The sequence below is a fragment of the Natator depressus genome, chromosome 3 (assembly GCF_965152275.1).
Source record: "Natator depressus isolate rNatDep1 chromosome 3, rNatDep2.hap1, whole genome shotgun sequence".
NCBI lineage: Eukaryota > Metazoa > Chordata > Testudines > Cheloniidae > Natator > Natator depressus.
Window position 1 is genome coordinate 7,872,043 of NC_134236.1, and position 266,169 is coordinate 8,138,211.

The 266,169-nt window shown below is 53.8% G+C and overlaps 4 protein-coding genes across 12 annotated transcripts; 3 read left to right on the top strand and 1 right to left on the bottom strand.

Annotated features, from left to right (window-relative positions):
- Positions 1-22,723: 22,723 nt before the first annotated feature.
- On the top strand, positions 22,724-51,971 carry CHRNA2 (cholinergic receptor nicotinic alpha 2 subunit). The gene is made up of 8 exons (XM_074947351.1): positions 22,724-22,936; positions 23,561-23,764; positions 29,498-30,007; positions 41,390-41,541; positions 44,454-44,498; positions 45,359-45,468; positions 46,690-47,761; positions 50,783-51,971. The coding sequence occupies exons 3-8, from the start codon at positions 29,935-29,937 to the stop codon at positions 50,906-50,908; spliced, it is 1,578 nt and encodes a 525-aa protein (XP_074803452.1). The 5' UTR covers positions 22,724-22,936; positions 23,561-23,764; positions 29,498-29,934; the 3' UTR covers positions 50,909-51,971.
- A 601-nt stretch (positions 51,972-52,572) lies between these two features.
- PTK2B (protein tyrosine kinase 2 beta) lies at positions 52,573-165,113 on the bottom strand. Of its 2 annotated transcripts, XM_074947350.1 has the most exons (32): positions 164,959-165,106; positions 132,009-132,101; positions 105,766-106,013; positions 88,640-88,818; positions 88,225-88,312; positions 86,913-86,992; positions 84,909-84,971; positions 83,868-83,922; positions 82,838-82,978; positions 78,672-78,746; positions 78,299-78,400; positions 76,038-76,155; positions 75,384-75,423; positions 75,016-75,062; positions 74,324-74,377; positions 73,393-73,490; positions 72,651-72,735; positions 72,180-72,280; positions 71,392-71,507; positions 69,171-69,271; positions 68,772-68,861; positions 67,694-67,898; positions 67,005-67,113; positions 65,295-65,360; positions 63,620-63,745; positions 62,287-62,433; positions 59,706-59,741; positions 56,943-56,970; positions 56,333-56,379; positions 55,700-55,843; positions 54,950-55,030; positions 52,573-53,697 (listed from the first exon to the last, which is right to left on the bottom strand). In XM_074947350.1, exons 3-32 carry the CDS (start codon positions 105,970-105,972, stop codon positions 53,482-53,484), a joined length of 3,045 nt encoding a protein of 1,014 aa, XP_074803451.1. In that variant the 5' UTR covers positions 105,973-106,013; positions 132,009-132,101; positions 164,959-165,106; the 3' UTR covers positions 52,573-53,481. The 2 variants fall into 2 exon arrangements, with proteins under 2 accessions (XP_074803451.1, XP_074803450.1); XM_074947349.1 differs by lacking the exon at positions 132,009-132,101 and having other exon boundaries at positions 164,959-165,113.
- Positions 165,114-179,690: 14,577 nt separating this feature from the next.
- TRIM35 (tripartite motif containing 35) lies at positions 179,691-195,359 on the top strand. Its single transcript, XM_074947352.1, has 6 exons — positions 179,691-180,215; positions 183,153-183,248; positions 185,942-186,172; positions 188,291-188,313; positions 189,217-189,338; positions 194,538-195,359. Exons 1-6 carry the CDS (start codon positions 179,793-179,795, stop codon positions 195,101-195,103), a joined length of 1,461 nt encoding a protein of 486 aa, XP_074803453.1. The 5' UTR covers positions 179,691-179,792; the 3' UTR covers positions 195,104-195,359.
- Positions 195,360-219,342: 23,983 nt separating this feature from the next.
- Positions 219,343-241,997, top strand: STMN4 (stathmin 4). Of its 8 annotated transcripts, XM_074947357.1 has the most exons (7): positions 219,381-219,477; positions 220,225-220,282; positions 231,817-231,888; positions 232,920-233,015; positions 236,719-236,927; positions 238,403-238,682; positions 241,790-241,995. In XM_074947357.1, exons 3-7 carry the CDS (start codon positions 231,876-231,878, stop codon positions 241,906-241,908), a joined length of 717 nt encoding a protein of 238 aa, XP_074803458.1. In that variant the 5' UTR covers positions 219,381-219,477; positions 220,225-220,282; positions 231,817-231,875; the 3' UTR covers positions 241,909-241,995. The 8 variants fall into 8 exon arrangements, with proteins under 8 accessions (XP_074803457.1, XP_074803458.1, XP_074803454.1 ...); XM_074947356.1 differs by lacking the exon at positions 220,225-220,282 and having other exon boundaries at positions 219,343-219,477; XM_074947353.1 differs by lacking the exons at positions 219,381-219,477; positions 220,225-220,282 and adding an exon at positions 219,735-219,753 and having other exon boundaries at positions 236,722-236,927; positions 241,790-241,997.
- The last annotated feature ends 24,172 nt before the right edge of the window (positions 241,998-266,169 follow it).

The following is a 266,169-nucleotide window of genomic DNA, read 5'->3' on the forward strand; positions in this document are numbered from 1 at the left end:
AACCACTACAGCCAGTCAAAGGCCCCACCCTGGGTCACCGCACAGCAGAAAGCGGGAGAGGGCTAGTTCCCAATGACAGGATAGCTTCTGGGCCATGCACATGGGCCAGCCCAGCCCGAGGACTCTGTATCCCTAACACAGAGCTCAGGCCTCCGCCGGGGGTGTACGCAGGAATTTAAATCCCAGCACTTTCGGAGGGGCATGTTCTTTGCCCCCGCTGGGGGCTGGAGAAGTTGTCAGCTCCTGCCAGGGCCCTCGGGGCTGGAGAAGCTCTGTGACCCCTGCCTATTGGGCGGGGGGGCCCATGCCCCTGCTTGCTGTCCCTTGTGCATGCCCCTAGCTGCCCCTTAGCTAGACAAGCCTTCTGCAGGCGAGGTTGAGATTCATTTCCTAACGAACTCTTTGCGCAGCTTCTCTCTGGGGCTGCCAAGCTGGGGCTTTCAGAAGTAGGGAGACTTTGAGGGTGGCGCTGACACGCACGGCGTCAGGGGAGATGCTTTGAAAGCTGCCTTAGCATTAATCCCTCCAGATGTGTGAAGCTGGGCAGGGCTGGGGAGATGGAGGGGGGCTCTTTGGCTCTGTTACCTGCTCACGTTGTTGGGTTTGGAACAGGTTTTCTGAGTAGCTAAGCTGGAGATGAGGGTGTAACCAGTTGCCTAAGAGCAACAGCTTCCTGGTAACTGGCTAAGAAAATCTTTCCAATTTCTCTCTACCCCTCGGCGTGAGACAAGCAAGGTCTTAAAAGCCTGGCAGAAGGAGATACCAAAGTTATTTTTCACAATAGGCTACACCCTGCGCTTCACAAACCTTGGTTCATTAATAGAAGCCATTGTTTAGTTATGGTGTCACCATTGGGGAAACTGAGGCACGGAGCCAGTTAGGGCTAAATCATGCCAGAGTCCCATATGGTAGCACAAAGGTGGGGTAAGGCCCTCACACTTCCCAGTGCAGCTGCATCCTAGACCTGGGAGAGCAGGGGCTGCTCACTTAATACAGTCTCCCACAAGCAAATGGGAGGGCAAGCTTGGTAATAGGGGGTGCCTTGGCTGGTGGGGAGAGCTGACTCTACAGGGTGTATGGTACAACTTGCAAAGGGGTGGTCCAGTCCAACCACCGCCATCCCCCTCCCAATCCAACAGATGCCTCTGCAGTACAGTGCTCTCACAGGCTCCCCACCCAAGGGCTCCCTCTGGTCCTCAAACAAGTCTCCAGCAGTCACGTGGCCAGGAACTCAACTGCCGCAGCACACCCCTGCCCTCACCACTAGGCTGGACTGCCCTCATATAGGAGCCACGCGGTTCACCATGCTGATATAGCGCCCCCGTTACTCTAGTACCTGAGCACCTCGATTTTAATCTCACAACTGCCCTGTGAGGCAGGGCTGTTATCCCCATTGTACAGAGGGGAAACTGAGGCACAGAGCGACTAAGTGACTCACCAAAGGCAGAACAGGGAATTGGACCCATGGTTCTTCAGGCCTAGGGGACCCATCCTCTGGGCCAGCCATCTTCCCTGGCAGGCTACTTCCATCCCCTCCAGCAGAGAGGAGGGCTTTGTGCCAATCTGAATGTCAAGAGCCCGCAGGCCGGCAATGTTCCTATGGTCTATACACAAAGCCAGCTGACAAGTCTCCGTTGATTAGGAGAAAGCTGTTTCTGTCTCTGTCATTTTTGGTACATCCATTGATTTCCCCAGAGCCCTCCATGCAGGCTTCCTCGCAATTGACCAGAAAATACGGAGCAAGCCGGGGATGGGATTATAACTGGAACGCGCCCCAGTGGACTTTGCTGAGAAGCCTGTCTCTATGTGACAGCTTAATCAGGTTCAGCCGGAAGGTGGGGAGGGTCTGTGGCGTTGTTACAGGCTGTCAGGAGAACAGCTTTCGTCTTGGAAGCTGCCAGTCAGTAACTTGCTTGGTAGAAAATGCCCCTTTCCACAGACACGCAGAGAGGACACATCTGGCACGGGGAGGACAGTAGATTCATAGATACTAAGGTCAGAAGGGACCATTATGATCATCTAGTCCAACCTCCTGCACAACGCAGGCCACAGAATCTCACCCACCCACTTCTGCGAAAAACCTCTCACCTATGTCTGAGCTATTGAAGTCCTCAAATCGTGGTTTAAAGACTTCAAGGAGCAGAGAATCCTCCAGCAAGTGACCCGTGCCCAATGCTACAGAGGAAGGCGAAAAACCTCCAGGGCCTCTTCCAATCTGCCCTGGAGGAAAATTCCTTCCCGACCCCAAATATGGCCATCAGCTAAACCCTGAGCATATGGGCAAGATTCACCAGCCAGATACTACAGAAAATTCTTTCCTGGGTAACTCAGATCCCACCCCATCTAATATCCCATCACGGGCCATTGGGCCTATTTACCATGAATATTTAAAAATCAATTAATTACCAAAATTATGTTATCCCATCATACCATCTGCTCCATAAACTTATCGAGTTTAATCTTAAAGCCAGATAGATCTTTTGCCCCCACTGCTTCCCTTGGAAGGCTATTCCAGAACTTCACTCCTCTGATGGTTAGAAACCTTTGTCTAATTTCAACTCTAAACTTCCCGATGACCAGTTTATATCCATTTGTTCTTGTGTCCACATTGGCACTGAGCTTAAATAATTCCTCTCCTTCTCTGGTATTTATCCCTCTGATATATTTAGAGAGAGCAATCATATCTCCCCTCAACCTTCTTTTAGTTAGGCTAAACAAGCCAAGCTCCTTGAGTCTCCTTTCATAAGACAAGTTTTCCATTCCTCGGATCATCCTAGTAGCCCTTCTCTGTACCTGTTCCAGTTTGAATTCATCCTTCTTAAACATGGGAGACCAGAACTGCACACAGCATTCCAGGTGAGGTCTCACCAGTGCCTTGTATAACGGTACTAAAACCTCCTTATCCCTACTGGAAATACCTGTCCTGATGCATCCCAAGACCGCATTAGCTTTTTTCACAGCCATATCACATTGGTGGCTCATAGTCATCCTATGATCAACCAATAACTAATAATGATCAACTTATAACTAAAATTCTTGTTATTAATCCCTAAATGCATGACCTTTCACTTCTCACTATTAAATTTCATCCTATTACTATTACTCCAGTTTACAAGGTCATCCAGATCCTCCTATATGATCTCCCGGTCCTTCTCTAAATTGGCAATACCTCCCAGCTTTGTGTCATCCACAAACTTTATTAGCACACTCCCACTTTTTGTGCCGAGGTCAGTAATAAAAAGATTAAATAAGATTGGTCCCAGAACTGATCCCTGAGGAACTCCACTGGTAACCTCCCTCCAGCCTGACAGTTCACCTTTCAGTAGGACCCACTGTAGTCTCCCCTTTAACCAATTCCTTATCCACCTTTCAATTTTCATATTGATCCCCATCTTTTCCAATTTAACTAATAATTCTCCATGTGGCACGGTATCAAATGCCTTACTGAAATCTAGGTAAATTAGATCCACTGCTTTTCCTTTGTCTAAAAAATCTGTTACTTTCTCAAAGAAGGAGATCAGGTTGGTTTGGCACGATCTACCTTTTGTAAAACCATGTTGTATTTTGTCCCATTTACCATTGACTTCAATGTCCTTAACTACTTTCTCCTTCAAATTTTTTTCCAAGACCTTGCATGCTACAAATGTCAAACTAACAGGCCTGTAGTTACCCGGATCACTTTTTTTCCCTTTCTTAAAAACAGAAACTATGTTAGCAATTCTCCAATCATACGGTACAACCCCTGAGTTTACAGATTCATTAAAAATTCTTGCTAATGGGCTTTCAATTTCGTGTGCCAATTCCTTTAATATTCTTGGATGAAGATTATCTGGGCCCCCCGATTTAGTCCCATTAAGCTGTTCGAGTTTCGATTCTACCTCAGATATGGTAATATCTACCTCCATATCCTCATTCCCATTTGTCATGCTACCATTATCCCTAAGATCCTCTTTAGCCTTATTAAAGACTGCGGCAAAGTATTTGTTTAGATATTGGGCCATGCCTAGATTATCCTTGACCTCCACTCCATCCTCAGTGTTTAGCGGTCCCACTTCTTCTTGCTTTGTTTTCTTCTTATTTATATGGCTACAGAACCTTTTACTATTGGTTTTAATTCCCTTTGCAAGGTCCACCTCTACTTGACTTTTAGCCTGCCTCACTTTATCCCTACATGTTCGGACCTCAATAAGGTAGCTTTCCTTGCTGATCCCTCCCATCTTCCACTCCTTGTATGCTTTCTGCTCTTTCTTCATCTCCTCTCGGAGATGCTTGCTCATCCAGCTTGGTCTACAACTCCTTCCTATGAATTTTTCCCCCTTTCTTGGGATGCAGGCTTCCGATAGCTTGTGCAGCTTTGATTTAAAGTAATCCCAGGCCTCCTCTGCCTTTAGATCCATAAGTTCTTCAGTCCAATCCACTTCCCTAACTAATTTTCTTAATTTTTGAAATGCTGATCCAAACCAGACAGTGTACTCCAGTGGTTAGAGCGGGGGGGGGGGGAGCTAGCAGAGTGGGGTTCTATTAGCAAGTCTGCCACTTGACCACTGTCTGACTGTGGGCAAAGCATTTAAACTCCATGACTGACATTTCCAAAGAGACCCAGGGGAGTTAGATGTCATGCTCCCATTGGAATTCAATGGCAGTTGGCTGCCTAACTCCCCGAGGCTGGGGTTTTCAAAGGTGTCTGCATGCCTCAGTTTCCCCATCACTAAAACAGACAATTACAATATGGATCTGAATTTTGTGGCCCATGCCCAGCTCTGCTTCTGGATGAAGCTGCTCTGGTTGCAGGTGAAATATGCCTTTTCTAAATGAAACCAGGTGAGAAACAACCCCCACCCGCATGGCTCCAGCTGAGTTTTGCTGTGTGCATCTGGGTTCCTTCAAACCCGAAACATAGTGAAATTCATGGGGCTGTGAAACACACGTAGATTTGAGCCAGAGGAATTGCTCACCTTCACAGCAACATGTGTACTAGTCCTAGCTGCTGTTTGACGCTGTTCAAGGGCCACCAAGATGTGATTACTTCTGAAGGAATCTGGTTAGCCCTTCAGGTCTAGACTAGGTCCCTTTCTTGAAGAATGAGGTGCTCATGTAAGGGAGGTGAGGCCAAGAGACCAAAGATAGCAAACTGGGAAACTCAGCTACATTCCCTCTCTACCCCCCGTCCGCCCGCCCATCTCGTAAAATACTAAGATGTCGCACCCTGGAGATGACAATGGATTGGTCTGGCCTTCGGTGAGAGGAGATGCAAAGATCAAAGGGCTAGACTGATGAGTCCCTCACATAGCATCTTACAAGTGTACTCCGATCTCTTCTCCTTGCCCTCCACTCTCACACACCATTTCTGAGTGGGGAACAATGCTGGTCTATTGCTCACAGAGCCGGTCGTTAGGAAGCTGTGGAACAAACACCAATTCCAGCCACTACAGAGACACCAGACAAAACACCCCAGAGACCGCATTTCATACAGGACATGTGTATGGCATGATGCGGTTTGCCAGGGGACTCATCTGCATTTGCTTACTTCGAGCACACAACGGGGTAGCGCTGCATTGGGACCCCAGTGACAGGATGGTGCTTTCTTATACCCTTCTCCTTAGCTCAGAGCGGAGCAGAGGACGCGAGCTCAGCCACTGGCTCAGGGTTTGTTATGGACAACGCAGAACACAGCCCCAATGAACCTGAGACTGGTCCCCCTAAAGCCCCCACCCGTGCAGCCTCACTTTTCACACCCTGTGCTCTTGTGGATTAAACAGCTGCCCGGGAAGCGCTGGACCATCTCAAGAACCTGCTGCAGGCCACCAGCAGCACCCTGAAGAGCCTTCAGAGCACAGCAAGCCTGGAGGCCGGCAAGCGCAGGTACCAGGAACTCACTTCTGAAGCACTGAGGGCTATATTATATTATTATTATTATTATATGCATGGTAAATAGGCCCAATGGCCTGTGATGGGATGTTCGATGGGGTGGGATCTGAGTTACTACAGAAAATTCTTTCCTGGGTATCTGGCTGGTGAATCTTGCCCATATGCTCAGGGTTCAGCTGATCGCCATATTTGGGGTCGGGAAGGAATTTTCACCTTCCTCTGTAGCATGGGGCACGGGTCACTTGCTGGAGGATTCTCTGCTCCTTGAAGTCTTTTTAAACCATGATTTGAGGACTTCAATAGCTCAGACATAGGTGAGAGGTTTATCGCTGGAGTGAGTGGGTGAGATTCTGTGGTCTGCATTGTGCAGGAGGTCGGACTAGATGATCGTAATGGTCCCTTCTGACCTTAATATCTATGCATCTATGAATCTATTAACCAGAAGGACCAACCCGGAGTTCTTTGAGAATCCGGACAAGCTGACCAGCCCCATGGGGCAGAGAAGAGAAGGACGGAAGGGAAATAGCCCTCAGCTTGGTTGTAATTGAACCAGGGACCACTAGAGATGAACACATTTCTACAGCTTCCACTAGAGAGACAGACTCTATAATTGCAGCTATAAGAGACTCACGTCCTCCATGGGTCAGGGACACACAACTCACACTGACCAGTGGGTTACAGAAGCAAATCACATTGAAGCTCTTGGCAGACTTGCAAGGCAAAATCCTTCCTGTTGAGATGTTTAGAGCGGGGCTGGTCGGAACCAAAATTTCATTTCAGAGAAATATGCTCCAAACGCTCCCTGGGGACATACTGGTTCCCGCAAACCTTTCAGTGGGAAGGTTCCAAAGACCTTCTAGGTGGGTGGGGAGGGTATTAGGGATATGGGAGAACTGCCAACTCTGTGTGATTAAGAAGATTAAGAAGAAGAGAGTTTTTTAACCTAAATTACGCCAAATCAGATTGCCGGGACTTGAACCGGGGTCTTTTACCGGTAGGGCTAAGACGAGGACAGAGACACAGACAGATGCACCCACTTCCAATTTTGGGAAAGCGTTCACAAGGTTTTGTTTTAATTCTGTCCCTCACTAGGGACCCTACAAAAATAAACCCAAGGCATGAGCATGTGGTAGAGAGAAAGAAAACTCAGCAATTAAACAGGGCTCCATTTCAACCACAGAGAGTTAAAAAGGAAGGCAAACAGTGAACAGACACTCCGTACAATTAATACTAACAATAAGGGAAAAGGAACACAAGTCAAAATAGGGAAAGAACAGGTTAAAGAATATTTAAGTAAATTAGATTTGGCAGGGTCTGATGAAATTAATTCTAGGCTACTTAAGGAACTAGCTGAAGAAATCTCGAAACCATTAGCAATTATCTTTGAGAACACCTAGAGGACGGGTAAGGTCCCAGGGGACTGGAGAAGGGCAAACCTACTACCTATCTTGAAAGAGGAGAACAAAGAGGACACGGGGAATTATAGACCAATCAGCCTAACTTCAGTACCTGGAAAGATACTGGAACAAATGATTACAAACTCAATTTGTTAGCCCCTGGAGGAGAACAGGGTTATCAAGAATAGCCAGCGTGGATCTGTCAGGAACAAATCACGCCAAACCAACCTAATTTCCTTCTTTGACAGGGTCACTGGCCTACTGGATGGGGAGGGAGGGGGGAAGAATGATTTTAATAAGGCTTCTGACAAAGTCCCACATGACATGCTCATAAGCCTGCGAGGGGAAAGTGGCCTCGCTGGGTGCACAATGGGGTGTAAGTCCTTATTCAAAGAGTAGTTATCACTAGTTTGCTGTCAAACTGGGGAAAGGTTAAAAAAGTGGCCATGCTTAGCCCTTAGTGAAGAGGACTGAGGTCCTCTGTCCCACTGGCGCGGGGTACTGCGGGCGTGGCATGACGCTCAAAGCACTCGGGGAAAGTACCCGGACAAAGTTCTCTGTTGGCTGTGAAACCCAACCTCGGCAATGTGCTTGCCCAGGAGAAGATCTCAAGCGCCTTGAACCAGAGTGGCTAGTGAAATCCCATTCTCAGTGAGCCTAACTTTAGCACGGCCGCTCGTCCAAACTCCACCCCCACATATTGCCTCGGGAGCAGTAAATTCTGCTCTGAGTGACACTGGTGTGAATCCAGAGTGACCCCAGTGCAGCCTATGCAGATTTTAGTCCAGTATAACAGAACGGAATTTAGCCCAGAGGGTCACATTCAGCATGACATAAATGGGACTTTATATTGTGCATTCAGTGTGGATTGGCCAGGAAACCGGTGCAAGAGGCAGAGTTAGTGTGACTCGGATCCCATGGGCATCATTACAAGCCAGATCCTCCAGAACACTCTGGTTGCGTTTTGCTCGTGTAAGTGACTGCTTCACGTGGGTTGAAGGTGATTTTGTGTCATGGCAGATGTGCAAAGCAGCCAGCGCATCCAGGTGAATCTGACCCCAGGTCTGCAGAGTGTATGTAACTTACATCAATGTGGGGATCAAATTCAGGGCTTGCGTAAGAGGATGTAACTCACTGGCATCAATGATATTGGTATGAGTGGAAGACACTTGCACCAGGGCTGCCTGGAGGAGCAGTCTTATCTCACCCCATCCTGGCAGCTGCTGTTCCTGCTACATCTCTTTCCCCCTAACCCCCAGGAATGTAAGTTGCCCCTCACCTTCCATGAGTTCGGAGCTTTAAATCTGGACATGTTACACTATATTGCAATTTACACCCATTTCCTGACCAGCTTATGCCTGTCGTGATATTTACACCACTGCCAAATCTGGCCCTCTGTCCCCATATGGCAGGAGGAGGGTTTGGGCCTTGGACAGGCATTCCAAGCAGCGGTGCTGTGGTTAACTCTGGGGAGAACGGGATTTCACTCACCTCTCCAGTTTGATGTACTTAATATTTCCCCCTCTCCTTCCCCATATCTAAAGCAGTGTGTGTACGGGGGAGTGGGGGAAGAAGAATGTTCCTGCTTTCTGTTAGCCAGTGGATGACAACACCTCCAGAGCACCCCCTCCTGGCATGGGGTGGCCCTACAGGCTTCCGAGCCTCAGGTCCCACCGCATCTCCCAGTAACATTCCACAGTCCAAAGCATTTAAACAAGATTCCTAATTTTATTGAGTCTTGACACAATTTCCAGTGGCCTTCCGGGCCCGAGCCCTTCCCCCTCCCCCTTGGCTAAGGGACTGCCCAGCCCTCCTTCCAGGGCTGATGCTGGGCTTCTCCCTGGGCCCTTATAATTGCCCTCCACCCGTTCCACAAAGGCTGGCAAGAAAGTCTTCCAAGAAACCAAAGCAGAATCTTCCTCCAAGGCACCTCTGCCGGAGCGCAGCCCACAGACCTTCCTCTAGGGCTCTGCGGCCAGGTCACACCACCGCAGTCCTTTCTCCAGTCGGCTGTCGACCCCGATGGCTCAGGCTCACCCCATCTGCCTCAGAGGTGGGATTGGCTCACACGACCTTCTTCACTGGGTGAAGAGTTGGCTGTGTCTACCCCACGATGTGCAAGAAAGACACAAGAAGAGGCACCCCAAATGGGATGATTTTTTGTTAATCTCTTGGTCATCGGCAGGGCGAGAACCCCTCATTCGGGAAGGCTAGTGCCTGGCCCCGCCCCTTCCATCCAAGGCCCCGCCTCTTCTCCCCACCACCAGCGGAGCACCGAGCCCCCTACTGTGGCCAGAGGAGCCCCACTCCAGCCACCCTGAATCCTGGCCCACCAGCCGTCCCAAGCACCGGTCCGAGTGCCAGCCAACCCAAGCCCCAGCTGGCCCGCTGACCCGCCGCAGCCAGCCCAAGCATGAGCCCGCCAGCTCACACCAGCCACCCCGAGTGCCAGGCCACTGGCCCGCCCACCCTAGCCCCAGCCCCAGTCCCCGCCAGCTTCGGGGGAGGGGCTGAGCGAGGGCAGGAAGAGGAGCAGTATGGGTGGGGCTACGGGGGAAAAGCGGGATGCGGGAGTGGGCCCTTGGGGCGGAGCGTGGGCAGGGCCATGCCTGGCTGTTTGGGGAGGCTTAGCCTTCCCTGGCCTATGATACTCGCCATCATGCTCTCAGTTTTGAAGCCAGCCTCAGGGCTTTTGGGGCTTGACTCGAGACATGGCAAGGCCTGGAGCTGGCTCTTTGGAGACTGTCCACATCTCCACATTGTCTCGCCGCGTGCTTCTGGAGGCAGGGAGAGCTCCAGCTCAGCTCTGGCTGACATCACCAGTCAGGTCCTGCAAAGCTCTTGCCCAAGTCCTCCAGCAAAGGGAGGGAAACGAGGAGCCAGTGGACCCAACGCCTCTCGCCTTTGTACCCCTAATTCTCCACTGCTCTACACAGGTCTCACACCAGCCCAGCGCCGCGGCCTGTAGCAAACCTGTACGCTGCTGATGTGCTGTATTTCTCCTTTATCGCAGGCATTTATACTGCAGCCATTCTCTCGGGCTCTGAGCCCATTTCCCGCGCTCAGATCCTCCAAGGTATTTCGACACCTAACGTCCATCGAAAACAATGGGCATTAGGTGCCTAAATACCTGAGCCCTGGTTCTTGTCCTTACTGGGTCACGTTCATTGTTAGGCTCCGGCTGCTGTGTGCCAACGTGACTGTGCAAAGCAGCTGGAAGCCACGCTTAACTGGCTGGTGTAAGCCATGCCCCCCGTTGCATTGCCTGGCCGGAGTGGCCTGGAGCAGTCTGAGACCACTGTCCATAGACCTAGGACTTCGGAACCGACACCTCTCGGCATTGCACCTCGTGCAGTCACTTCCCTCAGAGCAGCAGCATCGTTCACCCCGTGCGCGTTCAACTGGCACCGGGGTAAATGACTGTTTACCGGCCGTGACAATCAGGCTCTTTGTGTGTGACCAGAACTGACTCCACCTTCCAAACCTCCTGAGCTCCCTGCCCCGTTCGGACAGCGCCGGCTCAGTGACTGTGGGCTGGGCAGCCAGAGGTTTGGCCAGCGAGGCCAAGCTGAGCCCATATCCTGCGCCTCCTGCTCTTGGCTGATGATTAGCTGTCACAGCCGCAACGTAGTCATTGGGTTCGGACAGGAACTGATCCCAAACCTGCTCAGTTCATGGAGGAGCTCCATTGATTTCAACGGCATTTGGATCGGCTGACAAAGAACCAAGCTCAATTCTTGCCCCCGCTTTCCTGAGGGTCTGCCGCTTTCAGGTGGCCCGGAGCTCATGGCTGTTTCCCAACACGTGTCTGTTCTCCTCCCGCTCTTCCAAGGCTAAGGAAAGGCCTCCACGTGATGGACCATGTGCTGTAGGTCATCGGCCACCTTCCTGAGCAGCTGGACAGCACGTCCCCAGACCTCCAGGCGGTGTTATCTCAGTGCCTGGAAAGCTCCACTTCTCTAGCCACCAGGCGCTCTGTGGACCCCTAAAGGGACCAGGGTAGCGAACCGTAGATCCTTGGCACTAACAACTCAGGAAGCCACTTTGGCTTTGTGGAGCTAGGTGTATCAGCGTTTGCCTTTTCCATGCACTCGGCAGGTGTGTTTCAGTAGGACCATGGGCTGTGAGAAACTTGGCCCGCTGTGTCTACGGTACAGGAGCTACACAGACACCTGGTACTTCGTCTGTCAGCCGGAATAGGCTAAGCAGGGGAGTCTTAACCAGCAATCAGTTACACCTGGGTAAATACGAAACAGCTCCAGTAAAGTCAACTTTAACAGTAGCTATTCCAGATTTACACCAGTATAACCAATCAGATGCTGGCCCCACATTAACTCTACATAAATCTCCATCCCCATTAATGGCTGCACTATATACAGAGGTTTGTAAATCTGCTACTGATGGAGCTGATAGGATCACGGGAACTGCCAGACCGGACATGGCAATCTAATCCAACATCCATCTGCCCCAGCGGCCGGCACCAGTTGCTTCAGGGGAAGGTGAAAGTTACCCCTCAGTAGGCAGGTGTGAGATAATCTGCCCCCCCTGCATAGGTTTCATCCTGGGCTCCAATGGTTACAGATCGGCTGACACTGTCACGCGCTCAGTTTAATATCCCTTTCACGTTTGTTCCCTTTAACAAGAAGCCTGGCTTTTCTTGTTATCCATATAAATAACTGTGATGGGGTGTATCAACCCTGCACTGTACTAACGGGGGCTGACCAATCACTGTGGGCCCAGGAGACCACGCCCCCTCACCCCTGCTGCACATGCTCCAGGTGGAGGGGACAGATAAAAGGAGGCAGCCCATCTCAGTTGGGGTTGGTGGAGGAAGAGGAAGGATGTATGCTGCAGGCTCCTGCAGAGGAACCATCAACTCACCGGGCTGTTGGGACAGTGGCCCTGGACCAGCGGATCTCGGAGACTGATGGGGCCGTCGAGCTGCTGCCAGCCGGGGAGATGCCCAAGATCCACTTTATGGTAGGAAGTGACCCAGGGAACATGTTAGAAGCCGATGCTTGAACCCTTAATAGGGAATTTACTGGCTTCACAGGGCCCTGGGTTGGAACCCAGTGGAGTTGGGTAGACCCGGGTTCCGCTACTACCTCCCCCCCCACATTTGCCACTAGATGTGGCTACCAGGGATGCCTGATTTAGACTGCGTGTTTGCTCTGCTCCCCCACCTCCCCCCCCCGAGGGCTACACAGATTGTTTGCTCTGCCCTGCCCAGAGGGTCAGAGCCCCAACTGCTTTTGTTCGCCTCAGCCAGGAAGCCCAGGGGCTATGGACTGCTTGCTTGCTCTGCCCCACCAGAGTCCTGAGCCTCTTGATGGCGACTGTTTGACACAACAGAAAATCCCTACCACCATGTGACAGGGTGTATCAGCCCCAAACTGGGCAAACGGGGGCGGCCCCCACTCGACGCACTGCACTCCCACGGCAATAACCCATCACTCTCACAGTCTTGTTCACTCTTGCCCTTAACCACTTCCCGTGGCAGCAAGTTCTGCTGTTGAAAGACACATTGTGAGGGAAAAGTATTTCCTTTGATCAGTTTTGGATTTCTCCCCTTTTATTTTCATTACCCATCCCCTGGGTTTGTGTTAGGACACAAGGGAAACGGCAGCCCCCGCTCTCCCGTCAGCAGGCCACTCGTTATTTTATAGACTTGTCAGGTCCCCTCGTATTCATCTCCTTTCTAAGGTAACGATCCCAACCTTTTCAGTCTCTCTGCATAGGAGAGCTTTTCTGGGCCTCGATCATTCTCGTTGCTCTTCTCTGAACCACCCCCAAGTTCTGCAGTATCCTTTCAGAGAAGGGATGCCCAGCACTGTAGGCTGTAGCCACATGAGGCCACACCATTGATTTAGATGAGGACAGTATAATGTTTTCAGTATTATTCTCCATCTTCTTCCTTATCCGCCCTACTATCTTGTTCGGTTTTTTTGACCGCCGCTGCGCACTGAGCCTAGGTTTTTGTTGAGCTGGTAACATAACATCCCTTTCCTGAATTATTACAGTTAATTTAGAACCCTGTAAATTACATGAGAAGTTTACATTTTTCCCTTCAACGTGCATTACTTTGCATTGATCGACACTGAACTTCATTTGCCATCACATTGCCCACTGGAAAATGTTGTTATAAAGAGGACTATGATCTACTGTTCTCCAGGACCACCAAGGACAGAATGAGAAGTAATGGATATTTAGGTTAGACAGTAGGAAAAACTTTCTAACTTTAAGGGGAGTTAAGCTCTGGAATAGGTTGTGGAATCCCCATCATCACAGGACTCTGGGAGCTGGGGCTGGAAGAAAAACCACCAAATACCATGAGACTTGTGATAAAATCACAACAGCTGGCAACACCCTAGGGTGCCAGCAATGTGTCAGATGTGCCAGGACTCAGATGCAAGTGCTGAAGATGCATTAGCAGCTAGGCATTTGTTGGTAAGCTGTAGAGTCAATTGCTTGACCACCCTTTGGTTCAGTATGAAATATATCCAAAAGGCTAAATGACCCCTGTCAGCCAGGTTTATCACTAAACACCAACAATTGTTAAGTACAGGAAGAAAGGTTCAGTATCTTAAAAGGGCAACAAAAATAATGAGGGGGATGGAACAGCTTCCATATGAGGAGAGATGAATAAGGCTGGGGCTTTTCAGCTTGGAAATGAGATGAGTAAGGGGGGATATGAGAGAGGTCTAAAATCATGGCTGGTGTGGAGAAAATAAATAAGGAAGAGTTATTTACTCCTTCTCATAACACATGAACAAGGGGTCACCAAATGAAATTAACAGGCAGCAGGTTTAAAACAAACAAAAGGAAGTATTTCTTCACACAATGCACAATCAACCTATGGAACTCTTTGCCAGAGGATGTTGGGAAGGCCAAGACTATAACAGGATTCAAAAACGAACTAGATAAGTTCATGGAGGATAGGTCCATCAATGGCTATTAGCCAGGATGGGCAAGGATGGTGTCCCTAGCCTCTGTTTGCCAGAAGCTGGGAATGAACGACAGGGGATGGATCACTTGATGATCATCTGTTCTGTTCATTCCCTCTGAAGCATCTGTCATTGGCCACTATTGAAAGACAGGATACTGGCCTAGATGGACCGTTGGTCTGACCCTGTATGGCCATTCTTATGTCTGATACCAGTCACCGGGAAGCCATCTTGTACAGCGTTGTTACATTCCCCTTCCCCTGAAGGCGTGTTCCCAAAGTGACACCTTTCAGCTAGGAGTATTTATAGGATGATTTTACAAGTTACAAAACTCTTTACCCATCACTAAAATCCAACCTAGCCGTTGGTACCAGTTCCTTAACTCATTGGTCTCTACCTTCCTTACCTAGGTACCGGTCCACGAAAGCAACTCCCTCACTTCTACTAAGACACAGGACGAATGTGTCTTGATTTCTGACCCGTTTCTTATCTGCTTATGCCCAGTGCAGAGTTGTACAAGCTCAGGGTATTGTGGGATGGAGCTTAGTGGGAGTGAACAGAATTCTGGGAAAACACAGGCCAGTTCAGCTCTTCGAACGGCCAGGCATGAGTATAACGTGGTCTATGCTAACCTGTTGGCTAACACCTTGTAGGCACTAGGCCTGGGCCCCCAATAACCACTCAGACACATTCCCTAAGGGAAAGGGTATTTCCCTAGGGCTGTCAGGAAAGGGAAAGGTTGCAGATACCTTACATACAGACAGAGGCTTAAACAGTTACAGTTCAAAGTGTGCAACAGTGAGTCTTGTTAGGCCCCTGGGGCTGCCCCACGGAGAGTCAGGGCTCTTTAGACCTCCGGCCTGGGGAGCCCACCCCGTCCAGTCTCTATTCCAGGCAAATAGGCACTTGTGGGTTTCCAAGCCAGGCTCAGGTAGTCTCTCATTGGGGCCCGTGTGCACTGGCTCACTGCTCAGCTGCTGCTGCTCCCCCATAAGTTTCCATACAGACCTGCACCCGGCTATACCGTCCGGCAGTCACCACATGTTCCACTCGCGCCTCTGCCCACAGTTCCTGGGGGTCATGCTCTGCCTCCGGCTTCTCTGAGACTCCTGGCTCGCCGTGTGGCAGCTGCATCATAAAATCATAGAATCTCAGGGTTGGAAGGGACCTCAGGAGGTCATTGTTAGGATATAGATATTCAGGCCTGTCTGTAAAGGCCTGTACTCTAAGAATTTAGGTGTATTCTTATCACTTGGCTAGTTCTAGAAGTATAAAAGAGAGAATCAAAATCACTGTCTGCTGCTGTAAGGGCCTTCTCTTACTGTGACAGTCTGAGGCCCTGTGCTTAGGCTAAGGCCTTTGGCTAAGCAGCAGAGGCAGCCATAAGCTAGGAAGCGACAGGTCACATCCTCACATTCCAAACTAGTCACATTGAAAGAAGGTGCTATTGGGCTGTTAGGAATACAATCCTGTCCTGATAATGCCTATCACCTCCAGAGAAAGGGAAGTGCCTAGAAAATGTAAAAGGAAACAGCATCCTGTCTGGCAAGAACTCACTTATCAATACTGGGATGTGAAATCCTCACTTCTGTATTGTTTTGTCATTATAGTTCCCACTTTGCTATTGTTTGTCTGTATAATCTCTGTCTCGTTCTGTGATTGTTCCTGTCTGCTGTATAATTAATTTTGCTGGGTGTAAACTAATTAAGGTGGTGGGATATAATTGGTTACATAATCATGTTACAATATGTTAGGATTGGTTAGTTAAATATCAGGAAAATGATTGGTTAAGATATAGTTAAGCAGAACTGAGGTTTTACTATATAATCTGTAGTCAATGAGGAAGTGAGGGGGCCTTGGTGGGAGGGGGTGGGTGTGTGTAAAGGGGGAAATGGGAACAGGGAATGAGGGTAAGGAAATTGGAACCATGTTTTGCTAAAGGGGGAAATGGGAACAGGGAATGGGAGTAAGGAAACTGGAATCCTGTTTGGTTAAAGGGAGAAATGGGAACAGGGACACAGGTGTAAGGCTCTGTGGTGTCAGAGCTGGGAAGGAGGATACTAAGGAAGGAAACTGGAATCATGCTTGCTGGAAGTTCACCCCAATAAACATCGAATTGTTTGCACCTTTGGACTTCGGGTATTGTTGCTCTCTGTTCATGCGAGAAGAACCAGGGAAGTAAGTGGGTGAAGGAATAAGCCCCCTAACAGTCATCTAGTCCAACCCCCTGCTCAAAGCAGGACCAATCCCCAACTCAATCATCCCAGCCAGGGCTTTGTCAGGCCTGACCTTAAAAACCTCTAAGGAAGGAGATTCCACCACCTCCCTAGGTAACGTATTCCAGTGTTTCACCACCCTCCTAGTGAAAAAGTTTTTTCCTAATATCCAACCTAAACCGCCCCCACTGCAACTTGAGATCATTACTCCTTGTCCTGTCATCCGCTACCACTGAGAACAGTCTAGATCCATCCTCTTTGGAACCCCCTTTCAGGTAGTTGAAAGCAGCTATCAAATCTCCCCTCATTCTTCTCTTCTGCAGACTAAACAATCCCAGTTCCCTCAGCCTCTCCTCATAAGTCATGTGCTCCAGCCCCCGAATCATTTTTGTTGCCCTCCGCTGGACTCTTTCCAATTTTTCCACATCCTTCTTGTAGTGTGGGGCCCAAAACTGGACACAGTACTCCAGATGAGGCCTCACCAATGTCGAATAGAGGGGAACGATCACGTCCCTCAATCTGCTGGCAATGCCCCTACTTATACAGCCCAAAATGCCATTGGCCTCCTTGGCAACAAGGGCACACTGTTGACTCATATCCAGCTTCTCATCCACCATAACCCCTAGGTCCTTTTCTGCAGAACTGCTGCCGAGCCATTCGGTCCCTAGTCTGTAGCGGTGCATGGGATTCTTCCGTCCTAAGTGCAGGACTCTGCACTTGTCCTTGTCCTCATCAGATTTCTTTTGGCCCAATGCTCTAATTTGTCTAGGTCCCTCTGTATCCTATCCCTACCCTCCAGCGTATCTACCTCTCCTCCCAGTTTAGTGTTATCTGCAAACTTGCTGAGGGTGCAATCCACGTCATACTCCAGATCATTAATGAAGATATTGAACAAAACCGGCCCCAGGACCGACCCTTGGGGCACTCTGATTGATACTGGCTGCCAACTAGATATGGAGCCATTGATCACTACCCGTTGAGCCCGACGATCTAGCCAGCTTTCTATCCACCTTGTTGTCCATTCATCCAGCCCACACTTCTTTAAGTTGCTGGCAAGAATACTTCACCACTTCCTGGTTCAGCGTCTTTCCGTGGCATTGCTGCCCTCTCCCCTCCCTGGCCAGGAGTACGGGGCTGGGTAGTGGGGAAAGGGTTTATGGGAATTGGAGTCTCCATCCCAGAAGTCAGCTGTCAATTAGAGCTGCTCTAATGTATGCCCGGCTGGACCCGCAATCTGGGAGGCGTACGGCTAGCTTTGCCTTTCCACCTGATTTGTACCAAGCACAGCCCTGGATCAGGGCCTTTGTGCCTTTCCTGGAGCCTGCCCTGCCAAGAACGGACCCAGCCCTGCTGGTAAGAGCTGAACAGATCCAAGCCCCAAGGAGCCGTGACTGTGGGTGAAAGCTGCCTGAGCGTAATTACCCTTACGCACCACCTTAATCCTTGGGCAAGGTAACACAGCTCTCGAGTTCCTGGGCCCAGTTATTGCTCAAGTTCCCAATTAAATCAGAGCGCGGATGTGGTCCTAGCATGCAATCAGCCTGGGAAAAAGGGAGCAATCGTGCTGAGATCATTCCAGCAACCAAGGAAGGGCGCAGGAGCTGGCAGCGGGATATGCAGCTTCTCCCTCAGGCCCCGATGGGAATTCAGTGGTGAAACAGGCTGAGCTTGGACCCTGATTTGCCTGTCATGGGTCCACTCACCACTACGGGCGCCTCCTGCCGGCTGCTCTGGGGATTAGCTCCCTTCCAGTACTGCACCCTCCTCTGGTCGTCTCTCCACCGCTGTCCTCCTTCATGGCCCCGCTTCCTCCAGGAGCTTCCTCTTCCTGACTCAGCCCTCCGGCCAGGTCTCTAAGGGCACCCCCCTTCCAGGGTATCAAAGTCTTTCAAGGCAAACTCTCCCAGGCCGGCCGCTCTCCACTGCCTGCTCTGGGCTACTTCCCCAGGGCCAGGTAGGGGAACCCAGGCCCACCCTCTACTCCAGGCTCCAGCCCAGGGCCCCTCTGATCAGCAGCCAGGATCTGCACTGTCCTGCTTTCCCCCGAGCCTTTCCAAACGGTCTGGCTCCCCCACTCTCTGGGGTTGCCAGGGAGTAACTGTAGAGTACCTGTCTCTATAGCCCCAACCACATCTCCCAGGGAGTGACAACAGCCGACTTCGCTGCAGCCCCCTTTCTGCGCTCCGTGCCGGGGCTTTATACGGGCCCCTCCTGTTCCTGTCCAGCTGAGTCTCATCTAATTAATCCCGGCTCCCTGGCTTCTCCTCCAGGTGCAGCCTGGGCACTTCATTGGCCTGCCTGGCCACCTTAACCCCGTCCGGCCTTGCGTGGGGTGGGCACCCCATCACCTGCCCCACATTGCAGCAGCCTAGGGGGGCCAGAGCAGGTATGTAGCCTGCCAGCATTGCCAGCCCTGTGGAAGAGCTGAGCCATCGAATGGGCAGGGCAAGCTGGGGGGCATCTACCCTGCCCAGAAACACCCGCAGCAGCGAGCCTCAGCACCCAGATCGACAGCCTGGACTCCCATTACAGGGTCCTTGGACTGGAGCCAGGGCTGTGAGCCCCCATGAGGGGGAGGGTTTCAGAGCCCCAGCTCCACTCCCTGCTGTTTTTAGCCCAGGGGTCTCAAACACGCGGCCCGCAAGGTTATTTTCTGCGGCCCGCCAGCTCCCCCCCCCCCCGCAGCGTTTACCTAGAGCGGCTCTGGCCTGGCCCGGCGCGCACCGGGGGCAGGGCAGGCTCCCTACCTGCCTGCCCTGCCCCCGCGCCGCTCTGGGAAGCGGCTGGGACCTGGGGGTGGGGGGGGCACAGGGGTCTGTATGTTGCCCTGGCCGCGCCTCCAGGTACCTCCCCTGAAGGTCCCATTGGCCGCGGTTCCCCCTTCCCGGCCAATGGGCCGGAGCCCACCCCCCTGCACCCCTCCTGCAGCTGAACCCCCTGCTGCACCCTGCACCCCTCCTGCACCCCAACCCCCTGCCCTGAGTCCCCTGCTGCACCCCTCCTGCACCCCGCACCCCTCCTGCACCCCGCACCCCTTCTGCACCCTGACCCCCTGCCCTGAGCCCCCTGCCACACCCCACAACCCTCCTGCACCTGGACCCCCTGCCCTGAGCCCCCTGCCACATCCCTCCTGCACCCTGACCCCCTGCTGCACCCCAAACGCCTCCTGCACCCCCACCCCCTGCCCTGAGCCTCCTGCTGCACCCTGCACCCCTCCTGCACCCCCTGGGGGCAGGGAGGGGGCGGAGTTGGGGTGGGGATTTTGGGGAAGGGGTTGGAATGGGGGCAGGGAAGGGATGGGAAGAGGTGGGGCAGGGGCGGGGCCTCATGGAAGGGGTGCAGTGGGGGCGGGGCAGCGGGAGAGGGGTCAATGATGTGGCCCTCATGGTCATTTGAGTTTGAGACCCTTGTTTTAGCCCCATAACACAAGCCCCACAACCCTGAGTCTGCAGACCTAGACGCTGAGACTTGCCGCTGTGGGTGTTTCGTTTTTTTTGCAGTGCAAACATACCCCGAGAGGCCGGGGGCCAGGCTCCAGGCAAGCAGGAGAAGGCTGCAGGACAACCCTCAGCGGGACGTGCCGGGACTCTGTGAGGGCACACGGGTCTGCCTGCGTGGATCCGATCACAGGATCGGAGCCGGCGATCTTATCTCCGTTGAGATAATGGGCCACATCCAGAGGTGCTCTGGAGAACGGTGTGGAGCAGGCGTATGAGTCCACAGCCATACAAGCTACACGTCAAGGGGAGGTGTCAAGGGTAAATCAGTTATTGTTAGCAACCCGCTCAGGTCCTGCGAGGGTGGGGCTGTCTGAGGGTGTAGCTAAGTCCATTCCCATCAGGTCACCTTCACCCCACACAGAGGGCAGGCAGGGAGACCCCCAGGGCAGCTCTTGCTTAGTTGTATGATTGTAGTACCCGTTTGTGCCAGGTACTGTACAAAGCACAGAACGCAGACAGTCCCTGCCCCAAAGTGCTCCCAGGCTGAGTACAAGACGGAGACAGAGAGCGGAGTACAAGGAGACAGATCGGCTGTGGTCTCTGCTCCAGGATTGGGGGAAGCTTCCTAAAACTGGGGGCAGGGGGAAGATCACCTGTGCCCAAAGAGTGGCCCCGCCCCTTCTCCCAAAAGCCCCACCCACATGTTGCCACTTCTCCCCGAGCCCCCGCCCTCACACTTCCCCGGAGGCCCCACTTCTGCGCCGCCTCTTCCCCCCCAGGACCCCGCCCCCTGCTCAGCCTTCTCTGCCCCCTTCCCCCCTTGCTCACTCTTACAGATTGTAGAGTGTGGGGCCCATGCACCCCTCCTCCGCACCCCCCCGCCCCAGCACCCCTGCTCTGCAAACCAGCTGCCTGACCATTGTCGAGTCTGTTCTTGGCATCCCAGCAGAGGAGAGTTTGAAGCAGGGGTAGGAGGCAGCTCTTTGGACGACTAGGGGAGTGAGGGGCAGCAGGGGAGAAAGCAAGAAGGTGCTCGTTGGAAAACGTAACAAGTTGGCAATGGAGACAGGGCTTAGGGACCAATCAGACCGTTAGATGGACCGGGGCTGCCCAGGGCTATTCCCGGCCCTCTGCACGGAGGTGAATTCCCCTCCCATGGTTCTTTAGACCTGCCTTAACTTTCCAGCCTTGGATTCCCGCAGCAGAAGCAGGCCCAAGGGGTGTTTTTGAAAGACACAGAAGTTGTCGTGTCCGTCAAAACCCTGCTAGGAAAGCTCCCGGTGTCAGCAGAAAGAGCGCCCCCCTCTTGCCCCACACACACACACTCACACACACACACCCCGTACATTTCACCGCTCCCCTGGAATCCTGTATCTAGCCCTTCAAGCTCCGACCCTGCCAGAAATCAGTCATTTTTTACAGCTCTAAAAATTAACTGCAGGTTTGTAAATTAACTCCCCATGGCCGCACAGGCTCAGTGTTGCTTTCTAATCTGTATCCTCCTCTGTGCGCAGATGGCCCGATAAAGATGAATCGATAGTCCCTGCTATACAGGGCTCTGTATCCTTCCCTTAACCGAGGCCAGCTTTTCGGATGACTCATGCGCCCCCTAGTGGTCGATGCACATTTCCCCCGCCCCGCTGTGGTAGCTTCAGCTTTGCTACAAGCTCAAATGTCCTAAAACATCAGATCTAATGACCCATCCCGCCCACTCCCCGGCGCCCAGAACAAGCTTCTGCTATTTCTTTGCAACTTTCAATCTCATCCCCAACAGGCAACTTCAGAAAGTGAACTGGACCCACGCACACACACAGGAGCGTACGAATTCCCATGCTGGATCCGAACCAGACGTGCGTGCACAGCTCCTAGCGCACAGAACGGGAGCCCCATTCCTGGCTGGGTGCCATTGCAATACAGACACTAAATAATAATACCACTGATGGACATGAGGGACAGGATGGACTCCCAAGCCTGAGGAAATTAACTCACACGATGACAAATGGAATCTGTCCAGAGGGAGAGATTTTGTGTGTGTGTGAATGAGAGAGAGCGAATGTCCACAGGGACAGATTGTATCTATGTGTGCGTGTGTCAGTGTGTGTCCAGGAGGAGAGATTGTATCTGTGTGTCAGTGTGTGTCCACAGGGGAGAGATTGTGTGTGTGTGTTCATGTGTCAGTGTGTGTGTCCAGGGGGAGAGACTGTATCTGTGTGTGTCCCCACAGGGAGAGATTGTATCTTTGTCTGTGTGTCGGTGCATGTGTCCAGAGGAAGAGATTTTGTGTGTGTGTGTGTACGTGCATTGTAGCCCCTTCCCCTTTATTTTAAGTCCCCAGGACATTTGCTTCCATTCCCCGCGCTTCCCCCAGGCTCTCTCATACACAAGATGCTCCTGCTCCGGGTGAGCTGTGCCCTGGAAGGGCTGGTGAATAAATCATGATGCTCTGGTGCTTTACAATCTGGGGAAGTGGCTCCATTAGCCCCCCACAGAAGAGGAGCCTGACTGAAGCCGGAGTTAGCGGATCTATTTGTAAAATGAACCCTCTGTCCCCAGGCCCCGAGCACCCCCCTGCCGCCATCACTAACTAGATGATTCCGCCGGTGCCTCCTCCCCCTACTCCCCTCATGTCGTCAGGGTTTAGTGTAAGCGCTGGGGAGATCTTCATCAGTCTTGCCAGTGCTGGCTGAGATGCAGCATCCCTGAGCAAGGCGGCCACACTCAGCCAAGGCATGAAACCGCCAGGACTGGGAGAGAGATCACAACTAGGGCCACTGGGTTCCTGCAGCACTGTTCAGTGAAGCTGGAGAGAGGGGAGTGGAAGAGAGGCGGACAAGGAGTAGGGGGACGGGGGGAGAATAGATCATTTTGCTCCAGAGCTTGTGCATCTTCTCACCGGGGGTTTTGATCAGCCCCTCCTGTGCCGTGGGGGTGCGGTGGGGCTGCAGACTGAGAGGAAGCTGTCGTTTCTGATTGCACGAAGGAACTTTGGTTGGACAACACTGAACAGGGCTACAGCTGGCATCTTCCTTAGGCTTCCCGACCCTTCCTCCTCCACGCGCTTCACCCAACAGGTAAGGGGTCTCTTTCTGATCTTGGCAGGTTCGCTAGGAGAGGAGAGCACGCCCAGGGAGATGAGATGCATGTGCTTAGCAGCAAAAGGGGAGCAGAGCAAAGCTTAGCCAGCAAACTCAGCGATGAGGAGAGCAAAGGTACTGGAAGTTTTCTTGCTGGTGCTTGAAGTTCCTTTAAAAACCCTCCTCTAGCCTGCCTTTGAAATCCAGACATGAAATAGTTTGCTTCACTGTATATATAAATCTATCTGCTTCACTTTACGGCCTATATGGTGTTTTGTACCGTGATGGCCTTTGATCTCCTCTTTAGCAGGAAGGAAGCATACATGATCTTACCATTTTCATTCATCAGATTTACACCGTAGCATTTGAAATACACGTATACACGCAGCCCGTCACAGTACGTATTTCTGCTCTCTCACACACACACACACACACACACACTCTGAAACCTGTCTTAAGTGGAGACCGGTGTACTATTCAAATGGAACAATTTATGTTGTTGAATGTTTTTAAAGTCAAAGAAATTGTCCAACAACTAACCAGCTCCATTATTAGCCTAGAATAAAACACCCGGTAGAGGAACAGTTAAGTGACTAAAGAAACGTGGCTCTTAAATTATAGGTGAGGCAGAATGGCCCGAGACTGAGCATTTTGGAAGCTTTAAGGGGGCTGCGTAAGACAAGGAGTTGCTGCCTGGAAAGGAGACAAGTGTCCAGAGAAACATCCTCAAATGTTACTGATCACAAGTGACCCGAGGGAAATGGAACCTGGCTGTTAAACGCGAGCCATGAAGAAAATGATCTATGCAGGGCATACGGCTAAAAGGTATGTACTGATTTATTATGCACATTTCAGCTGGAATTCCTAAAAGGTAAAGTGAATGATGCAATGTGTAGAATTACTCAGTTCAGTAAATGTAACCGTGTCCTTAGGAAACATTTCCATACGTATAGGTAGATGCGTGTGTGTGTGTGTGTGAAATCTCTGCCTCTCGCACATAAATATGTTACACATCACAAAGTCACACATCACTCATTCACATACACAAGTCACACAACACACACGACACGTGGCAGGCTCCAAACACCCATCCCCACACATTACTCAAAACGGTCACACAACACCCATCCACACACACACATATGACACATACCAGCCACACAATGCCCATCCATGCACACATTACACATACCAGTCACACAGCAACACATTATATACACACACATACAAAAGCCACACACACACACACACACACACTCACAATCTTAGTTTCATAGATCTTACCCTGCCTGGACCTATGTATTTCTCCCTCTCCTATTATTTATCTATTTATCTCTGCAAAGTCTTCAGCTATTTTATGTATAAAATACTCAACTTTCTTTTGCATCACATTGTATAATTATGCCCACAGAGATGGAGTAAATGCAGGCAAAGTCCACTGTATGCATTACTAATTGTTTCACTTACATTTAGATTTCTTCTCCAAACCCGGGGGGATAGTATCTGTAATTTTCTTTTCGACACACACGAGTGAGCATTATTTCTTCTTTTGTCTTCAAACCCTTTTACCATCAATGGATTAATCAAGGCAGCGGCAAGCTGACCACTGTTCAAGAGATAACGATGAGTTAACAAGGTCTCTTTTTTTCTTAAACAAGTCAGTGAAAAATTAAGCCCAATGAAGCATCTTAGTTACTAAATAAACTCCATCCCGCTTCTGATTTGTGCCGAGTAAAATCTGAGATCTTTGCTGAATCCGTCTCTTTGGGGATTAAAGAAGTTGTGTGTTGCTTAGGTCTTTGGAATGGCATCTAGTGAGTGCTCTGTTTGGAAATCAGGGTCAGATTTGGACAAACTACAGTGACAAACAAGACCTGGGTGTCTTTTAATTTTAAAGCCAGTGAGAGAGGTGATGCATGCCAAAGATGCAATATGTATGCCCTACCCTTTTCATGCTCTGATCAACAGCTGCTTTTCCAATTGATGTGATCTATAGGCTGGAATCTAGCTGTGCAAATTCATACAAATTCTGCCTTCTGGTCTTTTTCCAAGCATCGCCAGTATCCTTTCCCTCCTACAAGGACATATCTTTTCTCCTGGGAAAAGGAATTGAAAGGTTCCAATGATGAAGTTGAGAAGATTAGAGAGAATCTTTCTCTTTCAGAACTGAATTATATTAGTGACTCCGTTTCCCCCCTTCTCAAGGAGTGAGATCTCAGTATGTACAAGGAATCCAAGTGTCTCTCCGCTCCCTTTTTGTTCAGGACCCACATCAAATGAGAGCCACCCAATGAATTTGCTTTCCAAGCTTCGGGAACAAAGCTCGTAAGTACCAGGCCAGATTCTGTACCCACCGCATCCCCTTTGTGTTGCCCCATTGGTGCAAAGGGGATGGAAAGCTGCCCTGGCAAAGCAGCTGGGGATGCCCCAGGTGGTGTACAGCCAGTATAACTCCAATAATCTTTGCTGGTGAAATGGCCATCTCAGAGGTGTGTACCCTAGAGCAGCCCCAAGGCTGCTCTAATTGGTGCTGGGGAGTAAAAGGGCCCTTCCTGTCACCCAGCTCAGGGAAGGCTGGAACAAGCTAGAAAGCCACCTACACCATCCCACCTGGGGCCTCTTCCAGCTGAAGATCTGGCCGATCTGATCCAAATGCACCAGCCTTATGCGCCAGTTAGTGTCATTATTCAGGCTAAACTCCCACAGTTTTCAGTGGACGTTCTGTCTGACAAAGTGCTTTGAGACGGGGCCACTGGCAGAATCCAGACCCCCCTGGCTCCGTCTTACTTCCCTCTGCTTTTTCAAAACAGGGGTGTTAGCACTGATTATTTCTAGGAGACATACTTTGCATGTACATAGCCCTTTTCACTTGCTCTCAAAGGCTCTAACAGATTTATAGCCCCTTACAAATGGGGAAACGGAGGCACCAATAAGTCAAGCAGCTTGCTCATGATTGCACAGTGAACCAGTGGCACAGATGGTATTTGAGCTCAGGTCTTTCAAAGCCCAGCCCTGTGTTCTAGCCATTAGGCCATGCTGCCCCATCAGCCTTCCTCCTCCCCCCACCCCCACCTGCTCAAGCTCACACCACTGGGGACACATGCAGGCGATAAGCAGCAATCAGAGCTGGGTAGTGCGGACCTGTGATATGAAACCCTTTCCCACCCCACCGGGACTGTCTTTTCCCTGCGCTGAAGGGCCGGGCAAGGCAGGTTGTAGTCCCTGGGATTTCGCTGGCTCTGTCATTGGTCTGACATCTCTTGTGATGCAGCACACTCCTTGCTTGGAAACAAAGGGCAGTCCCTAGCGTGAGGCGCAGCCCTCCTGCTCCAGAGGCAGGGGCATGAGGCACCTGCAGGTAGAGGGGGCAGTGCCCTGGCTTGGTACATCTTTAGAATGGTGTAGCCACCACTCCCACCCCACAGCCAGCCTGCCCAGGATATGGCTCTACCCAGGGATATTCCCTCTGCACGGCCCCCAGCCCTGGCCCTCCTGAGGGCAGCCACATTTCCGGTCATCTCCTGCATCTGTGCCCAGAGGGGGGAAAGCCTCATGCGTTCTCCCCTCTCCTCGCAGAGACTGAGCCGAGGGACAGCCTGGACCTGGCTTCAGCTGGATGGGCCACTCAGAACTGGGGATCTGCTCCGCAGGGCTTTCCGCAGGGCTGGCCAGAGAGGTCAACAGCAGCAACGGCTCTGCAGAGGGGACGGCAGCAGTTTAATAGGCAGCAGATTTAAAACAAACAAAAGGAAGGGTTTTTTTCGCACACCGCACCGCCAACCTGTGGAACTCCTTGCCAGAGGATGTTGTGAAGGCCAAGCCCATAACAGGGTTCAAAAAAGAACTAGAGCAGTTCATGGAGGATAGGTCCATCAATGGCTATTAGCCAGGATGGGCAGGGATGGTGTCCCTAGCCTCTGTTTGGCAGAAGCTGGGAATGGGCGATAGGGGATGGATCACTGAATGATTCCCTGTTCTGTTCATTCCCTCTGAAATACCTGGCGTTGGCCACTGTCGGAAGACTGGATAGTGGGCTCAATGGACCTTTGGACTGACCCAGCGTGGATGTTCTTATGTCTAATACCTCAGTTGGATTAGCACAGACAGTGACCACAACCTTCTTCCCCTTGCAAATAGCACCCCCCGGCCCCTGCAGCTCCCCGGGCTCCGCAGCATGGAGCCCTGACAACCCGATGGGCTCTGCAGCTTCCTTGGGCTAATGAGGTGTCAGGGGTCCCTCAGAGTGGGGGAGTGGAAGACCATCCACCAGGGTGTCCCCATTCAGGGCATAAGTGACGTAGGCACCTTGCACTGTTTTATAGTGTCTTGGGCACCTGGGCCCAGCCCCTCAAAGGTGCCTAGGTGCCCATTTCCCAGGGAAATCACTGCCCAGGGCATGAGATGAGCATTGGGCATGAGCTGAGATAAGTAAGGAATCTCCACTGCGTACGGGCACAATCGGGGGGACCATCCTCCGAAGCATCTGGCATTGGAGATTGTCGGGGGCTGGGTTGGATGGACCGTGGGTCTGGTCTGATGCAGAAACTCCCCTGCTCTGAAACATCTGAAATTATTGCATCCTGTGCACACTGAAGGTTGCAATTTGCCTCTCTCACCCTCCTGCAAGGTGGGTATTTTGCTTCCTCTGATTTGCAGTACAGCTTGATAAATCAGGCAGGGATGTGAGAGGCCATGGGGCCTGGAAAAGCTGGAAGGAACCTACAGATCTTCACTTGTTTTTGTGATCCTGCAACAACCCACCACTGTGGTGCCATCAACAGGAATTGACCCCACAGCCTCTAACATAAGAACATGAGCATGGCCACACTGGGTCAGACCGAAGGTCCATTGAGCCCAGTCTCCGGTCTTCCGACAGGGGCCAATGCCAGGTGCTTCACAGGGAATGAACAGAACAGGGCAATTATCAAATGATCCATCCCCTATTGTCCACTCCCAGCTTCTGGCAAACAGAGGCTCGGGACACTCAGAGCATCGTTTTACATCCCTGCTCATCCTGGCTAATAGCCACTGATGGACCTATCCTCCACGAATTTATCTAGTTCTTTTTTGAACCCTGTTGTAGTCTTGGCCTTCCCAACATCCTCTGGCAAGGAGTTCCACGGGTTGACTGTGCATTGTGTGAAGAAATACGTCCTTTTGTTTGTTTTTCAACCTGCTGCCTGCTAATTTCATTTGGTGACCCCGAGTTCTTGTGTTATGAGAAGGAGTAAATAACACTTCCTTATTCACTCTCTCCACACCAGTCAAGATTTTATAGACCTCTATCAAATCTCCCCTTAGTCGTCTCTTTTCCAAGCTGAAAAGTCCCAGTCTTTTCAATTTCTCTTCATACGGAAGCTATTACATACCCCAAATCATTTTAGTTGCCCTTTTCCGTATCTTTTCCAATTCCAATATGTTTGAGATGGAGTGACCAGCTCTGCACATAGTATTCAAGATGTGGGTGTACCATGGATTTATATAGAGGCAATATCACAGAATCATAGAATATCAGGGTTGGAAGGGACCTCAGGAGGTCATCTAGTCCAACCCCCTGCTCAGAGCACGACCAATCCCCAATTAAATCATCCCAGCCAGGGCTTTGTCAAGCCTGACCTTAAAAATTCTAAGGAAGGAGATTCCACCACCTCCCTAGGTAACGCATTCCAGTGCTTCACCACCCTCCTAGTGAAAAAGTTTTTCCTAATATCCAACCTAAACCTCCCCCACTGCAACTTGAATTATGAATATGATATTTTCTGTCTTATTACCTATCCCTCTCCTAATGATTCCCAATATTCTGGTCACCTTTTGGACGGCCGCTGCGCATTGAGTGGATGTTTTCAGAGAACTGTCCACAATGACTCCAAGATCTCTGTCTTGAGTGGGAACAGCTCATTTAGACCCCATCATTTTATATGTAGAGTTGGGATTACGTGTTCTAATGTGCTTTGCATTTATCAGTATAGAAATTCACCCCAAAGGGCAATCCCCTCCTATTTGAGCTAAAGGTTAGCTTCATTCGATGGATCGGTAGTAGGCTGTTTTCTTGTGCATGGACCTGCCTCATAATGGGAATCCCGACAGCTGTGCTAATTACCTGTGCTATACAGTAGCTGCTGTAAAACCCTTTGAATCCTTTACTGCAATGCAAGCTTTACACCCCTTATGTGGCGATATGGCTGGGTGAAGCCCAGCCAGTCTCGGGGCTTTTGGGAAGTTCATGCTCTCGTCAGCAGCGCTAGAGCCCCTCTGCCACAAAGCCGGGCCGGATCCTTGGTGTAAGAGCCCCAAAGGGCGCTGGAAATGCTGCTACTCGTTATCCATAAGGGGCCCGCGCCGCATCTGGGGTAAATCAAGGCAGACTCACTGGGGACAGCGCTGCAGTTAGTGTAACTCCAGTGCCACTCCATTGACTTCAGTGACCAAACAAGCTAAAACCTGGCTGAAAATCAAGGTCTTTGGGGCCCATTCTATATTAAGCCCTGCCTAGCCGAGCCCGACAGGTCCCTCCAAATGGGCGTCTAACAGCAGTGTCCTCTCATTCTGGCTTTCTAGGAACAAGGTGGCCCGGGTGCAGCACAGCTGAAGGAATGCAGCTCATCCCACCACGTGGACCAGCCCCTGGGATCAGCGCGGATTGAAAATCAGAGCTGGGCACAGCGTGCAGAGGGACGGGAAGCCAGCTGACTAGCAGCCACACTTTCAACACTCCAGACAGCCCTTCGGCTCTCCCTGCTGCTTACCCGCCCCGATGCGGCAGCTCCCCACCTCCTTACTAAAGGACACTTAACACTCAGGGGACCCCTCTCCCCAGCGGGAGGTCTCGGCTAAGCCACATCCGCTGCCACCGTCCACCCAGATTCACTCCCGGCTCTCTCTTGCCCCCTGGCGAAGACTTTGCAAATGAAAGGGGCTGTACTGGGGATTGCTGTCTGTGGGAGGATCAGTGTAAGGGGACGGGGTGGGGAACGGTGGTGCTGGCCTCCTGGAACATGGATCGATTCGCCAGCGGATTCCCACCTCTTAGGAACATGGTCATGTGGTGCTTCATCCTGCTCCGATCAGGTAAGGGACTGCTGTGAATACTGAGATTTGACAAAGGCCAGTGGCTGGACCACAGGACTGGGAGCCAGGAACTCCTGTGGTCTAATCCCGGTGCTGCTCCCTGGGGCCTTGGCCAGCTTGTTTAATTTCTATGATCTTATTTCCCCCATCTGTAAAATGCTTTGAAAATTAAAAGCTACTGTTTTTAAATGCCACATAATCACCTTTCCCATTCGATTATCAGCAGCGTTTGAACTCAAGACCTCTAGTAATAAAAGCAGGAGCGTCTTTCACTTGAGTTAAAGGGGTAACTCCTTCAGCTAACAGTTGTAGTAGGCTGTTATGTGTATCAGCCATTGTGGGGCCAGAGAGTCACACCATGCTAGTATGGTCCTGAAGGATCCCAAAGCAGTTTTGCAAACTGTCAAACCATTTGATATCAAACTGGGGGGGCGTATCTAGTGGGGTCCAACAGGGGCCAGTCCTGGGTCGGGTACTACTCAATATTTTCCATTAACAACTTGGATAACAGAGTGAAGAGTGTGTTTATAAAATTTGCAGCGACACCAAGCTGGGAGGGGCTGCAAGCACACTGGGGAACAGGATTAGAATTCAAAACGACCTTGACAAATTGAAGAATTGGTCTGAAGTCAACATGAAAGCAGGATGCTGGGGGTGGTTTGTGAAATGGAGGATGGGAAAGGGGCTGGATTGACATCTCTGAAGACATACAGCAATGCAGGCTTCCCACCTCCCCAGCCCTGCCAATGTCCCTCAACCCCAGCCCAACGCAGCAGGCTGATGGGGAAACCGAGGCACCGGAAGGCAAAAAGGGCCTATGGTGAGTGAATGGCAGAACTGGGGCTAGACCCTGGGTCCCAGGTCTCCTGATGCCCTTAGCCACTGGGCAACACATACCTGGTTTCCCCCGTCTCTCAAATCCCACAATCCCTGCTCAGTGTGCTCCTGTATAGACAGTAAAGATCACCCTCTCTGACTGACTTTGAGCCCCGCCTCGAGTGACTCCGTATAACCAACATGAGCCTCTGTGCAGTGGTCCCCAAGACTCATTGCTCTTTAAAAAGCAAAACCTGACTGACCTTCACAACCGCAAGGCCACGCCCGCCCTGGTGCCAAGAGAGAAGCAAGGGACCCGCCACCTCCACGTGCTCTGAAGGGAGGTCCAGCTGAACCTTGGCACCGTAGAGGGACCCTGGGGGGAACCGAGTTGGGGGTGACTCAGTCCAGCGTCGGGGGCGGGGGCTCGGTAACTACAGCTGGACGGGATTGACTCCACTGGTTGCAATCTCCGCAGAGATGGCGAGGATGGGACAGAGCCTGCGCTCCCCTCTTCTCCCTGAGAAGGGTCCTTCCATGGTGCTGGTGCAATGCAAGAAGCTCTCCCAGCTGCTAGCCAGAATGGGGTAACCCCCGGCCTCCTGCTAGTGCCCTGTACGTCACCCTGTGTGTTCAGCAGGGCCCAAGTGGTGTCTCGTTCCTGGGCCCAGGGGTGAATTTCACCCTGAAAAGAGCAGCGGGATGGACAGATGGAGGGCTGGACAGACACTCCCCCACACACAGGCTGCACCCAGTGAATCCACAACGCCGCATCTCCCTGACACTGATCTAAGCAAGGGTGGGGTGGGGAGCTGCCCCTGCTCCTCACTCACGCAGATGGATCCAATTGCAGTGATGTGCTGTCATGTTATCCCCACGGGCCCACGTCCATCAGAGAGGGTGAAAGCCAGTAAGCGGGCGCCAGGGCCGGGGAGAGACGCGCCGGCTCTCATTAGCGGCTGTGGTGTGAAGGGAATGCGAGCGGCGACTGGGGATTGTCTGCACAAAGCCTCTCCAGGGAAAGTTCTGGGTTCTCTGCGGACAGACAGGGAGGGAAGAGATGGTCCAGTGGGAAAAGGGAGGGTAGATCAGTGGTTAGAGCCCTAGATTCAGTCCCCTCCTCTGCCACAGACTGTGGGTGTGACCTTGAGAAACTCACTCAGGCCCAGGTCCTTCAAGAGAGTGGGGGACCTTACTCCCAATGAGGTCAGTAGGGTCAGGCCCCTGCATGACATTGAGGATCTCAACCTGAATCTCTTTGGGCCTCAAGTTTTCCTCATCCATAAAATGGGGATCGTGACGGAGGCTGCCACAGCCCAGGGCAACTGCCCCTGTATTTCCCCTGAAGGGCACCTAACTCTCAGGCTCCTGGACCCCCAGCTGTTGCCGCTCTTGGGTGAAGACCCATGTCCCTCTCCCTTCTGAACGGGTATTTCCAGGTTGCGCAGGTCCCTGCCTTCTAGGTGTCTTTCCCCGATCAGCCAGGCTGCCCAGGGACAGCTGCTGGCTTTCTCTTCTAGGACAGTTAACGGTGTAATTGCTACCGTTATAAGGTACAGTAACTCCTCACTTAAAGTCGTCCTGGTCAACGTCGTTTCATTGCTGATCAATTAGGGAACATGCTCGTTTAAAGTTGCACAATGCTCCCTTCTAACACCATTTGGCAGCCGCCTGCTTTGAGCACTGCTTGCAGGGACAGCAGCCCGTTGGAGCACGCGGGGGAAGGCTTGGCACCAGGGTGGACCGGCAGCCCCCCATCAGCTCCCCGCTCCCCTAAGTTCCCTGTGCAGCAGCCACCCAGCAGACTACCAATTGCCAGCAGTTCAGCTGTCCCTCCCCCACGGCCATGTGCTGCTCCTGCCCTCCACCTTGGAGCTGCTCCCCGAGCCTCCTACATGCTGGGGGGCTAATGTCAGGGTGCCCCCTCGCCCTTGCTCCTGCACCCCGCTTACCCCATCTCCATAGAGCAGGGGGACACACGACAGGGCTCAGGACGGAGGGAGCTTCCTGGCAGCAGCTGTGGTCTCAGCTTGCTGATTAACTTAACAAGGCAGTGTACGTAAGAGTGGGGTCAGCATACTTAAAGGGGAAATGCGCATCTCTCTCCCACACACAGGGTGTGTGTCTCTGTCTCTGTCTCCCATGCAGTCTCCCCTCCCTCCATTCAGTGCTGCCTTGTAGAGCGTGAGGCTACATTAACACCAAGTGTTAACCCTTGAGGGCTCAGCCGAGCGCTAGCTCATCGTTTAGCAGTAAGGCATTCCCTGGGAAATATCCCCCCCTCCGACTTCGCCACCTCAACCCAGCTTCACAACCATCCTTGCTGTGCGCAGTATTACATGGTTTGTGTAAAACTTATACGCTGTGCGTGTGTAAATATAAAATATAGTCTTCTGTGTGGCAAAAAAAATAAAATTCCCTGGAACCTAATCCCCCCCCCATTTACATTAATTCTTAGGGGGAAATTGGATTCGTTTAACATCGTTTCGCTTAAAGTCGCATTTTTCGCTAAGTGAGGAGTTACTGTACCACCCAGTGGTTCCTGTGCAAGCCTGCTTTATTCTGAGGGTAAAATCATTACCGAGAAAACATACTGGAAACAAGAAAGGACTCTCCCTGCATGCTAATAAGCCCACCGGAGATCCCCCACCCCCCGAGCCCCTGCCCCATCCTGTACATGGATTCTGGCAGGTCCTTCAACCCCCCATCTTAGGCATAGCCGTGTGGCTCCCCATTCAGCCCAGCTCCACCTCAGGACAAGCCCCCAGCCCTCCGAACCCTCAGCTAAGGACAGGGGTCCTGTCCCTTTGCTGGCCCCAGAAGAAGACCCTCAGCCAGTTTTAAACCAGGCTGTTTAACCACAAACACTTTCTTTGGCCGTGGGGCCCTGGAGAATCCAGTCGATATGCAGCTCCTCTCACGGGCTTCAAAGAGCTGGTACCAGAGGAAGTACATTGGCCTCCCGCCTCCCTTGAGGCCACCATAACATACCCCCAATTGCATGTTTAACACAACGGACCCCAAAGGTTTTAACCCTCATTCAATCAGGTTTCCTGGGAGTCAATGATGTTTATCTTCCGTCCATCAAGTTTGTTGGAGACATTACAGGAGATTGTTGGGGTCACAAGGGCAACCCCGAGGGGCACGGTGCGGTTCTGTAGGCATGCCACCCTCAGCTGCCTTGGGGTTCTTCCAATAATTCACTCCCAGGCCAGAATACTGGTGGGAGGGATAGCTCAGTGGTTTGAGCATTGGCCTGCTAAACCCAGGGTTGTGAGTTCAATCCCTGAGGGGGCCATTTAGGGATCAGGGCAAAAATTGGGGATTGGTCCTGCTTTGAGCAAGGGTTTGGACTAGATGACCTCCTGAAGTCCCTTCCAACCCTGATATTCTATGAATACATAAAGAGCCCCTCATCCTTGTGGAGCCCTATTTATTAAGTGGTATCAGAATACATCCCTTTTGGTCCCTAAGTCCCCAACCTTGTTCCTCCTAAAGTGTCTGGAGTTCCACCACCCTCTTTCTTGGGGCCTATGTCGGTAACTTACCTCAGTTTCCCCTCCTTGGTCTGGAGTATCACAGCCTTCCTTCTGGGCCCATAGCTCACGCTGCTGCAGTCCTTGAGCCGTTTCTCTGAGATGGCCTCTCCTAAGTCTGTCCTTTGCCTCCCAGCTGGCTGCTCACTCTCGGGGATGACTCTCTTTTACCCTCAGGCTTGGGACTGATTTAGCTGCATGACCTACCTGCCAGGTGGCTGAGGTAACTTTTCCCACCTGGAGAAGATTGCTGAGGGAAGCACAGAGGCAGCTGGTGCCATTATCTCTTTAGATTGATTTCAAGGGGAGTTAGGCAGCTCTATACCTTTAAGGATCTGGGCCTCAGCGCCTTTCAGGATCAGGCCCGCTGTCAGTGAATTCCTCCCAACTTGCCAGGCCACTGGGGGCCTGCCTGATTCATGCTTATGGGCACGTCACGGTCAGCTGGCCAGACACGCGGAAGAGCCGGTGGCGTTCTCAGCCCAGGGAGAAGAGATTTCGCCTCCTGCTTGTTTGCAGTTAAAAGCCCAGCCAGAGGCAGTGCGGCAAACCGTCCAGCCCATCTGGGAGTGGGGGAGAAGGAAGGGAGATCGCAGCCGGGCTGACCTCAGAAAAGCCCCAGTCAGAGCAGTGAGCAGACAGAAGCTATCAGTCCAGCAGGCTGTAAACCAACCTCACCCTGAGCATGAAACTAGCCAAAGCCTTGTCAACTATCTTGGCTGGAACCACGCTGCCCCAGCAGGGATGAATGACATTGTCTGCACAGGCCCTTTCCATCATGCGTGTGGCCACTGACGTAAACTGTGGTAGCCCCCTGGGGTGACCAGACTCCCAATATTATCAGCACTGTCCTGGTATTAGGGGCTTTGTCTTATATACGCAACTATACCCCGCCCCCCAAAAAGTCCTCATTTTTCACACTTGCTGTCTGGTCACCCTAGGTAGGTGTGACACTCTGTTCCACAGGGTAGGAACCCCCATATTCATCACTGTCATGTAATTATGATACATTTTGGACAATGTATGTCTTGTGAGGAATCATTTGAAAAGTCTTGATCTGTTGAAGATTCTTATCCAGTTGGATTGTATGTGCTATCCTTGTAGGGGAAGTGATGAAGTTTTGCTATGTGTGTTTCTGAACTATGTTGTGAGGTTGGGAACACCCACAACCAGCCTTTCAGTTACAACAAAGGAGCAGCCATCAATAGCCGGCGGGGCTGGCTCTAGGCATCAGCAAACCAAGCACGTGCTTGGGGCGGAACTCTGACCCCTTCCCCCCCCGCCCCCCCCCCCCCCGGCTGCACTTCGGCTTTTTTATTTATTTATTTATTTTTGCGCTCGGGGCGGCAAAAAGCCTAGAGCCAGTCCTGATAGCCGGATGGGCGATTAATGGCTCATCAACACCCAAACCACTATCTTGGAGATTTCTTGGAGAAGGCAGGTACACAATGGAGGCTGCGCCTTATCCCCCTGTCACGGCAAAGACCTTTCCAGCAAGCTGAAAGAAAGTACAAAGGGAGACTGTGACATCATCACTTGGCCTTCCCCCACCCCCAGCTCAACACCTGGAAGAACATCTGGAGGACAAAGACTTTGAACTGAGGGAGTTTGGTCCCAGGTTTGAAAGGAGTCCAGTCTGCGTAGTGAGGAACTGTAACCTGCTTATACCATTGGTCAGGGTGAGAAAAGCTGTTTGATTCACCCCTTGCTTAGACTAAACATTTAGGATTTAGAATGCGTGCTTCTATTTTTATTTCTTATGGTAACTCTCTCTGACCTGTATGCCTACCACTTCTAATCACTTAAAATCCACCTTCCTGTAGTTAATGAGGTTATTTTAATGTTTTATCCTTCCCAGTGTGTTTGTCTAAAGTGCTTGGGGCATCTGCTCAGGTTACAAAGGCTGGGACACGTCCTCTTTCCTATGAAGAAGTCTGAACTAAGTAATGAACTTACACTGGCCAGGCTTCTGCCCGGTGCAGGACTGGGGAGCTGGGGGAATTGGCTGGAGCCTCTCTCTTGATGGGTCATGAGCAGCTGGGAGACCATTCATGTAACTCAGTTGGGTGCGTCCATGCCTGTGGATGGCTGTGTACGTGCCGTGCTAGTCAGAGGTTTGTAGCTTGACAACAGCCTCATGGTGGGAGGGAGAGCCCAGGCTGGTGGGTTTGGAGAGCTCAGAGGTCCCACAGCCCAGGGACCCGGTCACAGTAGGCCCCTGGGGTTTGGTGGAGCTGAGCTGCTCTGCCCCAACCGATGATCCAGCCCCACGATTTCACACTGGCCCCTGGAACATCTTCAAGTCACACCTGTGTGCTGTACAACACAGCCACGCTGGGGCTGCAGCCAGCGCAGCTAGGGGAGACTCAGCCAGAGTCCACGGCCCTTTGCTCCTCCGCAGCATGGCTGGCAGCGGCCTTCCCACGGCAGCCTCTTCCTTTCCCAGCCGGGGCTGGCGATGGCAGGTGGTGACAGCACCCAGGACTCTGGAGCCAAGACCTGGTCCGGGAGCCCAGGAGAGAGCGTCGGTATGGAAGCCCCCTGCGGCCATGCCTAGCTGGTCTGCTGGCAGGTCACACTCCAAGGGGGCAGGGGAGGGGGAGGAGAAGTGGCGCTTTAACCCCCACCACACGGACTCCTGCTCCATCAGCTGGAAGTCGCTGGCGATTTGCAAACCCCTTCCTGCTGCAGGGGCCCGTTCCCCACTGCCCTGCACCCGGTCATTTCCACCGGTCCAGTGGGAAGTAACGGTGCGGGGTCCAAATGGTTAGAAACATCCCTCCCTGCCTGTGCTCAACGACCCTCCCGATGACAAGACCCATTTCTAAGGCATGTGTCTCTGCTTACCACAGGTTCATTCAGGGTCACGCCGCTGGGCCTGATCCCAGCTGGTGTCATCTGGCATCGTGCCATTGACAGAAATGTAGGGATGGGGATTTACACCTCCTGAAAATCTGGCCCCATTGACTTTGATATGGCTGGGGGTGATCTACACCAGCAGGGGATCTGGCCCCTTTAATGTCAATGGAGGGACGCTGATCTACACCAGCAGGGGATCTGGCCCCTTTAATGTCAATGGAGGGACGCTGATCTACACCAGCGGGGGATCTGGCCCTATGTGCTTTGTGTACAGATTCTGCCTTTTCCTGGCCTTGCGCACTGTAAACAGAGGATTTGACTCGCTGCTCCGTGACTCCAGTTTAATGCCGGTGTGACACCATCACAATCCGTGCAAAGAACCCTGGTGCAAAACTGGAGTAGAACAGCAGTGACTCAGGCTCTGCATTTGGGGGCTAAATCTGATCTGACAGCATCTTGTTAAAACCGGGAGCACGGTGCTTTCTGAGCTAACGACAGCAGAAACTGCGTCTCACAGCCGTAGCTAAAGCGGTCGCTGGCTAACGTGTGCAGGGTCACTGTAGCCGGCTCGTTCCCAGGATACTCGAAAGACAAGGCAGGGGAGGTAACATCTTTTACTGGACCAAGTTCTGGTGGTGGGAGAGACGCTTTCAAAGAGCTGGTCCTGAAGAACCACATGAAAGCTCAAAAGCTTGTCTCTCTCACCAACAGAACTTGGTCCAGTAAAACAGTGGTCCGCAGACCCCCAGGGGTCCAGGCTGTGTCTGTGGTGTCCACGAAAGACTTAGATTGAAAACTGACCAAACAGAGTTCAACTCTATATTCAAACAATAGATCCGCACTCCAATCAAAAATTTTTTCAGGGTCTGCAAATGAAAAAAGGTGAGAACTACCGCAATGAAAGATATTACCTCGCCCACTTACTCATGTGACAAGTAACGTTCCTGGTTCCCGGAACCAGCGAGCCCCTTAGCACCCGTTGGGCCAGATCCCCCTTCCCTAAAGTCACCTGGTCCGGCCACAGAAGGTTCCTAACAGAAGTACTAAAGGGGGCTCCCCTCCTACCTCTCCCACCCGTGCAGCTGGCTGGGGGAAGTGGGAGGGGCTTGGAGATCCCCCGCTGCCAGGATCAGCGGGTGTGAATTCAGGCTCAGGGGAACTGACCTGGCACAGAGCTGCCCCTCCTCGGTTGGGCCCAGCTGCAGGGAATCTGGCCCCGTGCTGGGAGATGGCATCTGCTTTGATTTGCTCCGTTGGTCCGTAGCGCCAAATCCCATCGATCTCCAGAGCGGGTCTGGGTGCCCACGTTCAGGCCTATGCAGAGAACTAGAATGTAGCCTTAAAATCCACCCCTACCGCGGTTCCCCTGCCCTGAAGTGCGGATTACACTGAGATCCTGCTTAAGCAAAGCCAGCACCGCTGCCGTCCTATGGGCCAGCTGGGATTTTCCAGCTCCAGAGTCTCCAGCCTGTTGCGATAACTGGGCCTACAAACTTTCCCTAATGGCGAGGGCGCAGCTGTGAAAAGCGAATGTGAGTTCATCAGACATCACAATAGCAAATATATGGAATAGCAAATGTTGATAGCAAAGGGGTCAAAAGCAAGACCAAGAGGCTGAATCAGTCGAAACAAAAAGGCCCCCTGGTGCAGTACAGCGCAAGGACCGTGGTAAGATCCTGGCTGGTAAACACGAAATCACGTGTGAAACCGGAAATCAGTGAACCAAAAGGGGTGTGTCAGGAAGTAGGCCTCATTGGTGGACAAAACAATGAGGGGCCAGGCTACTGCGCCCACCAGTCCTTTGGTGGGTGCGTAAAGAGACTTTGGGGAGAAAAATTGGCTCCTGGAGCGAGCGTCACCATCATGGCTGCCACCCCCACCATCTCCTGCGACCCCAGATCTTCCTCATCCGAATCCTGACCAGGCTGGGCCAGAGAGAGGAACCCGGATGACATCACCACCTCCCTTGACTCAGGCTAAATCCCAAACACCACTTAGGCTGGGACACTGTCACCCCGCAACCCCCCTCCCCTCACGTATACTTACCTCTTTTTGTTCCTTTCTCTTTTTTCCTTCTGGCTTGTATGTAACCCTTCTGCCCATCAGAGTTGGCAGCAACAAGGGCCGGGTTCAATATCTAGGGGATCCATTCCAATAACACAATGCAAACCGGCTCGAGCCCCCACCCAGTGACCTGGGACAAATATATACCACCCCCGCTGGGCGCCTCCAAGAGGCAATACTTCCCCTCTCGCAAGCACATAGTCTGAGTGTAGCAAAAAAGCCTTTTAATAACAGAGAGAAACAATGTGGCATTATGTTGGGGAAACACCACCAACAGGATTCATAACACAACCCATGAGCAAAAAAAACCACCCCAAGCAAATTGGGGCATGCCCCTTTCCCTCGGGTTCTTGAGTCCCAGCACCCAAACGTCTCTTGAGTCCAGCAATCCACAAATCACCCAAAGTCCAAAAAGTCCAGCCCCAGAGTTCAAAAGTTCATCTGCATAGTGTTACTCCCCAGTCTGGCTAAAATGTGCCTGTGTGGGGGGAAAGGGGTAAGGGGCACCTTACGTGTCCTGAAGCTGACTGCCCCACAGGGCTCTGCTCCACCACGACCGGCTCCGCTCTGCACCGCTCGCCGTCTCACGAACAGCTCTGCTCAGCTCGCCGTCTCACGAACACACCGCTGTCTCACGAACGGCTCCACTCCACCACGACCGGCTCTGCTCTGCACCGCTCGCTGTCTCAAGAACAGCTCTGCTCAGCTCGCTGTCTCATGAATGGCTCCGCTCTGCACAGCTCGCCGTCTCACGAACAGCTCTGCTCAGCTCGCCGTCTCACGAACACACCGCTGTCTCACAGACGGCTCCGCTCCACCACGACCGGCTCCACTCCGCACAGCTCGCCGTCTCACAAACACACCGCTGCACTCTAGATCTTCTGGCTCCCCACTACTTGACACAGTGCTCAGTGATTTCAGCTCGCAGTGATTTCAGCTCATAGTAGTGGGGGCCTTAGTGCTGGTGCACCTTAAGGCCAAAGTGAATGCAGCACAGTACCTGTAGCAAGACTCTTAATAGACCCAAAATTAGCTCTGACATTCCACAGTGGAGAGAGACAGAGGTGCAATTGGTGCTACGGGCCCACACCACCAGGTACTAATACCTGTCTCAAGTCTCTCTCAATTCACACAGTTTTGGAACCCATGACCCTTGCCTAGCGAGTGCTACTTAGTTGATGGTGAGTCCCTCCATCATAGCAAAAGGCCAAGTACAGTTCCCATAATCAGGGTAATAACAATTTATTCTTCCTGCCCCAATAACAGAGACACTGGGGATCCCACAGCAGCCGAAGTGACCATTTGGGCAGCTATGGCCTCAGTCTAGGCGGGGTGGGTGTGCCTATGCAAATGAGATCAGCCCCTAAAGTTTTTTTTTCCACAACTTGCCACACCTCACCACCAGATGTCAGGGTGGAGCTCACCCTGACACTGCTTACATGTAAAAGTCTGGTTTAGCCAGCCGAGCCTGTGTATTTTGCAACCCTGCTGTAAGCCAGTGATCAGAAAGGGGCAGCTAAAAGCAATGCCCTAACCAAACTGGGACAAGTTTGCAGATCTCAGATTTCCTCTCTTGTGTCTGTTTGTCTTGTTTTGCCTTCTAGGAAATCGGATTGGACTTTAACACCGGCAATAACAGCTGTACCAGCCAACCTCCACTAACTTCTCTGTTCCCCAAAAGGACCATTATTGCCATCTGTGACACCCACTAAGAGACTGTTGGACTGGGGGGTGGGGAAGGGGTTCCTTCTAAAATCTCTCTCCAGCTAAAGGGAACAAGGGATGTGGTTAAAATGAAAGCCTCATTTAATACGTCGTATTCCAAATGCTTTAACTGTGTTTGATTCTTTTCTGTCTCGTTAATACAAGGTTAAAAGGATGTTTAATGGTGTGTTTGCCACGGAGCTAAGCAGGCTGAGGTCTCCGCATACCAGACCCTGAGCCTTGTTTAACACTGTTTAATGTTGGACAGTGATAGGCTCATGTTAACACCTTTGGCCCGTACAATCTATCTGTATTAATCCAGCATTAGAGGAAGTGCTGAAGTGCCCAGGCCGAAAGCAAACTAGCTCATCCGTATGGCTTTTTCTGTCTCCCGTTGGTTCAGTGTCCGTCCAGGACCGGACTCACACGCACGCCGAGGAGCGCCTCTTCAAGTACCTGTTCACCAGCTACAACAGGTGGTCCCGGCCAGTGCCCAACATCTCTGACGTCGTGATCGTCAGATTTGGGCTATCCATCGCTCAGCTGATCGACGTGGTACGTATGTGAAGCCGGACTCTAATTCCGCTTCTAAAACCCTCCACAGAAGGGCAGGACATTTATACTAGCACCTGAGGTTACTGCAGGCAACTTAAGCCTAGCAAGGGCTGCATCAGCCCTCATACTTCAGGGCACATGTGCATCACCAGGTGGGGTCAGGAAGGAACTTCTTCTCCCCCCCTCCGGATAGTATATTGCACATTTAAGGGCTGTAAAAGCTTTTATCCTCTTATCCTTGCAGTTCAGGAGCGCCGGCTACATTTCCTTGCTCTGCCATAGACTCACTGTGGGACTTTGGGCAAGTCAGTTTACCGCTTTGTGCCTCGCTTCCCCAGCTGTAGAATGGGAACTACGATATTTCCTTTGTCTGCCTTGGCTACGTAGGGTGTAAATGCTTTGGGTGCATCTACACAGCGAGCGGCAGCCCACGGGTGCAAGTCTCAGAGCCAGGTTCAGCAGATTCAGGCTCGCGCTCCGGTGCAGAAGAGAGCTCAGCAGACATTCAGGGCCAGGCTGGAGCTCAGGCTCTGGGGCCTAGGGGCCTAGGATGGGGGTGGGCTTGAGGGCTTGAGCTCCGGCCTGAGCCATGTGTCTACACAGCTATTTTTAGAGCCGTACTATGAGCCCCACTCTGTCGCCCTGGGCTTTGATACACACTTGCAGCGGGCTGCATAGACATATCCTTAGAGGCAGAGACGGTCTGTCACACTGGGTCCAGGAGGAAGCCAGCACCATGGGCCCCAGGCCTCTCGGTACTTCTCGAGACCCAATATATAGTAATAATAAACTCTCTAGAATTGGCCACAGCTGGAGACACGAAACTGAACTCGAGGGACCGTTGATCTGTTCACTGCAACAATTCCTCTGGTCTGCTGGTCACGTACTTTCTCTCTCACTTTCTGGACACAAAGATAAATGAGCTCAGCTGGGGATGTTTAGCACAGCCAGTCAGCGTTGGCTGACACAAGATAAAATAGGAGCCAGGCCACCATGAAGTAATTTAAATGTAACGGGAATTACTATAAAGGGACCACGTGTTGCCTTTTGTCTATAAAAGGAGTGTTAAGAAAACACAGTGACAAAGATAAAATGCATTGGGATGGGTTTTGTTTAGTACCCCATCTTCCAGACAAGATCTCAGTTCTCAACCACACCATGCCAGCCTTGGTTTGAGATGATGAAGTGTTCACAGGATGGGAGCTGGTAGGTTGTTAGCCCCCCCGTGCCCTGGCCACATTGCAACGTGAGTCATTATCTTCCACTTAACTAAACTGCCCCTGCGGTTCCAGCTGGTGGTGGTATTCGTCTTTACTTCCTGTCCAAAACTGTTGTCCGGTGTTGCTGTGTGGCTGTTACACAGCTGTTGCGCTCCACCCCAGAGGTGCAGCAGAAAGTGATTCAGCTTAATAGATGTTTAAGGCCAAAAGGACCACTGTGATCATCTTGTCCACCCTCCAGCAGAACACAGGCCAGAAGAAGTCCCTGAATTCACTGACCAATAGCTGTGATTGAACTAGAAAAACATCCACTCTTGATTTTAAAATGGCCAGGGATGGAGAATCCCCCCCAGCCCTTGCCAAATTGCTCCAGTGGTTCATTAAAAATTGTCCCTGAATTTATCTGGCTTCAGCTTCCATATAAGGGGCTTTCTGTTGCTCTGAAGCAACTCCAAAGAAACCTCAGTCAAAACCGAACAGCAGGAAGAGTGAAAACAAAGTATGTTTGATTTGTAAAACCCTTCGAGCCGCGATAATCTCAGGGGTGGCTAGTGACACGGGGAAAGAAATTACTGTTAGTGTAACTGGGTCAAAATTCTGCACACCAGGAGGATCCCTCTGAAACCAGCAGTAACTGACGTGAAACTGACAGTGCAGGGGGATTCCCGCTAAGGTCATTCCTTTGCCATCAAGTGCCATGGAAGCTTTCCAAGAACCACAAGGGGTCAGGAGCTCAGGTTTATATCAGCAACACGAGTTTCCTCAGCCTGGTGGGGAGCTAGTCGCTTCATTTGGAAGCTGTTCCCTTTTTTCACTGAAGCATTTGAGTGCCTCTCAGTTAGCGCTAAGCACTTACACTAGGAAGTCTCTAGAATAGTCTTTCCACTATCTATCTATAAAACTATCCATCCCACATTAATCACCATGATATTTAAGCACTGTTACCCCTGGAAAAGGGGTAAACAATGAGATGGCAAAATTTGCAGACGATGCAAAATTACTCAAGATAGTTCAATCCAAAGCAGACTGCAAAGGGTTTCAAATTAACAGGCAGCAGGTTTAAAACAAACAAAAGGAGGAACTTTTTCACACCATACACAGCCAACCTGTGGAACTCTTTGCCAGAGGATGTCGTGAAGGCCAAGACTATAACAGGCTTCAAAAAAGAACTAGATAAATTCATGGAGGATAGATCCATCAATGGCTATTAGCCAGGAGGTGCAGGGATGCAAAACCGTGCTCTGAAGTGTCCCTGGCCTCTATTTGCCAGAAGCTGGGAATGGGCGACAGGGGATGGATCACTTGATGATTCCCTGTTCTGTCCATTCCCTCTGGGACACCTGGCACTGGCCACTGTCAGCAGACAGGATACTGGGCTCGATGGACCTTTGGTCTGACCCAGTGTGGCCCTTTTTATGTAATGCCCATACTTTGGTAACTACTAATGGCATGCCATTGCCGTTTAGTGGCCACACACCTAAAGGAGATAAAATCTCTCTCTCTCCATAGCTGGCATTCATTCCTACCAGTATCCAAGCTCTGGAGGAGGGTGGGAAAGGTAACAGTTGGGTCTTGCGCTGAACTGGCCCAGTGGAAGCAGCTGGTTTCAGGTCTGACGTTGGTTTTTTCCATTATGATCAAACAAACTCTCCTCCTCTCTCCTTTCTCCCCTCCCCACCATACCCCTAACAGGATGAGAAGAACCAAATGATGACCACAAACGTCTGGCTGAAACAGGTGAGGGATCATTTCCCAGTGGGGTGCTGGGAGGATAGGTGGGTTTCCCAAGTCACGAGGAACCTCCCGGGGCTTAGGAGTTTGGTTCAGAGAAGTCCCGACCAGCCTGGCGGCTGTAGTCTAGCAGACCTTCTTGGGGTCAGAAACTTCATGAGAAGAGCCTTGGATACTGGATTTCAGCCTTGTCCCCCTGATCTGTGTGAAACCCGAGAGATAGGATGCCCCAGGGGTTTGGCAGTGGTGCATGGTGACTTTACCCATGCGAACATGGCTGAAATCTAGCCCATGTGAGAAGTGGCTGGAAGCAGTTCCCGTCCCACAGTTGCTCAGACTTGGTGGACTGGGTTGGTGGGTCTCAGCCCAGGTCCCCGGGGATGGGCACTGAATGGACCCCAGTGACAGGTCTCTGAAGCGGCTCTGCTAATGCCGGGTTTAAAGCATGTTGATGGGACCATCCATTGGGAGCTGATGGCGGTACAGCCTGTGCTATACCTGCCCTATACGGAGAGACCTTCACTCAGCAGGAGTGGCAGCCTGGGACCTTTCACCAGCACGGAATTCCCACCAGCACCCAGATGCCGTGGGGATGGGCACTTTAGCAAAGTGCCTAATAATGATGAAGACGTGTTTGAAAAGAGAAAATCAGCTCAGGAGGAACTGAGCAGTGACCCAGGACCCCTTTAGCTCATGTAGGAGGGGCCCATGCTTTGAGCACAAAACATCCGAGGGGCCCCATGATGAGCTTGTTACACGAGGACACTGTACAGGAATGGTCGCCCCGCTCCCTCTGACGGCTGGATCCCCGGCCCTCACTGGGCGGCACGTCCATCTCAGACCGTTCTTGCTCTTTCCTCCCCCAGGAGTGGAGTGACTACAAGCTGCGCTGGAACCCGGCGGACTTTGATAACGTCACCTCCATCCGGGTGCCCTCTGAGATGATCTGGATCCCGGACATTGTGCTATATAACAAGTAGGTGGCGCCACTGCGCAGATACGGCAAGGCCAAGAGCTTAGGGCTGGAGAGGAGGCCTAGGGGCTCCCATTGGGCAGTATACAGCTGGCAGCATCCATTCCATGCCTGCCGCCTGCAGGCCAGGCCTTACAGAGACGCCGGTCCTGATCCCACTTGCAGTTGCACCGATTGAAATCAGGAGTAACTCCTCTGAAGTCAGTGGGTTTACACGGGTGTAACTGGGAGCAGAATCAGGTGCATGGCAGCAGGGAGTGAACCACATGGTCTGTCTGTGTCCAGCAGCCTGAGCAACGAATCCCCTTCCCATGCATTACAGCCCAATTTCCCATGCTATGTCCACCAGGCAGGGCCCTCCTCGTCGACAGCATGTTCCTGCTTGTGTCTTGCTGCCACCTTCTGGTGCATCTTGGTCACTAAAGGAAATGTTATTCTTGACCCAGGAAGGGCCTGCTTTTAAATTAACGGCTGGCCTCATTAACAGATTCAGTCACAGAGCAACCGCGTCCTGGGGAATTGGGTTGGAGCCGGGTTCCTGGGTTCCAGACCTGCACTGCGTCATTTCATGACCAGCTGCCTTGACAGACTGGGTCTTCAGCGGACCCAGGCCCGGCCATGAGTTTGCAGAGTTTCGTGCCGCACGCTCAGCGTTCTCCCTTGCCATCCAGACAGGAACCTTGCTGTGCTCGGCTGCAGAGACATCTCAAAACACCCCCAGGCTTGATCTCCTGCTCTGGGGCAGCCCCACTGACTTCTGCCTGATCTGTCCATCCAGCCATGCTCATCACCACAGTATCTGAGCACCTGCCATGGGGTTGTGTTGGGTCACTGAGCCCCTTTGTGCCTACCCACCTTCATCACACATCTCAGCTCCTCCCCAGGACCTGATCCCCCCATTTTGCAGATGGGGATACTGCGACCCAGAAGAGTTAGTGGTGACATTCACTCCCGTGCAAAGGGCCAGGCACCACTTTATCCCTCACGCCTGGGACGTAAGTGGTTCACTGGCACTGGCTGTCTGCATGGGGTGGAGTGATTTGCACAGGGGGTCTGCAGCAGGGCCAGGAACTCAAACTGAGCTCTTTTGAGTCCCAGAGCTGAGCTAATCACAAGCCCTTTCTCCCCTTTTACTGCTCCTGGTGGATTTGGCCTTGCCTCTCCCACGCCTGCCACTTTCTCCAAGTCTCTCACCACTCTGACCCCTGCTCCTCTGTCCTGCAGCGCCGACGGGGAGTTCGCAGTGACACACATGACCAAAGCCCACCTCTTCTCCAACGGCAAGGTGAAGTGGGTGCCGCCAGCCATCTACAAGAGCTCGTGCAGCATCGACGTGACCTTCTTCCCCTTCGACCAGCAGAACTGCAAGATGAAGTTTGGCTCGTGGACGTACGACAAGGCCAAGATCGACCTGGAGAGCATGGAACGTGACGTGGACCTGAAAGACTACTGGGAGAGCGGGGAGTGGGCCATCATCAACGCCGTGGGCACCTACAACACCAAGAAGTACGACTGCTGCACGGAGATCTACCCCGACATCACCTACTGCTTCATCATCCGGCGCTTGCCCCTCTTCTACACCATCAACCTCATCATCCCCTGCCTGCTCATCTCCTGCCTGACCGTGCTGGTCTTCTACCTGCCCTCCGACTGCGGGGAGAAGATCACCCTCTGCATCTCCGTGCTGCTCTCCCTCACCGTCTTCCTGCTGCTCATCACTGAGATCATCCCTTCCACCTCGCTGGTCATCCCCCTGATCGGCGAGTACCTCCTCTTCACCATGATCTTCGTCACCCTCTCCATCGTCATCACCGTCTTCGTCCTCAACGTCCACCACCGCTCGCCCAGCACCCACAAGATGCCCCGCTGGGTGCGCGCCGCTTTCCTGGACTTCATCCCCCGCTGGCTTTTCATGAGGCGGCCTCCGGTGCTAATCCCCCAGCAGGGGCTGATCGGGGAGTACGACCCGCCTGGCGCCAGGCTCAGCACCTCCAGGGGCTGGCTGGAAACGGACGTCGATGACACATGGGAGGAGGAGGAGGAGGAGGAAGAGGAGAGGAGGCACCCCGGACACACGCCCCTCCAGACAGGCTCCCACAAACACAGCGTCCAGTACCGCCCCGGCTGCGACCGCCATCTGGGCACGGGGCCGGGGGCCCAGGCGCAGCACCCGCCTGCCAAAGGGGACAGCTTGGGGTCAGATCCCAGCCTGCTGCTGTCCCCCAGGATCCTGAAGGCCTTGGCGGGGGTGCGCTATATCGCAGACCACCTGCGGGCTGAGGACGCTGACTTCTCGGTGAGTCTGCGCCCCGCTGGCTCGGGAGGGCTGGGCCCAGGCACCTTGGGCCTTTCCCCTCCTCTAGCCATCGGTGGGAGTCTGGCCCATTCCAGGTGCCACCATCTGATGGCTATTCAGGGGCCCGCGTGGGGCGAGTGGGCAGGAGTCAGTCTAGCTCCCCGTGGCGAGGCACCCCCTGCATTGCCACCGGGGGAGCAGTCACAGCAGAGAGGACCAGGCAGGGATGGGCATGGGGAACTGGCTTTCCGCCTCTCGTCCCCGTGGGGTCCAGGCCCCGGGACTGGGGGGAGGCCCGTCGCTCGGGCAGGGTGAAGGGGGCTTGCTCCGCTTGCTGGCCCTGCCCCAATGCCCCCAGCTGTCCAGCCGGTGCTGCATTCACCTACAGCCATCATCTGCAGCTGTTCCATGACCTCTTGGTCGGTTGTCTCCTTGCCAGGGATGGGGGAGAGCTAGGAAGAGGTGGGGAAAAATGAATGAACTATTCACAGGCCCGTGATTGCCTGACAGGAGAGGCCTGTGCAGTAAAGGAGCGTGTGATTGGTCAAATGCAATGAGCCAAATTCATTCACGGGTGGGACTCCATTGAGGCCCAAATGCTGGGGGTGGGGGGGGCCTGGGCCAGGACAAGCATCTGCACTCAGCTGCAAAGCAGAGCCACCGGACCATGGCTTGAATGGCATTTACTCTCCTCGGGTGTCACTGTGCCCCGAGAGACTCTGAATTAGCAGACACCCAGGCTGAGCTCTGCAGTGAGGGACACACACACCTAGCTCGGGTCTTCTCAGCACTGGATTAAAGCTACATGTGGCCTGGATAGGCCAATTCTGCGGGGCCTCAGTCATTGCTCCTGCATTTCCAGCCGGCTGGGCAGGTGTGCGGCTTGGTTTCCCCTCAGAGCTGGTTTTATTTGCCCCTGAACAGTGGTCTTAGGAGGGGAGTATTGTCTAGTCTCGTCGCTCTGTTCTCACAGTTTCCTTCTGTGTATGCTGAAGCCCCGTTGAGGTATTTATCCTCTCCTAAGATGCAGGGGAGGTTGTTGGCCCCAGGGAACTAAGGCACAGGGAGAGAGACGAGGCGACTTGCCCAAGTCGCCTGTAGTAGGGGCAGGAATTGAACAGCTTCCAAGGGGAGCCAGGATTTTTTTCACAAACCCACCCCCTCCCCCAGCGCCAATTCATCGAAACTGAAACTTCACGCAACGGGGTTGGTGCTGACAAAGCTTCTGACTTGGAACATTTCGGGGAAAAGAAGTTTCCGACCTGTCCACATGTCCCACTTGGACATTTTCGAACAGGAACTTTGGAGTCGAAACAACTTTTTATTTAGAAATGTGAGTAAAGTCAGACTAAAAACGGAATAAAACTTGGCATAACTAGAACCCTTCTGCCAGTTGTAGTCAGCAGCAACCAGGGCCAGGTTCGCTATCTAGGGGTTCCCGTTCAACAATACAACACAGACCCGCTCGAGCCCCCACCCAGGAACGTGGGACAATTACACCCCATCCCTGGGCGCCTCTGAGAGGAAATACGTCCCCTCTTGCAAGCACAGTGTAGAAAAGAAACTTTTAATGAAAGGAGAGAAGTCACCCAACATTAACTTGGGAAAACGCCGCAAGCCGGATTCATAGACATAAAATAGTGAGCAAAACACCCACCCCAGAATACAGGGGCCAGTGTCTTTTGCCTCAGATTTGTGAGTTCTACTACCAGAAGTTCCTTCAACCTGCCCCTCCTTTCTCTCTCCGCCGCACCCCACTCACAGTTGCTGTCCTTGGTCAGGGAAGACCCAGAGTTCAGAGATGCATCTGTGTGAGTTCACCTCCCACCCTGGAGAGGGGGGCGCCTGGCTCACTCTGCTGTCCAGGCTCACACACGGCCAGCCAGCCACCCCTTGTGGTCCCAGCTCTTAGCCGTGGAACCTCACTGCTAATGCACGCTGGGCAGTCTCTTGCCTCACAGATACCAACCCAAAGCAGGTCTCATGGTTAGGCCGGGTTACCAGTGATTTCAGCTCTATTAGCACACAACAGGACTTTCAATTCACTCTTTACAGCTCTCTTACTACACAACTTTTGTAGTAACAGAAAAAACGTTTTCACTGGGAGGGTGGTGAAGCACTGGAATAGGTTACCTAGGGAGGTGGTGAAATCTCTTTCCTTTGACGTTTTTAAGGTCAGGCTTGACAAAGCCCTGGCTGGGATGATTTAGTTGGGGATCGGTCCTGCTCTGAGCAGGGGGTTGGACTAGATGACCCCCTGAGGTCCCTTCCAACCCGGATATTCTATGACAACAGACTGAGAAAGGGTCAGGTGGTGCCTAGGACCAGCTCCACACCACCAAGTACAAGTACAACTACCTATCCCCAGCCTCTCTCAACTCAGTGGGCTTTGGCACCCCCATCCCCTGCCTAGCAAGTGCAGTTTAGTTAAGGGTGAGTCTGCTAATCAGGGCAGGCCAAGCACAATTCTGCTGCCCCTGGTTCACATTACAAGGATAACAACCTTTTAGTACCCCTGCCCCCATAACAAAGAGACTGGGGATTCAACACGAGCCAAAAGTGATCATTTGGGCCAAGCAGCCCCATCATGCTGTGCACCTAGGCCGGGTGGGCGGGTCTATGCAAACAAAGGTGGCTCAAGTCCTCTTCCCCAGTTCATCACTAGATGTCAGGGGAGAGCTCATTCAGATCCTACTTACATAACGTTTCGATAGACCTGCACCAGATTTGAGTTTGTTTGGGGTTTTATAGTTTGGGAAGATTTTGAGGGTTTGGTTTTTTTTTTTTTTTTACTTTTTGCCATGATTTGAAATGGGAAAAAATGTCAAAATCTCAAAACTTCTTCTGGGATGGAAAAAGCCTTTCCTGCCCACCCCAGCTCCTGAGTCCAGCCGCAGGCTACACCTGCATGGCGAACCTCTCGCTCAACACAACAGCCTCTCTGCCAGGCTGCCAGGGCCTCCCGTGACCCCATGCTGCTCTCGGGCCCCACACCTCACTCTGACTCTTGTCTGCCTGCAGGTGAAGGAAGACTGGAAGTACGTCGCTATGGTAATAGACCGGATATTCCTCTGGATGTTTATCGTCGTCTGTTTGCTGGGGACCATCGGCCTCTTCCTCCCTCCCTTCCTGGCTGGGATGGTATAGGGTCTGTGCCCTGCGCTGAAGGTGGTCCTGCTCCCAGACCTGCGCCCAGGGCTGGGGAAGGGACAAACTAACCCACCCTGACTGCTGGCTCTGTGGAGCCCCTTTGGGCTTGTCCACACTGGAGAAACATTGTCAAGCCGCGACCCCGTTTGAACTCTCACTCTCCCTGGCTAGTACCAGCGCCGAAGCCACACGTCAGCTGGGCCCAGCATCCGGTTTGTACCGTCAAGTGAACGGTGCCGGGGGATCGGGGAGGGGGAACTCTACCGTGAAATCCCAACAAGATTTTTTTCTTGAGTCACGGAAACTGCTTCAAACTAAGCGGATCAGAACGGAACCACATGGGGTGCTCTGCGTTTGAAATTAACATGCCCGTAGCTACCGAGCAAGGCAGCAGGTGCGCCCCGCTGAGATGGGAACACGTTGCTCACATTGGGTTGGTGACAAGGTCCATTTCATACTGAGGCAAGACATCGACTAGGCGTTCTGTGTTTGGACAGCACCTCGCACGAGAAGGTCCTGGGGCTCCTACAGTGATACACATAATAACTAATAACGGTCCCATCAGCCCTCACGATTCCATGGCTCTCGAACGTCAAGGTGACCTCCCAGAGATGTGCGGTATTATCTTCCGGGCAGGCTGGACTGTCACCCATAAACGTGCCCCCGTCCCCCTCATTCCAACATGACTGTTTTGGCCTTCAGTCGACCCAGCCTGGCCACGTACGTCTGAAGCACCCTTACGAGCAGCAGCTTTCCAACACGCCCCTGCTGCTGCGGCCACGTGCGACGGCCCTGGGGGCTGGCCTAGCGAGGAGACGGGACGGAGGCCATTTTCAGCCGGGACGCTTTGAATGAATGAACCAGGACGCAGAACGATCGGCGAAATGGAGCCAGGGCACAGGAGCGGACTAGCGAGCTGGGGTGCCTTTTTCAAACACGGGCTTTAGTATTTATAGGGGCAGGGCCGTACGGCAGGCAGGAGTCTGTGGCGGGACGTTCGTGTTTCCGGATAGGAGGATAAAGGTGTGTGTGCGTGTGTGGATGCGTCTGAGTGGATGTGTGTAGAAGGCCAGGGAGAGGGGTAGGTGGGTCTGGGTTTGAATCTGTTTCACTCAGGTATAGCTTTGTAAGTAGGGGGGATGGGTATATAGGAGTGTGTGAATGGCTATGTAGAGAAGTGTGTGTGTATGGGGGGGTGGGGGGGTATCAAATAGAATGTTTTGCACCCGCAATGTCACTACAAGAAGCAAACCCCACAGTGGCTGTAACTGGCCTCCCATTTAGCCCTCGAGAGATAAACAGAACCGATTTTGTTATGGGAGCGTTCTCCGTTTTCATGAGTCCTCGGACTTGACTTCCAGCTGACCTGTCCTCACAGTATGGTCCGTCTGAGCAAGAGAAACATCGCAAGAAAACCTGGGAGATGTCCAGCCCAGGCTGAGCCTCGAGCTTCAAATAACCCTCATGCTCCAGGGCCTTTGATGCCTGCCCATAAAGAATACCCTTGATCTTGTGTCTGGCACCCCGAGAGCTTTTGCAGCCACAAGGGGCCATTTGAGAGGGAGAGGGGGAACAAAAGGGATCTTGCAAGCCCCACCCCCAGCCATATAGAGTCCCTAACTCACACACCACAGAAAAGCAAAGGCACAATCAAACTTTGTACATCATTTATCTCAACCAGAATAAACAGCTTCATGAGAATTAATGGCCACAGCCAAACGGTACAATTTTGAATTCACCCACAAACCAGATAGAAAGATTTTTGTCGTTGTTGTTGCTTTGTGGTTCTTTCCCTCCCAGAATCTTACAGAGAAGCAAAGATCAGAAATACCGTCCTCAGGGCTGGTTTGTGATTTTAAATGTCAGAACAAAGGCTACAATTCGGCGCTGTCCATGCTCTGGGATCAGTGCATTCCAGCTGCAGACGGGGAGGGGGGTGAGCGGATAGGTTCCAGAGATGCACACAGATCACGCACGGTCATTAAATAAACTCTTCTATACAATGTACAAGAAAATAAACAGTCTCTTCATGGCTCAGTGGAACATTTCCAGAGCGCCGGGTGTCTAACACCCAGGTCTCAGCCAGCAACGTCCAAACGCCCTAGTCTCCCAATGCCTACAAATGTAACAAGGGAAAGAGTGAACCAAAAAGCCACCTGCACCTGTGAAATTCACCAGTCTCCTGTCAACTCAGAGGGTACTATGGAAGTAGAATTGATATGAAAGCTCCCTGGCAGGGCTGGGACTGGCAGGTGGCTGGGTGATTTCGCTGGTCTGTCCCCACCACTCTCCCCACCCCTCCAGTGTCTTGTGTGTACAGAATCATCCCCAGAGCACACTCTATGGGACACAGGAAGACAGTGAGTTCCCCACAACCATGCCCTGTAAGGGGGAGGAGCCAGGAGCATCTCCACCCTGTTCTCAGAAGACTGACACGACAATATACAAGACATGAGCGATTGCAGGGAAGGGGGGCGGAACATCGAGGCTGGAGGAGATATTTAAAGCTGGGCCTTCTGGAGCAGATTCCTCTCCCGTCTCCACCAGCAGCGTGTCTTTCTCTCTCTCTCTCACTCCAGAGCGAGCTTCACCAGGTTGGCTTGGACCTTAGCCTGGTCCACAGCGTCCAGCAGGTTCTTGGCATCCACGGCCAGGGTGTGGGAGGCCGTCAGCATCTGCCGCTTGCACTCCTCGCTCAGCGAGGTGACGGCATTCTGCTGCGCCAGGCGCATCTTGTTGATCAGCTCGGCCAGGTCCTTGTTCAGCAGCTTCTGGGTGCCCTCAATCTGCCAACGCAAAACACACACGTAGTGGCTGGAGCACATAGGGGATAACAGCCTACCACTGCTGCCAGCTAATGGAGTTACTCAGCTATGTGCAGACTTGTTTATGTGCGTGATTCAGGGACGACTGCAGTCCGTGTGGTCAGTAGTGCCTTCCAAGGCAGCCTCATCCAGGCCAGGATTTAGGAAGACCCTGTGATGTCATTAGGCAGCAAAGCCTGCACAAGTCACTGAGTGTGAGCGACAACCACGGGGTCTGTCTATGTCCAACAGCCTCAGTCAAGAATCCCCTTTACATTCATTACACCCAAGCCCTGTCTCTTTTCCAACCTGCCTCGCCGGGGGAAGACGCACGGGGGATTTACCAGCAAAACATAGGTGTTCCCTGTTGAAGCCGCATCCTTGGATTTATCAGTGGTCCTGACCATCTAATGCCCTCTCCACCTGCCAGGCCTTCGGTTTGCAACCCACTCCCTTTGGACAGTGAAATCCACTAAGAGGGCCCCATTCACTGCTGGCTAATGCTGCTACATTGTGTGGCCAACTCTCCCGATTTTAATCACGAGCCTTGCAATGTTTGATGATTTTCTTAAAGCCCCAGCTCCTCGAGTCATGTGATTGGCCAGGCCTCTCAGCTGTCCTGGACCAAAAAACACCGCGTTTCCAGCTTTTCCGGGAGAAAAAAGTTGGAAAATGCGCCTCCTTACGGCTCAGAGAGCAGCAGTCAAAGAGAAAGAAACCCTTTGTGCTGCTGTTGATCCCCTGACTTGGGGCGGCCTGACTCATGATTTTGGCACATTCGGAGCCGGCTGCAGCATTGCAAGAGAAGCTGGAAATACATTAAAAACCCGCCTCCCTCCATGTGGGATGAGCAGTCACCTGGCACTAATAAATAGTGGCTCAAGGAATTCTCTAATCAACTCTGTATGGCCCCTGGTAAGCCCTCGTGGGTGTCACTGGGTTTCTTTAGAGCCAGGCCTGTATTGTCGCCCTGGCTGGTAGACGTAGCGTGCAGGGGATCGACTCTGGCGAGAACAAAGGACCCTCTGGGAGGGGGGCAGGTGGGGAAGGTCCCTTGTTCTGTGTGAGCCCTGAAAGCACTAACATCTGCAGACTGGGATCTGCTCCCAGGATGTGCGGGCAGGGAACTGGGGGTGGGGAGAGACCATGTGCTGGGATCATCCATTACCCCAAAGGCAGGGGCTATCCCACCCGACGGCTCTCCCCCGGCAGTAGGGGGCACAGGAGCCCTTACCTCTGTGCGCGATGCCATGGGCAGAGCTGGCAGGATCTCGTCCACGCTGCTGATCAGCTTCCGAAGGGACAGGCCCACGTTCTGTGAAGGGGGAAAGGCAGCGTGAAAAGCGTCTCTGGCTTCGGCAAAAGGCTTCGTTCTTAGTAATGACCTGGGCCTGTCTTGGCTCAGGAGGGCTGCTGCAGAGAGATGCATTCTGGGAAATGTTCCCTGCTCTCGGGTCAACACCACCACTGGGGAGAGGTGCATCTTGGGAAATGTTCCCCGCTCTTGGGTCAAGACCACCACCAGGGAGAGGTGCAACCTGGCAAAATGTTCCCCGCTCTTGGGTCAAGGCCACCACCGGGCAGAGGTGCATCTTGGGAAATATGACATGAGCATAGAAAGGTCTAACATGATCCAATGGCTGGAAGTTGAAACTAGACAAATTCAGATTGGAAACGAGGTGTCAATTTGTACTAACGAGAGTAATTAACCACTGGAGCAGTTTCCCAAGGGTCATGGTGGATTCTCCGTCACTGGCAATTTTTAAATCAAGATGGACTGCTTTTTTAAAAGCTCTGCCCTGGGAGTTGCTGTGGGGCAGGTCTCTGGCCCGTGTTACATGGCAGGTCAGACGAGGTGATCACAATGGTCCCTTCTGGCTTTAGGATCTGTGAATCTAGGATGTGTCTTAGTCCTTGCCAGTCTTCCCAGGAGGCAGCCTTGGTTGCCTACCTCCTCGCCCCTCACACACCCTGGGTGCTTTACCTTCACCACAATGATGTACCCCTCTGGGGGCAGCTGGCAGATCTCGTTCTTGAGCTGCAGCACCGCCTTCACCAGCTCCATGACATTACTGTACACCGTGTCGTCCGTCCGGTCCAGGTTGGCAGTGGGGGTCGGCCGGATTGACTGCCCAGAAACCAGGAGAGGAAACATGATTGGCTTGCCCGCAGGGCCGGCTCGCCAAAGGCTTCAGAAGGAAGCCCCGAGGAGAAAGGCCAGCGGCCGTGCACGACGCAGGCCCTTCTGCACCCACAGGGAGTGGGTTCAGCTGCCCCGGGGTGGACTCTCTGCCTATCGGCCAGGCAGCTGATAGCATCATGGTGCGTGCAGACCCACCAACAGCTGGACGGAGGGTCAATGCTTCCATTGGCGAAGCAGGGCATGGGGGCGTAGCATCAGACCCCTAATCGCTGCCCCCGACTCCAGGCTCAGGTCCATACTAAAGGGACAATGGGCAGAGTGCTGTGACCACGGGCCATCGCTCCCTCCCTCCCTCCAGGGGGCCCTGAGTAGCTAGGGCCAAGTAGGGGGCTGGGGCTGGCTTCAAAGTAGAAGAGAAGGGACAGATGCAGGCCGGGAGGGAGAAACCCAGTCTGGTTCGTTTTCACCACATACCTGAGCTCCCAGCCTTGGAGGCTTCTGGGGTGGGCCTGTAAACTCGGCTGAACCATGCGTGAAAGAAAAGAAGAATTGTTGTTCCCTTTGTTATTTCTATTGCCATCGCCCTCGGAGACCCCAGTCAGGCCTCACCGTGCCATGCCCTGCGGGCACATATGGGGCCTGTCTACACTTCGAGCTGCCCGGTGTAACTTCCAGCTCAAGCAGACGTGCCCATGAGAGCTCTGATCGACCTAATGTGCTAAAAACAGAGTGTAGCCGCAAGGGAGCAGCATGAAGGGCTAGCCGCCCAAGTACGTACTTAGCCTCTTGGACAGGTACGTCCTCCCCACCCCCACAGAGCTCACAGTCTGGGTTGATAGGCACTGTTGTCTTGACCTTTAAATAGGTTCAACCCCCAACACTGGTTTGGCACCGTGTGTGAACCAGTGGAACTCCCTGGCTCAGGATATTATATAGACAAACAACTTAGAAAGCTCCCCCCGCCTCGAAAAAAGGATTAAACAACGTGTCTGAATGAGAGCTGCATGTGCAGCCAGAACAGCTGCCGCCAGAAACCCCACCCCTACGCGGGAGGAGGATGGGACAGTCTGGAACGGGCACTCACTGTAGTCAGTCTCCTTCTCCGAGTGCAGCTGCAAAGAAACGAGAAACATCGTCAATCAACCTAGGTCCTGAAAACCTGAAATGAGGCAGGGCGCGAGCTGGAGCCACCTCCAAGGCGCAGACGCAATCTCCATGGTCGGAGTATCAGGTGGGCCCCAGATCCCCGAGGTTCCAAGCAGACATGGGCTCCAGCTGGACAAGTTGCACCTAGCGCCCCCTTCTGAACGAAGTCTGAGGGGGCATTGGGATCGTTAGGAAGAGGGGCCATTTGCAAGATCGGAGTCCAGATCCCAAACACGCCCAGAGGTCAGAGGTGCTGGGTTCAGACCCAGCCTCCAGGCTCTGTAGAACGGAGGGACTTTTCCGCACCAGTTCGCACATGGCTGGGTGCCAAGAGCAAGTCCAGCCTTCCAGAGAACTGAGGGTCAGCTAGTGGAGGTTTTACTGTAATTTGCATTGTTCAGTTAGGGAAGCAAGTCAGAGAAGATCAACAGTAACGGTCAAGGGGCTGGAGGCACTTGCTTACCAGGGAAAGGCCTCCGAGCCAGGTACGTCCAGCTAGGCTGAGCCGTGACTGGGGGGCGGAGGGAGAGGCTGGCTGTCTAGGAGCATGGCAAGGATGTAAACACCAAGGATGGGGAGTCATGGTTCAGGATGGGATAAGGGCTATTGTCCTGTCCACCTGTCAGGGATGGTCCCTTAGTCCTGCCATGAGTGCAGGAGACTGGACTAGATGACCGCTCGAGGTCCCTTCCAGTCCTATGCTTCCATGATTCTACAATTATCCCTATTGTACAGATGGGAAACTGAGGCCTGGGAGGCTAAGTGGCTTGCCAAAGGTCACACAGGAAGTCTGTGGCGGAGGAGCAGGGAAATGAATGAAGACCTACCAGGTCATAGGCTAGTGCCCTAACAACTGGAACAGAGAGATGTCCCCTCTAGTCCAATGCATGGGCCAGCCAAGTCCCACTCACATTTCTGAGTCTCTGAAAGCACCTTTCATCCCAGGTTCTTAGTTCCAAACAGGGATTAAAAAGGTATTTCGATAACCCAGTGAGACAGGGAATAACTAGGGCTGTCAAGCGATTAAAAAATTAATTGTGATTAATCACACTATTAAACAATAACAGAATACCATTTATTTAAATATTTTAGATGCTTTCTACATTTTCAGATATATTGATTTCAGTTACAACACAGAATACAAAGTGTACAGTGCTCTATTTTTGATTACAAATATTTGGGCTGTCTTTTCAATTCACTTCATACAAGTACTGTAATGCAATCTCTTTTTCATGAAAATTGAACTTAGAAATGTAGACTTATGTACAAAAAATAACTGCATTCAAAAATAAAACAATAAAACAAAGCAATGTAAAACTTTAGTGCCTACAAGTCCACTCAGTCCTTCTTCTTCTTCAGCCAATCGCTAAGACAAACAAGTTTGTTTACATTTGCAGGAGATAATGCTCCCCGCTTCTTGTTTACAATGTCACCTGAAATTGAGAACTGGCGTTTGCATGGCACTGTTGTAGCTGGCCTCGCAAGATATTTACGTGCCAGATGAGGTAAAGATTCATATGTTCCTTCATCTTCAACCACTATTCCAGAGGACATGCGTCCATGCTGATGATGGGTTCTGCTCGATAACAATCCAAAGCAGTATGGACCGACACATGTTCATTTTCATCATCTGTGTCAGATGCCACCAGCAGAAGGTGGATTTTCTTTATGATGGTTCGGGGTCTGTAGTTTCCGCATCAGAATGTTGCTATTTTAAGACTCCTGAAAGCATGGTCCACACCGCATCCCTCTCAGATTTTGGAAGGCACTTCAGATTCTTAAACCTTGGGTCGAGGGCTGTAGCTATCTTTAGAAATCTCACATTGGTACCTTCTCTGCGTTTTGTCAAATTTGCAGTGAAAGTGTTCTTAAAACGAACAACATGCTGGGTCATCATCCGAGACTGCTATAATATGAAATATATGGCAGAATGCGGGTAAAACAGAGCAGGAGACGTACAATTCTCCCCCAAGGAGTTCAGTCAAAATTAATTAACACATTTTTTTTTAAATGAGCCTCATCAGCATAGAAAATGTCCTCTGGAATGGTGGCCGAAGCATGAAGAAGCATGTGAATGTTTAGCATATCCGGCACGTAAATACCTTGCAGTGCCGGCTACAAAAGTGCCATGTGAATGTCTGTTCTCACTTTCAGGTGACATTGTAAACAAGAAGCAGTCAGCAGTATCTCCCATCAATGTAACCAAACTTGTTTGTCTGAGCTTAGATTGGCTGAACAAGAGGTAGGACTGAGTGGACCTGTAGGCACTAAAGTTTTACATTGCTTTGTTTTTGAGAGCAGTTATGTAACAAAAAAAATTGACATTTGTAAGTTGGACTTTCAGGATAAAGAGATTGCACTACAGTACTTGTATGAGGTGAATGGAAAAACATTATTTCTTTTGTTTATCCTTTTTACAGTGCAAATATTTGTAATAAAAATAATAATATAAAGTGAGCCCTGTGCGCTTTGTATTCTGTGTTGCAATTTAAATCAATATATTTGAAAATGTAGAAAAACATCCAAAAATAGTTAATGACGTTCAATTGGTATTCTATTGTTTAACAGTGCGATTAAACCTGCGATTAATCGTGATTAATTTTTTGAGTTAATTGTGTGAGTTAACTGCCATTAATTGACAGCCCTAGTAACAACTGGAAGACAGTTTGGCTCCTATCAGAATTAGCTTTGTGTTACTCACTGGAGGAGAATTGTTGTTCATATAGACCATAGGGTCCTGTAATGGAGAAGAACAAGAAATATGAATAGCAGAGAACCAGTGAAACAATTATCTTTATACGTTATAGCTATTGGACTGTCACAGACATGTGGCCCCCGAGGAACTTGAGAGCTGTTTTCATTTTGCTGCACATCTACTTCATGGATAAACTAAGATCTTCCCAGGCCCCAAGCTAAGAAAGACTCTCCTTTAGCCATTACCAGTATAGGGCACATGACACACAGTTGAGCAGTTCCAGTGCTGCCCAGCAGAGGGCAGACAAACATATTAGTAGAGCAGGTCAGGAATTTTTTGACTAAGCGATTTTTTGATTCCTCTAAAACAAAATTTTTAGCAGAAAAGAGCCGGCCGTGACAAATTTCCTTTTTCAAAAAATTGTTCAGAAAAACAGTTTCAAAATTGACAAAATGTCCCATTTCAACATTTTCAAACCGCAACGTTCCATGTTTGGTTCAAAATGACTTTTTGCTTCGAAATTTAAGTTAATTTATAGTAAAAAAGGTTTTTAACTAAAAATGGTTGAAATTGAAATGCATCATTTTGATTGACCCAAACTGGTTTTTTTTTCCGGATTTTTGGTTTATGAGCAATTTTGAGCTTTCAGGTTTTCGTCCCAGTTCAGGAGAAGAAGCAGTTTCAAAATCTCGAACATATTCCCAGGACAGGAAAACCACTTCCTGATCAGCACCACACATTAGCCATTTAGTGATGATACCGAATTCTCCATAGCAGAGCGTGTTACTCAGCCAGTTTCACAGCGGAGGAAACCAAAGCTAATCCTGTTTTTACCGTGGGATCTTTCATGTTCACACACTTCGGTTGCTACACATTAGCCACTGCAATCATTGTATCTACTTTAAAAATATACGACTACAGCTGATTAAAACACTATTCCAAGAATTTTCAAAATTCACAGTTGTTTCCATACCCCAGGGTTCAAAAACTTTTCCATGAAATTTTCCACAATATTTTTAACCAAGATTCATATTGAAACCATTACAGACCTTTTTCATGTCCCAGAAACCAGGTTTTCTTACCAAAAACTGGGGTTTCCACGCACAGAAAATTTCTATAACAATTTTGGTACAAATTTTGATTAAAAAGTACGACGTGGAAAATTTAGTAAAGAACAGAAAATGTCCATAGCAGGGGTGGCCAACCTGTGGCTCCAGAGCCCCATGCGGCTCTTCAGATGTTAACATGCGGCTCCTTGTACAGGCACCGACTCCGGGGCTGGAGCTACAGGTACCAACTTTCCAATGTGCCGGGGGGTGCTCACGGCTCAACCCCTGGGTCTGCCACAGGCCCTGCCCCCACTCCACCCTTTCCTGCCCCCTCCCCTGAGCCTGCCGTGCGCTCGCTCCTCTCCCTCCCGCCAGAGCCTCCTGCACGCCACGAAACAGCTGATCAGGAGGTGCGGGGAGGGAGGGGAAGGCGCTGATCAGCGGGGCTGCCGGTGGGCGGGAGGTGCTGGGAGCGGGGTGGGGGAGCTGATGGGGGGCTGCTGACGTATTACTGTGGCTCTTTCGAATGTACACTGGTAAATTCTGGCTCCTTCTCAGGCTGAGGTTGGCCACTCCTGGTCCATAGTTTTGACAACCTTTCGTGAGAAGTTTTGGGTTTTGAAAAAAAGGCCGTTTTTTGACCAAACAAACAAATAAACAAAAAAGGGTGTGAGAAAAATGTCAACCACCTATAGATACCACAGTACAGTATTCTCTGCTAACAGCCCCAACCTCCAGACTAGCTCCGTTATAAGTGTAGTGTATTGGATCATTAGTATTTTTAAAATGTATTTAACCCCATAAATCTATCTTAGGTACTTCTATGGCCCTCATTACTCTAGTATCAGAATATTTCACAGTCTTTGATGTATTTGTCCTCACAGCACCCCATGAGATAGTGCCGTGCTAGTACCTTCATTCTACATATGGGAAACTGAGGCACCGCACAGAGGAGCTAAGTGAATTGCCAAAGGAAGTATGTTGCAAAGCCGGAGCTGTGCCTAGGTCTCCAGAGTCCCAGCCCAGAGCCCTGACAACTGGAGCATCCTAGCAGAGCAATACGCTGGTCTAATAGTGACCAGAGCTGGGCTGGACCTGTATTTTCTATGTTGCTGGAAATTCCATGATTTCGAAAACATTTCTGTTCCGATACAGAACAAAAACAAAAAAACAGAAAAATTTCCCTTGGGATTAAATTAGGAAAAAAAAAAAACCTGTTTGGGGTCAATCCAAAAGTTTTGTTTGGTTTTTGACTTTTTAAAATATTTTATATTATATTAAATACAATTTTAAACCCTGAAAGGAAAAGTCAGTTCAGAACAGAAAAGTGAAACGTTCCCTTCCAAGCATAGCAAAGGGAAGACTCTGACTCAGCAGAACGCTCCGATCCGGGGTTATCCCCAAAACAAAATTTCCTCAAACTCGACACATTCCTGGGCAACGTTTTGCTTATGATGAATTGGCATTTTCCGATGGACAAACGTTCCACCGCAAAACGTCTGGCCAGCTCTCTGGCTGAACCCGCTGGGCCCACTCACCAGGGATTTCTCTTCTTGCTTCAGCCACTGATAATCCTCCACCATCTGCTTATGCTGCTTGTCGAGCGTTTGCCGCATCTTGGCCCGCTCCATCTCCCACAGCTTCTGCGCTTCCTCCCTGCTAGTGGGCCTGAGGAAGTCCTCCTCCTTTGAGACAGAGGGTGGACTGTGACTGCGGCAATCACGGCTTAGGGACTGCCCACCTCCCGCACGAGCCAGGCACCGCTGGAGAACTCAGCCCTGAACCCAAGGCAATGGGCCACCCTCTGCCCATATTGACATCCCATTGGAAGCTTGAAACCAAGACCGTGTTTATTTCTTTCAATATATTTTCCTTCATTGTATGCATAGACACTGGTTACTTATTGCAGGGATGCCCATGCTGGTTTGTCATGGTAGGGTTGCTCACGAGCGCTGGGCTATGTACTCTAGGTTATTGTATTTATTTGTATTGTGGTAGCTCACAAAGGCACCAATCAGTGCTAGGTTCTGTGCAGACACACGCAGGGCAAGACACAGTCCCTAACATAAGAACGTAACAGAAGACCGGCCAGACTGGGTCAGACCAAAGGTCCGTCTAGCCCAGTATCCTGTCCTCTGCCAGCGCCTGGTGCCAGGTGCCCCAGAGGGAATGGACAGAACAGGGCAGTCATCGAGTGATGCATTCCCTGTCCTCCAGGCCCAGCTTCCGGCAGTCAGAGGTTTAGGGACCCCCAGAGCAGAGGGTGGCATCCCTGCCCATCTTGGCTCATTTGTGGAAAGTCCCTTTAATGAAACCAATGGCAGCCTATCGGAGAAGGGCTCTCAGGGCCTAAGGAACATCTAGCCACTGCGCTTGTCCGAGCTCATCAGCAGTTCAGTCCCCAAGTCCCTGGCTGCTGCTGCCCATGTGCCTGGGGCCAGTGTCGCTGCAGCTAACGCTTCCCCCGTGGGTGGCCCGCCAGGCCGCTGCGACGGTGCTGCCCAGTGCCGTCCAGCAGGCTTGCCTGGGTCCAGCGCACGGCGACACACCTGGGCCACGGGCCAGGCCGGCACTAAAGGGGTCAGTGTCTTTTGGGATCAGCTCCATAGACGGGCCAGGAATTGTGTATAAGCAGCAGACCCTGCAGCGCAGCGAAGAACAAAGTCACACGAGACAGCGCCCCCTAGTGAGCCCCCCCCACCCAGCTGCCTGCAACACAGTGGCCCCCTAGTGCCACGCTGGGGCATGGGGGTCAGCACTGATTGAGGGAAGAGCGCCCCCTGCTGGCTTACACTGCACCTCACCCCGAAGTGCTCCGCTTCACGCCCCCTTCGGATCAAGCAAGGGGGCAAGCAAGCCGGCCCGTCTTACCCTCATGCTGTGGCGCTTGAAGACGCTGTGCCGGTTGAGGGGCGGGGTGTGCAGGGAGCTGGCGGGCGACTGGCACTCTATGGGGCTAGTGAGCGTAGGCGAGCTGGCGCACAGACCCTCGGGCACCTGTTTGAGGGGAGCAAGAGGCACCGGGCCCAGAGCCAGACACGGACAATTAGCAGCAACAGACAGAGGGGGCGGAGAGAGCAAGTGAACAGAGCAGGGAGCGCTTTAGAGAGGGACCTTCGCACTGGGGCAGGCGTGTGGGGAGGGTGGCTGCTGGTGGTCCTTCAATAGGAGATTCCCTTCTCCTCCTGCCAGCTCGGTATCTCCCCGGCCTCATCCCGCAGTGAAGTGACCAGGGGAGGTCGGGCCTAATGGTCTGAGCACAGATCTGGGAGCCAGGAATGCCAGGCCTTTACTCTCCTGTCTGCCAAGACCGTGGGCAAGTCAGCTAGGCCCCGGGCATCCAAAACATTGAGGGTCCCAACAGGAGTGACCAGGCCTGAATATTTTGGCCTAACTTTCCAGGGTCCTGAACATCCACAGGCTCCCACTGATTGTGGGTGCTCAGCACCCTCTGACAACCAGGGCCTCTGAGGCATAGAATTGCACCCCAGAAAAAGAGGCCACCAAAATTTGAAAATGTGGGCGAAAACTCTTCCTGCCTCAGTTTCCCCATCTGTAAAATGGGAATAATATTCCCTCTCTCCCAGGAAAATAAAGCTTTGTCCTTCTCCTGCCCCTTCTTTCTTAGGATCTCCGAGGGCTTTACAGAGATTAGCCAATTAATTCTCCCAATCCTACCCCCTGCAAGGTAGGTCAGGATCATCATTTCACAGATGGGGAAACTGAGGCATGGGGAGGTAAAATGACTTCACCAAGGAAACACAGCATGTCTGTGGCAGAGCCAGGAAGAGAATGTTGAGCCCCCACCCCCAGATGCTGCACTGGAACCACCAGACCCCACTTCTCTAATCCCCATAAAGTGCCTTACACCTGGTTCTGGTTCTGATCTCAGTTACACTGGTGTAAGTCAGAGGAAACGGCATGGAAATCAGCAGAGCTCTGCCGGTGTAAACCCAGCATGGGATCAGAATCAGGCCCATACTGCGCATTGTTTGTGCGAAGACGTCACACTCTGTACTTCGCTGTGGGGAGAGGATTGCAGGCAGGTGGACCAAGGCGCGGAGAGCCAACTTCGGCTCCCGGTTCAGCGGGCCCACACAGCGCTGAAGGAGAGCAGGATTCCAAGACCCGAACACCTTCAGCGAGCAGCAGAGGAGGAAGAAGGTTGGAAACCATTTTTCTCTCCTAGCCCCCATGTAAAAATCAGTGTGTGCTGGGAGCCAATCGATGTCAATGCCATTCCCCAGGGCGAAAGTCTCTCTTTAAGTTTCAGGGCACAAACGGACACCCCGTTAGAGCTGCTTGGCCCCTCGGAACCGCACAGGGCCAAACCCCAAGAGGCGCCGGGCACCTGCTCTGACGTCGGGGGGAGCCGCGGGCGCTCTGCAGCTCTAAGGAGTTGGCTCAGAGTAAGCGACATACAGTAGCTCTTCAGCTATACCCCTGACCGAAATGCAATGGTCTTATCCCATCAAGCACTGGGAGTTCTCTGCTAGCCAATAGCTTGCTGCTTTCGGGCTGGTCAGTAACAGCCATGAGGCCTTACCTGGAACTGCAGCTTGGGCGCTAATAAGTTGGTCTGGGGAGACGGCTTGTATTTCGGCCTGCTGGGCTGTGGGACGACAAGGACACGGAAAAGCACAGGGTGAAGTGGTCGCCGCGTTAATAGCGCTCGGCCCCTGGCAGCAAGAGGAGGAGCAGGACTGGCCGATGCAGGCCACAGCTCTGGGCGTTACCCGCTGCAAACTCGCAGGCTGGGACTCGTCAGCCAAGCGTTACGAATGTAGCAAGAGGCAGGTCAGGAAAACCAACCAGGACGATACCAGCCCTTTGTCCGTGGGTCTCACAACGCAACCAGGTGGACGGGTGCCCGGTACACGAGTGCAACGCTTTGCATCTGACTGGGCCGGTGACGTGTGTATCTGGCGTAACACGTAGCATGCTCCAGGGGATTTCACTTGAGGTCTGTCAAATGTTACTGCCCCCTGCATCATGCAGGTATCTAGATTCGCTCTCCTGTTGCCTCTAAGACAGGTAAAACCATGCATCTTGCTAGATTCAAGACACAACAAATCCAGCACCTTGACAGAGGTTAGACTAGATGACCTTGCAGTCCCTTCTAACCCCATGGGTCTATGAGTCTCTATATGCCATTATTAAGGCTACGTTTAGTCAAGGGTATTTTTAGTAAAAGCCAAGGACAGGTTACAGGCAGTAAACAAAAATTCATGGCCTGTGACCTGTCCATGACTTCTACTATATAGCCCTGACTAAATCTTGGGTGCTCTGGAGAGGGGGACTCCGGGGTGGGGGGGAAGGGGGGACACCGCTGCTGGTGCTCTGGGGCAGGGGGCAGCAGGGGATCGCTGCTAGTGGTGGGGGGGGTCGGCGACACGCAGCCTGGGACTGCCGCTGGTGCTGTGGGGAGGGATGACTGCCCCAGCAGCGGCCGGTGCGGCTGGCCCGGGGGCCACCCGAGCTGCTTGGGTGGCCCTGGGGTCAGTCACACCAGCCGCTGCAGAGTCAGGGAGGTCACGTGACTTCTGTGACCTCCATGACAGACTTGCAGCCTTACCCATAATATGCTAGACTTCATATTTAAAGGGACAGCGTTAGCTTAAAAATCATGCATATATTTTAAAAAAGAATTTCTCCTCTCTGTTACTAACCTCAGCTGGGATTCTCTCCGAGCAAACAGGGTGTATTGACAGCACAAGTGCACTTGTCACTTCACACACCGATAAGAAAACACACGCTCTGCCCCAAACAGCTTGCTGTCTAGGGAAGGCAGGAAACTCAAAACATGGACGGCAGGGATGGACCACAAAGATCATGGTAGTCTCCATCGGTGACAAGTTTTAAATCAAGATTGGATGGTTTTCTAAATGATCTGCTGTAGGAAATATTTTGGGGAAATTCTACAGCCCATACAGATGATCCCAATGGTCCCTTCTGGCCTTGGAATCTATGAAAAACCAGATCCCCATGTATGTGCATTAGGGGGATCAGAACCCATGCCCTTCAGGTCTAAACAGCATAAGCTTCTGCCTCTTGAGCTAAAGGAGAGATTCCACTAGGTAACAGGTGTAGTGGACTATTATCCTCTTACGCAGACCAGCCACTACAGGAGACCACATTCTCCTCCTGTGAGTGATGTCTGCACTATAGGGATGGTTGTGGTGGGGTGGCAGCCCCTCCACAGCCCTGGCGGGATCTAGCAGCTTGTTATAGACACGCTGCTCGGCTCCCTTCTTACCTTTGGAGGGGGCTCCTGGAAAGACATTGGCTCCATGATTCTGGGAGGCCGGTGGCGATTGTTCCTCTCTTGTTCCCTGGCGATGTCCTTCTCCATCAGATATATGTCACTACAGGCAGTAGCAAAGGGAAAGGAAAGAATTCAGCAGTTCAGCTTTCTCTGCTACCGGGGGAAATGCCAGGCAGTCAGCACTGGCGGGACTTGCTTATGCCAGCATCCCTAACAACATTCCTGCCAGCTACAGCGTCCGCGGAAACCAATGACCATGGCGGAGAGACGGGGAAATGGTTGTGAGCACGCCTCACCCTCACTCGCCTCTTCCTGCCCCAGCTCCTCCCTCTCCCTCCCAGCGCCTCCTGCCTGTCACTGAACAGCTGATCAGCAGCGGGCGGGAGGCGTTAGGGAGGGAGGGGGAGGAGCTGATCGGTGGGGCCCACGGGGTTCAGCACCTATGGTGGGTTCAGGGTGACCGAACTCCGCGGGTAGAACCAGATCCCTGGAGAACTCCCCCCACCCAGGGTGGCAGGCAGCAGTCACCGCAGGGCTCTGGCTAGCCCTACAGTGATACCGCAGCCGCTGGCAACGAACCTCCACAGCTCCCCGAGTTACCAGCATCGCTAGAGCCTCCTGACTGATCCATCTGGCTGCCCCAGGTCATTAGCACCGCGTGATCCCCCCCGGCCGCCTACCTCAAGCTGCAGACCAGCTCCTTGAACTTGGGCCTGTCGTTGGGGTCGTAGTCCCAGCAGCGCGTCATGAGGGTGTAGAGGATGGGAGGGCAGAGGTCAGGCTTGGGGAGGCGATCTCCCTTCTCCAGCACCGCAATCACGTCTTTGTTCTCCAGCCAGAAGAAGGGCTGTTTGCCGTAGCTCAGGATCTCCCACATGCACACGGCTGGGCGGGCAGGGGACACAAAGCACCACATCTCAGGGGTGGCAGGGTGGCAAGGTGATGGGAAGCACTCTCCAGGCGGGGTGGGCAAGGCACGGGCACCAGCACCGCAGGCTCCCACCACGCTGCACTGACGGACCAGTGATTACACCCCCATCTGGGGGAGCTGAGGTCAAATCCCTGCTCTGCCACAGATGCCATGCGTGACCCTGGGCAAGTCACTTAGCCTCGCTGTGCTTCAGTTTGCTATCTGAACCATGGGGTAGTAGCCCTGCCCTGCCTCGCAGGGGGGTGGGAGGAAAAACACATTAAAGAGTGGGAGATGCCGAGATACTATAGAAATGGGGCCAGACAAGTACCTTAGACAGACCACACCTCCCGAGGCGTGAGAGTCCTGTTTAGCGTCTGAAGCCCAATCCCCAGTCTTTGTCATGGGGATTCCTGGCCACTCAGAACTGTCCTGAGCCCCCCAAAACTCCTACCAGCCGCACTGCATGTTGAATTGCCAGTAGGGGAGGGGTTTGCTGGGGGAGCCGGGGTGCTATTCGCTCTCTTCATTCCATCTACTTCCCTGCTGTCTCCCCATGCTCGAGACAGGATCTCTTCTCTTGTGCCGAATCTGCACGGATCTCCGATATATCCCCCCCAAAAGGACATCTCTGCTTTCTGCCTGGGCCCTGCCCAGCTCCCACTACACACTCTGCTGGGTAACTCTAGGATAACGGCACTGAACTGGCTCTGGGTTTACCCCAGGGGAACTGACAGCAGGATTTGGCCCTGGGTATTGGGAAAGATACCGGCCTGAGATCGATATACTGCCCCGGACCCTTCCTTGCCCCACGCCGCACCCTTCTCGTAATCCGCAGTCCCGCTCACCAAACATCCACACGTCACTGGCGGACGTGAAGCGACGGAAGTTGATAGACTCTGGCGACATCCACTTGATGGGGAGACGGGTCACGGAAGCTTGGGGAGCAGAGAAAATGGTCACAGACCTGCAACCCCCCCTGCTCTTCCAGCTTTGGGCTTCCCACCCCCGCAGCTCTGCCCATGTCCCACAATCCCTGTCCAGAGCCCCCCTGCTCTCCCTCCCAGTCCTGGGCTACCCACACACGCACACAGCTCTATCAATGCTCCTCAGTCCTGACCTGCAGCCCCTCTCTGCTACTCCAGCTTCTTCACCTGACACTGCGAATAGTGCCTAGTAGCTTTCTGATAGGGAGAATCGTCCCCCAGCTTTGGGCCAGGCCACTGCAGACGTGAGTTGCCCCTTACCTTTGTAATACTCGTCGTCTTCTATGTACCGGGAGAGACCGAAATCCCCCAGCTTCACACACTCGGAAGAAGCCACCAGGATGTTCCTCACAGCAATGTCCCTGCGGAGAACAGGGAGAGCAAGTCAGTCCCGCGGGAGCATGTTGGACGTCGGCTTTGGAGAGAGCCCCGCATGGGGTGACCAGGCAATGGGTGAGCTCTGGGGACTCACTTCTCCATTGCCTCCGACCTAGTTGTGCAGAATGGGCGGAACAAACGAAGAATTCATGTGGCTCCCTGATTGGATGAGCATAGCTCTTATCCTCAGGAGTGGGGCTTAAAAGCCCACTGGGCTTTGACTCTCCAGGTCTACATGTCGCTGCATCGGGCTACATCCCACCACACCCCACGCGACACTGCTACTCCGGCAACACCCCTAGTGTAGACGCAGCTACGTAGCTGACATCGTTCAGAGAGGCAGTGTTCCTACAGGGGCAGAAAAACCCCTTCTCTCTGTGTACGCTGCGTCTACACTAGGGGCCTAAGCCGGCATGGCTTCTGTAACGTAGGTACACCCTAAATGTAATTTTACATCTCTCATCCCAATCCCACCATCGAACTGTGAGCAAGCTAGGAACAGTGCGTTCTCAACCCTCTCTCCTCATTTAACTGCCTCTGTAGTGGAGCTCCGGTACGGGATGCGGGAGCCTGCTCCCCTTGCTTCGTCAAGCAGGGCCCCAGCCATCTAAAACAGACTAGCCGTGTGACACAGAGACCCCGCAACAAAGCGGCCCCTGTTCAGCTCTTTTCTAAGACCTGACTGACTCACTGCACCCAACACATGTCTTACAGGATATTTATCATGTAGGATATATACAGAAAGCTTGGAACCTATCAAGACTCATAACCATTACAGCGTGAATGGACGGGTAATATTTAAGGAGCAATGTATTTATATTGAAAGTCTGATTTGGAGTAGAAATTATTGCCCAGGGCATAATGTGTCCCCGTGACCCCCGCATTCAAGCAAGAGGAAGTTGCCATCTCCCCAGTCGGCCAGTGAGGTCACGCAAGGTTCAACTGTCTACTCTTGCCACGGTCAATGGAAAACCATCATAGACCAGGACAAACAATCGAGACCGCTTACGGGCGGGAAGGAAAGTACCACAAGGCCGGGGGTCACCCTGCCTGTGAACAGAAACAAAGGGCCGTTTTCAGTAGAACAGAGAGTACGGCAAGGCGCTCTGCCTGCATTCACAGAGGAATCCCCTTTGGGAGCGGCGAACTTGCGTGGATATTTGGATCCTGGTTTCGGTGAAGCCAGCCAGCTCCACCACGCACCGCACTTTGCCGGGGGAGCCAAATGTATTACCCAGGACAGGTAGCTATTGTTCCACCGTTTTCGATTTTATTTCATGTTGTAACCGGCTGTGTCCATCTCTGTCTCTCGCTTCCTGTTAAATCTTTGTTCTCACTCACACAAACCTACTTTTGTGTTGTTCTAAGCGCTGTGTGGTTTACAGGCGCGGTGGTTTAAAGGGAAACTGGGGTGCACCGCACCTTTGGGTGCAGAGGAATTGGAATTTCTGTGCGGAGCCAGTGTGAGGGGCTGGGTATCGCAGCGGTACGATTCAAAGGCATCTCGTTAACCTGCAAGGTGACAACAGGGGTGGCGTTTGGCGGAACGGCTGGTGGTGGCAGGGATCGGACACCCAGCTACCATACGAAAGACACCCTCTTGCTCGAGGCAGGGGGTAGCAGGTGACTCGCTCCTGGGCACCCCAAGAACAAGCCAACGCCCTGTAATTTGCCATCGTCGCTGCAGTCGCTCCCACGCGCTAACCGTGCGTAGAAGTGAGCGAATCGCTGGTTTTTTGGTCTGGCTGCTGAACCAAACGGGAAAAAAAATGCAGTTTTCGTTTTCTAGTTTTTATAACTTTTTTAAAAATAAAACAAGAAGTTGCTTCCAGTGCCAAAATCCAGTGTGTGTGTGTGGGGGGGGGGTGTCATTTCCCCCCCCCCGCAACTGAAACGATTCGTCAGCTACAGGGCCAATTCGCAACACGCTTCGGTCAACATGAAGCCGCAATTTTCATACACACCCCCCCCCCCAATTTCGGACAAAAAGTTGTGCCCGGCTCCAGCACTTGCGTGTGTCAGCAGTTCGGCAGCTCTCTGCCAATATGCCGGCTAATGCCCACGGCCTTGGCAACGCCCTTGGAACGCCCTTCCCCAGCTTTACCTGTGCACACAGCTGATGGCCTCCAGGTACGCCAGGGCTTTGCCGATCTGCAGCGCGTATAGGATGAGGGTGGGCACCCTGAGGGAGTTCTTGTTCTGCTCGAGATAGTGGCCCAGCTGCACGGGGGCAAGAGAGCTGCGGTTAGGGGCAAACCCAGCAGCTGGGGGGGACCCAGGCAGTGCAAGCCAAAGGAACCCGGGTGTGGGGGAGGAGCAGCCACGCGAGGAAAGAGACGGGAGTCAAAGGCGGCCATGACGGGCAGATATCAGAGACGCTGGAGCGGGGGGGAGTCTATTGGGATGAGCGCCCAGGAGTCCCAATGCCTTTCAGCGCCATCCAAATCTCTTGAGACTCGTGGGGCCATAATTGTAAGGCCCACCCACTCCGGAGCAGGCGGGAATCATTATTTCTATTTTACGAGTGGGGAAACCGAGGCACGGAGCGGTGAAGTGACTTGCCCCCAAGGTCATTAGCAGCACTGAGGGTGGAACCCGGGTTCCCTGGAATCCACTCCCCTGCTCTAACCACTAGGCCACACTCCCTCTGGCAGGGGCCAGTGGGTGAGGGGCATTCCTTACAGCAGCAAGATCTCCATGTCAAGCAAGTTTCTCTCCTGCCTGGCCCACCCTCTCCCCACCAACGACAGATCACTGCTGCTGAGGAAATGTTGCCTGATGCATGTTTCCAACGGCTTCGATACGGATGAGGAGCAAGGAGTCCTGCTGTAAAGACCATCCCCCCGCTCCCAGGCCCTCCAGCTAGCGAATGGGTTTGTTCTCCCCCCTCACCTCCCCGTAGGGGTACAGCTCCATGATGATCCAGGTCGGCTCCTCTTCTGTGATGCCGATTAGCTTCACGATGTGGGGGTGGTCCAGCTTCTTCATCAGCACTGCGAGCGAGAGAGACACCGGGCTTGGCTCAGGCACTGAGGCGGCATGGCTGATGGGGGCGGGCTGAACCGGGGACCCAGCAGCAACGGGAACGTGAGCATCCCCCACCAGAGCGAAAGCAGCAGCTACCCTGGTAGCGGTGGCAGATTCATGACCGTCTTAGGAGGCCCATGTGTAACACAGACAGACCCCTGTCGTCAGCGGGCGGCTATCTCCTGAGCTATCTCCGGCCCCCTGTTGCCCCAACACCCCATGGGCCTGCCAGCCCAGTGGATCCCCACCAGAGCAATACAGGATACGGCCAGAGGTGCCCCCGAGGTGGAGGGGGCAGGCTGTCGCCATGGCAAGGGGCAGCCGGGAGCTACGTACCGGCTTCGCTCATGAACTTCTCCTTGTTCTCGGGGGTGCAGTCCTTCTTGCAGGTCTTCACGGCCACGTTGATCCGCACCCCCTTCTGGAAGGAGAAGAAGGCAGAGGAGGGGCTTTCACCCGAGGCCTTGATCACGGGGCAGTGTCCAGGGGGTGGGGGAATTAGTGCATCCTGGGGCTAACCACTGGGGCCTGAGAAGCAGCTGAGGGGGTTTGTCGGGAGGAAAGCACAGGTAGGAAGTGCCTCCAAAGGGGGTATGGGACAGGCCTTGGGCTGAGAAGAGCCAGGATGAAAGGGAAGCCGGGTTTCAGGGGAAATCCACGTCCCTGTGCAGCCGGCCCTGATGGGAAAGGGCCAGGATTAAGGGGAATCAGGCCCTGGGGGCCCACGGGCCCAGAAGAGAAGGCAAAAGCTGAGAGGGGACAAGAGGGCTGGGTGAAGAGGACATGAGCCAGTGATCCCAGCTGCCCAGTGGCTGATGACTGGAGGGTGGAATATCACTGGACTGAGGGGGTAATAGACTGAAAAGACCTAGCCTCAGAAAGGGCTGGACATTAGAGGGGCCAGGCCTATCACAGGGGTGTGCCCACACAGCAACAAGGGGGTGCTGTGGGACTGGCACTTTGCCGCAGCCTCGTCTGTGGCGGGGCTGGCATCTGCCCTCTTGCGCCCACCCCTGCCAGCCCCATGGGGAGGATCAGTGGCTGCGAGTCAGCGGCAGCAAAGAGAAAGCGAACTCACCTGGTTGGTGTAAATGCCCTCGTATACCTCCCCGAAGAAACCTTCCCCCAGGATCCTGCCCAGAGTCACATCCTCTCGGGAGACCCCGTACTGCTGGGCTGGAGGGACAGAGAAACCGGAGGGACAGGGTTCACTGGTGCCACCAGCTGATCCCTGGGAGTCCCTGCTTGGAGATCCCCCCAGCGGGCGATGGCTCCACGGGGCTGGTACATTCGGTGCAGCCCCTGAAAAGCCAGCCGCTCTGCCAGGTGTGCAAATCCAGAGTCCACGGGGTGACTGATCCTATGGCCAGCCGCACCCCCGTTCCCGGCCCCGGGGGCTCCCAGAGGACAGGGACTGTCCTCGGTATAGACAGAGCCCTCCCTCATCTCCTGCAGGCAAAGCAGAGTCTCCAGGGCTAATGAAACATCCCCCCACGGTGCCTGTTCAGCGCAGGATGACAACGGTATCTGAGGGGCCGAGTTTACAAATCACGAGGCGGGGGGAGGCTAACCACGGGGAGGACGAACGCATGAACCTTTCCACCCACGATCAGTCGGGGGAAGCCAGAGCCGGAGGTTACGGATAATAGGCCACATCCAGTGCTGGTGCGAATCAGTGCCGCTTCTTCTCCTCTAATGGAGCTATGCGGATTTACACCAGCGACGGATGGAGCCCCCCTCTCTCTAACATAGAAAAATTACATCCTTCAGACCATGCCCTTAAGGAGCACCTAGTGGGAGGGGCTGATTGACCCCAAGCTCCTCCCCCTCGCAGCTCAGCTCCTCCCATCACGTCTCCACCGTCTTTTGGGAGCCAGCAAAGAGGCGCCGACCGGCCAGCCCCTTTCCCCTGAAGCTGGCGTCCCTTCCTCCAGCATGTGGGTTCTCATGTCTTCAAGGAGAAGCGTCACTAGCCAAGCAAAGCTGGAGGGGCCAGGCAGGGCACGTACCTCCAGACTTGGGTCTCGAGGCCTCATCGGCGATTTCAGCATAAATATCCGAATCTAGGGCAAGAAATTCAGCAGTAAAATGAGCCGCAGCACTAGGAAGGGGCCACCTGTGCAGGGCCCGGCCTGGGGTGTTTCTTTTAATAAGCCAGCCGGTCTGAGATCCCTATGAGCTGCCCCTTATCCTGTGACACTGTGGCAAGCCCGGGGCCTCCGCCTGGACAGCCCATCCACGCCAACCCCACGGACAAGCACAGGCTGTCCAGTCCCCCCGTGCCCACAGAAGCCGCTGGGCATGGGAACCGCCACCGTGAGCCAGCTCAGGGGTCCATCTAGGGCAGCGTCCTGCTGGACAGGGGCCAGCACCAGCTGCTGCCAAGGAGGGTCTAAAGAAGCAGGAAGGACCCACATTGGGGCCGCACTAACGGGTTGGTTCCACCCGACTCTGTGGCCATGGGACAGAGAGGAAAAAGAAGCAAGGGTCCCCTGGTCAGGGGGCGGGGGCAGGAGATAGAGGGAGGCTGGATCTGGGGCTTTGCCTCGGGCCCGTCTCTAATAAAAGGGAGCTCAGATTCTCTCTCCCCTTCACCAAACACTCCCGTCCCTCTGTTTTCTCCTTCTGCCAGTGGCACCGGCTCGCTTACTCTCCAGTTCCCAGCCGTGGCTGGATGGCAAGAGGGGTGAATGAAACTCACCCACACTGATGCGCTCAGTTAACATGGGTCTTCTCTCGTCTATGTCCCTACAGGTGAAAGCATGGGTGAAAACGAGCAAGAGACAAGCTCAGACACCAGATGTCCTACCCATTCATGCATCCATCCATCCGTCTGTCCATCCATCTCCTCATTCTTCCATCCATCCACCCAGCTCCAGTATTTCCAAGGTGCCTATCACCAGGGTACCTAAGCCCCGCTCTGAAGCCAGGCGTTCGTGCGATCTCTGAGGGCCACACATGGTCAGGGCTTTAGTTTTATGGCCCTTCCTTCCAACCTGGACATCCTGCCTTTGTGGCCCCTCTGCCCAGTGCCAATACAGGTCCCTCGAGTGGTTATGTTCTACTTACTGTGTGGGGATCTGTGGCAGGCTCACCCGCTTCTCATTCTCTGTGGGGAAAGGGGGAAAAGGGTCTTGACTGTGCATCTCCTGTCGCCCACTCCCTCCCCTCCCCCCGTTTGGCTGCCAGACTCTGGGGACATCTTAGCCTATGCTCTATCTTCCCCGGCCATTCTGCTGAGCCTCCGAGGAAGATATGGGACGGAAGGCAGAATGCAGTCGGGGGGCCCTTCCCCACACACCCAGCTGCTCAGCAACCTGCATACGAACATCAAGCCGAGACAGCCCGACACTGCCACCGCCTTTCACCTTGGGACGCCATCTGGGGTTCAACGCAGCGTGGATCACAAGCACAGCGAGTTTGGTGGCTCTCAGCTGAGACTGAAGGGACACTTGCCCCTCTCCTGTAATTTAGCAGGATCGTAGCGATGGTCCAGGACGGGAAAAGAGGGGGCTCTGTGCAGGGACTCCGAACTGGAATAGTCGGGGGACTGTAAATCAGGGCTGATGGGGGTGCTGGGCACAGGGGGTTAAGAAAACTCCCTGCACTAAGCCTGGCTCCAGTTTGGGACATCACCCCTTGACGTTCGTGGGCATCGCAATCCCGCTGCATCTGCTCCCCCTCTGGTCTCCCAAGCGCCTGTGCTCGGAGAGAGTCGCTCACCTTTCTTGGGACGGACGATGAGGGAGATTTCCAGGCCCCCCTGCAGCCGGCAGTAACCGTCTATCAGATCAGCCATGTTCTCCGCCTCGGCCAGGGAGGAGGTTTTAATAGCCAGGGACTGTGAAACATGAAAGGTGGAGTGGAGTGGTGAAACCCAGGTGAACATTTGCATCCAGATTTCCACGCTCCCAGCTGGACGGGCAACGGCTGGACACCTGGAGGTCCCAGGGGCTAGTGTTGAGATGCGCTGCCGTACTGAGCCCACCCCTCTCCCTTCTGGGACACTGGGGTCCAGCAAACCCAAACCACTCTGGGCCAGACTCAGAGATGAACCTGGGGCCCCAGCCATGGGCAGGAGATTTGCACAAGTGAAACCGCACCCATGAGCCGAGCTTCCACTGAGCCCCCCGGCGTGTGAGTTACACCCGCTCAGGCTCCATTCGCGCCAGAAGGCTAAGGTCACAAGCGACGGGTAAGGAGGTGTACGTGACACACCAGTGCCAGGGAGTGTGTCTAACCGTCCCCATTACAGGCTGGAGCTGGGGTCATGTTCCCACTGAAGGGGCAGCAGGAGGTGCAAGATTACACCCTGTTACGCCCTCCGAGATGCACCTCTGTATCTGGCCCGATGCATTAACATCTTTAAAGTACACCCGGGCAAGCCCATTGATTCCAATGGGGACAAACTGGGCCCCTAACGTATTGGTCTGGTGCCATCTCCAGCTATTGGCCTGCACTCATACCCTGTGCTAAGAACAGCTGGTGCAGTGTCCTGGTAGCCCTGTCCGACCCAGGATATTAAACAAACAGAAGTTGGTGAAATAAAGATACTGCCACTCCACCCCACCCCACCCCGCCCTTGTCTTTCCGATGGCAACATGTGACTGTTATAGAATCATCGAACCACAGGGCTAGAAGGGACCACAGGGCCATCCAGTGTAACCCTCTGCCAAGATGCAGGGTTTGTTGAGTCGAAACCGTCCAAGGCAGATGGCTCCAGCCTCCTTCTGAAAACCTCCCGTGAAGGAGCTTCCACAACCTCCCCAGGCGTCTGCTCCATTGTCCTGCTGTTCTTACAATGGGGAAGTTTTTCCTGAGATTTAATCTAAATCTGCTCTGCTGGAGTTTGACCCCCTGCCTCTCGCCCTGGCCTCCGTGGCAAGAGAGAACAGCTTTTCTCCATCTTTTTTAGGGCAGCCTTTCAAGGATTTGAAGACCACGCTCTTGTCTCCCCTTCATCTCCTCTTTTCCAAACTAAACATGCCCAGATCCTTCAGCCTTTGCTCACATGGCTTTCATTCCATCCATCTGATCATCTTTGTCGCTCGTCTCTTGATCCTTTCCAGTGTCTCTACACCCTTTCTACACAGTGGTGACCCAAACTGGACACAGTCCTCCAGCTGAGGCCTACCCAGCGCCGAGCAGAGTGGTACTAGCACCGCCCGTGACTTGCATGCGGTGCCTCTGTTCATTGCTAAAATTGCTTTTGTTTTTTTTGCAACAGCATCGCATTGCTGACCCGTACTGAGGCTGTGACCCACCACAACTCCCAGCTCCTTCTCAGCAGTGCTGCTGACAAGCCAGTTAACTCTCATCCTGTATTTGTGCAGTTGGTTTTTCTTCCCAACGTGTAGCACCAGCCATTTGTCTTTGCTGAATTTCACGTTGTTGTTCATGGCCCAGTTCTCCAATTTATCAAGAACCCTCTGATTTTTAGTTCCATCCTCCCAAGTGTTGACAACCCCCCCCCCCAGCTTTGTGTCATTTGATCAGCGTGACGCTGTGACCTTTTTTATGTTACTACTAAAACCATGTGACTCGCTTTTAGTTTTTGCAGCTGTTTTTAGAACAGTCGTCTCCCAAAAAATAGTTCTCTGTCTCCCCTTTTTCTCCCCTCATTTCTCTTTTCCAACCTTGGCACTGGGGGAACAACTATTTGATAATCATGGGCTCTTCAGTCCAGCAGACAACATTCAATGGCTGGGAGTTGAAGCTAGACGAATTCAGCCTGGAAACAAGGTGTCATTTTTTAACGGTGAGGGTAATTAACCCCTGGAACATTTTACCAAGGGTCGTGGTGGATTCTCCAGCACTGGGCATTTTTAAATCCAGCCTGGATGTTTTTTTCTAAGAGATCTGCATTAACTCAGAGGAGTTCTGTGGCCGGTGTGGTATGGCAGAGTGGTCCCTTCTGGCCTTGGACTCTACGTGGCTCTAGGACGGTAAGAGACATCGAAGCGCTGCCCATCTCCCACCTTTACCTGGGGGGTCCCGGTGAGTGTCAGCTGCAGCACGGCTCTGCCCTCCTCCACGCTGCAACACTTGATGGATTTGATCTGCTTGAACTCCGCCAGGCAGGTGGGCTGCAATGCACCAAAACCTCAGCGTGATCACAACGCCTGCGGGGGCTGGGAGACAGCTAAGCAAGGATGTCACACACACACACACACACTCTCTCTCTCTCTCTCTATTTTGAGATGCCCGTTGCAGCTCCCTCATTCCATAAGCAGCTCCACCTCCTTCACTTGCCAGAAGAGGAACGTGCTCTGGGTCCCAGCCCCGGCAGGTGCGGGGGCGAGGGGGGACTAAGCCCTTTCATCTTTTGGGGATTTAGCCCTGCCCCCCTCCCCATACCTTTGCTTCCTTGCTTGTCATCTGCCGGATGCCCTTGGGCCCGATCACCAGATCCACCGTGATGTTCCACCCTTGCTGGAAGGGAAAGACAAGGACATGGGCGCGGTCTCTGCTCTGCCTCCGAAACAGCCCCGTCCCCCTTCCCAAGAGCTTCTCGGCCAGGGGTTTGTTGGAGCACCCAGCACTGGTCAAGGGGGCTGGAGAACGGACCCCAAAAGGGGGGCCCGAGCAGCAGCATGATGAGCGTCCCCACACAGTCCTGCCCAGCATGCCGGAGCCCTGGCCTGCGGAGAGCACCGTCAGTTCTGTCTCCACAGTCCATACAGTCCTTGGCTTCTCCGCTGAGGCCAATCAGAGTGCCAGCAAGGGAAGGGGGAGTGTGAGGTGGACGCTTGTCCGAGAACTGGGCTGAGACTCACCCCGTAATTCCCTGGCGGCAAACTCATCTCGGCTGAGTGGAACTGAGAAGCCGACCGCCCTGTCTAGCCCTGGGTGCAGCGCAGACGGCGGCTTCGCTGGCTTTCCACACCCGTGGCTCTGCCTGCCCACCTCAGTCCCCGCCTGCGGCATCCCACTGGATGGAGAGCTGGGAGCCGTCCCCTGCCAACATCCCCCGGCTGGGCCTCTCGTGGGCTGCAACTGCTGGCCGTTCGGTGACGTGCACCGACCCCAGAAACTCAATCAAAACCGCAGGATTCGAACCCAGGCCCCATCATAAGTCCCTGCTAGATCTCGCTAATGATAACACTGCTGGGGGATTCCAGTGCCTCCTGGGCAGCTGCGGGGCACTGAAGACTTCAAACCGCTCGCTCCCTCCCTGCTGTTAAACTGGTACGTACTGCAGCAGCCGTGAGTGGAGCTACGGGGAAGCCCCCTGGTGTCTAGTGGGAAAGTCAAGCTGAGCTGGGGAGCCTGGATCAGGTTTGGGGATGGGCCTGTGTCCAAATACCGGGTGGAAATTCTATGAAACTTGGGGGCACAAAGCTGAGTGGTGCAACCGCGGACCTTGCACAACTCCCGGAGAGATGAAACAACCAAGCTTCCCGCAGCACTCGCCATGAGCACCGGCGGCTGCCGATCCACATCGGATCTGCCCCAGCCAGCCCCACCCTGAAGCGACGTGAAAGCCACCAAGACCAGCTGCAGGGTGTTGTTGGCAGCTAGTGGCTTGAGCTACCTCCAGCTGCTTGAGAAATTCTGTGAGGAACAGGATATTTGCTAGTACAAACTCAGACACAGACGCTGCCTGGGAGACAGAGTCAGGGGCCACCTTTATGATCGGCTGGAGCCAGAGAGTAGAAAGCCGGGAGCAGTTGAAACCAAAGCCATATTACAGTGTATGACCAGGGCAGGGGTCCCCAGTGGGGGAGCCACTTGGGGTTGCAGTATGGGGCGCAGAGATTTCCAGGAGTTAATCTGGGGGTTACTTTCTGAGATGGGAACATCGGAATGGCCTGTCTCAATCAGACCTGAGGTCCACCAGGCGCAGCATCCTGCCTATGACACTGGCCAGCCCCGGCTGCTCCAGAGGAAGGTGCAAGACACCCGAGGGGAAAGTCTGACCTAACCCCCATCTGTGGTTGGCTTAGTCCCTGATGGGAGAGGGTTTATAACGCTAATACATTTTATGTCCTATCTAATGGACTTGTAATTCAGTATGTTTTTATCCCTATCAGTGCCTGTGTTATGCAGGAAGTCAGACTAGATAACCACAACAGTCCCTTCCAGCCTTATAATCTATGAATCTACCAATGCCTAGTCCTTTTTGGAACCCTGCTGGTACTTTGCCCTCACGGATAGCTAGTGGCAGTGAGTTCCACAGGCTGATTGTATAAAAAAGTATTTTATTGTATCAGCTTGAAATTGGCTGCCTTCCACTCTCATTGGACCAGCTGGTGTCAATCGGTGTAGTTGGCGTAGCTACGCAGAGGATCCGGCCCAGTATTCCTAGGAGGCTACGCCACTGATGTATACAATGGCCCCTATAATGTCTTATATCCTCTGATACTTAATATCTTCATTGTTGCTGTTATGCTGGAAGGTGGTCATGGCTGCCAGCAGGGGGCAGTCTTGGACCTAAAGACGATCACAGACCTCCTTAAAGCCAGCATGTGCCCACCACTCTCTGTCAGGAAGAGCAATCCAACCCCTGTATGTGCTCCCAACAGCTGGGTCCTTGCAGCTACTGCCCAGAGCACCAGACCGTGAGGAACAAGGGCTTTCCCGGGTTCATAGAATCATAGAATATCAGGGTTGGAAGGGACCTCAGGAGGTCATCTAGTCCAGTCCCCTGCTCAAAGCAGGACCAACCCCAACTCAATCATCCCAGCCAGGGCTTTGTCAGGCCTGACCTTAACAACTTGTAAGGAAGGAGATTCCACCACCTCCCTAGGTAACGCATTCCAGTGTTTCACCACCCTCCTAGTGAAAAAGTTTTTCCTAATATCCAACCTAGACCTCCCCCACTGCATCTTGAGACCATTACTCCTTGTTCTGTCATCTGCTACCACTGAGAACAGTCTAGATGCATCCTCTTTGGAACCCCCTTTCAGGTAATTGAAAGCAGCTATCAAATCCCCCCTCATTCTTCTCTTCCGCAGACTAAACAATCCCAGTTCCCTCAGCCTCTCCTCATAACTCATGTGTTCCAGCCCCCGATCATTTTTGTTGCCCTCTGCTGGACTCTTTCCAATTTTTCCACATCCTTCTTGTAGTGTGGGGCCCAAAGCTGGGCACAGTACTCCAGATGAGGCCTCACCAATGTCGAATAGAGGGGAACGATCACGTCCCTCGATCTGCTGGCAATGCCCCTACTTATACATCCCAAAATGCCATTGGCCTTCTTGGCAACAAGGGCACACTGTTGACTCATATCCAGCTTCTCGTCCACTGTAACCCCTAGGTCCTTTTCTGCAGAACTGCTGCTGAGCCGCTCAGTCCCTAGTCTGTAGCGGTGCATGGGATTCTTCCGTCCTAAGTGCAGGACTCTGCGCTTGTCCTTGTTGAACTCATCAGATTTCTTTTGGCCCAATCCTCTGATTTGTCTAGGGCCCTCTGTATCCTAACCCTACCCTCCAGCGTATCTACCTCTCCTCCCAGTTTAGTGTCATCTGCAAACTTGCTGAGGGTGCAATAAACGGGACGGCGCCCAAGAACCGCCTGGTCTCATGGCCCTGATTTCTCATCCTGACGGAAATAATCCTGCAAGGCTGGGCAACTCTGGCTAACCGCTCCAGCCCAGGGCCAGCGCTAGTCTCTGCCCTCTTCTGTATGCACCCTGACATTTTCATCGCTGCACATGGAGCAGAAGGTTTCATACTGAGTTGCCCAGTTCTCCCCCCGCCGCGGGCGGTACAGTGAATGTAGAAGCCCCACCATTAGGGCACAGTTGCAGGGTATTTCCAAGAGATCAGGAATCCCCCACAGGGTCCTGTTCTGTGTTCCGGGGTTTCCCTCGGGGAACTGTTCCTCTCCTTTGGCAATTCCCAGCAGGTACCCCCCAGGGCTCAGTCAGGGCCCGCCCAGAGATCCGACCAGGCATTCGCAGCTGGAACGCGGCAACGCGGCTCTGCTCCTCAGCCCCGCCCCGGCTGGCTCCCGTTCACGCACAGCAAGACAACTGGAAGAAGCCTGCCACACAACGCCTGGGCCACAGGACAGCAATGCCCGCTAAGGATGCCCAACTCCCCACCCCCACTCAGGCCTCCTCTGCTGGGTTTGCCCTGACTGGGGGCCTGATTCTGCTCTCCCGCTGGTGTAAATTAGAAGCAACTGCACTGAAATGGTGTCAGAGGGAGCAGAATCAGGCCCTTGGTAAGGTGAAATGCATCCTGGGAAGAGAGGCCGGTGCCTAGACCTTTGCACCAGCCCCTTGGTGGGCGGTGAATTTCACACTCAGAGCCCTGGGGCTGGGCATACCGTGTATCCTACCGTATACTGGCCCTCAACCCCAGGCCAACAGGAGATTTGGGAATACCGTATTTCCCCCTCTATCCGAGCACTGATCCCCAGCCCTCCTCCCGACGCTGGCCATGGAGCGATGCGCTATTAGCCAGCCAAGGTTGGATGATCAGGCTCTAGGCAGGTGCTGGCTGGAGGCGTGTGCCGGAACCATACAGATCCCAGCCCCGGCCACAGCGCCCCGTCCTCCCCAGGCAGGTACTCACGATCAGCTCGCAGCGGTAGCTCTCCTGGTCAATGTTGGCGAAAGAGGCGAGGGTGTGGAGGAACTTGGTGATGCACTCCTCCTCCCGCAGCAGGGCGTACTGCTGGAATGTCTGCTGGATCATCTTCCGGAACTGCTTGGGCTGAGGAGAGAACAGCGCCCGAGCCGGAGAGTCAGCGACGGGCCCCGCTGGCTGGGCATAAAGACCCGACAGCCGGAAGCAGCCCGGTCTGGGAGGCGTCTGGGTACCCAAACGCTTCCCTCTCCACACGCACAGTATCTCCGCCAATGCACTTCAGTCCTGACCCCCCCTCCCGCCCGCTGTTCCAGTCCTGACCCGTCCCCAGCTGTGCCGGTGCCCCTCACTGCTGACCTGCAGCCCTGCTGTGGTTCCAGTCCTGGCTTCCCCGGCTCTGCTGACGCCCTCAGCCTGGACCCCCAGCCCCTCTGCATCCCCAGCTATTCCAGTCCTGGGCTCCCCACACACACAGCTCTGCCAGCGCCCCTCATCCCTGACCTCCACCCCCTCCCCGCCCCCCACTGTTCTAGCCCTGGGCTCCCCATACACAGCTCTGCCAACAGGCCTCAATCCCGGCTTCCAGGAACCCCTGCTAATTCCTGTGAGCGGCTTTCCCAACTCTGCTCCTTGACCGAGAGACCTGACAACCCAGTGCGGGGCGCCGGAGAGCTCTGCCAAGGAACTCCTAGGTTTGGGTGAGTTCCCTGCTGTTCCGCGCCCGGACTGCCCCTTCCCCAGGCCAGCTCCCCAGCTTTGTCGTTTCTCGGCAAAGGGTGAATTTCTCAACCCACGTCCTAGGTGCCACTCAAGTCCCACTTACACTCGTAGGGTTGGCTTAGGCCCCAGGCCTAGAGTGGCACCTGTCTCCTCGCTCTGCACCAGGCCTGGATTTCACCCTAACGGCTTAACCCAGCTGCACTGAGCTGTTCTCTGAGGGAGTCCTGGCTTCCTGCGCTGGCCACACGTGTCCTTTGTCCATAACACCCCTAGGCCGGGCTCTGCAGCACCTCACCTTCAAATTCTCCTGCATCTGCTTGGGGAAGAACAGGTCCAGCCCTACTTCCTTTCTGAAAGGCAGAGAGAGCAAGAGACGCACACACAGGTTAACGATCCCACAGGGACTCTGCAAAACCTACTCCTTTCATCCGCATTTCAGTGGCGTTTAGGCTGGCTTTAAAATATCCTGCCTGGCGCATGGAGGGGTGCCAGGGGATGTGTGACAGGCACCCTGAGTCCCCCGGGTCATTGGCTTGGATGGGTCTCTGATCAGCGATGACTGGAGCTCAGTGCCACCTGATGGGTGACTGGTGGCCCCTAAAGCAGTGCTCCCAGCCTGGTTCCCGGTTGAGGACCGTCTGCACTGCAGCGGGCAGCCTCAGCAGAGATCCCCAGGGCCACAGAGAGACCACCTCTCAGTGATCCCTGCCCTCAGGACAGGAACTCTGGTACTGCCCCACTTTGATCGCGATCTATTGTTGTGATCAGTAATGGTGCCTCATGCACCTGACGCGGTAGGGGATGATATGAGGGGGTTCATCTCATGGCATTTCAGGCTTCCTGCACTTATGAGGATCCCAGCTTCCCCCACTCTGGGTTTTATTCCCTGCAGTAGGGCCATGACGCTTTGAGGGGCACACACCTACCCACACACACACACACGTTTCTGCAACATCTCCAGGGCAGCCCACTCCAGGCTCCTGGCCAGGATCTTGTAATAACCATCAAAGAGCCCAAACCATAGCACATCCATTCCAGGCTTTACACTGAGCCCAGTAGATTCTGCAGGGATCGGACTCTGGGGGAGGAGGCTGTGTGTGGACACAATCAGCCACAAGTGTCCTTGTGGTTAGGTACTTAACTGGTGAGTCTCCCTCTGTACTGGGATCTAGGGAGCTGCCTAATCCCCTGGGCCATAAGTATAGGAGGAGATTTCCTTGCCTTGATTAAGAGATCACGTGGGATTGGACACGCTGTTATTTGTGAGGACTGGGGAACTCCGAGGAGTGGGGGGAAGGAGGGGAGAGTCGAGAAGAAATAGAACCTGGCTACTTACTCCAGGAACTCAAAGTTGGATTTCTTATCCAGGGCATTGTGTGGCATGTCCTTATAGAACCTCCTGCAAAAAGAGTGAAGGTCAGGTGTCGACATACCGACCTCACGCATGCGCATCCTACATGGGGGGGGGGGTGGATGCAAGCAGGCTGCAGATGCCAGGGGAGCAGATTAGCCATCAGCCCCTGGTGGCTCATTCGTACATTCAATATGCAAAATGAGCGGTACAAAATGATAGGAGGGCGGCAGAAACCCCGTTAACCTCACACTGTGACCAGAGTCAGCAAAGGGACCATCAAACAGATGGGCCCAGATAAGAACTGCAGATGCAAAGGAAATAAGTTAGTTAAATGTGTCACGGCCCCTTTAGTGGCTCATTCTCAGAGAGGATACCAGCCTACCACTGCTACTAGTCAATGGAGTTACTCCATTAGCTCATCTGGCAGTGGCCTGTAACTTAGAGCAGAAAGTCCAGGGTTCTGTATCTGCTGCTTACATGTGGTAACCAAGGTGTTACACAGATTTGGAGAGCTTTATACTCCAGGTCTGGATCTAAATTTGCAAATAGCCCCTGGGCTAAATTCTGCTGTGAATTAGACATGCGACGTTCCCACTGAAACTGAGCACAACGTGGCTCCCTCTCTGCATAACGGCCAGGACCCAAACAATCCCAAGCTTTTGGGGTGTCTGGTTCTGGATTGAGCCCAGCTGGCCCATGGAGAGTGACAGTCAGAAGAGCAGGTGGCTCTGGGGTTCTTCCCCCATCCGTGACTGTCAGCTCAAACGTGCTCAGCTCCAGGCTTTTGCTAACCACCAGCCGCGGCAGTTCCAGTCCAGCTGGGGTCCTCCTGCCTCTTATCAGCAACAAACTCACTGCAAAACTCTGATGGATTTCCAGAGGCCTGGGCTTCGCCTGGCGCGCTGACGAGGCACGAGGAGTATAGAATCCGCCCAGCCCTATCATAGCAAAAGCCCGGGCCAAACCCTCAGCTGGCGTAAATCAAGAAAGCCCCCACTGACTTGTAGCAGGAGTGTTTCCTCACCCTAGCGAGCAACGGCTGCCCCTCCCGACCCATGCCGGCACCTCCCATGCGCCTGCGTCTCACGGGGGGGCTGATGGCGACCGCATTCAAGCCTGCCGGGCGGCATACCTACGTGCCACCACCACCCGCCTTGGCACTGCTCTCTGCCAACTACAGACGACCCGTGGGCACGGAGAACGGAGGAGCCTCCTGGGGTTGAATCTCTCCGGTTATTGTTAGGGCCCGTCTAATGTCCTGCTGCTCAAGTCCATCTGGCCGGCCGGAGTGATTCAGCTGGAACGCACCCCCCCCCCCACCATGTTATTCTAGCTGTAGGGCATGAGAGAGCCGTTCCCCAGCGCCCCTGGGAGCCGTGGGGCATCAGAGCCCATAGCTCAGCTGCGCCGGTTTCTTCATCCTCATCTTTCCTCTCTTCTACCTCCTCCTGACCCCCGCCCCCCTTCGTGCAGTGCCATGGCACTGGAATCTGGCTTGAGCTTCCCAGCCCACCACGTCCAAGGGGGATGGGACTCGCTCAAAAGGAGCTGCCCTCCCAGCCCGAACAAAACCTGGAACTTCTCCCCGGTCCCTCTGCTGGGGGGCTTGCTCCAAGCAGCCCCTGTTTTGCTCCAGGTGAGCCTCTGGCTTGGGGCAAAGGGAGCGACAATAGGAAAACGCTCTGCACTAAATGAGCCCTATTGTCCAAGGAGCTCCAAGCTGTTTACAAAGCGTGATCCCATTTTGCAGAGGGGGAAACTGAGGCACGGAGTGGGGAAATGGCTGGAAACAGTGGCAGGGACAGGATTCACCCCTGGCAATCCCCGGCTCCTTGCCCTCCGCTGTTTTAACCACTAGCTAGCGCTTCCTCCCACACTTCTCTGGATCCAGTTTGGGGCTGGGATGCATGTTTAAGAAGGGTTCTCTCCCCTGGCCCCCTGGGGAAGGTCCCCTGGCGCTCCACGCCTGCTCTGCGAGGTACGTACCTGAGCTCCAGGCAGCCCAGCTGCAGGGCCATGCCCTCGCTCACCTTGCTGGCATAGTGCTGCATGTAGCTGGCCCGGAGCTGCAAGGCCAGAAGGAGAGATCAGGAGGCCAGTCAGGTGTCCGGCATTCCCCACAATCCCTCCTCGCCTCTCCCCTTTCCTGCAGCGATGGGGCTGCAGGCCCGAGTGTGAATGCCGCTGGGGCACGTGCAGGGCAAAGAGATTTACTTCAGGAACCGGAGCTGTTTGGTCTCCAGGCAAAACGACTGCCCTGGGGATTCATAGCTGCTAAGGCCTGAAGGGGGCATTCCGATCATTTCGCCCAGCGGTTCTCAAACCGTGGGTCAGGGCCCCATTTTAATGGGGTTGCCAGGGCCAGCGTTAGACTCGCTGGGACCTGGTGCTGAAGCCCGAGCGCCACACTCCCAGCGGGCTCGGGCTTTGAACCCCTGTCCCCCCGTCTGGGGCGGCTGGGCTCGGGCTCCAGCCCCCCCCCCCAGTTCGGGGCCCCTCTCCCCCCACCGAGGGCATCGGGGCTTGGGCTCTCCCCCCGCCCCTCCTCACACCCAGCTCAGACTCCTCTCCCCCCACCCAGGGCATCGGGGCTTGGGCTCTCCCCCCGCCTCCGGGGTCATGTCATAATTTCATTGTCCGAAAGGGGTCCCAGTGCAATGACATTTGAGGAGCACTGGTCTGGCCTCCCGCAGAACACAGGGCATAGAGCCTCGCCCAGCGATTCCTGCCGGGTCGTCCATAGCTTTTGGCTGAGCTACGGTGGAGCTTTAAGAAAGAGACAGCTGGTCTTGATTTAAAAGCCACCAGGGATGGAGACTCCACCCCGTCCCTAGTAAGTGGGTCCAGTGGTTAATGCCTCTCCCTGGTCAAACAGCTGCTTTAGTTCTAGTCTGAATTTCTCTAGCTTCAGCGTCCACCCCTTGAGCTCATTCTGCACTGAGATGAGAGAAGTGGCCGACCCCTGAAGCTCACGTCTTCAGACACATCCCCACTCTAACCATCGCTGCTGCTGGTCAACCACACCCGCACGGGGACTGCTGGCCAGGTCTGGGCGCCCGCAGTTCCCAGCGACTTCTTTGGAATTTGTAGGTGCTCAGAACCTTTTTCAATCAGGCCCCGGTGTGGTGAGAGCAAGAGAGGGAGAGAGATTCCTGGGAGACGTGTGAGTCCAGGGGGATCACGGGTGGGTGCGGACAGGAGGCCAAATTCAACACTGGTGCAAGAGGGCACATTGCCACAGGAGTCGGCGGAGTCGGGCCCACTCATGGCCCGGGGAGCGTGTTGCAAATACTCTGACCTGCTGGTAGAAGTACAGTAAGGTGGTCCTGTCCTCTAGGAAGCACTTCATGTAGTCCTCAGGGAGGTAGCGGATTTGGAGGTCGTACCTTCAAGAAAACAATAAGGCAGCTATTTGGGGTGTCCGCTCTTCCGAGGAAGGGTCTTTCTTTCTGCAACGCGCCTAGCCCCGACAGCTGCCACAGTCCTGCCCTGCCGACGCCCCTCGCCCCTGCTGCCCCACTCCGCAATGTGCCCGAGTGGAGACTCAGCTGAGACCCCCGGATCCAGGTGTGACGGGTCCGTGCGGACCCGACAGCCCCCGACTGCCCTCCCGCCATGGCGACCTCCCGTGCGGCCACCTGCTCCGGCTGCGCCTGCCCATTACGCAGGGCGATCTCTGGTCCTACAGACAGGCGCGCGGGGTCTCCCCGTACCTCCACTCGGCCTCCAGGTGCAGGCACTCGTACTTGTCCTGCACCTCGCCCACCGTCAGGTCCGGGTGCAGCCAGTGGATCTCGTCGGACTTCACATGCTTGAGCCGCAGGCCGTAGCACTCGGTCAGCTGGATGTCGGGCCCGATCCTGCCGCTCAGCAGGATGGAGTGGATGACCTCCTGCAATTGGGGGAGGGGAGATGGAGTGAGAGTGAGAACACAGACGCCCCTTCCCCCGTGGCATTACCCCTTCCCCCAGCACAAGCTGTACCTTGGCAGGGACATCCTGGAGTGCTGGGCTTCCCAGTGCATCTCCTGTACTAGATTCTCATGCTCTCTGGAGCAGGAGCTGCCTGTAGTCTGTGTCTCGTGCTGGGCCAGGGCCAGAGGTGCTGGAACTAGGGGTGCTGGGGACGCAGCAGCACCCCTGGCTTGAACTGGTTTCCATCTTATGCAGGGTTTACAGTTTGGTTCAATGGCTCCGGGCACCCCCACTCTACACACTGTTCCAGCACTCCAGGGCATGCGATAAGCACCAAGAAAAACCATCAGTGTCATTTGAACTATTCCCACTAGAGGGTGCTGTGACACAGGCTTTCAGACTGGCTATGACACCCCCCCCCCCCCCCACGGCCACCAGGCACACTGGCCATGGGGCGCACAGCCAGCTTTCATTTCAGGGGGTTTACAAAGCTGCGGTGTGATAACAGGCCGTACTTTTAACTAAATGCAACAGGCCTGATGCTGAGCTGATGTCAACTGGTGCTGCCCCGGAAGATCTAGCCCAGCACCTGAAAATCTGGCCCAGGGATGGGAGGTTAAGGAATTAATTTATTTCAAATGCTGCTGTTTTTCCTGTTAAAACTTACATACCCCCTCTGCCCCAAAACTGAAATCAGAACATGAATGTTTGCAATATAAGCCAGCAAGACTTTGTAGTGAAACAATGTTCTTTGGGTGCAAGAATGTATTGAAAGAAAGAAAGAAAGAAAGAAAGAAAGAAAGAAAGAAAGAAAGAAAGAAAGAAAGAAAGAAAGAAAGAGCAGTACACGAGGTTTTTAGTGGTTGAGTTGTTTGCACAGTTGGCGTCATGCCATACTAGCTTGTTTAGCTACAGACCGGCTCTAAACTCTTCTGTTCAGGGTTACGCTGCAGACATCTTTTGTTTAAGTTTATCACTTGAACCTTGGAGAACCAACAGAAATCAGTTTGCAGCTAAATAAAGGACATTTTCCATTTTTTCTTTTCCTTGCTTGGCTTAAGGTACAACGGGGCCAGATCCCCACTGGTGTCAGTCAGTAGCACACTGTTGACTTCAGTGGAGTCTTGCCAATTGATGCCAGCGATCTCTGTGAATGCCACCTGCCTGGCCTGCCCCTTTCATCAGATCAGCAGCCTGGCTGCTGTGACCTTCCCCCTGGAAAGCTGTTACCGGCTCTGCACTTCTGGCCTCCTTGGACCCCTCCTTCGAGCCCCCACTGTGAGGCTTGATAGGAACAGGAGCACACACAGCAGGAAGAACTAGGCCAAGTGTTAATATGATCCAACACAAGAAATGCTTCTGCTGTCACTAATTTTAGCAGCTTCCTGGCCATGCAGAGTTACCTACCTCTGCCATAACAGTGAGGGACTCGGCTGAGATATACAACACAAGCCTTAACCACTCCTTGTCATTGAAGATTCCCACACACCCTTCTGCAAGAAGAGGAGTATTAACCCTAGTGCTTTGGCCAAATGCAAGCTCAAGTAATTAAATCCTGCCTAACTCATCCCCACCCACTTTGATATGGTAACATTCTTCCCCTTCCACTCTTTCGTCACTGTGTCCTGTTAGCTGCCGCGTTCTGCCCCAGAGGTGGCTGCCTGTCAGTGCTGGGGGAAGCAATCCCCAGAGACTGTATGTAGTTTGTAAATCCGTTCGGCGATCATCAGGAGACGGAAGGCAGGTTATGGGCCAGGTTCATCCCTGCTGTAACTGGACTCAAGTCAATGGCTCTACACCTGAGGTGAATTCATCTCTATATGCAGAAGGTGGGCGTTGTTATCCCAACATGTTGGTCAACGATCCCAGGCAGCTTTTGAACGTTAACCCTAATTCACAGTTTCCTGTCTTAGTAGTGTCCATTTATTTCCAAAACTACAACGGCTTTCCCAGCTTGGGGGCCACCGACTGGTCCTTTCAACCTTCATCTCACCTAGGCAGCCCTTTCCCCATGTAACGCCTTCCAGCGCCATGGGTGAGTGCAGAGCCTGCGACACTGACGAGAAAATACAGAGCTACCCTGCGCCAGGAACGATAGCACAGCCATTCTCCACGGACCTCCTGCCACGAACGTGTACCAGCTGCCCCTTTAAAGCACAGTGCACAGCTAAGAACTAAACCGCCGCACCTGGAGGCCCCAGCGGAGATCAGGGAGCCATTGTGCAAGGTGCGGTACAGACAACATATTAAGAGACCATTCATTTCCCATACAGCTTTCAATCCATACAAGGTGGGAGAAAGGAACTAAGGGAGATGAAGAGCTGAGGCTGAGGGAGACGACGGGAGGGATGTGCAGTAAGTCTTCGATAGCTCCGGGAATCGAACCGAGAGCTATCGAAGCTCAGCACAGTGCCACAAAGCTGTCCTTCCTCTCCACGTGATGAGCCAATGAAGGGCCAGCAGCCTGGGACTCTCTAACCACTCTCCTATTGAGCCCAGAACCAAGAAGCCAACCTGCGAGCTAGCCAGTCCCTCCCATAGCAGGCCCTTGTCTACCACTAGAAACGCACAAGTTGCAGATCTCCCCGGGATTAGAACATAAGAAAGGCCATACTGGGTCAGACCAAAGGTCCATCCAGCCCAGTATCCTGTCTTCGGACAGTGGCCAATGCCAGGTGCCCCAGTGGGAGTGAACCTAACAGGTAATGATCAAGTGATGTCTCTCCTGCCATCCATCTCCACCCTCTGACAAACAGAGGCTAGGGACACCATTCCTTACCCATCCTGACTAATAGCTATTAATGGACTTAACCTCCATTAATTTATCCAGTTCTCTTTTAAACCCTGTTATAGTCCTAGCCTTCACCACCTCCTCAGGCAAGGAGTTCCACAGGTTGACTGTGCACTGTGTGAAGAAGAACTTCCTTTTATTTGTTTTAAACCTGCTGCCTGTTAATTTCATGTGGTGGCCCCTACTTCTTATATTACGGGAACAAGTAAATAACTTTTCCTTATTCACTTTCTCTACACCATTCATGATTTTATAGACCTCTATCATATCCCCCCTTAGTCTTCTCTTTTCCAAGCTGAAAAGTCCTAGCCTCTTTAATCTCTCCTCACATGGGACCTGTTCCAAACCGCTCATCATTTTAGTTGCCTTCTCTGAACCTTTTCGAATGCCAGTATATCCTTTTTGAGATGAGGAGACCACATCTGTACGCCGTATTCAAGATGTGGGTGTACCATGGGTTTATATAAGGGCAATAAGATACTCTCCGTCTTACTCTCTATCCCATTTTTAATGATTCCTAACATCCTGTTCACTTTTTTGACTGCCGCTGCACACTGCGTGGACATCTTCAGAGAACTATCCATGACGACTCCAAGATCTCTTTCCTGATTACTTGTAGCTAAATTAGCCCCCATCATATTGTATGTATAGTTGGGGTTATTTTTTCCAATGTGCATTACTTTACATTTGTCCACATTAAATTTCATTTGCCATTTTGTTGCCCAATCACTTAGTTTTGTGAGATCTTTTTGAAGTTCTTCACAGTCTGCTTTGGTCTTAACTATCTTGAGCAGTTTAGTATAGTCTGCAAACTTTGCCACCTCACTGTTTATCCCTTTCTCCAGATCCTTTATGAATATGTTGAATAGGATTGGTCCTAGGACTGACCCTCGGGGAACACCACTAGTAACCCCTCTCCATTCTGAAAATTTACCATTTATTCTTACCCTTTGCTCCCTGTCTTTTAACCAGTTCTCAATCCATGAAAGGATCTTCCCTCTTATCCCATGACAACTTAATTTATGTAAGAGCCTTTGGTGAGGGACCTTGTCAAAGGCTTTCTGGAAATCTAAGTATACTATGTCCACTGGATCCCCCTTGTCCACATGTTTGTTTGTAGATGCTCAGTGCAAGGGAAAGGTTTTGGAGGGGAACCCCTGGGCAAATAGTCTTCAGGAGAAACAAGTGGCCTGGGACATCTGCTATGGGAGAATCACCAGTCCCCGCTTCGGTGTTAAGCCTGAGTTTCCATGGATGAACCAAGCTGCGGAGAGGAGAAGAAGCCCCTAAGTGGGAAAGAGCTCATCTGGATAACACATGACTTTGGTAAGGCTTTTGATACTGTCTCACATGACCTCATAACCAAACTAGGAAACAGCCTAGACAAAGATACTACACAGTGGGTGCACAGCTGGCTGGAAAACCGTACTCAGACAGTAGTTAGCAATGGCTCACAATCGAGCTGGAAGGGCCTAGCCAGTGGGGTCCCTTAGAGATCTGCCCCACGTCCAATTCTTCATATCTTCATCAATGATTTAGATAATGGCATAGGGAGTACACTTATAAAGTTTGCGGACCATACCAAGCTGGGAGGGGTTGCAAGAGCTTTGGAGGACAGGATCAGTATTTAGAATGATCTGGACAAACTGGAGAAATGGTGTGAAGTAAATAGGATGAAATTCAATAAGGACAAATGCAAAGTACCCCACTTAGGAAGGCACAAAATAGGAAATGACTGCCTAGGAAGGAGTACTGCGGAAAGGGATCTGGGGGTCATAGTGGACCACAAGCTAAATATGAATCAACAGTGTAATGCTGTTGCAAAAAAAGCAAACATCCTTCTGGGATGTATTAGCAGAGTGTTGTAAGTAAGACACAAGTAGTAATTCTTCCGCTCTACTTCACACTGATTAGGCCTCAACTGGAGTACTGTGTCCATTTCTCTGGGCACCACATTTCCGGAAAGATGTGGACAAATTGGAGAAAGTCCAGAGAAGAGCAACAAAAATGATTAAAGGTCTAGAAAACAGGGCCTACCAGGAAAGATTGAAAAAACTTTGTTTAGTCTGGAGAAGAGAAGACTGAGAGGGGACACGATAATAGTCTTAAAGTACATAAAAAGTTGTCATAAAGAGGAGAGAGGAAAATTGTTCTCCTTAGCCACTGAGGACAGGACAGGAAGCAGTGAGCTTAAATTGCAGCAAGGGCATTGGGAAAAACTTGCGAACTGTCAGGGTGGTTAAGAACTGGAACAAATTACCCAGGCAGGTGGTGGAATCTCTGTCATTGGAAGTTTTTAAGAACAGCTCAGACAAACCCCTGCCAGGGATGGTCTAGATCAGTGTTTCTTAACCTTTTTGTGCTGGATACCCTCTTGGGACTTAAAAAGAAATTGCAACCCCCTACTTTAAGCTTGGGCTTGGACTTCAGCTCCTGGTAGCTCAGGGCCAACACTGGTTGCCAACACTCCAGGACTCTCCTGTAGTCTCCAGGAATTAAAGATTAATCTTTAATGAAAGATTACGTGGTGTGATGAAGCCTCCAGGAATCTCCCCGCCGCCCGGAGCTGAGGTAAGTAACTTAGCTTCACGGGGGCCCTGGGCAATTGCCCTGCTTGCCACCCCCTAACGCTGGCCCTGCACTTGTGACCCCACTAAACCTGGCCTATGACCCTTCCCGGAGAGAGGGGGGGTCACAACCCATAGGTTGAGAAACACTGGTCTAGATTTCAGAGTAGCAGCCGTGTTAGTCTGTATCTGCAAAAAGAAAAGGAGGACTTGTGTCACCTTAGAGACTAACAAATTTATTAGAGCATAAAGCTTTCGTGAGCTACAGCCCACTTCATCGGATGCATGGTCTAGATAATACTGAGTCCTGTCTCAGAGCAGGGGACTGGACTAGATGACCTCTCGAGATCCCTTCCTGTCCTACGATAATACCTCACTCTGATATACCACTTTTCATCTAGAGGGCTCAGAGTGCTCTACGAGGAGGTCAGTGTTATTGAACGGGAAGTAAAGCGATTGTCTAAGGTCACCCAGCAGCCTGGGGGCAAAGCTGGAATGAGAACACAGGTGTCCTAAGGCCCAGGCCAGCACACTATCCACTAAACCACACTGCTCCCCGAGCGCCCCTCTCCTTGTGTGTCCGTGCTCTTCTTCATTCCATGGCAACATTCGTCTGCAGTCCCATGGCTGAAATCTGCTGCTCTCGGGCAGGGTGGTAGATGAGGGGAATGTCAACGGGCTACAAAGCCTGACAGCGCTGGAGCCCATCCTGCCCAGGGAGGCCCCAAAAGCCCTGTGGCCTGCATGAGATGGGCAGGCGGCTTTAATGCAGATCCCACCAGACAGGTGTCGGCATCGCGACTGAGCACAGGGGATGGCTAGCCATACTCCCCAGCCCCCGGCTCCGTTCCCGGACAAGGAGCCTGGCACGGAAGGGTAAGCACAGACGCCACAGTCGCTGAGTGAAACGGGGTCACCCCGCTTCTGGGGGGTTTCCTGCTGTCTTCTTCTTGACTTGCAGCCGAGCCATGGCAGCAGCAGCCGGAGTTCAAAGCTGCGCTCCAGCCAGCCAGAGCCTGGTGCGTTACAGGAGGGACGCAGAGCACTGCATTGGGACCCGTGGCACTGAATCCGCAATGCAGTTGCATCGAATCGGGAATCCAGCTGCAGTGCCGTCTGGGCATATATTCCACAAGCCCCAGTTCCGCTCCTGGAAGCGGTGCATCCTGGGAGGTTTCGCAAGGCCTCTGGCCCGTTCTGGGATCATCCACGCATTCACACTGGCACTAAACCAGTTCAGACCAAACCTCTTCTGCCCTATCAGCTTATTTACGGCCGTCTGGTTTAACCGGTTCTTACAGCACGCTTGAGGTGGCTAAAGAGCGGTGCTGCAAACAGAGACAGGGCCTGAGTGGCCGAGAAAGTCGAGCGACGGCGGCAAACGCATCGAACCCCTCAGTGGCACTGCCGCGCTCACGAGGCTGGCTCCCCGGCTTTCCCTCACACTCCCAGCCCCCCCGGGAAAGCTGCCTGACAGGTCGGAACACAGAGTCAAAGCCACCTGACACTCAGTCCGTCCTCCTTAAAGGGGACGTGCAGCCAAGGAGAGAGAGGACGGAGGTCAGCTAAAGGGCACAGGTGAAATCCCGGCCCCACTGATGTCAATGGCAAACCCCACGGAACGCAACAGGGGCCAGGATCCCACCCCAGCAATTCTCCTCATGCGATCTGCCTGCCTTCTCCCTGTTACCAGGGGGACCACATCCTCCCTCGCCTTAAACTACTGAAACCAGGAATGCTTGCTTGTTTTGTAACTTCCCCACCCTCATCATCTAGCACCAGCCCAGCACCCCCTGCGACATGTCACTAGCCCCCGTGTTACAGGGCGGGAACCCATGGACTGGGAATCTATGGGAGAGCCAAGAGCAGAAGTCACATCTCTCCACTCCCAGGCCAGCACCTTCAACACAAGTGCAACCTCCCTCTGTCCCTTCGGCCTCCCTCTCTGCATGAGAGCCTTCTCCTAGGCAGCTCCGGCCACCAGACACAGCCTCGCTGTATCTCCAGGCCTCTCCCTGTCTTTTCAAAGCTCAGGCCAAAGCCTCTCTTCTCCCCTGGGCTCAGGTCTCTCGACGGATCGGCTTCGGCTCTGCTTCAAGGAAGCACAACTGAAATCGGGGCTAGAAGGCTCGGCAACCTCCTCCAGGCTGTTTTGTGCCCTGCCTGAAAGGAAGACGTCCCACGAAACACGGTCTGATCCTGAGACATGCTGAGCCCTTCTTGCTCCCGCTGCAGCTGGCAGGGAGCAGGGGGAGCTCCGCACCCAGCAGGATCCGACCCTCGGGCTGTTCCGCCTTGCATCACAAAGAAGAAACCACAAATCTGGACAGAAAGGGTCGGTAGTTTCATAACTGTGGAGGGACAGCAAAAAGGAAATCCGGGGTGCAGACAGAACGGGCTCAGAAGCCATCACTCTCCACTAAAATTTTTATTCTTCACAGAGGTGATAAAATAGTAACAATCCACCTGCCCACACACACACAGATCCTTGAATATTTTTGCAAATAATTTGCTTTGTTGGGATTCATAGGGTCACAGGATTCAGCATTCACTTGTGTTCCGACAACGGCCGCCTGGGGAATGGGCGGAAATGCCTGCAAATCCCTAGGGAACCATACATTTCAGCCCGCGTGAGGATTTGTCCCCAAATCTCCACCAGAAGCCCGGTCTTCTCTAGGCAATGCTGTCCCGGTTATAAAGCTTGCATTGTCCAATGAGGGAGCATAAACAATACCAGCTGACTTGGATGACCAATCACACAACAGAAATGGCAAACAGCATGTAGTCCTGGGGTGAATTTCAACCCGGTGCAAAGGGGGACAGCACAAAACTGAACACCCTTGCCCCGCCCCCTGCCCCACCCCTAATCCGAGACCCTGCCCCCGCTCACTCCATCCTCCCCTTTCTCTGTCACTCGCTCATTTTCACCAGGGGTGCGGGAGCGGGGGAGGGCTCCAGCTGGGGGTGCGGGTTCTGGGATGGGGCCAGAAATGAGGAGTTCAGAGTGCAGGAGGGGGCTCCAGGCTGAGGCAGTGGGTTGGGATGCGAGAGGGGGGTGAGGGCTCTGGCTGGGGGGTGCAGGTTCTGGTGTGGGGCTGGGGATGAGGGATTTGGGGATCTGGGATGAGGAGGGAGCTCAGGGCTGTGGCTCAGGGGTTCGGCGTGCGGGAGGGGGCTCTGGGCTGGGGCAAGGAGTTGAGGTCTGGTGGGGTGAGGGCTCTGCATGGGAGTGCAGACTCTGGGGTGGGGCTGGGGATGAGGGGGGTTTGGAGTGCAGGAAGTGTTCTTGGACCGAGGGGTTTGGAGGGTGGGAGGGGGATCAGGGCTGGAGCTGGGGGTTGGGGTGCAGGGGGGGGTGAGGGCTCTGGCTGGGGATATGGGCTCTGGGGTGGGGCTGGGGATAAGGGGTTTGAGGTATAAGAGGGTGCTCTGGGCTGGGACTGAGGGCGGGAGGGGAATCAGGCCTGGGGCAGGGGGTGGGGCCCAGGAGGAGGTCAGAGGTGCAGGCTCTGGGCAGCGCTTACCTCAAGCAGCTCCCGGAAGCAGTGGCATGTCCCCCCCCCCGCTCCTATGCAGAGGCGCAGCCAGGTGGCTCTGCATGCTGCCCCATCCGCAGGCGCCACCCCTGCAGCTCCCATTGGCCATGGTTCCCAGCCAATGGGAGCTGCGAGGGTGGCGCTTGGGTTGGGGGCAATGTATGCATAGGAGCCAGAGGGGGGGCACATGCTGGCTGCTTCCCAGGAGCCACGCGGCATGGAGGCTAGCAGGGAGCCTGCCAGCCCCACGACGCAGTGCCACCAACCAGACAGTCAATGGCCTGGTCAGCAGTGCTGACTGGAGCTTCCACGATTCCTTTTCAATAGGGTGTCGAAAACCGGAAGTTTCACCCTCTGGTTGCTGGGCTCTGACTCAGATTTGAGCCCAAGCCCCCTTGGTGTCCACCCACAAATCAGCAAGCACTCAGGAGCCAGATCCTCAGACTCTGCTACTGGACAAGGTTCAGAGCCTGAGTCCCGCTGCGACTCGGGTCCAAGACTTGTCATTTTGCAGTGTGGACGCAACTCAAGCTGCAGAGCCAAGTCAGAAGGTCAGGGTAGCGCGGTGTGTACACGTTAGCGTGGCTGTGAGACTGGGGCAGGAGTACCGGAACCTCGGTAGAAGTGGGGGGGCCATGGGGCCTCACACCTCTCCAGGGCCCTGACCCCCTACTTCTCCTCTTCCCCCACAGCCAGGCCAGAAGCCAGAGCCGGGCCATTGTAAGAGCCACCCAGGGAGCCGGAGCCACTGTGGGGATCCCTGGACCCTCCATCTGAGCTGAGCAGGAGGCCAGGATACCCAAAAACAGTCCCCGGTCCATGTCCCTGCCCCCCGGGGCATGCTGACCAGGGCAGGTGGAGGGTTCTGGTCTCCCCACAGTGGTCCGGGCTCCCAGGGCAGCTCTTACCATGGCCTAGGCGGGGCCTCGGGGGGGGGGGAGGGGCAGGGGCGGGGCCACAGAGAGGAGCAGGGACTTGCAGCAATGGGGGGCCTAAGGCCCACCTCAGTCCCCGCACGGGGAAGAGGCTGGCACCACCGGCAAGGGGCTGTGCTTCGCGGCGAGGGAGCTGATCACCTCCCTCGCCACAAAGCTTAGCCCCTGCCGGCGTTGCTCCACACCTGCCCGGGGCTTGCAGTCTGGGGGGGCAACGCAGCCCACTTCCCCCCAAACTACGCCCATGCTAAAAAGTGGGGGGGCCACGGCCCCCCTGGACCGAGGTCCAGCAATTGTAAGCCCAGGCAGTGTGGACGCTAGAGCGTGGCCTGGGAAACACCCAATCCACCAGCCCAGGTTTACAGTGCAGTGCCAACATACCCTCAGTGAACGGTTCACCAACAACCCCCAGCCTCGGAAGGACTCGGCCGAGCTACCTGGTGGATCCTGATGAAGGATGAAAATCCAGCGGCCTAGTTCCCCTCCCGCGCCGGCTTGGGGACACTGGAGCCACTGCTGCATCTCAGGGGTGTGGGCAGAGAATCCGGTCCCGGATCAGCTCACGAGCCACCCACAGAGCACTCAGCAGTGTGACAGCTCAGATGCCCTGTCCCCCAGCAGCCGGGCCATCTGCGGAGATTTTCCTCTGTTTCTCTCCGTCCCCCCGATGTTTTCATTTGAAGGCGCCTTTTCCCCAGTCCCCCGGGCTCGCTGTGGCAGCAGATCCTCCGTCTTCCAGGGCAAGCACAGCAGCCGCTGCGTATCTGTTCTCCAGTCCGTCGTGTACTCCGCGCCAGCCCCTTCCAACAATGCTCAGGTCCCTTGATTCAACACATCCTGCTGCTTTCTGGCTTGCTACATTTCTCCCAGCCAGTCTCCCAAGTCTGCATCCTCTCCCCGTGTAGGACGCCAGAGCTCAGTGCGCAGGCTGCTGGCCCGAGAAGTGGCCTGGGAATCAGGTCTCCCAGGGCCTATCCCAAGAGCAGGGAGGCAGCAGGACTGGGGATTAGAGTGACAGGCTGAAGGTCAGGACACCTAAGGTGTAACCACAACTTGTTGCTTTGTCGTTAAAGCACAGGACCGTGCCCCAAGACTCCCGGGGTCCACAGCCAGCTGTGTTAATTTCTCTAGCCACTGACAGCCCTGGAGAATGTCTTTTTCCTCCCACGTCTCAGAATCTCTGCCCTTTCCTGCAGGATGAGGACCGAGCCGTGGGTTGGTCACCTCTAGATGAGATTGTTGCGAGGTGCTGCCCAGGGGCTGACCCAGATGGTGCCCCCTGGAAGCATATCACATTGCAGCCCCTCTGCTAAGCAGGGGATGTTTCCCCAGTGCTTCCTGATCTTCACCACCAACTACGCCAGTTCAAAGATCAAGTCAATGGCCCAGCCCTCCTCTACAAACACCCAAAAAGGTCGGGAGTCATCTCTCTCCACACCCTATGTGGCCAGGCTGCTGCCTCCAGGGCACCCCGTCATGGCCAGGGATGGCTCTACAGCAGCTCTGCCGCAGTTTCCCTCCCAGGTGCTTTGCAATAATTGACATTAGGACCAGCACTCTTGCAATAAGATTCCCCTTTCATGGGGTCTTATTTATTCAGTACCTTATCAACTGCAGACTGTCTAGCCCCACAGTCCCAGCCCTTCATCTCACCGGGGCAGGAGTCCCACCGCCCTCCTCCTGAGGTCTGAGGGTGCAGCCTCAGACCAGCTTGTCTTCCCCTCCCTGGGCTGGGGGAGGTCAGAGGCCGCTTTCTTCCCTGCTGATCTCTCTCCTCTTGGGAGGGAAGAGACACATTAGGAGCCACCCTGGGTCGGGGGCTCATCCCTGCTGGCTGAGAGAGAGGGGAGCTCTGCCTCACCCTCTACAACTCTTAAAGGGGCCAGACCACCCTGTTATACCCTGGCATTGCAGCTGCGATCAGCGGGGAACACCCGGACTGATGGGCTCCCCCTCGTACGTGGGACGAGCCTCTCCCAGAGGGTGGGACGAGCCTCTCCCAGAGGGCAGGCAGAGTTTGAGACTCGCTGCCTTCCAGGCTCATCTCCTGGGTCCCCGGGACCCCAAGCTGGGTCTGCTCCTTCGGGCTGGCGGTTGTGAGTCTTGGGGAGAGCTAATGATGCCAAGGTGCATGCTGAGGGGTGCACAGCAGACAGAGCAGCTCGGAGACAAGGGAACCCACCCACGAACGACTGCCAAGGGAGGGCCGGGGATCACCCTGAGGACCCTCCAAAGGCCAAGGGGTCTTGGATGCTCTCACCCCCTCTGTTCGTATTAGGCCAATTCTCATCTATTCCGACAGGTGGCTGCTTCCACCACTGGCAAAACAGCTGATTGCTGCAAGGGGCAAGTTGCTCCAGACCCACACGCGTCCGGGGGCATACGGGGCAGCAGCCGACCAAGCCCAAATGTAACTCTCACTCACTCTGGGCTACGTGGCCTCGTCTCCGCACAAGAGGCGGGAACGTTCCTCTTCCCCAAGCAGCCTCTCTCGAGCCAAGCTTCACGCTGCTGCCCATCCCCCCAGCTCTGCCAGTGCCCCCAATCTCACCCGCCCCGGTGCACAGTCACCCCCCTGCCTTCTTCCACACAGCCCCTGTGCTCCTCACAACTCCCTGCGCTCATCTGCCAGGCCCCCGCCCTGCCCACGCGTAGGTCCTTCTGAGAGCCGGCCCCTGCCCTGCTGTTACAGGGCAGCTTGTGGGTCTGCACAGCAATTGTATGTAAATTGCCTATTGTCATCCCACTGGCCTCTGTCTTCAGCCTGAGAGCTCCTCAGAGCAGGGACTGGGCCTAAGTGTTTGGGAAGTGCTAGGACACCGGGCAGAGATAAATAATAATCATCAATCATGGTCCGCCGCTCGCAATGAGCCCAAAGATCTACAAATGCATCAACCGTCCCTCTCGGTCAGGAAGTGGGCTGGTGGGAGCGCTAAGTGGATTTCTAGCTGACGGGCTCACAGTCCTGGGGAACTGATGGCAGGATAGGTACAGAACAGCCAGCACCACCCATGCTGTGACACCTGCCTCATCTGGAGAGCTGAGCTCCATCTCCCTGACTTAGCCAGGCTTTGCCCAGGCTGCCGACGAGAGACAGGTCAGCGGCTGGGGACATCACAACAGCGACTGCCACTCACTGCTGACCCACGGCAGGATTTGAACTGCTGACCTGGAGATCCACGGGTCTGTGTTGCTTCACCAACCAGGAGAGGCCTCCAGGGTCGGTATTATACACAGCTGCACACCCCGGGTTGCCTCCAGACTTCATTGCCTAAGAGGGCCCAGCTCATGGAATTCCTGGCATGTCCCAACACCGCGAGGGATGAGATGCGGGGTCAGCTCTGGCTCTGGGGGTCTGCAAAGCAGCTCCGGGGCAAAGCCCCCGTAGAGTCAAACTAAGCAGGAAGCCCGATCAGCAGCGGGTCTGAGCACCTGCAGCTTCCACTGACTTCTTTGGGGCTTGGGGGAAGCACTATTCGCCGGATTCGCAGAGGTGCTGAGTCCCTGCAGCTCCCATGGACTTCAAAGGGACAGGAGAGTGCTCAGCTCTTCTGAAAATCAGCCCACGATCCCCGCCCCCGACTCTCCAGCCCTGCCTCCCCAACAGCTCCACCATCTACCGAATCTGCCTTGCTGCCCTGCGTTACCGGCACGGCAGAGGTCGAGGGACCCTTCGAGGTCCATGGTCCTTAGAGGTCCAGAGGTAGATGGACCCTCAGAAGCCGGTGAGCCCTGTGGCTGAGGAGTCGGATGGGATTCCTCTAAGGGTCCATCCGCACTGCAGCTGGGAGATGTGATTGCCGGCTCGAGTCGACGGACATGCACTGGCTTTGATGGAGCGAGCATGCTGAAACTAAGAATGTTGCATGGCGGCAGAGGGACGGGCCAGCTACCCAGGTACAGTAGCACCTCAGAGTGACCAACACCAAAGTTACGAAATGACCGGTCAGCCACACGCCCCCCTCTGGAACCAGAAGTACGCAATCAGGCGGCAGCAGAGCCAAACCCCCCCACCACCACCCCCAAAGACAGTACAGTCCCGTGAACTACAGGAGAACCTCAGCGTTAGAGACACCTCGGGAAGGGAGGTTGTTCGTCACTCCAAAATGTTGGTAACTCTGAACAAAACGTTATGGTTCTTTCAAAAGTTTACAACTGAACATTGACTTAGTACAGCTTTGAAACTTTACTATGCAGAAGGAAAATGCTGCTTTTAACTATCTTAATTTAAAGGAAACAAGCAAAGAAACAGTTTCCTTCCTTTTTATTTTTAAAACCCAGACCAAGTAAACCAGACTACCCCTGACAGGAGTTTGTCCAGCCTGTTCTTAAAAACCTCCCATGACAGGGATTCAGCAACCTCCCTTGGAAGCCTGTTCCAGAGTTTAATTCCCCTAAGAGTTAGCAAGTTTTTTCCTGATCTCCTTCCCTTTTTTCGTTAGTAGTTTAGGTTTAACACAGGACTGTCCTGTATTTGCTTTTTTTTTTTGGTCTTTGTTGCTGCCTCATTGCGTACTTCTGGTTCCAGATGGGGTGTGTGATGGACCAGTCCATTCATAATGCTGAGGTTCTACTGTATGTCCCTAAGACCTCAGGTTTGATCTCGGGTCCATCACAATTACCAGTCTCTGTAAACCAGACAGCAGCCATGGGGTCCACCGCAGCTCAGCACAGAGCATGGCACAGTTGACGAGCCTACGATCGCTCGGCTTTTCTGCCTCAGCCACTTCAGTACTGCCCGGTACACAGGGCACAACGCGTCCCTGTGCTGCCGAAGACACCTCCCGGCATGCTTTAGCAGGGAAAGAGTTAATGCCCCAGACCTGGACACAGCTGCCTCTCCGCACTCCTCACCCAGCCTAGCACCTCGGCTGCACCCCTGGCCTTAGAGCCAGCAGCAGCAAACAGAGCGTTAATACCTCCAGAGCAACAGGAAGGACGTGTCTGCTGCGCAGAGCACAAGGGCTGCCCCAGCCCCAGTGTTCCCTGCAATGGCTACATGACTGGCCCTGGCGTGACAGCTCTCTCCCTGCCCTTGCGGGGGCCACGCTCCAGAACAGCCCTGAAAAGGGAACCACAATCCCAGCAGAATCTCAGTGACTCACTCCAGCATCCCACACAGAACAACCCACTGAACCACAGGCAAGGAACCAGGCCCAGCTCCTGGCTGCCCACACCAGATTTTCCCAGCGGGCCATGCCATAGCTGTAGTCTCACCGGGGCCATCAGCCGGGGAGCCGACTCAGGCGCCAATCAAGTGACGAGACCACTGGGGACATCCCGCCTTACTGCGCCCCCAGCCTCCGTGCAATACACCGCTCCGTGCATGGGGCTGTCCTCCGCTAGTGGCTGGCCTCAATCACTACAACAGCCCGTGGCTCAGGCTGCAGCGAGTTGCTTCTTTAGCCCAAGTGGCCAAGGCCTTTGGCTTTGGGACTGAAGGTCCCAGGTTCATTTCAGGCTGCTGGTATATATGCAGCCACTGTCTGTTACATCAGGGAGCAACAGGGCACAGCAGTGTGTACCAGGTCTGGGCTTGAGGAAATCCAGGTGAGGCAGCTTCCGCCCCACTGACCCGGATCTCTGTCATGACTCTGCATCCCGCCCCACTGACCCGGATCTCCACCACGACGCTGCATCCTGCCCTGCTGACCCGGATCTCCATCACGACACTGCATCCCACCCCACTGACTCGGATCTCCATCACGACACTGCATCCCACCCCACTGACCCGGATCTCCACCACGACGCTGCATCCTGCCCTGCTGACCCGGATCTCCATCACGACACTGCATCCCACCCCACTGACCCGGATCTCCACCACGATGCTGCATCCTGCCCTGCTGACCCGGATCTCCATCACGACGCTGCATCCCGCCCCACTGACCCGGATCTCCATCACGACACTGCAACCCGCCCTGCTGACCCAGATCTCTGTCACGACTCTGCATCCCGCCCTGCTGACCAGGATCTCCATCACGACGCTGCATCCCGCCCCGCTGACCCAGATCTCCATCACGACACTGCAACCCGCCCTGCTGACCAGGATCTCCATCACGACACTGCATCCCACCCCACTGACTCGGATCTCCATCACGACGCTGCATCCCGCCCCGCTGACCCGGATCTCCATCACGACGCTGCATCCTGCCCTGCTGATCCAGATCTCCATCACGACACTGCAACCCGCCCTGCTGACCCGGATCTCCATCACGACGCTGCATCCTGCCCCGCTGACCCGGATCTCCATCACGACCCTGCAACCCGCCCTGCTGACCCAGATCTCCGTCACGACCCTGCATCCCGCCCCACTGACCCGGATCTCCATCACAATGCTGCATCCCACCCCACTGACCAGGATCTCCGTCACGACCCTGCATCCCGCCCCGCTGACCCAGATCTCCATCACGACCCTGCATCCCGCCCCGCTGACCCGGATCTCCGTCACGACCCTGCATCCTGCCCTGCTGACCCAGATCTCCATCACGACCCTGCATCCCGCCCCGCTGACCCAGATCTCCATCACGACACTGCAACCCGCCCTGCTGACCAGGATCTCCATCACGACACTGCATCCCACCCCACTGACTCGGATCTCCATCACGACGCTGCATCCCGCCCCGCTGACCCGGATCTCCATCACGACGCTGCATCCTGCCCTGCTGATCCAGATCTCCATCACGACACTGCAACCCGCCCTGCTGACCCGGATCTCCATCACGACGCTGCATCCTGCCCCGCTGACCCGGATCTCCATCACGACCCTGCAACCCGCCCTGCTGACCCAGATCTCCGTCACGACCCTGCATCCCGCCCCACTGACCCGGATCTCCATCACAATGCTGCATCCCACCCCACTGACCAGGATCTCCGTCACGACCCTGCATCCCGCCCCGCTGACCCAGATCTCCATCACGACCCTGCATCCCGCCCCGCTGACCCGAATCTCCGTCACGACCCTGCATCCTGCCCTGCTGACCCAGATCTCCATCACGACCCTGCATCCCGCCCCGCTGACCCAGATCTCCATCACAATACTACATCCCACCCCACTTACCCGGATCTCCGTTACGACCCTGCATCCCGCCCCACTTACCCGGATCTCAGTCAAGACGGAGCATTTCACCAGCTTGAAGTTCTTCCCCATGTTGAAGCTGTTGCTGTGAAAACACACTTTGAGAATCCGCACTTCCTCCTTCTCCAGGTCAATGGGCATGGACACCATGGTGGGGTCCAGGGTCCCACCCAGACTCCGGAGTGAGCTCCCCCGCAGCCGGGTCAGGGCCTCCGGGATTCCTGACATCCTGAGGGGCACGGCACTGCTAAAAGCACAGCATCACTATCCTGCAGGGACAAAGACACAGGTGGATGAATGAAGAAGGAACAACCCTGGCTCAGGCTGTTTACCAGGTGATGCGTGGCTCTGGCTCAGCGCTGGGCAGGGGACAGGACAGCAAGACAGCTGGGCTCTCAGCAATCACCCCAGGGGCCAGGACCCCCACAGCATATGAACTGAGTTGGGTGGGAAGGGTGGTAGGGAGAAGTCAGCAAGGGGGTGGGTAGGGAACCTGGTCTGGGGCCAGTGGGGGAGAGGCAGGGAAAAAGCACATGAGATGGGGTGGGATGGTGGAAGGGCAGGGAAGGAGAGGGCATCCAACATGGGTGAGGCGGGGAAGCCGGCACACAGGAGATCCCCGAAGCACTCCCCCAGCAGGAATCCTGTCCCATGCCATGTTAACCAGTGGGAATTCGAACCACTGCCCCCAGGCCTGCGCTCCAGCTCACCGGAGAGAGGAGAGAGGCTCCGCAATTCCGCCCCGTGCTGGCAGCCTGGGACGGCGGCATGGGCAAGCCAGCCTGGGAAGCAGGCGTGTGCTCCAGACGGGCCTGTCGGGGCAGGCAGGCATGACGTGGGCTCGCACAGCCGGCTGGGCGCCGCTCCCCTGAGACGCTGCGGCCATCCGGAGCACAGAGACGCTGCAGCACCCTGGCCCTGCTCGCTTCATCCATACAGTGTAAAGGTCCCAGTTCCCTCTGCCCCGGGGCCTGGGCTGCGACCTGACCCGACACACAGCATGAGGCTGTGAGCGCCCGTGTCCTGACCGGGAGCGGAGCAAGCCAGCTGGTCCTGCACCCTCCAGCACATGGCATTACAGCCGTGGGCAGAGATATAGGAGCAGTCATGATCCCACCATGCTTAGCTGCTACACTCACCCGTCCCGCCAGCTGCCAGGCCGGTGTAACTTGATGGCTGCTCCACAGCACTCTCATTCATGCAGGATCAGATCTCCTCCACCCAGGGCTTTCTGATCTGCTCATTACTTTCCACCTTGGACCTACACACCCAGCTCCCCCACCCTCCTCACCTGCCCCAGGCCAGATCCTTCCTGCACTGGGAAACTACGGCCGAAAGTCTGACCCACTGTGATCCTCCAAACCTTGATTTTCTCCCCTCTTCTTTTTAGTCAGTTCAGCCAAAGCCCCCGGCTACGGCTTTGGATTTGGGGTTTTATGCAGAAGGACGAAATGGTGCATTTCCCAGCCTTCCTCAGCAACCCTACAATAAACAAGCCAATGGGCACAGCCTAGCGCTCACAAGCAACCCTACAATAACAAGGAAGTGCAGACAGCTATGCACTTGCAATCAGCCCTACAGACGGATCACAACCCGGCCCTCATAAGCAACCCTACCATGACAAAGCAGCGTGCACTGTTGCGTCTTTGTCGGCAGCCCTACAATAATAAACCAGGGTGCACTGTACAGGTGGGTACAATTTTCTAAGTCTGCAGATCTATGCATCATGCATCCATCACTATGGGCTAGGTTGTGAGCCCTTTACTGGCATGGGTGAGCAGTGTCACACACAAATACCCTTGTGTCCTCGAAGGGCATTATCTGTGTCAGAAGCTGCTTGTCAGTTCATGGGCTTTACAATCTGGCTCCCCAGTGAGACTTTTCCCCTGAACAAAATCTTTGCAGTGCCCCTTTATAACAAACCCCTGCAATGCCAAAGTCGACTGTGAGTCACAACTGCCTTGATTTCTTATGACGGGGCATGGCAGAACCAGGAAGCACACACAGATGAAAAATGATTCACCAACTAAATGATTCACCAACTATACCACTGAGGTGCAGCCACCTCTGGGGTGGAGGGCAGCAGCTAACTCACACAGCAGCTGCCCTAGACGAATTGTTTTCCCACGACGCCCAGGGGAAGTGTTTTCATGGCATCACAGAAAGGCAGGGCTGCAAGGGACTTTGAGAGGTTATCTAACGCAGCCCCCTGCGCTGAGACAGGACCAAGTAAACCCAGACTACCCGACAGGAGTTTGTCCAGCCTGATCGTAAAAACCTCCCATGACAGGGATTCCACAACCTCCCTTGGAAGCCTGTTCCAGAGTTTAATTCCCCTAAGAGTTAGCAAGTTTTTTCCTGATGTCTAAGCTAAATCTCCCTTGCTGCAGATTAAGTCCATTACTTCTTGTCCTGCCTTCAGTGGACACAGAGAACAATTGTTCACCACCCTCTCTATAACAGCCCTTCACACAGTTGAAGACTGTTGTCAGGTCTCCTGCGCAGTGGTCTTTTCTCAAGGCAAAACATGTCCTTTTTTTTAACATTTCCTCACAGGTCAGGTTTTCTAAACCTTTGATCATGTCTATTGCTCTTCTCTGGACTCTCTCCAATTTGTCCACACCTTTCTTAAAGCATCGCACCCAGAACTGGACACAGTGCTCCAGCTGAGAGCAGAGCGGGACAGTTACCTCCCGCGTCCTACATGTGACTCTTCTGTTAATACACCCCAGAATGATATTAGCCTTTTTCATAACTGTATCACATTGTTGGCTCATATGCAATTTGTGACCCACTATAACCCCCGCAAGCCCTTTGCAGCAACACTACCTCCTAGCCCATTATTCCCCAGTTTGGAGTTGTGCATTTGACGTTTTCTTTATAGCACTTTGCACCTTTACTGAATTTCATCTTGGTGACTTCAGACCAATTCTTCAATTCGCCAAGGTCGTTTCGAATTCTAATCCTGTCCACCAAAGTGTACGCAACCTCTCCCGGCGAGGTGTCATCGGCAAATTTCATAAACCTACTCTCCACTGCATTGTCCAAATCATTCATGAAAATATTAAATAGTACCAGACCCAGGGCTGACCCGTCGGTCCTCACGAGATACGCCCTCCCAGTCTGACAGTGAACCATTGATAACTACTCTTTGAATACAGTCTGTCAACCAGTTGTATACCCACAACATAGTAATTTCACCTAGATCACATTTCCCTAATTTGCTTATGAGAACGTCTTGAATGACTGTGTCGAAAGCCCTACTAAAATCAAGACATATCACTTCTACTGCTTCCCCCCAGCCACTAGACCAGTGACCCGGTCAAAGAGAGGTGGAAGAAGACAATGACAATCCCGGAGAGGCCCTGGAGACCAAGTGACCCTATAGCAAGCCATTCATGGTGAAGCTGCAGTACACAGAAGTGTGAAACGCTTACCCTACAATTGCGTGTGCTCAGTCGCTGGGACAGCCAACCCATGACCTTTCACTAGCATTAAGGGAAACAACCCAGGCTGATGACCAGCGACCAGCTCTCGCTTGTCCTAGTTCGAATTAAAGCCAAATGTCTCGGCCTGAAACGTAAATCACTTCCGATAATGAGGCAGGAGAAGGATCGATCAGCCTAGGGAGACAGAACTCCCTGGAGCAGAATAAGTGGTTGATGGTCGCTATTCCCCCTGACGCGCAGCAGGGAGAGGACTCAGTGACAGATGGGGATTCTTGCCAAGACTGGATTATTTGGGGGCCCATGCAGAAGCAGGAATTAAAGCAGATTTGGGCCAATGCTACTGAAAAATGATGCCCCACCATCCGCTCCAGTTCGTATTCACTGTTGGGCGCTGGCCCCACCGACTCAGGCTGGCCTGGACCCTGGTGCAAAAGGAAATTTCAAAGTCACATCATTCAAACCAAATCTCCAATTCTTTTGCACTAGGAGATTTTGTGCCATTATCCAATGGAGGGACAGAAAAAATACCATGTGACTCAGCTGACCAATCACAAGAGTTCAGAACAAATACTGAAAATTCTGATATTGCTCACAATCAAGCCACCTTTGGAAAGGGTGAGGCTGGATTTCCTCTAAGACACATGCACTGCATTGTTCTGCAAGGGGATGGCTGGATCCCAGCTAAGATGCATGCACTGCATTGTTCTGCAAGGGGATGGCTGGATCCCAGCTAAGGTCCATGCACTGCATTATTCTGCAAGGGGATGGCTGGATCCCAGCTAAGATGCATGCACTGCATTGTTCTGCAAGGGGATGGCTGGATCCCAGCTAAGGTGCATGCACTGCATTGTTCTGCAAGGGGATGGCTGGATCCCAGCTTAGATGCATGCACTGCATTGTTCTGCAAGGGGATGGCTGGATCCCAGCTAAGATGCATGCACTGCATTGTTCTGCAAGAGGATGGCTGGATCCCAGCTAAGATGCATGCACTGCATTGTTCGGCAAGGGGATGGCTGGATCCCAGCTAAGGTGCATGCACTGCATTGTTCTGCAAGGGGATGGCTGGATCCCAGCTTAGATGCATGCACTGCATTGTTCTGCAAGGGGATGGCTGGATCCCAGCTAAGATGCATGCACTGCATTGTTCTGCAAGGGGATGGCTGGATCCCAGCTAAGATGCATGCACTGCATTGTTCGGCAAGGGGATGGCTGGATCCCAGCTAAGGTCCATGTTATGCAAGGGAGTTGCTGGATTCCAGCTACCAAAGGGGGCCAAGGGGAGGGGCTACAGGTGACCAAACAGATCTTCTCCATCTTGAATACAGCATTATTCCAAGTGAAGCCTTAGTACATGAGACTTCTGGGTTCTGATGTGTCCGAGTGCTCTGGCTAGCACACTTTGTGCATGGCTGAAGCTACAAAACCTGTGGACATGTACCTCTGAATGAGCCTCTGCCCACAAAAACCTCACGAAGCATGTTCTGTGGCACTGAAATGGCTCCACTGTGCCCCTGCCCTGGCCGGGGGAGATGGATGGGGCGAACTCCTAGGTCTTTTCCATCTCTAGTTTTTATAACGTGACGAGAAACTCCTAGAATAACATTGCACTCCAGTGCACAGCCACTGTCCTGCCTGCCACGCCAAACCCAGCTGGTTGCTGCTGTTTATACCCTGACACTGTTCCCCCCGGGAGGGGAGGGGGGTGATGCATGAAGGAGCTCTCGGAAAAGGACACGTCACTGCAGGTGAAGCGGGAGCATCAGACAGAGGAAACTATAAGAAGCAGGACTCCTGGGCCAAGAAACGACCAGCAGCAGTGAAGAAGGTGTGTTCTCCGTACCTCAAAGGCAGGGCTGTTGGCATGTGGCTAGTTGCCAGCTATTTCCCTGACAGGGACAAAAGGCCCTGCCCTCAGGTAGCTACCGCTGGGCAGCAATCCACAGCCCGGAGCGTGATGCCGACGTTGCAGAATGTGCTGCCGAGGTTTGCACAGTGCTCAGCTGTTATCGGCAACACAGCAGCAAATGAGCAGGGCAAAGCACGGACACAAAGCCTGGCTGGCCGAAAGCTCAGGGAACGGGCGTGGCTCGTAGCAGGGGATATCACTATTATTTATTATGCGTATCCCAGTGGCCCGGGTTGGGATCGGACCTCACATTGCGCTGAATGTTGAATGGACACGGCCCCTGTCCCGGAGGAAGCTAAGTGACATCCACAGGGCTGAGAGAGGGGGATACAATCAGAGAGAGTTTCTCCGTGGGTGTAAATCAGTGCAGCTCTGTCGCTGTCAATGGATGTACACCAGCTGGGGATCTGGCCTTCATGCATAGATGCAATGGCCATCTTTCTTTCTTTCTTTCTTTCTTTCTTTCTTTCTTTCTTTCTTGCTTTCTCAGAATGATCACAATTCCGAGTCTGTGCCAGCTAGTTCCACCTGCCCATGGGGTGCCATGAATGGGCTGAGCCGGGTATACTGAGGAGGGGTGTGAAGGAGGAGTAGGGGGCCCAGCTGTTGAGAAGCGACCTGGAGAAAGGGGACGGGACAGGAAGTGGAGAAGCAGGAGGGAGTCAAGACAAAGGAAAGTGTTAGAGGGAGTCAAAGGCAGTGAGATTAGGGGCGTAGGAATCGCCCAGGACCAGGGCAGAGCTGAAGGAAGAGGGGAGACACCTGCAATGGAGGAAGCCGGCGGGGGCATGGGGCGGGGAGGTGTTTGCCGGCAGTGGAGGAGAAGGGACCCGTGGGGGTTGAGCCAGGGCTGGCTGATGGAGGGACGCGCTTTGCAGAGGGGCCGAGAGCAGACAGGAGCGGAGGGAATCGCCAGGTGAGCCAGCGGAGGAGGGAGCGGAGAGAGAGGCTTCGGTGCGCTGGAGGTACATGGGAGATGCTGGAGGCGGTGAGGAGGCAGTGCTGGTCACAGGGAACACGACCAGGGGGCATCGAGGGAGCAGCGTTTAGGGGGATGAGGTGGGGTGGGCCGGAGAGCCGGGCCAGGCATGAGGCGAGGGGAGGAGCCGGGCGGCTAGCCCCGTGGCTGAGGCCGGGCACAAGGGGGAGACCCAGCCACACGCACTAGGCCAGCTCGCAACAGCACGTCCCGGCAGACGGAGACATTTGCTCGTCTCCGGGCCCGTTCCTAACAAGTACAGCCGCTTCCCAAGAGCCGCAGTGGGCTGGAGCCATCCTCCCGCTTCTCAGTTTCGTGCCAGTGAAATGTCTCCATCTGTTCCTCGAAACGCTTCCTTCTGCTGCCTGCTTTTCAGGGCGCAGCTGGCGACGGGTGGGGAAGTCTCCGTTCCGCCTTCGGCACGTTCCTCTTTTCAAAAAGGCTCCTTTGAAATCCGCCACAACGAGTCAGCTGCGTGCCGGGCGATGGCCCCTGCTCGTCCCCGAACGGGCACGGCCCGGAGGGGGAGTATCCCTGATGCCACCAGCCTCCCATGGGCCTCAGCCCTGCCCAGGTGGGTGAGAAGGGCAAACAGGTCCAGCGCCCAGTCAGCTGGAGAAGGCTGAAGGCCAGGGAGCAGCTGCCCGCTGGTTCTAAGCCAGAGCCACGGGCCACGAAGGGCTGAAGGAAGGGAAGCAGCTACCACTGATGTCTCCTTGTCACAGCTGGGCCCAGGACTGTGAGAGGGCCCAGCTGGGTGAGGGATGCACCCCTGGCTAGGACGCTCCCAGCAGAGAGGCTGGGGGAGTCCCATCCCAGAAGGCAGGGCGGGGCGGCTGTCCGGGCAGAGGGCCAGTGGAGGACTGACAGAGAGGCCGGAGGTGGCGGAAGATGCCCGAATGCTGCATGTGTTATGTCAACGGCCAAAAGGTGACGTGATTTTTAAGGGTGCCGGGGGGATAGGGACTATGCTTTGGGACTTTTGCACTCGGTTTTGTTAATAAACTATGAGAACGGACTCGGGGAGAAGATTCCATGGAGTTACTGGGGGGCGCAAAAGGGAAACTGAGGCATGGAGCCACTTGCAAGGCTGCCCTGAGGCCTCTGGTTTCCACTGATCTTCAGGGGGAGCCTAATCCCGGTCCCACTGAAGTGTCACAAGCCAGCATAGCCCAGTTCTCACGTGCCAGCCCTGTAGCTACATCCCCCCTAGTACAGCAACCTAAGAAAGTCAATGCAGCAGGGACTCTGTTAGTAAAAGAGCATTAACCATTGCCCTAGGTGCGCCCCCTGGAATTACCTCCTAAACCACTGTATCCTGCCCGCCCCCGATCCTCCGGTACCCGTGCAGCCACCTCCAAATGGGGACCATGCACTAATGGAGATGCTTTCACCATGCTCCCAGACCAACGTCAATGTCTTCTAACACAAGAGCTAGGCTCACCCACACTAACTGACAGCTCCTTCTTTTTGGATTTCTCTCCCCTCGACAGCCGGGCAGAGGCCATGTGCTGGCCTTCAGGTGTGTTTATTCTGTTTAGCATTGGACTGGCTTTTTTGTTTTGGAGGTTGGGTGTTTTGTTTTGTTTTGATTTTAATTTTCTGTACTTAAAGAGACAATGCCAACATATAAATAGGAATTTGTCTCCATGCTGTATTCTGCCACTACTTGGAATCTAATGCCAGCAGTAGGGATAGAACTCAGATCCTCCAGCTCAAGCTAAAAGAGAATCTCCATTATCAATTGGCAGTACAGGGCGTAGGAGACACAGTTGTGCAGTTCTGACTTCATCCAGCAGAGAGCAATAGTAACACACACATACATCCACACACTTACTTTTCATTACAGTGTATTGTTAAACCTATTTTCTTGCCAATGTTACCAATAACAATAACCATGGATGGTTAAAATTCTCTCTCTTTTAATCATATAGTTTACTGTTGATTCTTTTACACTCTTTGTTTGCTTGTCCATCAGCTTGGACAATGGGAATCAACAAAGTGAGTATCACGTGGGTTCATAGGGACACACAGTGGGGGAGGTAGTATCTTGTATTCGACCAACTTCTTCCAGAAGTTAAGATTTTACCTCACCCACCTCGTCTCTCTAATATCCCAGAACCAACAGGGCCACAACAACACCGCAGATAACTTGAGTTCATAGTCAACGACAGGCTCAGGTGATCAACCACCCATGTTTGGGCTGCAAACATTCCAGAAGAATGTTTCATTGTTTGCAAACAATTTTATCTGGGAAATGACACAGAAACCCTTCTATTTAGTCTCCTTCCCTTCCCCCCCACCTTGCTTTTCTATTTTGTACATTTGGATCTCTGCTGAGATAGCTTCATGGCCCCATGTTTGCACCAGATCTAAATTTTGGAACAACCACAGCGACCCGGGTTAATTAAAAAGAAATTAGCAAAAGAGCCATAATCAGTGTGGAATTTCAGACCAAAATTAGTGAAACAGAGAACCCGGCCATTGAAATCTACCTTGAGCCTCAAGGCTGCTGTCCCTGGTCAGGACAAGGGAGGAATAAAGGGGGCTCAAAAGGGAATTGCACCTGTGGTGGGCTTGCATAAATTCAAGCAACGGCAGGAAATCTACTCAGGTTTGGCGAATTGAGCCATGATTTGTGGGGGAACGTGGGAAGGGCAAAGGCATTAGTCCCCATCTCAGACAGCTAGAGCTGAAGACGGGATCAGTGCAAGTGTAACATGGTGGCAGTGTGTTTTGTGTCCCTGTCTAGCGGCTGGGCCACTGGAGGATAAAAGCCTACTACTGCCGGTGGGTTCCTCCTTGAGCTCAAGTGGCAGAGGTCTGTGTGACAATCCTGAGAACCACTTTACAGGGACAGGCCTGGGTAGAAAAGGCCCCAGTTCTGCAACGTGCTGAGCACCCTCGACCCCCGGGACCTGGGAAGCATTCAGCAGCTGGCAGGATCAAACTGCTGCGGGAGAGGCCTTCCTGGTTTTTCTCAGCCCAGCCCTCGGAAGACTGGCGGGCTGAGGAGCATGCATCGTTGTCTGTGAGCTGGGCAGGGCTCTTGGACAGCAGCTGGTATAATGCCCCCCCCCCCGAGGGAGATGGAGAGCCACGCTCAGGGGGACTGGGTTCCAGTGGCATTTCTGAACCTCATTGGCAGAGCCGAGTGTGGGGTCCCCTGGATGGATGGCGATTCAAGTCAGCCTTGAGCGGCATCAGCAGAGCCGTGTACGTGCACAGCAAGGGAGACAAACATACACAGCTGAGAGGCAGTGTGGCCTAGCGGATGGAGCACTGGTCTCAGACTCAGATGACTGGGTTTTATTTCCCGCTCTGCCTGCTGGGTGACCTTGGGCAAGTCACTGTGCTGCTCTGTGCCTCAGCTTCCCCATCTGTAACACGGGGATCATGACGTTGACCGCCTTTGTAACGCGCTTTGAAATCCACTGATCGAAAGTGCTACCGAAGAGCTGGATTTATTATTTTTTCTTGCCTGCACCATGCCTGGTTCAGAGCAGCCCTATTAACCCCTAGCTGCCACAAAGACAGCAAAATAACTCATTTGACTGCAGGCCAGGATGAGGATTTGAAAACACATCCGTTGCATTAAGCAGCGAACCTGCCGTGGGGAAAGAGCTCAGCTAATTCCTTGTAAATTTTCCCGGCTATTTAATAGCTGGATAGATTTTAATAACTCATGATAAATAAAAACAATCTGCAGATGGAGGGAAAATAGGCTGTCATAACGGCCAGAGTGACGCACTGGCAGGTGTGGCCTTTGCTAATTATAAGGATGCAGAGAAGGCCCAACGGAGGTGAGACACCGGGGAGCCTGCATGCGTCATGAATACAGTTCTCCTTTCATTTCTGCTAACAGCTCTGACAAAAGAGGATTCAAATATTTTTATTATACACACACAACCACAACAATACAGCTGCTACCTCCACAATCCACATGGACAGAGGCCATTTAAAACTGGCAAAATCGGCCAGATTAGCAGCCCACGACACTGAAATCCCCATCCCCACCGGCAGCACACACCGTGGATCATCAGTCCTGCTAACGATCATCCACTTCTTCATCCACAGACACCTTTGTATCTTCTCCCCGGCAGCTCCCTACATCCTCCTCGAACTCACCCCTAAGCCATCCCTCTTCCTTCCAGTCCCTGCCTCAGACCCTTTTGTTCCATGATGACCCCAAGACTGGGAAGGGGCAGGCAGGGGGAGCTGCGGAATTACATGGATCTGATAGTCTTTCTCCCCGTGTTGCTTTTGAGGCTGCAGGCGCCCTGGGGCAGGGACTACATTGTCCTATGGGTTTCTGCAGCACCTAGCACAGTGGGGCCCTGAACCCAATTGGAGCCTGGGTGCAACCACCATGGCAATAATACCAGCATGGGCACATTCCTCATCTGCCCCCAACTCTGACACAGAGCCACCGCTTCTAAGGGGTGGAGTTCAACACCCAGAGCCTCATCACTGATCGGCCCCTCCACAGACACTCCCAATTAATACCCAAGGTGACTGTTACACTGAGGATGTGGATGCCACTCTACCTGGAACTGGACTGAGACCCAGCAAACTCATTTCACTAAGCCACCAAGCAGCCACTTTGCTAGCAAGTTTGGATCACCACTGGCCTTAAGAACGTAGGCATGGGCAGACTGGATCACAGGTCGTCTAGCCCAGTATCCTGTCTCCGGCCGTGGTCAGCACCAGCTGCTTCAGAGGAAGGTAGGAGAAGCCCTACCATGGGCAGCTATGGGATAACCTGCCCACAGGGGAAGATTCTTCTTTACTCCTAGTAGTTAGGGCCTGATGCAGGAAGGGTCAGATTCCCTTCCCAACACTTGGATAGGGGTTTGTTTGTTTTTATCATCTTTATTCTAACTCTGGATCTCCTTGTTATCCATGGAAATGTCCAATCCCTCTTTGAATCCTACTAGGCTTCAGTTATATCTTGTGGCAATGAGTTCCACAGGCTGACTGCACACTGTATGAAAAAGTATTTCCTTTTCTCACTTTTGAATTTGCCACCTTTCTGTTTCATTGAACGCACCTTTGCTCTTGCATCTCCCTTTCTACGAGATTTTTTCCATACCTTCCATCATTCTCAAGTAGCCTTGGCTGTATGTGAACCAACAGCCTAGAAACAAAAGCCTCTAGCCCACTGTTCACCAGTCCTCCATGACTGACTGAGCATTTTCTCCTCTGAAGTATGAGTCGATTCTTCCTGCTTTACTGGGGTCTTGTGTTTATGGTATCAGTCCTGCCACTGAATCACTATGTGGCCTGCAACAAACCCCGCCCTGGCTTTGTGCCTCAGTTTCCCCACTGGGGAAATGATAATCCTTGACCATCTTTGAAAGCAGTGCCTTTATGCAGCCTCATGTTCCCCATGCACTCAGAAAGCATTGTGGTCACAGCAGCAGGGCAGTGGGGGAAGAAGGGAGGGGCTAAAAGTTTTGCTAACTTTGGTGAATGAGCTATTTTCCCTAGCCGTGTCAGTGAGTAAGGTCAGTCAGCAGGCAATCGGAACAGTTGACACCAGCTCCATTCAGAGCAGCAGAAGAAAACGTCCCCCAGCAGCCTGCCTGCTCCGAGAGCTGTTTTTATTTTTCTTTCTGTGCCAGTGCGTGCTCTTTTTAGCTTTCAAGGAGGAATAATGCAAACCCCACCCCCACCCCCCACGGCCCCTAATTGGGCTGCCCTCCCATCTGCTGACAACATACACCAGCAGAGTCAATGCCTCAGTGCCTGTGCCAGAGGCTGACTCATTAGGTGCAGTCTGCGTCGGGGGTACATTGTTTCACGTAACGCATGGTTTAAAACAGATCTGCTCACCCCAGGCCCTGGCTTTTGTCCACCTGAGTCTCCTCCTACGTCTTTATCTCCGCTGGCTCCCTCCCCCAGCGCCAAGGCTTTGGGAATGCTAGTTAATTCCTGGAATTTAATCTCTCCAGCAATATCGCCTCCCCGGCACTCCAGGTTCATACACAACATCTTTCCGTCCCTTCCCCCGGTTCCCTGCCTCTTCTCTCCCCAGCTGCCTGGCACAGGCCACGTCACCGAAAGAACTTTTCAGACGCAGGCACAAAGTTCTACTCTAGATCCAAAGTTTGGTTCGTGCCCATCACTACGTGCCTCTGGCTCCGGCGCAGTCCCGTATGATGCCACCCCTCTGCTTGTCCATGATGCCAGCCTGGCCCTTTGGCCCACTTCTCCCACAAATCTTCACGTCCTTTTCCATGCCTGGTTCACCCCCCCAGCTCTGCTCCGCTAACCCACTAGCCCCCATCCCCTGTTCAAATCCCCCTTTGAGACTCACTTTTTTTGCATTTAGGTGTCCGAATCCCATTGGCTCTCTCTGCATTAGGTGCCCAGCTGCCATCTGTGCCTTTGAAACGTCTCCCCCACAGCACTAATTGTACTATCAGGACTATCACAGAAGAGCCCAGAGCATGACTAAAGGATTAGAAAATATGTCTTTTAGTGACAGACTCCAGGAGCTCCATCTCTTTACCTTGACAGAAGGTTAAGAGGTGACTCAATCACAGGGTAGAAGTACCTACACGGGGAACAAACAGTTCATAATGGGCTCTTCATAGGATTGCCAACTTTCTAATTGCTGACAACTGGACCACCCTGCCCCACCCCTGCCTCTTCCCCTGAGGTCCCACCCTTGCTCCGCCTCTTCCCCTGAGGCCCCGCCCTTGCTCCGCCTCTTCGCCTGAGGCCCCGCCCTTGCTCCGCCTCTTCCTCCAGGCCCCATCCCTCGCTTACGCCTCTCCTCGCAGCCCCCTTCCTCAGCTGGATCCTCTCCACCTCCCTCCCCCCTCCAGCTAGGCTCTCTCTGCTCCGGAGCTTGACGCAGGAGCCTGCCTGCCTGGCTATGAGATGCAGGTAGGAGGCGGCCCTGGCTGAGCAGCAGCCAGTGCAGGTCGATGACCCAGCGCCTCCCCCACGCTCTGCCCGCTGTAACTGGACTTTTGGTGTCCGCTCATTACATCTGACCAGACGCTGCCAGATCCCCTTTTCGACTGGATATTCCAGGTCAAAAACCAGGCCCCTGGCAACCTTAGCTCTTCAATCTAGCAGAGAAAGGTCGAACACGGTCCAGTGGCAGGAAGTTGAAGCTGGACAAATACAGACTGGAAATAAGGTATCAGTTTTTAACAGTGAAAGTAATTAACCACTGGAACAATTTCCCGAAGGTTGTGGTGGATTCGCCAACAGAGACAATTGCTAAATCGAGATTGGATGTTGTTCTGAAAGCTCTGCTCTAGGGGGGCAGGTCTCTGGCCTCTGTTATACAGGTCAGACTAGATGATCACAATGGTCCCTGCTGGCCTTGGAGTCTACCCCAATGATTCGCACAGCCAGTGGGAGGAAAGGAATAGGGCTATACACTCAGTGGAAAAGGGAACTTTCATTCTGGGGAAGTGTGAAATAAGCACAATTCCATTTCCCTGACACCCAGCCTTGGCCAAATCTATCCCCAGCGTAAAGCCAGTGGCTTAGATGGAGTTACCTTAAGCCAGAATTTGGCCCTCTGTGTTTTGTAACTTGTTCCTCTATGTTTTGCTGCGGTGGTTAAATATTAAACGTGTTCAGGGAGAGTGGGAAGCTGGAGACAGAACCTTTCACCTCTCAGAGGTGGAGTCGAATTCAGACCACATGCGCCATGGTCAGAGGGTGTTGCCTTGCGAAGCCTGTTAAGGGCTGATATGAAATGAGATTGGCGGGTCTCAGCCTTAAAATGTAAGAACGGCTACTTTGGGTCAGACCTAGGGTGACCAGATGTCCCGATTTTATAGGGACAGTCCCGATTTTGGGGTCTTTTTTTTTTTTAAATAGGCTCCTACTACTCCCCACCCCCGTCCCGATTTTTCACATTTGCTGTCTGGTCACCCTAGGCAGACCAGTGGTTGTCTGACAGTGGCCAGTGCCAGATGCTTCAGAGGGAATGAACAGAACAGGGCAGTTATCCAGTGATCCACCCCCTGTCGTCCAGTCCCAGCTTCTGGCAGTCAGAGGTTTAGGGATACCCAGAGCAGTGGCTGATTAGCCATTGGGCCCCGTGCCCAGGGGCCCCAGCCAATTTGGGGGGCCATGGAAAAATGCATGTCCCCACACCCCGACCTGCTCTGCCCGCCTGCTGGGGAGCGGGGTCAGGGCGTGGGAGCTTGCCCCGCTCTGCCGGTCTGGCGCTCCTACCGGGGAGAAGGGGAAGCCCCCACGCCCAGACCTTGCTCCCCAGCAGGAGCGCTGAGTGGAGCGGGGCAAGCCCCCATGTCCTGACCCCATTTTTCCAGCAGGAGTGCCAGGCAGGGAGCCAGGGGGGACTGCAGGCAGAAGGGGTGGGAAGAGGCCCCCACACACCCTGGCCCAGGGCCGCACAAAACAGTAATCCGCCTCTGACCCAAAGCATCAGGTTGTATCCCTGACCATCTTGGCTAATAGCCATTGATGGTCCTATCCCCCATGAACTTATCTAGTTCTTTTCTGAACCCAATTGTACTTTTATCTAATTCTTAGATTAGTCCAGTTCTTAGCAAGATGGACGTCCACAGCACAAAAACCACCCTAGCAATTGGCCCTAATTACTCCCCTCGGTCGTGGTCTCAACGGAGAATGCAGGGACTGAGTGGACTTAAAGGATGAGCTACCAACCGCTGACGTGGTCCCCCCTGTCATGGTTGAAGCGTATTGGTGGGGTGATTGGAGGGAAGCTTGCAAGGCTACGGCCTGCTCTTTATCTGCCCTATGAACAACCCCTGTGCTTCTGCGTCCCGCACCTTCCAGCACTACATCTAGTGAGAGAAGAGAAAGGCTTAGGCCGAGATGAGACTGCTGCAACCCATGGTTTGTGAAGTCCACAGCAGGGCATGGTCATGAGACTGCCCTGCTGACATGGGCCAGCAAAGACTAGAACAAAGGGCTATAACTACTCCAGGGGAACAGGCCAGATGCAAGGGAGAAACAGATAGAGGGTGTGTATGGGGAAATAAAGCCCAGGTGAGGCTAGCAGGAGAAGACTGGGAGGAGGAGACCTCCTTTGCCCCCCCCTCTCATTTCTCTCTTGGGGGACGAGCCATGCGACAGAGAAGTGAATGAGCCCCTCTCAGATCTAAACTCCAGCCCGCATGCACTCTGCCGCCTCTCAATCGCATTAGGCAGGCGCTGACAGTTCCCCAGCCGGATGCTGGTAGATGCACAGGCAAATCCCACGCTCAGCTAATGCAACTAACAAGCGTGAAGAGACCTAATTAGTGCACAGAAAGACTAATCATAGATCAGCGACTCATGCAGACTGAGTGAGGTGTTAAGCCCCAGGATGTATGGGGAATAAACCAGTTGGCCAAACGGAGGCTTTTCTGTGGTTCAGCTGAGGGTGGTTTCAATGGCGGGGTTGAGGCTTATGAACCTGGTGCAATTTAGCATTGAGAACTCAAGACGACTAACGGGTAGTAGAGGACAGATGCCAAGGTGATGGAAGCGAGGTAGACAGACTGGCTGGATGGAGGACGGATGGTTACTTGGCGATCACGTGTCTTGGCTCACACATGGGAACAGGTGCTCAACCAGGTGGATTCTTGCCCCTCATTAATTTGGGGATAGAAAAAACTCTTCCTATAACTGACTGGTGGGGTCCTGGGAGTGATGGTGGGTTGTCTTTCCCCAGAGCATGGAGTGAGGATCATCCATCAGGATCAAACGGCTCGTTCCCATACGAGGATCAATTCCTTGTGATTGCAGCCCGCAGGGGATGGACATAGGACACTGGTAGAGCCCCCTCATCTCCCTTTGAAGCAATGGTATGGGCAGCAGCTGGAGACAGGATACTCGAGAGCATGGACCTTGGTCTATGGCAATTCCTAGATTCTCTTTCTCCTGTTCTATGTATATTCCTAGCTTTGAGGAAGGCCGCTTTGGCTGACACAGCAGTGTCCAGCTCCATGCATGGAACCTTTATTCCAGACTGCAGCAGGAGGTGGCATTAACCAAGCAGAGCTCTTTCGTTTTCATATGGGAGGAACGGGTCGTGGGATAGGGACAATTCTTGGACTCTGGCTTTGCACAGCCGTTAGTCCAACAGGGCCCAATCCTGACTGGGGCCCTTAGCCCTACTGTAATACTAACAACAGCTGGCAAAAATCCATGTGGGATTGAAATTGTAGTGACCCTTTCCCCATGTAAATTTCATCTTTAGCACCCTGTGGTTCTTTCTTTGCACATCCCACACTCCCATGGCCTGCAGTGGAGGAGAAGGACCTCAGTGGATTGTGTCTTTTTACATTTGATTCCAACACAGCAGATTTGGTCCATGGACCTTTTGGGAATCCATGGACCAAAAATCAAGCTGGCGTGCTAAAAACAGCAGCATGGATGTTCTGGCTCGGACGGCAGCTTGGGCTCTCAAGCACACGCAGTCCACTGGGTCTGAGCTCAGGTGGCTAGCCCGAGTCTCTGCTGGAACCACAACATCCAGACTGCTATTTTTAGCATGCTAGCCTGAGACCCACCCAGCTCCCAGCCACACCAATGAGAGATGCATGCCAAGACAATAGTGCGGTCTCTCTTGATGCTGTGCTCTGTCTCCAGCTGCAGGGCTGCCCTCAGAATTGACCACAGCTCTCTGGTCAGCAGCAGCCACTCTCCTGGCCTCTGATGAGTCTCGTGTTGTCAGCCCCTCGTTAGCTGCGGGCCTGCAGTGTCTGTGAACCCTGCACACTACTGGGGAGAAAATGACAGCAGCTGTTTAGGAAAGGTAGGTGCAGTCCAGTACTCCGGCTGCAGGTAGATAGCCTCCTTCAGCTCAAGCACTAGGGGCACCTGGTTCTAGGACAGAAGAGCTCAAGGGCTAGCCTTGCTCCCTCTATAAAGTCTCGCATGGCTGTGCTTCCCAGCAGTGTGATGTCGTAGGTGGTCGCGGCTTTGTTAGAATGGGCGCTTGGAGGTGAACCCTAGATGCTCAAGGATTAGCTCTGTCTCACTTCAGGGAGTGTGCTGTGTGTGACGGCGTGCCTTTGCTGGAGTCCATGGGGTGACTGCAGCTTGGCCAGACATACCTGAGCTGGCAGGGCAGGCTGTACAAACAGGCCGGAGACCCTGGGTACCTGCTCACGCTGCTGAAGCCAGAGCTGCTGCAGGTACTGTGACAGATATGGGAATGGCCTGCCACATCCTTGGGAGACAGTGTCTTTAGGATCCATTGTGTTCAATGAATGGTTTATGTATTATTGTGGGCCGGGGTTGTAGGTCACCTCTTGGGGGGAGAGGTGACAAAGTGAGACCTGGGAATTCCAAGGACTGTATCGCTCAGATTACCCAACTCCAGTTAGGGCAAATCCCAGCCTTTTGCCCAAGAGAGGTGACAGCTCAGTATCTAGAGCAGGGCTCTGGAGGGACCACAAGGGGGAATACAGATGCAGTTGCCTGAAACTGTGACATCCACCCGGCTATTTTTAGCAATGGTAGTGCAGGTATGTCGACCTGAGATGTAATCACCCTTTGGATTGCAGTGCAGACACACCCTGAGTGTCACAGCTGTTCTGTGCTGGATGGACTGTCAGATGCTGAATGCGTACAGTTTAGAGGGAGACTCTGGTCTGTGTTGTTAATGACCATGGATTCGTTAAATCTGGCAATGTAAAGTAATGCGAAGAGTAGCCAATGGGCAGCAGAGGTCGGTCCCTTTGGACACCTTGCGCCCAATTCCCAGCAGTGCAGAGCATCCACAGCTCAGTGGAAGCCCAAGGGAGTTGTGGGCACTCAGCATCTCTGGAAATCAGGCTGCTACCTTCAGTCAAGCCAATAAGGCCGATCAGACCTCACGTTTCAGGCCGCCAGCAAACAATTGTTTCCGCGAACTCACAGCGGCGCACAGACGGCAGTTGGCTACTTTATGGTGCGTTGGGAGTTCTCCGCTCTCCCAAGAATCAGGTGTAGCTCACCTGGACTAGACAAGCTGTGTGAGGGCACAAAGCCAGGCCTGGTTACTGGGAAGAGATAAAAGGAGCATGGGGGCAGGAAGTTGTCTGCAGAAAGCCACTCGGCTAAGCTGGCTGGGTGAAAGTTGTTTGTTCAAAATGTTCTAAACTGAGCTGCCACTAAGATGCAGTTTCTGACTTCCCCATCCCCCAGTTTACTCTGTGGTGGTGTGATTTGTGCTGTAATTTGCACAGCACTTAGAGACAGCTTTGATCTGCGAGGTGCCACTCTAATTACAGCCTGCATTGTGCTGCTGTATTGTACAGAATGAATCCTGAGGGCTCCTGCTCTGTGTGCATCTGAACTCAGCCAGGATGCTGCACGCCGGCTCCTCGACACTGCAAGGTTCTGCTTTTTAAAGTAACTTGACGTAATCACTGTCCTAAGAATACATAATTACTGGTCTGGCCCTTTAAGATCCCTTTAAGGTCCTTCAGGAACTCAAGTGTTCTTCACCCTGCACGGGTCTTAAAGGGACAGGCCTCTGTTTTTCAGATTTCTCTAAGGGGAATTTTCCCTATCTGGGTGTGGAAAGTCAGAGCCACCATGATTACGGAGTAGAATGACCCCAGCATATGTCATCAGCAGGATTCGAACCCAAAATCTTCAAGTACTGCAACACAGAGCGCGACCACTTGAGCTAAAGGAGTTGCTCCACTAGTCAGTAGCAGTTACAGGCCGTTATCGACTAAGGGGCAGCCACTAACGGGGAACACAGCACACATGCTGCCAAAGTGTTACGGGGTTAGTTGGCTTCCTTCCCTCCTGCCCCCAACAACTCCTGCTCCTTTGTAATCCTGCAGCACCAGGGCAAAGCAGGGTGAATTCTGAAATTACCCACAATGTCTGGCAACATACATGATTCTCCCAGATCCGCATTTAAAAAAAATCTGGTATTCTTCCCACCCTGCCCCCTGTTGTGATAACTGGGCCTGCAAATTTACCCTAGTGCTGAGCTCAATTGTGAAAAGTTAATAAAATGTCACAATTCCATATATCAACAGTAAACGGTGAAAGGTGAAAAAGTGAGACAGACTGAATGAGTCCAAACACAAAGACCTCCTGCTGTCACTCAAGGACGGTGTTAAGGTGGTGGCTGGTGAACATGAAAAGTGTGACTGGAAATCGGTGAACCAAAAGCGGATGTGTCACAAATTAGGCCTAACGGGGGGACAAAATGCTGAGGGGAGGGGCTATTCCACCCACCACTCCCTTTGTGGGTCCTTAAAGAAAGAGAAAAATTGGCTACTGAAGGAAGTTTCACCATCCTGGCTGCCACTCCCACCATCTCCTGGGACCCTGGACCTCCATCTTAACTCGGAGAGATTTCTAGGCCAGGCCAGAGAGAGGAACCCAATACCACCTCCACCAGCTCAGTCCCAACCTCCACCTGGGGTGTTAGACTCTCTCTCTCTCTCTCACACACACACATCTCTTCTTTCCTTTCTCTCTCATTTTTCCTTCTGTCTAACAAGGGTCTGGCTTAGCCAGTCGAGCCGGCGTATTTTGCAACATAAGCCTGTGACCAGAAAGAGGCAGCTAAAAGCAATGCCCTACCCAGCCCGAAGCTGGGACAAGTTTGCCAAGTCTCGGAGTGGCTGATAAAAAACCCATGTGCTGGGCCTGTGGTTTTTTCCAACAGCAAGAATGCAAGTGAGGGTCAACACCACAGCATCGCGGGCAGGCTGTGGGCAGCCAGAAAACTGTAGTTGGAGCCAGAGTCCACAGTCACGAGTCGGCTGGGTCAGAGGCAGGAGGTAAACTGGAGATAAGAACCATGAGTCAGCACCCAGGGTCAGGATACCAGGGGTCAGAGATAGGAGCCAGACTAGAGATCAGGAGCCACATGTCAGATGCCATTGGAGTGGGGTGCATACAGTCCACCAAAAGCAGGATGAAGCCCAGTTCAGTAGCTTCCTCTACCTCTGTAACACTGACAGACCCCAGTCATCGGCGGGCAGGATCGAACCTGGGACCTCTGAAGCTAAATGCAAGAGTCTCTACTGCATGAGCTAAAAGCCATATAGCTCTTCACTAAGGCTGTAAAGCAGACTCGTTAATCTCTCGCTCTACGTGGTCTCAGTGCCACGAGATGGGACAGCACACCACACCCATGAGGTGTGCGGGTTACATACTTCCCCTACCTGAGGAAGCGCATCCCAAGCTTCAGAGACTTCCCAATTGAAATCCCAGACGAGCCCCCACTTGTAACACTGACAGACCCCGGTCATCGGCAGGCAGGATCGAACCTGGGAATCTCTGGAGCTAAATGCATGAGCCTCTACTGCATGAGCTAAAAGCCACATGGCCCTTTGTTAATGCTGTAGAGCAGTCTCATTTTATCTCTCTCTCTCTCTCTCTAAGTGGGCTCGGTGGCACTAGATGGGACAGAACACCACACCCAGCAGGTGTGTGGGTTACACCTGCTGCTGACTTAAATAGGGCCAGCGAGCCGATCAGCCGTTCTGGGACTCTGCCATTCGGACCTCAGGGGCAGAACCACTGGGGCTGGGGTTCATGGGTCCCAGGTAAGCAATTGTCAGCAGGCTGCCCCTATGGGCCCAGGGTCAAGCCACGGTGCTTCTGACAGACAGAAGTTGCATTTTCTGTCTTGGCTGTTCTTCTTTTCCCCCTTTTGCGTTTGGCTTCTTAGGAAACGGGGTCAGACTTTAACAACCTCAGCAACAACCCCAGCTCCAGCCCACCTCAGCTGACTTCTCTGTGCCCCCAAAGCACAGTCATCCCCATATGCAATACCATTGAAGAGACTGTCAATCCAGGTCTGGTTTTTCCTTCTAAAAACTCTCTCCAGCTAACAGGCATGAGGGCTGTCGTTAAAATGAAAGCCTCCCTTCAGAGGCTACATTCCAAAGCTTTTAACTCTTTTCCCTTCTTTTCTGTCTCTTTAATAAAAGATTAAAAGGATGGAGAACGGTGCACTTGCCATGGCGCTAAGCAGGCTGAGGTCTCTGTTTGCCAAACCCTGAACGTGGTTTCAAATTGTTCCATGTTGGATGGTTTCAGAGCCCTTAACTCTTTGGGCCAGTCAGTTCCATCTAAATTAATGCAACAGCCCCCACTGTAACGCCCACTGGCCTTCAGGCTCCAAGCGTTAGTCATTCCTGGAGGCTGGAGCTGGTGACTACTGCTGTTTCAAATCCCCACTGATGCCGTGTGTCAGCCTAGGGAGTGGGTGTCGGAGAGGTGAACCGGCCCCGAACTGCGGAGGACTTGGCACCGGGGTGCGGCGCCGGCCTGTGTCAGCTCTAACGCCTTGTTGGCCTGGCTGCTTCTCTCCATCTGTCTCTGCGCAGCGGGGCGCGCTACAGAACATGGGGAGCTCTGTGGCTGACATGCTTCCACCAGAGCTGCTGTAGCAGGAAGGAGACGGGTGGCTTCCTGCAGCCGGGAGAGGGCATCTGGGTAGCAGCGGCCTGGGGGAGCCGTGAGAAGGGGCTGGCAGGCAGCGCTGACATGCTTCCCTGCACCATGTGCAGCCCAGGGCTGGCTGCTGTGAGGGACACACTCCTACTGTTCCCTGTCACTACAGGGCCCCATATGCAGATGTTCTCCTGGGGCAGCAGCCCGCAAGTTATCCTGGGGCAGGGAGTTCTCACAGTGCAGCCCACAGGCTCCCCCCGCCAGTCCCCGTGTCTGGTGCTCAACCTTCTCCGGTTCTCGGTCTAACGGAACTAATCATCTAAATCCAATCCAAGAGCCAGTGAGATTTCTCAGAGCCGAGTTACCACACCCAATGGCTTCCAAAGCACCAATCCGGTTCCCTTAGTCAATCTCTTTCCCGCCCTCCCCCACCCCGGAGTGCAGTCTTATTGGCGGCAGAACCTGCGCCTTTGCCCCCTACCGGTCTAGAAAGGTTTCTGACTGGCTGGCGTTTTACTGGCCATCAGCCCCCAGAGCTGCCTGGAGGAGGTAAATACCAGCGTGAGAATTTACCTGCAGCTGACAGGAAAAAACATCCCTCAACAATGTCTTTAAAAATGCATGACAGCAGCCCTGCCTTGGCACAGAGCTGACTCGAGTTCAGATCTCAGTGTCCGGCTCCCGCTGGCGGATGAAGACCTGGCCTCAGTGATTCACACCTTGGTCACATCTCGGCTGGACTACAGCAACACAGTACATCTGGCCAGGAAGCCATCGGCACTTGGGCAACTCCAGCTAGTACAGAACACTGCAGTGTCTCTCCTCAGCAGCCCAGGCTACTCCCATCCTCTGCCCCCTCCACCAGCTTCCCACAGAATATCCAATCAAGTTCAAGGGCTTGGTCCTTATTCGTGGCCTGGGCCCAGAGTATGTAAAAGATCTAACCGAGCTCTGGGATGAGACTGTGGTTGACAACTGCTCCTCCGGCACCATGGAGATCTCAACAATAAGGGTGAAAAGCTCATCTGGGCAGGAGACAGAACCTTCCCCGGGGGCGGTCTGGGACTGCAATGAACTCCCCCAGGAACCGAGGACCATCCCCACCCCGCCACTTTCTGCTCCAAGTGCAAGGCGCATTTCTTCAACCTGCCTTCTCAAATACAAACACAAGGAAACGTGTGTGTGTGTGTGTGTACATATTCCAAACCAAGACCCTCCGCGTCTCCCCCTGGGAGAAGAGGACAGAATGTAGTCACGTGGCTTCATGCATGACTGGAAGAATCATAGAAATGTCGGGCTGGAAGAGACCTTGAGGTCACAAGTCCAGCCCCTGTGCTGAGGCAGGACCAAGTAAACCTAGTCCATCCTTGACAAGTGTTTGTCCAACCTGTTCCTAGAAACCTCTAGTGATGGGGATCGCACAGCATCCCTTAGAGTTAGAAAGTGTTTCCCAAGATCTGTTAGAATCCGTGGGCCTAGAAGCCAGGTCCATAGCACCTGGGACAGCTGATGTTCCCACATCACCACCAAGAGGCTACATATAGTTACCTCCAGGGAGCACTGTGGAGATTAGGCACTGCAGGAAGTACCGCCCAAAGGGTCCAGAGTGACAGCGCCCTGCGGCCTTCTGATTGGCCCATGCTCACTATTTCACCCTGGAGAGTGGCCCAGTCAGTTGTCAATGCAACCACATAGACTTCGGGCCTGTTGTGATGCCAGGCCTCACCTGGCTTTCTGATCTCCAGTCTCTGAGCCCAGCCTGCCTCTGATCCTGATTCCTGCCTGTTGATCCTGGCGCTAGCAATAACCACGATCCTGGCTCACTGGCTGCTGCCTTGTGGCTGTCCTTGACTTGTGGACAGCACCCCAGCTGTGGCTGCTAGGCCAGACTGGGCACATTCTCCAGCTGTGGCCTCACCAGTGCTGAGTAGAGAGGGACAATTACCTCCCATGTCTTACCTACGACACTCCTGTTAATACACCCCAGAATGATACTAGCCATTTTTGCAACTGCATCACACTGCTGACTCATATTCAGTTGGTGACCCACTGTAACCCCCAGATCCTTCTCAGCTGTACGGCCGCCTAGGCAGGTATTCCCCAGTTTGTAGCTGTGCATTTGATTTTTTCCTTTTTAAGTGCAGTACTTAAGTGAAGAAGCTCAGATGCCATGCTGATGAATGCAGTCTAAGAGTCTATACAGAACAGAACGTCGGGATATTTCCCCTGATATTCAGCCCACATCTTCCTCTGCTCAATTTCCTCCTAGTTTCCTCTTTGTACCGATGGCTGGAAGAAGTGTGGTCTAGTGGTCAGAGTGCAGGCCACAGAGCCAGGAGAGACGGGCACCTAATCTAATGTGCCTTCAGCGATTACCCAGAGGCCTCAGTCACCAACACCGGTCTCCGGTTTGTGTGCTGCTGGTTATTGGCCACTCCCCCAGACGTATTAGCCAGAGTAGCTCTGTATCAACTCCGGTTTCCTGCCCAGGATGGCCAGTTGACTGAAACTAAACTAAAGACGGAGGTGATGCTTGTCAGCCAGGGGGAGCGCTTAGAGGAGATGGCTAAATCTATTGTTGCTCCCAACCACTGAAGGCGCCTGCCTGCTCACTGTGGATTGCAAACTCAGAGTCCTCCTACACTCAGTGCTGCTCCACGCCTCTCAGAAAAGGTCAGTGCCCGAAATCAGCCCCTCCTCTGAGATGCACACTTTTCAGGGTTTGAATTTGGGTGGCCACCCACCACCAACTCCTCTCTGAGATGCCCATTTGTTCTCCAGAATCTCAGCTTTCATTCTCTGGTCCTCATGGTTACGAACTAAACTTTTAGAGTCTGACCTGAGTGTAACCGATGCAGTGATTCCTGCCTGAGTCTGCAGGCAGCCTGAAGCAACAGCTCTGAGAGGGGTCAACTGCCCCTGTTCATTACGGAGGGGTGATAGCCCAGAAGCCCAGTGGCGATTGTCACAGCGTGAAAGGGAAGGCACCCAGGACTGATTGCCTAATGCCCGAATGACTGAAAGGAAAGGCACTTCGGATCAATTAACTGCTGAGGATTGAAAGGGAAGGGCCTTATAAAAGACGGAATCGGGCTGGCTGCCGACACAGAATGATGAGAGGTCTGAGCAAGGATTAACCAGCGAACTGAAAGGGGCCTGAAGAAAGTAGCTGCGAAAGGGGTCAGAAGAGCTGCTCTGAGCAGGAGTTACACAGGTCTCCTGCAAAGTCCTTGGCCAAGGGAAGGGTTTGGTCCCAAAAGCCAGAGAGCTGGAAAAGGCTAAGGGCCCGGGAAAGCAGACTCCACAAGCCTTCAGATGGAAATGGCTGAGAGTGAAGTGCTGAAGCAGGGAAGAGATGCAGAAACCAGGCAGAGAGGAGGAGCAGAGATGCCTCAGGACTGAGCATTGCTTGTATTAGATGCCAATAAATTAGACCCTGGGCGAAGGGCATTTCTGGGCAAATAAAGCCTGCGGGCAGTTTATTGAAAGAGCCCCATGAAGGGGGAGAAACAGAGGCAGGCCCATGGCAGACTCACACCTGGTCAGCAGAGCTGCATTTATAGTGATTGTTGTAAAAAATATCACCTCCGTTAACTACTTCCCAGCTGATCAAAGCAGATACAAGAGCAGAGGGCGGATGGCGTTTGAAGATCTATACACGCAACTTCTCCTTTTGGCCCTCCAAGTGGGCGGTTATTTAGGAGATGCAACTACTTCCCCCCTCCCCCACCCTCCCTCAAGGAGGAGGGAAGCCCCACGAGCCCAACAGGGTACGTTAAGCCCCACAGAGGGGCAGCCAAGACCAAGGACCGAGGTGGGGCAGCCCAGTCGCACAGTAGAGGGATCCGTACACAAATGGATCCACAGGGCGCCCAAGAGAATATTTTGAACATCTGCACAACAGGGCGTCTCACGAGGTTGGAGCCTGGTTTGTGGGTGGAGCTCGGAAGGTACTGCAACTCTGCCCACCCCCAATTCAGTTCCTGAGTCCTTGCCTCTGCCATTCCTGACCCCTAGGTTTGACTGGGGCAGCGGCCGCTAGCTGGGACTGACCACAAAAGCCCCCCAGAAGCTCAGGCTCGTGCAGACTGCAGCTGCCCACCTTCAGAGTGGAGCGGACTGGCAGCAGACTATCACCCCATAGGCTCCTATCGCTGTGCGGCTGCTAGTCCACACCCAGGTGAAATTCAAGGTGCTGGTCGCTATCTACAAAGCCCTAATCTCCCACGTGAGCGCTGAAAGCCCTGTCTTGATGGGGCTGAGGCACATTGTTACCCAGGCTTCCCACTGCTATGGAAATCTGGTCAATCAGCTCCCCAGTCCCGTCTGTTTCCCCTGTCTATACCAGTATCTCTCAACCTTCCCAGACTACTGTACCCCCTGCAGGAGTCTGACTTGTCTTGCGTACCTCAAGTTTCACCTCACTTAAAAACAGTTTGCTTACAAAATCTGACATAAAAAGACAAAAGTGTCACAGCGCATTGTGACTGCAAAATTGCTGACTTTCTCCTTTTTACCATATAAATATAAAATGAAGCAATTAGAATATAAATACTGTACTTACATTGCAGTGTATAGTATATCGAGCAGTATAAACAAGTCATTGTCTGTAGGAAGTTTCAGTTTTTACTGTCTTTACTAGTGCTTCTTACGTAGCCTGTTGAAAAATTAGGCAAATATCTAGATGAGTTGATGTACCCCCAGAAGACCTCTGCGTACCCCCAGGGGTATGTGTACCCCCTGGTTGAGAACCACTGGTCTATACAGCTGCAGGGTGAAGGGTTTAGCTCTTCCAATGTGGCATATTAACATGACTCACGCCATGTCACAGTGACATGCTCCTTATACACGGATGTAACTACAATAATAACCTGCCCAATCACTCTGGCCCCCTTCCCATCCTATCTCTCCCCTCACTGCGGCTCTGCCCACCACCCAGCCTCGAATAACCGGTGCATTTCATCATGCTAGTCATTCCCTCTTCTGGGAAAGGGAACGTGTTAAATTGACAGTCGGAGACAAAATAAGAGCAGACCCAACACCTACCCCAGCAGCTCCCCATCAGACGCCTCTTCCCCACAAGATCCCTTCTGCATACTGTTCCCTTCGCTCACCAGCTGTCGCAGCAGGGTTAGACGCAGCATAAGATCCAGAGACGGATAATCTAGAACTCCCATCTAGTCCAACCCCTTCCCCCAAGGCAAGCTTGTTCCCTTCCCGCTGCTCTCTCTGTCCAGTCCAGCTGCGAGAGGATCCTCCACCACTTATACTGGGAGTTTATTCCACATCCCCGTAGATTTCACAGCTAGGCAGGGTTTCCTGATGTTCAGCCTAAATTCTCCTCGGCTGCGTTTCACCTCCAAGGGAGAGCTCTTCCTCCTTCTCTCCCAATCTCACAGCTCTGTTTATTTTGGGCTGCATCTCTAAAATAAACGCTGGTAATTGGAGCGAAGGCTGCTGAGCCGTTGTGCCCAGACCCAAGGTATGGTCTGGGCTCTCCTTTCTCTTCTCCCCCCAGGCCAGGCTCCGTGTCGCAGTGCCTGGCTTGTCTGACTGGCCCAGGGGAGCTGGATGTAGCGCCTTGTGGGTCCGAGCGACACTGAGCTCCCTGGCGTGCTCCTACCTCTGCAGGAGGAGGGCAGTGCTGGGTAGCATGTCTGATGGGTAGCAGCCAAAGGCTGGAGCAAACCCAACCCATGTACAGCATCATCTCCCCGCATCCAGGCTAGAGCACTGGACTGGGACTCAGGAGACCTGGGTTTCATTCCGGTCTCTGCCACTGGCCTGTTGGGTGACCTTGTTACGTCCCCTGTTTGTGCCTCGGTTTCCCCATCTGGAAGAAGGGGAAAATGATACCGACCTTGGTAAAGCTCTTTGAGATCTGCTGATGGTCAGAGCTAGGTGCTATTATTTATTATGGATGCCTTTCGGTGCATCTCTTCCTCCGGGCACCCCTGACTCTGAAGGAGGGAGAAGGGTGGGTGGGGAGTAGCTACAGAGACCAGACGTGGAAGCTGAAAATCCCAGGGTGGAAGACACATGCTTTCCCTCCCACCAGAGAAGCTGGTCTCTTGAAATACAGCAGCCCTGATTTCGGTCACCCCTTTTCTGCACTTGAGCTAGGGATTGGGGACAGGGGGGCTTTCAGCCACCTCCGCAGTCCCCATATCCTGGGTCCTAGACATGACTTTGCATGGCCCCGGGATAGAGCAGAACAGAGCAATGCTCTCCAGACCTACCCCTGCCGTACCCCGTCCACTGAGGGCTGGGAGCTGGGGACACCCCCATACAGGCCATCTCTGCCCCCTTTCATTGCCAGGGCAGCGTAAGACGACATTGGCATAACTGAGTGAGGGCCCGGGTCTAATCCCCTCCCAGCGGGCCAGGGCTCTCCCTACACGTCCCTCCTCATCCGCTGAGCCTGGGTCTCCCACTACATAGGCCCTGTCCATTCGCCGGGCTGGGCTATCTCCCTGCGGCTGCCTGGCTAGCGGGGTGACCCGGGGCTCATGAGCGTGGGGCTAGGAACGCCCCTGCTTTCCCCTTCATCCCCTGCACATTCCCAGCTTGCTCTCCCCTGTCACCCCAGGGAACCGGCTGGCCACTGGGAAGCCGAACCCCCGGGCTCCAGTTTGACTCCGGCCTGAGCTGGTGCTGACCAAGAATTCCTATGGTGTGGCTATATGGGGCGGCACAATGAATGTGCTGGGCCCCAACCCAGCCCCTGGTGGGCACCTCAATACCCGTCACCATGGATGGCTCCCCCTGACAGGCTCAGCCCCTGCTGCATTCATCCTGCAACCCGCCCCCGCCCTGTGTATATTTCTTCCCCCGCAGCGGTGTCCCTCCTCCTGCTCCGGCTTTCCAGGGCCTCCTCGCACAAACCTTTGGGCTAGCTGAGGCAGCGGCGCAAAGGATTCTGGGATGCACCTGAGACCCACCGCTGCCCACCGCACCTGCCAGCACAGAGCGGGCCCGCCCTGGCAGACACCCTGGATCCGGAGAAGGGCCATTTGGGGTGTCCCCACGCCTGTCCCAGGGCCGGGGGCACCCATGGGGCCTGTGCTGAAGGCTGCCCCGGCAGCATCCCGTCCCCCTCAGGGCTGAGCCACAGAGCAGGAAGCTTACCCAGCGGCTGCCCGTGCCCTGGTCTGCGGGTACCCAGAGGATTTCACTGCCCAGGGCTCCTCTCACTAGCACTAAATCCAGCTCTGGACACACCCAGGGCCAAAGCCAGCCCGGCTGGTACTCCACTGACAGCACCCTCTTGTCTTGGGGGCTGACACTGACCCATCACTGTTTGCGCCCCCGTTGCAGAGTGTGACTCGCCCCAGCCTGTCCTCCCGCGGTCCTAGTGGCACCTGAGGGGCCGGCACCAGCCAGGCTCATGCGCATGTCTGGCAAAGGGCCCCAGAGCCCGGGGCAGCCTGAGAAAAGTGTCACTTACTGTCGAGACGGCTGTCTCTGCACGCCTCGCTGCCTCTCCCTCTGCCAAGCCCGCTCTGACCGAACAGACACTTCCTTCCTTCTCGCACAAGTGTGCAGAGAGGAATTTGCATATTGCAAAGGCAGCCGGTGCAGCCGCAGCATCCGACGCACGAGGAAAACCTCCCTGCACGAGGGGAAGGGGGTAAGGAGATGAACCTGACAGCTTCAAAACCTGCTCCCCTACCTCAGCCAGGCGGGACTGCATTGGGGCGGGCCAGACACTCCCTGAACGGGCCGTTCCTCGAGTCTTTCTTTAGCCCCCTTTCCTTCGGCGCTTCCTTTTCTCTTCCCAGGTGGCTCAGCTCGGCTTCCCTTTCTCCAGCACTCTTGGAGGGGAAACTGCTCCCACACACACACCTGTCTGGCTTCTATCTGTCTTCGGCCTCCCCACGTAGTGGGCGAAGCAACCAGGTTTACATTCAGTTCACCTGTGCTTCTAGCCCCACCAGAGCCTAGCTGGAGATGTGGGCAGCTAGCTGTATCCTGACCAAGGTTAGGACATGTCTTTAACCCTGGTCCACACAGGCTGGCCAAACGATGCCTGAAACCTGTTCAACTACAGTGCCTCCATTCAGCGTCATGGAGTTGCTACCGCTGCCACGGATTTGCAAAGCTTGAAATCGGGCTGACCTGGGACATGAGACGGCCCCGCCGCGATGCTAGAACAGTTCCAACAGCTTTCCCGCAGAAAGGTTAGCCCAGTGGTTGGGGGGTGGGGGGTAGTCTACATTTCTGTAGAGCTGGGTTCAAGTCCCTGCTTGCTGCAACTTTCAAGTATGACTTTGGGTGAGTCACTCCATCTCTCTGTGACTCAGTTCCCCATCAGTACTGGGGGATAATGATGCGGAGAGGATAAATACATCAATGTTTGTGAGCCACGATGGTACAGGAAGCCTGCCAAACAATCAGTGGGGCCACTGGATGATCGAGGTGGTAAAGGAGCTCTCAAGGATGATAAGGCCACTGCAGAGAAGTTAAACGAATTCTTTCCATTGGTCTTCACTGCAGAGGGTGTGAGGGAGAGTCCCATACCCAAGTCATTCTTGTTAGGTGACAGACCGGAGGAACTGTCCTAGAGTGAGGCGTCATTAGAGGAGGTTTTGGAACAAATCGATAAATTAAACAGCAGTAAGTCACCAGGACCAGACAGTATTCACCCAAGAGTTCTGAAGGAACTCAAATGTGAAATGGATCAATAACTGGTTAAAAGACAGGAAACAGAGGGTAGGAATAAATGGTCAGTTTTCAGACTGGAGGGAGGTAAATAGAGGGGTGCCTCAAGGATCTGTCTGGGGACCAGCGCTGTCCAACATAGTCATAAATGATCTGGAAAAAGGGTTGAACAGTGAGGCGGCAAAATTTCCAGACAATACAAAACTACTAAGTCCAAAACTGGCTGTGAAGCATTACAAAGGGATCTCACAAAACTGGGTGATTCAGCAAGAAAATGGCAGATAAAATTCAATGTCGATAAATGCAAAGTAATGCTCATTGGAAAACATAACCCAATTATACATACAAAATGATGGGGTCTAACTTAGCTGTTACCACTTAAGAAAGAGATCTTTGAATCATTGTGGATAGTTCTTTGAAATCATCCACTCAATGTACACTGCCAGTTAAAAAAGCTAAGAGAATGTTTGGAACCATTAGGAAAGGGATAGATAATCAGACAGAAGATATCATATTGCCACTATATAAATCCATATTATGTTCACAGCTTGTATACTGTATGCAGATCTGGTTGCCCCATCTCAAAAATATTTGTTAGAATTGGAAAAGGTGCAGAGAAGGACAGCAAAAATGATTAGGGGTATGGAACGGCTTCCATATGAGGAGAGATTAATAAGGCTGGGACTTTTCAGCTTGGAAAAGAGACAATTAAGGTGGGATATGAAAGAGGTCTACACAATCAGGACTGGTGTGGAGAAAGTAAATAGGAAGTGTTATTTACCCCTTCACATAATACAAGAACTAGGGGTCACCACATGAAATTAACAGGCAACAGGTTTAAAACAAACAAAATGAAGTATTTCTTCACACAACGCACAGTCAACCTGTGGGATGTTGTGAAGGCTAAAAATATAACAGGGTTCAAAAAAGAACTAGGTAAGTTCATGGAGGATAGGTCCATCCATGGCTATTCGCCAGGATGGGCAGGGATACAAACCTCTGCGCTGGGTGTCCTAAGCCTCTGACTGCCAGAAGTTGGGAGCGGATGACATGGGACGGATCACTTGATAATTGGCCTGCTCTGTTCATTCTCTCTGGGGCACCTGGCATTGGCCACTGTCGGAAGACAGGATACTGGGCTAGATGGACCACTGGTCTGACCCAGTGTGGCTGTTCTTATGTAGGTACTTCTAGACTGTGATCAAGTCACCCCTTAACCTTCCCTTTGTTAAGCTAAATAAACTGGGATCCTTGAGTCCAAGACATGTTTTCTAGTCCTTTAATCATTCTCATGGCTCTTCCCTGACCCCTTTCCAATTCATCAACATCCTTCTTGAATTGTGGTGCCCAGAACAGGAACAGGATTCCAGCAATGGTCGCACCATCACCAAAAACAAAGGTAAAATAATCTCTTTACTCCTACTCCCCCCGTTTATGCATCCCGGGATCACACTAGCTCTTTCGTTGCACTGGGAGCTCCCATTCAGCTGAATATCCACCAGGACCCCCACATCTTTGTCAGAGTCACTGCTTCCTGGGATAGAGTCCCCCAGCCTGTAAGTATGGCCTGCAGTCTCTGTTCTGCGGTGTACGCATTTACATTTAGCCACATTGTGTGTCTTGATCGCAAGACCCTCCACGGTTGCAAAGGCCATCACCTCTTTAACTCCACATGGCTGACCTGGGGGTTTGTTCCAGACCCATCTCTGTGGTTCTCTAGCAGGGCAGGAGAGTCCAATGAGCCCTGAGTGTCAGAAGCACATGAAGACATTGTGTTGCTCCACCTTGATATGACATTATCACTAGGGCCCTACCAAATTCACAGCCATGAAAAACGTGTCACGGACCATGAAATCTGGTCTCCCCCCGTGAAATCTATATCGTATAAGGTAAAAGCACACAAAAGATCAGATTTCACGGGGGAAACCAGCGTTTCCCAGATTGGAGGTCCTGACCCAATAGGGAGTTGCAGGGGGGTGGCAAGGTTATTTTAGGGGGGGTCGCGGTATTGCCACCCTTACTTCTGTGCTGCCATCACATCTGGGCATCTGGAGAGCGGCGGTTGCTGACGGAGGGCCCAGCTCTGCAGGCAGCAGGGCAGAAGTCAGGGTGGCAATCCCGTACCCCACCAGGCCATCCTGACTTCTGCGCTGCTGCTGACGGTGGCTCTGCCTTCAGAGCTGGGCTGCCGGCCAGCAGCCACCGCTCTCCAGCGGCCCAGCTCTGAAGGCAGCGCCGATGCCAGCAGCCGCAGCGCAGAATGACGAGTAGCAGTACCGCAACCCCCCCTTGCAATAACCTTGCGACCCCCCGCCCCCCCGCTCCTCTTTGGGTCAGGACCCCCACAATGACAACACCGTGACATGTCACATTTAAAATAGCTGAAATCATGAAATTTATGATTTTTTAAATCTTATGGCCATGAAATGGACCAAAATGGGCCGCAAATTGGTAGGGGCCTAATTATCACCCGTCAGGGCAAGTACATTGATGTCTTGATACTCAGGTGCTGGCAGAGTAGAGGGAGTTCAGGAAAGGGCAAGGAAAACGGTCAGGGCAGAGGTGGGAAGGACTGACTAATGGAGAAGGATTGAAAGAGCTTCCCAATTTGTCTAGCGTGGCTAAGGCATCTGAGGAGTGTGAATGCCAAGGTCGTTGTTTCTGGTGGTCGAAGTCGGGGACAGGAGCAATGGGATGAAATTAAATGGGCAACATTTCGGCTGGAAGTGCAGACTGGCCAACGAGGCAGGTTTTCTGGGCGCTCCTAGGTGTCTACGCTCCTGGCCCTTTGCACACGTCCCGCTCCCCATCCTGGGTTCAGGGACGGACAGGGAGCAACGCACGGAGCATGGTTGGGGGCAGGCATGAGGGAGCGTGGGGAAGGCGCTGGAGGCCAGGAAGAGGTCACCTGCAGATTCCCACCAGTCCACTCCCTAGTCAGTAGGAAAGGGAAGGGGTGGGACAGCCTCCCACGGGAAGGGATGGAGCGCTCAAAGGGGGACTCTGCAGGCAGCGAGGGAGCCAGGAATCCCAGGGCGGGAAGGAAGTGGCAACGCTCCAGGTGCCTTTCACGGAGAGATCCAAGCTAGATACACAGAACAGATCGGAGCTTCCCAAACTGGGGGGCACCAGGCTACTTCAGGGCTAGATGGGGAAGGGCACAGCGAGGCAGCGTAGATGGGGAAAGCGGCAGGACTCCTGACAGAGGAGACCAGGACTGGCGGGGGGTTTGTGGCTCAGGATTGAGGGGCATAGGCACAGCTGTGTAAAGGGGGGGACGGAGACACAGCTATATCATGAACTGCTTTGAAACCAGGCTGCCCTAGAAGCACAGTGAAACGACACAGATGCCAGCCCGCAGCAGTTAATCACGTGACTCCCTCACAGGAAGTCTGGCTTCCACAAAGCAGAGGAAATGACACATGACACACGTTCCACTCTGTAGCGGATAATTCCCCCGGGTGGGGGCTGGAGGAGGCCTCTGATGGCAGGTGCAGGGAGACACCGGTCCATGAGACCATCCCCATCACCCTAGATTCCCCCAATATTGGCCAGGCCACTGAAGTTTGGCTGGGCCTCTCTTCCCCCCCCAGATTTGGACGAGGCTGGTTCCCAGGGGCTATCCCTGCGACAGCTGGAACCAGGGTCTCCAAGGCAATATTTAGATATGGGCAAGAACCAGGCCCTGATCCAGACATCCCCGAAGCCTGAGTTGCTCAGAGCAGGAGCCAAACTTCCCAGTTGGCCCCTAGATCTATCCGGGGCTCAGCTAAAAACCCCTGGATCCGAACACAGCAGTGCTGTGGGGCCTGCACGCCCCACCAGAATGGACAGCACCTGCAGACCTGGGGCAGAGACTGCAGGCAGCACAAGGAGCTGAACTCTTCCCTCTGGTGAGCCAGACATGGGGCCAGCTAAGTGTGGCTCGGCAGTGTCTGGCCGACAGTTGTTTACAGCCTATGCTGGGGCTCTGGCAGTCCCAGGTTTAAACCCTGTTGCACCTGACAAATATGAACTAACTCCAGTTCACGGCTGTGCCTGGCGAAGCGGTGAACTATCATCCCCAGGTGGGGAAACTGAGGCACAGAGCAGCAAAGAGGAATAGGCTCATTTGGGGAGCTGAGCTGCAAACACCACAGAATTCAGCTGTGTTCAGATCCAGGGTTGCGGCTAGCCTGAAGCCAGGACTTCTGTCTCCCAGTCCCGGGCTCTCACCACCAAACTAGGGTTCTCTTACAAGGTCACTTATTAACCCCTGTTTATTTAAACAGGCCTCGCCTGGGAGCTAATAATAAATGCCAGGGGCGGTCTAACAAGCCTCGGGGTTCCAGGGGATGCGAAACCCTAACTTCCCCCCTCGCCCAACAGCTCCCTTCAAACCCACGCTCTGCATCTCAGCCAAGAACGGGTGAAAACAGATCTTCTTGTACCAGGCGTAGCAGCGGACCCATGTTTATTTGGAGACGGTGAGAGGACAAAGCAGGGACCATCTGGGAAGGAATTTATCACGAGCTGGTGGAGACAGCATCCGAGAAGGCAGCTGCTTGCAGCTCAGGTGGCAGGCATCTGAGGAACTGCGCAGCCCTCTAAAGGTTCACAGTGGGAACCCCAGCTTCACAGGACCAGATTGGTCCCCTTGAGCCGGACCCCTGCCCCCTCCACAATTAGCCCCACTGATTTCAACAGGGCTACTCATACAGCCTGGGCAAAGGGTGAGTGAGAACAGAGCCAGGCCCACAGACTTCCGGCTCGGTCTCGCAGACACCCATGGGGTCACTCTGCGTTTACACAGGTGGGAGTGAGACCAGATCAGGCCTCTATAGTTTAATGGGGTGGCTCACTTTGTATTTACACCAGGGGGAAGAGAGGGGGTGAGCGAGCTCAGGGTGGGGCCCACTGCACTGATTTCTCTTGCCTTTCCCACCGTCTCTCCCAGACGTCACGTGTAACATTGGAGCCCCTGGTCCTGTTGGCGGGAGCGTGGAATTCTGCCCGAGTTCGCCCCGGGTAATCCTTACACTCAGTACTTTCCTTCGGCAGGGAGGGATTTCGGGGTTCAGTGCTGGGGAGTTGGTTTGTCTCTCACTGGACAGGGGCCCGCACCACACCAGGGGGATGATCACAGCTGCCCCCCTTGTATCACTGTCCCAGCTGAGAGAGGCCAATGAGGCAGAGCCCCCTGGGAGTGCCCTCTCCAGGCCAGGGCTGAGATACACCTGTGATGGTATCTCACAGTTTTGGGGGTCCAAACCCCACTGAAATCAATGGTAAGACTCTCCCTGATCGGGATCAGGCCTGTAGTGAGATGGACACACCTCGGCTGAAGGGAACTGGCCTGAGACCTATCACACTCATTGCATGTAAGCCAGCAGCTGCCTCCTAGGCACCGTCCCTCCCAGAGCTCCCCCTGGGGAAATGCGGCTCCACCCAACTCCTGAGTCAGGGCTGCGGCTACTGCTACACTGTCACCCTATGGCATGACAGCCACTTGGGGACTGAATACAGGCGGTGCTTGGTGCACACAAAAACCACCAAGCCAGCCACACACATATTCACACCACCACCCGCCACCTACACAGATCCAGCCAGCTTCCCATGTAAACATGCAGACATACCGCCACACGCATGCACACAGAACACCCACCTAGATACACACATCCATCTAAAAACACCCACACACGCATACACACAGCTAGTTACACACCCCCGCACACCCACCTAGGTACACACACATCTAAATACATACACACAGAGAGTACACCCATCTAGACACACACACACACCTCTAGATACACATGCACACTCATCTAGTTACACAAACACACACATCCATCTAGACACACACACACAGCATACACCTATCTAGATACAGACACATCTAGCTACATACACAACAGAATACACCCTACACCCATCTAGGTACATACACACACACCCCCCCCAACATACTCATCTAGATACACACCCACCCAGTACACCCCTCTAGACACATATGCACACCCACCTAGACACACGCACGCACACCTCTCTAGATACTCACACACCACACGGACACACGCATCTACCCAAGCCTACAGACACAGACGCGCCCTGCCATGTGCACACACACGCGGGCCTACCCCCAATCACAAACACACCCTCACGGCGCCAAGCCCCCACCAAATGAAAAGGAGCCGTGGCCACAGTCCCTCCTCACAAGGCCTGTCCCAGCCAGCCTGGACGCTGCTGGGCACGCAAAGGGCAGACGGATCCGCCAGGCTGCTCTGCTCCTGAATTGCCTCCCCGCATCAGCCGGGGCTCCTCTCCCCACTGGCTGGGAGGAAGGTGTTATCGCCCCCCCCCACACACACACACACACACACGCACACACAGCAGCCTCCACAACAGCCCAGCTGCCGTCCCCGTGAGAGGGGTGGCTGGCACCCCCCCATCCAGGCGAGAGCGGCTTGGACAGTTTCAGCGCCTCCGCCCCTGTGCCATAGGGGCAGCTGCAGCTCTTGTGAGGCTCCCAGCCGGCCACAGCGGGCGCGTGGCATCCCCCGAACAAGGGACAGGCTGGTGGGAGCGGTGCTGCCTGCCCTAAACTTCGCCCAACTCTCCCAAATTGCCCAGGGCCCTAGGAATCGCGATCCTGGATCAGACTCAATGTCTCTTCCGTCCCCAGCACCAGATCAAAGCCCCCTTTACCACAGTGCCGAGTCAAGTACCTGGCTCCCAATGAAATCAGTTGGAGCTAGGCACCTCAATACATTTAAAATAGGGCCCTTTGTGCCCTACCGTCCTTAATATACTTATCCTCACCAACCCCCCTGAGGCAGGGCAGGGCTATTAGCCCCATGGTACATAGGGGAAACTGAGGCACAGAGCGGCTAAATGACTCACCCAAGGTCACACAGGGGTCTGTGGCACAGCAAGGACATGACCCAGGTCTCCCAAGTCCCAGGTGATCAGCCTAACCACGGGACCATCCTTCCTCACTAGTTGCTTCAGAGGAAGGTGCCAGACCCCCCACAGCAGGCAGTTGTGGGGTGACTTGCCCCTCATGAAGGCCTCACCCTAATCACCAATACTTATAGAGTGGGGTCAACCTTGACGCATGAGGTTTTATCTCCCTTCCAACGCTAGTGTCAGCATGAAGGAGCATGCGCTGGGGTTCAGGGGACCACTGGTCTAGTCCCAGCTTGGCCTCTTAGATGTGCCTCGGTTTCCCCATCTATAAAATGGGGATCCTGCCCTCCTTTGTGAAGCCATCTGAGATCTACTAAGGAACAGCAGGGTGGTGGTGATATCACTATTTCGCTGGGGCTGCTAATCAACGCCCTGCTCTTCAGCAGGGCCATGCTGGAAAACACCAGGATATTTCCCAACTCCATGACGACTCTTCGCTTGTAGGAAATTGCCAGGACTCTTGAGCTCCGGATTCGCTGCGTGAGCGGCACCGGGAGGGAGTTCCCACCGCAGAGGGGGTGAAATTCACCCCTGGGCAAGGGGGCCCAAGGCAAGGCCAAAGCACGACTTCTGTCCTCTCCCCCTCTGCTGAGACTGCTGTGGCAGAGACCCTGATCCCAACCTCCCGCCAAAGTCAGGGGGGAGACTTTCCACTGCCTTGAGATCAAGCCCTTAGTATCTGGTAACGCGAAATCACTTTGTTCTGATAGGAGGCCAGGGCTGAACTGAGCCCTTGGGGATTCTCCTTATGTTTCATAGGTCTGCCTGCTTGGGAGAGCAGCATCTCTACAGCTGCAGAGGCATATAAGATTATGATGTTCTCCTGTTGACCCTTTTCCATCCTGGGCTTGGTGGACCATTGGTCTGACCCAGTACGGCCATTCTTCAAATACAAGCAAGAGGGGTTATGAAATGGAAGCCGGAACATGTTTCACACACCGGGTTACACAATGTCAACCTGCGGAACTCACTGCCACAAGTATCTTGGCGGCCGAGTCAGGAAAGGATCAGACATTTCTATGGACAATAAGAACCTCCACTGTTGTGTTAGACAGGAGTGTGACAAAGCCTCAGTGGCAACGGGGGAAAGACAAACACTAGCTCCTGTAAGTTTCTTACACTTACATCTGAAGCAGCTGGTACCAGACGCTGTCAGAGACAGGACACTGGATAGGCCACCAGTCTGGGACGGCATGTCCTATGTTCCTGTTCACACAGACCACGAGATCATGCCAGAACAGCAGGCCCACGGGTTTGGCTTCTCAGTCGCATTCAGACCCCTCCCAGCATTTCGCTCCCTGCTGAAAGCTCTTTGTTTACCGGTCTGTTCTGAAGCTCAGAAATGCAATCGCTTGTAACAGCCGCTCAGCGCGCACGGGAGGAATTAGGCAGCAGAACACGCGGCGCTCCCCTCCGCCCATCTCCGCCCCCACACCTGGAACAGCAGCCTCCATACCCAGGGAACCTGTCAAAGAAACTCCCAGCGAATTAAATTTAAAAAGAAAAAGAATCAGCGTTGGCGCTGGAGAGTGGAAAGCTGCTCTTGCCACACTCCTGACTTCCAGCACAGCACATCGGGAGGGGAACGCATCAGCCAGCCCCCTCCCTCACGGCAGGCGGTGGTGACTCACCACCAGCCATTGGGGCGGGGGGGGGGGGGAACGGGACGTTATGTGTTTGCACGTTAGCATCCATTGTTGGGTTTGCAACTGCAGCCCACCCAGAAGACACGATACCTGTGCAGAATAAGATGCTCTCTGGAGAGATCTACAAGCCCGTGTCATGAACGTTTCCCGCAGCCTTATCATGACTGGAAGTATCAGCCCAGCATTCAGGACTCCTGGGTTCTATTGCTGGGTCTGCCACTGACTAGCCTCAGACAAATTCACGAGGCCAAAAGTTTCCAACTTGGGTAGGCCTGATTTTAGGCATCCAATTTTGTACATCATCCCTCTATGTTTCTAATCCTGTGTGTGCCTGATTTGAGGAGTCTAACTTTGTACCTCCCCTCTCTAGGTCTCTATTCCCTCTGTACAAAAATGAGGTTAATAATAGTGTAATAAACCTGGCTGGTGTGTGTGTCTCTGTGCACCACTGCCCTGTACTGGATGGAACTGGAATGTCTCAAAAGTGTGTCCTAGGCCCTACACTGCTAATAGTGGACAATGATTTAGCTAAGCCAGTAGGGGCTTGGGCTCTACAAGCAGGAAAACTGGAGTTCTATCTTTGCCCCTGTCATGGTGCGCAGCCGAATAACTGCAGGAGCTGCCTGGAAATATGCAATTTCAATGAAAGTTCAGCTTTCACAGGGATCATATTTTTCCTGAAAATGTCCAGGAAAACCATATGCAAGTTCCAACCCATTCTAGTAACAGCAAAGTCCTCCAGAGCCCAGATTTGTTACAATTCCTCCCTGCCCGACAGGAGTGGTGCAGGGCTTAATCCATCCGCATTTTCTACCCTTTGTTAATACTGTAATTTACAAATTACATTCTCTAGACCCTTCTCCATCCCCAGCACTCACAAATTAAAACATACCCAACGCAGCGTCGACGCAGAGAACTCGTCAATGAATGAGCTGGACCCCACTGGTGATCAGGGTTAAAATGGTCTAAGTGCCTAAGTCACTAAGGAGCTTTTGAAAATCAGACTTAGCTCCCAAGTCTCATAGACTTTAAGGCCAGAAGGAACCAGCCATGATCATCTAGTCTGACTTCCTGCACATCGCAGGCCACAGAACCTCACCCACCCACTCCTGTAACAGACCCCTAACCTCTGGCTGAGCTACTGAATTCCTCAAATCATGATTTAAAGACTTAAGTTACAGAGAATCCCCCATTTACACTAGTTTAAAGGTGCAAGTGCCCAGTGCCCCATGCTGCAGAGGAAGGTGAAAAACCCCCAGGGTCTCTGCCAATCTAACGTGGGGGAAAATTCCTTCCCAACCCCAAATATGGCAATCAGCTGGACCCTGAGCATGTGGGCAAGACCCAGCACCCAGGAAATAATTCCCTTAGATGCTTTTGCCAATGTGAGCTGTAGGCTCCAGGCTCCAAACGTCTGCGCCAGGCGTTTGGCAGGCCTCACTCACACTCCCTGGGGGGCATTTGCCCACAATCCCAAACCCCCACCAGCTTTTGGCCCCCGGTGGCTGGGTTTGCACCGTCACTGACGCAGTGCTACAGGTCCGTGCGGTGCTGTGCAGACAAAGTGCAAGAAAAGGTCCCAAATCCTGACCGGTGCAGCCCAGGGTTGGGCAATCAGGGGTGCCCACCAGCTCTTTGGAAGTACTCAGGCCCAGATGCTCAAAGGTATTTAGGCCCCTACCTCCCATTGGAACCTGGTGGGGGCGGGGAGCAATTGATGGCTGTAAGTGAGGAGCGAGGCAAAACAGCCCCATAAACACCAAGTCTTACTGCACAGAGCTAGTATCTGACCCAGAACCACCCAGCGTACAAGAGGAAGAGGACACTGCAGCCTTGAGCAAGCGGAGCGGTTGCAGCAATCGCAGATCCTGCGCATGTTCTGAGCTCAGCTCTCTCTCGGACAATGCAAGCACAGGGCGCGAGTGCCGCTCACGTGCACATCCTCGAGCTAGCTTGGATCTAGCCAACTCCGGGACCAAGGCTGTGAAGCCACGGCAGCAAAGGTAGCCCTGTGAGCAATGACCTGGGATTCCGGGCAGAGGGGTGGGTGGGAGCCCAGGGCTGGGATAACAGGGGGCTGCGGGTCGGGACTGAGTGGCATTGGCAGAGGGGTGGGTGTCGGGAGCCCAGGGCTGGGATAACAGGGGGCTGCGGGTCGGGACTGAGTGGCATTGGCAGAGGGGTGGGTGTCGGGAGCCCAGGGCTGGGATAACAGGGGGCTGCGGGTCGGGATTGAGGGGCATTGGCAGAGGGGTGGGTGTCGGGAGCCCAGGGCTGGGATAACAGGGGGGCTGCGGGTCGGGATTGAGGGGCATTGGCAGAGGGGTGGGTGTCGGGAGTCCAGGGCTGGGATAACAGGGGGGCTGCGGGTCGGGATTGAGGGGCATTGGCAGAGGGGTGGGTGTCGGGAGCCCAGGGCTGGGATAACAGTGGGGCTGCGGGTCAGGACTGAGGGGCATCAGCAGAGCTGCAAGGAGTTATACCCATATTATTAGCCCATCACTTTCACGAGAATCAAAACCAAAAATCCAACAAATGCTGAAATACTAAAAATAAATCCAACTCTGCAATGAAACCTCCCCTTGGGGAGGGGAACCCACTTCCCAGGAGCGGGGTGGGCGTGTTTCCTGGTAACCTTTATCTGCGCGAAGGAAGCAAGCAGAGGAGCGCTTGAGTCCTGGTCTGCACCCTGGGAAACTCTGGGAGGTGCGATCACAGGTCCCTCACTGGTCACTAAGCATGTTGGTCGCTAAGCAACCAACGTGAAAGCACCTGTGAGGCTGCTGCCTCATTTGGTGGGAAAAGGGAAATAAAAGGGTCTGTTTTCCGTATTTGGCTGCTTCTGAAAAAACACCAACAGCAGCCAGAGACAGGCCGGGGTGGAGGGAAGAAGTTGGCGAGATGCAACATCCATGGGATGCCCCTGTGAATCCCATCAGCGAGCCTCCTGAAGGACACGCGAGTGCAGCCTGGCTTGGCGACTTTCCAGTCGCTATCTTGCAAACCCACAGTGTGATGGGGACAACGCAGGGCTCTTCCCAACCAGCATCCCCTAATGGTCCATTTAGCCTGGTATCCTTCAGGGAGCAAATGGTAAAGCCCCCAGGATGTCCCATAATAACTTTGGGTGCTTATACAGCACGTATAGATCTCAAAGCAGGTGGGTGAGCGTCATCCTCGGCAATTTAAAGGTGGAGAGAGCGAGGCAGGGCAAGTACTAAGTAATCCGTGTAACGGAGTGGCCTGTCCCTTTAATGGCCAGGGGCCCTCGGCCCAACCAGCCCTATTCATTTATCAGACCCAGCGGGGAACGGGAGAGAGGGGGGTTCCAGGTGACCCCCATAAACAGCCAGTAAGTGGCTCAGCTGAGAGGCCTGCAGGTGGCTCTGAAGCAGGGGAGCAAAGGGAAGGGAAGACCCCCTTTCAGCCCTGAAAGGGACCAGGGGGAGAGTGTCTGGAAGCTGTAGCCCAGGGTGGGCAGAGGGACTGCTTTTTTATTTTGAAGAATAAAACTGTGCCCAGAAAGAGTCTTGAGCCTGGCAGTGAGTCCTTCCTGCGGAAGCTGGGAGATCTAACCTGTGTGAGGGGAAACTGAGGCACCGGCTAGCCTAGGTAAGGCAGCACTATTACATTCACTAAGACACCCCTTGTCTTCTGTCTCCCAGTTCTGAGTCCTCAGCAGTGGACCATGCTTTAGATGCTCTATACTAGCCATGTCAGGCTGGGTGCAGGACAAATTCTTCCTGACCCCAGCTGTTGACAGCTTTTACCCTGAAGCATGAGGATGGAATAGGGCCTCTAACTATCAAGGTATGCCAACGTGTTAGCACAAAGTGGTGAGTTGCATATAATCGTAATGGGTGCACCCGAAATCCCGCCAGCTCCTCCTCTACTGCAAAACCTTAAGCCCAACCTCATGCAACCAAACCCTCCCCGTGTGTGTGTGTGTGTGTGTGTGTGTGTGTGTGTTTGTGTTGAACAGCTGCAAAGCGGAAGGCAGCTTGCTGGGCAGGTGAGGAGTCCACCAATGAGAGCAGTCAATGTGATGCGTGGGCGGCAGGGAACGAAGGTTCTCTTACATAGTTGCTCCCTTGTTTGAAGGGTTTGGATGGGTGAGTTGAGACCCCCTTAACTGGTTATTATGTGGTTCTCGTAGCATCCTCAATCCACTACGTGCCCCCCAAATATATAAGATATTCCTGTCCTGGAGAGCTGATGGCTTCAAGCAGCGCGTTGCTGTGTCTCTTCCTTAAGTTAAAAAACAAATCCACTCCTGGCTTTCTTCTTTGTATCCCCGTAGGGAACACAGCACCCACCAGAGTGAATCAGCCCCACACTCCATCTAGGTCAGTGTCCTCGCTCCGAGAGTGGCCAGGCACCAGCTGCTTTAGGGGCAGCAATAGGCATTTATGGCAGACCCACCCCCAGGTAATATCAAGTGACAATGGGGTCCAGTGGTAGGGCACGGCCTAGAATACAGGGGCCAGGGGTTCTAGGCCTGGCTCTGATCTGCTGTGTGGTCTCCTGTGCTTTGATTGTCGATAGATTTTTAGTAAGCTCCTTCTGACAAGAGACTGTCTTAGCGCTAGGTGTTTGTACAGTGCCTAGCACAATGCCGAGCTGCTAGTAGCATTCCAGCAGTCCCGCTTACAGCACGTGCCACAATGGGGCCCTGAGCTCAGTTGGGGCCTCTAGATTTTTGTCCTAATGATTACCCCATTAATTAGGCTGGCTTATCTCCTGAGGCGGGGCAGGGGGTGGGAATTTTACCTCCCTTCTAAAGCTCTTGTTTATTTTTTTTAGGCTGGGATTTTCTTCAAAGAAGCCTACGTTTGAGTTCCCAAATCCCATAGCCTCCTTTGGAAATGAAACTCTGGATATTTTTGTTATCCATATATCAGGCTGGTTCCGTTTTTTTTGGTTTTGTTTTTAATCCTACTCTGCTCTTAGCCTCAAGGAGATCTTGTGGCCATGAATTGCACAAGCAACTTCTGCACTGTATACAAGTCTTTCCTTTTCTCCCTTTGGAATTTGCCACCTTCCAGGTTCATAAAATGCCCTTTGGCCTTTGTGTTAAAAAAAAAGGGGGTCAAATGTTCAAAAGCGCTTCAGTGACGTCTACATGGCAGCAGTAAAAAAAAAAAAAAAAAAAAAAAAACCCACGGCAGCAAGTCTCAGAGCCCAGCTCAGCCGACTCGGGCTCAAGCTACAGGGCCAAAAATAGCCATGTAGACGTCCCTGCTTGGGCTGGAGCCTGGGCTCTGAAACCCAGAGAGTGGGGGAGGGTCTCAGAGCCTAAGAACTCCCATTGATTTAGGCACCTACCAACCTTTGTGAACGCCACCCTTGGGCACTTTTGCCCAGGATCAACACATGTCCCCCAGCTGCCTTCTCCATACCATGCATTATTCTGTATACCTTCACCACATCCTCCCTTATTTGTTACCTCTCTGAGATAAAACATCCCAGGCTTTGCAATCACCAATGTGCTCGTCTTGTGATTAATATTTTGTTCCCGCCTCAGTCGACAGCAGTAAAATCGTTTCATAACACATGGGAAAGTTGACACTTCCCAGGATATATCTGCTGTCCGCGTTTTTGGCAATTCATTTCATAGCTTAATTAAGTGTTTTGTTTCATTTATGATCATTAGTAACAACTGTTGGGGATTATTATGCTCTTCCCTTGTCGTGAGAGGCCTGGTAGAGTTTACAAGTAATATTATTATCTATCGCACCTGGCGATGTCTAGCGATTGCAGCTGCTTAGGGATTCGCCAACAGAAAATGCGGCTTCCTGAACACTGGATTTTCCCAAACATTTTCAAGCGTTCGTAGGGAAAACCAAACCTGAAATATTTCGTTTGGGGTCATTTGGACCAAATCAGAATATTCTGATTTTTTTTGTTATCTGACTTGAAACACTTTCAGATCAGTTCAATAAAACATTAGACTGAACATGAGAATGGCCACGCTGGGTCAGAGCAAGGGTCCATCGAGTCCAGTCTCCGGTCTTCCGACAGGGGCCAGTGCCAGGTGCTCCAGAGGGAATGGACAGAACAGGGCAATTTTGAGTGATCCGTCCCATCATCCACTCCCAGCTTCTGGCTGTGAGAGGCTAGGGACACCCAGAAGATGAGGTTGCATCTCTGACCCTCTTGGCTAATAGTCACTGACGGACCTATCCTCCATGAACGTATATAATTCTTCTTTGAACCCAGTTATACTTTTCGCCTTCACATCATCCCCTGTCAATGAGTTCCACAGATTGACTGTGCCTTGTGTGAAGAAATACTTCCTTTTGTTTGTTTTAAACCTGCTGCCTATTAATTTCCTTGGGTGACCCATAAGAACATTAGAATGACCACACAGGTCCGTCCAGCCCAGTGTCCTGTCTTCTGACAGTGGCCAATGCCAGGTGCTTCAGAGGGAATGAACAGAACACAAGACCCCTTGGTGAACGGGTAAATAACACTTCCCTATTCACTTTCTCCCCACCAGTCATGACTTTATAGACCTCTCTCCCATGCCCCCTTTGCATTTCCCCATCCGTGCACTGCTTCATGGGAGTTGTAGTTTAGACCCCCATTCTCTCCTATGGGATGGGCTCCCCAAAAGACTTAAAAGAACAAAAATAACCAGCGTCAAAGCAATGATCATGAAAGCTCAGCTGAGCTGGACAGAGCACATTATCAGAATGGGCGATGCCAGATGCCCAGAAAAAAGTTTCTGTGGTGAATTATACTCAGAAAGCACAGGAGGGGCGGTCAACGAAACCCCGAGAGAGGCACCATTAGGCTGAATAGCACCTCACGTAGCATAGATACTGACAACGTCGAAGAGCCGGCTACGGACAGATCTGAATGGAGAGCAAGTAGCAATAAAGGCTGTAAACACTCTGAGGAAGCCTGACATGAAAAACTGATTGAAAAAAGGACCAACCATCATGCCAAGGCTTCCATGGGAGCCTGCACATTCCTATGTGACATCTGTTCGCGATCCTGCCGCTCAAGGATCTGACTATACAGCCACAGGAGAACACATGCGAGGCCATGATGTCATCACCGGATATGCTGGACAGCTTAAAACATGCCCATAATGCAATGCAGATTTCCCTCTGACCAAGCTGCCTGGTGCATCATGGAAGTCCGATGACTCCGGATGCACTATTGACCCAGTCAGGGTGACCGGTCCATAGGGCGAATGAGGGCCTCAGTCTCCCAAACTACATCTCCCATAAGGCAATGCACCAGCATGGCGAAAATGCAGTTTAAGATTGAACTGGCTTGAAAATAAGCATTTTGTGCCAGTCCAATAAACCCAAATGAAACACATCAATTCCAGGACAGTCAAATGTTTTCTTTTGATTGAAAACGTTGAAACAAAATGTTCCCCTATTTCCAGATTGAGAGGTTTTGGAACTGCCCTTCCACACAATAGTTCAAAACTTCAACTTTTCCTCCCGATTTGGGATGAAAACAAAAGTTGGAATTTCCCATGGGTTGGAAATGCTGAATTTCCCGCTGCTCTCCGAGTGACCCTTAAGGCCTCACCCAGACCCCACTTAAGACCTATTTTGGGGTGTACGTGGGCTTTAAACGGTGCATTTGTCCTGACACTGCATTCAGGGGCAAATTTTACCCTTTGTAAGTCAGATCGTAACACACAGCAGCGGCTAGACCGCAGAAAAGCAAAATACCAAATGCCAGCAATAAGTGATGGCATTTCTCCCTTGGCTCAAGTAGCAGAAGTGTGGGCTTTTGAAGATGAAGGAGAAGGATCATCTCTCCAGTGGGGTAGAATTTATCTAGCAAATCTGCCTGGAGCCTGTAACTCATGAACTCCCTACAACCCTCCTGTTGCAGGGGTACTTGAGTTGCGTATAGTGGGATTCCCACTGCAGAAAGATGCGGGAAACAGTAGCATATAAACGAGCGCATACAACCCAAGACACGACAGGCAGCGAGTCCCATCCGAGCTGAGCCTGTGGCAAGACTGGAGATGGGAGGAAACCATAACTGGCCAGAAAACAAAACCTTTCAGTTTGGATCAGTGGAAACATTTTGATAAAATCGAAACGTTTTGTTTCGCACTTTTACATTCCGTGATAATTGGTAATAGAATATATAAAACTCTATGCAAACGGCGTTTGGAAACACGTTGAAACAAAACCGTTTGATTTTTGTCCCCGGGAAATGTTGCTGAAATCGACACCTTCCCACAGAATGATTCAATGGCACCGAATAAACGTTTTCTGACGGGGAAACGGCTCCATCGGAAAATTCTCGGCCAGCTCGAGTCATGACAATCGGATGCGTATTCAAAGGACCCCCGGCTTAAAGTCGCTTTTGCAGTTCGACCTGTCGTAGAGACAGGTCTGCAGGGTGCAGCTTGGGCCAGAGATCGGCATGGCCTCTTTACGGGAACGTGCCCCGTTCCCCTGTGAAGGATACGATCCTGCCTGCTGGGCTTGATGGGGATCAGTTGACACTAATAAAAGGACGGCAAGAAAGCTCCCAGCAGAGGGGGAGGGATCCCAGCAGATCGATTACCACAAGCCCCGAATGAAAGGGGCAGAGAGCAGGGAAAGGCCTACGCCAGGCAGCCGAACTCGCTTCGTTTGCATCGGACAATAAAGCGACCGACTGAGAAAGAGGCATGCAGCAAGACTTGGGAGGTGGCGTCTGTCTGTCCTTATGGGCCAGGGAGGCAGGACTGACTGGGTGGAACGTGTGCAGGCCCAGAAACTAGAAAGCCTGCAGGCACCGCTTGCCGGGATGCAGTCGAAGGAGCAGCCGGGCAGAGGTCGCACGAGGGGCCAGGCTTCCAGAGCTAGGAATTTGCCGGCCGCAGGGCGAATATGCTGAGTGGGCGTTCGCAGATGCTAGATGGCAAACTCCACGGTTATCTCCAAGGAGGTACGGCTGTACTGTGAAAGCACAACACAACGCAGATCGGTGCCAGGGCAGGGGCAGGGTAAATCAAGGAAGATCAGCGCTCGCTTTCATAATAGCGGGTGAGACTAATGTGAGATCCCAGAGAGCTCTCCGAGAAATAGTAATACACGATGCATCTTCAGATGTGCATTAACTACCCAGGAGATGGAGTTAATGATCCTGACCTATTTCACAGAGGGGGAAACCGAGGCACACACAGGGCAAGTGGCTTGCCCAAGGTCACAGAAGACGTGAGCATCTGTGCCAGAATTAGCACCCATGTGTTCTTGGCTCCCAACTCCATGCTCAGATCTCCAGGCCACGCGGCTTTTGTGATTACCTGCCTCCAATTCCCGAAAGAATCTCAGCATCTCTTGGGACGGGGTGAGAGACTAAATTAAAGCAAGTTGCCCAAGTTCTAGCAGCTCCATGTGGAGCATCGACACCAGGTGGCTACTAGTTATCTATCTGCAAGTGAAACTTTGATTCTATTCATCAGCATAGGATTTGATAGCTGCTTTCAACTATCTGAAGGGGGGTTCCAAAGAGGATGGATCTAGAATGTTCTCAGTGGTAGCAGATGATAGAACAAGCAATGGTCTCAAGTTGCAGTGGGGGAGGTCTAGGTTGGATATTAGGAAAAACTTTTTCATTAGGAGGGTGGTGAAGCACTGGAATGGGTTCCCGGGGGGGGGGGGGGGGGGGAGGAGGGATCTCCTTCCTTAGAGGTTTTTAAGGCCTGGCTTGACAAAGCCCTGGCTGGGATGATTTAGTTGGTGTTAGTCCTGCTTTGAGCAGGGGGTTGGACTAGATGACCTCCTGAGGTCCCTTCCAACCCTAATCTTCTATGATTCTATGATTCTACAGCATCTAGACACTGCATAGACAGAGGCCTACCAAGGTTTGGAGGTTCACCCATGCTGCTCCATATGCTTCATGCACTTAGACGGTTCTGTGTGAAACTCACTCCCACCATGGGATGTCAGGAAGCATCAAACCGGGGACCTCCAGCACCAAAAGGACAGGCCTCTATCATTTGAGCTAAAAGAGCAGTTGTCTCCTCTGATGGCAGGGGTGAGCTCTTCCTCTCCATGTCAAACACATTTAGCCAGCGTGTTACAGATATGGTCTTTGGGGTCCCGATCCTGCAGCCTTTCCTTACCAGAAACGCCCCTGCTCGCATAAGGAATCTCATTCGTTTCAATGGCTTTTCATGCCCAAGACAGTATTACAACATGAGTCACTACCCTGCCTTAGGCCTTGCTGAATTCCTGACAAATCAAAAACGTCAATTCTGACATGCCACCACGGTGCCTCATGGGGGATCTAGTTCAGGAGCTTCATTCTCATCTGTGGGCTGGGTTCTCCAGCTGGATGTCATCTCCCAGGATGCACTGCCTTCTCTCACCAAGAGGAGAGATCAGAGTGCATCATGGGGGATTGTAGTCTGACGGGGCAGTCCAGCCTGTAGAGGGGAGTTGGGAGCATGAGACCCTATAACTGTAGCTCCCATGAGTCACCATGGTCACATTTCCAAATTGAAATAATTCAGTTTTTGATTTTTCATTGAAAGTTTTTCCATGGTTGTCAAAATTTTCTGTGTGTGTGGGGGGAATCTTTTCCAGCTAGTTCTTCCAGCAGCTCAGGGAATTACTGCTTTATCTATTCCATTCCTGCCATAACCTGTCGGGCTACAACGCTGGGGCATTCCACGGGCCCATACGTTATTATAATTTTAAATATAAGCAAAGCTTGGTACAAAGGCCTCGCTCCTGTGTCAACCCACTGTGAGTAATAATTATGCCGAAGGAAAAGCAAAGTGATTCAGAAGACATTGCCTTCCCTGCCCCCGTCACCCCGAGGAGTTTGCACGGTGAATGTTAAGAATAGCCCAAACGTGAAGGCAATGGAAAAGCAGAACTCGGAGGCGCGCCTGGGCTCCACAGGACAGGGTGGAAGGTAAAAATTACAAACCCAGAGCCAGAGAGCTTTCAGAGCAAGCAGGAGCAACAGCGGGGGAGGCTTTTCCATTCAAGGGGACGCAGAAAAAGCCCGAACGCTTTATTCAGCAAATGCACTGGGGAGAGAAGAGGGGGAAAGACACTCAGGCCCAGCGCAGTGCTGCGCTCAGGGCTTCCCAGTGTCCCACCGGCTCTAGAAAAGCCTCATCTGCACAATGACCCACGGAGAGCCTGGGGATCTCGGAGAAACGGTCCCTTACCCTTCTCTCCCACACGCACACAGAAATCCTGCTTCTCTCTCCCACACACACACTTCTACACCGAGTCTGTCTTTTTCACACACCCCCAATGAACGACCCACAGAACGCGTGTCTGTCCCATGGGCACCAGTACAGACCCACAGTATTTCTCTCCCTCTCAAGCTCCTTCAGACACATGCTATCAGCTGCAAGTTTTAACTCCAGATCCCAAGTTTAAAGGTGTTTACCTCTCTTCCCCCCCGCCCCCCCCCCGATTTTGGGCTAGGGACCTGCTGCAAAGATGGTACCGAGCTGCACAGATGGGGGAGGGGGAACTGATTCAAGCCTGTCGTAAGAATCTCTTGCTCACTGAAACACAGAGGCTGATACACACCTTCTCATAGGACTTGACCACAGTTCTGAGATGATCATACCACTCACGGATGCAGAGATACATCAGCCTGAACACCCATGGGTCTCTGCGCACACAGGGCCTTGATGCACCCAGCCAAGAATGCTGTGTTGCTTTTAATAACTCAACTCATGGGGTGGTGAAAACAAACCCTTCACTCCCCTATCTGCGTACAAAGGGGAAACTGAGGCCCAGGATTGCAGGATAAATAGGAAGGATGGCCCAATGGTTAAGGCACTAGCCTGGGACCTGGCACCAATTTCCTGTGCGCCCTTGGGTGCATCACTTAGCCTCCCCATGCCTCAGTTTCCCCTTTGTTCAGTGGGGATACTAGCCCTGCCCTGCCTCACAGAGGCATGTGAGGCTGCGTACATTGCAGAGCGTGAGGCACTCAGATCCTGTACAAGCCCCTGGGGGAAACGAGGCTGAACAGACTGCGGGCCTGGAGCAATTGGGCCGCCATCTTGCCCGGCCAGGCGAGAAGCCCAAGCTTGGGCTAACACACACAGACTCTCCAGCCGGGGCTGCAACAGTCTCGCATCTCCTGCAGTTCAGCACACGCTCTCTGAGGGGTGACACTTGCACGGCTCCTAGCACACGGCGTGGGAAAAGCCAGACCCGCCATCCCCCGGGGCCGTCCGCAAGGAACCTTCCCCCAGCACCGAGCACCCTGCGGCATCCCAGGGCAACTCACGCCAGGCCTTTGTTTCTAGTTCTCTCATGCCTCTGTGGGCAGCTTCCTGGGCCAGATGCTTCCTGGGTGTAAACGGGCTCCCCGGACTGCAGCGGAGTGAGGCTGGTTTACGCCAGCGGAGGCTGCGGCCCCAGCAGACGAAGCCCGAGGCTGCGTGTTTCTGCTATGAATGGCATGCGCTGGGCAGGAGCCAGCGGCATCGGTAGCAAGGGGGAAGGCCAGCCACACTTTCGCTGCAGGAAGGATCGGGAGCTTTTTCAGCGCTGTGGACGGGGCTTTCCCAGGGACCACATTTCATGGTACGAGGGGGCGGGGGGAAAAGGCCAGCAGGCGTTTTAAGGAGACTTATCTCCGTTGCCATCTGAGCTCTGCAGACGCCTCCCCTCACCTTAGCTTCTGCGGCCTTTAGGGATCAGAGGGGAAGAGGCGAAGCAGGGAAGGAATAAGAAATGGGAGGAAACCGATGGAGCATGAAACGCCAGCAGCTTGTGTGATTTCCTCCTCGCTCTCAGAGCACAGGGGAACTCCAGACAAAGCCACACGCTCACTCAACATCCCCTGAGAGCTGGTGGGGTTTGGGCCCAGCTGAGCTGAGGTGGGTGGAATTGCACTTTGGGACTTGCCAGCTCCCAGTCGGCTCTGGCTGAGGCTCAGGGAAGTTTCCAGTTTGTGTCTCTGCAGCTACAGGCGGCGTTTGACCCCCTGCCCCTACAAAGCTGACAGCAACCCAAGCAGGGCAGGATCCACTCCACCCCCAGCACCCAGGGCAGGATCATTCCCCGCTGCCAGTTCTCCAGTGCTTCGGACAGCATGGCTTGCCGGAGCAGCCACCTCTTCCTCTGGCAGACCCTCATCCCCCTCGCTCTCGCAGGGAGGAGGAGCCGTCTAGTGCTCTCCCTTTGCTTCCAGCCCTCCTCAGCCCATCCCCTCCTTGGTGCTCACAACCTTCATACGGCAACCGGGACCCCTCTCTGACTAAGCTTTCACAGCGTGTCCTCTAGGATCCCGTTCCAGACGAGAGTCCCGCAGACCACCCCTCCGAGGCAGGTCTCTCCCCGGGGGCAGCCTCCGCAGGCCACTAGCCACGGGGACGGACGTGGCCAGCGAGTCAGCCAGCCAGTGGCTGGGTTGATTTAGGAGGCCGTCTCTCCTTGCATGTGGCAGACTGGAACGGGGATATCCATAGGCAGACCCCCAACACCCAGTCCAAGGCTAGGCTCCAGCTCATCTCAGACACATGGTGCTCTTGGCATCAGCCATCACGAGACACGTGCCCCTTCCCTTAGCAGACAGCCCTACCTGCTGTCCCCTCGGAGCATGCCACCATCCCCAGCTCTCCTGGCCCGGGTGCCGTACGGCAGGGCCTGCCTCAGCCCCTCTCCAGGGTATTCCGACTAGTAAACACAAGGAGCCATGCTCCCCATGTACAGTTACGCTGGGGACGGATTTGGCCCAACCACGGCAAATATTTACCCAGCTATCAGCATACCAATGGCGCGGGAAGGTACGTGCCGTCACATGGGGGATCCAGTCCAGAGCCTGGCACCGTACACCTCAGGGTTCAATCCCAGCTGACAAGCCTCAGCAGCCTCACACCACAGAGGGGAGTGGGGAAGATTTTGCACGGAGCCAGAACACACACGTGTGTCCACAGGAGCATGTACTAGCCTGGCACATTCACACCAGCGGGGCTAGGCGCCCTGCCTCAGTCGCAGCGATTCCCCCAACGACCAGGGGGCTGATCGTCACCCCCACACAAGCCAGAGTGCTCCCGCAGGCACTATGCAACGGGACACCTTCGGTGCCCGGACCCCGGCCATACCCTCTCAAGGACCCTTCAGGCGAGGGGGTTAACAACCCCAGCTCTCTCCTACCTTTTCACCCACGTCGAGGCTCCCAGGGTGCTAGCGAAAAAGCCGTAGGTCGGCAGGCCCCCCCCCTCCTCCCAGCCCCGTGACTGCACCCCAAGCCTGGGGCACGGGGGTAGGGACGGAGGTATGGAAAATGGGATCTTCCTTCCCCGGAGGCCCTGGAGAAAACACCCTGGCAATTACACACCCTCAGTGCGCTCACTTCCTGGTCTGGGCTGCCTTGCATTCCTCCGAGCACCGCCCTCCCTCTCTCCCTGCCTGCATCTCCTGCCAGCCCCAGCAGGTCCCTGGGGTGCCGAGGCTGCCCTGCTCCTCCCAGGAGGCTGACAGCTCTGCCTGCAGCATCCTGCTGCCTCCCAAGAGCCTGAGGGACTCACCTACGCGAGGGGGAAGCCGACGCCGGAGCCTGGGGACCTGCGGTGGGTTCCTTTGCTCCTCCTCTGTGCAGGTCTCTGGCTCGCCAGGCAAGAGCAGGACCGAGGAACTTGCAGGACCTGGCCCATGTGGGAGTTGGTGCTAAGGGGAAAGGCATCGTTCTTACTAAAACCACACCCCAGGGGCCCACTTCCTGGATGGGTTCGGGGCGGGTGCCAGTGACATGAATCCTCGAGCCCACGTTTCCGTGACAGCAGCCGTCACAACTAGTGCGCCAGGCAAGATAGAGAGCAGACCACCCCATGCCCCTCTCTGGCAAAGGGCTCCACAAACAAGGAAACCCACCCCCATCTTACTCAGAACTCGAGTGCAGGGGTCTGATCCCCAACCGGCCACATGGAGAGTCAGGCCCGGATCCTCAGCTGCACTCAAGGACCACACAGCATGCTGCCAAGGGGCCTTTAGGCCAGTGGTTCTCAACCAGGGGTACATGTCCCCCTTGAGGTACACAGAGGTTTTCCAGGGGGTACGTCAACTCATCTAGATGTTTGCCCAGTGTTACAACCGGCTACATAAAAAGCACGAGCGAAGTCAGCACAAACTAAAATTTCCTACAGACAATGACTTGTTTATACTGCTCTATGTACTATACACTGCAATGTAAGTACAATAGTTATATTCCAATCGATTTATTTTATAATTATATGGTAAAAATGAGAAAGTCAGCAATTTTTCAGTAACAGTGTGCTGTGACACTTTTGTATTTTTATGTCTAATTTTGTAAGCAAGTCGTTTTTAAGTGAGGTGAAACTTGGGGGTACACAAGACAAACCAGACTCCTGAAAGGGGGACAGTAGTCTGGAAAGGTTGAGAATCACTGCTTTAGGCCAACGATGTGCTTCCCTGATCTCGGGCCAGCTGTGCACCAGGCCAGTCCCTCTATGTAACTGAGAGCAGCCTCAGGGCTGCTCTCCATTACTCACAGCCCCACTGTGAAGAAGGTAATGGGTGTACACAGGGATCTCTTCAGCCACCTCTTCTGGGGTGGGATGCAGCAGCTACTTCACAACAGCCAGCAACGCTACGTAACAGTTCTGGTCAGTTAAATGCTGAAGGACTTTGCATCCAGCTGAAACGAGGGCCAGCTGGGGAGATAGACCATTCCTTAGCTGGAAGGTGGCCAGACCCCGGAGCTAACCCCACAGCCCCTGGGAAATGCACAGGTGGTCTGGAATTATGGGACAGAAAATGACTATTAGTCAAAATCAAAACCTGTCGTAAAAACCTGTCACTGGCCACAAGACTTTCACTGGGAAGGTGTCTCAGGTCCAGGGTGAATTTCTGGGCAAGAAGAAAATAGCCAGGAGGCCAGGACATTCACATGGGATCTGGGCTCAAATGTGAGTCTCCAGTGCTCCCAGGGACTGCCCGCACCACTGGGCTGTAGAATCAGTCTCTAGCTAGTCCTCAGTATTAAAAAGCAGGCAAAAGAAAGACTGATTCTGTAGTACCCAGTGGTAGGTGCTACACAGACATATGGTAAGAGACGGCCCCTGTCCCAGAGAACTAACAGTCTATACAGCTAAGGCATTACCATTTTACAGGCAGGGCACTACAGCACAGAGAGGGCATGTGGCAGGACTTGAACCCCTATTTCAACACAGTCAAGTCAGTTCTTTAACTACAAGACCACACGACCCTTCCGCCTGTGGGTTAAGCTTTCAACAGCCCAGGGGATGCAATCATGCGTGTTGCAACCTGTTAGCCACATTTGTTAACAGTGGGTACAAGCAACAATACACATTCAGGAAGTCACCATAGATCCAGCCACCTTTCTTCGGCCTGTGTTGGCACTGGCTTTTTGCTCCCTCGTTGGACACCCGGAGGGTGCAAAGCCTCCGGCACAACCGAGCTCCCTATCACATTGTCTTTTTGCAGCTACTGTATATACCCAAAATGACTTTCAGCCAATGAGCTGTTATTGTCCAATGTGCTGGCACTTCATAAGCTTTCCTGTGCGTTTGTACAGCGCCCAGCACACTGGGGCGCCGCCCATTTGCACCCTCCAGGCATTGCTGCTATTTAATAAATAAGTACACTTTTCATCTACAGATCTTCAACTCGCTCTACGAAGGGGGGAGCAAGCATCATCAGCCCTATTTTGCCACTAGGGAAACTGAGGCACCGCAGGTGCAGCAACTTACCCAAGGGTTCAAAGCTGGGTCCGCGGCAGAGCCCGGCTTCGAACCCAGAAGTACATCGAGTTGGAAATTTTTTGACTGCTCCTTTTTGGCAAAAAATAATGTGGGTTCGTCAGAACAGAAGCTGTTCATGAAAGTGGGTCAGTTTCAACCCAACTCCCCACGCAAAACATTTGTGGAAAAAAATCTCTCTGAAATTGTCCAGATGTCCCATTTCAGTGTTTTCAACTCAGAGAGTTTTGGCTTTTCAAGTTGAAATTACTTTTTGGTTCAAAATTTTAGTAAATTTAGACTAAAAAAAAGGTTAAAAAAAAAAGAGGAAAGGTCAAAAAGGAAACAAACCATTTGGAAATGATCAAAACAAAACATTCCACTGACCCAAACTGATTTTGTTTTCTCGGTTTGTGAACATTTTGAAGATTTTGACTTTTCGTCCCAATTCAGGCCAGGAAAAAATTTCAAAATCTTGCAAATTCTCCCAGGACAGGAAAGCCATTCCTGCCCAGCCCTACCCAGGTGTCCTGCACCCCTCCCCACATCAGCCTCTCTCCTTAAAAGTAAATGCATGGAAGGCTCCCAGCCCAGATCCTCCGACTGCACCTGCCACCTGAATTCATGATGCACACTGCCTGGGACCTCCTGGAAGATCCTCCTTCCTGCTCCTGACCAGGACCTGAGAACACCCGAGGAAGAGAGAGCCTTGAAAACTCCACCCCAGGTTTCACACAAGACACTGCATGTACCAGGACAGGATGCTGGAGGCCTCAGTTGCATATAGCCCTTCAGTCATTCCTACATCTCCGGGCTATCCACCTTCCCCAACGCATGGTTATCATCCACTCCACTGCCCCTTATTACAGCCCCTCCAGGACCCCAGGCACCATCTCTTCCCCCTCCCACACACTGCCACCTTTGACTCTGCATCCTAGCTACACTCCGGGAGGGCTGTATTGCCATGGTATCTGGGCACGTGCTGCTCTCCAGCGCCCCCTCTGCCTGCCAGCGTATCACGCAGAGCTCCGGCCAGAGGGGGCGCTAGAGAGCAAGGCACGCTCAGTGAGGCGTGCAGGAGGGATGGAGAGTTGCTGGCCTAGGAAGCCTGGACCCCCCACCACAACCCCCGGGAGCTTGCCTGCTGAGCTAGCTTGCTGAGCCAGGTGAGCGGCTGGTGGGGACAGAGGCTGTTCCCCACTGCCCTGTGCTGGATGCAATCAGACCTGCTTAGGAGTATGCGCTGGCGGCGTACGCAGGTCGCGATCCCTAGTGGCAGCTAATCGAGCTTATCCTCTGACCGCGGCCATCTCCCCAGGCTAGCACGGAGAGGGCGTATTTATGTATTTAAAGGTCACACAGCTCTGCCCCAACAGAGGCCGGGGCGGCGGTTCTCTGCAGCTCCCTGCAGTCCACAGCCCCGCCTTGCCAAATGGGGGGGGACCCTGCACCCCACATCCTTACACAACAACGCCAGGTGCTCCCCACCCCACCCGCCTCTGTCCACCATGGGCTCCTCCCCAGCCCCACAGCTGGCCCACCGCTGGATCTACCTTCAGCCTTGACGCATCGCCCTGCCCCTCCTCGCTAACATCAGAGTTCCCCGCTCTTGGGAAGACCCCGGGGCGTCCCAGAAGATTTGGGAAGCCAGCTAGCACCCCTGGGGAAAACTCTGTCCGGAGCCATGGGGAGCCCACACACTGGAGCCCTGCAAGCAGGCTAGAGAGAGGAACAAGAAGAGGAAGGCGAGGCTGGAGAGAGACAACATCTGCCTGTCCCTGGGACTGGGGAAGATTAAGGGGCCAAAGACTGACCCACCCACCTAGGGCCATATTTAAATGAGACGCTTCGGCAAGGCGCGGGGGACAGGTGCCCATGGAGCCATGTTTCTGCAGCAGAAGGGCCTGAATCCCACGGCTCACGGCTTAGGTGGTGGTCAGGGCGTGTCGGTGAATCCGCGGCAGATGCGCCCGAGTCGTTAAAGCCGCTCGGACAAAGCGCACAACTGTCCGGAAACGAGCTTGCTGACGACACAACGGTCCCAGTGAGTGGGGGTGCAATGAACCTGCACAGGTGCCTTGGCTACACCGTGATCAGGGCTGGTTTAGCAGCCACTAGCCCTGAGACTGTTGGGATGCTGGTGTCCTTTCAGGCGGTGCTGTCTCACGCCTTTCCCCGCCCCTGGACAGGGCCGGGGCCAACGAAACTCACCTCTGTGGGGGGTGGGACATCACGGCGTTGGCACCACTTGCAGAGCGCCCTGATGGTGCAAACTTTCCAACCCCCTTGGTCATCCCCCCCTAGCGCTTTTCCACCATAAATCACAAAGGGGAGGTGAGTAGCCTATTTCAGGAGAGGGGGAAACCGAGGCACGGAGCAGTGAAGTGACTCGCCTAGTGCCAGAGTGAGTCAGTCACAAGGTCAGGGCTCCCAATTCCCAGTCCCTCTCCCCTGGGCCATGCCGCCTGTCCTACCACAAGGCAACAGTTCTGCGATACACCTGTATCCTTACAGAGGGCTCATGTACAGCTCCCTGTTCTTACAGGGGCAACGTATCCTTCCAGGGGGCTCATGTACAGCTCCCTGCACTGCTATTGGGCTGGCACTGCAGGACCTCACTGCCATTATGGTACCACATGATCTGTACACATTGTCAGGTCAGCCACGGGGGAGGAATCAGGGAGGTCCAGGGCACAGACTGGGGATCATGGCAGTGGCCCCGCTCATTCCAGGCTGCAGGGGGGACTTGGAGCCATCTTTGCCTCTCCATCTCAGCCCAAACCTGCTCTAGCCCCCGGCCCGTGGAGCCTCCAAGCCATTTCTCCAGAGCCTGCCCTCACTCTGCTGCAGGAGAAGATCAGCAGCCAGGGAGTCCGAGCAAGGCTCCTGCAAGAAGGGAGTGGCTGGGGAACCCCGCAAACCGTCCGTGGGGACACACTCGCCGGGCCAAACTCCCCAGCCGCGCACGGGTTTGAAAAGGGAGGCGGAAGACAGACCATCAGGCAGGATGCCCGCCTACAGCCTGCCCGCAGCCACGCAGACCACCTAGGCGGACCACCCCCGCCTTGTGCCCTCTTCCACAGATCCAGCCAAGCACGGGCAGCCGGCCTCAGTCCTGCCTGTGCCAACTTTCCCCCACACCGCACCCATGCCCAGAACTGCCCAGTGCCCACCCCGCACGACAGTAGCTCACTCCGGCTCCATCCGTCCTGGACGGCTAAGATGGGGAAAGAGCCGCTTGCTTCACCAGAAACCTGGGCACCTCCCCACAGAGGGCAACAGCGTTTGACCAGCCTCAGTGGGCTTGGGGCTTAGAAGGGACAGGGTCTAGTAGCCCCTTCTAGTAGCCCTCCAGCCCTGCCCTCGGGAGACTGGCTGACTTTGTGTCTCCAAACCCTCGCCAGCCACACATTCCTCCCCCTCGCTGGGAGAAGCTACCAGCCATGCCAAGGGAAGGATTTATTAATAGCCCCTCATCGCCCACTCCAGAGCAATGGCTTCAAGCCTCCAGGGTGCAGGAAAGACCCCCCCGCCACCCATCACATTTACACACACACACACACACACACACACCAACTTACTTTGAAGGAGAGGCGCCAAGGGCTGGACAGACAGGAGGGAGCAGCTGTTGGCCCCGCAGCCGCCCGGCTCCGAGAGCGATCGGCAGCGGAACGCACGTGTGCCGGGAGTGGGGACACGCGGCGAGCCGGCTGGGGGTGTCCGTGCAGCGGCGGAGCTGGAGCCGTGTCTGGAGGCGGTTCAGGCGCGTTGGTGCTGCCCCCGTGTGGATCTGGGCGCACGCTGCCTGCGGGAGTTGGGGGGGGGGGGGGCGCGGCCCGGGTCCAGGGGCGCTGGGCCACCTCGCGGCTGGTCCGCTGCGGGGACGAGTCTGCTCCAGCCCGGGCGGCAGCTGCTTGAGTTCCAGCCAGCCGGGCTCTGGTTCAATCCGGCGTGACAGCCCGCGCAGCAGGTGGCCGCAGGAGCAAAGGGGACTGTGGCCTGGCGGGGATTGGGGCCACCCTGACCCCCATCGGATCATCCAACGCGCACCCCGTCCGCTGCGCCGGCCAGAGGGACACCAGGCCTTGCGCAGTGCCAGTCCCGCCAACGCACAACGGCCTGGTAGGGCTGGAGCGCCGGAGCGGCCCCGGGGGTCACAAATGAAGCGAGTGGCTCTGGGCTCAGCGGCCAACGTTAGAACAGTGGACAAGGAAGGTGAAGAGCACGTGGCAGAGCCGGGGGCCTGCTGCGTCCTCAGCCGCACCTGGTGCCATTGTGAACCCCAGCACGAAGAGGGCACAACCTGCGGCCCCATTGCACCCACTTTTGGTGCGTACTTTGCCCAATCACACCCACACTGCCGACCGAAGCGAGTGAAACGAAGGTGCCACTGGCCTCTGGGGGCGCTAATGTGTGTCTGGGTTTGTCTGTTTAGGCTGGACGCTTCCCCCAGAAGCACCAAGTGCCATGCTTATCTTATCAAAGGAAAAACGATTAGTAACACTAGTAAAAAAACAAAAACAAAAAATGGCCTTAGGGCCAGGACACCGGGGTTCTGTTCCTGGCTTGGCCTCTGACCAGCTGAGTGACCTTGAGCAAGCCACTTTCCCTCTCGATGCCTCTGTTTCCCATCCCCCCTCTTGTCTATTTAGGTTGTAAGCTCCTTGGGCTGGGAGGGTCTCTCACTGGGGGGGGGGGGGGGGGTGTACGGAGCCCAGCACAGTGGGGCCCTGCTTTCTGCTGGAGTGTTCTCCAAGTGCGACTGTCACACTGCTGCTCAGGGTTGCCAGCTCTAAGGCAAGTCTCACGATCTTTAGTGAGTCTCCTAAAGACCCAGCTGCTGGAGTCATGAGATCATCAGAGAGCTCAGCTGTCTTTTAAGTATGTTCTCAGCCTCACTGCTGCAGGGAAAAGCTTGAGAAGCACACCCTGAGGGCTCAAAGCCAGAAGGCAGAGAAAAAAGCCCCAACGTTAGTTATTTAACATAAAAGACACCTTTTTTAGGCCAGTCTCACGATTTGTGAATGTTCTGGGGTAGCAATACTGAATTACTGATAATGACCTACGCTCCACATTCTGCATAACTCAATGTACCAAACCCGTACTGTTTGGGCCAGTGTTTGCGTAACTGCCTTGGAGAAAGCCTTGCGCTCTTAGGCAAAATGTCTCTGTGCCCTTTCCTGTATCGCAGCTTTACCTCTCCGCTGCAGCCCAGATCAGAGGGTCGTCTTTTCAGGATTTAGCTGTGTTTATATACATTACACAGAGTTAAACCCCTGAGAGACGTAGTGACAAAAGGGAAAAGCATTTGCTAAAGCTGTACCTATATCTAGACCGATAAACGTGCATGCATTTGTTTACCTTTAACCCATGAAACAATTGTCAGTAGTGTCAATTACAAGTTTTTAAACATTTTAGGGGGGTCCCCAAGTTTTAATGCTTCTTACCATCCAGTTCAAATGCAAAATATAATTGCATGCACTCCCACACACGCTCCCCTAAGTCAGTGGCTCTCAACAAGAGGTACACGTACCCCTGTGGGTGAGCAGAGATCTTCCAGGAGTACATCAAATCCAGATATTTGCCTAGTTTTACAACCGGCTACATAAAAAGCATGAGGGAAGTCAGGCAAACTAAAATTTCATTCCGAGAATGACTTGTTTATACGGCTCGATATTTTCAGCGGTTCTCAACCAGTGGGTCGCGACCCCACAGTGGGTCACGAGTTTATTTTTTGGGGGGGGTTGCCAGGGCCGGCATTAGACTCGCTGGGGCCCAGGCCAAAAAGCTGAAGCCCGAGTGGGGCTGAAGCCAAAGCCTGAGTTTTTAAGTGAGGTGCAAGTTGGGGTAGGCAAGACAAATCAGAGTCCTGAAAAGGGGACCAGTTGTCTGGAAAGGTTGAGAGCCACTGTTCCAGGTGTCTTCTCTAGGCGGACTTACCCACCTCAGCCTCTGCAGGATGGTGTCTGTAGCGCACGCCAGCTCCTTAAAGTTAGGAAACAAGCGATAGTCCCACTTTGTCCTTGAGTCTCTTCAGCAACAGCCTGGAATTTGCCCCACCTGCAGCAGTTCTAGCCCTCTTCCTCTCCGGTGGGGCAAGGGAGCCTGCCCCAGGCTAAATCCAACAGACTGGCAGAGTCCCTGGAACATAGGGTGACCAGATTGTAACTGTGAAAAAAACGGGACAGGGGGTGGGGGGTAATAGGGGCCTATATAAGAAAAAGTCCCAAAAAACGGGAATGTCCCTTTAAAAACGGGATATCTGGTCACCCTACTGGAACGCAGCCCCTGGCACTGCTCCACTGCTGAGTTTTCCATATCACTCTGGCTCCCACTCCTATTTGTTCACTCCTCCCCATTCCCTTGAGCTCCCCTTGGTTCCACGTTCAGAGGGTGACTCTGGGTATATCCTGCCAGGCTCCTTGCCCACAATGGAAATCATCCAGGCATTTTCAACCAGCTAATGAGCATGCCTAGTACCTGCTACATCCAATTTCTACATGATTCTGACCCATCCTGCAGAGACACTTCACCCAGCTCTGTGTGGTCTGCAGGCACACACTGTGCCCCTAAACAAAAACAAGTAACTATGTATCTCCCCCCTGTTTCTTCCCTTCTTTATCTCATTAAATGCTGCAGTGCAAGCATGTGGCTTAGACTTGCTGCCTCTGTGCCCAGGCATAGCCCTGGTGGCTAGTGGATCCAACTGCAGAGCGGAGCATTAAGTGTTTGTAGGACAGGGACCTGTTTTCAGGGCCAGCCTTATGGGTGGGCGACCACCCAGGGCACCATGGTTGCGGGGTCACCGTGGTCAAGAGGCAAGGAGCAGGGCGGGCCTGGGGGGCAAGGCCACAAAAGGGAGCTTGGGATAATGGGGGAGGGGAGGCATCGGGGCCCAGGGGAGATGAGTGGGGAGCCCAGAGAGGCAGCAGGGGCCCGGACGATCAGGGGGGAGCCTGGGGAGACAGCAGAGGCCAGGGGCACCAAAATGCAAGTTTGCCCAGAGCATCATTTTCCCTAAGACTGGCCCTGTCCATTTTCACTGCTGGCTCTGCTCCTATGCCCTTCCTATGCCATCTAGCGGTTTCTCCTGCGATAACAGCTGAGCGACTCCATGGGCCGGTGCATTCTGATGAAAGCAGGCCCTGCCAGTCACCCCGGCTCATCAGAGACCAGCTGCTCCGTGTGGAAAGAGGAACAAACCGGCCTTTGCATAGACCAAAAAAACTCTCTGCCTTCATTATTATGATGATTATTTGTAGTCTCAGTATTCTCAGGGCGTGTCCACCCCTCTCGTGACCCCCTGCTGTTTGCGACCGTCGATTCCTGGCGGAGGCACGCTGCGTCACGCTCATGGAGTGCTGGCAGGCCCCAGGATCCCAAATCGTATTGTCTGTCTCTTTCTATGCCGGCGCAATTCCTCGGACCATCAGCTTCCGGCTTTACAGGCATCGTCGTTCTCGAGTTTTCTGTTGAACAAAGTGTCCGAAGGTGACAAACCATGTTTCACTGATGCCGCCCTGTACTTTGACACGGCTGAGTACAGCTTGATCTCACGCCGTAGCCTTTTCCTGTAGCCGCTTTCTTATTTTGGCACCTCTTTCCACCAGCCCATGGGTCTGGGGACAATGGCGATTGCAGCGACATGAAAACCCAAACTTTGCTGCAAGGTGCTTAAACACAGGCCTGCTACACAGCAGCCCATCATCAGACGTCACTTGGTCAGGCACACAACGTCTGGCAAAAATAGATCTGCCACGCACAATCACCTGTTTAGCCACAGGATCTGCTAATAAGGCTATCTCGGGGAAGTGAAAATAATCGTTTAGACCAAGTACATCATTTTCCCCCCAGACATCATAAACAAATCCATGCCTGTTTTGCTCCAGGGGACAATTTTTCCCCCTGTTCCATCACCAGCATGGTCACTTTCACTTGCCTTTGACAATTTCCTCAATAAAAGAAAAGGAGGACTTGTGGCACCTTAGAGACTAACCAATTTATTTGAGCATAAGCTTTCGTGAGCTACAGCTCACTTCATCGGATGCATTCCAATGAAGTGAGCTGTAGCTCACGAAAGCTTATGCTCAAATAAATTGCTTAGTCTCTAAGGTGCCACAAGTCCTCCTTTTCTTTTTGCGAATACAGACTAACACGGCTGCTACTCTGAAACCTGAAATTTCCTCAATGTCGCTCTTCATTTGTGGCCAGTATAAAACATCTCTGGCCCTTCTCTTAGCTTTCTCAGTCCCTCAAGGTCCTTCCTGTATCCTTTGTAACATATTCCTCTGTAGCACCTTAGAGAATCGCTATCCTGACGTCTTTAAACAAAATCCCACCGAGGACTGAGAGCTCCACCTGAATCGGTGATAGGGACTGAGAAGATGCTGCCCTGGCCACCCTGTGCTAATAAGCATTAGCTGCTTTCTGCAGGTTCTCATTCTGAACTGTTGCTCTGGCAATCAGAGTCCACATTTCATCAGAGACTGGATACTTGGTGTCTAGCTCTGGATTTTGCTCCACTGCACTTTTGTCAAATGCCTAGAGAGCACATTTGTAACTGCCAGGTCTCTCCTTGCCACTTGCTCCCGGCATGAAATCAAGTAAGTTACTTGCTTGCTCTGTGCCTCAGTTTCCCATCTGTAAACTTCCTTTGCCTGGCTTGTGTTGTTAGATTGCCTGTCTTTGGCCATGTGTGTGTCCGGGACCCAGCACAATGGGACCTCTCGGTAATACTGTCATGTACATAATAATGAATTCATAAAAAGCACGATCTGATGATAAAAGAGAAATACAGGGCTGTTGACTAAAAAACCCAGAGATCCGAGCCAGCCACAGAATACATTATGAGCAATTTCTTCACAAATGTAGCCCTTTTTCTTGGTGTGTGGGCTTGACACGTGCTTCCGAGGAACAGAACTCCACTTGCGCAAATGTGTGCAGAAAAGGTGTGAATGTGATTGGCCTGAAACATGACAGAAACTCCACCGCAGCGCTCCGGGGAGACGTTGGCGGGGATGCCGGGTGGCAGCTGCATTGCTTCGGGGGACAGCTAGGGGCACCACGAAGAGACTACTGGAGTCCATATGGTGACACGTTCTCCCCCCCCCATTGCTGTCCAAAGAGCAAGAAGGAGATTTCGGCCCTTTGCTCCATTCTCTTTGCCTCCCACAGACCCGCCCAGAGACTTCTTGCATAGAAGCCACCATGCCGTTTATTTCCACTGTGGCACTCCTCCACCTACATACTAGTGCATTTGCAGGGTCCTCCAGCTTTACTACCCCTCCTCCAAAGGGGAGGGCGGCAGAGGTGTCTCCTCCCAGAGAATTCCCTTGTCTCAGGCCCCCCTGGCCTGTCTTTCTCTTCCCTTTCTCCCCTCGCATTTCCTGCCTCTGCCCTTTTGTCCAGCCTCCTTGTTAATGGGCTAATTAGCTGGGTAGCTACCCAGCCCCCCATCTGACCTGGTCACCAGGAAGGCCTCTCCTGGACCAGGCCCCTGGGGAGGGTCTGACTGGTTAAACAGTGATCCGAATGCACCAGCCCATGGAGTCGCTCACCTGTTATCGCAGGAGAAGCCGCTAGGTGGCATAGGAAGGGCATAGGAGCAGAGCCAGCAGTGAAAATGGCTGTCCATCCGAGCGCTGGTTCGGCTGCTGATTCGCAGCACTCTGCCACCCACCTCCCGCCCCGGTCTTTCTGTCTCCAGGCTACCGGAGCCGCTACTCAACTTAGCCAGCTAGGATCCCTTGCTCCACCCACACAGGCCCTCACACCCGGGCACCCTGGGGTTCCACGCTCCTCATTCTTGGCCTCTTTGCCTTGCGCGGGGGAGAGGGGGGTGCCCCTCCTCCTCCTGGTGACCCCAACTCTCCAACTGCTCTTGGGATTCCCCCCTCCCCGGCTTTCCAGAGGCAGGAGCTCCGATAACTTCTCAACCGCTGTTAATGAGCTCAGATTATTTTTATCTCCTGAGACTATTTCCTTGTCTTTTTTCTCTTCCCTCTTCGTCCCTCGGGGTGCTCCCCTTTCTTTGTGTTCTCTTGTCTACGTTTCCCAACCCTTCTAAGTTTAACAGCTCTTGTCCCTTCCCTGTGGGTTTCATTCCTTCCCTCTGGGGTTTCTGGACACCCCTTTGCTTCCCTAATGGGAAGGGATTCCAGTCTGTGTCTAACAAGAGAGGGTGGGGCAACCCATCCACTACCCAGAACCCACCTTAGGGTGGGTGACAAGGGCGACTGCCCAGGGAGCCATGATCTGGGGATGGGGGGGTGTCACCATCTGAGTGCCGCACGCTGATGGGCCTGGGCTGCCAGAGTGGGGGTGAGTGCGGCGAGCCCAGGGCTGGAGCCTCTGGACAAGGGGTGGGTGATGCCACCCAGAGCTGCCAGCCTGGCGGGGAGGTGCAAGCAGCAGGGCTTGTGTCTGCAGAGCCAGAGAGACAGCATCTGTGTCCCCCCTCTTCCTGCGGGCACGGTGGTCAGGGGACGGGGCTCCCTTGGCTCAGAAACTCCCCCCTGTGCTGCCCTCCCGACAGGCGATGGGAGGGGGAGTCTGTGTGTGACGCATGACTGGGAAGCATTAAGCATCCTGCAGGATAAATGACTCCAATTCAACCCTTAAAGACATTTTGGTAGATAATGTTGTGTTTTTGTGTATTTACATATATATTGTTAAAGGTTAACAATGTAATCAAACAGTCCCTGTCTGTGCTGTATTCTGTTCATTCAGAGATCAAAAGGACATCTTAACATTGAGATGAACTGTAAACATAGGATATCGCTGAATTCATCCATCTTTGAAATGAACAGCAAATCATCTGTGAATCGTGGAAAAACAGGCAATTGCCTTATGTTAATCTGTGTAGATAATTACCAGTGATGCTTAGGAAATGGATCTACTTCAAAAGTCCCCATAATTGCCTATTGTTCACCAAAAGACTCCGAGCTGTCACAAGACGGCCTGAAACTGTACAAAGATATTTGGGTCCCAATCTTTTTATCTCAGATCTGCTTCAGGCTTCATGCAGGGGAAGCCTAAGCCATAAGGACTGAATCCCAGTCCTGACTGGACCACCCTGAATGTAAACATTGGACTATATAACCTAGGAACTATTTCTAAAAGAACTCTTTGCATCTACAAAGCTCACCATCTCTGCTATGAATCTGAATCTCAAGAATTGAACTCATGTCTGCATGTGTACTGATCTTTTTACCAACAAGCTCTCTCTTTGCTTTTTAAATACATTTTAGTTTAGTTAATAAGAATTGGCTGTAAGTGTGTATTTGGGTAAGATTTGGAATATTCATTAACCTGAGAGGTAATGTGTCTGATCCTTTGGAATTGGTAGAACTTTTTTATATGATTAATAAGATTTTCAGTAATCCTCGTCACATTTGACTTGGGTGTCTAGGTGGAGGCCTGAGGGTGGGCTACTTTAAGGAACTGTGTTGTTGGCTTCTGGGTAACCAGTGAGGTATTATAGAAGCTGTTTTATGCTGTCTTGGTAAGTCTAAGCATTGGAATATCCACCAGCATTGGGGATTGCCTGCCCCATTCTTTGCAGTTCACCCTAATTGAGTGACCTCAGTTGGCTCCCCGGGACTCCGGTTACACCGTGGATGCCAGGGGAGATGGGGTGGGGAGCCCGGGGAGCCCATGGTGGCCAGGGACAATGGGGGGGAGCCCATGGGGGCCAGGGGTGATGGGGGACCCACAGGCACCAGGGGTGCCAAAAAACAAATTCACCCAGGGCACCATATTCCCTGAGGCCAGCTCTGCCACTACTCCAACCCGCTTCCATTTAAACGTCTCCTGAACTTCTTGGGGCACCTGTGCCATAGGGCAGAGATTCTTACATTGCATACATTCAAGCTTCACTTGTGCGCTGGTCTTCCTCCCTGGATCCAGACCGTTAAACTGCTGACCCCCTCCGGGAATGTCTCCACAAACTCCTCTGTTCCTTTAGCTGCCCTCTAGGGTGATGGATTGATGCTGCCTGACCCATACCCGGGCATTCTCTGGGAGGCTCTGCAAGAATTGTTCCAAAATGATAGCATGCATAATATCGGCCATGCCTTGGGCATCTGACCTCAGCCGACGCATGGCCCAGTCTGGCAGTTTGGGGGCAAATGCCCAGGGCCGTAATCCCCTAGTCCATCTTGTGGCTCAAAGTTTTTGCTGGTATTTTTCCATCAAAGGGCCCACCCAGTCTAGAATGGCCAACTGAACCATTTCATAGACTCTTGCTTGCTCATCACTGAGAGCCACGTAGGCCACATGATCTTCTCCTGTTAAACAGCATACTAGCCATAGGGCCCAGCTGCCCTTATCCCATCCTGCCCCCACAGCCCTCTCTCAAACTTGACCAAAAAAGGATCATCTGTGGGGCCTCTTTTGCCGAGGCATATCCCCTGAGCCCGACTGCCAATCCCTGCCGCAGACTCACCGTGCTTTGTAGCAGCTCTTGCTGCACCTGGGTTTGCTCCCTTATCAATTCCTGCAGGCGTTTTTGTTGCTCAGCCTGCCGGGTGAGCAAGGACTCTCTCTCTCCAAGTGGTGGGACGACTGGAAGGTCTGCAAGATCTTCCGCATTTCCTTCTGCTGTTCGGCCAGCCACCGTAACGTCTCCTCCATCTCTGAGCCTGCCGAAACTTTACACCGGCTCCCCCTTCTGGTTCTCCATCCACATGGATAAAGGCAGGATCCCGGACGAGCCCCCAGGCTCCTAATTGGTTAACCAGTGATCAGAGTGCTGGTTCATTTGCCGATTCCCAGCTCCCTGTCACAGCCTCTTCAAGAGATGGGGAGGAACGTTGGAGGCTGGGGGCTCTTTGCAGTTTGAACCGGGCAGAGGGACTCGCAGGAGAGGGCAGGATCATACGACAGGGACGAGGGGACAACTAGCAAGCTCAAGGGAGCCCAGTGATGGAGCAAAGGAAGTGAGACCGGAGGGTGGAGCAGCGAGAGAAGAACAGCAGGAGGAATCTGCTTTGAAGAGATCCAGCCAGACCCCGCGTGCTGTGCAGAAGGGCCTGGCCGATGCGTGGAAATACCAGGGGGTTGCTGCGGATCCTTCGCTTGGCCTGTGCCAGCCAGGGAGGGGCTGCAGCTGGCGGACAGGAAGACAAGAGGGACGAGGAAAACGCGCTCGGTCGTCTTCCCACTTAAAAGAGCGATCTCAGAACAACCGTGCTGGGCTCGGCGGGACTATTCTGATGAGCAAGCATCACTCCCGTGAGTAGGGGTTGGCAGGATCAGGCCCATTCACTACTGAGCAGCATGCCCCTTGCTGCAGGGCATGGGCCAACGCACACTGGTCTCCTGGCTGGTGGAAGCCGCAGGGCTGTGGGACACTGTGGTACTTTTGTTTGTGGGTTGCTACAGTGAGGAGGGGAGTTCGGTACCAAGAAATGAGCGAGTCGCCCAGGGCCTGGCTGGAGGGTTCGCAATGTAAGCACAGGGGCAGGGTGGCCATGTCTCATCCCCGGGCAGCAAATATCCCCAACAGCTCGTGGTGGGACACTAGATGGGGAGGGCTCTGAGTTACTACAGAGAATTCTTTCCCGGGTGTCTGGCTGGTGGGTCTTGCTCACATGCTTAGGGTCTAACTGATCGCTGCATTTGGGGTTGGGAAGGAATTTCCCCCCAGTCAGATTAGCTGAGACCCTGGGGGTTTTTCACCTTCTTCTGCAGCACGGGTCACTTGCACCTTTATACCTGCTCCTGTATTTTCCACTCCATGCATCTGACGAAGTGGGTTCTAGCCCATGAAAGCTTACGCCCAAATAAATTTGTTCGTCTCTCAGGTGCCACAACGACTCCTCGTTGTCTTTAAACTAGTGTAAATGGTGGATTCTCTGTAACTTGAAGTCTTTAAATCAGGATTTGAGGACTTCAGCGACTCAGCCAGAGGTTAGGGGTCTATTACTGGAGGGGGTGGGTGAGGCTCTGTGGCCTGCAGTGCGCAGGTCAGACTAGATGATCATGCTGGTGCCTTCTGGCCTTAATGTGTATGAGTCTATGAGCATTCTCTAGACAGCAGCCGCTCAACGCAAGCATTGATGGACGTGTGCGATGTGAGACAAGCAAGCCAGAGACCAGAGCGGGGGAAGCCGCCTAGGGCTGGGAGCAGGATCCAGCTGCCCTGGATTCTTGCTCCCCGCAACACTGGGAAGACGTGTCAATTTCATGGCTCAGCCATGAAATTGACAAGACAGTCAATATTCCCAGCCGGGAGCCATTCTGGCTTCTTGCCCAACTGGGAGCAGGGTCCAGCCACCCAGCTCTCCACAGTAGCAGGGGGCAACTGGGAGCAGGGTCCAGCCACCCAGCTCTCCACGGTAGCAGAGGGCAACTGGGCTCTAGCTGCCTGGCTCTCTTGTCAATTTCACAGCTCCTGCCAACAGCAGATGTAAGACCCGCAGGGTCTACACAGACACAGCATCGCCTTAGCTACAGTGACAAGCCCTATGGCTCTCGTGGAGATGGAGTTATTATGTCAGTGTAGCAAAGCTGCAGTGTAGACACTGACATAATAAGGTCGACGTAAACTACCTTACGTGGATCTAACTGTGGTGTCTAGACCAGGCCTGGGTCTCTCAGTGCTACCATGAAGGGCAGCTCTCTTGGAAGTCCCTTTGTATCCCTGGTGGTTCTCAAAGTGCGTTCAGCTTGGCCATTGGCCCCCAAGAGGAGGTAAAAGGTCCCATTCACTCTGCCATGATGTGGCTCTGAAGGCTGCCTTGGAATCGAGGATCTGAGAGCCCCATTGTGGCCAGTGATGTACAAACACCAAGAACCCAATGCAGAGTCACACCGACTTGCAGCTAGATTTGAGTATGGGGAACCAGAGCTGTGGATTTGCAAAGATACCCCATTGATCGGTGCTTAGTGATACCGGCACAGTGGCCACCTCGCTGCTGCCAGATGGTAGCCACTCCCAACCACTGCTGACGGGGAGCAGGAAGCTGCAGCATACAACACACAGAGTGCGAAGAGGCAAACTGTCTTTGGCCCATCTGTACCCCACGCTAGCCACTGCTGTTCCATCCAGGTGCTGGGCACCCTGCAAACAAATCACACAGGAAATGGAGTGACACTAGGATCCAGAACTTCCCTGCTCAGTTCACGGCTTGGCTGGGGAGTGACAGAAAGATGCTACCCTCCCATGGTAGAGGCGGAATGGGTAAACCCAGTTCCTAGTAGATATCTGCTTCTCTCACACACAAAACGCAACCACACATCCTGCTGGCATCATGCTGGGTGGGCTCCAGATAGCACCAAAAGCTAATGATATTTATTAAGCACCAGCAATGCACTCAGCAGTGTAGAAGACCCATAAGTCTCTGCTCTGAAGAGTTTACAGTCTGAATACGAAAAATACAGATAAGACACAATGCACTGGGAAGCCAAGAGAAGTAAAAACAAGGGTCTGATTCTCCACCACCTTGCACGGTGGATTGTCATTTACACGAGGGTCACATGGGTGTAAAATCGTCTTACCCTCACTTTCCACAGCCACAAATGAGGACACACCGGGCAAGACATGGAGAATCAGGCCCAACGCAGTGTTTTCTGCTCTCACAATTTTGTCACAAGACTCATGATGTTTGGGGCTTTTCTTAATGCCCCAGCTCCTGAAGTCATGTTGTTAGGATATAGATATTCAGGCCTCTCTGCAAAGGCCTGTACTTTAAGAATTCAGGTGTATTCTTATCACTTGGCTAGTTCTAGAGGTATAAAAGAAAGAATCAAAATCACTGTCTGCCGGTGTAAGGGCCTTCTCTTACTGTGACAGTCTGAGGCCCTGTTCTTAGGCTAAGGCCTTTGGCTAAGCAGCAGAGGCAGCCATAAGCTAGGAAGCGAACAGTCACATCCTCACATCCCAAACTAGTCACATTGAAATAAGGTGCTATTGGGCTGTTAGGCACTATCAGGACAGGATTGTATTCCTATCACCTCCAGAGAAAGGGAAGTGCCTAGAAAATGTAAAAGGAAACTTAGTTTGATAGCATCCTGTCTGGCAAGAACTCACTTATCAATAGCTGGGATGTGAAATCCTCACTTCTGTATTGTCTTGTCATTATAGTTCCCACTTTGCTATTGTTTGTCTGTATAATCTCTGTCTGGTTCTGTGATTGTTCCTGTCTGCTGTATAATTAATTTTGCTGGGTGTAAACTAATTAAGGTGGTGGGATATAATTGGTTACATAATCATGTTACAATATGTTAGGATTGGTTAGTTAAATTTCAGGAAAATGATTGGTTAAGGTATAGCTAAGCAGAACTCAAGTTTTACTATATAATCTGTAGTCAATGAGGAAGTGAGGGGGCGTGGGTGGGAGGGGGTGGGTGTGTGGGTGGGTGGGGGAGATGGGAACAGGGAATGGGGGTAAGGAAATTGGAATAATGTTTGGCTAAGGGCAGGAATGGGAACAGGGACACAGGTGTAAGGCTCTGTGGTGTCAGAGCTGGGAAGGAGGATACTAAGGAAGGAAACTGGAATCATGCTTGCTGGAAGTTCACCCCAATAAACATCGAATTGTTTGCACCTTTGGACTTTGGGTATTGTTGCTCTCTGTTCATGAGAGAAGGACCAGGGAAGTAAGTGGGTGAAGGAATAAGCCCCCTAACACATGTGAGCACGAGACTCTCCACTTTCATTTAAAAAATAGTAAACGTCTAGCCCTTCCTGCTTGAAAATGTGACCCTCCCTAAAGCAGGGGTGGGCAAACTATGGTTCGGGGGCCACATCCAGCCCTTCAGATGTTTTAATTCAGCCCTCAAGCTCCTGCTGGCTCCCAGAAGCAGAGGCATGTCCCCGTTCCGGCTCCTACATGTAGGGGCATCCAGGGGGCTCCACAAGTTGCCCCTGCAGCTCCCATTGGCCGGGAACTGAGGCCAATGGGAGCTGCACGGGCAGCATGCAAGGCTGCCTGGCCATGCCTCCGCATAGGAGCCAGAGGAGGGACATGCTGCTGCCTCCGGGAGCTGCTTGAGGTAAGCGCTGCCCAGAGCCTGGACCCCTTACCCCCCCTTCCGAACCCCCAGCCCTGGTCCCCCTCCCACCCTCTGAACCCCTCGGTCCCCGCCCAGAGCACCCTCCTGCACCCCCAACCCCTCATCCCCAGCCCCCACCCTCTCCAACCCACTGCCCCAGCCCCCTCCTGCACCCTGAACTCCTCATTTCTGGCCCCACCCCAGAGCCCACACCCCCAGCTGGAGCCCTCACCCCGACCCCCAATTTCGTGAGCATTCATGGCCTGCCGTACAATTTCCATACCCCGCCGTGGCCTTCGGGCCAAAAGGCTAGCATCACCGTTGGCTCTCATGCAGCTGGGTGGGCTCTGTGTGAGCCTCAGACCCGTGCCCTGCGTCCAGGACAGTAGCCAAGCCTCGGCACCACCCAGGCCCCGTTGCGCCAGCCCCTGGAGCATGGATTTAGGTAGGTAACAAACAAAGGGCTGGACAATCATTAATTTATGGCACTAATAAACCCAACCCCGGCCCCTCTCAAGGCCAGGGCAGGGCGCAATGGACACAGGCCCAGGGCCAGCTGGATCAGAGGGCGACAAGACCCGTGGGGTCTCCCTGGGGATCTGTGCCAAGGGGTCTCCGCCGCGGGGGGGGCTCGCACAGCTGCTGCAAAGCGAAGCCCGTTTCCCAATTCTGGTCAATCTCCTTGTTCAGGGTTGGAAGAAAGCGACTCTTCTGTCCGTCCCCCGCCCCCTTCCGAGCCACAGCCCGTCCCGGCGGGGGAGACTCGCCGCTCCCGGGCCGCACCCCGCACCCCGGCGTGGGCTGCCGGAGCCGCTCCCTAGCCCCGCAGGGGCCGGCCGGGGGTGGAGCCGGCTCCAGCCCGCCGAGCCCAGGGACATAAAAGGAAAGACCCGGCTGCGGCGGCTCCTCTCTCCCGGGGCCCGATCGCCCCAGCGATGCCCGGAGACTCCCGCCGGCAGCGCCGAGCCCGGGGCGGCTGCAAACGGTGCCTCCCGGCCCGAGGCCCCGCCGCCGCCGGCTCCGAGCGCAGGTAAAACCCAGCAGCAGCAGCCGGGGCGGGCGCCTGCGATGCGGCGGCTGGGGGGCGTTACGCGGCGGCGGGTCTTCCCGGGGCCCCCCCGGCTGGCAGGAGGGAGCGAGCCCGGGGCGGAGACAGCCCGATCCCCGCCGTGCACCCACCCCGCGGCGGGAGCAAGAGGCCCCTTGCCGGCCGCGCCCACCACCGCGGCGCTGCGGCGGCGGCTCCCCCCACTGGCCTGACGCCGCGTCACCCCGCCCCGCCGGCTGGGGCTGCTCCCGGCTTCCTCCCGCCCTGAGTCAGCGGCCGGGATCGCAGCAGCGGCGGCGGCGGGTTTTCCCAGTCGGGGTGTTTCTCCCTCTGCGCCGGTTTGACTCCCTTTCCGCCCCCTGCAGGGCCATGGACACCGCCGCGGCTTCGGCCGCCTCCGCGCCCAGCTTCAAAGAGGAGCTGCTCTGCCCCATCTGCTACGACCCCTTCCGAGAGGCCGTGACCCTGGGCTGCGGCCACAACTTCTGCCGGGCCTGCGTGAGCCGCTCCTGGGAGCACCAGCCCCGCCACGCCTGCCCCGTGTGCAAGGAGCTGTCCGCCCTGGGCGACCTGCGCGTCAACCACACGCTCAACAACCTGGTGGAGATGCTCCTGCGGGAGGAGAGCCGGCGGGGCGCCCCGGGGGGCCCTGCCCTGTGCGCCCTGCACCGCGAGGAGGCCAAGCTCTTCTGCCAGGACGACAAGGAGCTGGTGTGCGCCTCGTGCCAGGGCGCCAAGCAGCACGCGGGCCACAGGGTGCGGCCGGTGGCGGAGACGGCCAAGGACTACCGGGTGAGTGGCCCCCGGGGCAGGACGTGCCCTCAGCGACCCGCGGGCATGGCCGGGCAGGGGAGACACGTGCGGTGGCGGGGAGGGTGCGCACACGGGGACGCGTGCTGGGCGGCGCGGCCCCCCAGGCGTGCACGACGACCCTGCGCTGGCACGGGGACCCGAGATTTGCCCTCGGCCGGTACCCCGTGGCATGGGGGCACACCCGTGGTATGTGCCGGGTTGCGCGTCGGATACAGGGATGTGCACGGCTGGGATACGGGGATGCACCCAGTGGCACGTCCACGCTGGGAGTGGACTGCACCTTGGATCGCCCAGAGGGAGGGGAATTTTGCTGCGGGGACGTGGGCCTCAGATGGGGGGGGGGTACACAGTTTTCCCCCCTTGCAGAATGACATGTATGTGCAGCCCCTCCTGACATGCGAACTGCCTGAGACCCTGGGACTGGGATTTTGATGGCGCTCCCCTTAGGAAATAGCAGGAAGTAGGTGCGGCGGTAAGCAGGAAGCCAGCTGTAGGGTGACTGTGTGTTGGGGGGTGGTCCTGCGTGAAAGGCACCAGGTCTCTGCTCTTGCTCTGACTGCTTCCAAGGTACCCTGGCTGTAAGGGTGCCGCTTCACTGCTCTGCCAGCTCCTCTCCTCTCCTCTTCTCTCCGCATGGCCCAGTTGCTGGGGTGTATTAAGAAAGCTGGTGTGCCATGTGCTCGCCCGCCCAGTGCCCACAGGCAGGACACCCAGGGCTGTCGCTTGCCCTGTTAGCAGCATGGCAGGCGCTGGAGAGAGCTCTGGCCCGGCCCCCACTATCCCCAGCCTGGAGATGGTTTGTGACCTTGGACGGGGAATGGCCCCTTCTCCAGCAATGATCCTGCCACGGCCCCAGGCCTGGAGAGCGGGATCCACGGGGCAAGGGCAGTGACGTTTGCTTAGCACTGGCATGGAGGGAGGACAAGAGACAGAGGCAGAGCAGTGATGCTCTGGGGCCTCTCCCCACTCACGAGCCAGGGAGCAGGGCCGATCTCCAGGCTGCAGTTTTGCTCTTCCAGCCGGAAAAGGGAAATTGGAGCTGCTGTCGTCACTGGCCGAGTGAGTCACCCGGGAGGGGGCCGTGCCTTAATTCAAACGCTGCAGCAGCCCTTGGAGCAGGCTCTGAAATCTGTTTATAACTCCGACTGACAGTGCACAGGGAGGGTAGCATGGCCTAGTGGTTGAGACACAGCCCAGGCAGTCAGGCCTCCTGCGCTCTCATCCCAGCTATGCTGTGAGCGGGCGTGAGTCACTGACCCTCTTGGTGGATGCTTCCTGTCTGTAAAACGGGGAGAATCAGCATGGGGAACATGGGGATTGCCAGACAGGATCAGGCCCAGGGCTCCTCTAGCCCAGGGTCCTGTCTTGGACGGTGGCCAGGACCAGATGCTTCAGAGGAAGGTGCAGAAAACCCTGCAAGAGGCATTCACTGGCTCACCTGCCCCTGGGGCAGTGCCTTGGGGGTTGTCTTCTAAACTCTCCTGCTTCAGCGTAGATTCCTGAGGCTAGATTGATGTTTGTAAGGTGCTTGGAGGTCCCCAGAGGGAAAGGGCTAGCGAAATGCAACTCGTTATTATTAATGAGCTAGCCGGGAGACAGGACTCCCCCACCACCTCTCTCTCCCCCACGCAGGGGTTCAGGGCTGCGGCAAGGAGAGATGCCTTTCCCTGCCGGCCCCAACCCAGCCCTGGGGAGAGGTGCCTCTCCACCCCAGCCCAAGTGCTGCTGTGCGGGGAGAGAGCTGGGGGGAGTCCTTTCTCCCTGCTGTAGCCCTGGGGCAGCCTGCACCCCAAATCCCTCATCCCTAGCCCCATCCTAGAGCCTTTGCCCCCAGCCCTGAGCCCCTCATCCTTGGCCCTACCCCAGAGCCTGCACCCCCAGACGGAGTCCTCACTCCCCCCCCCGCACCCCAACCCTCTGCCCCAGCCCTGAACCCTACCACATGCCGGTCCCCTCGGCCCCACCCCTGCCACATGTCACCCATCAGCTCCATATTGGTGCACATGACAAAATTCAGTCTGCACATGGATGGGAAAAACAAGAGGGAACACTCTTAATGAGCTGGTGTGATTTCACACGGGGTGGGGGGAGCGAGCGAGCGAGCGAGAGTGAGTGTGTGTGTGTGTGTCTTTATACACACACACATATGTATATGTATAAAAATAAAAGGGGTCCCTGACAAAGGCCTGCCATTGAGGAATAGGGTGACCAGATCACAACAGTGAAATATCGGGGGGGGACACCCCCACTCCTCCCAGGCTCTGCCCCAGGTCCTGCCCCCTCCCCGCTCAGCCCCCACCCTGCGCCCTTCCTCATCCCCCGGCCCGCCGCTGGCTTGCTGTGTCCTCAGTTCCCCACCCACCGCTGGCCTCTTCACCCCGCCTCGCCCGCCACTCGCCTTTTCACCCCGCCCGCCGCTCGCCCGCCCACCCGCCTTTTCACCCCGCCACTCGCCTCTTCACACGCCACTTGCCCCTACGGCACCGACTTCCCCTCTGCCAGGTGGGTGCTCACCCACCCCCTTCCCCCAAGTCCCCGCCCCGGCCCCACTGCCTTCCCACTCCTCCCTCTCCCTCCTGGAAAGTCCAAAGTGCCTCCAAGTAGCTGTTAGGTGGCGGGAAGCACTGGGAGGAGCGGGGACGCGGTGCGCTGGAGAGAGGGGAGGAGAATGAGGTGAGGACGGAGGAGCTTGGCTGCATTTTTCCCTGTGGGTGCACCAGCCCTGGAGCACCCACGGAGTTGGTGCCTCCTTCCCGCTCGTCTCCTTACCTGAATATCGGGACAAATGGAGTCCTGATCGTATATCGATCGGGATGCAGGACAAAGGGTTAAATATCGGGACAGTCCCGATTTTATTGGCACATCCGGTCACCCTATCAAGGAACGTGTTCTATAAGGAACATCTCCTTCCTGCAGGCCAAATGGAGGAACATGGAGAACTCCCTGCGGGACAAGGTGAAGGATTTCGGGACAGTCCGGCGGTCGTATGAGTCCATCTCCAAGCACAACCAGGTAAACCACCAGGTTGAAGTGGGTTGGTGGATTACACCATCCTGCCCGGATGGCTGGGGAGATAGTCATAGGTTTTTTTCATAGATACTAAGGTCAGAAGGGACCATTATGATCATCTAGTCTGACCTCCTGCACAATGCAGGCCACAGAATCTCACCCACCCACTCCTGCGATAAAACTCTCACCTATGTCTGAGCTATTGAAGTCCTCAAATCGTGGTTTAAAGACTTCAAGGAGCAGAGAATCCTCCAGCAAGTGACCCGTGCCCCATGCTACAGAGGAAGGCGAAAAACCTCCAGGGCCTCTTCCAGTCTGCCCAGGAGGAAAATTCCTTCCTGACCCCAAATATGGCGATCAGCTGAACCCTGAGCATATGGGCAAGATTCACCAGCCAGATACTACAGAAAATTCTTTCCTGGGTAACTCAGATCCCACCCCATCTAATATCCCATCACAGGCCATTGGGCCTATTTACCATGAATATTTAAAGATCAATTAATTACCAAAATGATGTTATCCCATCATACAATCTCCTCCATAAACTTATCGAGTTTAATCTTAAAGCCAAGAGATTAGTCCTACAGGAGCTGCAAAGGGAGGGGTGGGGTGGGTCTTAGCTGATTGCAAACCTGCAGCTGGCCTTATTGTTTGTGGGGCCCAACCCACAGGGAATTGGCTGCTGAGTCTTTCTCGCTGCTGCCGGGGGGGCTGAGTTGAGCCATGAGTTACTGAGTTGGTGTCACAGCCCAGGGCCCCCTATTCTCCCTGTGTGACCAGTGCTGGAGGCTGGGCCTTGTTTGAAAACTTCTCTCAATGGAGCCTTCTGTCCCACAGGATCCAAAGGCCCTTTGCAAACCGTACCTAGTGGATCACACTCCCATGGCAGAAATGCAGCCACCTCTGGGATGGAACGCTGCCCCTATCCCGTGCCAGCAATCCCACGTAACAGCAGGAGTGTTGTGGGGAGACAGGCTGGGGTCTCAGGAGGGAGAATCCGCCCCTGTCGGTTGTGTGCCTAGGGATCAGGACTGGGGATTGGGAGGGTGGGGGCTGGAGTAACGTGGCAGCAGCGGGGTGCACCGCACATGCACCTTTCAACCCCTGCCGCAGCCCAGCAAGCAGCTGGGAGCCCTGGGCTTTGCCCTTCTTAGTCCCATCGCGACAAGCACGGGCAAGTCCGCAGAGATCTTTGGGAACGTACCAGAGGCCACTGGTGAAGATGCCTGAAACCCCCCCCAATGGACCGTGTAGGGAGGCGGAGAGATTCCCAAAGGCACAAACGGGAGCCGGGCACCTGATTCCCATTCCTTTGCAATGGCAGAGAGGCCTCCAGCTGTCCGCTGTGCCTTGGAGAATTGCCTGCTTGTGGGATGCCCTGGGCTGGGGAGGGCTCGCCCTGGCCTTGTCCTCCGAGGGTCCTGGGCAGTGGGAGGCCTGTGGACCAGGTTTGGTGACCTGGGGAGAAAAAAGCAAACTCCCCTGGGGATGACATCGGCAAGGTGAGAGCAGTTGTTGCTGTGAGAGCTCTGGGGGAGCTGAGGTGAGTGGGGAGTGCCGTATGGGGGGGTTGGGGGGGCACTCAGTCCGTGTGGCTCATCATTCTCCAGCACGCTTAAGCCCTGGGACCGGTTAGTAGAACGATTGGCCGGGTGACCACAGGTGTGGCTGGTTTAACTATTGCAAGCCCAGCGGAGGTCTGTAGCTTCCCCTACCCTGGAGCCCACCTTGACTCTGAAATGGACTGAGCGGTCACGGAGGCTGCTTTCCGACAGGAGGCTGTCACTGGGTGGGAAATGCTGGCCAGTCTCTAGAGCTCCGGCCCACTGCTGGGAAACCCAAGGGCCAATGGCTCTTCCGGGTGATGGCAGCCGGTGGGGTCCTGCTGGTGTCCAAAGGAATAAGCTATAATGTGGCAGTCCTCCGAGGGATTCCCTGTGGGAGCGAAGGCATGCCCTGGGGGCTGGGGGTCGGGGAGTGGGGCTCAGGATCTGGGTTCAGCTGCTGGCTCTGTCAGACTCTGTGGGACTTCAGGCAAGTCATTTCACCACTTCTGCGTCCATTCCCCATCAGCCCAATGGGGCTCCTGCCCTGTGCCCTATTTAGCAGAGCTGGTCAAAAATCCTTCTTCTTCTCTCCCCCCCCTCCATCCCCCCCAGAAAAAACATCAATTTTTGGATGGAAAAAGATACATTTTCATTTTGAAATGAAACGTTTTGATTTGGGCTTTGAACTCCCTTCCCCCCGTTTGGGTTTTCAGCTCTCCCCCTCCCTTTTCAATTTTTCCAGGGGGCCCGAAACCCAAAATGTTTTCCACCTGGGAAACACAAAACTCACATTTTTTGCTTTCATTTTTTTTGTGTTGAAAAATCAAAAGATTCTTCAGCCTCAGACGGTTTGAGTGCCCCCAAGATTTGGACAGAACGGACTCTTTCTAATGAAAAAGTCATTAGGAAAACTCTGGTCAGTCTTTTTCGATTGTAAACTCCTTGGGGCAGGGGCCCTCCGGCTATGTGTTTGTGCAGCACCCTAGCTAGGTGCCACTGCCATACAAATAACATTCTTCCCTTCCTGTCCTAGAGTGGGGTCCTGTTGACCTGAGGGGGGCTGTTGGGTGCAGTGACCCCGTGGGGGTGGAAAGGTCCGGGTCTAAGTCAGGTCGCTGCTATGGTCCTGCTCTTCCTCCCTCCGGGCAGGTGGAGGTTGCCAGGCTGGAGGATCAGATCAGGAAGGAGTTTGAGAAGCTGCACGAGTTCCTGCGGGGCGAGGAGAAGGCCGTGCTGTCGGAGCTGCACGAGGAGGCCCGGCACAAGCAGGGCCTGATTGAGGGCAAGATCAAGAAGCTGTCGGAGGACAGCGATGCTCTGCTGCACGAGGTCAACCAGCTGCAGGCTGACCTGACAGAGGACGACGTCTCCTTCCTCAGGGTAATGCCACCCTCCCGCCCTCCTCCCTATGCCTGCAGTGCTCACCTTGGGCCCCCCCGAGTCAGATGGGGGAGTTGCGGGTAGGGGGAGTGGTCAAAGTACATCCTAGCTCTGCCCACTGTCAAAGCTCCACCCAGGTTTCTGCTCAAATGATCTGTAGTGCAATTGTTAACACATGGTCATCGTTAGTCTTCGGCTATAGCCAGTGCAGCCGCCTGCCTCTCCTGGGACCAAATAACCACCGGTTTCCAGAGCCGCCGGGGGCCTCTGTGTGGGAGCCTTTACCCCCCTGAGAAATAACGGAGAGGATCTAGAGACCAAGGCAGGACATAAACTGCAATTTGTCTGGGAACAATAATCTGAAATGGTGCTTAACAGGGTGGGGGCAGGGCATGAGACCCTGCCAGGGGTGAAAGTAAGTCAAGTGACTTACCGGTACGCTGGGGCCAGCTTTGGCCCCCGGAAGGGGCGGGGCCTAGGGCAGAAGGGGATCAGAGCCAGCCCCAGCCCACCCTGTAAGGTAAGTGCCCCCCTCCTTCTCCTCCTTCCCCCCTCCCCCACCAGGGTAGCAACAGCAGCCTGGGGCTCCGGGGGCTATTTAAAGGGCCCGGGGCTCCCCTGCTTCTACTGCCCCCATCCTTTAATTAGCCGCCGGAGCTCTGGGGAAGCGGCAGGTCTCCAGCGGCTATTTAAAGGACCGGGGCGGCAGAGGCAGCTGGAGCCCTGGCCCTTTAAATAGCCCCCGGAGCCCCCGCTACCCCAGGGCTCTGGGACTGCTGGGAGCCCCAGGTTCTTTAAATTGCCCCCTGGGGACAGGGCCGCCCCGAGGGGGGAGCCGGGCTGCCCCAGTACGGTGCACCGGCTCTTGCTGGTATGCTGTACCGGGGCCTACCAGCTTACTTTCACCTCTGGACCCAGCTCTGATGTGAAGTGGCAGCAAAAAACGACTGTTGCAGTTTTGGGTAAGGAGTGGTGGGTCCCCCTCCATATGGCTCTTGGTAGCTGGCATCCGTTCCGAGAACCGCTCCACCAAGGACGTTGGTGCATCGGAGAGGGTTTGGACACATGATGCCCAGAGCCACAAAGGATCAAGGGCTGGGGGGGTGGGCGTGACTTGCAGCGAGCGAGAGGGTTCCCAGGGCTCGATACATGCAGCTCGGCTGAGGGGCATAAAAACTCTGAGCTAGGTGGAGCTCCCCTGATTGACACCAGCTGAGGCTCTGTCCCTGTATTTGAAGGGTGTAATCGCTCGGGATGAAAGCAAACCCCTTAGGGCGGGTCTGCACTAGAAAATGAGGTCGACCCAGCTTCGTTGCTCGGGGTGAGAAAAATCCACCGCCCGAGTGACGTAGCTAAGCCAGCCTGAGTCCTGTGTAGCCAGCGCTGAGTTGATGGAAGAATTCTTCCATTGACCTAGCTACCGCCTCTGGGAGGTGGATTACCTCCGCCAGTGGGAGAACCCCGGAGTGTCTACACTGAAGCTGCAGCTGCGCCGCTGTAGTGTTTCAAGTGTAGACGAGCCTTTAGCGTGCTACAGAAGGGACTGGGAGGGGAGGGAATAACTAGAAGGGAATGCGATGCAACCGGGAAAGGAGACCTTGCCTGTCTCCTGCCTGTGTTGTGAGTCGGCACCTCTTCCGGGCTGTTTGGGCGAAACAATCACGTTTTCAATGTAAATTCTCTCTGAAACCTGCTCAGAAGCATGTGGTTTTGTTGTGGGGGTTTTGCACTTTGGGTTGCCCCAGTCCTGGGCATGAGAAATACAACCCCCTCTCCCCCACCGCCCTCCCCAGCTTGTGCAGTCAGATGCTCCAGTGCATAAGAGCCTGGTCTCCAGGGCACGTTTCTGCCCACCGTTGTCAGTTCTGCCCACCATCGTCGGGGTGGGGAGGGATAGCTCAGTGGTTTGAGCATTGGCCTGCTAAACCCAGGGTTCAATCCTTGAGGGGGTCATTTAGAGATCTGGGGCAAAAACTGGGGATTGGCCCTGCTTTGAGCAGGGGGTTGGACTAGATGACCTCCTGAGGTCCCTTCCAACCCTGGTATTCTACGATTCCTCTGATCGTTACAAAAGCTCCTCATGCAGGTTTAACGTGCGACGTCTCTCTCCTCTTTCAGAAACACAAGAACCGCAAGCGCAGGTAGGTTCCTGAGCGTTTGAAATCCCGAATGTGCAGCTGGGGTTTATTGGATCAAACCTGGCCCTCGTACGTCAATTCCCACGGCGTTGCCAATCCTGTGCGAAACAGCTTTGTCCGTGACACAGACCCCACATCGAAACCTTCCCGCGGGGGGACATCATTAAAACGCTGCGGGATACATGTGGCCGCTGCTGCGAATAGGTGGAGGTGGTACTTTCGGAGAGATCCTTGTTTTCGAGGGTGCAGAGTACCAGCAATTCCTGCCAGTGCCAAGCACCTCTGACAAGGCAGCTCACGGTCCGCGGGTCCCAGAGCAATTTACAAGTTGCACGTGGTAAAGATGAGCTTGAGGTGCGAAATCTGGGTTGAAACAATTCTAATCCCACCCTCCAAGCTCCACCTTGGGCCCTGAAGGGCTGGTCCAGGGCTAATCTCCAGTACCCAAGGCAGGAATTTCAGCTTTGCTCCCTCCCTCCCTCCCTCCCCTGGGAATGACCCTAGGCTGCCGTTCAGGCCTGGAAATGAAGGGTCCTGTCTCCAAATGAACGAAGGGCAGTTGCAGACAGACTGTAACTACCCAAGCTGGAATCTAGCCAGGGAAAGTGCTCTGGAACCACTGAGGATTTGGTTTCAAAGCCCCGTTTGAAAGACACCCCCTCCCTCAGCACAGTGCCCCCTATTCTCATGCTGGGCTGACCCTGAGAATGGAGTGCTGTCCTGACTCAGCAGTGCCTTGGAGATCTCCATCCCTGGCCCAGCCTCAGTGGTGGGACATTGGACTGTAACCATCACCTGCAGGCAGGACAGAATGCCCTCCCCCACTTAAGCGATCCTTTGCATTAACCCCCTAGAACATGGCCTCTCCCAACCGGTTCCGTGTAACCTTCTCCCGCATTTCCCCAGAATTGCCTGCACGGCAGAGGAGCCAGAAGCCATCCCACCAGGGATGCTGGTTGATGTCCCCAAGTTCCTGGGGTCCCTGCAGTACGACGTGTGGAAGAAGATGCTGGACATCATTACAGTGGGTAAGGCGCTGAGGACACTGGGCAGTGAGTGAGGCGGGCAGGTGGTGGCCGATGCACCGGGTAACTTAGAGCCACAGGGCTGCTCAGACTTCAAGGCTGGGAGCACCATGGACCTTTGCATGCCTTCAAAGGTACTCGGGCTGGGCCACGTGGAGGCTAACAGCCTACTACTGCTGATGGACTTGCTCGTTTAGCTCAGGTGCTAGAGGCCTGTGGCGTTGAAGGCTGTGGGTTCAAACCCTGCTGACGACCTGGTTGTGGGGTTGTTACACTGGCACATGTAAGCCAGGCTGGTTTGTGTCTTATGGTGCAGGAGCTAAGAGCCTGACCAAACCTGCTGGCTGGGAGCTATAACCGATTCCTCCTCTGTCCCCGATCAGCAGAGAATAACGCTCCCTGAACAGTGGGTTACATGTAGCAGCCACAGATGCTGCATAAACAGACTCCAGATGCTGCTAAACTGAATTGTAAACTGGTGGAGAGGAAAGCTTCAACTCTCCCCTCTTACATTTGAGCTAGAAAGGCAGCCCCGTCTTCAGACTTACACATATGCAGATCCCCATTGTATCCACTAGAGGGCAGTGGGACACACACAAGCACCTAAGAATGACAATACTGGATCAGACCAAGGGTCCATCTAGCCCAGTATCCTGTCTGCCATCAGTGGCTGGTGCCAGGTGCTTCACAGGGAAGGAACAGAACAATTACCTAGTGATCCATCCCCTGTTGGCTAGTCCCAGCTTCTGGCAGTTAGAGGCTTAGGACACCCAGAGCATGGCGTTGTGCCCCTGACCATCGTGGCTAATAGCCACTGACGGACCAATCCTCCATGGGAATTTTAGTTCTTTTTTGAACCCAGTTATATTTTTGGCCTTCACAACATCCCCTGGCAAGGAGTTCACAGGTTGACCATGCGTTGTGTGAAGAAATACTTCCTCTGTTTCTTTTAAACCTGCTGCCTCTTAATTTCGTTGCGGGACCCCTGGTTCTTGTGTGTTATGAGAAGGAGTAAATAACACTTCCTAATTCACTTTCTCTGCACCAGTCATGATTTTATAGACCTCTCTCATATCCCTCCTTATTCATCTCTTTTTCTAAGCTGAACAGTCCCAGGATTTATAATCTCCTTATTTGTTGCCCTTCTCTGTACTTTTTCCAATTCTAATATATCTTTTTTTGAGATGGGGCGACCAGATCTGCACGCAGTATTCAAGGGGTGGGCGTACTGTGGCTTTACGTAGTGGCAGCATGATATTATGAGTCTTCTTATCTGCCCCTTTCCGAATGGTTCCTAACATTCTGTTTGCTTTTTTGACGGCTGCTGAGTATTGAGAGGATGTTTTCAGAGAACTCTCCACAATGACTCCAAGCTCTTTCTTGAATGGTAACAGCTCATTTACACTCCATCAGTTTGTGTGTATAGTTGGGATTGTTTTCCAATGGGCATTACTTTGCTTTTATCCACACTGCGTTTCATCTGCTCTTTTGTTGCCCAGTCACTCAGTTTAGTGAGATCCCTTTGTAATCTTCGCAGTCAGCATTGGACTTAACTTCTATCCTGAGTAGTTTTGTATCATCTGGAAACTTTGCCACCTCACTCTTTACCCCTTTTTCCAGATCGTTTATGAATATGTTGAACAGCAGTGGTCCCAGTACAGATCCTAGGGGGAATCTGCTATTTCCCTCTCTCCTGTCAAAACTGACTGTTTATTCCTCCCGTGTGTGCCTTATCTTTTAACCAGCTACTGATCCATGAGAGAAATCTTCCCTCTTATCCCATGACTGCTTGGTTTGCGAAGAGCCTTTGGTGAGGGACCTTGTCAAAGGCTTTCTGAAAGTCCAAGTACACTGTATCCACTGGATCCCCCTTGTCCCCATGTTTATTGTTATTGACACACACAAAGAATTCTAATAGATTGCTGAGGCATGATTTCCCTTTACAAAAGCAGTGTTGACTCTTCCCCCCCAAAATCGTGTTCATCCATGTGTCAGCATGACCTACTCTATTCTTTAGTCCAGTACCAGGCAAATTGGCTGAAACTAAAGTTAGTGATCACTGGCCTGTAATTGCCAGGATCACCTCTGGAGCCTTTTTAAAAAACTGGCATTACATTAGCTACCCTCCAGTTACCGAACACAGACTGATTTAAGTGGTAGGTTAAATACCACAGTTCGTAGTTCTTCAGTTTCGTATCTGAGTTAATTCAGAACTCTTGGGTGACTACCGTCTGGTCCTGGTGACTTATTACTGTGTAATGTATCGAGTTGTTCCAAAACCTCCTGCACTGACACCTCCGTCTGGGACAGTTCCTCAGGTCTGTCACCTAGAAAGAACGGCCTGGGTGTAGGAATGTCCCTCACGTCCTCTGCAGTGAAGACCAATGCAAAGAATTCATTTAGCTTCTCTGCAATGGTCTTGTCGTCTTTGAGTGCTCCTTTAGCATTTCAGTCATTCAGTGGCCCCACTGGTTGTTTGGCAGCTTCCTGCTTCTGATGGACTTAACTTTGTGATTTTTTTTGCTGTTTAGTTTGAAGAGAACTAGCAAAAGACAAATTCTTTTTTTGGCCTGTCTAATTGTACTTTTACACTTGACTTGCCAGAGTTGATGCTCCTTTCTATTTTCCTCAGTTGGGAGTTGACTTCCAATTGTTAAAGGATCCCTTTTTGCCTCTAATCTCCTTTTTTTACTCTGTTTAGCCATGGTGGCATTTTTATTTTTTTGGTCCTCTGGTTGGTGGTTGTTTTTTTGTTTTTTGTTTTTTTTTTGCGGTAACATATAGTTTGAGCTTCTATTATGGTGGTTTAAAAAAGTTTCCCTGCAGCTTGCAGGCATTTCACTCTTGTGGCTGTGCCTTTTCATTTCTGTTTCACTAGCTTCGTCATTTTGGTGTAGTTCCCCTTTCGGAAGTTAAATGCTTCTGGGGTATTTTCAACCCTACGAGGCTGTTTAAATATAATTACATGGTAGCTGAACCACACAGTGAGAGCAACCATATTCACGTCTTGGACCAGATCCTTTGTGCCACTTAGGACTAAATCAAGAATTGCCTCTCCCCTTGTGATTGCCAGGACGAGCTGCTCCCGGAAGCAGTCGTTGATAGAGTGTAGAAATGTTATCTTTGCAGCCTGTCCTGAGGTGACATGTACCCAGTCCACATGGGGATAGTTGAAATCCCCCATTATTATTGGGTTTTCTGTTGTAGCCTCTCTCGTCTCCCTGAGCATTTCACAATCACCTGCGTGGGTGTCAGTAATATATTTATTATTCAGGCATGGAATTTCTATCCACAGAGATTCTGTGGCACTGTTTCTTTCACATGCATACAGGGCTTCGCTCTAGGCTCGCCGGGGGTGCTACATCTGAAGATGAAATGGTTACGTCAGGGGTTTCCACCAGGGGGTGCTGCTGCTCGGGGCTGAGGCGTATTGGCAGCGCTCATCTGCAGGCTTAGGCGTGCAGCAGCAGGGGCTTCGCTGGGGATGTGCAGGGAGAGCCTTGGGCGGGGGGGACCTTGCCCAGAACATCAGGCTCCGGTCCGTCCTCGCCTGTGGCTTTGGCGCATAAGGGGTTAACCAGACGTGGCTGGTTCTGCGCTCTGCACACACGCTGCTGTCATGATAACAAGGTGAGGAGCCTGCTAGTCACGGGGAATCTGGGCTGTGAGGGGCGAGGCCCCTGCTCTGAGTCTCCCCCCCCACCCCCCGACTGCACACAGGACAGCGCCGGGTACGGGATGGGGCCGTCCGGCTGATTCACGCCCTGCAGCGAGCTGGTGGCTTCGATCCGTCAGTGCAGTGCAGGGCGGAGAGAGGGGAGGCCGCTTCTGCTAGCACAGTAGGATCACGTTGTCTGGGCTAGGGGGTGAACAGCCAGGGCCGGCTGGAGTCGAGTCGCAGCCGGGATGGTGGCGCTGGGGGGGCTTGATAAGAGCGTGTAAAAATCCCTATGGGCCAGCTTCATCCTGGGTGTAACCCACTGACTCCAGGAGTCACACCGGGGTAGAGAGCCCTCTGCAGCTGGGGAGAGCAGTCTGGGCTGAGGCCCCTGGGCAATGCATGTCGGGTGCCGACACCCCACGCTGTCTGGGACGTGGAGGGTGACGATCCCGGCCTACGAAACGTTGAGCTGGGTGCAGATCCACGTTCACCCGCCGTCACGGCAGAACTTGAACGAGACCTCCCAGGCCCTGATCACACCGGCCACCGGCTGGAACCTTCCTGAGAGACGACCGAGGCTGATCGCAGGTTGCTCTGCACGGGCGACGTTGGCATTGCTGGTAACTCTCCAGCAGCGCCGATGGCCTGCCGCTGCAGGCCGAGCCGGGGGGCCTACAGGGCGGAGGGCCCAACGCTCGTCCAGGTCCTAAAAAATTATGGGTGTTCCCATGCCAAAAACGGTTAAAATAGAATTAAGGTGGACACTGTGTTGCCCTTTGAAACACTTAATAGGAAAAAACCCACTGAGCTCTGGTGGAAGGGTCTCATTTGGACAGGCCCTAGAAATCTTATCACTGACATGGGTTTAGAGCCAGAAAGAGGGAGGGAAGATGGCCTGTGGTGCTCCGGGACTTGGGGATTGTGGTCACGTTCTCAGCTCTGCGGCGGGCTCCCCGCGTGGCTGGGCTGTGTCACTTCCAGCTGTCCGGCTCAGCTGGGAGAGCGGGCTCTTGCTGCTCTGCCTCCCCGGGGTAGCCTGGAGCAAGGCGCAGCAGTGCTGGGGAGATCCGCTGTACTTCGGCGGTAGCGTTCCCTGCAGGGCGCAGGCGTGGCAAATGCTTCCCCTGCCGCAATGCCTGGCTGCCCCCCAGCGGTGCCGTGCTCGGTGTTGTACAAATGCCCGGCCAGTGAGAGCCCTGGCCCCAAAGGGCTGACGGTCCTCAAGACGAGCCGGAGCCAGTGGAGAGACGGGGTTGTGCAGACAATAGGAGGTGCGTGGGGCTCAGCCAGTTGGGAGCAGCGTGACCCACATGCCTCCCGGCGTTCAGCCAGGGTTGTTCTGAGGAGGGACTTGAAGGTGTGTTGGTGGGGGTTATGAGTCTGGACTGGGGCTTTCCCCAGACACAAGCAGTGGGCTGGGGGAGCGGTTGGGTGATGGAGGGTGGCAGGTGGGATGTTTTGCCCTGGGCTACGCCTGGCACCCGCATGACGGTAGCTCCGAAGGCAGCTCCTGGCACCTCCTGACAAATCTCCTTTCTCAGTTCCCTTCAGCTTTGACCCCAACTCCGCCGCGGGCTGGCTCTCTGTCTCCAGCAACCTCACCAGCATCACCAACGGCGGCTACAAGCTACTGGTGGACAACCCCGAGCGCTTCTCCTCGGCCCCCTGCATCCTGGGCTCCCGGGGCTTCTCCAAGGGCTCCCACGCGTGGGAGGTGGACCTGGGCGGGCTCACGAACTGGCGCGTGGGCGTGGCCAAGGAGCGGGGCGGCCGCCGGTGGAACTTCCACCATGACGCCCGCTCGGGCTTCTGGTACATCTACCGCCTGCAGGGCGCCGACAGCGAGATGTGCCGGGCCTCCAACTCGGCCAGGTCGGAGACGGCGCTCCGGGACCTCAAGCGGATCCGGGTGGAACTGGACTGCGACGAGGGCGAGCTCTCCTTCTACGACGCCGACCAGAAGAGCCACATCTACACCTTCCATGAGCCGTTCAGTGGCGAGGTTTTCCCCTATTTCTACGTGGGCAACCCAAAGCCTGATATGCCACCCGGGTCTCTCAGGATCTGCCCTCTGCGCGTCCTGGTCAAGGAGGACCTTCCACTTTAGGCTGCTCCATACAACCAGTAAAGGCTCCCTCACCCCTTTCCCATCCTCCATTCCCCCTGGCCTGCTGCTTCCAAGCGCCGTTCTACAGGGCGGCCCATCAGGATGTCCTCCTCCAATGGACCAACCCCCTCAGGCCCCTGGTTTCCTGCTTGGGCTTTCTCAAGGGAAGCTGTTACTGGTGGGTTTTTATTTTCTACTGTTTGCCTTCATAACAGATGGTGGCTCTTTTTTTTTGTCTTTTTAATAAAGCTCTGTGGTGGCAGGACCCAGCAGTGGCCGCGGGGGGCTTGTGTTTTGGATCACAAATTCCAAGCGTCTCCCTTCGACTCTTCGTCAGGAAAGGTTCCGTTAGCTGCCAAACCCCCTCCCCCTCCTTTTTTGGGGAAAAAAAATCACAGCTGAGTTGGGAAAGCATTTCCTTTACACCTGGAGTCTGTGGAACTCCTGGTCACATGATGCTGAGGCCAAGAGCTTCTCAGGATTCAAAAAAATGGGTGTGGGCTAATGAGATTGTTCTGTTATAACACCTCTCTCCCCCTCCCCGCCCCCCCAGCACATAAACCAACTACTAGAGGGCAGGGTAGCAGATACTCAAGGAACTCCCTCAGGGCAGATGGTATTCCAGAATTACCCCTGCGTAAGATTTCTTGCACCTTCCCCCTTGACTATCTAGTGTAGACCCCTGTTGAGACAAGATCCTGGACTAGCTAGACCACCGGTCCCTTGCAGGGCAATGTATAGATCCTCCTCTTCGCTCTATCCCTTGGCTGGCATAAAACCAGCACCTAGCTCTCACACAAATAGTTTAATGAGTTTGACAGACTAAAGGGCTGTAGCTGTTTTTCCTATATGAAAATGGGGGAGCGGGGGGGACTGAAAGCCTCAGGGGATTGGTCATAACCTACAAAGCCTCTTCGTCCAAGGTAATAGGCTCAAATCCAGGCCAAGTCAATAGAGATCCCGAACAGGTCCTGTGTTCTGGCTGGGTGGCCAAGGGGAAATGAGCGAATGTTCCTGATCTCGGACTCCTGCCTGTCACAGTGGGTAGCTCAAGTAGCCAGGAGCTCTGAACTCCCCTTGTCCATCCTGTTCACGGTGAGAATAATCCCGAACGGAGTAGCATCAACAGGAGTGATCAGCCTTGCACCTTTTCTTCAGTGTTAATTTCTGCGTAACCCATCATCTCCCTGGCCCCAGCTGCTCTGTGTCCTGACTGTCTGGATGCCTCTACCCAGGCTGACATGAAGCCATCTAATAAAAGCATTTTTCATCGGGGGCTCTCAAAGCACTTCCCAAAGGAGCTCAGTGTCCCCTCCATTTTACAGATATGGAAGCTGAGGTACAGCTGGCTTTGACTTGCTTAGGTCACCCAGTGGCAGTGCTGGGAATAGGACGCAGGTCTCCAGAGGTTCTCCAAAAAAAAGAAAAGGAGGACTTGTGGCACCTTAGAGACTAACAAATTTATTTGAGCATAAGCTTTCGTGAGCTACAGCTCTGTGCTCCCCGGCGTTGTCTTCTGTGCCTGGTGGGTGAGAGAGAAAGTAAAACGGCACCTAACCCACCTGGCTCTAGCAGTTGCTGTGTAGAAAGTGTCTGAATCCAAAAGAGTGGGAGACTCCTCAAACTGGCTCTGTTGGTCGTAAGCCAAACCTGATGATGGCAGGGCTTTGGTGTGTTTTCAACCCAAAGTGCCCCAAGGAGACTCTGCCTAGATAACTGATCACTTCCCATTTTATATAAAGTGCAAAATTCAACTCCCTCTTAATTGCAGAGCTCCGGCCAGGACTTCCACAACCCGCAACGTCTCATGTCCTGCACGACTCCAGTGTTTCATCTGAGTGTGTTCGATCCTTGTGCCGTAGCAGGGAACACAGGCTGTACAAAACGCAGACCCAGATGCTTCAGGCGTGGCTGTCCAAGAAGGACCCGAGACCGAGAAGAGTGGCTTTTCACCCCTTCCTTGTCGAACCTCAAAGAGTTCTGACGGACTGTTAACTTTTGGAGCCCGTAGCTCTGAGTCTGACCTCACACGGGCTTTAGATTGGTGTAACCCTATTGCTTTCAGTGGAGTTATTCCTGGTTTCCCCCCAGGGCACCTGAGATCAGAATCAGGCCCTCAGTATAACCAGGCAACGTGAACTGTATTCAATCAAAGACATGAGAGCAATGTGCCCAAGATTCAAAGGCGGTTTGGAGCTCTTGCAAGCAGCCATGGGGAGGTCTATGTTCTTGGAATCAGAACTGCCTCCCTTTGAGCCCCCCGAATGGGCTAAGCAGCCACTGGAAGGTGATGTCCCCATCTACTGAATATGGCCGGGAATGCAGCTCAGCTGGCTGAGAACTCAGGAAATGCACCTGACTGGCAGATCCCATTACAGCTTCTCCTGCCTTCGGTGGCCATGGAGGACAATTACTCAGCGCCCCCTTTCCAACCGCCCGGAACAGATTTTAAGCCTCTCGCGTCATGAACGCTGCCTCGAGTTGCTCTAACTCCTCTCCTCCAGTCAGAGAGTTCCCAGTCCGGTTGGGGGCCGAAACCAGACCCCCTCGCTGACAGAGGAACTGGGCGGGACTGAGGGACTCCATGCAGCGAGTGGTGAGCGCGAATTCCAAGAGTCGCGCTTTCATTTTCACTGTGGTCTCGGGCATCTCATTTATAGCCTGAAATCTCAGGTATTAAGTGTGTGTGTGTGGGAAGGTGGGAATGGGGAGCCGTTAATGGCGAATCAGGTATTGTCCTTCACCCGGCTGAAGGGAAAGCCTCCAAATTGCCTTCACACCAGCCCCCTTGTGTGCCAAAGCGGGTGGATTTTGGTGGAGAAAAGTAGGAAAGTATTTTTAAGAATTGTGTGTGTGAATTATTTTTCCATTCTTCAACCAGGTCCAGACTTCCTCCCGCTCCATGCCCCCAACAAACATACACTTCCCTGGGCAATGGGGCTGCTCCTCTGTGGAGCCCACTGAGCCAACCCCCACATCAGATACACCCACCCTCCTTTCTATTTTAAGCTATTTGAATCCAGCTCTGCCCTTTCCTGCCTGCCTGTTAATTCCTGGGGAGAATCAGGAGAGTGGAGGTGAATTTGAATTGAAATTGACACTGATTCAAACTGCATTATGTCCCTGGGTAAGATATAACACATGGTGCATTTTATGTGTTGCCATTATATAACTTTAGCAGCAGCTAGAATTACTGCCGGGACAGAAATAGCCTGAAGAGCTCTCTCTTATTATTAGGAGGACTAGTGGCACCTTAGAGACTAACCAATTTATTTGAGCATAAGCTTTCGTGAGCTACAGCTCACTTCGTTTGAATGCATCCGATGCAGCGAGCTGTAGCCCACGAAAGCTTATGCTCAAATAAATTGGTTAGTCTCTAAGGTGCCACAAGTCCTCCTTTTCTTTTTGCAAATACAGACTAACACGGCTGCTACTCTGAAACTCTCTAATTATTATTTAACATGTATAATGTGGTAGCACCTAGAGGCTGACCAAGTCTGGGCCCCGCTGTGCCAGGAGCTGTACAAACTCTCCAAACATGTCAAAATAGCATCTAGTCTGACCTCCTGCAGGACACCGGGCTGTGAACTTACCTGGCCTGTGACTGGCCGTGGCCCAGAGAGCTTTCAGTCCCAAAGACAAGACAGAAGAGGTGGATTAAGCATTTAAAGGTAAGAATGGCTAGTTGCTTTCCTGTAGCTTGGGATGTTCAGAATCTCCCTTAAATCCGCTATGTGCCTCTGAATGCTTTGGGCTCTGTCTTTCCGTGCACGCTTACCTTAAAGGCCTGGTCTGCACTCATTTTGTGTACCGGTATAACTATTTCAGTTATGGGTGTGATTGTTACCTATATAGTTATAATGGTTGTGATGGGATCCCTGGGGTGCAACCTGGAATTGGGGTACCACTGTGCCCCCTTAACTGTCCAGCCAGGGCTGTCTCTCACAATCTTTGCTAGTGACACCCCCAGGCCTGCTGCTGCTCTGGCGGTCCCTGGAGCTGCCCCCCTGGAGCTGCCCCAATGCAGGGCCCTCCCTGGGGCTGCTTCTCCAGCCACCCCTGAGACTGCTGCTCCTTGGGTGGTCCTTGGGGCCATCCCCAGCACCAATGCTGGGGCAGTCCCCAGGGCTGCTGCTCTGACCACCTCCAGGACCACTGCTGCTCGGGCGATCCCCGGGGCCAGTTGCCCAGGGCCACCCAAGCAGCGGCCAGTGCAGCTAGGCCTGGGGAAGCTGGTGCAGCTGGCCCTGGGGCCGCTGCTTGGGCACTCCCAAGCGCCAGCTGCACCAGCCACTGCTGAGGCCAGCGGCTTGGGCACCTGGTGGCCAGCCGCACCGGCAACTTCAGCTGCAGAAGTCATGGAGGTCGCAGAAAGTCACGGAATCCGTGACTTCCGCAACCTCTGACAGAATTGCAGCCTTATTTATTACCCCGTCTGCCCCTCCCTCAATGTGGAGAGGACACGCACTAGCCTTTGTAAACTGAGCTGAGATTTCCCAAACGCTTCAACCAAAACACACTGTTTTAGGTAAAATATAATACAGGTTTATTAACTACAGAAAGATAGATTTTAAGTGGTTGGCACAGAAGGTCAGAGAGAGTTACCAAAGAAAATAAAAGGTCCTCGCACAGTCTAAATCTTAACCCTTATTAGACTAGGCAGTATTTAGATCAAGCAACTTTCTCACCCCAGTGGATGTTGCAGGATGGTTATAGTTCTTAATACACGGGCTTCCCCTTTGAGCCTGGGACCAGTCTCCTCAGTTCAAGTCTTTGTCCTCCCAGCGTTCTTGTTGCTTCCTGTGTAGGTGGGGGAGGAGAAATGTCAAAGCATGATGCCCCTGTCTCCCTATTTTATATCGTCAGTCCATGTGCCTAGAAAACACTAACTCAGATATGTCCTGGTGGGCTTTGCTGAGTCACAAAGTTGAGTAGTCCCCCACTGTATGATGCTTCTCTTACAGAATTGTAAATCTCTGGTTTACAACTCCCCTGCTGACTAATGGTCGCTTAACACCCGCCTGGGAGTGGATCACCTCCTGTGTTGTCACTGGGGAACTAGCAGTAAAGACACTCAAACAGACAACACGTTTCAGTAACAACCATGCAGCAAAATCTCATAACTTCATACATGCTAACGGTATACATATTTGGACAGAACAATGGGTTTTGGCAGATCAAGACCTTTTCATCTGATATCTTACATGGCATGCTTTGTATGAAATATATCATAATTATATGATGGGGAGAATATGGGGGCTCCAGGGGTCTGCTTTGAGGTAGAGAATGCCACTGCGATACAATCCCTCTACTGTGAACACAGTTATACTGATATAAAGATGGCTTATAGTAGATGGTACTAGCTTATTCCCCTTCCTGTTCAGGAATGTAATGGGGTGTACTGGTCCATTAAGCCTGGGGACAGGGGAAGACACTGTTCCAGCAATGTTAACAGGAGCAGAGGCTCAGAAAGCAGTGAAAACTGGAAGAGAGGAACTGGTCCAGGGAATTAGCAGTGGGGTGAGAAGATCCCAGGACACTGCCACTTTAAGGGCCCGGGATCAGAAGTGCTGTAGGGTAGGATGGGGCAGAGCTTCCCTCTCCTTGGGTCAATCGGAGGAAGCTTTCAGAAGGAGGGCAGTATATTCACTGCATTCCCTCGCAGAGCAGGGTGTGTGTGGGCAGAGAAGGAAGCCTGGGCCGGAAAGCTACTTTTCTGTTGGGCGGAATACGGTCTCCATGACCCACAGCAACATTGTGGGGGGAAAGCGAGGGGGAAAACCGTTTTTCAGGTAGAACTTGCCCTGGGATGGGCAAGGTTCTCAGGGGGGCCGGTGTGTACGAGGGTGGCTTGCCCGTAGGCTGGAGAGCTGGGGGCTAAGCCAGCCCGATGAGCCCCACCTTCGAGGAATCGGGGATTCCAATGTAACCAGCAGTACGAGCTGCAGGGGGGAGTTGCGAGAGTAGCAGAGACTGCCAGAGGCAGGAGGCTCAGGAGACTGGAGATGTGTGAACTCTGGGGTTTGCTGATCCATTGTGTAGCGCGTGGCTTGATTACACTTCGGTTCATTATGCAATATAGTCAAGAGCCCAAATAACCAGGGCCAGTGAGGGTTATTGCCCGAAGACGATAAGAATAGAGGACGGGGGGAAAGGTGCAATGCGATCTGAGGCCCTGGGAAGCTGTCCTGTGCAGCATTGTTACATTCTCCTTCCCAACGGGACACACTGCAGCTGGCATTAGTCACATGAGGTTTTCCCACGTTACACATCTCTTGGCACGTCACGAAAATCCAACCCAGCCGTCCGGCCCAGTTCCCTCATTTGTCGTTCTGTTCTTCCTAGGGCGAGCGTGTGTCCGGGTTTGGCTGGGATGGTCCCTTTTTTAAGCCCTGTCCCGGCCGTCCTGACGCTTTTGGCAAAAGTGGGCGTTTGTCCCGTTTGCTCTTGCTCCCTCAACCAGTTGGCAAGAGCAATAATAGTGGGGTGTAGAGGACTGTGCGGGGGGGGCGGGTATGGTTCAAGCAGAGGGCAGGCAGGGCTCGAGCGAGCAGCGACGCCAGCCCCATCCTCCTGCGTGGTGGTGGGGTGTCCAGCTAGCATCTCGGGCCTGTGAAAGGGGGATAATGACACATCTGTCCTTTTGTAAAGGAGATTTTGAGCTCTATGGATGAAAGAGTGCTAGATCATAACACCGCCAGCCAGCCTTACTATTGTATGACTCCTGTGCCCTTCACGAGGGGAAATCGAACTATTCAGCTTTGCAATTTAAGAATTTGCAGGGGGGACTCACTCACTCCTTCCATTCATGCTCACAGCTGGACTGAGGTGTTGGCGCTGCTCTGTGCCTCAGTTTCCCTCCCCCCCACTGGGAGTGACAGGGCAGCATGGGGAAGCTTGTGTGGTCTGTGCTGTTGGACTCCTATGAGATTTCAGTCACCAGCATTGCCGGGGGGCACCTTTCACCAGTGCTAATGTCGGAAATCCAACAATGTGCAAAACTTGGGGCTGGAACTATCCTTAGGTTGTTCCCCCCACAGGCCTGGGAGAGATGGAGTCTGAAGGCAAGTGCCTCTGTAGCTGTTGGGAAGCTGAGAAGGGGGCCCGACATAGTCCACACGAGGCTTTGGGTATCCTCCTTTCTAAAGCATGGATGGGAGAGTAGTTGCAATCGGCCCCATCGGGCATGGTGCTGTGTTTCCTCTTCTTCCTTGTGTCGTGTTCGCGCCCAGGGGCCCATTGTGCCAGGCACTGTGCAAACGCAGAGCAGAAAGGTTAGATTGTAAACGAGGGTCTGTGAAGTGGCCAACAGGGGCCCTCTATCAGGCAAAATGTGGGTGCTCCTGTGTCTGTCATCCTGGCCAAGACAGGACTGGGAGGGTGAAGTGGGCGCTGATTCTGCCGGAAGCGGAGGCTGGTTGGAACTGAGCTGTAAGATCGCGGAGGACAATGATCATATTGTGAACCGAACAGACACCTGAATCTTGGCTGACATTAGAATTTTGTGTGCGGAGCTGATGGTGCCCTGCTCTGTCTCCTGAACAAGGGGTTCGTTAGCCGCTCAGACAGCCACAATAACAAGCAGAGTACGAATACCTAGCAGATCGGGGGAAGCGATTATTCCCCTCTATTCGGCACTAGTGAGGCCACATCTGGAGTATTGCGTCCAGTTTTGGGCCCCCCACTACAGAAAGGATGTGGACAAATTGGAGAGAGTCCAGCGGCAGGCAACAAACATGATTAGGGGGCTGGGGCACATGACTTACAAGGAGAGGCTGAGGGAACTGGGCTTATTTAGTCTGCAGAAGAGAAGAATGAGGGGGGATTTGATAGCTGCTTTCAACTACCTGAAAGGGGGTTCCAAAGAGGATGGATCTAGACTGTTCTCAGTGTAGCAGATGACAGAACGAGGAGTAATGGTCTCAAGTTGCTGTGGGGGAGGTCTAGGTTGGATATTAGGGAAAACTTTCACTAGAAGGGTGGTGAAGCCCTGGAATGTATTACCTAGGGAGGTGGTGGAATCTCCTTCCTTAGAGGTTTTTAAGGCCTGGCTTGACATGGCCCTGGCTGGGATGATGATTTAGTTGGGGATTGGTCCTGCTTTGAGCAGGGGCTTGGGCTAGATGACCTCCTGAGGTCCCTTCCAACCCCGATATTCTATCGTCATCTTGGCGGCTTTGTGTAACAAACTCGCAGTTGCTCTTCCCTCTCTGCCATCTGGGGGCGCTCAGCTGCCGTGCCCGCAGTCCATCATAGAGGCAAACTGATTGAGCAGAAGGCTGATCCTGCGGGTAATGCACTAAATGGGGAGCCAGGCGAGCTGGGTTCTCTTCCCCGATCTGCGACAGCGTCCGTGTGTGACCTTAATCTGTCTGTGCCTCAGTTCCCTGCCAGCAGAATGGGGATTGTGCTTCCTTTGTCTGGGCGGATTGGAAGCTCTTTGGGGGCGGGAATATCTCTGTGTTCAGGGCCTGGGGCAGTGGGGTCTTGATCTCAGCCAGGTGCTATTATTGAATAATAACTTCCATGGCAGGCTCCCATGCTTATTTCTTCATCCAGATGCCTTTCACCCCCCCGACGCCATCTCATAACAGTAAATCATCCCAGAGCAGGTTTCAAAAGCTGGCTGCTTTTATTATCCCTGTAACATCGTCCACCAGGCTTGACAAGGCCGCGCTCTGGGAAATATGGAAATGGTTCTCAGGCTGCCCTCAAATTGTTGAATTGCAGCTGCCTGCCAGCTTTTAGACGGAGCAGGGTCTATGTCTGACTCCGATATTACCATCGCTCCAAAAAGGGACTCGGTTTACAAGGAGCCTTTATGGTACCCGCTTGAAAGGAGGCGGATAGATCTGATGTGGATAGATCTGATAGCACTTTAAAAAAGATGGGGGGGGGAGCAGGGAAGGGGGGGCAGACCAATAGAAAGTGAAAGTGATGTGAGACATGACGAGAAGCCAAACAGTTACAGCAAAGTCTTTTTGCAAGGTGTATGCCCGTGATGGGTAGTGAAGCGAATGGGCAAACAAGCTAGCCTTCGATTGCTCGAGCTCGGTTTTCAATTCTCGCTTGTCATGAGTGTAGCGTTCTCAGCAGACATTTATTATTATTATTTATTAAAGTAGCAGCTAGAGAGCCCAACTGAGATCAGGCCTCCAGTGTGGTGGGAGAGTGCCCCGGCCCTGAAGGGTTTACAACATAACTAGACAAAGGAAGTATTATTACCCTCATTTTACAGATGGGGAAACTGAGGCACAGAGCAGCAAAGTGACTTGCCCCAGGTGACACAGGAAGTCTGTGACAGATCCAGGAATTAAACTGAGGTCTCCTACATCATAGTTAAGCACCTTCACTACAAGCCCATCTTTTCTTTTGCCTGGGTAGGTTACCTTTACCACAGAATAACCCCACAGGTGGGAGGTTCTGCTTAGCAGCCTTTTCCCTGGAGCTGGTAGGGGGTGGACCCGGTCAGGCCTGGCATGTGTCGGAAGAGAGGTGGTGAGTGGGATTCCAGTCACCTCTGAGTGCTGGCGCTCAGGGGTGCTTTGACCAAGCCTGGGGACAAGGAGATGATGCAGAGCCCCTAACTGCATTTTGTCTGGCTTTAACCAGTGTGATTAGCCTCTCCACTTAAAATTTTATCCCCAAATTAGAAATAAAAAGTATGCATCTAACCCCTTCAAATCCGTTTCAGAACTTCTACCCAACAAAACACAGCGTAAGGGCCAGATCTTGCCCTGGTGTAAATCATCATTTCTCCATGGATTTGCCATAGCTGAGGGTCTGGCTCTCAATCATTAGTCCTAAACTTTCCTGGTCTAAGAGCCTGTCTGGGGCATCATTCATTGACCTACTGGCTCTTTAAGAGCTGAGTTTCCTTTCTAAATCCTAAAGCAAAAAATGATTGAATCTTAACACTTGGTGAGCAACAGCTCGTTGTAGCTGCTGTCGGTCAGTGGCATGAGATCTGAAGAAACGTTTCTTCCCTCTGCTCCAAGTTTTAAGTTTCTGTGAGCTTGCTGCTACCAGTGGATATGGCCCTGGACCAAGCATCAAGCGCCCTGGGTTCTATCATGCCTCTCTGCACCTCATTTCCCACCTCTGTCGTGTGGAGATACTGATCCTTCCCTTGTTGCATGCTTTGAGAGCTATGGAGGGAAAGTGCTGAGTGGTGTTTGTTATTTCTATCACTTGCTATTTGTTTTTTGCATTTTGCTTCCCTTAGTCAGTTTCACTTTCTAGTCAATTTCCTGTTTTGGTTCTTAGGCACTGTTGCTTTTAGGTTGCCAGTAATGTAGGTGAATATTTCCAGTCCTTCCCCATAAGACACACAACTGCTTGCATTTGTTTTTTTCCCCTAAATGAAAACATAAGAACGGCCACACTGCGTCCGACCAAAGGTCCATCTAGCCAAGTATCCTGTCCTCTGAGGTGCCCAATGCCAGGTGCCCCAGAGGGAATGAACAGAACAGGGAATCATCAAGTGATCCATCTCCTGTCACCCATTCCCAGCTTCTGGCAAACAGAAGCTAGGGACACCATCCCTGCACCTCCTGGCTGTTAGCCATTGATGGATCTATCCTCCATGAACTTATCTAGTTCTTTTTTGAACCCGGTTATAATCTTGGCCTTCACAACATCCTCTGACAAGGAGTTCCACAGGTTGACTGTGCATTGTGTGAAAAAATACTTCCTTTTATTTGTTTTAAATACTTCCTTTTGTTTGTTTTAGTATTGTTTAAAATATTTCCATTCATACTGGGTTTTATTAAAACAGACCCCACTGAAAGCCGGAACTTGGGGCTTAAACTATGTTGTATTCCTTTAAGCTAAAGATGTTAATATTTAGCACTTACATTACAGATCCTGCTGAAACACCAACATAACTGTATTGGTTTCAGGGGAGTTATTCTGCCTTTACACAGTTAAGCCAAGATTCTAATCTGTCTATGCAAAGGGCTATGCAAACAGAAGCCATTTCCACTCATGTTACCAAATTGTCATTTATCCTAACCCTCGTATTTACCAGCTGAAATCTTGTCTGTCTGCTCCTGTAAATTTTTTAAACATGATGATTTGGAGAGAAACATGTTATAGTTCTTTCGGATCTAACACATAACGTATTATAGTTTGCCGTGCAATTGCACCATCTCACTGCTGGCCAAGAAGAACGGGCTCACAAGAGGAAGATATTAACAATTGGTTTCCATGGTTTCGCCTGCTCTATTTGCATAGGATTCTCCTTAGGAACAGGAACCCAGGAGTCACCAAGGAAAATACAAAAGGAGGATGTCCAAGCTACATTAAGGGGGTGTTGAGCAGCGTTAATGGGGGTGCCTTTCCAGAGGGTTGGACAAGGCCACTTAGTCAGTGGTGAGTACAAAGGGTGATGGAGAATGCAGCCTGGAAGATTGCTGTTAAGCTTGGATTCACACACACACACAATGCAGCACTTAAAGAAGCAAATTGAACGGGTTGTGTGGGTGTCTTAAAGGCTTCCCATCAAAGCAAGTGAACCCCAGTCATGGGGCATCCTAGATGTTAGTAATGGAAAAGTCCTACGAAAGAGTCAGTCTGGCTCCCTTCTGATGCAGGATAGTACGTTGTTATCAAATCCTCATGCCCTGCGTGATGCATGTGTCCTAATTGATTCCAGGGTTGTCGGTCCCAACCATTCAAAAAACCTCGACTCAGGCCCCCCCGAATTATAAGATTTTAAAATAATAATTGCTGGCTTCTTCTTATTTGGCTTACGGGTTAAGAGGAATGGTCAGCAGGAAGCATTTGGTCCCATTCTGTGAAAACTTTCAAGAGTTCAAAGCTTTTTCCTGTCCTGAATTGGGACAAAAAGTCAAAAATCTTCAAAATTTTCACAAGGTCAAAATTGGGAGGGAAAAAAATCATTCTGAGTCCAATGAATTTTGTTTTAATTTTGTTTGTTTGACTCCAATTAGCTTAAATTTTGAAGCGAACAATTGTTTCGAACCAGAAAATTATTTTTTAAAAAAAGTCAGAACAAAACATTTCAACCATTCTGAAGCTTTTTCTCAACATTTTGTTGAGCCAAGACATTTGTCTAAATCTACCCTTTCTCACAAAAAGTTTCCATTTTGACACCCCACCCTCCCCCCACAAGTAATTTCATTGTAAAAATTCCTGACCTGCCCTAGTTTTGAGCCTTCAAGGGGGTCATGTTCTCAGGCTTTTCTCCATTGCTGAAAGGGTAGAAATGTACCTTTTCTTCAGTGAAAGCTGAGATTCTCACGTAATCTCATGCCTCCAGGAGCTGGGGCCTTAAGGAAAACTTCATATATTCCCAAACTTGTGATAAAATCACAAGAGCTGGCAACACTGTATATTCAGATTTTTGGATCAGAAGGGACAATTATGGTCATCTTGTCCTGCATAACACACACCAGAGAATCCACCCTATGATTCCTGCATCAAGCCCAAACCCTGATCTATATGGCATTCCATTCTTCCCAGCCCAGTGCAGTATCCTTACTCTGGCATCCTTTGTGCTTTCTTTATTTTGATTTCCCATTTGTTGCCCCTTCTGCCAACCGAATGTCCTGTTCTGACAACAGTGATACCCCTTTGAGTGATAGCAGAGATCTGGGGCATCACAGTTCGGCTTCCCATTTGGAGGAGAAATCAATGATGTGGAGCCAGGGTATATTCTAAGTGTAACTTCTTTAGTTACACAGATACACCAGTCATGGAACAGAGGTGGTCATAAACAGCATGAAGGCGATCCTTTCTTCCAGGAATCTTATCCCAACCCCAATGCCTCCTTTCCATGGAGCACTTTTGCCAGAAGAACTGATCAGAGAGTCAGGCAGAGTTAGAACTTTGATGTGATTACAAAGGGAAGTTGAACTGTACAGTTTGTTAAAAGGCGTGTGACACTGGTGCAATGGCGGGCATGTAGGTGTACTGCTGCCCTCTGTGGGATGGAATGTCAGCCATGTATTTGTAAGCATGTGGTCAGAGCGCCCTGGGATAATTGGAGTTCCATGGACAATATAAACGCTAAGGCTTCTACTGCTAGCAAAGTTTTCCTTTGGTTACAGGGATGGGAGTAGGGCTATATTTTTGGAGGAGACATTTCCTACCTTGATTCTTGTGCTTGACTAGGAAGTCCATGCAGCAAGAGTTTTTAATTGATGAAATGCACGTGGCCATTGATTCTGTGGATGTGGAGTTACAAAAATAGTGTCCTAGCAGGAGCCACCAGATGGTGCTGTTACACACAGGCTTTCAAGTTCTTTTGAAATGCTCATTCTTTGCAGACATGCTGTAGTGTTATTAGTGTTATGATGTAGGTTCTTTGGGGGAGCTAGTGCAAATAGCAAGGGATTTTGCTCTCTGCCTTAATTTCTCTCACTAGAGTCAATTCTCAGTGCAATGTTTCTTCCTGGGAACCATGCATTGGTGTTTGGGCTCAGAATCCTGAAGTGGGGGTTTACCTGCATGTTGTTTGACCTACCTCTGTTCCAGGACTGGTGTATAGGGTGTAGATAAAATAAGTTACACCAAAAAAGTATATAAATTCCACATCACTGATCCTCCTCCACCAGGAAACTGACCTGTAAGCCCCCTGCATCTGTTACCTCTCAGCGGAAGGCATGCCAAAATGAGTTAACAACACTTAGGTGGCTTCTGTGATCCAGCAAGTCTGATATTTACTTGTGCTTCATTTACTACTTTGGCAAAAAAATAAGTTCTCTTCTGGTAGAAAATGCAGAATTAGCATGTGATGGGGTGTATTGACCCAACACCTCCTGAGAAGGAGTTAACGGGAGCGTGAGAGCTCCCCACCTGGTTACACCTGGAGGGTGTGCTAGGCTCAAGGAGGAGTTAAAAGGAAGGAGTTCCGAGCAGCTGGGAGAAGGAGACCCAGGAGACAGGTGGTCTGGAGGCCCCTCTGTGGGGAAGGCCTGAGAGGAACCACAAGGAGAGAGAACCATGGAGAAGCTCCGGGAGTGGAGTCAAGTCCTGTGGTGCACGTTGGAACAGCCCAGGAAGGCAGCGCTGCTGATGAGTGTTCTGTAACGAGCAGAGATCTGGGGAGCACCAAAGAGGGACTCGCAGGTTCAAGACTGGGGTGGCTGGAAGTGGCTTAGTTGGTATTTCGCCCGGTGCTTGGGATCTGCTGAGGAGCCCGGGGAGATGTTGCTCTGAAGGCAGAGTGAGGTGGAAGAGGAGCCCAGGCAGAGCGGGAGACATGGCGATTGCCCAGAAGTGGTGCAACTCTAGGGTGGCCCAGGCGGATGGCCATGTCCTCACTAAGGTTACCAAATTTCTGACCGAACAAAACCAAACACTCTTGCCCTGCCCCTTCCCCAAGGCCCCGCCCCATTCACTCCATCCCCCCTCCCTCCATCACTCGCTCTCCCCTACCCTCACTCACTCGCTCATTGTCACAGGGCTGGGGAGGGTCCCTTTTCGACAAGGTGTTTGGTTGAAAACTGGACAGCCGGCAACCATCGCCAGGACACGGCAGCCCAGAGGGAGAGAGCCAAGTTGAGTCACTGAAATGCCAGGCCACGTCACTAGGGGGCGCTCCAGGTCAGTGAGTCTAGAGCATAGCGCGACCCTCATAGATGCACAAAGTCCTGTCTGAGCTTGGGAGACATCTCCGGGGAAGGGGTGGCGGGTTTACTGTAGGGCCTGGTCCATGGTGTTCATGCCAGGTGTTCTGGGAGGTGCTTGACTGCCCCCCGGGCCTGCGCTCAGAGCCAGCCCAGCACGACTTGCTCACCCTGCTAGGATCTGAACAGGCTGATCAAAATTTTAAAACAACCCAACCCTCAGAAAACTCCAATTACTGGCCTGACCTTTCTGTGGCTAATACATGTCCCTACTTCTTCTAATTGGAGGGGTGTATTTTTCTAATAGGAGCAACTCAGGGGATTCACAGATTTATCTTGAGAAATGAGTATTTCTGCCTAGCATTTCTTTTTCCATAGCCACTGAAGTAGCGGCAGGAATTAGAGCATGTGGGCAGGGTTCTGAGCTGTCCTGATTTTCACAGAATAGCCCCAGTTCTGGTTGCACCACACTGTGTCCTACAAAGGGTTTTAATGACCCACCGTTTGATCCCCTCTGTCATCAGGGGGATCAAACCCAGAGCCCCTGGCACTTCTACCACCCGAGGTAACAGAGCAACTCACCAGTAGCTGGGCATTAGTAGTAGACTGTTGTCGTTATGGGGGTCCACCACTAGTGGGAGCTGTGATGCCTTGGGCTGTGCCAGTGTATTACAGGGTATTGACAGCGGGCCCAGGAAGGGGGCAAGGAACTTTCACTCTCTGCTACTATTTAGTGTTGCATTTTCATTGTGCTTGATCTCTGACCTGCCCCGAAGCTGGAGGGAGTGGGTGGGCATCAGTCATGTTCCCTCCCTCCTCTCCTGCCTGGCACTGCGCGGTGATGCCAGCCGCCAACGAGCAGCAGCAGCCTTTGCCATATCTGTGCCAACCCATACACTTGGCTCAGGCCAACAGCGGCATCTTTGCACCAGCTCCTTGGCACGTAGACGTCTCAGCTCCCAGTTGCCTGGACAGCTCACGGCGATTGATGCCGCGTGTGGCAGAGGGAAGTCATGTACTAGATGGCATTGGCCCCGTCAGAAGCCCCGGCCGCTGGCCAGACCTGCTTTGTGGTCATGGGGCCTGCGTGGTGCTGCAGCCAAGGCCCAAGCTAGCTATGACTTTGCTGAGCACCCAGGTGAGCTTAGTGCCCGGGTACAATGCCCTGCCTGTATATCCCAGGTCGAATTCCCCTGCTGCGCTGCTGAATGCCCCATGTCTGAGTGTAACCATGGAATCACATGGAAGGCGCCTGGATCGGGGTGTGCTTGTCACCGTTCCAACTGGCCTTCGCCCACCTGAATGCCTCTCTTCAAAATGTATCAGGCTAGCGTGTGTCTGTCTGTCCTGGGCTGGGTTATTCGCAGCCGCTAACCTCTCCCTGGCCTCCTGGTTCTCCAAAGCGCCATGTCCCGCCGAAGCCACGTGCTCTCAGCAGGGCGTATTCAACGCAGTGACGGGAGAGGAGAGGTTACGCACGTGCCAATGGCAGCAAAGCCAGGAGACAAGAATCTCCGATCCCACGGGGCTTTCCCCTTCTCCCTGCTCCTGTCCCTCCCTTCTCCCCTCGTGCCACGGCCAGGTTAAGAGAAAGTTCTGACCAACGGCATGAGACGCCTTCTCTCAAGCTCCTACCGACTGCTGGGGACCCCTTTGCGCTTTAACAATGTCGTCCCACTTCCCTGCTCTGGCTCTGCCGGCCCCGCTGGGACTGCCTGCCCTTTCCATAGGTCTGTGTCGGGGTTCGCCCATCCAGCCAGTCCGGGTGGCCCACTGGGGCAGGTTGAGGGGGCCCAGCCGCACCCGGGGAGCCGGGGCCAGCATGCACGCCACCCGAGGGGCCTGGCTCGTTCACAGGCGCCTCACGCACGGCTTGCAATGATGTCACCCCAGCACCCAGCTGGAGCACGTGATGGGGCCAGGCCGTGAGCTGAATCCGTGATTCCCCAGCACCTGTGGGGGTGGTGGGTGGGCCGAGCGGGCTGCACTGGGTAAGGGGAGGGCGAGGCTGCTCCAGCACCATCTGGAACAAAGACATCACTTTCCCATCCCTCTTGTCCTCCCCTAGGCCCATGGCCCGGAGGCTAATGAGGCTGTGATTAAAGGCAGCTCAGCCTCCGCCCCTTGCAGCACCCAGAGCTGGAGATTTACAGGGATGGGAAGCTTTAAACAGGCAGGATGGTTTCCTATTGGTCGCTGTTGGCAGCATGATGTCATTGCCATCCAATCAGGAGACAGACCGCTCCCCTTCTGTTCCCCCCACCTTTCCCCTCTTCATCCAGGAGGGTGTGAAAAGTCTGGCAGGAATTAACCCCTTGTGGATTTTAGTCTGCCAGGGAGAGAAGCCCCCACAAGAATGCCTCCCCCTCCCCCTCTGCTGGCGGGCCAGCACCACCAGGGCTGGGACACCTACAAGGGGAAGGAAAGGATGGTACGGGCCCCGGGGGAGGGGTGGCAGTGCCCATGTGCCTGGCTGCATATGGGCATTTTCCATCAGTGCCAACTAGCATAGAGAATCCAAGACTCTGCCTGTGCCACCCCCCCGCTCCATTTGCCAGGCTCTGAGGCGGGGGGCGGGAGGGTTGCATTTGAAAAAGACTGCTCTCTGAAGGTCACTTCTCTGCAACTCGATGGGGAGGAGAGGGGTGTTGGGGGAACAGCCAGGGAAATGGAGCTGGTTGCTCAGCGCCGAGCAATCGGGAAAAGAGCATCTGTCCGGGCTGCAAAGCTGATGAGGCTGCACCTGTGTAGGACTCAGCCCAGGTGCGCCCTTGATGGGGACTCCGGAGATCTGCCTTCAGTTCCTGGCTCTGCCACAGCCCTCGGGCGTGTCCCTCAGTCGTGCTGTGCCTCGGTTCTCCAGCAGTAAAACGCGAAGAACAAACCATCCCTTGGCCAGCCGTTGTCTGCCTTGTCCGTTACTAGGTGTATGTACAGCACCTAGCACACGGGGGCCTCGGACTGTGCTACCAAAGAGATCACTTCTCTCGCTGCACCCATCACCTCCCACCACAGCCTATGTTCCACCAGAACCCTCAAACTAGCCACCAGGAGGGGGAGGTCCAACCCGGACCTGCCGACAGTGCGGGGGCGGAGGGAGGGCAGTGGCTTCAGCAGATGTTACTGAGCATGCTCAGTCCATGTGAAACCAAGCAGCAAATCTGGCTGAGGCACATGACTCCGCATGCCCCCCCCCGCCCCCAACACACACACACACACATTGCCTCTGGGTCCATGAGTGCCAGAATTAGACGTTCCACAGGGGACGGACCTGGACTGTGGAACTCACGGCCACAAGAGCTAGGGGCGACCATGGGCCTCATCATATCTGAACCCAAATGTAAAACTCATCTCTTTAACTTAGCTCTCCCATATACACATGCCGGCCCTATCGACTGATCAACCCATTCGCCCTACAGGCTGGGCAGAGAGACTGGGACTGCGGTTCCCTTTCCAAAGATTTGGGCGATGCTCAGGTACTGAGGGCATGGGAATGGGGGGGGGGGCTGCTTTCCAGCCTGTTATCCTTTGTGTGTGTGTGTGAGTGTGTGTGTGTGTGTGTGTCAAGGGGAGGTGTAGAGCTGAGCTGGCTTGATGCTTTGCTGCCCTCCCGTCCCCATGTAGCTGTTATGGCCCCACTGGGATGAGGCTAAAAGCCTTTAAGGAATGAGGCAACATCAAACATCTCTTGCCCCTCCCCCTTTAGAGCAATATCGGCCCGCTCAGGTACCGTGGTCAATTTCAATGAATGATGCTCCCTCCTTCTGCCTCCGTTCATCACTCACATCTTGTTGCCATAGCAATGGGGACCAGGGACAGCTTCTGCGGGTTCCCTCGCGGCTCACCCCGGCTGGCCTCTGCAGAGACATTGGCTCCAGGGTATTGTGTCGGAGGGGCCACGGCAGCTCCCTCCTCCCGCTACACCTCACTGTCCCCTCCCCTCCGTCTCTCCAGGGGAACCTGCTGGGATCTGATCCAATGTGAGGCTTCCCGCGATCCCAGGCCTGCGTCACCCTGTTAGACCATGGGAGCTGGTGCCAGGCGAGCTGCCCCGGGGGACCTCGGTTGGCTGGACTGATGCCGTGCAGGTGTCCGTGGGACAGCTGGGCAGGAGATGACGAAGGTCCTGGAATGAAGCTTTGGTTCATTAGAAATATGATGGCTTTTCCCCCTGCAAGGAAATCAGCCAGGAATTCCACATCACATGGGACGAGAGGCTTAGCTGGTTAGTCTGAGCTCCTTGGAGGCTTCGGACAGGTATAACCTGAGCTTTGTGTGCCAAGGGGTGAAGGCAGGAATGGGAAAGGTTGTCTCATCTTCTCCATGACTTTAGGCCCCCAGCTGGCAAGGTATGTCAGCACAGGCTTGATTTTAAGTACATGGGTCATTAAAGTTAACGGGACTATTCCCCCGCTTCAAATGAAGCTTGTATTTACCGGCTTGCTGGGCTGGGTCCTGAGGATATGGGGATGGGCACTTCTTATCGGAAGGCTCAGAGTTTGATCGGTTGGGCTCTGACTCTGACTCACCAGACGTCTTGGGCTGGAAGAGTCCTGAGAACTTGTTCTCTCTCATGATTCTTGGTCCTTCAGGCTTCCAGACAGGCCAGAAAAATCTAGAACAGATTCCCAGTTTGTGAACTGGCCAGGAATCCCATGGAAACAGCCTGCCCTGTGTTAGATAGGCCTCTCTTCTTCCAGGCTTGATTAGACCTTGGTAGAACAGGCCCGCTACTGCTGAAAGCTAATAGACGTCATCCCTTTAGCTGCAGCAAGCGAGGGCTCTGCTGATGGTCCCGTGTCCAAACCCGCTGCCGAGTCATGCTCTGCTGCCATGATACCGGCTTGGTCGCTAATTGCTCTCGGACCCTGTGATGGATAATATATAATCTTTTGGATGACGAGTGTGTGTGCCTCAGTTTCCCCTGTGAGCTGCCTGGTTTACTAGCTGGTGCGGGGGAAAGGTTGTTCAGTCTTTGCACGTGGGGCCGACGCCTGGCTGCCTGGTTGCCTATGGAGAGTCCCAGAAGGCAATTGCCCGACATGGGGCACTGAGCAACTAACGACCCAGGTGGCCCACCCTCTTTGGAGGCCAGCCGGGGGGGACCAGCTGGAGAACGAAGCCTGAGACTGAGGCCAGGTGACCTTGAGCACAGGACTAAGGAGGGGCTGCTGGAAGCAGGCTGCGACTCAGGAGGGGTCAGAGGGAGCTCTGGGTTCTGAACTGAGGCCGGGGGACTATGCTGTAACTCTCTGCTCTCTGGGATAACTAAGTACTTCACGCGCCACGGTCCAGACATCTGATACACCCTCCTGCTCTTACAGCGCTGGCTGCGAGTCACCCCAGAGCCGGATTAAACTGGGGGTGCCTTGCTCCCTTTGGGAGTGTAAGTCTTCCCCAGGTGTCCGATCCAGGGGGATTCGCTGCTGGGAGCTCGCGGTGTGAAGCTGGGGTGCTGAAGGCTGGGAGGTTTGGACCTAGGAGGCAGTGAGGCCAAGGAACTGACCCCAGCAAGAGAGTGTGACCCCAGGGGGCTAACACACTGTAGGGGGTCCTCCCAGGGACCCTGCCAGAGCTGGGTGAGAGAGCACCGGATCTGTGGATGCGACAGCCACTCAGCCAAGCTGTGATGTTCAAACACCTTTTGCTCTGGCCCTGGGCAGCAGCTTCCCTATTTGTTACTGTCTCGCCGCCCTGGCCTGCCTGTCCATGGAGGGCACGTACCAGAGGGGATGGCTTTGTAGCCTCTGGACTCCCTACAGCCTGCGTATTGAAGTCTGGCAGGGTTGTCTCAGTCCTCCTGTCCTTCCAAGAGCCTGGCTGGTCTGCATGGTTTCTTCACCTCCCCTGCCATGGTTACATGCCACTTATTTACCCAACTGATGTTCCCTGCCCCAGAGGTGGCTGCCCTTTAGAGGTGCTAGATGTACAGAGAACCAGATCCTGTTCCCACTGAAGTCAGTGGCAAAATACTCATTGATGTCGAGAGCACCAGGGTTTGGCCTGCAGCCCCGCTGTAGGCGGTCCTTGAGGATGACGGGTGCTCCAGGGACAGAAGATTGTTGAATTCCACCATCCAAGACGTAGCAGCTGTGAGAGGGGGTTGTACAAAGAGCTGGACACGCAATACGGAGAAGACAATCCTTTGGATTTGAGTCCTTTCAATCTAGAAGGGTGAACAGAGTGACTGGCTCTTCCCATGCGTTCGGGGACAATAGCGTTTCAACGCAGTCTGGCCAGGTGCTCTGTCTTAGGTGCCTGCTCTCATCCTCAGCCCACTATTCCAGACGCTCTCTCTGCTGGCCTCTAACGTTCTTTGCGGGCTTCCTATAACAGTGACACTTAGCTCTTATCCAGGCATCTCTGACCTGGAAGGCCATGCTGGTGACCTCTCGCGAGGCTGACTTGAACTCCGTTTGGACTGCAGTGCACAGCCCGGTACTGTTTGTCCCTGGAGCATTTTCCCAACGCATTAGCTGCAGCTGCAGGCTTGCGTCCCTGGCTGCATTTGAGGACAATTCTGCCCTGGTTCAGCAGCACTCACAGCCACGTTAAAGGAAAATCGCTCCCCAGAGGCATGGAATGTGGGCCAGCCAGATGTGCTGATCTGGGGCTGTGACTGCAATCGGCACATAGGAGGTCACGGTCGAGGATCTGTGCTGGGCGCGAGTTTGGTGAAGTGGGGCTGCGGATTGCTTTGGGGGGATCCGTTGCAGGTGGAAACGAAAGCCATGGGAAACATTGGAGGGCATGAGCGAGATGTTGCTGGTGGAAAGGAACGCACCAGTCTTCCCCCTTGTTCCCTGGCTTTTCAAGTCTTGCGGGGATGGGGCTTATCCTGCTGCGGCCTTAACGGTCATTCCCCATTGGTTTTGTTTGCCAGTTATAATTTGTATTGCCGTAGCTCAAGCCCCAGTGGGGATCAAGGCCTCATTGTGTTGGATGCTGCACAGACAAGACACTGTCTTTGCCCAGAAGATCTTCCAATCTAAATAGACAAGAGAGGCCCAGGACTCTTACCTGACTTTCCAGGTGGGGAAGGGAGGCAGGGAGAGATGAACTGATTTGCACACGGTCACACAGGGAGGCTGTTCTTTTCCAGCAATCACCGGCCATGCTGGGCTGGGGTCTGTTTAGAGACAGGCCTGATGTCTCTCGGGTCTTCTGCCTCTGTGAGCCAGCCCAAGCTCCATCAAGGCGGGTGGGTGGGGGGATGGGTTTGGCGTCCGTGGTTCTGTGGAGACCTTCTCCAGTGCTCTTGGCGCAGATGGGGCGACCTCGCCCAACATCTCCAGGAGTGCAGCCTGGGTGCAAGAGAAATGTGGATCGATTGATCAGCTCAGAGGAGGGAGGCTGCCATTCCGGGGACTCCCCACTCCTGGGCTTGCTGTGTTCTCATGGGGACCAGAGATGCCCGTCCCGCTCTGGCTCCTGCTAACACATTTTCTACAACAGAACTCCACCAGGCATGGCACTGCTGATGGAAATGAGCGATGGATGATATTGACCAGCACACGCCTGGTGCAGGCAGGGACAGTCAACACAGCTCTGTGTCAAGGCATCAGCGAATCTCCATGGCCTGCCACGCCCCTGCTAGTCCAGTCCGATCATTGCACTGGGTGGTGATGGACTTGGACACACAACTCTCAGTCCTGGCATTCAACTGCCCTCTGCTCTGCCCCTCTCCGCTTAGCTCTGCTGCATCCTGCTCTGCTCTTCAGCACCCTTTGCTACTCTAGACGTGGGCAGGGGACAGATCATTCTGCCAAATTGCCTGGTATTTCTTATGATGAGAACTAACCTCCGGACTGTTGCCCTCAAACCCAAGTCACACGTACGCCTGATCAGGCTATAATAAATCCAGTCTCAGTTCCACCTGCGTCATTCACCTTTCTCCCTTGAGTGGAAGAGTTTATTCCTGTAATTGAAGATTTGTGGTCCATGGATTAAGTCTGGAGTTAAATGAACTTTCAGACAATTTAAATCATCCACTTTAATTTTCTGGTCCTCTGAATATCCCAACAGAAATCCGGAGCAGATCGGAATGGCTTTTGCTACATTTCATCCCAGGGTTTATCATTTTTATGGTTTTTAAACTGTTTGGCATTTTCCAGCCATGAATCAAGTTCCTCTAGAATTTGCTTTGCAGATCCATTCATAATGATCCATGGATGTAAACACAGGTGTCACACTTGTTAACCAACCAGTTACCTGTGGCAGTCGGAAATGGGGCCCATGACCGTGAGCTCTGGAAATGCAGCCCTTGAGGAGGGAAAGAAGCAGCTCCCCTGCTATTGAGAGGGAAACAAGATACGTAATCTGGTCTGATGCACTCTGTGCAACAGAGGACAGCACTGCATGTACATACACAGTCCCCCGGAGATGTAGGGCTGGGGATCATTGCTCGACATGGCTGACTAGGAATGGATTGCAAGTAGGATGGGGTGGATTGAGTCTAGGAGAAGGACATGCCTGTGGTTAGTGCACTGGGTAGAGACTCAGGAGATCTAGGATCAGTTCCCAGATCTGCTCCAACCCCCCTGCGTGACCTTGAGCAGCTCACATTGTCTTTCTGTGCTTTTGTTCCCCAGCTAGAAAAGGGGGATAATGCTCCTTCCTTTACGTCCTATTTAGATTGTAAACTCTTCAGACCTGGGATGATCTCTCGCTATGTGTTTGTACAGATCCTTGCCCGGTGGAGCCCAAACGCTGTCATGGCCTCAAGGTGCTACTGTAATATTGAAAATAAACGACCACCCCAAACTTTACCTCAAACTGGAAGAAAACCAGCAGCATCTGACTTTGGAGTGCTTAATTGCGTGACCGGAAGGGTCCCTTAATGTGGTTTTTAGTGGAATTTCTGAGGTTTATTTAAAATAAATGGCAGGATTTGGAGCTATTTGGCTGGGCCCTGTGGGAATAGGTGCGAGCTCAGCAAGGCCAGGGCAGTTTGGGAACTCTGGCCTCATTTAGTAAATAAACAAATTAATTAATAAAAGAATGATTAATTAATTAATTAATTGAATTAATTAATTAATTAAAGGACGATTTACCCTGAGCAGCAGGAAAAACACCGGGGGAGATGCAGTAGGGGCTGTGAGGTAGCGGGGAAGGCTCGTTATTTCAGACTTTTAAAACTAGGCTGGACAAAATAGTCTTTTCCGTCTTATAGGGGCAGGTTCCCTGGAGGCCTCACTCCCCTGAAGACAAGGGAAATAAACCAGCTGAGAATCTGACCCCCGCCGTGGGGTGCATGACAGATTGAGTGAGATCTGGCTGATTTTTCATCCTCTGTCTCTTTGTTTGTTTAATGGTGGCTCAGGTCCCCCAGTGCCCTTTGCACGGGGAGCAGGAGCTGGACTTTGGAGTCTCTTCAGGGCAGGGACCGTGTCTCCCTGTAGGTGCAGGTTCAGTACGTGGCACAATCGGGGCAGGATCCTGGCTGGTGCATTTGAGGATCCCTGTCATGTCCCTTAATAAGGTTCTCCAAAGTTGCCCCGGATCTCTCCGGTCAGCTTTGCTCTCTCCCAGCCTCGAAAATAGCTTCTTTGTGTGACATCATCCTTTGGGTACCTGGCCTGCAAGGAGTTACTCAGGCAATCCCTGCTTCCCTGACAAGAGGCTGCCCAATCAGCAAAGGCCCTGGGCTCGGCCAATCGGCTGGCTCGGAGGTGATGTCATGGTGAGAGCCTGGCAAGCGGGGCTGATGCTGGCAGGAGCCCTCAGCAGCAGTAAGTGAATGAGTAGCACCAGGAGCGACAGACAGAGCAGGTGTTGGGGGTAAGTCGCAAAGGAAGGGGAAGCAGCAAGGAGCTCAGGCAGGGAGGCCAGCATGGGGGGTCTGTTGCTTTGGTGGGTTTGAACCCTGGGATCCCAGGTGGGTTGGGCCCGGCATTGGGTTAGCAGGACAATCCCATGGGGAGGAAGTGGCGCAAGGGGGTTTTACAAAACTGATTGGCACCGTTTGCCATCTTTCTGTTCCATGTCTCCTAGAAGCCCGGGCTGGGTCTGAAAGCGCCGTGATCCCCCACATGCAGAGTGGCTCCCCGTCGCTGGGTGCGTCCAGCTGCAGGCTCCCTCTTTGTCTGCCTGTCCTGTCTGACTCCCACGTGCTGGCTCGCTCGCACCCCTTTGCTTTGAGGTGCAGGGTCCGGTGCCTGTAGCAGCGTCCAGGAGTGGTAGCCACTGGACCACTCCAAGAGAGAGACTCCCAGCTCCACCCCAACAGCTGGGCGCCAGCTCCCTCCTCCTCATCATCCCAGAGCTCATCTGTGCTTGGAGCAGGGCTGTCTGTGCCCAGCTGGTGGGTGCATCCCCCCAGGCAGAGAGAAAGTGCAGTGAGTCCAAATCTAAATGAACTGGTTGGTTTTTTCCTTTCAAAAGTGGGTGCCAGTCTTTACTCTGGGGCTGGATCCTGTATGTTTGACGTTTTCTTTCATACTAATCTGTCTAGCCATAACCTGGATTGCATGGGATTTTATCTCTCTCTCTCTCTGTGTCTTTCTTTCCTGCTCAACCCCACAATAGATGCATTGGGCCTAATTCTGATCTCCAGCTGGTGTAAATGAGGAGTAGCCCCACTGAAGTGAGTTTACATGGGGGTAAAGTCAGTGTATGTGGGATCAGGATCAGGCCCGCTGAGTTCAAGGCTCGCCGGCTGTACGCTGGGGGGTCTCTCTGATCCCACTTCCCAACTGGCAGAGAGGAGGGCTGCAAGTCCCTGCCTCCCTGTCCACGCACGCCACCCAACCTTTGGGTGGAAAACTCCATTAGCCCCAAGTAGAGTCAGTTAGGGTCACTCCATGCTTCCGGAACATGCCCCGAGGATGTCGCCTTTGGGGGCAGCCCCACCTGAGAGCCAGCTGGGGTGGGACGGGATCGCAGGGGCCTGGACCGGGGGTTCCCAGGTGGGACGTCCCGGAGACGGAGAGTTCCAAAGAGGCTTCCCCTGCCTTACTAGATGGGAACACCTGGTACCAAAGCAGCAAGAAGTGAAGAAGCAGCCAGGCTGGGGGGGAGGGAGGATGCTGTCAGTGCTGGAAAGGGTGTGGGGGGGCACAGTCTGCTTTATTGATGGAGGCGGGAAACATTCTTTCCTTGTGATGTCTTTAAATATTATTTCAGATGGGGTGGGGCAGGTGAGAGAGAGGAGGACTGGGTGGCAGCTGGAGGGCATTGAGCTTTTAAAAGCTGAACCAGCCCTGGAGAGGGTGGAGGTTTCCCCGCCTGGGGAGGGCTGTGCAGGCAAATCACACCAGCCCTTCCAGACGCACGGACGCCTCATTGTTCAGCCCAGATGAGCTCATCTGGCATTATGCAGGGCGGCTGCTGCCTCTGCCTAGCAAACAGCAGTGCTCACAGCAAAACTCAGTGGAAGTCGTCAGTGGGTTTGTTTTAACTATCAGCGCCTGCTTCCACAGTCCTGGTGGGCTCCCTGCCCCGCAGCCTGCCTGGCCCTCAGGCTGTTTCCAGCTATGATGCTGGTGCCCCTCAATCCTGACCTGCAGCCCCCCCCCCCGGCTATTCCAGCCCTGGGCTCCCTACACAGCCCTGTCCAGGCCCCTCACTCCTGACCTGCAGCCCTCCTGCTATCCCAGTCCTGGGCTCCCTACACAGCCCTGTCCAGGCCCCTCACTCCTGACCTGCAGCCCCCCCGGCTATCCCAGTCCTGGGCTCCCCACACAGCCCTGTCCAGGCCCCTCACTCCTGACCTGTAGCCACCCTGCTATCCCAGTCCTGGGCTCCCTACACAGCCCTGTCCAGGCCCCTCACTCCTGACCTGCAGCCCCCTGGCTATCCCAGTTCTTAGCCTCTCTTGAGTAAAGAGGTACAATGTGGAGATTTGTGTGGCGATGCTGGGAGATGGACAAACATCCACTGGGGCCTGGGAGGAATCGTTTCAAGCGTTCACTGCAACCAGGCCTTCAGAAGGGCTAGCCCGCGGGCCCTGCAGCACACTTCTTCATTAGCCACTGAGGAAGGTGCCTTTAAATCGGAGCAGAGGGGTTCCAGTCAAGGTGGCCGGGCTGTGCGCGCTTGGCCAGGCTGTCCCCACGCTGCATGGCATGTCAGAGCCCCTCCCGCGTTTTGTACCTATGTCGGCCTCGAGTGGCAGCAGCCACCCGTGGGATCAGCCTGCACACTGCTGCAGCGGGGGAAATTCCCCCTTCGCTGAATAGGGAGCAGCCTGGGTCGGGGGGCAGTAGGTCTGGGCCCTGGGACGTCTACGCTGCCCCAGCACGTGGCTTAGCTTGGTGCCCCGGAGTTGGGGGAACGATGGGTTAACGACTTCTGACCTATTTGGCTAGTCTAGGTTTTTCCAGAGTACCTGTCGCAATGGCAGCAGGATTCACTCCACCAGTGACACACGTTTGGTGTTCAGACACCAGCTCAAACCGCTCCCCGCCATTAGCCCCTTTCCCATGTGGCCCAGCCTACCCCGGTTAGCGTGACATCCCCGGATAGGAGCGCTCTTTGCTCAGCCCTGGCTGTGTGGCTGGGGCTGTCCAGGAAATAACAGAGTTTTACAGAGGGGTTTCCACGGAGAGAGGCCAGGTGCTTGCAGAAGAGGGGGACCTCCCCCCCCAAGAACCTTGGATGAGTCAGGTATTCGCCCCACTGCCACTGTAGCCTAGGACAACCCATTGGTCTTCAGTGCACGTGTGGTCTCTGACGGGAGAGCTAGAGGGCCAGGCGGGGTGACCCCAGGGCCCTCTGTGATCTCCAAACCCAGAGGATCAAAGAGCAGTTTAGCAAACTCTCCTCCTGCTGGGATGTCAGGGGTGCTGGAAACAAGGGAGAGGTCCTGGGGGCCATGGCCCACCCACTTTTTAACATGGGTGTAGTAGCTGAGAGCAGCCCTTGGCCTGCGTCCCTACCCCCTGGGGCATGCCACCCAGGGTACGTGGGGGGTCTGAGGCTCCCCAAAATGGTCCGGGGTTCCCTGGGCAGCTCTTACCATGGCTCAGCTCCAGCTTCTGGCCTGACCAGGGGTGGGGCCTTGGGGGGAAGAGGAGGAGCAGGGGGCGCTGCCACAATTCCCGTTTCAGTGCCCCCCCGCCCCGAGGTTCCGGCGTTCCTGTGTGATGTGACTAGGTCTCTAGCGTGCCGGGCCACGGGGCTTCCCCTGAGACAAGGCGATGGGGATCTGAGGGATATGGAGGGTCGGTGGCGCTCACCTGTGGCTCAGGATCAAGGCACTTCAGCGGGGGTGAGGGGACTGGGATAGCAAGGGGTGCTGCGGGCTACGATTGAGGAGCTTCGGGGAGGGGGATCTCAGGACAGGGATGGCGGGGGGTGGGAGGGCTGCAGGTCAGGATTGAGGGGCGTCAGCAGAGCTGTGTGTGGGGAGCCCAGGACTGGGACAGCAGCGGGGGCTGCAGGTCAGGAGTGAGGGGCATGGACAGGGCTGTGTGGGGAATGGGATCTCCCAGGACTGGGATAGCAGGGTGGGGGGGTACTCTCGGTTGGGACTGAGGTGCAGCACCAGAGCTGTGTGTGAGGAGCCCACGGCCAGGTTAGCAGCTGCAGGCCTGCTCTGAGATGCACGGAGGTGACCTCATTTATCCTCTGTCTCTGGGCATTAAAGAGCCCTGGCTCGAAGCCAGCCCGGCGTGGCCAGCAGGGTTACTGTCATTTCCGAGTCCTATCGCTCTGACAATGTGCTGGGCCCTTAGTGACAGGGACGTGCTGCCCACAAGGCCGAGGAAGATAGGAGCCCTCGCAACAGTGAGGAAACTCCTTCCTCTGAGACCTCCCTCCCCCCCACACCACCCCAGCCCCCCACCACCAACCCAGGCTCCATAACAAGGAGGCTGGGTGGCTCCTGGAGATTTGCTGGGGCAGATCCACTTGGGTTCTGCTGCTTCCCCAGGTAACAGCTGGCAGGCAGGTTCTTAGCTCCCCACCTGCCGTGTTCTCTCGTGATCCCAACAGGGCACTGCTCAAAGCCTCTCCCTCCAGGCCTGTCACCTCCTGCCCGTACCTCGCTCTTAAAGAGGAAAGTTGTCCCCATCTGGGCCCTGCTTCTGGATCTGCCTGGTCGGTGCTGCCCCAGACCCAGGCGAGGGGCGGGAGCGCGCGGGCTGGATCAGATGGGGCTCAGTGAGCCGCCCAGCGATTCTGCCACGGCTCCAAACCCAGCCCATTCCCCCAGCTGGAGGAAACAATCCACCCATTGTCAGCACGCCGGCTCACAGCCAGCTCCCCGGGCCTGGCATGAGGCCAGGCCCATTGTTTGGGCTCCTCTTTCCCCCTGCTGTGGGGTTTGTTTACGTGGCACAATGTTGCCCCGGGACCTGCTGGTTCTTAGAGCCGATTCTGGATGCCAGGAGGTACCCGGGGGCCCACAGCTGGCTGCACTGGGGGCCCTGGGCCAGTCCAATGCCAGCTGAGAGACCTTAGCTACTGCACTTTGCATGCCAAGAAGAGGGTGGCACAGAGGACGCTGCTTTAACCGCTAACACCCTGGAGCAATGCCGACATGCATCTGCAGCCCCCCCCATCTCTCCTGCAACCCTCCCCCTCCCCCCCCCAGTGACTGACGCCCCGTCCTCCATCAACAGACCCACCCCTCTCTCAGGCACCTCACCTGACCCCCTATCCAGCCCACTGCAATGGATTTCTCCATTGCAGCCCACTCCTGCCCCCACAAACACACACACAAGGGTCGTCAGTGACAGCACACCCCTGCCTGGTGTTGGGCCAGGAGCCAGGACATTTGGCACCAGCCGCCTCCGCACTCAGCGCTTCTCTCCAGCATAGGCAGCTGCCACAGCCCGGTAACCTGGTCGCACACCCTGGAACAGGTCAGTTCAACAGGGCATAGCAAACCTGGCTGGGAATTGCATTGCCTGCCCATCCCTGGCTTGATAGCTCTTGGAAAGCAGTTTAGAATCATAGACGATCAGGGTTGGAAGAGACCTCAGGAGGTCATCTAGTCCAACCCCCTGCTCAAAGCAGGACCAATCCCCAACTAAATCTTCCCAGCCAGGGCTTTGTCAAGGCCTTCACTCCCTCTGTAGACTTTCAGTAGCCAGCTATCGAGCCAGACTCGCCGGGGACTCAGCCAGAGCTTGCAGGCCTTGCTGGATCTTTCACTGAGCCCGGGCCAAACCCTGGATTTGATTGACCCTTAGGGACTGAGTTAGTCCTTATTATGAAAGTCTTGCCCAGCCCTGGCCTGAGCAAGGTGAAGGGTGGGGCTCCTGGCATGCAGGAGATATGGGTTCTAGCTCTGCCATGGCCTTTTTGTACAAGCTGGCACCAGATTCTTAACAGCTCCGTGCCTCAGTTTCCCCATTTGTAACAATGATGGTGAGTGCTTTGCACTTTCGGAACTTTGCACAAAAACTGCTATCTAACTATACACTGTTATTAGCCTTCCTGGGTAGCGCCTAGAGATCTCAGCAAGTCTGGGCCCTCAATATGCTGGATGCTTTACAAGCATATAGTATAGCCCCAGGGAGCTGGAGATCGATAAGGTTCAATCTATTATTAGCCTCCCAGCCTCCCTTCTGGGTAGGTAACTATTATTACTTCCTTTTCAGAGATGGGTAAACTGAGGCACACAACCTGCCCAATGTGGCAGAGTGGAGTCAGTGGCAGAGGTAGGGCTGGAACCCCCGAGCCTAGAATCCACAGCCAGAAGGGACCCTTTATGCTCATCTATTGCGGCCAGTGCTCTCCCTCGCCCAAAGATTCCTGCATCAAACCCAACACCCTGGGCTGCTGAGCAGGGGCTTTTCATGCACAGCCCCCAGGCACCCTCCTTTGGAATTAGCCAGGCCAGGGCTCAGCCTTGGCAAGGCTCTCTCGTTAGCGGAGCCAGTGCAGTGGGGAGAGTGGGGTTCAGGCCTGCCTCGGCTGCTGCCCCCCCATCTGACATCGGGCTTTCCAGTGGCACTCAGCGTTGGCCCAGCGCCACTCCCACCAAAGTCAATGGGCATTTGATCATTGAAGCCAGCGGGATGTTTACCATTGACCTCAATAGGAATGGCATTGGGTTAACATTGAAAACCCACCTGCCACTGCGCTGTGCCTCAGTTTCCCGTATGTGTACGATGGGGCTGAAACTCTTTCCCCACCTCCCTGGGCCGATTCAATCCGAGGGGCTTTGAGATCCGCAGAAGGAGGGTTCTGCAGCAGGGCTAAGAGCTATTACAACACCCCCTACTTTGGGGGCCAGCTCCTGATGCTGCTCAGGGACCAGCTGGAGCTGGGGAGAGCGGGGCAGCCGGATGAGTACAGGAATAAAGACCTGTGCCCTGGGGGAATCAATCGGGGACACTGGGAAGAATTTTAATTGTGGTCCCTTTTCCAGCACTGTTCTGGGCGACCCATTTAAAGAGAGGCCAGCGTCTGTTTTTATTCACTGTACCCGGGCTGGGATAGTACAGGGCACATCGCATCCTGCCAGCCTGGCCTCCCAGCCGGGGGGTGGGCGGGTCACAGCTCAGAGCAGGGCAGGCTGAGAAGCCGCTGTGGTGGAGAGCTGTTTAGTGTGAGAGCAGGCCAGCGTCCTTCCTCTGCCATGATCACCAATTAAAGGCCAGACGGGACTTGTCTGCCCGCCTGAAGACCCCAGGCCACAGACAGAACTGCACCTGGAGATCAGACTTCCCATGGGGCTGAGCTAGGTAAGCAGCTGATCTTAATTGTAAAGGCTCCAGGTGACAGAGGGAGGAGGTATTTTTCATCGGTGTATTTTTCATAGCTGAAAAACCTCTTTTTGTTGACAATCAACATCAAAACCTATTTCCCTTCGAGAAAGCCAGTCCCGCTTGCTATCCTTTTGCACCCTGGTTTGTTGTTGTAGGGTTGCCCATAAGCAAGACACACATTTTACCTTAGGTCTGGTATTGCAGGACTGCTCTGAGTGTGCTGGGCTGCACCTGCTGCTTTGTTATTGTAGGGTTGCTTGCGAGCGTTGGCCTCCACCCACTGGTTTGTTGTTGCAGGTGGCTGCGTGGATTGGCCACACTGATTTATTATGGTAGGGCTGCTCAGAAGCGCTGGGCTGCCCCCTGCTGGGTTATTATTGTAGGGTCACCTACTGAGTTAAACTTGCTGATTTATTTCTCAGCGGGTTGTTCGCGAGTCCTGAGCTGTCCAGGCTGGTTTGTTATTGTAGGGTTGCTTGTATGATGCTGCAGCCAGTAATTGTTTTGATGTGCAGGGCGGAGAAAGGTATGAAAGGGTTTGCTTTGACAATGAAAAGAGATGATCTAAAGAGGCGTTTAGAAAAAGCTCTTGGTGGGAAATCATACCACGTCTTCCCAACCTTGGCCATGCCCGCTATGCAGAGAGAGCCTGCGGGAACCAATCCACGGTCACACGCTAGGGGTCGGGGAAAGCACCGGTGCTGGGGAAGGGGGGCAGAATCCGAGACTGGGGTCATCCGATTGGCTTGAACCTCAGGACAGGCCTCTACCAACTGAGCTAAGGGAGTAACTGCTGCCCCGGTGGGGGGGTCTTGGGAATTAATTGTGCCACATCCTGGCATATCATAAGGAAAAGAAATTGGACTCTGGGCTCTGAGACGGTGCTGATTCCAAACACAAGAGGCATCAGCTGTGTAACGTGGTGGGGATTCACGGGCCACGCACACGTGGCTGAAAGACCGGGAGACGCCTGCGCCCTGTAGGAGAAATAACTTGACTGGTAAATTACTTCAGTGGCATATGCCCCAGTAGTCGAGTGGGTCTTTCCAGGCCAGGTTGCCAGCTCCCGGGCACTGGTCTGAGGGATCCTTTGTGTTATGAGTAAATCTCACTGAGTATCGTTAGCGATGAGTATCAGACTCCCCTGCCCATTGTCCCCCACCTCGTACTGCGCTGCACCCCTGCAGGGATGCGTGCCTGGCCGGGCACCCCCCAACCTGTATGAACTTGGACAAGCAGGGAGCGAAAGCTGGAATATGTGACCCACAGACCCATATAGGCCCTGCTGTGCTGGCCGCGTGTGGTCTCCGAGGGCTGCCGGGCGTTACGTAACGCTCCGGCTGTGGGACCTACGCCCCGTTTCAGAGGCTCCTTCGCTGCAGGGAGGGAAGAAAAGCGGCTTTGTCTGCTCCGGTGGCTGTTTTTTTCTTTGCTTTGTTTTGTTTGGCTTCCGAAAGAACGGTTTGCATTGTCCTGATTGCCCCCCTCCTCACCTCCTCCAGCTCTGCTGATGCTCCTCAAGCCTGGCCCACAATGGCCCCTGTTATGCCAGTGCTGGGCTCCCTCCTCCCCCCTTCCCCCCCGCCCCAGCTTGGCTAGTATGATTGCTGCAGGGCAAGTGTCAGGTGCACCAGCGAAAGGAGAGGGGGAAGGGGTGGGTGGGTCGGTAGGCACTGGAATAACATGACAAGCTGCACGTCGGGCCTATGGGGCATTGGCACAGCGGGATGTGGGGAGCCAGGGCTGGGATAGCAGGGGGCCGTGGGTCGGGATTGAGGGGCGTTGGCGCGGCGGGGTGTGGGATAGCGGGAGGCTGCGGGTCGGGATTGAGGGGCGTTGGCGCGGCGGGGTGTGAGATAGCGGGAGGCTGCGGGTCGGGATTGAGGGGCGTTGGCGCGGCGGGGTGTGGGATAGAGGGGGCTGCGGGTCGGGATTGAGGGGCGTTGGCGCGGCAGGGTGTGGGATAGCAGGGGGCTGCGGGTCGGGATTGAGGGGCGTTGGCGCGGCGGGGTGTGGGGAGCCAGGGCTGGGATAGCAGGGGGCCATGGGTCGGGATTGAGGGGCGTTGGCGCGGCGGGGTGTGGGGAGCCAGGGCTGGGATAGCAGGGGGCCGTGGGTCGGGATTGAGGGGCGTTGGCGCGGCGGGGTGTGGGATAGCAGGGGGCTGCGGGTCGGGATTGAGGGGCGTTGGCGCGGCGGGGTGTGGGATAGCAGGGGGCTGCGGGTCGGGATTGAGGGGCGTTGGCGCGGCGGGGTGTGGGATAGCGGGAGGCTGCGGGTCGGGATTGAGGGGCGTTGGCGCGGTGGGGTGTGGGATAGAGGGGGCTGCGGGTCGGGATTGAGGGGCGTTGGCGCGGCGGGGTGTGGGATAGCAGGGGGCCGTGGGTCGGGATTGAGGGGCGTTGGCGCGGCGGGGTGTGGGATAGAGGGGGCTGCGGGTCGGGATTGAGGGGCGTTGGCGCGGCGGGGTGTGGGGAGCCAGGGCTGGGATAGCAGGGGGCCGTGGGTCGGGATTGAGGGGCGTTGGCGCGGCGGGGTGTGGGATAGAGGGGGCTGCGGGTCGGGATTGAGGGGCGTTGGCGCGGCGGGGTGCGGGATAGAGGGGGTTGCGGGTCGCGATTGAGGGGTGTTGGCGCGGCGGGATGTGGGATAGCGGGAGGCTGCGGGTCGGGATTGAGGGGCGTTGGCGCGGCGGGGTGTGGGATAGAGGGGGCTGCGGGTCGGGATTGAGGGGCGTTGGCGCGGCGGGGTGTGGGATAGCGGGAGGCTGCGGGTCGGGATTGAGGGGCGTTGGCGCGGCGGGGTGTGGGATAGAGGGGGCTGCGGGTCGGGATTGAGGGGCGTTGGCGCGGCGGGGTGTGGGATAGAGGGGGCTGCGGGTCGGGATTGAGGGGCGTTGGCGCGGCGGGGTGTGGGATAGCAGGAGGCTGCGGGTCGGGATTGAGGGGCGTTGGCGCGGCGGGGTGTGGGATAGCGGGAGGCTGCGGGTCGGGATTGAGGGGCGTTGGCGCGGCGGGGTGTGGGATAGCAGGGGGCTGCGGGTCGGGATTGAGGGGCGTTGGCGCGGCGGGGTGTGGGATAGAGGGGGCTGCGGGTCGGGATTGAGGGGCGTTGGCGCGGCGGGGTGTGGGATAGCAGGGGGCTGCGGGTCGGGATTGAGGGGCGTTGGCGCGGCGGGGTGTGGGATAGAGGGGGCTGCGGGTCGGGATTGAGGGGCGTTGGCACGGCGGGGTGTGGGATAGCAGGAGGCTGCGGGTCGGGATTGAGGGGCGTTGGCGCGGCGGGGTGTGGGATAGCGGGAGGCTGCGGGTCGGGATTGAGGGGCGTTGGCGCGGCGGGGTGTGGGATAGCAGGAGGCTGCGGGTCGGGATTGAGGGGCGTTGGCGCGGCGGGGTGTGGGATAGCGGGAGGCTGCGGGTCGGGATTGAGGGGCGTTGGCGCGGCGGGGTGTGGGATAGAGGGGGCTGCGGGTCGGGATTGAGGGGCGTTGGCGCGGCGGGGTGTGGGGAGCCAGGGCTGGGATAGCAGGGGGCCGTGGGTCGGGATTGAGGGGCGTTGGCGCGGCGGGGTGTGGGATAGCAGGGGGCTGCGGGTCGGGATTGAGGGGCGTTGGTGCAGCGGGGTGTGGGATAGAGGGGGCTGCGGGTCGGGATTGAGGGGCGTTGGCGCGGCGGGGTGTGGGGAGCCAGGGCTGGGATAGCAGGGGGCCGTGGGTCGGGATTGAGGGGCGTTGGCGCGGCGGGGTGTGGGATAGAGGGGGCTGCGGGTCGGGATTGAGGGGCGTTGGCGCGGCGGGGTGTGGGATAGCTGGAGGCTGCGGGTCGGGATTGAGGGGCGTTGGCGCGGCGGGGTGTGGGATAGAGGGGGCTGCGGGTCGGGATTGAGGGGCATTGGCGCGGCGGGCTGTGGGATAGCAGGGGGCTGCGGGTCGGGATTGAGGGGCGTTGGCGCGGCGGGGTGTGGGATAGCAGGGGGCTGCGGGTCGGGATTGAGGGGCGTTGGCGCGGCGGGGTGTGGGATAGCAGGAGGCTGCGGGTCGGGATTGAGGGGCGTTGGCGCGGCGGGGTGTGGGATAGCGGGAGGCTGCGGGTCGGGATTGAGGGGCGTTGGCGCAGCTGAGCAGAAGGGGGCAGGGGATGAGGCTGCTATTGAACACGGTCACCTGGCAACCGCCTCGGCCCGCAAGGCCCCGTGAGCCCGACTCGAATAACCGGGCTGGAGGAGGGGGTGGGCGTATGCCCAGCTCAGCCCCCGCTGAGGGGTTACTGGGCACGGGACTTGGCGAGGCATGATTGCCTTGGATTAGCTGGGCCGCCACCTCCTGCCCCGTCTTCACCAATCTATCCCCTTCCCCGCCATTAACCTCAGGCTTCCTCGGCTGAGGGGCCGGCGAGCCCAGCTGAAGGGGATTCTCCTCCCCAGCGAGCCGTCCAACGGGCCCGTCCTGGTGCCGTGAGGCTGCATCCGCTGCCATGACTCAGGCCAGCCTTCACCCATCTGGGGCTCCTCCAGGGGCCCCCCCGAGGCTTGCAATGGGCACGGGGGATTTGCAGGGCCGGTCCATGAGCAGTGCTGCTTAGAGCCAGGATGGCCTAGTGGTAGCACCGGACACCTGGATTCTCTCCCTGGCAAGCCACTTCTGTGTTCCTAAGGCCCTGTGGGGTCTCACTGGCCCCTCTGCACGGTGGGGACCAGCCCACTGGTCTCGCAGTGCGGCTGGTTGGCTCGGCTCCCTGGTGTCTTGAAGCGCCCTGAGCGCCTGGGGTTTGAATTCTGTTTAAAGGACATCGCTGGTAGAAATGCAAAAGGGGGGGAACATCATGGAAGTGAGCAGGGTGTGGGCTGGCAGTGAGCCGGGGGTGGGGGGCGGTCCGGGGAGGGGGGTGCGTGGTTGGGCGGGTGGGTCGTATATTGAGGGCACCGGGTGCGTGTGTTTGTGTCTCCGATGAGTTTCACTGGGTGGGAGAGAGAGAGAGTAAATGGTATTTGTGCGGGGAAGGAGACAGAGGGGGTGGAGATATCCCACCCACCCTGGGCAGCTGGAGTGTTTGAGCATCCCTTTGTGAGGGGGGGTATATATGGAGAGTATTTGCAAACTGGATACTAGCAAAGGTCTGGCTGTATCCACGGGGCTGGGCAGAGAGATGTGCGGGGAGGGAGTGTTTGTGTGTTTGTGTGAGTTTGTGTCCCTGTGCATGTCTGCCTGTGTGCTCGTGTGTCAGTGTATATTTTGGCCAGACAGGTGTGACGGCATCGTGTGTTCATGGATCACGTGTGGGTGTTGTGTACCTAGGAGCGGCAATGCGTGGGAGCTGTGTTCATAAGGGTGCTTATGTCCGGCTTGCGTGGCTGTCTCTGTATGTGTGTGTGTGTGTGTGTGTGAGCACCCTGCTTGCCTAGAGTGCCGTTAACAGGAGCCCTGCTGAGCACTAACCATCTGGTCTCTTTGTTCCTGCAGGCCCCGAGAAAACTTCTGGCCACACTTCATTCCCAGCCTGCAGAAGGAACCCGAGCACCATGACTCTGGCCGGTACGGACGTGCCGTGAGATACCCCCAGCCCGCGGCACCTCACTCCCCCTGCTACAGGCATCTAGCCCTGACCCCTTTCCTGTGGGACAGGCAATGGCCTTCGTCTCCATCAGCCACGTGCAGGGCAGGGGGAGGATGAGGCATGGCCGCAAGCTCGCCCCGCTGGGTCCCTAGCCCCGGCAGGTGCCTAGAATCACTCCAGCCCCTGTTCCTTTTGAGTTTCCTGGGAGAGTCACCTGGTTAAATTAGCAGCTCAGAAGATGCAGGAGGTGGCCCAGATAGAGATGGGCTCAACCCCCACCATGGGCAATGCCCCCCATGGGCAATGCCCACGCCTCCCGGCGCGCTCCTAGGGGGCTGCAGCGGGGAGGCCTGGGTGTTGCAATGCAGTCGAACATGCCTAGCATGCCGCTTTGCTCTTCCACCTCCTCATTTTCCCACTGCTGCCACCACTCAGCGCTCCGGGATCAGGTCACAGCTGGGGTTTTGCTTCACCCCGGCAGAGCTCTGCAGACCCAGCCTTGCTGCTACAACTCCAGCAGGGGGCAGGCAGCCTAGCGAGTAGGATGCTGGCTTCCTGGGGCTCTGTTCCTGGTCCACTCTGCCTCAGTTTCCCCTGGGACAGCAACACTTGCCTGCCTTTAGGTTCAGTGACTAATGGGTGTGATCGCCATGACAAGTGATGTGAAAAGTGAGGAGCTGTTGGTATGAAAGAAATTTACCAAACTCAGCAGCACAGGACCTGTCTCAGCCACCATCCCCCCGATTTCACTGCTGGAGGGGAGGGCTTGGAGCCGCGGGTTTGGAATCCCTGCCCGCAGGTGGACCTGTTCGTTCCCTTGAGACAGACAAGGAGGGTTTGGCTCTGGGGTCCTTCCCGGCAAACCTCCTCTCTGCCCCGCAGCTGCTCCATCCCAGAGGTGGCTGCATTTCGGTCAGGGAGACGTGTGCGGGGCGACTCAGAGCAGGCCGGATTCTCTGGCCGTCAGCCGGGGCTGCGGAGACTGACTCTCCCAATGGTGTTTTCGCAGCGTACAAAGAGAAGATGAAGGAGCTCCCCCTCGTGTCCTTGTTCTGTTCCTGCTTCCTGGCCGACCCCTTGAACAAACCAGTGTATAAATACGAAGGTAGGTCACTCACCGGCTTGCTCCTGTTAGGAGATGGGGGGTGGAGGGGGACCAGTGCACATTCATTCCTTCTGGTATTACCAAGGGCTTGCTGTGGGGAAAACAGCTGGTCTCCTGGGGTCCCCACCTGTCCTGGGACCCTGCATGGCTCTATCCCACACAGCAATCATCAGTCTGGGTGAGGAAGGGCCCCCGAGGGTGAGGTTCACACCGGCTGACCCAGAGGCATCCAGACCTGGCTGGGGCTGTGCAGCTGGTGAGGGCCACCTGCTGGCAGAAGGGAGGATGACACCACAAAGTTTGGTGCGAGAGAGTTTCACTCGGCTCTCGTAGGAACAGCTGGGAAATCCCTTAATAACGAGGGCAGAGGCCGGAGATCAGCTAGACCGAGCTCATCTGGAAAGCAAACTAGCTCGTCACAACCCTCACCCCGGATCAGGGCGATGATTGAATCCCACTCCTTCTGCCCCAAAAGCCACTTCAGCTAAGGGAGAGACTCCATGAGCTGGTAGCAGTAGGAGGCTGTTATCCTCTAGCCAGACCAGTGCCTGGAATGGGACATCACCCCTTTAGCCGGTGTATTACTCACATCAGTGATATTGGTTGCATCTGCTGTTATTTCCTCAAAGGCCTTTCTCTCCTGGCCTATAATTAGCCTGCAGAACCCACTCTCACTAATTGCTATTATCTTAGCACAGTTTAAAAAAACCCCACTGGGCATTTACGTGATGAAGCACAGCCTCTGGCTAGGATAACAGTGATCAGGGCCATCCACCCTCATGCTTCCTGGTACAGACAGATCACCACATGGGATCAGGAAGAAATTCACCTTCCCTTCCCTCAGGTACAAAGGAATTTCACCACGTCAGAAGCATGAAGCATTGGCGTTTGTCAAAGACAAGCTACTGGAATAGGTAGCCCATTGGTCTGTTCCTTTCAGACAGGAACAATCTTCCTTGAGTCTCCCTTCATCTTACTTGTATTGTAAGGATCTAGAGGCAGGGCGCACAATTTCCTGGGTACTTTCTATGGCACTGTGCTCACTGCTGGCACTCAGCAGATGCTAGAGAATAATAATAACGTTGGCTCTGGCTCCCACCGGCGAGGAGTCAGAAATGCAAGGCACTGACAGTGGGCGTTTCCACAGATTGATTTTAGGGAAGCCACAGCTAGATGGATCATTCCAGGTGACTCGCATTGGCAGACCCAGTCATGCTCGACAGCAAGGATCCGTGGGAATTGGGCATCACCGCCCTCGGAGTGGCCGGTTCCCCACCACCACCACCGCCACCTGCCGGGCCCCTTACACCTTCTGTTCTTGTGTAGGCGCGCAGTGTTAGGTCACTCTGGAAGGCGCTGGTCCCAAGCAGCAGAGAGCCTGGCTTTCCGGATTGCCACGAGGACTGGCTCATGCTGAAAACTGGGCTCTTGGCTGCATTGTAGCCTGTATGGTTTCATCTTCTATTGCCAAAGCATAGGATCCTAGAGCCATAGAACCACAGGGCTAGAAGGGACCGTAAGGGTCACCTAGTCTCACCCCTGCCAAGATGCAGGATTTGTTGTGTCGAAACCATCCAAGGCAGATGCTCTCCAGCCTCCTTCTGAAAACCTCTCGTGAAGGAGCTTCCACGACCTCTCCAGGCGTCTGCTCCATTGTCCTGCTGTTCTCACAGTTAGGAAGTTTTTCCTGAGATTTAATCCAAATCTCCTATGCTGAAGTTTGATCCCATTGCCTCTCGCCCTGGCCTCTGTGGCAAGAGAGAACAGCTTTTCTCCATCTTTTTTATGGCAGCCTTTCAAGCATTTGAAGACTGTTATCATGAAGACCACTCTCTTGTCTCCCCTTCATCTCCTCTTTTCCAAACTAAACATGCCCAGATCCTTCAGCCTTTGCTCGCATGGCTTGTGTTCCCCCCCTTTGATCATCTTTGTCGCTCGCCTCTGGATCCTTTCCAGTTTCTCTCCATCCTTTCTATTCAGTGGTGACCAAAATTGGACACAGTTCTCCAAATGAGGCCTATCCAGCACCGAGTAGAGGGGTACTAGCATTGCCCGTGAGGTGCATGGCATGCCTCTGTTCATGCAACTCAAAATTGCATTTGCTTTTTTTGCAACAGTATCACATTGCTGACGCATGTTGAGGTTGTGATCCACGACAACTCCCAGAGCTGGGTGCGTTTTTTGTGTGCGTGGCAAATAGCTGTAGTAGGTTGTTATGCTCCAGGGGGATCAGTCCCTGGAATGGGACATCATCCCCTTAGCCAGTGTGTGAGTCACAGCAAATTCACCAAAAATACATTTTTCAGGTCAACGAAACTGCTAGTGAGTTCGGGTTGGATTCAGCAAATAGTTTCTGCCAGAAAAAAAAGTGGGGGGGGGGGGAAAAGCTTTTTTGAAATGTTGGAACGGTTTGTTATTTAGCTAATTAGAGAGAGAGAGATGAAAAACACCTCCCCAAAAAAACAACTGAAACAAAATGAAACAGCATTTCATTTCTGGGTCAAACTTAACATTGTGTGACTCAACGATCCCCCTCCCCCCCGGCCCGGCTCTTCATTTCAGCACAAAAAACCAAAATAAGTCAGCTTCAGTTTGAACCAAACCAATTCCCTTCCCCCCCCCCGCCCAGATTTTTCGGTTCAGCCGCCAGACCGAAAAAAAACCCCTACTATATGATTCCCTTCTATCTGCTCTAAGCTGAACCTTGTCCATGAAGGGCCATGTCTCCGCAGGGGCATTGCCTGTACCCTGGCACTCTCCTGCTCCTCCCAGCCAGGCCCGCTCCGAGTTTACATGGCCCATTGTAAGCCAGGCCAGCCCGCAGCCTCCTTGCCAGGGACAAGCCGTGAAACCGGCTGTGTTTTGTGCTTTGAACAATGGACTGGCACAGGAGGGCGGGGGGCGGGGGAGGGAGGGTCTGCTGGTGGGTGTGTCGGCTCAGAGAGGGTGATGGAGCCTGAGACGAGAGGGCGTGTGAGCAAGAATGAGGAGATAAGGGGTGAGGAAATGGATGAGTGACCGGTGGCTGGTGTGTAAGGGGGACTGTGTGTGTGACTGCGGGGGGAAGTGTGGGTGAATGCCGGAGGAAAAGAGCGGTGAATGGGGATGAGTAAACCAGGAGGAGTGTGAACATGGGCATAGGGGGTGAATGAATGCTCGGTGCATGAGGATGTGTGTGTGAGTGTGTGTTAATACTGGGGAACTGAAGGTGTGAATGGCTGCTGGAGGACTGAGTATGTGTGCGCTGGTGTGAGTGGATGGCAGAGGATTAAGCTTGAGTGGATGTGAGTGTGAGCAGCTGGTGGGGAACTGAGTGTGAGTGAGTGGCTAGTGGTGGTGGACCGTGAGTGTGCAAGTGGGTGTGAGTATGCAAGAAGGCGTGAGTGGCTGTGGGGGGGTTGAGTGTGTGTGTGGCTGCAGAGCGGTTGAGTGTGAGTGTGTGAGTATGTGAGCCAGTCCGACTGCATGGCGGTGGGGGCAGTGTGTGGGTGGTGCAAGCAAGTGTGAGTAGCTGGGGGTGAATGTGCATGGGGATGGGTGTGTGCGTGGGTGAGTGTGAGCAGGTGTGACTGAGTGGCTGCAGGGGTGCTGTGAGTGTGTGAGCAGGTGTGGGGGGGTGAGTGTGTGAGTGGGTGTGCGTGGCTGCAGGGGGCAGGGCGAGTGTGCGAGCGGTAACGCCTCTCTCGCTCGCTCGCTCTCCCAGCAGACACCGTCGACCTCACCTGGTGTGTCATTTCGGACATGGAGGTCATCGAGCTGAACAAGCGCACCTCGGGCCAGTCCTTCGAGGTGATCCTAAAGCCGCCGTCCTTCGACGGGATCCCCGAGTTCAACGCCTCCCTGCCCCGGCGGCGCGACCCCTCCCTGGAGGAGATCCAGAAGAGGCTGGAGGCAGCCGAGGAGCGGCGGAAGGTAGGCAGAAGGGCCCACGGGGCTCGCGCTGCGTGTGGCGGGAGAGAGGCCCTGGGGAAACGTGGGACATTGGGGCGCTGGTGCGTCATGGCGTGGGAACAGGTGCAGAGGATTCTGGGAAGAATCTGAGGAGGTCCCTGGGGAAGCAGTTGAATGTAGTGGGCTCACGGGGTGACGAACTCACGACGCCCGGCCCCGCGTCCTCCTCCAGACGGCGCAGCCCATGGGGGGGAAAGGGCAGGCTCCGCGCAAAGCCATGGTCAAGCGCCTTCTGCCATCACCAGGGCCACTCTGCTGCGGGCGCTCGTCCAGCCCGGGCAGGCATCCCCCAGTGGGCATGTGCCACCTGGCTAGCTCATGTGGTTTGCCGGCATGTGAACTATTGATCATCCTTCAGCAGCCCCCACCATTACGGTGGCCAGGTGCCCAGTTTTCGACTGGAAAGTCTGGTCGAAAAGGGGACCTGACGGTGTCCGGTCAGCTCTACTAACCGGACACTCAAAGTCCGGTTTATGTAGGCGGTGGAGGCGGGGAGGCGCCGGGTCATCACCCGCGCCAGCCCCTACTCAGCCGGGGCCACCTCCTACTTGCATCGGGCAGCTGCCGCTCCCAGCCCCGGCTCTGCAGGCAAGTCCCTCCTGAATGGGTGGGAGGGGAAAAGCAGCGAGCAACAGGAAGCGGGGGAAGAGGAGTGGATGGGGGGCAGGGCCATGGGGGGAGAGGCGGGGCAGGAGCTGGGCTTTTGGGGGGGAATAGGCAGGGCAGGGGTAGGGCCCCGGGGGAAGAGGCAGGGCAGGGATGGTTCCGGCACTCCTGCTGGAGTGTCCGGTTTTTAAATATTACCAAGTCGGCCACCCTACCCACCGCTGACCCAGCCACCAGGAGCTCTGCTGGGCAGCAGTTCGGCTCAGTGCCAGCCTCTGAATCGCCCTTCGCAGGAGAGGGAGTTAGAGATGCCCTAACGGGTCTCTCCCAGCTCTCGCTTCCGCTAGTCACACGAGGGGACACCTCCGGTCCTGCCTTAACTCCATGCCAAGCTCTGTCCTCAGCACCCTTGGGCGACTCCACTGAGTCCAGCGGGGCCCCATGGGTGCACCGGGAAGGGGTGGGGGTAAGACCTTGCACTGATTCTTTCTGGCCAACGCTGCAAGCTCCCCCCGTTGCTTGGAACCGGGCTGTCGTGAAAAGCTGAAGGCAGGAACACTTTCGCACGTGGCATGGGCTTGTGGAATGACCGGCAGCTTGGCCATCACTGGGCTTTGAACCGTGGGAGCTAAGAGCCGGAGTCGCCGCACCTTGAGCTAAAGGACTAAAGCCAAGATCCTCAAAGGTATTTAGGCGCCTGACTCCCATTGAGTTAGGCACCTAAATACCTTTGAGGATCCAGGCCTCAATCTCCTAGGCAGCAGCTGTGGCTGGGGTGGAGCAGGGGTTATGTATCGCAGGCTGAACAGCTGGTTCCACTCGTGACTCAGGCACCTCGCTGTCCCCAGCGGGCCCGGGACTCTGCGTGGCTCTCGCCCAGCCCTCAGCCGGCTTGTCCTGTTTGCTTTGTGGGTGCAGTACCAGGAAGCGGAGCTCCTGAAGCACCTGGCGGAGAAGCGGGAGCACGAGCGGGAGGTCATCCAGAAAGCCATCGAGGAGAACAACAACTTCATCAAGGCAGCCAAGGAGAAGCTGGCACAGAGGATGGAGTCCAACAAGGAGAACCGGGAGGCCCACTTAGCAGCCATGCTGGAACGCCTGCAGGAGAAGGTGAGCGGAGGGTGCCGGACGCAGGGCCGCAAGGAAAGGGCATGGCAAGGTGCAATCGATGCACCCAACAGGTGCCCTGGGGTGTCCCGTATTGTTATTACATCTCAGTAGCACCCAGAGGAGCCAAGATCAATGTCCCCATTGTGCTGCACAAACACTGAGTAAGAGAGAGGCCCTGTCTATTCAGACTGTAAAGACCGAGGCAGGGTTATTAGGCCCTTTGGACAGAGGGGACACTGAGGCCAAAAGCGATGACAGGCCAGATTTTTAAAGAGATGTAGGTACCGAAACAGACAGACAGGCGCTCAAGTCCACCAAACCGGTGCCACTGACCTCGTCAGAGCTACGGCTCAGGTCCCGCTTAATCCCCCGGGGGCTGAAGTTTCAAAGCGGCGTAAACCCTGACGCCGCCCCCGCAGCTAACGAGCTGCTCGGAGACCTAGCTTGAGCTGAGGCCCTGAGCGGGATTCCCGGAGGAGGCAGGGGACCGCCTGGCTCACCAGCAGCCCCCGGTCCACCAGGCCGGCTCTGAGCCAGGCCTAAAACCGGGTACCTGTCAGACCCCGCAGCAGGAGGGCCAGAGACAGGCCACCCAGAGATAAGGAGGGCAGCACCGCACCCACATGAAGGACAGCCACTCAGGGAAATGCAGGCCGAGCGTGTGAGCGGGACAGGCGGAGGAGGGATTTTCGGCTGCTAGGGCCCCATCGAAGCTGACTCAGGTGTCTGACTCTGGGGGAGAGTTCACAGCTGAGGATCCCACCCGGAGGCATCCATCTCTCGCCCACACCTGCTCAGCCACTTAGCCCCTAACCCTTCCCCGCCCTCTCCTCAGCATTTCACTCCTGGCTGGCCTGCTTCAGAAAACCCCCTGTTTAGGGGCTTAACGATCCCCCTAGACCTTGCAGGGAGCCACCAAAATCAGGGCAGAAAGTTCTGTTTAGCAGCGGGTCACCCAGGGGCTGGGCCTCGTTCTGCTCTGCTGGGCAACACCTAAACCCCTTTCCCAAGCTGGCCCCAAGTGATTTGCTCAAGGCCAAGTCTGTGGCAGAACTGGGAACCAAATCCTGCTCTCTTGAGACCCAGCCCAGTGCGTTGCCCCCCTCCCTAGCCATGCCGTCCCCTGCTCCCCTGGCTCCACTTGGGGCTGCTTCCCTCCTAGCTCTCTTTAATCTCGGCAGCTTGATTCTTAATTGCGAGGGGGCCAGCTGCAGCTGCTGGTGTTGGGGGTGGGTTTGGGCAGGGGGTCTGCACCACGTGACTCATTGGGCCCAATCAGCGCCTCCAGCTGCTGGGTAGCAGCAAGATAATCACAGACTGGTGCAGGAATCGGAGTGCGGTGGGCGGGAGGGAGATGGGGGAGCTGCCCGGGAACCTGACTCCCGTCAGTACAGAAGCACAGATTTTGGTGTCCGCGCTGAGAGAGGGCCAGCAAAGGCAGCTGCCTTGTTCAGTGATGATCATTTCCCTCGACCGCCTGCCTGTTAATCTGACTTGGGCTGGTGTTAAGCGATTGCCCCTGTCCCCATGGAAAGGGAGGGGTCATTGGTAACCCTACCATCTCTCTCCTTCCCTTCCCTTTGCCTGCCTGGGAGGGAGACTCCAGACCCAGAAACCCACCGCTGGGATGGGGCTTTCCAAATGGCGGTTCCCATCCCTCTCTCCAGCGCCTCTCTGAAAGGCTTTGGGCTCAGAATAGGGTGGCAGAGCAGGGTGACCTTCGGGGACAGCCAGGCAGTTCTGGACAGGAGTCAGAGACAGGCCAGGCAGACAAACAGCTGGGCTTGTCGGCTAGCTCATGAGGGCAGCTGCTGGGCCCCTTTTCCATCTCGTGCCAAGGCATGTCCACTGAATCTCTCTCTTGGTCTTCCCCCAGCCGCCAATCCAGGCTGGTCTATGTCTCAGTTTAAGGTACTTCGATGGCCCCATATCTGAGCACATCACAGCCTTTACTGTCTTTCCCTTTGGACGGCAGGGCAGTGCAATGAGCCCCATTGTCCAGATGGGGGAACTGAGGCACAGGGCGCCTGGGGCAAAGCAGGGATTTGAACCCACGTCTCCCAAGGCTCAGACGAGCACCCTCACCATGGGTCCCTCCTTAGAGACTTCCCTGCTGCTTTGTCCAGGCTAGTTTGAAAGGCCCCGAGCAAAGCAACGCCCAGCCCCTTCCCAGGGAGACTCCACAGCCTGGGAAATGGCTCATTCTAAACGTTCATTTGTTCCGTTTCACCTCCTGTCTCCTAAACCCAGCTCCTTGGGCTGCCCTATATGCAGTTCCCCTGCCTCCTGGGTTACAGCGCCCCCGCCGGGCGCCATCCACAGGGGACAGCGCCCTGGTACAACCCAGCGAGGAGGCCTTGGCGCGCACACTCCCCCGTGGGCCACACCCCTTGAACATTAATAGACCTCTTCTGTCTCCTGGAAGAGAGATAAATAAATCCATCCCAACTCCAGTGCACCAGGTCCTGCTCCTCCGCCAACTCCTCTCCTCACTAGCCTCCTCCAAACACCTTCTCCAGCCTTCACCTTGTATCCGAGACCAAGAGAGTGAGATGGAGAAGACCAGTCGAAGCGCACGTCTACAATGCAATGAGAAACCCGCGGTTGGCCCTGCCAGCTGACGCAGGCTCGCAGGACTGTAGATGTTTTGTCTCGGGCTGCAGCCTGAGCTCTGGGACCCTCCCACCTCGCAGGATCCTAGAGCCCGGGCTTCAGTACAAGCCTGGACGTCTACACGGCAGTTAAACAGCCCTGGGAGCGGAGCTCCGCGCGCCTGAATCAGCTGCCATGGGCCAGCCGTGGGTTTTTAATTGCAGCGTGGACATGCCCTCTGTTCACAGCAGTCTCTGGGACATGCAGTGTGGTCTTGTCTGATCGGCTCCGCCTTTCTAGATCTGGGCCAAGGACTATCCGTGCCTGGGCACCACTGCAGCCCTTAATAATCATGACACCGGTGGCTTTGGTGGTGTTACGCTGGGGAGGAACCTGGGCCACCACACTCTGTCCTTGCTTCCCAGTCAAACCCCTCCACAGTCCCCTTGTCGCTGCCCATCATGGAGTCCTGAAGCCCAGCACACTAACAGGGTCCCCCTTCCGCCTTCCCCCAGGACAAACATGCGGAAGAAGTGCGGAAAAACAAGGAGCTCAAGGAAGAGGCCTCGAGGTAGAGAGGCCAGGACGGTGGCGGTTTGGACTGACAGCTCCGGTGAAGCTTTGCGACCGATGACGGGGAGTTCCTCTGCTTGCTTTGTTTGTGAATGTGAAGATTGACCAGTGAAGCCATCCTATTTGTTTTGGGGGAGGGCGGGGAGATGGGGAGGAGAGAGATGGGGCAGGGGGGTGTTTGTTGGAGGGAGGACGGGGGGCGGGAGGGAATAGACACACCCCGTTTGGGAAGTCTACAATCCTCTCCACGGTTTCATTTTTACTTCCTCATCATTAGTGTCTAAGAAAGAGTCCAAACGAACAAAGGGTCGGTGACGCTGGCGGTTAGGGGAGGTGACACGACGGGGTGGAAGAGGGATGTGCAGCGTGGGTGAATTTAATTTGGGGATCGGTGCCGAGCGGACGGGGCTGCCCTGTCTGCATCTCTCTGTAACTGTGGGCAGGAAAGTCGTCTCTCGGGGGTGCGTGTAGCCTGTTCTGTGTTTGCCATGAACTTTGGTCATCAATACAAATGAAACATCTCCTTTCGGTGTCTCGGTCTTATTCTTCTTTCTGTCTCTAATGGCAGGCCTGTCGGGGGCCTGGCGCTGTTTGGCTTTGTTCTTCCCAGAAGCTCTTACAGTCTTTTGGAAATAATGCTCCTCCAGCAATTCAGTATTGTCAGACATTAATTAACAGGTTTCCCACCCTCTCTCCCCCCACCAATGAGAAACAGTAGCTTCCTAGAATGGCGTTATCTGCTGGTAGGAGACACTTGTTTGGCTATAGTGAAGTGGAGTTCAAAATCCTTGTGATCTCCCCAAGAGTGAGGATTTGTCAGATAGAGCCCGGGATGTCTCTTCTAATGAGAGATCCCTTTTTCTAGGTATGGAGCAGCAGAAAATCTTGCTGCAGTTTGGAGTGAGGAAAGCGGAGGGAGGGCAGAAGGCACCTGTGGCTGGGATTGCCGGGAGAAGAGACATTCAGCTCCATGGTGAGCTAGAGAGAATCCAGTGCAGGGCAGCGGAAGCGATGCTGATGCAAGGAGTAGAGAAGAGGGGGGCATGAAGGAGCCCAGATGATAGCGACAGGGAAGACGGGGGTGGGTATCTGATCACAGGTTATAACTAGCTTCAAGCTAGCTGTGTCCATGGAGAGGAGAATTACCGCTGAGGCCAGCAGGACAAGGAGTGATGTCCCGAAGGGAAGTGAGGAAAAGCTGAAGCTAGATATTCAGAATGGTTTCGTCCCAGCTGGGTGGTGGAGTGGGCTCCTGGAAGAGATGGTGGGTGCCTCCTTGTTACAGAGTTTCAAGGGCACATTAGTAAGGAAGATAGTGGAAAAGGGTTACCTCCAGATCCCTGGGCCGGGTTGCACTGAAAGACCAGCCAGTGCTGGTGTTCACAGCCCCATGTGCAGGGCTGACCTTCCCTCTCACTCCTGGAAAAAGCAGAAAGGCTGAGGTGGGGTCCATCCAGCTCTAAGCCAGAGGGCAGAGAGCCGGAGCATGGAGCCTCTCTACTCCAGCTGGCCTGCAGACAGAGCCTTCCAGCTAGACCGAGCCCTGTGCACCACATCGATTTCCCACAAGTGAGGTCTCGCTGGCCACTACAGCCAGATAAGGCTTTTAGGGCATTGATTAACTGAGAGGCCTTGATAAAGTGGCCTCTCTGGAGCTTTTATGATGAGAGCAATTAATCAGGGCCCCGCTCTTCAGAGACCAGCTCGACACAGGATCTGGGAGCTGCGGGGAAGGGGCGGGGAAGAGGCAAGGGGGGTCTGTTCCAGATGTGGCACCAGCTGTCTTTTTGTATACAACCATTGTAAATAAACTGCCTTGGCATTTCTTTCCTTTCTGTGATCTGTGCAGTGTCTCGGGTGCATTTTGTGCCGTGGCCTTCTGGCTCTCCTGCAGCCGTGCAGGGGGACGTGTGTGTGTGTGTGTGTGTGTGTACGTACACCCATGCAGTGAGTGCAGGGTGGGTGTTTATAAAAGAGCACATGGCCAGATCAATGAGTCGGCCAGTGGAGCTGCCCAGCCCCAAGGCTGTGAGGTGTTCCCAGTAGCACCGGGGCTGTAGCCGGTACCTGGCTGCCTGTGACATCACTCAAAGCCAGCTGTTAGTGGAATCTCTTTCCTTCTGGGACCCCTGGGGCCTGGCCTGCACGGCCCTTGGGGTACGACCCAGACCCCTCCTACTGTGCATTCAAGGTGGCGCAAAGCCCAGACCCCCCCACCAAACAGCCGTGGCTGTTCGACAGGGAGCTGTAGGCAGCTTGAAGGCCATACATGTCACTAAAGGGACAGCAGGTTGCTCTCGTGGCAGCTCCCAGCATGATTCAGGAGAGGACGCTTGGCAACCAGTGGTGACTGGTATTGAAAACTGGGGCCATAGTCTGCGTCCACCCACGAAACATGAGGACAGAACCACAGGGGTCTCTGAAGGTCACCTGCCCTTCCTGGTACCAGCCCCTGCAATCCCACACTCAGCCCCTGGAGCAGCTGCCTGCTAACTCATCAGGATGCCCCTGCCTGCAGCGTCCGCCGAGCCCATCAGCGAGTGGTGGCTAGGGAAAGGCAGGAGGCAGGGACGTGACTGGCTCCAGGGGCCTGTGTCCTGAGCCATGGTTCCTCTGGAGGCGTGGGTTCAAAGCCCTATGGACCGTGTGTCACTAAGGACCAAGGGAGCTAGCGGGTGGGCTGCCTGCCTTCACCTGAGGGAAGTGCTCTGGTGCTTGTCCTACACAATTTCCCTATACCTGGTGAAGGCCTGTGTGGGTAAAGTGCCTCTCCCCCCACCTATCACCCCAGCGGTGGGGCCAGGGCTTCATTGGGACAGGTAGCTGTGCGGTGCATGAGACTTTAAAGGTCTGTCTACACTGCCCACTGAGCCTGGGCTGTGACTCAGGTTTGAGCCCAAGCCCCTCTTCCATCCACACACAAATCGGTCGGACGCAGCTCAGGAGTGGGGTCCTAGGACCCTACTTGGGGAATGGGGAGGCGGAGGGGGGGGTCAGAGCCCAAGTCCCACTGTGATGCAGGTCTAAGCCCCGCCATCTTGCAGTATGGCTGCAGGTCAAGCCACAGACCTGAGTCAGAAGTACACCATGGACACGTTAACATGGTTGCAACACCTGGGTCCAACTCAGGCTGTGCGGACGCATAAGCGTGGGCTTGGGAACACCGAGTGCACGAGCCCGGGTCCCACAGACCTGGGGTTCATGGGCAGTGTAGACACGCCCTGACAGGCTGTATCCTCCCTGCCAGCAGGGGGCAGCCAAAGCAAGACAACTTTGGGAGTGGGTTTATATGACAGCTGGCTGGGATGGCAGGGGGCTGGACTCAAGCCTGTTCCTAAGACATGGGGGGAGTCTCTCTTACCCATTTCCAGTGGGGAGGCAGCAGATTTACTATCCCCCTGTCTGCTCACAGCCGGGTGATTATCTCCTTGGTGTAAGCATGAAGGCCCAGATCCGCCTAGATATTTGCAGTCAATTGGAGTTAGGCACCTCGATAGCTTTCGAGGATCTGGGCCACAATGTCTACCAGGTAGAGGGTAACATGCCTGGGCAGGGGAGCCAGCAGGGTGAACTCATGGCTCGTGGAACGAAAGCCCCATTTGAATCCAGGGAAGCAGTCGAGGGGTTCAATTCCACTTCGCTACGGCGGGAGTTCCAGTAAACATGAGTGCGCCACGCAGGGGACCGCTGTCCAACACCACGCTAGGACACGCCAGTGATGGAAAGAGGACTGGGGGCGGCGGGGGGGGGTGATATCGAAAAGGAGAGCAGAGAAACGGCAACGTCTGTGGGCCATGGTGGTGAGTGAGATGGAAATCGTGTCCTGGGTGGCGTCCCTCAGCCGTTTTGAACCATTTGCTGCTGGCGATTCCATTCCAGACGGAGTTCAACCTTGCCGGCCACGCTGGGCGAGACAGCCCACAGACTGCGGCTGCGTGGCCGGTTGCCTCCTGCCATGCCCAGAACCGCCACGGACGCCGCACTCCCTCCAGCACCGCGGGAGCATTGTCCCCCTGCCCCATCGATGGCAGCAGAATGCTAACGGCTCCATCACCGCAGCAAGGGAGAGGCGAGTGGGTCGCACCGTTCCTTGCTGCGCTAAGGAAGTTGCCGGAGCATTGTCCATTCAGGCAACCATCAAGGGATGTGCCGCGCGACTAATTTGTCCCTGGATTATGCACTGACCAGAGCCGGGAAAAGCTACTGACGGGATCAGCTCCTGCATTCAAGAAGGCTGATGACAAAGCAACTACCATGGAAATGGCGGAGAAGGATTCTCTGGAATCTAGGGTGAGCTGAGACATTCCCCTGCTGAATCGGCGAGGCCCTCGGGAACATAAGGAATGTCCCCGTGACTGTTGTGCACAAACGATGCACGCTAAGGACTGCTGGGCACACCACGGTTTTTTGCAGAAAGTTCCAGAAGAAAGGACACGTTGCCCTGCCCTGTCACACAGTCCAACGTCCAGCCAAGAAGACACCTCTGAAGATTGACCCTAAAAAAGGATGGAAGTCGGGAATGCATAATATGGAGAAAGACACTGACCCAGACCTGGCGCTGCATGTGTTATCAGAACTGGACTCAGACATGGTGTCCAGATCCCACCGTTGACTGAAGCAGTTCCTACAAGAAAGGAGTTTGATACTAGAGCTGCCGTCTCACTGATTCCTGCATCTACCCATCACCAGACTTTGTCACGTGTCCAGCGGATATTCCAGTCGGACTTTCTGTTCCTCCTCCCGTTACAACTCCTAATTTCAACGATCTGCGGGAGGAAACGATACCAGATCTAGCTGATTCCTTACCTCTGACTGGTGCTGTTGTTCAGGGCACGGCCGCACCACCATCGCCAAGAGAGTGAGAAAACTAGGGGGGCACCAGAATTTACAAATTCTTTAATTAGTGAGTTGCTTTTCCAGGGCAGAATAATCCCTTGCAATTTTAAAGTCTGCGGTGTTCCACCCACAACTATTAGTTAGGTTACATAGTGTTTTATCGGCAAAGAGTCCTGTGGCACCTTATAGACTAACAGACATATTGGAGCATAAGCTTTTGTGGGTGAATACCCACTTCGTCAGATGTCTGTAGTGGAAATTGCATCCGACGAAGTGGATATTCACCCATGAAAGCTTATGCTCCAATACGTCTGTTAGTCTATAAGGTGCCACAGGACTCTTTGCCGCTTTTACAGATCCAGACTAACGCGGCTACCCTTCTGATAGTGTTTTATGGTAGTCATGTCAACGACAATGTGTATACACAGTAAAAGCTGTGTTATCTGGCCCTCTACCAACCAGAAAGCTCTATAAACTGGCATTTCTAATCTTCTTAGAAAGTCTGGTTTATAGTCCAGTTGGCGTGGGACCGGCAGGCTCCCTACCTGGCTCTGTGTGGCTCCCCGGAAGCAGCAACATGTCCCTGCTGCTCCTAGGCGGAGAAGCGGCCACGAGGGGTTCGGAGTGCGGGATGGGGTGTGCGGCTGGGGCACGCATGGGCTCTGGGAAGGAGTTTGGGTGCACGAGGGGGCTTGGGGCAGAGGGTTGGGGCACAGGAGGGGTTTCAGGGTGCCGGATCGGGCCGGGGCAGGGGCAGCGCGCAGAGCCGCCTAGCCACACCTCCGCCTAGGAGCAGCAGGGATAGATCACCACTTTCAGGGAGCTGCCTGAGGTGACTTCCGCCCGGATCCAGCACCCTGAAGCCCATCCTGCACCCCAACCCGCTGTCCCAAGCCCCCTCCTACACCCAAACTCTCTTCCTCTGAGTTAACCAGAATTTTTCACTTACTGGCACCTCCAGTTCCTCCAACACGCCAGATAAAAAAGCTTTTATTGTATTTACATGTATATCATGGCGAGTCTTTTAAAATAGGGTGAAGGAATGTGATGTCCTGTCCTCTTAAATGTTTGGCCATTCTGTACTCCCCCCGCCCCAGGGCAAAAACACAGCCCAGGTTCACACTGGGGCATACTTCTCTGGAGTGAAAGTCTTGGGATCCATCATCAGCAAACTGAGAACAAGGTGGCAGGATAACACCATTGCGAAGCAGAGCCCGATGGTCTTCTCCGGTACATATGCACAGAGAGGGCCTCTCTACAGCCAAGGAGGTCATTGTGCCATGCTGCAGAGCCCTGGGGCCATAATAGTGTTCACAGTTCTGGTCCCCAAAGCTGGGCAACAAAACTGATCCAAGGACAGAGGGACAAATCAGGTGAGGAAGGACTGCAGGAGCTAATTTCGTAGAGTCTGGAAAAGAGAAGGCTCCAGGAGTGGGGGAGGATGATCACATACATAAATACCTGCAAGGAAACAGAAATGAAGGAAGGAGATTAGTTGTAGACTCAGCAGATGGTTTAAACGAGGTGGAGAGGCTGGAATCTAAGGAAGGGAATGTTTCAGCAACACACAGTTCTTGACTATAAAAGCAACGGGGTGGTAGGCTAATCTCCCAAGGGAGGTGGCAAGGCAGCATTGCTGAAGGTACGCCAGCGCAATTGAGAGAAGGTGCTGATCGGTCCGGGACTAGGTGTCCGATCAGCAGTGCCTTCAGCAGGGAGGACTCTCCAAGGTGACGGATGGGAAGCCTTTGGGCATGGGTTCCCCCTCTCTGATCCCTCTGCCACATGTGGGCTGTTTGGAATAACAGCACTGAAGAGCAGGAAGGGAAGTCGGGGGGAAATAACCACCATGCTTATTAAGAGAGGTATATTCAAACTACAACTTGAGATGGAGGCTCTCGCTCTTGAGGTTGCACAGAAAACCACACACACACACACACACACACACACAGCAGTCCCGGTCAATAAATCGCAGCATAGCAGAATTACCTCACCCCATCAGATCCGAGCGGCTGAATACATCCAGAGGCTAGGACACTGTTACCTAGCAACTGCTAACAGCTGGGTACCACTTGTGCGGATAGGACAGCGCCTGTGGGGCAAGGCAGCAGAGGTGGGGCTGGGCACTACTAATGCTACCTAGGGCCTCTGAGTGGGAATGAGGCAGGCTAGTGCCTTGTGAAATGCCGGGTGTCATGTTAGACGGTCCTTTTCCAGCCCTAGGATCTATCATCACCTCATGCTTTGTAAGACTGGATGGAACATGGCAGTAAATGGTCCGCACAAGGCCTGGGAATGGACTGGAGGAGCTAACAGACCTTTTCCAACTCTATCTGCCATGGATTCACTGGCACTACAATGATCTACCAGTGAGCCCATGAGATGAGACAGACACAGGTGTTTATGACATTTATGACACAGCCACATACAATTTCACTAGGCCCCAGGCCCGGTCTTGTGATGTATTTTGCAATCTCGAGGGCTGTTCGATCGCCTTCGCTAACCCACGTAAGGCTAAGCACTTATTTCAGTCATCGGAGCAAAGCACATGCCTTTGACGATAGTAATACACCAAGGCAGGAAAATCGGCAGAAAGAAAATTCCTGCTGCAACAATCAAAGGCGGATAGCGACACAGCTTCTCTCTAGTGACTACAGTCAATAAGGACCTGTCAGTCCCATTTCCTCTCAATTGTCCCTTTATAGAGCAGGGTAATGAGTCATTGAACTCAACAAGACTTGGGCTATTTAGACTGCAAGGGAAGAGTCGGAGACGCTTTGGTGCTCTGATTCCAGCGGTATAAATGTCTAGCCAGAGAGTGCAGAGATTAATAGGATCAGAGGGCTAGAAAATAAGAAGTATGAAATTGCTGAACTATTAACTGTGGAATGTAACCTATCGCTTAAATCAGCCTCTGTCCCAGAAGACCGGAGGGTAGCTATTCTAACAATGATTTTTTTAAAGACACCAAAGGTGATCCTGGCAATTACAGGCCAGTAAGCTTAGCTTCAGTACCCGGCAAATTGGTTAAACCTGTAGTAAAGAACAGAATTATCAGACACTTAGATGAACACGATTAGTTGGGGAAGAGTCAAGACAGCTTTTGTAAAGGGGAATCATTCATCATCAATCTATGAGTCGACAGTGTGCCCTTGTTGCCAAGAAGGCTAATGGCATATTGGGCTGCATAAGTAGGAGCATTGCCAGCAGAATGAGGGAAGTGATTATTCCCCTTTATTCGGCGCTGGTGAGGCCACATCTGGAATATTGTGTCCGGTTTTGGGGCCCCCACTACAGAAAGGATGTGGACAAATTGGAGAGAGTCCAGCGGAGGGCAACAAAAATAATCAGGGGGCTGGGGCACATGACTTAGGAGGAGAGGCTGAGGGAACTGGGCTTATTTAGAGTGCAGAAGAGAAGAGTGAGGGGGGATTTGATAGCAGCCTTCAACTACCTGAAGGGGGTTCCAAAGAGGATGGAGCTCAGCTGTTCTCAGTGGTGGCAGATGACAGAACAAGGAGAAATGGTCTCAAGTTGCAGTGGGGGAGATCTAGGTTGGATATTAGGAAACACTATTTCACTAGGAGGGTGGTGAAGCACTGGAATGGGTTACCTAGGGAGGTGGTGGAATATCCTTCCTTAGAAGTTTTTAAGGTCCGGCTTGACAAAGCCCTGGCTGGGATGATTTAGTTGGGGTTGGTCCTGCTTTGAGCAGGGGGTTGGACTAGATGACCTCCTGAGGTCCCTTCCAACCCTCATCTTCTATGATTCTATTAGAATTCTTTGCGGGGGTCAACGAACATGTGCTAGGGGTGATCCAGTGGATATAGTGTACTTGGACTTTTAGAAAGCCTTTGACAAAGTTCCTGCCCAAAGACCCCTAAGCTGTCCTGGGATAAGAGCAACGGTACTCTAATGGATCAGTAACTGGTTAATAGATCAGAAACAAAGGGTGGGAATAACTGGTCAGTTTTCACAGTGGAGAGAGGTAAATAATGGGGGTCCCCCAATGATCTGTGCTGGGAGCAGTGCTGTTTAACATATTCATAAATTATCTGGGAAAAGTGAGTGGCCAGTGAGGTGGCAACATTTGTAGATGATTACTCAAAAATAGTTAAGTCCAAAGCTGACTACAAAGGGATCTCACAAACCTGGGTGACTGGGCAACAAAATGGCAGATGAAATTCAGTGTTGCTAAATGCAAAGGAATGCACATTGGAAAACTTAATCCCAACTATACACACAAAATGATGGGCTCTAAATTAGCTGTTACCACTCAAGAAAGATCTTGGAGTCTGCGCAGCGGCAGTCATAACAGCTAAGAGAAAGTTGAGAACCATTAGGAAAAGGCTAGACAATAAAACAGAGACTATCATAATGTCACTCTATGAATCCATGGTACGCCCACACCTAGAACACTGCATGCCGTCCTGGTCACCCCATCTCAGAAAAGATTGAATTGGAAAAGGTGCAGAGAAGGGCAACAAAAATGATTGGGATGGAACGGCTTCCATATGAGAAGAGATTTCAAAGACTGGGACAGTTCAGGTTAGAAAAGAGATGATTAAGGGTGGATGTGATCGAGGCCCATAAAATCATCAATGGTGCAGAGAAAATGGATGGGGAAGTTCACATAACACAAGAACCAGGGGTCACCCAAGGAAATTAACAGGCAGCAGGTTTCAAACAAACAGAAGGAAGTATTTCTTCACACACCACACAGTTAACCTGTGGAACTCATTGACAGGGGATGATGTGAAGGCAAAAAGTATAACTGGGCTCAAAAAATAATTAGATAAGTTCATGGAGGACAGGTCCATCAATGGCTATTAGGTCAGGGATGCAACCTCCAACTGACATATGGTGGGGCTGGACAACAGGGGATGGATCACTCAATAATTGCCCTGTTCTGTTCATTCCCTCCGAAGCACCTGGCACTGGCCACTGTCGGAGGCAAGAGACTGGGCGAGGTGTGCCATTGGTCTGACCCAGTCTGGAGGTTCTTAAGAAAACCAAGCGGCTTCTCTGATTTACCCCATCTCAGAAAATACCAGGACACTGGGGTGTTTGATTCCAAGACAACAGACTTCTCAATTGATTAAAAGGGGTAAAGCATGCGTGACTTGGGAGCTGGTGCAGAATGACACCCCGAAGATGGAAGATCTCTGTTTATCCATGGAGCTGAGGACACAACATGCCTCAATACAAACCTGATGGGATAGCCTCCAGGGTGAGAGGTGAATTAGCTCTCAAAGGTCTGCACAATCCTTGACCGCCCTGCTGACGTGGTCAAGGGGAACCTGCTGGGTATATATATAAAGCTGACTGCGGCAATGTTCACACTAGAGTGGCACAGTTATGGCAATTTCTGTCACTGCAGTTAATCAACCGCTCTGAGAGCTGGCAGCTCGGTTGACAGAATAATTATTCCATCAACCTAACCGCATCTACACTCGCATTAGGTCAACCTATCTATGGTGCAGAGGGCACGAAGTTTTTCACAACCCCGAGTGATGCAGTTAGGCCAACCTAACTTTTAATTGTAGCTCAGGCCTACATTGTTAACCTGTGGAACTTCCTGCTGCAGGGTGTTACTGAGGCAAATAGCTTAAGACTCAGGACTGGATTAGACATTTATAGGCACAGGAATGGAAGCTGTTGCATGCAGAGAAAAGAGAGATCTATCAATCCTCATGCCTCACTGTGAAAAGACCCATTAGGAAACCTGCTCCATTTTCCCAGCCAGTGCAGGATTGGCCCTTATGGGATATTATCCAGGGCTTTGTCCTGGCTAGTTTCAAAAAGGCTCCAGCGATGGAATTTCCACTCCTTCCCCTGGGAACTCCGGCGACAGTCTGACAGACTTCCCAGCCAGGGAAGGTTTCCTACACTGTTGCTGGGTCTCTGTAATCGCACCTACGGTGGCAGTGATCATCCCGGTGGGTGTAATTGCAGGGTAGCTGGGGAGATGACAGGGATGCTGCAGGTGCTGGGTGACAGATGGGCCAGTGTGTACAAACTTCCAGCCTCTAGCTACCCCCCTCGTTCCAGCCCTCCAGCTCTGTGTCACGCCAACGGCCCAGGGGCGGTTCACTCAAGGGATGAGCAGCAGCCGGCAAGCTGCTCTGTGACTGGCAGGACAGCCCCAGTTGGCTCAACAAGGAGCTATCTTTAGCCCTGATCACTTCTTTGCGGTGTCAGGAAAAGCGAAGCCCAAAGTGCACTAACATTATAACTGTTCTTCCCTCCCCGCTGCTCCTGCTGATGTGCTGACGGGTGCTAATTACCAGGGAGCTGCACTGTTGACGAGACAGTCCCACTGCTGCTTGGAGAAAGGATCAGGACAGAACAGCCCAAGGGGGATGCATGGCGAACAGGCAAGCTCCCACCCCTGCAGCCCCCCCAGGACTCCCTCACAGCACCCCGGTCCACCCACCCTCGCAGAGCTTCCTTACAATGCTCTGCCCAGCAACAGATCCCCTTTCATCCAAGGAGATCTCAGCACTTTGCAGTTCATTCCCATACCTCCCCTGTGAGGGGGGCAACTATCATTTAATTCCCCTTTACAGATGGGAAAACCAGAGGCTCAGGCTGGTTGCAAAATCCAGGAGCCTCGACCCCCACCACGAAGCTGCAGAGCTGAAAAAAGGACCCCAAGGTCCTGACACTCACAGTCCTTCTTCTAACCAGACTCCTCTGCCGGAGCCAGGAATGGAATCCAGGAGTCCTCAGGCCTCGTCCAGTCACTAGCCACAGCACAGGGGATGTAACAGTGACCGATGATGTTCTCCAAGTGAAGGGGAAGTGACAAATGAGCGGGGGAGATAGGGTTCGTCGTGCAGAAATTTTTCAAACTGAAATAGGCCAGTGCCAGCAGAGAGAAAGTGAGGGAGACCAGACACCCCTAATAATGGCAGAGGCTTTACCCTAGGCTCCATCTAGTTCCCACATTCAAAACATACCATTTCACATTGTTCTATTGGGCCCACCTTTGTAGGGCTTGTCAGCCAGCCATTCAAATGCACTTTTCAAGTCTGCCCAGGAAGTGGGGGCCCATTTTAAAGCATACTCGATTACCAAAGCCCAGGGCAGGCATGGGGCCGGTCCTTATGCAGGTACAAGCAGGGGAGGGTTCAAAAAGCCATCTCTGGCTATTGAAAGATGCAAATGCAGATGCAGATGCAAATGCAGTCCCTGCTCTCCGGGGCCCCTGCATCTGTAGCTATGCTAAGCTCATTTCATCTGCAAGGGACTCTTTGCACCTTACTGCTGTATGGGCCATTTTCTCAGCTGGTGGAAATCCGTGTAACCCACTGGCCTCAATGGAGTGAAGCCAAATTATGTCAGCTAAAGACCTGGCCCACGGTGTATTTTTAGAGTTAGAATTGTACAGCGGAGTCATTAGGTATCTGGAAATGAGTCACTGATTTTTGGTAACTGCACTGTGTATCAAATACGTTCTTTACCTGTGTTTCATGGCACTTGGGTGATTTGTCGGCTGGTAGCTTTAAAATGCAGCTCAGCTCTGAAAAGTGGCTGTGAGACAGCAGCATGGGGGTCCTGGCTACTGTGTCGCTGTGACACCAGATCAAATGGGCTCTGTAAAAGTAAAACTACATTTTTTTTCCTACTCACTGACCATGCAACCTCCCCCTGGGATCTGAGAGTCAAGCTGGGCTCTTTCTCGCTTGTGCATCAGCACCAACAATAAAGGTGCTGCAGGGAAAATTCTGCCCTCAGTCACACCTGGGCAGCTCTGTTGCCTACCTCTTGGTTTGCAGCCGTCCAAATGGTTAAGCCAGCAGCTCTGACTGATACAGGGAGAGGGAGCTGTTTTTGCCTGTCAGTCTTCAGAGCAGAATAACACATTAAGAACATGACCAGCTTGTTAGGCTTGACAGTCACCGCCCCCTTGCCAGCTGTCCTGTCTAACATTCATGCCAAAGGATCCCAGGGAGGTACTCATTCCCAGACCCTTCCTTGCTGTGGTCGGGGCAAACACCGGTCTCACAGTGTGACTCACAGGACATGTTGCCCCAGATTTGAGAGGTGTGTGCAACCCGGACTTTGATTAAACTAATTGCAACCATATTATATGCATTCAGCCACCATGAATTAATAAAATAGACCACCACCTAGTTAAGGGTTAATTTGAACAAGCAGAGCTGCTGGAGGCAAGGTCAAGTACATTTGCAGGCCGGCCATCTCTGCTCCTCAGAGTGGGAGGAGGGGAGAAAAGCGTCAACAATTTGAGACCGAAAGAAAATAAGCGAGTTTTGGGCGCCTTTGATAGAGAAGCTTGTTATGACTAAGATTGTTCGGCATGTTTGTGGATAGTAGTTTATTGAAGTTAGGGGAAGTGATGACCCTGCGGGGGTCACTATGAGCTGTGTGATTTGTAAAAGTTAGTTATAAAAATGACTAGATAATAAAATGTATTTTGGAGCAGTTCTCTGAAGCTAGCTTGAGAGGCGTTTTCCCTGAAATCTTACTCCCCAGCGGGGAAGCAACTGGCTATTGCTGATCTGCCACAATTTAGTCAATACTGTCCCAGATTTTAGGTAAATAGGTGGGATGTTCTAAACCTATTGCTTATGCCCTTGTGTGCTTACAGCTAATAAACTGTAGCTTTAGATAAGAACACGCTTCCTTGTGTTAATCGTTCATCAGCCGGAAGTGCTGTGTTCCCATTGATTTATTGCTGACACCGCCTGGAGTGAAGCGGTTAAGTTACCGCTGCTGTGGGTTCTGAAAACCCTGGGCAACAGACATGGCTACTAACAGGCATCGTCGTGGGGATTCTAATGACTGAGGGGCAGAGACCAGGAGCCTCGTCCTTTGGCTACGCAGTCCTAAGCGGTGCCTGTGTTTATTAGGAGTCTGCCTGCTCCTCCAGCACCTGGAGACACAGCCCCCTGCTTGCAACATCCCAGCCAATGGCCCCGGGGACAACCATGCCACAGCAAGGGAGGAATAAGGCGTCGGCTGATGAATAAACAAGAGGAGAAAGGGAAACAAGGCGACAGGGATTCTAGCGGTACTAAAGAATGAGAGAAGAGCCGTGCTGAAAACATGCGGAGGAGGCTGGGTTTGTGGGGGCGGGGAGAAGCAGGGACTCCGCGGTTCCCCTGGCCAAGTGTTTTCTGAATTCTTCCATCATGGGGAGAGGGTCTTGTCCCACCCATGGAAGAAGCAGGAGATTCATGGTAGGGATTCATGTCTGCACAGAGGTGTAGGGCCTCCCTGCCTCCTCCCCATACATCTCCCCTTTGCCTCCGTCAGCAGTACAACCTAAGGAGGTGCCACAGGGCAGATTTACAACAGGGCTTGGAGAGAGACCGGCTGGCTCCTCCTGCCTCACCCAGAGAGGCTTCGTGACTTTTCTCCGGCACGGCTGCTAGTCTCTGCTTCAGAGAGGCCCCGGGACTAGAATGGCAGGGCGAGTTACAGGCTTTGGTCTCAGGCACTTTGGCGCAGCTGTGGAAAGCTAGCTTCCCCAGCACCCGGTCATGCTAGCCAATGGCAATCGTCCTTCTCCTTCAGGAGCACTAAATCCCATGGCACTGAGTCTCTAGACCAGCTGAGCTGTGCTCGGCCCAAGACCTGAGAGGAGGGACACGGCTCTCCTGATCTTAGGACCCGACCCAGCCCAATTCATCTTACAGGTGCCTGAGGGTTACTGTTGGCCCATGGAGCTCTTCCAGTGAGGATCGCAGGAGCATAAAGACTTCCTGGACACCATCTTTCTCCCAGGAACACCCACTTCATGATGGCAAGGAACCAAGGCAGTGTAGAGCCTCTATGGCTAGTCATCACACAAGGGTTGTGCCTATGAAGCCTCATGGGACTGAATCAGCTACCAGAGTGGTACACGGGGACCATGCGGGGTCAAGCTGGCAGCATCAGGGCAGGGGCCACCCAGTGGTTCCTCCAGCGGCACCTTCTGCCTCTTTGCCTGAGTTATGATTTGCCTTTTGAGGGTCACACGCCTCCCCTGAGGCATGGGCACAGGGACAGACATGCCCATAACATCACAGAGACAAGATCCCCGCTGCATCTTCTGCTCCCCTGGCCTCTTCCACGGGTAAGCTAGAGCTTACTATATTTAAACAGGTATCATAGAATCATAGAATATCAGGGTTGGAAGGGACCTCAGGAGGTCATCTAGTCCAACCCCCTGCTCAAAGCAGGACCAATCCCCAACTAAATCATCCCCAATGTTTAATAAAAGGGCGAAAACTGGCTAAGCACCAGCCGAGGGAGCTGCTCATGAAGACCTCAAACCAGGAACCAGAGCTTAGCACAGGCTCGTGGTCCAGTCTGCCGGTTGAAGCTGAAATGACACTATATGGAGAGGCTTCGATTAGACAAATGGACTTGCCCTGTCACTGCAGGCCCTTTGGAAGAAAGAATGAAGAACAGGGGCTGACTGTGAAAAAGATGGTCCTAGGAACCCCACACATAAAGCCGGTGACCATATCCATCAACCCCAGGGTTCTATCGTGCTGCCCATCACAGTAGCGTCTGGGCGCCTTCCACGTAGAATCAATAGCAATAGCTCAGTCCCGACTAGACTTCATGGAGTCTCTGGCATTTCTGCCTTTTGGGCTTAAACTCTCTCCTTGGGGCATGGATTTTGTTTTTGATTATTTTTAAGATGTATTTTTTTAAGGTTGATTTATCTCAGGATTTTTGTTGGAGGGTGGCTTGGGGGGGGGTTGGTTGGTTGGGTTTTTTTGGGTGGCTGGAAGCGTCACGGTTGTGAAAATTATTCTTCGGGGATGGAAAAGGTACATCACCGGTAGCAGTGCGACTTGCTGAGCAATGAAATCATCAGCGTTCGTGAGTCCCTGAACCCTCGATTCCGAAACAAAGACACTTCTAAGACGTTGATACTTTAGCTACTCCACCAAAGCTACTAATGATCGCCATAGAAAAGTTACACCCCATACAAATAGCCTCAGAGACTATAGGTAGGCGGCAGTATGTATGGCAGGCCTTACTACATTCACATTCACTGTGTGCGTCCCCTGCCCTTTAACTCCAGTCTCCTCCCTTGCGTTTTGTTACCACTCGGATGAGTCATGTCTGCTATTTGTTCATAAGTTCTCCAGGGCAGGAACAACGGGCCCGATCCTATAACCCTCATAAATTCCCTTAGCTGGAGTGGTTCTAAGGCAACTAATACTAGGAAATCCTCAGCTGGTGGCATTAACACTATGCCAGCTGTCCTACTTCCCCCCCAGCACAGGGTGCAACTCAAGGCTTGGCTGGAGCAGAGAAGTGTGTCAGAGCTGGGGCCAGAGCACTGGTTGGGACTGCTCACAGCTCTGAGATTGCTCTAACTTATGACAGGAGCCAGCTGGACCCCTGGAAGCCTCCAGGATTGAGGGGTGGGACAGGGGCAGAAAGGGAGCGTAAAAGCCACCGCTGCTCCCTCCAAGTGAGCAAGCACTTGGGGTTCTGGCCCCACGTCACCTTTGTCATCCTGTGAGGTATCTTGCATACTGACAGTGTTCCTCAACCGGCGGGTCCCAAGCCCCAGTGGAAGGTCTGGGGCCTTTTTCTGCAGCCATATTAGGCGAGCAGGAGCCATTAGCCAAGAAGCAGAAAGTCACCTCCTCGTATTCCATCTAAATTACATTAAAACAATGTAATATTGGGCTGTGATGGAGACGATCCTGCCCTAATAGTGCCCACCGTCACCAGATAAAGAAACAGATCTTACGATGGTTACAGAAAACTTCGTTTGGTAGCATTCTGTCCAGCAAGAAATCACTTATCAACAGTGTGGCTGTGAAATCTATACTGCTTTATTGTTTTGCCTTTATGGTCCCCACTTTTCTATTGTTTATCTGTATGGTTTCTGTCTGGTTCTTTGATTGTTTCTGTTTGTTGGGTAACGAATTTTGCAAAGTGTAAATCAGCTAAGGTGGTGGGGTCTGACTGGGTGAAGAATTGTTTCGCAATAGGTTAGGACGGATCAAATAATTATTTTGTAATACTTTAGTAAAATGACTGGTTAAGGTACAGCTAAGCAGGACTCAAGTTTCACTATAGAAACTGGGGTCCAAAAGGAAGTTCTTGGGAACCAACTGTAGGACATAGCCCAAGATCGGAGCTGCCAGTCAGTCCTCAACCCCCTGCCAACTATATCGTGCAGAAGCTGGAATCCCCGGACAACCTGATCCTGACTGGTCAGCAAGAAAAGTTCATCTGCCTTATTGGGAGTGGTGAGCATTGTATGCTTAGCGTGTGTATTCTGTGTTGGTAATTGTTAGTAAATAGAGGTTAAGGATATTACTGTGTAAAGCTCTTTCACTGGTAAAAGACCCTGCAAACCCGCAGAGTATAAACTTATGCCCTGAGCCCAAGGAAGGGGAAGGGTAGGTTCTAAATTAAGAGGGTTATGCCTTAAGCCCTCAGAACTGGGCAAAGGTGGGTGCCCCTAGAGAGTGTGAGTAACACCAGGGGGGGTCATGAAATGAAACTGGGGGAGTTGGAAACATTGAAAAATGTATTACAATCTAAACCAAAGGAAATCTTTCCCCTGCCTCCCAGACCCTGGCACATGATTCCCCTTCAAGGCCATGTATTCTGTCAACCTCCCAACACACTGCCTGCCCGATTTACATGCACAGATACCAGACAGGCACATAACTGGCTGTATACATGTGCGAGTACCTCATTTCCCTGTCTCCTGCCCTTCATCCACTCTTAGTCTTAGAGTGCAGACTGTTCAGGGCAGGAACTGTGTCTGCCTGGAGTACGGAAAACACCAAGAACATGGTGGGCGCTACTGCAACCTAAATAATAACAGCAAATTTCCAAAATTAGAAATGTGCCATCGCGTGCACACAGCTGGCGCGTGCAAGTAGCCGAAAGGCACTTGACTGGATACGTGCAAATTTGATCGTGCACCTGCACACACAAATTGGAAATCTGCAATTGCATGCATCAAATGGTGAAAATCTGACACAATCCGAGCTTGATTTGCCACTCTCCTATACCAGTATCACTTCATGGAGTTACCTGGGATTTTCACAGGCGTCCATGAGAGGAGAAGCAGGCCCTCTGCACTGAGTTCTCCCCTAGTTCTGCGCTTTAGTGTCAGTGATATCAGGTGCATCTCCCCTTCCCGAGGTCCCTCGTGTCTGAATTGGGGGAAGCCACAAAACTCTGGCATCGTGACCAATATTTCCTCTCGTAGTGAAACAGGTTCTAATGACCAAGACTCTGCGTGTGCAATAGAGGAATACTTATTAAGGACGGACACGTTTGCTGTCCAGTTACTGCATGGCTCAGGACTCATTTATCCTGGTGTAACCGGGGGGAGAACCAGTCCTCCAATGTCTAAGGACACGTGACCACGCAGCACACCAGGGAGTGTCTCTACAGCAACGTCCTGCATGGACAGTGCAAAAAGGCAGTGAAAGTCTTGGAGTGCAGCTTGGCTCAACAGAAGCTTTGCAAAAGGCAGAAAATAACCTGGAGAAAGGTTAAGGCCCATCAAGCCTGTACGTACTCCAGGACTATTACTGCACTGTAGCAGCGTCCACACTGGACATCACCCTGCGGCCAGCCGGAGTGCTGCAGAGTCACCCTCCTCAGCAGAAAAGCTGGCCAAGGACGGCGTGGGCGAGAGACCTGCCCGATGCGAAGAGCTAACGCTGAGGGAAGAGGCGCTGCGTGACGAGGTGGCACGTAAGCAACAAGAGCTGAAGGAGCTGGAGCCATCACCTGAACAGGGAGACAGGGGCAGAGGCACGTAGCTGAGACTCTTCGCAAAAGGCAGAAAATAGCCTGGGAACGGCGCCCGCAGGGTTGAGAAACGCAGACGCAAAGATGAGGGAAAGCCAAACGGGGCGAGGGGTTGGCTCGGGGCGAACCTTCAGCCCTTTGACCGGGTCGCTTGTTGGGGGGATTTTTTGGTTCTGGTTTTCTTACGGCTAAAATCTTCTTCTCTTTTTTTGGTGCTGTGTCATTCGATATACCTGGGAGCTGATCCTTCCTCCACTACTGCTGCTGTGGTGAGCGCCAGCCGTCAGCAGAACCACTGCAGTTCTTCTGCCCGGAGGGAGGGGATGAAGGGCAGGCTTAGGAAAGCCTCTGCTAGAGTCTTGTGCCCCGCTCCATGCCAATGAACCCAGCGCCAGGGAGGCAAGTGTTTGCCCCAGTAGATGAGCGTAGCGTGTGGTTTTTATCCTCCAGGAGTTTGGAAGGAGAAATTGGCTCATCAGAGGAGCAGGCTGGTTGTGGTTAAGACGTGGAATTAGGATTCGGGAGCTCTGGGTGCAGTGCCCGGCTCTGTCACAGATTCCCTGTGGCACCCGGGGGCAAATCACCTCCTCTCTCTGTGCCTTCGTTTCCCCAGCAGTACAACAGGAATGATAGCCCTTCCCCTTGCCCAGTCTGACGGTAAGCTCTCTGGGGCCAGGCCTGTCTTTTCTTAGTGTGTGTTTGCTTCTGGTAGCGCCACCAATTGACAGGGCACTTGCAGGAGAGGGCAGTTCCTGGCCTGAGAGGCTCACAGCTTAAGGATCATCACACAGAAGTCAGAGTGCCAGCATGCAAGTAAATTCAGGCGCTCAAATCGGGCGTGTGTGACCAGAGCTCTTTACTGCACGTAACACAAAGCTACAGCACTCAGTCTAATACCCCTGCTCTCCCTGACACAATCTCCAGAATATCCTATGTGAATCCATCACTGCTGATAGGATGGCATTTTGCTATTGTCTTGTTCCCCTCCCCACCGTAGGGCTTCCTATATCACTGGCACACCAAGAAGCCTTGAAATCTGCAACCAGGCGCAGGGATGAGGGCCCAGAGGAATGTCGATTCCTGCAGAAAAGGGGTTTGCTGGTGCTCCCGTGAATTGCGTTGCATTCCACAAAGATAAAGGAGACCTGGCGGGAGACAGAGCTCCGAGGAAGGAACAAAGTGACACGACAGGGTGCTCCACGGGGAAAATTAGTGGGTGCTCAGCACCCACCGGCAGTCCCCCCCTGATCAGCTCCCCCCTCCCCCAGCGTCTCCCGCCTGCCGCGGATCAGCTGTTCAGCGGCGTGCAGGAGGCGCTGGGGGGAGGGGGAGGAGCGAGGGCAGGGCACACTCAGGGGAGGGAGCGGGAAGAGGCGGGGCGGGGGCAGAGCAGGGGCAAGAAGAAGCGGGGTTGGGGTGAGGGCTTGGGGAAAGGGGTGGAGTGAGGGTGGGACCTGGGGCAAAGTGGGGGTCGAGCACCCCCCCAGCAACTCATAAAGCCGGCACCTCTGGCTGGCACTGACCCCTCGCTGTCTGCCCTGGGTGATCTGAGAGAGGAGGCTGCAACGGTGCCGGATGAGGAACTACACCGATTCCTTAGGCACCTTATCAGGAACTGCCCACGTTCTGGGAGCAGGCGTCAGGAACGACATGGTCCTTCTTCGCCCACTTCCCCAGATGCTGGATGAAATCCTCAAGCAGCTCAAAGGGACAGTGCCTGGGGATCCTCCAAAGAGACGTTGAAATTATGAGTGAGAAACTAGAAAGCTTCAAATCCCACAGTACCGGCAGCTTAACCGAGGCAGAGGAGATGGCTCCTGATTTTGTGGGCGAGTTCATGCTCTCCCATGTGGGAGTCACGCAGACAGGCACCTTTTAAAATGCCTGCATCTTGAGGCGCTAGGGTGGCCGAGCCTCCAGGATTGTCCTGGAGTCTCCAGGAATTAAAGATCAGCTTTAAAGAGTACGTTGTGCGATGACACCTCCAGGACTACGTTCAACCACGACTGGCAACCGTATTAGGCACCTAAACACCTTCACAACTCTGACTCGGGGTTTTCACGTTACCCGGACAGCCAGCTCATTGGGCAGATAGGAGCTGGGACTGAAAAAGGGGCAGGAGGTTTGGTACAGGGTCTTCTAACTGTTGCCCCATCGCCGCAGTGGGCATGGAAACCTGTCAGAAATACATGGTGATTAAAGGTTACTACACCGCTCTTTGATGACGTTGGGACTTCAACGCCCACTTCCTCACTGCAGAACTTCCGAGACTCACAGACACGGCCAGAAGCAACTGGGGCGAATCGCTTGCGTACACAAGTTTGACCACTTCAGCGAGCAGGCTAATGAAGAGCCAGCCTGACCACCTAAAGCACAAAATGGAGTATCTTACTGAGCCCTGGAACTGTAGCTAAGTTGCAGTCTCTTCGGGAGTGTCTGGCTTCTTCTAACGTGCACCAGCAGAGTTTGCTGCACTCCCATGAGGGGCTGTAGAGTAAATATGAAGTTAAAGAATGAGCGTTAGTTTAAGTTGGGTTAAGGAAATAGATGTGGCAAGTGGAAGGAAGGCCTTGGAAGCAGTGAGCGATAAGGCCTGGAGGAACCAGGTTTGGGGTCAAAGAATAACCACTGAGATAAGGGAACGTTTCTAAAGAGAAGGGCCTCTGACCATAGGGGTGACTGCAGATGGCTTTAAGTAAAACAAAGAGAATCTGTCTTAAAAAGAGCCAGCATGGACCTTGCCATCCCACATACCAGGGTTATCCTCAGACTAAAGCCTATGTGAACGCACGCACGTGCAATGAAAAAGCTACCGGTCAGCAGACAAGAGTGGAAGAGATAAGGAGGAAGGGCCTTGGGGAGAGAGGAGATTGTAAATTTTATCTGGATTAAGACTGTAGATAAGGGTGAACTGTCTCCAATTGGTTGTTAGCTAAAACAGATATCAACTAGGACATCGTTTGTTGCTGAAAGGTATAAAGGGAGTTATGAATTTGAGGGTTCTTTGTCAGACCCTACCTGATCCTGCTGGAGCACACCAGGACCAGACAGTTCCCCCTTTGTCTGGCTGGTCTGTACGCCTATTGATCACATGCTTCTGAATGTTTTGCTACAGTGTGGTAACTGCTTATTCTTTAGGCCAGTGTTTCTCAACCTGGGGAGTCATGGGATGGGCTTGCGGGGGGGTCACCAGGGCTGGCATTAGGGGGAAGCAAGCAGGGCAATTGCCCGGCGCCCCACCCCACAGGGGGCCCCACAAAGCTAAGTTACATGCTTCAGCGCTGTAGGGCAGGGCTCAAGCTGAAGCAGGGCCCCCTGTGGCACAGGGCCCCAGGCAATTGCCCTGTTTGCCACCCTCCTACGCCGGCCCTGAGTAATATTCATAATTTACTTAATGACATTTAAGGTAGGGGAATTGCAATGTTTTCAAGTCTTAATGTTGCGGTGGGGGGGGGGGGTGTCAGATTTTTTGTTAAGTCCAAAGGGGGTCCCCAGCAGAAGGTGGTTGAGAAATGCCAGCTGTTAGACTGAGGCATGTTTAAAGCCACTGTATAAATACCATTCGGTCTCTAGGCTTCCTAAAGGAATTCATGGTTAAACTAGTGTTTGGCGGTCTCCCATGTTATTATTAGTCATTCGAAGTATGAATTATAATTCCAACAGCAGCCATGCTTAGCATAATCGCTTGATATTATAGTTCACTCGGTCATTCTTGTACACTTAGAGCTGAGTTTATTATAGTCTGTGAACTGATGATGAATTTGCTCTGCTGAACCATCAAACCTCCAGCCTGTGAGTGTTAGCTTGGTGTATTTCCTGCCTTCGAAACAACGCTCTGCATATGCCTTTCTTGTGGAGATTAGACATCTAGCCCTACTTCTGAAGATTAATAAATGTAGATGTTGGTTTGCGTGAGAGTCAAACCTTTCCTACTCTTAAACGGATACAAGCAATGGCAGCAAAAGTCTCCAGTGCATCCTACAACTAAATTTCACCTTTGACCATTCACCACCATCAGTGGATCTCCAACTCCCATTGAGAACTGGATTTCAGAGCTTCCCACGCAACCCCAACCTCTGGCTTCATATCCGTGCACTTCCCCATCTGCATACTCTGTCTTCTCTCTGTCCAGGGTCCACTCTTTGGGCCAGAGCCTGAGCTGCTGTAAATCAGCATAGCTCCCTTGGACACAATGGAACTACAGCAGTTTACACCAGATTCGTTTCTGGCTTTTTGGCTTCTGGGGCTCCATCTATGTAGAAAAAATTGTCGTTTCCTCTTTTTAAAAATCTCTACCTCAAAACATCCCCTTTGCGATTTTATTTATTCTTCTCTTCTCACGCCAGCGTACACCGGGAGTACCTCCGCTGAAGTCAATAGAGTTACACCACTGTCACGGCACATGTCCGTGTCCCTTTTGGTTCTAGTCTCCCCAGCCCATAAACTCACCCCTTTAGAGCAGGTTTCACAGCCCTCCTCCTAGGGGGCTGAGATCTTCTTCCTCGGCTGAGCTTGGAGCCTCCTTTTGATTCACCTGCCCAGTCATCTGACCACTGCCTTAATCCTGCCCAGGTGGGTCTGATAACCCCAAACACGTGTCTGGGCCAGCTGGGGAGAGGGGACCCTTGTCCCACCCACTCTACAACGGTCCCAAGCCCTTAAAGGAGCAGCAGCCTGGGGTTGTTCCATACCTTTTTTCTGCCAGACACTCACTACTCCCTAGAACCACCCTCCTCACACCCATTGTCCAGTCTGGTTCCCTGGAATGGGGTAACTGGCCTCTCTTACTACCTCTTGTGACCTTGAAGGGCCAACAACCCATCACAGGGCCTCAGAGAAGGAGCCGCTGGCGGGGGCAGTCTCCATGAGAGACTCTTGATTTTGGAATCTACTCACCTGATCTTAAATAACCCAAATCTGTTGAGTCTCGTGCTGCAGCCAATATCTATTGTGGCCCACGCTTCCATATTAATGAAGATCAACAAAAGCCCAACCAAGTTAAGGGTTGCGGGGGGGAAATATCTGTCATTGTCAGACTGGGACACCTAAAATGTTACATCTGATGAGCCACTCGGGCTAGAAGCAGCTTGTATATATCCATGGAAACCTTGGATTCTTGGCATTTCAGTGGTATATGCCGTTCATTTCTAGACATAGGCGTTTGCACATCATTTTACCTCAAAACTGTTATTGATCCCTACAACCAAGCAAAAATATGGGTTATTTACGTGACAGGTGAGGATGCTTGAACCAGTCCAACTCTGCAATAGCACATGGCTCTGGGGATAGAAAGAGGAGGGCACCAGCTTATTGAAACTTTCAAAGAAGGACAGGGTAGGGATGTGGGATACCATGAGAAAGCAAAGAGAGGTATGACGCTGAGCCAGCAAGGGTTAAGCAATCAGCAGGCTGCATGATCTGAAAACGATCCTTAAGGACATATTAGAAAAGTATTGAAATGGCAAACAGGGCCACTCCTTGCAGATAGGTATCCGAGCCATATTCAATAGACGAGAGCCCTTGAAATGCAGGCCTGTATTGATAAAGAATTAAAAATAGATCTGAATTGTATGTGTCTATGTTCACCTAGATCCTGTTAGAAGTTTAACAGTGTGATCGGATTAGCTTGTATGTGCTAAACTTCTGTTCCTGTCTGCAATGTTTCATTACTGTATTCTATTGGTTCAGAGATCAAAGGAGGGTATTATCATTTAGATGGGGCTTG

Bases quoted from the DNA above. Each gene is read 5' to 3' on its own strand.
- PTK2B (XM_074947349.1), bottom strand. From the start codon at position 105,972: ATGTCAGGAATCCCGGAGGCCCTGACCCGGCTGCGGGGGAGCTCACTC. The intron at 71,508-72,179 runs GTGAGGGGGGAG...GCCCCCGTGCAG, and splicing joins AGCTGTACCCCTACGGGGAG to CTGGGCCACTATCTCGAGCA. The intron at 65,361-67,004 runs GTAAGAAGGGAG...GTCGTCCCACAG, and splicing joins TCCAGGAGCCCCCTCCAAAG to CCCAGCAGGCCGAAATACAA.
- STMN4 (XM_074947356.1), top strand. The intron at 233,016-236,718 runs GTAGGTCACTCA...TCGCTCTCCCAG, and splicing joins ACCAGTGTATAAATACGAAG to CAGACACCGTCGACCTCACC. The intron at 238,683-241,789 runs GTGAGCGGAGGG...GCCTTCCCCCAG, and splicing joins TGGAACGCCTGCAGGAGAAG to GACAAACATGCGGAAGAAGT.
- CHRNA2 (XM_074947351.1), top strand. From the start codon at position 29,935: ATGGATCGATTCGCCAGCGGATTCCCACCTCTTAGGAACATGGTCATG. The intron at 30,008-41,389 runs GTAAGGGACTGC...CCGTTGGTTCAG, and splicing joins CTTCATCCTGCTCCGATCAG to TGTCCGTCCAGGACCGGACT. The intron at 44,499-45,358 runs GTGAGGGATCAT...TTCCTCCCCCAG, and splicing joins CAAACGTCTGGCTGAAACAG to GAGTGGAGTGACTACAAGCT.
- TRIM35 (XM_074947352.1), top strand. From the start codon at position 179,793: ATGGACACCGCCGCGGCTTCGGCCGCCTCCGCGCCCAGCTTCAAAGAG. The intron at 186,173-188,290 runs GTAATGCCACCC...CTCCTCTTTCAG, and splicing joins ACGACGTCTCCTTCCTCAGG to AAACACAAGAACCGCAAGCG. The intron at 189,339-194,537 runs GTAAGGCGCTGA...CTCCTTTCTCAG, and splicing joins GCTGGACATCATTACAGTGG to TTCCCTTCAGCTTTGACCCC.